This window comes from Podarcis gaigeae, assembly GCF_964106915.1.
Source record: "Podarcis gaigeae genome assembly, chromosome: 8".
In the NCBI taxonomy this organism is placed as follows: domain Eukaryota; kingdom Metazoa; phylum Chordata; class Lepidosauria; order Squamata; family Lacertidae; genus Podarcis; species Podarcis gaigeae.
The window spans coordinates 81,782,841-82,067,517 of record NC_139684.1 but is presented as its reverse complement, the minus strand read 5'-3'; the positions used below and the strand labels follow the sequence as shown (position 1 = coordinate 82,067,517).

General features: G+C 48.5%; 6 protein-coding genes, 2 long non-coding RNA genes and 1 pseudogene across 14 annotated transcripts in view; 6 read left to right on the top strand and 3 right to left on the bottom strand.

The window, feature by feature from the left end:
- Positions 1–34,466, top strand: part of EXOSC5 (exosome component 5) — a 39,820-nt gene extending 5,354 nt beyond the window's left edge. Inside the window, exons 3-6 of the mRNA XM_083754321.1 lie at positions 2,184–2,305; positions 11,961–12,101; positions 17,298–17,387; positions 33,882–34,466. Of these exons, the coding sequence (XP_083610447.1) occupies positions 2,184–2,305; positions 11,961–12,101; positions 17,298–17,387; positions 33,882–33,974 (446 nt within the window). The 3' untranslated portion in view covers positions 33,975–34,466. The remainder of the gene's footprint in view (positions 1–2,183; positions 2,306–11,960; positions 12,102–17,297; positions 17,388–33,881) is intronic.
- A 2,581-nt stretch (positions 34,467–37,047) lies between these two features.
- Positions 37,048–39,377, top strand: LOC310851867. The gene is made up of 2 exons (XR_014567898.1): positions 37,048–38,354; positions 38,387–39,377. It is a non-coding gene; the product is annotated as an uncharacterized lncRNA (long non-coding RNA).
- Positions 39,378–41,605: 2,228 nt separating this feature from the next.
- Positions 41,606–70,756, bottom strand: TMEM91 (transmembrane protein 91). Of its 3 annotated transcripts, none has more exons than XM_083754288.1 (4): positions 70,151–70,754; positions 50,685–51,172; positions 43,709–43,852; positions 41,606–42,389 (listed from the first exon to the last, which is right to left on the bottom strand). In XM_083754288.1, the coding sequence occupies exons 2-4, from the start codon at positions 51,096–51,098 to the stop codon at positions 42,231–42,233; spliced, it is 717 nt and encodes a 238-aa protein (XP_083610414.1). In that variant the 5' UTR covers positions 51,099–51,172; positions 70,151–70,754; the 3' UTR covers positions 41,606–42,230. The 3 variants fall into 3 exon arrangements, with proteins under 3 accessions (XP_083610414.1, XP_083610415.1, XP_083610416.1); XM_083754289.1 differs by lacking the exon at positions 70,151–70,754 and adding an exon at positions 68,472–68,760; XM_083754290.1 differs by lacking the exon at positions 41,606–42,389 and adding an exon at positions 43,268–43,466 and having other exon boundaries at positions 70,151–70,756.
- A 10,230-nt stretch (positions 70,757–80,986) lies between these two features.
- LOC310851866 lies at positions 80,987–232,070 on the top strand. The gene is made up of 3 exons (XR_014567897.1): positions 80,987–81,088; positions 189,274–189,486; positions 231,854–232,070. It is a non-coding gene; the product is annotated as an uncharacterized lncRNA (long non-coding RNA).
- Positions 97,164–111,330, top strand: B9D2 (B9 domain containing 2). Of its 2 annotated transcripts, none has more exons than XM_083754427.1 (4): positions 97,164–97,192; positions 99,532–99,640; positions 101,044–101,169; positions 110,531–111,330. In XM_083754427.1, exons 2-4 carry the CDS (start codon positions 99,553–99,555, stop codon positions 110,842–110,844), a joined length of 528 nt encoding a protein of 175 aa, XP_083610553.1. In that variant the 5' UTR covers positions 97,164–97,192; positions 99,532–99,552; the 3' UTR covers positions 110,845–111,330. The 2 variants fall into 2 exon arrangements, with proteins under 2 accessions (XP_083610553.1, XP_083610552.1); XM_083754426.1 differs by having other exon boundaries at positions 97,173–97,262.
- TGFB1 (transforming growth factor beta 1) lies at positions 127,180–154,482 on the top strand. The gene is made up of 7 exons (XM_083754094.1): positions 127,180–128,439; positions 143,823–143,977; positions 145,029–145,155; positions 147,815–147,892; positions 151,286–151,436; positions 153,204–153,360; positions 154,139–154,482. Exons 1-7 carry the CDS (start codon positions 128,052–128,054, stop codon positions 154,295–154,297), a joined length of 1,215 nt encoding a protein of 404 aa, XP_083610220.1. The 5' UTR covers positions 127,180–128,051; the 3' UTR covers positions 154,298–154,482.
- A 1,217-nt stretch (positions 232,071–233,287) lies between the features above and the next one.
- On the bottom strand, positions 233,288–244,183 carry CCDC97 (coiled-coil domain containing 97). 2 transcript variants are annotated; one of them, XR_014567756.1, is made up of 5 exons: positions 244,052–244,183; positions 241,569–242,528; positions 237,780–238,028; positions 235,594–235,811; positions 233,288–235,260 (listed from the first exon to the last, which is right to left on the bottom strand). XR_014567756.1 is itself a non-coding variant. In XM_083753993.1 (5 exons), the coding sequence occupies exons 1-5, from the start codon at positions 244,092–244,094 to the stop codon at positions 233,863–233,865; spliced, it is 1,497 nt and encodes a 498-aa protein (XP_083610119.1). In that variant the 5' UTR covers positions 244,095–244,183; the 3' UTR covers positions 233,288–233,862. The 2 variants fall into 2 exon arrangements, 1 of the variants encoding a protein (XP_083610119.1); XM_083753993.1 differs by having other exon boundaries at positions 233,288–233,977; positions 235,682–235,811.
- A 3,249-nt stretch (positions 244,184–247,432) lies between these two features.
- On the bottom strand, positions 247,433–271,219 carry HNRNPUL1 (heterogeneous nuclear ribonucleoprotein U like 1). 2 transcript variants are annotated; one of them, XM_083753710.1, is made up of 15 exons: positions 270,894–271,219; positions 266,594–266,731; positions 265,302–265,548; positions 264,490–264,563; positions 264,198–264,337; positions 263,327–263,426; positions 262,113–262,225; positions 259,855–260,121; positions 258,702–258,824; positions 257,426–257,554; positions 254,999–255,167; positions 253,413–253,757; positions 252,572–252,807; positions 250,259–250,450; positions 247,433–248,577 (listed from the first exon to the last, which is right to left on the bottom strand). In XM_083753710.1, exons 1-15 carry the CDS (start codon positions 271,195–271,197, stop codon positions 248,455–248,457), a joined length of 2,700 nt encoding a protein of 899 aa, XP_083609836.1. In that variant the 5' UTR covers positions 271,198–271,219; the 3' UTR covers positions 247,433–248,454. The 2 variants fall into 2 exon arrangements, with proteins under 2 accessions (XP_083609836.1, XP_083609837.1); XM_083753711.1 differs by having other exon boundaries at positions 250,259–250,447.
- A 2,447-nt stretch (positions 271,220–273,666) lies between these two features.
- LOC310850540 lies at positions 273,667–274,095 on the top strand (annotated as a pseudogene). The gene has a single exon. The product of its transcript is annotated as an uncharacterized misc_RNA (transcript).
- Positions 274,096–284,677: the final 10,582 nt, after the last annotated feature.

The window sequence follows — 284,677 nt, the reverse complement described above, 5'->3', positions numbered from 1 at the left end:
TATCCATTTCCAAATGTCTCTGCATGGCAGTGTTAGCAAGTGAAAACTCAAAACTCGTCCCCGTGTTGTTCTAATTTAAATTTAGCATGTGTGCTCACCATTCATCTCCTGCCCCCACCCCCAGGAACTAGCATAATCAAAAGGTGAGATGAGCTGTTATCTTCATAACCAACTGGGCCATCTGGTATCCTGCAGTGATTCCATCTGGATATCTTGTTCCCTCCACAGGGAGCTCACAAAAGAAAATTGCTGGCGTCAGAGGGAAAAAAAGAATTTCTCCCTTCCTTTTCCCCCCACCCGCTGAGACTTTCAGTGCATGTGAAACCTCCAGAGGGGGCTGGCTTTGCTGTGAATAATTAAATTAAGAAACAAAAGAATTTGTTTCCTTTTCTGTGGAAACAGAAGAGCTTTTAAAAAATTTTAATCCTGCTGATCCTATTTGCAGACTTGACGGTATTAATGGTAAAAGAGGAAGCGAAGTGTGTTTGGACATATGCGTGCCTTTAGGTCCTGCGTACTTAAGGAAAGTAGCTTCTGATGTGCAAGATTTTGAGTTTCACAGAAATCTTTGTTGGGCATGAAAGGTTCTGTGGAACCTGAAAGCCTATATAGGAACATAAGAAGCTACCTTATACAGAGTCACACCACGAGGTCCATCTAGCACAGTGTTATCTACACACTGACTGGCATCTCCTCTCTCCAGGATTTCAGACAGACAGCATCTCCCAGAAACTACCTGGAGATGCTGAACTGGGAACATTCTACATGCAAAGCAGATACTTTGCCAATGAGCTGGGGTCCTTCCCACGCTCCTGACTTTACCTGAAACTATCCACCTTGCCAACAAAGGTCCATATAGTTCAAGCTATGGTTTTCCCAGTAGTGATGTATGGAAGTGAGAGCTGGACCATAAAGAAGGCTGATCGCCGAAGAATTGATGCTTTTGAATTATGGTGCTGGAGGAGACTCTTGAGAGTCCCATGGACTGCAAGAAGATCAAACCTCTCTATTCTGAAGGACATCAGCCCTGAGTGCTCACTGGAAGGACAGATCCTGAAGCTGAGGCTCCAATACTTTGGCCACCTCATGAGAAGAGAAGACTCCCTGGAAAAGACCCTGATGTTGGGAAAGATGGAGGGCACAAGGAGAAGGGGATGACAGAGGACGAGATGGTTGGACAGTGTTTTCGAAGCTACCAACATGAGTCTGACCAAACTGTGGGAGGCAGTGGAAGACAGAGGAGTGCCTGGCGTGCTCTGGTCCAGGGGGTCACGAAGAGTCGGACACAACTAAACGATTAAGCAGCAACAAAGCATCCAATAAAAAATAGAATTCTATCTGCATATGTACCTGCCCTTTGGGATCAAGACGGTAGCCACTAATAGAATTTGTGATGTGGGCGGCTGTTTCTTCAAGTGATTTGTGTCGTACTGTAGGACCTGGGGTGGGGTGTGTGGGGTGGAATTTCCTGCATTTAACCATTTCAGTTGACAGAATGCATGTCTCAACATTTGCAGGGCTGCTTCACACAGTGCCTAGTTAAAACTATGGAACTCACTCCCACAGGAGCCACCAATGTGGATATTTAAAAGTGGATTGGGGGAGAGGATTGGGCATGGGAGATAACTCTTGTCAGTGACTACCAGCCATAATGACTGCTCTCTCGTTCCATAGTTGGAGGCAGTAATGCATCTGAGCGCTGTTCTTTTGTTGTAGAGCATTTAGGCAGGTCACCAGCACCTGCCAGCTAAAGGAAAAGCTTCCCTACTGCGTTCTGCTGAATGTATAAACCCCACTTAAGACTCCCTGTTGCTCAGGGCCAATATAAACCTAAGGCACAGTAGAATATAATGCTTTGAATTCCTAGTCCCATGGACGCTGGAGAATTTTCCGGCTTCCCTCAAAAATGGTGCATCATAGATAAATAGAACCTCCATATGCAGTGGCAGTCTGCAGCCGAGGCCACACAGCAAGGTAAAAGGCCATCATTTTCCATAACCTGCTGTGTTGCCTAGAAACATCCAGCGAGCTGCTGTTAAAGAATTGGATGACTATTGGTCTGATCCCACAAGGCAGCCCCGGCGCTTGAGCCTCGGCAGTGTGACCTTTCAGAAGATGATTGCTTTGAGCCTCGTGTTTCTCTGTGGCTCTCCTGCAGTGCTCTTTGCTTTCCTCCCGCCCAGGTGTCTATGAGAGAAGCCGAGAGCAGATGATCAAGAAGACGTGTGAGGCAGTGGTCCTGGGAACCCTTCATCCCCGTTCCTCTATTACGGTTGTGCTTCAGGTAGTCACAGATGCCGGCTCTGTATCCTTACTGTGTATTATTATTATTATTATTATTATTATTATTATTATTACCTGCCCTTCACCCTGAGGTCCCAAGGACAGTGATAACAGCTAGATTGCTGGCTGGGATTCCCTTGAGATCTTGTGCAACCCCAGTTTTAAAACATCTGTACCAGTTTCCGGTTCATTTCTAGGCCCAATTAAAGATGCTCATATTAGTCTTTAAAGCTGTAAATGACTCAGGCTCCAAATACCTGAAAAGCCACCTCCTTCCCTCTTAGGTGATGAGATCAACCATGGGTAGGCAAACTAAGGCCCGGGGGCAGGATCCGGCCCAATCACCTTCTAAATCCGGCCTGCGGACGGTCCGGGAATCAGCGTGTTTTTACATGAGTAGAATGTGTCCTTTTATTTAAAATGCATCTCTGGGTTACTTGTGGGGGGCATAGGAATTTGTTCACACACACCCCATCAAAATATAGCCTGGCCCTCCACATGGTCTGAGGGACAGTGGACCAGCCCCCTGCTGAAAAAGTTTGCTGACCCCTGAGATTGACAGAGAGGGCCCTTTTGATAGTTGGAGGGTGGTGCCCCCTAAGTTGTGGAACTCCCACCCCACAGAGGTGCATCTGACACCTTCATTACAATACAGCTTTCAGCAAATGCTGAAGACCCACCTCTTAGCTCTGGCCTTTAACACGGAAGACGCATGTTTTCAGGACCCACCATATATCCGTGATGGCAAGTCACTTCCAACTGTTTTTAATGTTGTGTAACACTGTGCAGGATATTAATATTGTGTTGCAACTCACTTTGAGGCCTTAGACCGGTGATATAATAATAGTAAATGACCCTAACAATAGTAATTTAAAATACAACATTGAAAACGGTTTGAAGCAACCAAAAATTACTGAAATATGGTGGCTCCTGAAAATACAGTGGTACCTCGGGTTACAGACGCTTCAGGTTACAGACTCCGCTAACCCAGAAATAGTACCTCGGATTAAGAACTTTGGTTCAGGATGAGAACAGAAATCATGTGGCAGCAGTGGGAGGCCCCATTAGCTAAAGTGGTGTCTCAGGTTAAGAACGGACCTCCAGAATGAATTAAGTTCTTAACCCGAGGTACCACTGTATGCAATTCAGGTGTCAGAGGCACCTTCAGCGTTTGACTGAAATAGGATAGCGAAGCTGCTGGATCCACTTCTGTGGGAAAGAAGTTCCACAACTTAAGAGGGCATTCTCTGTGGCAGCCGCAGCGAAGAGGCGAAAGTCTCTCTCATGAAAATGACCAAAGAGGCAGAATGGTGCACTTTGCTTTGCGGTCTGTCTGTCTCTCTCTCTCTCTCTCTCTCTCTCTCTCTCTCTCTCTCTCTCTCCCACACATGCAGACACACCTCTGCTCAGGCTCCCATCTGACGGCGATTAAAGGTAGACTTCGTACCAGGGCACCTTGTCAGATTGTTCTAGCAGTTACGGAGGTAATGAGTGCAAATTGCTGCGAGCGATCAGGAAGTCTTTATTGCTAAAGCGTCTGAGATACAGATGGCCTCAGATGCTGGATTGTTTTTCAGTCATGGGGGTAGAGGAGCGGTTCCTGGGGAAGAAAGTCCTGAAGCCACAATTCCAGGGCAGTTGCCCTTCAACAGAGACGTGCCAATATTGCACCTCTGAGTCAAACCAGGCCAAGGTTTCCTTGAACTTGCAATTACTCTTTCTGAGACTATTCCCTTCTGTAAGGGCTGGGGGACCTGTGGGCCTCCAGACGTTGGACTCCCAACTTCCACCAGCCCTGCCAACAGTCAGGTGTGATTGCCAACTGCACCACAATGTGATCTTCTTAGTCCTTTGTCTATAAAATATGGGTTCCCCTGGGGCCTTTCCCTGTGCAAGAAGACCTCCTCATCGGTTTTGGGAAAATGTTGTCTTCTGCTGTGTAGCATTCTGGCCAGCGAAACGGTGAATGAGGCTTAGGGCAGGATCCAACCTCTGGCCTGCCTGAGAGGAAGGATTGTAAGGCAGTGGCAGGGACAATGCTGATTCTTTCAGCCACTCATATGTTGGAGGAAGCGTGAAGTGGTTTAAGTCCCATGCTCCTTCTTAGAAGCATTTTTCCTCTTGTGGAGGAGCCTAGCTCTTCCCCGCTGTCCGAAAGCCCTTCACCCGGTATCCAACAACATCTGGAGGGCGTCAGGTTGGCAAAGGCACCTTGCAAGGGTTTGCGCTGGTGGGAGAAATGAAAGTAAACATGCAGCTGTTAAGGCCAGCAGGTGGCAGAAGCACTTAAAAAAAAAGAAGTATTATTGAAACACGGCTGTTTTAGGCTGTGCAGCTCAGTTCTTAGGAAGCTCATTTCTCTGCAAAGGGCAGGGGTGGGCCAATTAACAATTCTGGGGCCAAAAGTTCCTCAGCACCCACAGATTCCTCCCCATTGTCCTGCAGCCATATTCATGCAAAATTCTGTAATGTCAACATCCTGCTCAGCAGGCATCCAACTTGAAAGCAGGTTGGTGGTGGCTGATGGAGCTCCCTCTTTTCCCCAAACTGCTGTATCCAAGGAAGAAAGAGATGATTTAGAAATGGAGGGAGGAATCCACCCTTCTCTTCTTTGAAAGCCCGTTTTGAAAATGGTTGGGGTGGACAGGGGTGGGGTGGGGGTTGTGGAGAGCTGTTCAGCTTGCTTGCATACTTCCCTGTTCCTCTTCCGCTCCACCCGTCGCATCCATCTACCCATTTTATGGATGGATTGGAGGGAGACTGAGAGTGAATAATGAGGAGGACGGTGGTCGGATCTAGCCCAGGATTGCTGGTTGCTGATCCCTGATCACAGATGATGGTATTTTATGTGAGCAAAAGTAAATAAATATTATGGTATTGCACATTCTGCCGTATAATTACAAGTAATCTTTCCCCCCAGCTCAGTTTAAACAGAAATCTATAGGTCATACGTCTCAGATGCCATTAACTTAAGTGGAGTCTCTGGTCGAGGTGGTTCCTTGTGCTAATCTGCTTCTGGCATAATCAGGATAGTGAATGTGGACAAAAACTGCAATTAAGCAGACAATGGAAGTCATAGGGGCCAGACAGAAATGGGCTAAGGAAGGAATATCTTCTCTGTGGTACATTAAATCGGTTGTCTTTGCTGGATGCATCTGCCAACTGGGTTTGTGGCTGCCATTGGTGTTCAGCCTAATAGCATTCCAGCCAACTAAGAGCCATTAATAAAAGCTTGAGGGAGGGAGAGAAATATTAGCTTCTGCCAGGTGTTATGCGGAAAGGAGAAATGGGGCTGTTTTCTGGCTGATCACAGCAATTCTTCTTGGGATGCAGGCATTTTGAATTAGGGAGCGAGTGTGGATTTTGGCCAAATGCAGGAAAATCTTTGTACCCCCCCCAAGTCCAAAAATAAAAATAAAAATCCCTGTGGCATATATAACAGCATTTGCTTCAATACCTTTTCCTGCATCTCATCAGCAGGGTGCTTAATCGTCTTATACAGCTCAAACCTAGCCCACTTTAAAAATCTTGGATTTTATTTTTTGCAAAATCTTGTGACATCAATAGGATGCCCATTCTTTAGATAGTTACATTTAAAAAAATCCAAAAGGTCCAGAAAGTTCTGTTGGAAGTAGGTTAGGGAGGGGGGTGGCTGTGATTTGGGGGGCTGTTCTTCCCCCCCACCCAAGTTTCATAATTTATATCGTGCCTTGAGAACCAGGAAGTCGTCCCAGCTCTGCAGATAAGTAATCCTGATCAGTAAACCTATCTGGCTGCTTGCTGCTGTGTCAGATATTTGAGGGATATCTAGAATTCATTCTAGGATTATCAGCTGCATCCCAGCTATCAGTGTCCCAGGGCAGCTAGGCCACGGGGTCGTAATTGGCAGATTTCCACCCGTTTCCAAAGTGGCGCAGTTTATCTGTTTGTTTCTTCCGGTGACAAATGACAGCGCTGCCGTTTCTGACGGAGCCTCAAATGCGGCGCGGGAGAGATTAACTCCGGGTGCCGCGGTGTTTTATCAAATCTGAATATACAGTGGCTCGGAGGGAATTAATGCAGTTTCGTTTAGAGAGCGATGAGTACTTTCATTTCGTCTGCACTAAGGTTGTCTGCCTGGATCCATGGCCCCTCCAGCCTGGCAGTGGTGGGGTGGAGAAACACAGAACCTTCTTCCCTGCAAACTTAATCAGGTTTCAATCCCGTATTTTTTCCTCTATAAGACTCACTTTTTCCCTCCTAAAAAGTAAGGGGAAATGTGTGTGCGTCTTATGGAGCGAATGCAGGCTGCACAGCTATCCCAGAAGCCAGAACAGCAAGAGGGATTGCTGTTTTCACTGCGCAGCGATCCCTCTTGCTCTTCTGGCTTCTGGGATTCAGAATATTTTTTTTCTTCTTTTCTTCCTCCAAAAACTAGGTGCGTCTCGTGCATCTTATCGAGCGAAAAATACCGTAATTAAGATTCCCGACTGGCTCTGTACCCTAACATTTGAGATGGAGGCTAATTTCCTCATCACATTGGCTTTGAGAAATCCCGTGAGGCAGGAGGGGGAAGCCATGGGAAACAGGACTTGTGAGGAAGGCTGACTTGCCCTGGGCCATCCTGCGCCGAAGATGAGCAAAGCACAGAGATGTCTGATGCTCAGTCCTTGGGGTTGCAGTAACTCTGTAGGGTATCTCTGAGGTCTCCAGAGTCTTGCCAGAAACTGCTTGCCAGTTAAAAAGGTTAAGGGACCCCTGACCATTAGGTCCAGTCGTGACCAACTCTGGGGTTGCGGTGCTCATCTTGCTTTAATGGCCGAGGGAGCCGGCGTACAGCTTCCGGGTCATGTGGCCAGCATGACTAAGCCGCTTCTGGAGAACCACAGCAGCGCACGGAAATGTCATTTACCTTCCCACCGGAGTGGTACCTATTTATCTACTTGCACTTTGACGTGCTTTCGAACTGCTAGGTGGGCAGGAGCTGGGACCGAGCAATGGGAGCTCACCCCGTCGCGGGGATTCGAACCACCGACCTTCTGATTGGCAAGCACCACCTGCGTCCCACCGCTTGCCAGTTAACCCTCTTGTAAATGTCCTGCCGCTGTTACGGAGCTGTTTCACACCTGAGAGCTAAATGAGACCGCTTGTGGGTGCAGCTTGGGAGGTGGGTCTCTTGGCACCCAGGAAGGCTGCAGCACATGGCAGTGCCCTCCCAGAGCCATGCACAGAGCATCCTTCCCCTGGAGTCCAAGCTCAGCTCCTACCTGTTCTGTTTACCTACTGACGAACCGGGATCTTTCTAGCAGGCTTGCTGACCCTCTCCCCCTTTCCCATTCGCTGCTGTTGTTCGCCCCTCTGAAAGAATAGGATGCTAGACTAGATGAGCCTTTGGTATGATCCTGCAGGGCTGTTCTTGATTTCCTAGGCCTTCTCTTGTGGTGCGTGACGGCTGCAGTTTCATGAGCCCTTCTCCGTGTGCCTCCTCCACACGAGGGTGGCAGCATGAGAACGGTGCCTTTTCTGCGTTGGCTCCCTGTTTGTGGGATTCTCTCCCCAGGGAGTCTCGCCTGGTACCTTACTTACATATCTTTCAGTATCAGCTTGGTCTCCAATTTCCATATGTTCGTGTACTAAAAGTCCTCCCTGCCCTAGCGGCTAGTTCTTAGCCATGGCAGCTAAATGAATCCTCTGTGTTCAGAGACAGTTTACCTCCCTGTACCAGATGCTGAGGACAAACCGCAGGAGAAAGCCTGTGGTGCCCTGCTTGCGGGCGTTCCCAGCGGGGCATTTGGTTGGGAGCACAGGTGGCTAATCTGTGGCCCTCTGGATGCCCTTGGACCCCCAACTCCCATCATCCCTGGCAAATCGTCAGGGATAATGGGAGACCAGCAACCTGAAGGGCCGCCTCTCCCCATATAAACCGTTCTGGACTCTGCATTCATCATCTGAGGCCCTTCTCCGTGTGCCTCCTCCACACAAGGGTGGCAGCACAAGAACGGGGCCTTTCCTGCAATGGCTCCCTGTTTGTGGGATTCTCTCCCCAAGGAGGCTTGCCTGGTGCCTTCCTTACATATCTGTCAGTACCAGGCAAAAACATTCCTCTTTAGCCAGGCCTTTGGCTGATTAATATTCTGCAGCCTTTTACATGTGTGTGGTTTTTTTTTGGGGGGGGGGCATTATTGTTTCCTTGTTGTAACTTTTACCTTGTTTTGTGAACCGCCCTGAAATCTTGCGATGAAGGGAAGTACAGGCATACATCATGTTACGTTTGCTTCAGGTTGAGTTCCTTCCGGGTTTTGCTGCACGCGCAGACGTGCAAAATGATGTCACGTGCATGCGCAGAAGTGGCGAATCGCGACCTGCGCAGAAGCGGTTTGCGTTCCTTTCAGGTTGCGAACGGGCCTCCGGAACGGATCCCATTCGCAACCAGAGGTACCACTGTATATGAATCAAATAAACAGATATATAAGTCTGGAGGGCTGCAGGTGAGCCAACCTCAAGGTAGATCTTTGATGTGATCCAGCAAGACATTTCTGACAAAGGATAGGCAATATCCCCCAGAGAGTAGGTTGGTTTGCCCCATGGATTAATGGGACAATTCTGTGTAGCCTGTGCTTGTGCCCTCCTCCCCCCCCCCTCGTACGGCGGGTAGCTATTTCGAGAGCCCGGCCTTGCAGCCCCCTCCTTTCTCCTCTCCAAGCTCCCAGATCCAGCCTCTGATTAGTCTCTTTCCTCCCAAGGCTTTTGCCATCTCAGTTAGTCAGCGCCGGATAACAAGAGCTGCCAGCCCTCGTTTCCATCTGCCACTGAGCATCCCATACGATGCCGGCTGATTAACCTGGAAATGCAGGATGCCAGGAGTGAGAGATACTTTAGACTTCCCCCATGGCTCAGCCATTTTTTTAAAAAAGCAAAACACACACAAAAAACGCCACTGTTCGTTGGGGCCATACAGGGAGGATAACCTTGTGACCTTGCAGGGAGGATAATATTGCAGAAAGGCGCCTCCATCCTTTTGCAGCCTGGATTAAGCCATCATTTGGTTTCTAGAGGGAGGAGAAAACTAAAGGAGCTACCGAACCTGGGCCTGGCTGAAAATGGGGTTGAGGAAAGGCAGGTGGGAAAGAAGAAGCAGGAAATGGATGGAACCAGTTACTGGTTGCCCTGGGCAGAATCCAGTCTGGCGCTAAGGAGATCATTAGGTCAGCATGAGGATTTCAGCCTGTGCAGTGGAAAATTATCCCCCTCTGAACCTCTCCTAGGGGTTCTCCTAACCCTTCGGAGCAGATTTGGGGAGGGAGGGAGGAGGAAAGGCCTGGTGCGCAGGTGGCTATCCTTGTGTCGATGGGACACAGCAGTAAAATTCCTCCTGGTCTCTCTCTACCCTTTTCTGCAGCCGATAAGCCACGTGTTGGAACCAGGTTGCAATCAGCAGGCATTTATGAAACCAAACGGGCCTTAGAGGTCGCGGAATGTTTTCTACCACCCGCAAGCACACGTGTAAAGCTGAAATGTGCATCTGAGACCCTGGTTACCCTGAAACAAGGACAGAGGCGGTGGTAGGCTGCGTTTTCGTTGCTCCCACCATGCTTGACTGGGCTTGGAGAGTTGACATTTTCTGCATTCTTCCAAGCTGCTTCGCCTCCCTCCACCCCAACCTTGTTAGGTCCAGAAATAAGAAACTTGAATACAATCAATCATTGTGTTTGACTGGTTTATCTGTGCTTCTTCTCCATGCTGGTGGAATATCCTGTCTCAGGTTTCATAGAATTGTAGAGTTGGAAGGTACCCCTGTGGCCATCTAGTCCAACCCCTGCAGTGCCGAAATCTCAACTAATGCATCCATAACAGATGGCCACCAAGGGAATCCGTTCCACTGTTGAAGTGGACCCACTCCTTTCCATGAGGCCTGTGGCCTTCCTCGATTTCTTAGCAGCACTTTTCCCAACCTTTTGCCCTCCAGATGTTTGCTGGCTGGGTTAGTGAGAGTGATAGTCCAGAACATCTGGAAGGCACCCAGCTACAGAAGAAGGCTTGCCCTAGCAATTTGTGAAAAATATTTACTGCTGATACCGTAATACCATTATACAGATCTATGGTTTTAAATGCAGTGTAAGGTGGTCTCTATGGGAGTATATTGTATTTAATTATGGGGTATCAGAGTTTTTAGGGGGCTAACCAGGCTGGGATAGCAGGCTTGTTGGTTTCTGAATGTCTGATGTAGATTTTCAATTTTGTTCTTCTGTATGGGACAATGACCATAAAGATTATCGTATCGTATGGTACAAGTGCATTTGGAATACTGTGTGCAGTTCTGGCTGCCTCGCCTCAAAATGGACACGGCAGAGTTGGACAAGGTTCAGGGGAAAAATCGACCGAAATGATCAAGGGGATGAAGCGACTCTCCTATGTGGAAAGGTTGTAGCATATGGGTCTTTTCAGTTTAGAGAAAAGGCAAGTGATAGCTGACATGATAGAAGCTTATAAAATTATGCACAGGGTGGAGAAATAGGATACAGGAAAGCGGTTTTTCTCTCTCTCCTAACACAAGGATTTGGGCACATAGAATGAAAATGAATGTTGGAAGATTCAAGGCAGACAAAAGGATACATTCTTAACGCAGCGCATCATTAAACTGTTGATCTCGCTTCCCCAGGAGGCAGTGATGGCCACGGATGTATGTGGCTTTAAAAGAGGATTGGACCGATTCAGGGTGAAGGCTGTTGATGGCTTCTAGCCATGATAGCTGTTCTCTGCTTCCGCAGCTGGAGACAGAAACACTTCTGAGTACCAGTTTCTGGAAAGCAAAGGAGAGGAGAGGAGGCTCTTGTTTATATATATATATATTATTAGTTTTTTAACATATCATTTTCAACAGTAATTAAACATATTTTTGCATCTTATTCAATTTTTTTGACTTCCATCAATCCTGTCTGAAAATTTTCCAAACTAATCTCTTAGTATGCATTTCTTATCTTTCCTATTACATTTCAAACTCATAACCAATATCTTTTTCTACTTTGTAACACTTCGTATATTTTTTCTCCTTACAAAACTTCTTGTAATCCTACTAGCGTAATTTGTTGATTACAGTTGCTCTTCTACTAATTCATATACTTCTTCCAATCTTCTGTAAATCTCTGGTCCCGCAGGTTTCAAATCCTTCCTGTCATTTTGTTCAATTCTGCATAGTCCATTAATTTCGCCTGTCATTCTTCTTTCCTCGGAATTTCTTCTTGCTTCCATTTATGGGCTAACAATACTCTTGCTGCAGATGTTGCATATAAAAACAATTTAACATCTTGCCTATTAAGGTCCTGACCTATAATACCAAGTAGAAATGCTTCTACTTTTTAAAAAATGTATATTTCAACATCATCTTTGTTTCATGATATATCATTTCCCAGAAGTTCTTTACTTTTTTACATTCCCACCACATATGATAAAATGTTCCTTCTTTTTCTTTACATTTCCAACATTTATTATTGGAGAGGAGGCTCTCGTGCTCAGGTCCTGCTTCGAGTTTTCCTTAGGGGCACCTGGTGGCCATTGTGAGTGCAAGATTCTGGACTAGATGAGCCGCTGGCCTGATCCAGCAGGCCCTTCTTACTTTCTGTGTTGTGTGCCGTTGCAGACTTATTCCTGCCTCCTAACGGACTAGTTTTTTTTCCTTAATAAAACCTCTTCCGCTGCAGCTGCTAGCAAGCTGCTTGAATGCCACCTGCGTGGGTCTGATGGACGCAGGGCTACCCATGAAGTCTTTGTTCTGCGGAGTGACGTGTGCTTTGGACGCGGACGGCAACATCACCCTGGACCCCACAGCAAAGCAGGAAAAGGTGGGTATCCTGATGTCTCAGCAAGGGGGTGGAATGCATTTGCTATTTCTGGTGGCAGGGAGTTCCAGAGACCAACGGTGCACTGATTTGAGGAGAGGTGGGAGGAGGAAATGTGCCTTTTTGTGCCCTTCAGCTTGAAATAAAGAAGGCGAAATTTGCTGGGCTTAGTCACCTTATCGTGGCAGGATTCAGTTCAGTCTAGTAAATAAGATGGCCCAGTGCTCTCTGCGTTGGGGCTCCTGCGTTAATTGGGTAGAAGAGGAGGTTTTTGATAGATGCATCTTTTCAAGCGGCTGTCGTAGCTGTTAACTTACAGATTTGAAAATAAGGGACCAGCAGCCTCGAAAATAAGGGATCAGCAGCCATAATAATAATAATAATAATAATAATAATAATAATAATAATAATAAATTTTATTTATACCCCGCCCTCCCCAGCCGAAGCTGGGCTCAGGGCGGCTAACAACAATCAAAATAATCCAACATTCTAAAAACCTTTCAATATAAAAATTAATTAAAATCAAATTGATGGCAACCATTAAGCAAAATTCTGTGCAGATTGCCAGAGGAGGGGGTCAGGCTGCACCCTGACTAAAGGCCTGGTGGAACAGCTCTGTCTTACAGGCCCTGCGGAAAGATGTCAGGTCCCGCAGTGCCCTAGTCTCTTGTGACAGAGCGTTCCACCAGATTGGAGCCACGGCCGAGAAAGCCCTGGCTCTAGTTCAGGCCAGCCTAACCTCTCTGTGTCCTGGGATCTTCAGGATGTTTTTATTTGCAGACCGTAAGTTCTTCTGTGGGACATACCAGGAGAGGCGGTCCCGTAGGGGATTTGCAGAGCACAGGTATGTTCAACCTCTGAGCCCCTCCGAGCCAAAGGCAGAAAGCCCAGCCAGCAGCCAAACGAAGCCTCAAGCGGTGGTTCCCACAGCGCAGCAACCCGGCAAAGGGGATGCAGCAAGGAAAACCACCGTCACTCTCCGCTGGGAAGCGCTGAGCAAAGGCGAGTCCCCAGGCAACGCAGCCGATTTGATCGGCACAAGGCATGCAAGCTCCGCCCCCCAGTCGTTCTTAGACTCCTTATTAGGTGAGCAACGCAGCCGAGCAACACAGCTGGAGCCTCCCTCCTCCCTGGCTGGCAGGAAGGGAGGGAGAGGAGCTGCTTCCTTTGAAACCCGGGAAATTTAAGGGACATCATCAGTAAGGGACAGCAGCGGGACACGGCGCTGGGATAAGGGACTTTCCCGCCAAATAAGGGACGGTTGACAGCTATGGCGCCTGTATTGCTGCAGTGCAACGTCGCCCCTCTGAAAGATCAGGGGAAGGGCGTAACCCAGTGGCAGAGCAGCTGCCTTGCAAGCAGAAGGTCCCAGGATCAATCCTAGATAGGGCTGGGAGAGATTCCTGCCTGGAACTGGAGAGCTGATTCCAGCTGGTGTAGACAATACTGAGCTAGATGGACCAATGGTCTGGTTCGGTATAAGGCAGTTTCCTCTGCTCCTGAAATTGGCCTGGATGGTAGGTGGGGACTGGATGCGTGTGAATGACGCCTGGGCCACAGCATCCCTCCAGGTGAGTGCTGCCTACTAAGGTGAAGGAGGACGGTGGGCTCCCACAGGTGGGTCCAGTACTTGCGGGCAGCTGGCTCCAAGCACGTTCTGGAGATCTAGCCAGGCAGCTGGTGCCCTTGTACCTCCCCTTTGGGGAAGATAGTTTTGAGATTTACCTGCGCGTGTCCTGGCATAAGATAGCCTACTGCTCTGGCTGGGGCTGATGGGAATTGTAGTCCAGAACATCAGGGGAGAGGGAACCCAGTTGGGGAGAGACAGAAAAACAGAGCACCTGTGTTTCTTTGAAATAATAATAATAATAATAATAATAATAATAATAATAATAATAATAATAATTTTATTTGTATCCCACCCTCCCTGGCCAAGGCCGAGCTCAGAGCAGCTAACATCATAAAAACAGCACAATATTCAAAAATACAGACATCAATTAATTAAAATGCACCTTAAAATTCATTCAGACGAGTTAAAATCTGAGTAGGTGGCAATTATCAGGTTGGAATTGAGAGTGGATGTAGAAAGGGGGAATGCAAAAGCCATGAGAGCCAGACGTTTTGGGTTCTGGTTTCCCCACCATTAGCAGGGAGATGAGGTTAGCCGTGAAATCTCTAACCCTGGGGGCTTCTGGGATCCCACCCACAGCTGCGGCAGGGAAAGAAGGTCCTAGGTCGTAGGGGATCTCTGGTTTTTGGCTAGGCTCCCATTCACCCAGGTTGCCTTCACGCCCCACTTGCCATCCAGCAGGCGCACAGTTGGCCCGGTGCCACGTGCCACAGAAGGGATGGAGACCTATCGTTCGCTCCTTTATCTGCTCGGGTGGGTAATTGCTTATGGTGACCTGACAGGTCAATAGCTCTCGCTCTCTCTGCCTCCCTGTCCCCTGCCGCTTGGCCCTCGCTGCCTTTCCTAATGGCTTTGCTCCTTTTTATCGGCCAGCGGATTCAGTCCATCGCCAGCTGCCTTCTCTACCCAGGGCTCCCCTTAATCAACTGCAATTTGGCTCTGTCTGCTGCCTATTCTCTCTTGAAAGCTTTCCCCAGAAAGATCACGGTGGGCCCCCAGTTTTTAACATAGCACGTAATTTAGTTCTGTGCATTGCCAGCCCAAAGATGGTCTGTTTGGCTTGCAGACAGTTAAGAGCAGGGAGGAGGCGTGCAGATCCAAGTACCGTAGCATTCTCTGCCTGGATGAATCATGCAAGCCATTTTTTTTTTAAAAAACGCACCTTCCAGTTTTCTGCCGTATAACCAAAGGACATTTTCTCCATTTCTCATTCCAGTAATGCCTTGGGGGAAATTCAGAAGGTGAAGCCAATTAGGTGCAAGAATAATTTAATGAATAATTCCCAGTGTGTTTCAAATATCTTTATCAGGGGAAATTTATTCCACATTTAAATAGATGCAAAGTTGCATCTCCTTCTAGAATTTCGTTTGCAGGGGGAAGAATGTCTCCAGGCATAACTGATGACCAATCCAGTCTTGAAACTGTGCCGTGTCTCACACAGTATCTGCAGAAGATTATATTTTTATATTCTGCAGTAATCCAGAACAGCACCCTAACTTTATCCCTAGGCAAGCACTGAATGCTTGTTCTTTTTAAGGGGGGAAATCCCATCCTCTGTCACCCTAATTCTGAGGACAACCAGATGGTTAACTGACCCAGATTATGCTTTGTTATTTTCTTCACTTCTCCACCATTATATATCTGTAAACTGACTAGCGCTAAAAGTTGGTTACAAATTATAAGCAGTCACAAGAACAATTCACATAAGTAAATCAATTCAGCAGAAGAAACTAAACTGAATTAAATTGCCGAACATGTAAACACCAGCAGGAAAACAGCAAAACTTAAATAGGCCAGCTCTGATTTAATCAGCCAGATTCAGACAGCAGAACATTGAACAGAAAGCTCAAGAGAATTAAAATAGTCTTCCTAGTTGCCTTAACAGTAACAACTAAGTCACCAAGTGGACATTTTTGGGACATTTTTGTACAGTCACAGTTGCTACCGCAGAAAATGCCGTATCTCAAAAATGGCTTGAGATTGAGAGGTGGAAAATTAAAAATTTTAAAGTCATATATTCAGTTGCCCATCACACTTCTCAAATCTAGAGAAGCACCTTTGATGCTGATCCAGTCAGGTGGGGAATTTTCATATGCTTGAAGGGTCAAGGGAGAGGGAAAAGCAAAGACCAGCTAATACACCTTTTTTGAAAGCCTTGTACAGCTTTCTACAACTTTCATGACAGGTCCGTGCTTGTCCCAGGAGCCTATGTTGGTCTGTCCCCACCCTCAGGAATACTCTTCAGTAATGGAGTAATTGGGCCAGTTGCCAGTGCAGACTGAGCTGTATTTCAGCCAGCGAATCTTGGAGACTAGACTTTTGCAATCACACACAGAGGTGGTTGTTGTTGTAGGTAAGAAAATAATTAAGTTGTTTATGGGATAGAAAAGTTCCTAGTTCTAGTCTAACTAGTCTAGAGAATAGCAAGGCAGACATGCCTGCTCCTTTGTCCTCTCAGTTAAAAGATGACCACTCATCTTGCGGTCTGAAAGAGGAGGAGGAAGTTGTGAAACAGGATGCAACCTAAGACATAATCAGTCTGGTTAGAGTGTGGTGCTGACAATGCCAAGGTTGCAGGTTCGAACCCCATAAGGGACAGCTACATATTCCTACGTTGCAGGGGGCTGGACCTTCCAAGCAGTGATTCTATGAAATGAAAACAAAGAGAGAGAGAGAGAGAGAGAGGTCAGCTCAAGAGGTTAAAGATATAGGGATGGTCTAGCAATCAGGAGGTCCTTAATGCTCTCTTCCAACCCCCAAGCTTCCAACACAAAGTCCCTCCTGAGTTACAATACTGTATTTCGCTGTTATTATTGTTAACAAGGCTCTTTCAAAAAAGAAAAGAAAAGAAATATCTCGGGAAATGTCCAGGTAGGATTCAGTGCAACTACTTCCAAAGGCATAGTAATTATGCCAATTTAAAGTGCCTGTATTGAGGTTCTAGATGTTGTACAGCTATTCCTTACCCTCTCAGATCCCTTAACCATAAAATTTCTGACTGGGGCCCTGAGCCCAATTTACCACCTTCTAGAGCTGGTTATGGGCTACGGTAAAGGTAAAGGGACGCCTGACCATTTAGGTCCAGTCGTGGCCAACTCTGGGGTTGTGGCTCTCATCTCACTTTATTGGCTGAGGGAGCCGGCATACAGCTTCTGGGTCATGTGGCCAGCAGGACTAAGCCGCTTCTGGCGAACCAGAGCAGCACACGGAAACGCCGTTCACCTTCCCGCTGGAGTGGTACCTATTTATCTACTTGCACACTTTGATGTGCTTTCGAACTCTAGGTTGGCAGGAGCAGGGACCGAGCAATGGGAGCTCACCTGGTCGTGGGGATTCAAACCTCTGACCTTCTGATTAGCAAGTCCTAGGCTCTGTGATTTAACCCACAGCACCACCCGGGTATTGCGGGACATATTGTGGCTCTTATCACATCTGACCGCTGGCCATGTAGGCAAAGACCGCTGGTGCCGCAATACTTGGGAGAGTTAATTGGGTTTACCCATTCTGGCTTACAGATCTTGATAGTACTGTATATCTGCAAACCTCAGGGCTTTTTTTTCTTCTTGCAGGAAGCCCAGTCAGTTCTGACGTTTGCCATTGACAGCACTGAGAAGAAGGTGCTGATGTCGAGCACAAAGGGGACGTGTTCAGTGGAGCAGGTGAGTCTATAATGGCCTGGCCCAGACCAGGTGCATTGAACCTCAACAAGTTCAGATTCCACACCAAAGATTCTCTGTGTATTTACTTATGGCATCTGTTTGTCAGAGTCCACTTTGAATCTTTCAGGAGCATTCGCTGCAGTTGCCAACACACAAGGAACAATTTAAGCAGGATACACGTGCATTTGCTGCCCAACTATGAATGTCAGTGCTGGGAATCGCAGGTGGGCAGAAAACAATTTAAGAAGGGTGTTGATAAGCTGGAACATGGGTAGGCAAACTAAGGCCCGGGGGCCGGATCCGGCCCAATCGCCTTCTAAATCCAGCCCGCGGACAGTCCGGGAATCAGTGTGTTTTTACATGAGTAGAATGTGTCCTTTTATTTAAAATGCATCTCTGGGTTATTTGTGGGGCATAGAAATTTGTGCGTTTTTTTCTTCCAGAATATAGTTTGGCCCCGCACAAGGTCTGAGGGACAGTGGACCGGCCCCCTGTTGAAAACGTTTGCTGACCCCTGTACTGGAAGGTGTGCAGAGGAGGGCAACCAAGATGATTGTTGTTGTTTAGTCGTTTAGTCGTGTCCGACTCTTCGTGACCCCCTGGACCAGAGCATGCCAGGCACTCCTGTCTTCCACTGCCTCCCGCAGTTTGGTCAAACTCATGCTGGTAGCTTCGAGAACACTGTCCCACTACCTCGTCCTCTGTCGTCCCCTTCTCCTTGTGCCCTCCATCTTTCCCAACATCAGGGTCTTTTCCAGGGAGTCTTCTCTTCTCATGAGGTGGCCAAAGTAGGGGTCTGGAAACTAAGCCTTACAAAGAGCGCTTGAAGGAGCTGGGGACGTTTAGCCTGGAAAAGAGGAGACTGAGAGGAGATATGACAGCCATCTTCAAATATCTTAAGGGCTGTCAGATGGAAGAAGGAGCATGCTTGTTTTCTCCTGCTCTGGATGGTAGGACTCATGTAGGCTTCAAGTTGCAAGAAGGGAGATTCTGGCTAAACATCAGGACACTACGAGCTGTCTGACAGTGGAACAGTCTCCCTTGGGAAGTGATGGACTCTCCTTCATTGGAGGTTTTTAAGTAGAAGTTGGATGGCCATCTGTCATGGATTATTTAGTTGAGATTCCTGCATTGGGAATTTTCTTGGGGGTCCCTCTATGATTCTTTGACCTGCTTTCGGGCATCTGATTGGCTACTGTGAGACCAAGATACTAGCCCATCCTTTAAGGGCCTGGCCTGGGCTCTTCTTACCATCCTTCTGAAAGCAACAGCTTGGCTGATTTGCCCTCAGTTAATAAAAGCAAAGGGACGCGAGTGGTGCCTAGGGCTTGTCGATCAGAAGGTCGGCGGTTCGAATCCTCGCAACGGGGTGAGCTCCCGTTGCTCAGTCCCTGCTCCTGCCAACCTAGCAGTACGAAAGCACATCAAAGTGCAAGTAGATAAATGGGTACCGCTCTGGCGGGAAGGTAAACGGCGTTTCCGTGTGCTGCTCTGGTTCGCCAGAAGCGACTTAGTCCTGCTGGCCACATGACCCGGAAGCTGTACGCCAGCTCCCTCGGCCAGTAAAGCAAGATGAGCGCCGCAACCCCAGAGTTGACCATGACTGGACCTAACAGTCACGGGTCCCTTTACCTTTTAATAAAAGTAAAGCACAACCCCGAAGTAAATAATAGGAATTGTAGTTCAAAGCAGAGGATTCAGGTTGAGGGAGGAGGCTGCCTTTAAACTTTTAAGGCCGGTCCTCCAGGACAACAAGTTGCTTCTCTGGGCTGCAGACAATCAGGCTTTCTGTGCAGAATTGCTTTGCCGAGGCTTTCAGGTGACCTCTCTGCTGTAAACGGCTTCTCACTTCCATTCCCATTCGTTCTTGGTTCAGAGTTAATTTCTCATTCTTCTGCCTTCTTTGATGCAACCCTGATTATGCTGCTTTATTTATCCTGCACTCTCAGGCACTTGCAGAAATATTTTTAGCATCTGCTTGCTTGGGGGGTGATATTGATGGATTGCATTTATATACTGCTTTTCAGATAAGGCGCCCAAGGCAACTTAAAGAATAAAATGCTGTGTGTGTGTGTGTGTGTGTGTGTGTGCATTTCAAGAGCTGATGGCATGAGAACCAAAACTTGGGCTGTCCTCTTCTGCCTCCTCTCAGGACACATTGAGCAGACCTGAGTTTATGGGATTCTGCTGCTATCCTGCACTGGGAGCACTTAGCAGCCTGAGATTACTACACTTGGCAGTACCTTTTCAGTGCCAGGTAAAGACTTAAGGGGAAAAAAGAGAGATCACCCAGGCCTGTTTAATTGTGGCTGTAGTTAAACCTTGGTGCCTTTTCTCTCTTTGTTAAGCTGTCTTCTCTATACAGTTGCTCTGGCTCAAAATAATAAGTGGGGAGAGAGATAGAGAGAGACTGTGCTGCATAATGGTTAGAGCATGGGTAGGCAAACTAAGGCCCGTGGGCCGGATCCGGCCCAATCACCTTCTAAATCCGGCCCACGGATGGTCCGGGAATCAGTGTGTTTTTACATGAGTAGAATGTGTCGTTTTATTTAAAATGCATCTCTGGGTTATTTGTGAGGCATAGGAATTTGTTTATCCCCCCCAAAAAAAAATATAGTCTGGCCCCCCACAAGGTCTGAGGGACAATGGACCGGCCCCCTGCTGAAAAGGTTTGCTGACCCCTGGGTTAGAGTTTTGGACTAGCACCTGGGAGAGCAGGGGTTCAAGTCCCTACTCTGTCATGAAGTTCACTGGGTGACTTTGGGCTAGTCACCATCTCTTAGCCTAACCTACTTCACAGTGTTGTTGTGAGGATGAAATGGGAGGAGGAGAAGCATGTACAGTACCGCCTCGAGATCCTTGGAATATAAAGATGGTATTTAAATGTAATAAATAAAACAAGGAAAAAAATGTGGCATTAAGTTAAAACCACCAGACCCATTCTGATTGTTCGTGGGACTCTGGCCATCGCTTGGCTTCTGTATACTGTGTTGATAATAATAATAATTTTTTTATTATTACGGTCGGAGACCAGCTTACACTGGGTTGACGTTTGAGTGCTTTCTCCTCCCAGCCCTTGGGTGCCGTTCTGTTCTTTCCTCATCGACATTCGGGCGATGGCTTTGCCGTGCCTCACCTTGTGGTGGTGGTGGGGTGTCCATGGCACACTCAAGACAGAGGTGGTCAATTACCATGGAAACTGTGGCTCAGGTGATATATTGCCTGGAGTCCCAGGCTCTGCTTCCCTCTCGCCCTTTTGCCGTGCCGTTTTCGCCAGTTGCTCTCTGTGGGGTTTTACTGTGCTTCGAAAGGGGAAAATGCAGCCTGCGGGACCTGCTGCGGCAAATGGCCGCCTCCCTCAGAAATTAATGTATTTTTCGTTCCATAAGACGCACCTGACCATAAGACGCACCTAGTTTTTAGAGGAGGAAAAAATATATATTCTGAACGAAACAGTGGATGTATGATTTTTGTGGTTCATGCTGTGGCCATAGACATGGTATGTGATTTGACAGTGAGTTTGGGATAGCCCAATGCAAAAATCCTGAGAATCCATGTGGATCCGTGCTTTGTAACCACGTTTTTGCACCATTGCGGCCCCACGAAACAGTGGATGCGTGGTTTTTTGGTGCAGGCTATAGCCATGCACATGCTATGTGATCTGATGGTGAATTTGGGGTGACCCAATGCAAAAACCCTGAGGACCCATGTGCTTTTACCTCCCCCTTCCCAGGCAGCCTCCTTTATCTCTAGAGTCCCTTATCTCCCTCCCTATCGCTTGCCGATCAGCTGCTCAGCAGCTTTGTTTCAACATCCCCTTCCCTCTTTCTAAAAAAAAAAAGCACAATTTGCTTTTTGCCCCTGGGCAGTTCGGCTCCAGGGACCACGCATTCGCTCCATAAGACACACAGACATTTCCCCTTACTTTTTAGGAAGAAAAAAGTGTGCCTTATGGAGCGAAAAATATGGTAATGGCTGCCGGTGGTAGTAAGAAAGAATATCAATGCCACCGCCGAGGCTAGAACTGGTTCTCTCGTTGCTCTTTATTGTGTCTGAATTCATTTAAGGATTGTTCTCCGCATCTTCTCTCTCATTATGGGATGTATGGGGTTGCAGCTGCCCTCAGGTCTTGACACCCTGAAGGCTAGCAGACCCCAAGCACGGAGCCCGTTTGAGCAGGCTGGCGGCCGGTCGCTGTCTCGGTCGCCGAACATCTGGAGCTCCTGCTCCAGTCTCCTTAAATCGCTCTTGACAGCCTGTTTTGGCGGGAGCCTTGGAAAGCCGTCCGCCAGTCACGTTTATTGGATGTATCCGTCTGAATTGGCCGAGCCATCTGTCCCACCTCATCCATCACCTCTTGTTTGCTCTCCCAAGGCAGAAAAGTGAGGGGAGGGGGGATTTGTTCATAAAGGGGGGGGGGATACAGGTATCTGCGTCAGGTAGGCAGGGCCTGTGAAGCGGGGCCTGTGTGAATTGCTTCCTCTCTTCCTCCCCTCAGAAGACATTTAGGGAAGCCGCTTAGTATTCCGGTCGTGGGCTGTGGAGTCGTTTCTCATTACTGTTGCCTCGGCCCTGCCAAACGGCTTGGAACGCCGCGCCCGTCCTGCTCTAAAGGAACAATTATGAACGCTAATGTGCTATTGAACGGAGGTGGCAGCCAGGCGCCATTAATTAGACAAGTGTTTCTGTCGAGAGAAAGAGGGGGGGAGCAGAAATTGCTTTTGTTTTGGGGTGAATTCTAATCAGTTTAGTGCTTTGCTTTTTTTTTTAAAGAGAGATAGAGAGAGAGGAAGATGCTGAAACAGAAAAATGCAAACTGTTATTTCCTTCTCTCCGAGGTTCATCTAACATATTGTGAGGCATTTTTTATGGCGAGAGTCGAGGAAGCGGAAAGTGGTTGTTAATGGAGTTCCTTATACACGCCCCCCTACAAATTATATCCATATAAGCCACCAGAATAATATTTATTATTCACCAGGAACCTTCATCAGGAGGTTCTAAGGCAGGTCAGAACGAAAAACAACACTAAAAACAAATGATGATTGCAACTCAAGATATATAAATAAATATAATATCAAAAACTAGGGTAAAGAAATATGTGTTCGGCATTCTCCAAAGGGTTCATAGCAAAAGCTGTCAGGTGCACTTCTGTGGTAAAGGAATTCCATAACTTAGGGAATTGATTTTTGGAGGGTGTGGCTCATCACATTGGAGAGGATGGCAAGAGTGGCAGGAAGATTCAAGGATGATCAAAGAAACATTTAAATATTTCAGAGTGGTATGGTATAAAAGTATTTTTTTTTTAATTTGCATAATATGGATAGATACCTTTTCAAAACGAGAGCAAGAGCATCAGGAGATACAGAGGACAATCCCAGATGTGTTTTCCAGCATATTTGCTATCAATAAAAAAAAATTGTTGTGACGCAAGCAAATATTTATTCTGAAAGTGTGACCCAGAGCAAGAAATTTGAGAACCACTGATTTAGGGGCTGCCACAAATAATGGACTTTCCTGGGCTGCCACTCTCTGCCCCCCCAAGCTTCTGAGGGTGGCAGAACTACCAAGAGGGTCACCTCTGCTTATTTTAACACCTGAGAAGAAGGTCTCATAGAGTTGGAAGGGACCCCGTGGGTCATCTAGTCCAGTGTTTCCCAACCTTGGGCCTCCAGCTGTTTTTGGACTACAACTCCCATCATCCCTAGCTAGCAAGACCAGTGGTCAGGGATGATGGGAATTGTAGTTCAAAAACAGCTGGAGGCCCAAGGTTGGGAAACAGTGATCTAGTCCAACCCCCTGCAATGCAGGAATCTCAGCTAAAGCATCCCTGACAGATGGCCACCCAACCTCTGCTTAATAGCCTCCAATGAACCTTCTGAGGTGGTCTGTTCCACTGCCAAGCAATTCTTATTGCCAGGAAGTTCTTCCTGTAAACGAAGAAGTAAAATCGGTTATGGTGCAGTGGGTGAAGGACTTTGAATATAACATACAGATGGCAGAATGGGAAAATTTAGGGGGAAGGGAACTGAAATTTACGGCTTGTTTTACTATAAAAGAAAACTTTATGAAGATGCCACATCAGATGGTACATCACCCCCAGCAAACTGGGCAAAATGTACAAAACCAACTCAAATTTATGCTGGAGGTGTAGAGAGCTAGAGGGAACAATGTACCACATGTGGTGGGGTTGCAAAAAAAATCTAAATAGCTTTTGGAAACTTGGATATAATGAATTTTTAAAAAATGTTTAAAACAACGTTTATCAAAAAACCGGAAGCCTTCGTCTTAGCTCAGGGGTCGGCAAGGTTTACCTCACACTGGGCCAGTTCACTCCAGTGGAGATGCATCTATGGGACGGATGCGCGGCCGCAATTTCCAGCGCCACAGAAGGGAGTCCCCTAGCCGGTTTAGCGCAGCACGTAGGGACTTGCCGAGTGGGTGGCTTGGGTCAAGGGCGGTTTGTGGGCCAGTTAAATGACCCCCATGGGCCGGTTGTGGCCCATGGGCCTTAGGTTGCCTACCCCTGTCTAAGGTATTATGGCATCAGACATTCCAAGAGAGAAAAGGAGGGTTTTTTTGTAGCAACAACAGCAACGAGGATGCTGGTTGCCAAGGGGTGGAAAGGAGATAAAATCCCATCCCCGGAGAGCCAGTGTGGTGTAGTGGTTAAGAGCTACCGGGTGAACCGGGTTCGATTCCCTGCTCCTCCACCTGCAGCTGCTGGGTGACCTTGAGCCAGTCACACTTCTCTGAAGTCTCTCAGCCCCACTCACCTCACAGAGTGTTTGTTGTGGGGGAGGAAGGGAAAGGAGGCTGTTAGCCGCTTTGAGACTCCTTAGGGTAGTGATAAAGCGGGATATCAAATCCAAACTCTTCTTCTTCTTCTTCTTCTTCTTCTTCTTCTTCTTCTTCTTCTTCAAAAGAGGAGTGACAGGTTAAACTGCTTGAATTTATGGAACTATCGAATATGACGGAAAAGATCAGGGTTAGATCAACCCAAAAGTTTAAAAAGGAATGGGAGATTTATAGGCAATATTTAAAAGAACATTGTCCCCCTATTAAAACTTTAGATTGCAGCCAATCAGAAGCCGTGGAAGTCGTGTCGGACGTTCGGGTTCCAAAGAATGTTTGCAAACTGGAACACTTCCTTCTGGGTTTGTGGCATTCAGGAGCCAAAACGTTTGACTCGCAAGGTGTTCAGGATCCAAGGTACGACTGTGTAGTGACTTGAGGGACAGGGAGGGCCCTCTGGCCCATGGCTTGAATGTGGCCCTCCAAGTTTCACCAGCTGACCGATGGGACTGTGCCCAAGCTGTACCCCATCTCCCTGAGCCCCCCTCCTGCGAGCCCTTCTGCAACCCTTTACTAGCCTGGCAGGAAGGTGGAATTGAACTGTGCTCGTTCATGCTTTTTCCTTCCCCAAAAGGGAGAGAAGAGGGGTTTGTAGGAATCTCTTGCCTTCTGCCGCAAAGAGCCCTGTGGTACGAAGAGAGCCGTGGTCTCTACATTACTCCTTCTCCTTCCTGGGAGCCACTCCAGCGCCCCAGGAGCTGGGGTGTCGGCGGCGAACAGCACACAGAGCCAGCATCCATCAGCAGCTGCCGAATCCTCTGCTGGGGAAAAGTTTTGCCTCTCACAAGAGCAACAGGCGGCAAGAGCACAGGCAATAAATAATTATGATTTACCTTCCATCGCCGGCTTGAGCTCGGAGACACCAGCCGCATGCTAACGCTGCTGGCTTGGAAACCGTGCTGTGTAGAGGATGAGAAGGAAGGGAGGACAACGTTTCCCATCATTTTCAGCCGCAGCCGAGAGCTGCCTGGTCCCCCCAGTGTTCTTTTTCTGCCTCCTCCTTCCCTGCGGCTCCTGAGCCGGGCGGGTTTTGCTTGGCTGGCTTCTGCAGCAGCGCTTTAAATCTACTTCATAGGTGGCTGTCTGGGGGAAAAACTGGTCCTCTGCCCACAAAAGGAGAAGGAGGTGATAAGCCCTTAAGCTGTGGCAATGTTTGGGCGCAGGGGGTGAGAGAAAGAGAAAGCAGAACAGTCCACCATCTAGCTTCAAAAAGTCATCCCCCCCCCATTATACTTCATCTTAGTTGTTGTGTTGTATAGCTTTAATTGCTGGCTGTTTTCATATTTCTATGTAAACAGATTTGTGAGGTTGCATTTAATGTGGGGTGGGTGCATATCTTTTTCTTTTGCAGCCTCTCACATCCATCTTTGGCCATACGCCCCTTCAAGTTCTCTCCATTGTTCTTTGCCATTCTTGGAATAATAATAATAATAATAATAATAATAATAATAATAATAATTTATTTATACCCCGCCCATCTGGCTGGGCTTCCCCAGCCACTCTGGGCGGCTTCCAACAAAATATCAAAATACCATCATACATCAAACATTAAAAGCTTCCCTGAACAGGGCTGCCTTCAGATGTCTTCTAAAAGTCTGGTAGTTCTTGTTCTCATTGACATCTGGTGGGAGGGCGTTCCACAGGGAGGGCGCCACTACCAAGAAGGCCCTCTGCCTGGTTCCCTGTAAACCTCACTTCTCGCAGTGAGGGAACCGCCAGAAGGCCCTCGGCGCTGAATCCTCAGTGTCTGGGCAGAACGATGGAGGTGGAGACGCTCCTTCAGGTATACTGGACCGAGGCCGTTTAAAGGTCAGCACCAACACTTTGAATTGTGCTCGGAAACGTACTGGGAGCCAATGTAGGTCTTTCCAGACCGGTGTTATGTGGTCTCGGCGGCCGCTCCCAGTCACCAGTCTAGCTGCCGCCGGTCTTGGTAGAGTTGGAAGGGACCCCGAGGGTCATCCAATCCAACCCCCTGCGATGCAGGGATCTTACCTAGATCACTTTTGTACTGTTTATTGTTGTTAGCCGCCCTGAGCCCGGCTTCGGCTGGGGAGGGCGGGATATAAATAAAATTTTTTATTATTATTATTATTATCATCCATGACAGATGGCCACACAACATCTGCTTAAAAACCTCCAGAGGAGGAGAGCCCACCAATGGGAGCCCGTTCCACTGTCAAACAGCTGTTGCCTCCCCACAAGCCTTGCTGTTAGTTTTAGATCGCCCACCCATTCCATAGTGGTCATCCCCTTGGTCTTTTGAACTTGTAGGGTCTCTATGCGAACCCAGCCTTATTCCATCGGCCCAGATCACCTCTTGCCACATGTCCTGCATGTGTCCATTTTAACTTTGTGGCCTTTCCCACTACATCTGTAGCTTTCCATCTTGGTCCTATCCAATTATTACTTTTTCCATGTTCTAATGATATTCTTAGAATTGCACGCTTCGTGGCATGCTGTGATATTCGTAAGCTGTCCTTATTTCTCTCTCTCATGGTCTAGTTCCACTACATATTACAGTGACACATCCCATTCTGTTTTGATTTCTGTATTGTGCTCTACATGCGACTGCTCAGAAACTTCAGCTGGCTCAGAGAGTTGCAGCCAGAATGTTGACCGGGGCTGGTTATAGGGAGCAGTTACAACAACTCAGTTGGCTACCAGTTTGTTTCCTTGCACAATTCAGACCTATTAAGCCCTTTATGGAGCCTGTATTCCCCCATATGAACCTGCCTGGGTTCTGAGATCTTCTGGGGAGGCCCTTATCTCGGTCTTGCCACCCTCACAGACACACAAGACAGGGCCTTCTTGGTGGTTGCTTGGTGGTTGCTCCCAGAATTTAGAACTCCCTCCTTGGAAAAGCTAGACAAGCTCCCTCTTTGCTGTCCTTCCACCTTCTTGTTCGAACGCAGGCTTTTGGAAATCAACTTTTTTTTTTTAGTTAAAGGACTGGTGCTGTGCTGTTTTTATTATAATTAATGGCATGCCTTTGATTCATTTTTAACCAATTCTGTTAATGTTTTAAGTGTTGATTCTAAATAATGGGTGGCTAATCCAGTTTGAAACAACTAGCTCTTTGCAATTGGCTGTACTGTCTGTGGTCCAGCACAGAGCCATGACTGCATTTCTTCCACCCGCTGAGACTCGGGTGCTTCGGAACGCTCAGCTCAGAGATGCCTGCCAGTCCAGCGGAAGAAGGCCAGGGAGGAAATTAAAACAACCCCTTTGGACTCTCCTGATAACAGCTGCTGAATGACGCCGTGGCAGATTTCCATCAAATTTCCTTGCATTTTAACAAACGCCACAATAGCTAGATTTGGGGTGGCAGAGCAGGAGTCCAAGTGCGTTGGTTGGGTGGCCTGGAAGACTCATCTTTTCATCTCCTGTTGCTCTGATTGCATCACCCTTTCCCTTAAGCACCGTTCTCCATCATGCTTTAATAAAACTCTTCTCCTATCCTGCTTTTTCACCTTTGCCCTCTGCCCATCAGCTAACCTCTGTGGCGTGCCCCTCTCCCACTATGTTCTTCCCCTGCTAAGGAAAATCACTCCTCGTCCCCCACCCCATAATTTGAGGGGCACAAGCTCTCGGGGACCCCCGTTTTCAGCACAGCTTTTCTCAGCCCTCCAATTTCTGCCGGCTAGTAGGCCGCGAGCTTGACCTACCCGGAGGCCTGTCTGGCTACACCTCTCTGGATTTAGACCAGCTCCTGGAAGGAGCACAGTAGCTGAGTGGGAAGAGAGAGGTAGTCTTGGGTGCTGAGGGCAGAGTTTGGAAGGGCACATCTTGTATTGCCTAGTGCATGGGTTGGCAATCTTTACCGGCCATGGGCTGGATCACTCCCATGGAGATCATCTGTGGGCCGGACTGGTGCAGCGCAATGCTGGAGATCGCATCTGCGCATGTCAGTGGCACCGGAAATCGCTTCTGCGCATGCCCAGACGCCGAAAATCGTGTCTGCAAAGAAGCAATTTTCGGTGTCTGGACATGCACAGATGCAATTTCTGGTATCTGCACATGTGCAGACGCCATTTCCAGCGCCACTCGACGAGTCTCTGCGCTGCTTTAGCGCAGTGCACAGGGGACTTGCCAAGTGGGCGGCTCGGTTTGCGGGCGGCTTGTGGGCCGGTAAAACGGTCTTCGTGGGCCACATCCGGCCCATGGGCCACACGTTGCCGACTCCTGGCCTAATGTGAACGGTTCCCCGTTCCCCGCTTCTTTATAAAGGACCCTTCCCCTATTTCCCCCCACTCTTCCACCTTTGCAGAATTGAGCCCTCCCTTCACATTGCAGGGGAAGAAATAAGCAAGTTTCTATTCCTTGCCGTTGGGAAGATCGGCTTGAAAGTATGTGAGCCAATGTCTTGAGATTTCTAGCCATGAATGCCAGTGGGAAAGAGGGCTTCAGCATCCAGGCACTGAGCAGAAGCAGGAATAAATCACACAGAATTGTGGAAACTGTGGCAGAAAATGAGTGAAGACGAGTCGCGTTATTCCGGTTTCCTTGACATGGGATTTGGGTGGCTTTGACACAGAAGAAGAAGAAGAGTTTGGATTCAATTCCACCTTCCTGCCAGGCTTGTAAAGGGTTGCAGAAGGGCTCGCAGGAGGGGTGCTCCGGGAGATGGGGTACAGCATGGGGAGAGTGCCATAGGTCAGCTGGTGAGGCTTGCAGGGCCACATTCAAGCCATGGGCCAGAGGGCCCTCCCTGTCCCTCAAGTCACTACACAGTCGTACCTTGGATCCTGAACGCCTTGCAAGTCGAACGTTTTGGCTTCCGAATGCCGCAAACCCAGAAGGGAGTGTTCCAGTTTGCATATGTTCTTTGGAACCCGAATGTCTGACACGACTTCCACGGCTTCTGATTGGCTGCATTCTAAAGTTTTAATAGGGGGACAATGTTCTTTTAAATATTGCCTATAAATCTCCAATTCCTTTTTAAACTTCTCGGTCGATCTATCCCTGATCTTTTCTGTTATATTCGCTAGTTCCATATATTCAAGCAGTTTAACTTGTCACTCCTCTTTTGAAGAAGAAGAAGAAGAAGAGTAGTAGTAGTAGTAGTAGTAGTAGTAGTTTGGATTTGATATCCCGCTTTATCACTACCCTAAGGAGTCTCAAAGCGGCTAACATTCTCCTTTCCCTTCCTCCCCCGCAACAAACACTCTGTGAGGTGAGTGGGGCTGAGAGACTTCAGAGAAGTGTGACTGGCCCAAGGTCACCCAGCAGCTGCAGGTGGAGGAGCGGGGAAGCGAACCCGGTTCACCAGATTACGAGTCTACCGCTCTTAACCACTACACCACACTGGCTCTCTGCTGGATCAGGCTAAAGGCCCACCTAATCCTGCGCCCTCTTCTCCCAGTGGCCAACCAGATGCCCATGGGAAACCCGTAAGCAAGACCCAACCTCAAGAGCAGACTCTCCCCCTCTTGCTGTTTCCGGCAGCTGGTATTGAGAAGCACTGCTGCCTCTGACCGTGGAGCAACAGCATAGCCAAAATAGCTGCTGGTTTCCACTCCATTGCTTAAAGCATACCAGACATGGTTTTACAGCTGTGTGAGGGGGAAACTACAGCTTCGGGGATTCCTCGGGGGAAGTTCTTGTGCTTTTAAAACCAGCGCTGGACGTACATTAAGGGTTTGGCGTGGATCACTCTTCAGCTTCAAAATGGGCGCCATGCATAGTGGGCGAAAGAAGCAAAACAAATTTGTGGGGTGTGGAGGGGAGAGGTTTTTTTGCGAATCCTTCGCCTCTCCCTCCTCGGAGAGGCCTTCCTGGCACTTCGAGGCCTGCCCCTGTGCGTTAACGTGGCAGCTGAGACGCCTCAGAGGAAAGAGCAGGAGGGCGCGATCACTTCCCTCTCCTGGCGCTGCGCTCCGTGTGGCGAGTGTGCCCGCTTGCGGAACGCGCCGGAAGATTGATGCGACATCGTATTGAGCGGGAGGGCCGAGCCGGTTCCCTTATTTGTAGCCGTTTGTCTACGTTTCAGCTTTCCGTGCCCGTAAATCACTTGCCAGATGCAGCTGCCTCCCAGCGCACGCCTTTGCCGACAGGCGGGTTAAGACGCCAAAGCAGGAGCCGCCACCGCTGCCACCCTGGCCCTGCCACATGTGTGCCAGGGCTGGTAATTGAGTTGGGAAGTCCTCGCGAGGCCCCTGACAGTCCTGGGCAGGCAGCTTGTCTGCCGTGTCAAGTAGGGGAAGAGAGGGAGCTGAGATCTCTATCCTTGTTTTTGTGTGTTTTGAGGTTTGGACACTTTCCCCCTTGCATATAAATGGACTAATTAAGACGCAAGGAACGTTGGTGGGGAGCGTGGCGGCGGCGGCTTTTGACCCCCCCATTCTTCACAGAGGTTGCTGGGGGGGTCGGCGAAGCGGCGCTGAGGTTTAATTGGCCTCAGGGAGCTGGCGGGAGATGGGTAGCAAGGCAGGATTTTTCCCTTTCTTGCATCTGATTTCTTCCTCCCCCCCCCCCCTCCGGAAAGGCCTTTTGTTGCTCAGCCCTTTGATAGCTCCCTGCCTTTCGTCTCCCCACTGAGATCCTTCCTCTCATTCTCTCTCTGCACCCTTTCTCCCGCATATAAAAAAAATCCCCTTGCTTTCTTCTCAGCGTAACTTTCGTTCTCTTCCTTTCCCCTCTATCCTTGGTTTGCTTTCCATCTGCCCGGGGCTGGAATTGGCAAGCCGGCTGCGGGAACCCAGTGGTGGGCTTTGCAAAAGCAGGGTTTGATTCATTCCGGGCCTCCAGGCTGCCCAGGACCAGTTCCCATCGCTGCAGAGCAGGAGGTAGGCAGAAAAACAGCATGCACAGGTGTCAAGACTCTGCCCTGACAGAGGGAGCCCAGCCCAGCCTGGAGCTATAGGTACATAAACAGGTGCTAGTACAGTGGTACCTTGGGTTAAGAACTTAATTCATTCTGGACGTCCGTTCTTAACCTGAATCAGTTCTTAACCTGAAGCACCACTTTAGTTAATGGGGCTCCCGCTGCTGCCATGCCGCTAGAGCATGATTTCTGTTCTCATCCTGAAGCAAAGTTCTTAACCCGAGGTACTATTTCTGGGTTAGCGGAGTCTGTTACCTGAAGCGTCTGTAACCCGAGGTACCACTGTATTAAAAACAGGATAAGCTTTGCAGAGGAGGGCATTTCTGTACCTCTGTACAGGGTTGGTCCTCCAGGATCACCTGATTGCGTGGGGGAATTCCCTCAGAGCCAAATCAGTAGTAGCCTTGGGACGTAATTAGGGCTGGGCAATATATTGAAACATTATCACAAACTGGTTTGGAATCTGTATCGTGGTGTCAGTTTCATAATTTTTGACCTGGCCATATATTGCAAATCATGATGTGTGTGTGTGTGTGTGTGCTATGCAGAAATCACAAGGCAGGGAAAACCAGGAAGCCAGCCAGTGTTCCTACAGAGCTCCATCCTTATTCCAGACATGATATATTGGTATATGGCAGTGATAGATCACAATGTTGAAAACCAGATAATCAGCCAGCCCTAGGCTCAGGGTTCACACCAGGCAGGTGAGGCAGTGGGTAGAGTGGGACCACCCATTCAGGTGGCTGCAGCAGATCTGATGAGCCTCTTGCCTCGCCAAATCATCTTTGCACCATTCCAAGCTTCTGGCGTTGCAGTGGGCTTGCTTGTCATAGAATCATAGAGTTGGAAGAGACCACAAGGGCCATGGAGTCCAACCCCCTGCCAAGCAGGAAACACCATCAGAGCACTCCTGACATATGGTTGTCAAGCCTCTGCTTAAAGACCTCCAAAGAAGGAGACTGCACCACACTCCAAGTCTGGATCTTTTTTCCTACCATGAAGGTGATAACCATTACTTATATTCACCTGTCAACGAAAGCAACTTACATTAGAAACAAGAAAATAAATAAAACCCAGAGGTAGCAAAGACAATAAAACCAGGAGTGAGCGAAAGCTAAAACACTCTCCAAAGTACGTACTTCGGGGAACAAAGCCTGCCCACCCCAGCCTAATCCAGGGGTCAGCAAACTTTTTCAGCAGGGGGTTCAGACCTTGTGCGGGGCCGGACTATATATATATTTTTTAAAAATATGAATGACTTCCTGTGCACCACAAATAACCCAGAGATGCATTTTAAATAAAAGGACACATTCTACTCATGTAAAAACACGCTGATTCCTGGACCTTCCACAGGCCGGATTTAGAAGGTGATTTGGCCGGATCCGGCCCCCGGGCCTTAGTTTGCCTACCCATGGCCTAACCCACTGATGGCTACTGTTAATGATGGCTGCACCCTGGCTCCGGGGCCAGAGGCAACATGCCTCTCAACGCCAGTCGCTTGGGGAGAACAGCGAGAGAAGGCTGCTGTGCTTCTGCCCTTGCTTGCGGGTCCCCTTCAAGGACCTGTGGGAAGGCAGGGGCTGGACCAGATGGGTCTCCTTCCTTCCTTGGGAGGCTGTGGTTCAGAGGTTGCCGGTCACTCAGAACTCCCTGCGAAAGTTTAGGCATGACGAATAGTCACTGGGCTTACTTGAATTATATCCCCGAAGGTGGGAGGAAGCTTTTAGGCGGATTGATGCATGTCCGAGGACAGCTCTCTGTGATCCTGAGGCTGCAGAAGAGTCTCCTTAGTAACCTGTTCAGGAGCGACTGGTACTCTTTTAATCTGTACCTCCGGTGACATCTTTCTGGCCCCAGGTACAGTGGTACCTCGGGTTACAGACGCTTCAGGTTACAGACTCTGCTAACCCAGAAATAGTACCTCGGGTTAAGAACTTTGCTTCAGGATGAGAACAGAAATCGTGCGGCAGCAGTGGGAGGCCCCATTAGCTAAAGTGGTGCTTCAGGTTAAGAACAGTTTCAGGTTAAGAACGGACTTCCGGAACGAATTAAGTTCTTAACCCAAGGTACCACTGTATAGACTTACCTTCCCACTCTGAGGTGGCACTGTTTGGTTTGTGTGGCTGCTGCATGTTTTTAAATGGGCACAAAACGCTTGGAAACCCTTGGGTAACAAGTCAAATCATAAGTTAAAAAGCCATGGTAAGGAACATGGGGCTCTGGTGCATTGCTGCAGGGGAGAGTTTGCTGGAACCATCAAGCGCAATCACTGCCACTCGCCTGGCCCGGACACACACACACACACACACACACACACACGTACGTGTGTCTGAAAGACGGGCAGGGATTGTTTTTGCTGCTATTTAGGTGTTTTGTAATTTATCATTAAGCGTTATTTCAGCATCTGTTAACTTGAGATGTTTCTTTGGCCTACCAGTGTGGCGTTTAGTTTCACAGCTGTTAACGCATCGTCTTGAAATGTTGTCGTACTTTGTGTTATACGTTCTTGTGAGCCGTTTTGAGCACGGTTCTGCCATGGAAAAGCGGCCTACACACAAACTCATGATGATGGCGATGGCTGATTCCAAGGGCAAACCAAAACTGTAGGAGCTGGGGAAGCTGAAACTGACTACAGGTTTCCTCGCAGAGGTGAACTGACTGCCAAAATCACCGCCATATGCCACCTTCAACAATGCTGTCACCCTCGAGTGTGCTACTATGGCTTTTTTGGGGGTGGTGAGGACCCTTTTCTCCTCCCCCAGATCTTTAGGGATCCCTTCCCCTTCCAGCATAACCACCTCTCTTCCTCTCCACAGCTCCAGAAATGCATTGCCGCTTCCCAGCTAGCTTCTGACGCCATCTTCCAGTTCTATCGCGATTCGGCTCACAGGAAATACTCCAAGTGGTGACTCTTCAACCCCCAAGTGGAACGGAGCAGAGACTTGACCGCTTAAAAATGGCACCACATGGTGTTGGCTGGATCAGCACCGCCTCCCCATGCACCTCCAGCCTTCATTCTCCTGCATCCTTCGCTCCGAAAGGAGAGGTGCTGTTTGATCAGGCTGCCATTAACAGAGATTGTGGAACGGCCTGTGGGTTAAGATGGCAGGATCCTGAAAAAGCTGGGCCTTCGTTGCCACGGGCTGTGCGCTGTGGCGCTCCATATCTGCCCTCCCCGAGCACATGGGCTTCCAGCTCTCTCACATTTTGGTAAGCACGTGTCTCCCCCCCCCCCCCACTCCCCAATGAAAGATATTGTTTCCGCACAGATTGTGAGGTGGCTGTCTCTCAGCTTGGCCTAGTTGTGAAGCCAAGTTCTTCCTTTTGGATCCTCTGCTCTCCGCTTTGCCTAAAATAGTTTTTTTTGTCTGTGTGGACATTAAAGAACATGTTTTCCTATTCTTTTCTTCCCCCCCGACTGTGCTATAAACTATCTTTACCTACCCTAATGAAGCAGCGGAGAAAAACCTCTCCTGTTTGAAATCTGCAGGCGCCTGTGTTGCCTGCTGTCTGACGTTTGCCTCAAGCAGTTCATAGAAAAGTTGGAAGGGACCACAGGGGGTCATCTAGTCCAACCCCCTGCAACACAGAGACAGGAATCTTTCGCCCAACGTGGGGATCGAACCCGTGACCCTGACATTAAGAGCCTCGTGCTATACTGACCAAGCTCGAGCATTCCCTTTTAAGCCAGGGACGAGCAGTGGTTAGAGCATCGGACTCTGGTTCGAATCCCCACTTGGCCACCAAGCTCACAGTCGCACACTTTCTCTACCTCACCTACCCAGAGTTTTCCCAGAGCGAGGCTCATCCTTTGCACTTCAGGTGTGCTGACCCCTGCAATTTCCCCGAATGTGGAAACTGGACTATATCATTTGTAAGGTAAAGGTAAAGGGACCCCTGACCATTAGATCCAGTCGTGGCCGACTCTGGCCAAGGGAGCCGGCGTATGGCTTCCAGGTCATGTGGCCAGCAGGACTAAACCGCTTCTGGCGAACCAGAGCAATGCACAGAAACGCTGTTTACCTTCCCGCCGGAGTGGTACCTATTTATCTACTTGCACTTTAATGTGCTTTCAAACTGCTAGGTTGGCAGGAGCAGGGACCAAGCAACGGGAGCTCACTCCGTCGCGGGGATTCGAACTGCCAACCTTCCAATTGGCAAGTCCTAGGCTCTGTGGTTTAACCCACAGCGCCACCCATGTCCCTATATCATTTGTGGTCAGTGATAAAATTGGGGCAAGGCGTGTGTGCTGCCGTGAGCATCATTCTTAATTCATAATAATACGAATGGCGCTGAAAATGGGAAAACGTAGCCTAGCTGCTTTCAAAGTGCTACAGCTGGGATGAGCAATTGGGGTCTTGGGTGGAGAAAGGAATTGCTACCGATGGCTTCTAGCCATGATGACTATCTGGAGGCAGCCATGCTTCTGAAAACCACCTTCTGCTTCCCTGCATAATGCCCTTGAGGTTTGGGGATAGAACCCCTTCATTGCAACCATCTTTCAAACACTGTGCACCTCCATCATTGCCCAAGCCTTGCGGTCTCCGGATTTCATTGCTCCCATCCAGACTGGGATGGTGTCTGTGCGTGAGACAATGCCTGGATTTGCCCCCTCCGTTCTCCACTGGATCCTGGCGCACCCTTGCTGCTCCCACTGCGTAATCCATGGGGACAGCCTGCATTGGATGCCCCCCACCATACACTGAGATGCACCCCCCCTTGCCATTCTCATACATGCCTTGGACCTGGCATATGATGGAGACGTAGAGCTCCGCGCTTTCCCCCTGCTCATTAATATTCTGCGGAACTTCCCTGCTTGTTTTTCATTTTGCAGTTTGGCAGCCGCCGGTGGGGAGAGCACAGCCCCTGCCAAATCGGAGCTTGGCAGAGACTTTTTCATCGCCTTCCTCTGCCTCGGAACACAGCGACGTGTTGGTTAAGGTCGGGGAGCAGGGGCTGGTTTGGGAAAGTCCTCCTGCCCCCTTCCAAGGGGGATCCTGGGCTCAGATCGGCGCTGCAAAAGTAAAGAGAGACTTTTGTTGCGGTTTGATAGCCTTCCTGCCCTCAAAGGGTTGTTCCCAAATCTTGGGGCACAGAAGCGTTCTTTATTGGTGTGAACCCAGCCGACCTTTCCTCCCAGAGCTGGCAGATACTGCTTAATAACCATTTTAATATGGCACTTAGTCTTTTAATCACCCCCACTTTGTCCTTGCAAAGAGATTGCAAGGTTACAGCACATTCTTAGGAGAACAGAGTCCCATGTTGCTGGCTCCTGAACTTTGGAGCTGGGTGTGTGGGTGGGTATTGTGAAATTTACTTCACAGCTTCTCAGCCAAAATCTGGTTTTCTGGGGGAGGGTCAGATCCCACTATTTGCCACCTCAAGTTCCTTTCAGACAACTGGTGAGAGAAGCAGGGGGAGCTGCAGAACATAGAAAGGCAAGAAGAAAAAGCAATAATGGGAAAAAGTAGCGTGGCTTAGGGAAATTGCAGGCTGGGGTTTGACCTCTCCCTCCCAACCCATCCCTTCGAAATGCCCTGGTTAGCTGAAAACTCTGTTTGCAACCGTTTGCAGCTCCTCACGTGTGTGTGTACGTAGCAATGCGGGTGGTGCTGTGGGTTAAACCACAGAGCCTAGGACTTGCCTGTCAGAAGGTCGGCCGTTCGAATCCCCGCGACAGGGTGAGCTCCCGTTGTTCGGCCCCTGCTCCCGCCAACCTAGCAGTTTGAAAGCATGTCAAACTGCAAGTAGATAAATAGGTACCGCCCTGGCGGGAAGGTGAACAGCATTTCCGTGCACTGCTCTGGTTCGCCAGAAGCGGCTTAGTCATGCTGGCCACATGACCCGGAAGCTGTACGCCGGCTCCTCGGCCAGTAAAGCGAGATGAGCACCGCAACCCCAGAGTCGGCCATGACTAGACCTAATGGTCAGGGGTCCCTTTACCTTTATAAATACACACACACACACACACACACACACACACACACACTGCATGTATTATCAATGAGGACTAGAAACCTGCCCCCTCTTTTTTTTTAAGAGGAGGATTTGGGCTGTTCAGCAATATAGATTGGTTTCCCAGTTATGTGCCTGTGGAACAGAGCCAACCAACTTGTACTCGCATCGTGTGAGGTGTTGGCTCCTGTGCTTCAGGAGGCAGCTCCCACAGTGTGGCTGCTAAGCCTTATCATCCATCTCCATCAGGTCACTGTAAATGACGAACGATGGGGCTGTCCTTGGCAAAGCCTGCTACCCCCCTCCCTGGTTTCTCTCCCCAAACTCTTCCCTCTTCCCAGAGATCCAGCTGCTCTCTTAACCTTCACCAGCTGCCCTGGGAAGAGGCAAACGGCCCGCTTTGATTAATGAGCCTAATTGAGTTGATGAAATGATCTTTTTTTTATTTCCCCCACCGGTGCTTTCTGAGGTCTTCATCGTTTCCTTATTTAAACCAGCTGTCCCTCTGGAAAAATCCCCTCTGGCTTCGAAAGGGCAGGATAGCATCACCACGCATGCATGCGCAAGCATCCTCCTCGTGTTTCTCCCCCCCTGGCCTAAACACCCTCAACCACCAACTCCTCTTCTTCTCCATCTCCTTCTCCTTAAAGGACGAAGCGACCTCGTCTCCCCTTTCCCCTAGTACAAAGCAAGACTCTGTTTCCAACCGCTGCACTCTCTGCCTCCTGCTCTCCGCAATGAATATTCAATCAAGGCTGCGCTATGTATTATTTCCCACTCTTTCTGCCCCACCGCGGCCTCCTTAGGGAAAAAACACTGAGATTTTAATTTGCAGGCTCCATGGGGCAGGTGTGCAGGGGTGTGTGTCTGTGTAACAGATGGAGGGGATCAAAGTGAGAGCGCTGTCACTCAGGCTTCCTCCATTTGGAAAGGGGCGATGGGGGCCACACACTTGTCCTCCTTTGCTTTCTTTTCAATTAGGCAGCCTTGGTCTGAATCGGTTTCTTCTCTCTCCACCCCCCCTCCCAAAGGCTCCCTTGCGCTCTTGGGTTTCGATGCCTTCTGATCTGCCTCTTATTCATTAGGCAGCGAATGCGAGAGCAACCAAAACCACCTCTGGTCTTGCCCGGGCACAGCCACGGCTGCTGCCCCCCCTCACAAAAATGGACATTGGCTTGCCACCCTGCGATCCTGCCTAGAGACTTGTTACTGCTCGCTCGGCTCCTCCTGACTTCTGGAGCGGGGAAGAGGCTGCGAGCGATAAATTCCACCCACTCTCTTTAAAATCTGCCGCATGCTTTGAGTCAGACTGTCGACTGTGCCAGCCCACGGTGGTTCTGTCTCCCAGAGATGCCAGCATTGCAAGGGGGCATGCCCCCCTTGCAGCCTCTGCTGAGGGCGAAATCCTGAGTGCCCGAGTGATTTGGGGGTCCAGCGGAGGATCCAAGCAGTAAATGTATATTTTTTACGTCCTACAATCTTGGTTACACAGGCCCAGAAACGAGCATCCGGCCGTTTTCAGAGAACCCTAGCTTTCCTTTTACCAAAGCAATCATGTTTCTAGCCCTGGAGTGAGCAGTTGGGGTTCATGGGCCAAGGGCCAGTTAGCTGGGGGGAATTAATTGGCAAAAAGATTATGGGGTTCTGGCTTTAAGTGGCATCAGAGAGAAATTCAATAGCGGTTGCTCATAACTAGTGGGGTTTGCATCAAAATGTTCCAGCGTTTGGAGTATTCCTGTTCACTGTGCTGGCCAGCTACCTAGCTAGCTGACCTTCCTTCAGGATACTCCATTCCGTTCCCCCTACCAGCAAGTTTCTGCCCCTTCCACAATCATAATTCTGCTGCCGCTGAGCACGCTCTGTCTCCATTGAGCTGTTTTGCCTCTCCTTCCACCCCACTTCAATTTCCCCCCCTAACTATGTTTTGGTGTGTTTCTGCAAAGCTTGTGTTTCCCCAAAAGAAAAGCACTGCTGGATCAGGCAAAAGGCCCGTTGAATCCCGCATCCTATTCTCACAGAAGCCACCTGAATGCCCGTGGGAATGCTGATCACTGCAAAAGCAGCTGGTGTACAGACACATGCTGCTTTTGACAGTGGAGCGCTGTTTTGACGTCATAAGAGGTGATAGCCACACCGGGACGTCAGGAATCTGGTCAGAATAGCTGATTAGAACCTCTATGTACAGATGCACTGTATCTGTGTCAACAGACGAGGATAAGGAACAGGTGCCCTCTAGGTGCCTCAGAAGCACTGAGGGCAGCAGATGACAGCAGGCTTTGCTTCTGTGTCAAGAAGGGAAGAAGCGAGGGAGGGGAACCTAAGGGAGCATCAATAAATTGGGTAAAAAAAGCTCAACACATTTTGTGTCCGGATTCTCACTTGTTGAAATATGGCAACCCTGCTCCCTCCTCCTAAGTCTCGGTGTTGCTGCTGGTTAGAACATAGAAGGTAGAAGGGCAAACTGAGGATTAGTTGTCCTCTGCAGGTCATTGTCTTCTGGCGCCCCCTACTGCTAGGCTCCTTTCCTTCTGCCCTATCTGTCCCAATGGGCCCCAGCCGCAACTCAGCTACCCCATTGCTGCGGATACAGATCTGCGGGGACGAGGTGAGCCATTTGCAGCTCAGCCGCCTCTGCATCTGGCTGTCAATAATGGCCTGTAGCCGATCCAAAAATCAAGATGCACACACCCTCCCTCCCTCATTTGCCTCCTTCCGGCAACTCCTGCAGCCCAGCTGGTGCCAAACGTCTTGGGAGGCCAAGGGGGGGGGGTTCTGTTGTCTGGGCAACCCAGGACCTCCATCCACACTGCCCAGGCTTGCACCCCATGGAGGTTATTTCAGTGCTGGTCAACTTCACCCCTGGAGGCGCACTGCATTGTCTCTTGAGACAGACAGATGCCAACAACAGGGATATGGGGTGCTTGTGGCCTTCTAGATGTTGCGAGATCACAATTCCCATCACCCCCGACAGTTGGCTGAGCTGTCTGAGTCTGCTAGGCCATGTGCTCTTCCTTCCTACGAAATCTCTGCTCCTGACATTTAACAACATGCGCCAGAGTAGGGCCCCAGACCGTCTGAGCTCTTTTCAATTCTTTTTTTTTTCCACCTGAGCTGAGCTCGAGATGATGGTTAATGCTTTAGAAAGAAGCAGGCCAGGGACCGCGCATAAATATGTGATGGCGCACCAAGCACACTCAATAATTCATGGGCGCTTTGGGGGACAGCAAGAGAGAACAAGGGAAGAAGAAGAGGGAGGGAACGTAATGGATGGAGGGGCAGGAGAGAAAGGACAGGAAAGGGGAGAGGCACAAAAACAGCACCCCCACCCTGCTCTGTATCTCGGACTTCATCAACCTGCCTGCTCTAAAACATCTGGAAGCCACCAAGTTAGAGAAGGCTGCTGTAGCATTTGAGGACATGCTGAGGGGTGTGTATATTTCATCTCCTTTCTCCCCCAGACCTTGAGCGCTTTACCACTTGAACCCAAAGCCTAGCCTTGCTGGGTGGCATGTAGCCCAGTGTCTTGTTTCCAATAGTGGACAGCCAGGGGCACCCTCCAGGAAGCCATGCAGGCAAAGCATGAAGGTCCTCTCGTCCGCCTGATATGCACAGGTAGACTGCCTCTGCAGCTGGAGGTTTCCTTCTGCCACCATGGCTAATTGCTGCAATTTTTTGTTTTCATTTATTTTTTGCACGTATGAACAGGGCCTGAGTGAGGCCAGAATAGGACCTTGTAGTGCAGAGAAGGGGGATATCTGTGTGCCTTGGACTGCAGCTCCCATTAACCCCAACCAGCAAGACCAACAGTCAGGGATGATGCGAGTTGGGAGTCCGAGAGCTCCTGGAGGGCTGCAGGTTCCCTATCCCTCCTGTGGCATATATGAGGGATGACCGGCTCACCAGCCTATAGTCAGGGCTTCTTGCCCCTTTGGCAAAAGTTGCTTCTGACCCTCCACTTCTGACACCATGTTTCGTAGCAAAAGAGCTGGAGCCCATCTGCAATAGCAGGTGGGCCTCAGGGCTGGGAACCAAGAGTCACTGCTGGTTGTGGGGAATCTCCACAACCCTGGGGCGACAATGAGGCCCTCCGGCCCTCTTTCCTCTGGCCCCCAACAACTCTTCTCCAAGGTACGCCCCTCCTAGGCGCTGCTGCATTCCTTGAGACTGTTTGCCTGGCTGGAATGTGTCCTTGCACTTTAATAATGATGCTTGCTTGCCTGTATAAGGTGTGTGTGCGCACGCATGTGCATGTATGTAGAAAGTCTATTGTACAAACGGTGAAAGTTATGTGTTGCCCCGCCCACTTTGGCCTTTGGCCCCTCCCCTGCTGGAATGTGGCCTCCAGAAGCCTACCCAGGAGGAAATACGGCCCTTGGGCTGGCAAGGCTTCTTCACGCCTGTGGCGGAGAACGGCGCAGGACTTGGAGGGTAGGGGAGGACCTTGGCGGGCCAGTTAAACTCTCCCCTCCCTCCCGCTTCCTGGTCGATCTGACTTGACCCACAGAGGCCACAGCCTTATGGGTCATGCCGCCCAAGGTGGTTAGTCGCCTTGGCACCCCGCGGCTCGTTTCGCGGGCAAGACGTATTGGCTCACGAGGCAGAGGTGCCTTGGCAGTTTATTGAGGGCGGGGTAAGGAGAGCATGACCTTTGGGTGTGGAGGCCAGGGCCTCTGTAGAAAAGGAGAAGTGACCAAGAGACACAGCCAGCTAAGGGAAGCCTGGGTGGGCGTGGGTATGAGAGAGAGGTGCCCCATTGTCCGTAGGTAACCTAATCCCCTCGCCTCCTGTTTCCTGGAATCAGAAGCTCAAATCCCCTCCCCAAATTCTGTCCCAGTCTGGGTGAACGGGCCTGTCTCCTCTTCTCCCGCGATGGGGCTGGTTTCTCCCCAAACTGGCAGGGGTGTTGCTTCGATAGCTGCTGCCCGTTCATCACTCCTGATGCCAGGAGGGACCCATTGCAGAGACCCTGTTTCCCAGGCTGGGGTTCCTGCTTCTTGCAACCATATATCCTCTTTGCTCCGAGGGCTTGAGAGTTGAAAGGGTGGAGTTCTTCCACACACACACCTTTGCTGGGGTGGGGTTGGTTGGTTGGTTCACAAAATCAACATCAGGAAACCGGTGCTCGCCCCGTCATGTCGGCACACGCCTTTCCAACTCCCAACTGGGGGCGGAGGGGGGGCGAGGGCGTGGCTTCGGTGGGGCAGGAAGACCTAGGTCGGGGCCTTGTTGGACAGGTAAGCGATGAGCGCCACCACTGCTCCGATGTAGGTGCAGATGCCCAGGATGATGGACAAGACAGCCAAGGCGAAGGTTTGGCGAGAGGCCGTCCACGCTCCCGGGTAGTCGCCCTTGGCGGACGCCTTGTTGGTCTGGGGAGGAAAGGCAGCGGATTTAATGTCGGGAAAGGTAGCTGCAGGGGCTCAACTTCCTGATCCTAGAACTTGGCAATGGCTGTAGCTATTGTGTGTTAAGCTAACGTGGCCTGGGATACATGATGCATCAAATGGCATGCACAGACTCTGCAGGCTCTTGACCAGGGGTCCCCAAACTAAGGCCCATGGACTGGATAAGGCCTGAGGGACTCATTTATCTGGCCCGCAGCGACCCCCACTGCCACCACCCACTCTTACGGGCGCTACGCTGTGCGGCTGCCCACTTCTGGGTCGGAGGAGCAATGGAAATAGCTTGAGCGCATGCGCAAGTGTTATTTGTGCATGCACAAGCGTTATTTCTGGTCGTAGGAGGCCCGTGCACATGCACACAAGCTATTTCTGGTGCTCCTCCGACCCAGAAGTGCGCTGGAAATAGCGTGTACACACGCATATGGGCACTCACCCCCCTGCCCTCCAGCCTGTGGTGCGATCGGCGCTGGAGACACCGGCCCGAGTCACAGTATGTTTGCTGACCCCTGCTCTTGACTGCTGCGTCTGGGCTCCTTGCGGAAAGGATCCCATCTCCCATTCACAACACACCCCTTGCTTGCTGTTGTTCAATTCAGTGACCTTAGACCATGGGTAGGCAAACTAAGACCCGGGGGCCAGATCCGGCTCAATCACCTTCTAAATCCGGCCCGCAAACGGTCCATGAATCAGCGTGTTTTTACATGAGTAGAATGTGCCCTTTTCTTTAAAATGCATCTCTGGGTTATTTGTGGGGCATTGGAATTTGTTCATTCCCCCCCCCTATACACACACACACACACACACACACACACACACACACACATACTCCGGCCTCCCACAAGGTCTGAGGGACAGTGGTGTGGCACCCTGCTTAAAAAGTTTGCTGACCCCTGCCTTAGACAAATGACATCTCTCAAACCAAGCGTTTGGTGGCAAGTCGATTTCTGCAGTTTGCAACCAGCCCTGTTTTCCATCAAATAAATTTTATTAGGGTCTGTTAAGAAAAATGCAAAGAGTGTTGTCAGATGTCTTCTTTTGTCCGAACTAAAACATTAATCCAAAGGCAAAGAGAGACAGAAAAGAAGGAAAAGAAAGAGGAAGGGATAAAGGAAAAGGAGTAGAAAAAGAACTGGAGAGGAAAGAGGAGAGAAGTCAAGATGCTAAAGAACTTCTGATTCTTTTGTCCATCAGCTATATATAAACTTTATCCACTTCATCCACTCCGGTATAGCATCTATCCTAAACCTGCCCCCTTTGCGAGCTTTTCCCTGCTCAGCGACACCCACCTTTTGGGACAGGTAGAAAGCAGCGATGCCCAGTGGCCAGAAGCAGCACAGCATGGAGAATACCGCCAAGCCCAGGTAATCTTGCGGCAGCAGCATGGAGAAGCTGCTCTCGCTCTCAGTATCGCTGTCGCTTGAGGAGTCATTCTAGGGAGGGAAGGGGAGAGCAAGCGTTGGCTTCGTTCATTCTGAGATCTGGTGAAAGAACGCCAGTAATAGGAAAAGAGCCCAGCTGGATCCGGTCTACAGCCGATCCTGCTCTCACAGTGGCCAACCAGACGCCTCTTCTGGGAATCCTGCGAGCAACTGCACTCTTCCCCTCCTGCCATTTCCAGCAACGGGAGTCAGAACCATTGCTGCTTGCAACTGCTGAGGCCACGCAGAGTCAGTGTGGTTCGTAGATGTTGATTATCCTCCATGAGGCTGTCTCTAGTGGGAGGGAGTTCCATAGTTTATGTGCTCTGTAAGGATTTGTTTTGTCCATCTGAGCACAATTCAAAGTGTTGGTGCCTAGCCTTTCAAGCCCTAAATGGCCTCGGCCCAGTATACCTGAAGGAGCGTCTCCACCCCCATCGTTCATCCTGGACCCTGAGGTCCAGCGCCAAGGGCCTTCTGGCAATTCCCTCACTGCAAGAAGTGAGGGTACAGGGAACCAGGCAGAGGGCCTTCTCGGTGGTGGCACCCGCCCTGTGGAATGCCCTCCCGTCAGATGTCAAGGAAATAAACAACTGTCTGACTTTTAGAAGACATCTGAAGGCAACCCTGTTTAGGGAAGTTTTAATGTTTGATGTTTTATCGTGTTTTTAATATTCTGTTGGGAGCCGCCCAGAGTGGTTGTGGAAACCCAGCCAGATGGGCGGGGTATAAATAATATATTACTACAGTGGTACCTCAGGTTACAGACGCTTCAGGTTACAGACTCCGCTAACCCAGAAATAGTACCTCGGGTTAAGAACTTTACCTCAGGATGAGAACAGAAATGATGCAGCGGCAGCAGGAGGCCCCATTAGCTAAGTGGTACCTCAAATTAAGAACAGTTTCAGGTTAAGAATGGACCTCCGGAACAAATTAAGTTCTTAACCTGAGGTACCACTGTACTACTACTACTACTACTACTACTACTACTACTACTTCAGTTTCATTGGATGTCCACGAATTCTGGTGTTGTGAGAGAGGAAGAAATGGCTTTTCTCCATCGGCTTCCTCCATCATCTTATAAACTCCCGTCCTGTCCCCTCTAGCTCACTTTTTCTCTACGCTAAAAAGTCCTGAATGCTGCAAACTTTCCTCCTAGAGGACTCCCTCCATCCCTTTGATCATTTCGACTGCCCCTTTCTGAACTTTTCCCAACTCTGCAATGCCCTTTCCGAGGTCAGGCGACAGTATTCCAAATGCAGCCGCGCCACAGATCTGTTCAATGGCATCGCGGTTTCAGCAGTTTTGTTTTCAATTCCTTTCCTAATGATCCCTAGTGAGGTATTAACCTCTTTCACAGCTGCTGAGCACTGGGCCGACATCTTCGACAAGTCATCCACCACAACCCCAGGGTCAGGCACCGCTAGTTCAGAACCCATGAGCATACATGTGAAATTAAGATTAGATAGATAGATTAGATACCGTATTTTTTGCTCTATAAGACGCACTTTTCCCCTCCTAAAAAGTAAGGGGAAATGTGTGTGCGTCCTATGGGGCAAATGCAGGCTTTCGCTGCAGCCAGGAGAGCAAGAGGGGTCAGTCCGCACCGATCCCTCACGCTCTCCTGGCTTCACTTCGCTGAAGGGGCTCTGCACAGAGAGGGAGAGAATATTTTTTTTCTTGTTCTCCTCTAAAACTAGGTGCGTCTTATTGTCGGGTACATCTTATAGAGCGAAAAATACAGTAGCCCCAACATATATACGTGCAACACTTTACACTGAATTGCGATTGCAGCCGCAGGATCAGGACCTGCAAGTCTGGTGCCTTTGTGTGTGTGTGTGTTATTTTGGTCTTTATAGGTTTTTAATTCCTTTCTAACGACTTTTTAACCTTTTAAACTTCTCAGTGCTTTAATGCTGCTCGACCTAACTGCTTATCATTGCCTGCCAACAAACAAAGAATCCAGCTTGTTTGACTCGCTGAGTCGCATTTGCCATTTTACTGCCCGTTCCCTCAGTTTGGAGAGATCCTTTCTATAGCCGTCTGCAATCCCTTTCGTTTTAATGACTCCGAACTATTTTCTCGCCATCAGCAAAAATGGCCACTCCTAGCTCTTGATCAGTGTTCCACAACCCCCGGGCCGCGGCCCGGTGCCGGTCCGTGGATCAATTGGCACCGGGCCGCCCGAGGAACTTCAAATCATTTCACTGTGGCGGGCGGCCGAGGCGCAGAGCATTGCGCCCTCTCAAGCCTGCCCATTGTGTGGCTCCTCCTGGCCAATCAGGGAGCGGGTCCTCCCACTTCCTGATTGGCCGAAAGGCAAACCTCACGCCATTGGCCGAGGAGGAGGCGCCACGGGAGGACTGAGGACTCGAGGTCAGAGACGCGGGGACTAAAGAGAAGGTAAGTGCACGGGGGGGACGGGACTCACCTCAAACAAGCGGGCCACGGAAAAATTATCAAACATTTACCGGTCCACGGTGATAAAAAGGTTGGGGAGCACTGCTCTAGATGGTTTATGAAAAAGTCCCGATATCAATCTGAAGGTATTCTACACCCCTCCATTGAGGTAACTGTCCATTTATTCCTACTCTACGCTTCCTGTTAACCAGTTGCCGATCCCAATGGAGGCATTTGTTCTATGCCTGCTCATAACATCCTGCTCTGCCTCTCTGCTTGTGGAGTGGCTACTAAAATCATGCTTGGTGTGCAGAGAATGGACAGAGGGTTTTTCCTCCCTCTCATTATATGAAATGCAATAGGACCCATATTTAAGGTAAAGGTAAAGGGACCCCTCACCATTAGGTCCAGTTGTGACCGACTCTGGGGTTGCGGCGCTCATCTCGCTTTATTGGCCAAGGGAGCCGGCGTACAGCTTCCGGGTCATGTGGCCAGCATGACTAAGCCGCTTCTGGCGAACCAGAGCAGCGCACAGAAACGCCTTTTACCTACCTGCCAGAGTGGTACCTGTTTATCTACTTGCACTTTGACGTGCTTCCGAACTGCTAGGTTGGCATGAGCAGGGACTGAGCAACGGGAGCTCACCCCGTTGTGGGGATTCGAACTGCCAACCTTCTGATCGGCAAGTCCTAGGCTCTGGTTTAACCCACAGCACCACCTGCGCCCCAGGACCCATATTTAGGAGAGAGTAAAAGGGTGCACTGAAGGAATGAGGTTGGTTTTAATGGCAAGTCAAATATTTTACAGTTCTGTTTCCAATTTTGATTTTTCCACCTGGAAGCCAACTTTTTTATCCAAGTTATATGCCTCCATTATTTGGTAATAATGGAGCCAATCTCGCACTTTGTTTTTTAATTTTTCAAAGCTCTGCAGTTTTACTCTGTCCCCATCTTGTTCCAAAATTTCCCAATATTTCGGCCATTTGGCCTCCATATTGAGTTTTTTCTGTGCCTTCGCTTCCATTGGCATTTCTTGTCACTGCTATTTTCCTCAGTTCTTCAGACTCAGAAAGAAAAAAAATCAGTCCAGGCACAGGTATCTGACCTAAATCTTCCATAGCGAGACGCAGAGAATTCATTCAGCTCTCCTGTAATCTCGTTATCCTGCTTTCGCACCTTTACTTCTCGTCGTCTAATGGTCCAACTTCCCTTCCTGGCTGGTTTGCCGTTTCTGATGCACTTAAATATTTTCCAAAATTAGTTTTGCTGGTTATAATGCTAGCATTTCTGCTGCAATTTCTAATATTCCGTTTGCAATACAGTACCTGTTGGGTCTTTGAACCTATATACTGCCATGTCAGGCTAAATTTTGTTCGCCCCAGAAGGCTGAGCAGAACATGACAGCAAAGGTCATCAGACATGTAATGCAAAAATCTACTGTACAAGTAAGGAAGTATCAGGAAGACAGAATAAAATGTCACCTGAATGTAGCCTTCATGTTTAAGCAATATGCTCCTGAAATTATTTTCTCGCTTCTCCCATTGCCCATCTGTCTGTCTGTTTCGTGAAAGTTTACGTTCTCTTTCGTTCTCACTTGGATAAAACTTCAATTTTCAGTCAAAGGGTTTAAGGTCACTGAGGAGGAGGAGGATTGGTTTGAGAAGATAATGAATTATTTGGGTAGGTTTGAACAATTTGGGGCAATTAAAATGTTAAAAGTTAAATAAACCTTGTGGAGGGAGGAGTGTTAACGTATATAGAATTGTACATATGGTTGATTTGAATATGTTATTATTGATTATGTATACCCAATGTATCAGCCGCCTGGGGGTTTTCTCTGTTTGTGTTTTGGTTGTTGGTACAAAAAAAATAATGGAAAAAATGAAAGAAAAAAAGTTCTATTTTTAGAAGAGAGCTCCTTTGTTTCTAACAGATTCCTGGCTCACTCGTTAACCACAATGTGGCAGGGTGTCTTGTCCAATTTCGAGGCAAAACAGGAAGTGCTGCCATGCCACCACCATCCCGATTTCTGGCGAGATCTTACATGCTCCACAAGATCTCATGTGATTTTGGTGAGATCTTGCGAGATCTCATTGGAAATCGGTCCCAATGCCTCACCCTACCTAATGGGAGGGCCGGCCCAAGGTGTGGATTTGGTGCTTCCTATGCTAAGCAGCTGAGCTGCTGTTATCATGGCTTTGAATAACTACCCACCCCCTCAGCTGGATGCCCCTTACCTTCTCTCAACTTCCCCCTATCTAAAAAAATACCTTGCAAACTTTTTAATAACGGGCACCATCAACAGTCCGGTTCAGTTCTGGTCCAAGGGGAGCCCAGTCTACCTTCTTCCTTATAATCCATTGAGGTGGTGATGCTACTTCCCAGCTTCCTTCTCCTTAAATTAGTTTTTATTAAAGAGTGTGTGTGTGTGTGTGTGTGTGTGTGTGTGTAGATATAGCACCTCCACTTTCAATTCCTATAGTCTTTTTCATATATTCGGTATGAGACACTATTGTCATTGTGGGGAAAGAGAGATGGGAGGGGAAATGAACTTTGGTTCTACAGTGGTACCTCGGGCTAAGTACTTAATTCGTTCCGGAGGCCCGTTCTTAACCTGAAACTGTTCTTAACCTGAAGCACCACTTTAGCTGATGGGGCCTCCTGCTGCCACCGTGCCGCCGGAGCACGTTTTCTGTTCTCATCCTGAAGCAAAGTTCTTAACCCGAGGTAATATTTCTGGGTTAGCGGAGTTTGTAACCTGAAGCGTATGTAACCCGTGGTACCACTGCACTGCAAAGTGCTTGTGCAGGGTGTTTGAGTCAGCGTCATGTGGAGAGGTCCTTTATTTATTTATTTATTTATTTATTTATTTATTTATTTGCACCGTGGGAGATTGGGTCCAGAATTTGGTCGCCTCAGCGACACCCTTGCAGAACTTAGCAAGGAATGAGTTGGTTCTGTCTACCTTTGGTTGTGGTTTGCGGCTAAAGTTGGCCCTCCTGCCTTCTGCCCCACCAGTCCCAATGGACACCAGCCAATGCTATCCATACCCAAGCTCTCCTCCTGACACCACCCGCTCAGACTACAAATGCGCTCTACAACTAATCCAGAATGCGGCAGCCAGACTGGTGACTGGGAGCGGCCGCCGAGACCACATAACACTGGTCCTGAAAGACCTACATTGGCTCCCAGTACGTTTCCAAGCACAATTCAAAGTCATAGAATCATAGAAGTCATAGAATCATAGAGTTCAAAGTCATAGAATCCTAGAGTTGGAAGAGACCACAAGGGCCATCGAGTCCAACCCCCTGCCAAGCAGGAAACACCATCAGAGCACTCCTGACATATGGTTGTCAAGCCTCTGCTTAAAGACCTCCAAAGACCTCTTCTTTGTTGGTGCTGACCTTTAAAGCCCTAAACGGTCTCACTCCAGTATACCTAAAGGAGCATCTCCACTTCCATCATTCTGCCCAGACACTGAAGTCCAGTGCCAAGGGCCTTCTGGTGGTTACCTCACTGCGAGAAGTGAAGCTACAGGGAACCAGGCAGAGGGCCTTCTTAGTAGTGGCACCCGCCTTGTGGAACCCTTCAGATGTCAAAGAGAACAACAACTACCAGACTTTTGGAAGACATCTGAAGGCAGCCCTGTTTAGGGAAGCTTTTAATGTTTAATAGATTATTGTATTTTAATATTATGTTGAAAGCCGCCCGGAGTAGCTGGGAAAACCCATCCAGATGGGCGGGGTATAAATAAATAAATAAAAATTATTATTACTTGGCATAGCTGTTAACGTTCCCCCCTTTTTAAGGGAAATTCCCTTATTCTGAAAAGGATTCCTCACCAATTGGCCACGGTACAAATTGTGCCTTTAACTACTGACAGTCTGACGCCTCCTTCCGCAAGAGGTGAGCCACAAGCTTCTGCTCCCTGCAATCCGGGACCAAGGAGAAGAGTTGGTGGAAGAAGATTGGAAAAAAATTAAAGTTTATCTTAATATTGCAAAATTAAGGATTGTTAGAAAGATGTTGGGAAAAGAAAATTATGTGGTTTTAGCAGAAAAGACATAAAGGATTAAGTAAAAATGAATTGGTAAAAGAGAGAATGTAAAATTATAGTATATTAAGACAAATTATTAAGATAAAAATAAGGTTGGAAGGATTTGCTGAAATATCAAATTGAATTAGAATACAAAAATGGGAGGTGTGAGGAGGTCAAGGAAATAAGTGAATGTAAGCAAGTGATGTATAGGTTTGACTTGTTCTTTATCCTTTTTTCTTTTTTCTGTTTTTTGATGGTGTATTGTTTTTTCTGTTTTTTTTTTCTTTATTTTGACTGTTATTTAATTTTTAAAACTTTAATAAAAATTTATTTTTTAAAAAAAGCTTCTGCTCCCTGCCTTTGAGGCCCCTCGGCCAAGCACCCCCCCTCGAACCCCGGCCCTTACCTCGAGGTCCGGAGACTCTGTGTCGCCCACTTCGTAGCAGACGGTGTGGATGTCCTTTTCCAGAGGAACCTTCCTGGGCAGCTCCCCGGCCTCCTTGGTGTCTCCAAAGGCGGTTTCGATATAATCTTTCTTCTTCCAGCCTTGGAGGTTGCTGGATTTCCACAGCTCGGGGTACAGGGTGGGTTCTGGGGTGCAGAAGGGCTCGACTGTCCTCTGCAGGCTGCTAGGGTCCAGGAGCTGACTGGGAAGGATGTGGGGTCCGGGCTGGAGCCAGGAGAGGTTAGGGGGCATGTGATGGGACAGGAGTCCGGAGTGGTCCTGGGGAGCAACCCGACTCAGCATTCCGCTCCGGAGGGTGGCTCTCCCGGGGGACTTTGCCAGAAGTGGGTGCTGCAGTTCATGGATGTTCTCCATAGCACCCCTAGGCGCTGGGTGCCCTCTTCTCCTCGCTGTCAGTTAAGGCCGAGTGAGTCTCTCGCTTCAGTTAGCTTGGGGAGCGATTGCAAAACAAAGCAAAAAAAAACAGCAAAGTGTTTAGCGCCTTTTATGTCTTATTTATATAGGGGGGAAAGGTACACATCGCTCCACCAAAAAGCTCTCTTGAGAGGCACACTAATAACAGATAAAGCCAAGATCCACAACCCGTTCCCAAACAACTGCAGTGGTACCTTGGTTCTCAAACGCCTTGGCACTCAAACAACTTGGAACCCAAACACTGCAAACCCAGAAGTGAGAGTTCCGGTTTGCAAACTCTTTTCGGAAGCCCAACGTGCTCCGTTTTGAGTGGCACCCTTCCGTTTTGAGTGTTACGCCGAGGTCTGTTTTCGCTATTTATTTTGCGTTTTAGTTTTTGCGGCTTTTTCGTTTCGTTTTGTGACTGTGTGGAACCCAGTTCAGCTACTGATTGATTGTGTGACTGCAATACATTGCTTATTGCTTTCATTTTATGGATCAATGGTCTCGTTAGATAGTAAAAGTCATGCTAAATTGCTGTTTTCGGGGTTGTTTTTAAAAGTCTGGAACGGATTAATCCATTTTGCATTGCTTTCTATAGGAAAGTGCGCTTTGGTTTTGGAACGCATTTCCGGAATGGATTAAGTCTGAGAACCAAGGTACCACTGTATAGTTAAGAGATACCAAACTTGTGATCCACATCCTTCATTCAGGAGGCTTGCATCATGTCTGTGGCTGAAGGCTGGAGAGAAAACATCTTTCTTGTTCAATATTTGTATTGATTTTTAAATTGTATTTTAATTGCTGCTTTTATTTCTTACAGATTGTGTTCTATTGTATTGTGATTTGTATTTGACGGATTCCAAATTGGAATACAATGAATACAACCTATGAGAAATAAAATGAAAGAAGCAGTAAAAAGAAGATTAAGAATCATACAACGTCTAGTGCAGTGTATTACGATTGCTGCAACAGTAATGATGGATCTGTTAAGACGCTTAGTGGTTTTCAAGTGGGGGGGGATGGTGGGGGCATAGCCAAGGCGAGCCTGGGGGGAGGCAGATCCACATTTTTTTTTTTTTTGAAAAGCATTGAAAGTACTCAATTAACTGAGGTTCTACTCCCCCCAGGAGAAGCCTCCCCCCCAACCAAAGTCTGCCCCCTGTAATGTCCACTTTTGGGGGGGGTACAGTCACCCATGATTTCACCAAAAAAGCTCAACAACTTGGGGGTGTGTGATCTCCTAAAGAAAGCTCAACAACTTTGGCTGTCCCCCCCCCCCCAACAAAAATCCTGGTTACACTCATGGGTGTTGGGGAGAGAGATTTGGAAACCACTGGCTTAAAACCGTAAAACAAAGATAAAAATCAGTAAAACTTTTAAAACAAATAAAGTACCCCTGACCATTAGGTCCAGTCGTGGCCAACTCTGGGGTTGCGGCGCTCATCTCGCTTTACTGGCCAAGGGAGCTGGCGTACATGACTAAGCCAGCATGACTAAGCCGCTTCTGGCGAACCAGAGCAGCGCACGGAAACACCGTTTACCTTCCCACCAGAGCGGTACCTATTTATCTACTTGCACTTTGATGTGCTTTCAAACTGTTAGGTTGGCAGGAGCAGGGACCGAGCAACGGGAGCTCACCCCGTCACAGGAATTCAAACTGACGACCTTCTGGTCGGCAAGCCCTAGGCTCTGTGGTTTAACCCACAGCGCCACCCGCATCCCCTTTAAAACAAATACAGGCAACAAATACAGGCAACTAAATAATGCATCGAGATAGGCTGGCTGAAACAGGTACGTTTTCATCAGGAGGTGTCTAAAGCAATAAGGGAAGATTCACTAATGTCTTAATTATTTCATTTCTGTCCCACTTTGTTCTCCAAAGAGTTCAAGGTGGCAAACGTAGTTCTCCCCGTCCTTATTTAATCATCACAGCAACCCTGTGAGGTAGGTGAGGCCGAAAGGCCGTGACTGGTCCAAGGTCAAGGTCACCCAGTGACCTTCATGGCTGAGTGGGGATTCGAAGCCTGCTCTCTCAGGTCCTAGCCTGACACACAAACCACTACATTACACTGGCTTGCAGAAGATGGTTTACATTAAATGCTCTGAAAACTTCAAAATACTGTGCAAAGATAACAGCTGTTGTCGTTGTTGACAAGCAATTTCCCCTTCTCATTCTGCTGTTTTCCGAACCCAAATCAAGCCCCTTGAATTTGTGTGAAACCGAGTCTCTGTAAGTTAGAGAACTTTCTCCTCCACTACCCTGAGGCTTAGGAAATCTCTTTGTTTAGAGCTTGGGTAGGCAAACTAAGGGACGCGGGTGGCGCTGTGGGTTAAACCACAGAGCCTAGGACTTGCTGATCAGAAGGTCGGCAGTTCGAAGCCCCGTGACGGGGTGAGCTCCCGTTGCTCGGTCCCTGCTCCTGCCAACCTAGCAGTTCGAAAGCACGTCAAAGCGCAAGTAGATAAATAGGTACCGCTCCGGCGAGAAGGTAAACGGCGTTTCGGTGCGCTGCTCTGGTTCGCCAGAAGTGGCTTAGTCATGCTGGCCACATGACCCGGAAGCTGTACGCCGGCTCCTCGGCCAGTAAAGCGAGATGAGCGCCGCAACCTCAGAGTTGGCCATGACTGGACCTAATGGTCAGAGGTCCCTTTACCTTTAGGCAAACTAAGGCCTGAGGGCTGGATGCGGCCCAATCGCCTTCTCAATCCAGCCCGCAGATGGTCCAGGAATCAACGTGTTTTTTACATGAGTAGAATGAGCCCTTTTATTTAAAATGCATCTCTGGGTTATTTGTGGGGCCTGCCTGGTGTTTTTACATGAGTAGAATGTGTGCTTTTATTTAAAATGCATCTCTGGGTTATTTGTGGGGCATAGGAATTTGTTCATATTTTTTCCCCAAAATATAGTCTGGCCCCCCACAAGGTCTGAGGGACAGTGGACCGGCCCCCTGCTGAAAAAGTTTGCTGACCCCTGGTTCAGATAGCCAGCCGCTCCTCTCAGCAGCCTGCAAGACTCCTTTCCTGACACAAAACCCACCCCAATCCTTGCGAACCAGTTAGTTGGGACAGAAAACTTGGAGCCAGTCCATTTGTATCTCTATATTTCCAAACCTATCTGTCTGTATAGATATATCTCAGAGGTAGCCAACGCAGTGCTTTGCAGAAGTTGCTGGTTCTGAAAATCTGTTTAAAGTTCCACTTCACTGGCATCTGATATCCCTCAGGCTGAAACCTACATGCAGGCTGATGCGAGATAGTGACTTTTAGAGATGCCAGGCTGTTCCTGCTAATTTTATCTGCATCTTTTGGAATGGATTCACAAGAAGCCTTGTTGAAGGAATTGCTGGACAAAGGGACATTTTGTCAAAGGATGTAGAGATAACATGAAGTTTGGCGACGGCAGAAAAAAATGCTTTATCAGTGTGAAGTGGAATTTAAGATGAATGCTCCAGACTTCCTAGATTGCTTTCATATAGTCCCTTTTATTTATGGCTGGGGTTCGGCTCTCATAAACGGAAGATGAGGAAGTACATTAAATTTATGGGATGTGCCATTTGGCTTGTAGGTGGAGTTCAGTTGAGTGCTCCGTACGATTATTTTTCAATCCCTGCACATAAAAAAATGAGCCTGTCGCAGTGAAGGTTACCCTAATCTTGCCCCCCTGACACCATCTGTATTCTTAAATGTGCAGATTATATTTTATTTTTGTACAACGTTCTCACATGTCAGCCCGCACCGGCAGTCTGAGATGGCAGCAATTCAGAAACAGCGATCTTGTCTCATCTACTGTTTGGGTGGAATAGGCAGGGATGGACTTAGGCGACAGAGAGCTGTTAGCGAATGCGGTGCTAAATTAACGTCACTAAGCGGTATATGAATTGTGCTGGCAGAAAGTTCTCGCTGAAGGAAAAACACAGGTACATTGCCCAAGATTGTTGTGCAACCGATTGCACAGCAAAAACCAGCTGCTGCGCACCAAGAATTGGATATTTTGCAACAAACGTCTGCTGGCACAACTTTTGAGTTGGATTCTTTTGTCGCCCTCCCTTTAAACTTGTGATGGCCTGGGACTCGGACTCGGACCCAGAGGAGACTCAGTCTGCACAGGTTCCCTTGCAATAAACACCAGTTGGGCCGAGTCAGGGGCCTGAGCCTGCCCTGGCTCCGGATGCGGGGATTACTTTGTTGTCTTCAGCTGGGCCATCACTTACAGCTTCTCCGCTACCGGTTGGGTCAGGGGAGGCTGAGGCAGCCTCTGGGTCTAGTAACCCACCGACGTCTCCCGAGCTGCAGAGACTAAGGTCTGAGAGAAGGAGAGACCTGAGTACTCGCAGGAGGAGTGCTTGCCTTCGGGCGAAACAGGGAGGTGAGTCGCCGGGGGATCAGGACCAGCCGCTACCTGACAAAGATAAAAGGCTGCCGGACCCCGCCACAGGTTGCGGGAGCAACATTGCTGTATGCTAGATCCTGCTTGAGATCTTGTACCTGTCATTGCCTGGTATCCTGCCTCATGTCCTGCCTTGGCCCTGTCGGACTGACTCCTAGCGGTACCTTTGGATTCTGGCCTGGCCCTGGACCACATTTCATGGGTTACTCCCGGGCCCAGCACAAAACTCTGTCACACACTAGCACACAGATCATTGGATACAGCCCAGTGTCTAGACTTAATGGTCTGAAATGGAGAGCCCCTCTTTTTCAATAGCAATGGGTCTTCCTTTGTTTTCTTTGAGATGTGGGAAGCCGGCCCTGCAGTGTTTGGGGGACCCCCTGGTCATTCTGCTGAGTGGGGGCCTGGGCCTCTGCCCCCAAAGTCCTGCCCTGATGGTGCCATTGGAAATAGAGCTACAGCATCACCTTTGGAAGACAGAGAGCGGGGGGGGGGGGGAAGTCTATTGAAAACTTGTTTATGAGCTGCGACAATAAATACCTTGAAGATGTCAATCCATATGCTGTGTTTTTTACCACATTGCACTGGGAGTCTGCTTTATCGACCAAACAATCCACTTTATTGATAAGTTGCCGGGTGAGCATTTTATGTATCGTGTTTGCAGCTTTACATTTTCCTGGTTTTTTGTTTTAAAAATTGCTTTTATTCACCGCAGTTTGTCTTGCCAAGTTGCTTTGAGGCGCTTTCTTTTGTAAAAGGCAACCGATGAATGCAATAAATAAGAATGCAGTTTTTAAAAGGTTTAAATTAAGCCCCGAGACTTCAGATGCAGTGGCAGGCAAATTTGGGCGACGAAAAGTGGGAATATTGAAATGGTGATGAGGGATTATTCGTAAGTAACATCGGCTTAAATCGGAGGAGGCCTGTGAAGTATGCAGGCTATATTCCTCTGCTTATTATGGCTCATTAGAATTGGCTGGTGTTTCATCCCTCCACCCCCCTGCCCCCCCCCATCTGCAACCTTTACACAACCCCTACAGCACTCGACTGTTCCAGAAAAAGAACAGTGTTTGGCACTTTCCGGTGGCACACTGCCATCACGCAACTGTAGTCGCTGGATGGGAAGGGACATTCAGAGTTTGTCCTTTTTTAATTCCTGTCAGGGCTCCCACCAACTCAGAAATCCACGCACCGTGAAATCCGGTGCAGGCACATGGGATTTCCGTAGCAGGAACAGATTGCTCAGCCAAACATGCGCAGCAGTTCACGCAGTGCACAGATGCGTAATGCAGAACTCCAAATCGCTCTTTTTAAATGATTGGGAACGAGACAAGCTGCCCGCTCCTAAAAAAAAAACCTTTACGTGAAAGCGGGACCGTGTAGAACAGGTCCTGATGCCATCAACAGCACAAATAGCGTTGGTGCTGAACTTTGAAGCCCTAAACGGCCTCGGTCCTGTATACCTGAAGGAGCGTCTCCACCCCCATCATTCAATCCGGACACTGAGATCCAGCGCCAAGGACCTTCTGGCTGTTCCCTCATTGCGAGAAGTGAGGTTACAGGAAACCAGGCAGAGGGCCTTCTCGGTAGTGGTGCCCGCCCTGTGGAATGCCCTCCCTTCAGATGTGAAGGAAATAAGCAGCTATCCTATCTTTAAAAGACATCTGAAGGCAGCCCTGTTCAGGGAAGTTTTTAATATTTAACGCTGTACTGTTTTTAACATTGATTGGGAGCCGCCCAGAGTGGCTGGGAAAACTCAGCCAGATGGGCGGGTTATAAATAATAAATTATTTATTATTATTATTTTTTATTATTATTAAATAACCATGAATGAACGTCTGGAGGGAGCCTTGGTCTTAATAATGTTAAACATTTCCATAGCTGTTTCAGTTGTAATCCTTACAAGAACCCTGTAAGGTAGACCGGTAGTATTATGCCCTATGTTGCAGACTGAGGCTGAGAGAGTTAAGAGTGGCTGGCTTGAAACCACCTACTGTGCACACGACAGAGGAGAGTTTCGCACTGAGGGCTTCCTGAAAGGTACCTCAGCCTCTTAGGCACCACACCACAAATTTGGAAATTTGCAGGTAAGCAAAAAGGTTGTCCACATGGAAAGGGCATTAACTACACGAGTTTCCGCATCTTTTGTTTTTGTATGTTTTGGATCCCATCTGAGCTCGGCTCCTCCCATGTGCTTTTGCCTGACAAAGAGCTGTGTGCGACTCAGAAGCTGGCACACTGCTTCGCATACTCCGACACACACACACACTCGACCAGATCTCGCGCAGCTGGAGATCAGTCAGTGGCACCAAACGGAGCTGCTCTCCACAGCCCCGGCTCCGTTAAATGGCATCTTTGGTTTACGTGACTTGCAGAAACGATGGGTCAAATTTCTCTCAATAATTTGTGTCAGGGTCAGAAGGAAAATGGGCTGATGTGACTGTAGCCTGATCTAGCCAGGACCCTGAGCCCAGACTGTGTGTGTGTGTGTGTGTGTGTGTGTGTGTGAGAGAGAGAGAGAGAGAGAGAGAGAGAGAGAGAGAGAGAGAATTGGGGGATAGGGATGGAGTCAGGATACATCCTGGATTTAAGGAGACCAGATATCCTTTGTATATCTCCATCCCAACTTACTGACAGAAATACATACAGTGTACAGAGAGTGACATACAGTGGACCCTTGCTACAGATAGGTAGCCATGTTGGTCTGCCATAGTCAAAACAAAAAAAATTCCTTCCAGTAGCACCTTAAAGACCAACTAAGTCAGTTCTTGGTATGAGCTTTCGTGTGCATGCACACTTCTTCAGATACATCTGAAGAATTATCTGAAGAAGTGTGCATGCACACGAAAGCTCATACCAAGAACTAACTTAGTTCGTCTTTAAGTATCTTCAGTATCTGAAGAAGTGTGCATGCACACGAAAGCTCATACCAAGAACTGACTTAGTTGGTCTTTAAGTATCTTCAGTATCTGAAGAAGTGTGCATGCACACGAAAGCTCATACCAAGAACTAACTTAGTTGGTCTTTAAGTATCTTCAGTATCTGAAGAAGTGTGCATGCACACGAAAGCTCATACCAAGAACTAACTTAGTTGGCCTTTAAGTATCTTCAGTATCTGAAGAAGTGTGCATGCACACGAAAGCTCATACCAAGAACTGACTTAGTTGGTCTTTAAGGTGCTACTGGAAGGAATTTTTTTTTTGTTAGTGGACCCTTGTGAAAGTGATCCATGCGAGATGCACATTTGCAACCCGCAGTGGCACGTCTGCACATGCATGGGTTGTGTTTCGGCACTTCTGCACATGCGCGAAGGGTGATTTAGCGCTTCTGTGCATGCGCGACCCCGAAACCCGTTCCGGTACTTCCAGGTTTCGGTGGGTCCATAACCCGAAAAAACGCAACCTGAAGCGTCTGTAACCCAAGGTATGACTGTACAGAGCAGTGAGAAAACTGAAGCAGAGAGACTTCCGGGTCGGCGCCATCGCCGAATGGCGGACTCCCTCCGAGCTCTGGAGGGAGCCTGCTGGGTAGGGGTTGGGTCCTGCCGCGCCGGCGACGCGGGGACCCTCAAAAACCATGGGCGGTGATGCCCATGGACTTGGTGACTCGGCGGGCACCGTTTGCGCCCCCCCGACCCGCGAAGGTGCCTTTTTAAAGGCTGCGGAGCGGGTGACGGGGTGTGTGTGTGGTGCTATGAGTCCACTGCTTCCCCTGCCTAGCGAAGCCGCATGCCGTTCGGCGGAGAGCACCGACTTTCTTCTATTGAAAATTTGGACTTAAAAGAATAACCCGTGAGTAAATTTACCGGACTTAAAAGGAAAAATATGGTTTACGAATTTGGAGCGAGCGGGGGAGGTGCAAAAAGGAAGTCCGCCCCCCCCCCCCCCGTTGTAGAGGTTTTAACACAAGGATTTAACAATTAAGATCGAGAGATGAACTTATTTATTCGGAAAAAGTTAATCTCACGAAGGGAAACTACAAGTTATTGTGCTGGAGGAGAAGATTGATTTGTGAGAACTAAAATGTAACCCCCCGGGAACCGGGAGCGATCCGTTATGAGAGACTGGTGAAGAGACACAGAAATTTTGACAGCTGTCAAAGTAGCTGTCAAAGCAGGAAAATAAAAGAGAACTTTGTTATGATGGCTTTGCTGGCTAAATTCGTTATAATTTGGACATAAACTATTGAAAACAAAGGCAACAAGTTATTTGACTTTTGGGTCTGATCTGGAAAGAAATTAAGTTACCATATTCCCTCTAGAGGGAGTTCTGGGACATTGCAACAGTGGCAGCAAGTGGAAAATTACTATGAAATTGAGCAGGATTTGTTATCTGTTGGGAAAGCTGCAAAAACGAAGCATTATTTTGTCTACAGAGGTTGCTACACTAAAGGAGACAATGGATTTATCTATTGAAGAAAGGAAGGGACTTGACGTAAGTTTATGTTCCTGAATAAATAAAGCCTCTGTAGAAGAACCAGAAGTTTTTGAATTAGAAGGTTTTTGCAGCAGAACAGGAAAAAGAAACCTGAGGAATAAGAGCTGGACTAAACTCGAAGTTGGAACATTTGGGACATCCAGACTTTAAAAGGATCAAGAAACAGAATTTGAGTTATACTCTTAAATATAGAGGTCTGGATGGAAGAAGAATGATCTTTTCTGAGAGTTTCTCCGAGATTGGACTTTTTGAAATTAAAAGCTACCAAAAAGACGGCAAAGCGGATTCGAGAGAGAGTTAGACATGGACGTGGATCTCCAGTCTGGCAGTAGACAGATGGATGGATTTTGGGGATCGAAACCGGGAAAGGGGGGGGGAGATTTGGAATCCAAAGGCTGTAAAACTACATATTTTTCTATTTTCTTTTTTTAAATTTTCTCTTGCTGTGTGAGAAAAATAGGGGAATTCGTGGAAGGGAATTGGGGTAGATCTTAGGGAAGTATAAAAATATAAAGAGAAATGGTTAAATAAGATAAATTAATTTTGAATAAATGGGCTAATTATAATTATAACAAGGTTTTAAAATTTAGGGTAAGAATTTGTGGAATTAATCTAATGGAAATGGAATACAAGAGGGGGAGGGGGGAAGTTCTGGAAAGATGTCAATGAAATTAAGTGTAAACTTTATCCTTTTCTTTTTTCTTTCTTTCCTTTTTTATTCTGGAAACTTTAATAAATATTATTTTTTAAAAAAGAGAAAACTGAAGCAGAATACAGTGGTACCTCGGGTTACAGACGCTTCAGGTTACAGACTCCACTAACCCAGAAATAATACCTCAGGTTAAGAACTTTGCTTCAGGATGAGAACAGAATTTGTGCAGCAGCGGGAGGCCCCATTAGCTAAAGTGCTACCTCAGGTTAAGAACTGTTTCAGGTTAAGAACGGACCTCCAGAACAAATTAAGTTCTTAACCAGAGGTACCACTGTACATAATTGTACGGGGTTTTATGAAGCACCTTACCAAAATTTATTGAATAGTAAATCTGCTTCAGTTGTATGGTTTATAGCCATTATGACGGCTACTGTGAAGCTTGACAAATTACTTTACCTTCTGTTCCTCCAAACTCTCCTGTTGCCTGATTTATCTCCACCTCAGAGTCCCTTGTCTTGTATTCCGTTAAGGGTTTCCTCCCTCATCTGAGGTTTCTGAGGAAATCTTTCTCATTTCACGGGAATCATAGGATGGCACAGTTGCAAGGTCATCCAGCCCAACCCTTCTGCAACGCAGCAATCTTTTGCCCAACGTGGTGACTCTGAGATGGGGGATAGATGGGGATCCAGTTTCCTTGTGCTCTCTCAACAACAGGGTTCAAAGCCAGACTTTCCATGAAACTGACCAGCCTCACTGACTCTTTGTGTGTAAACTTGAACGACGAAGAGTAGCAACTAAGCTAGGATTGGTTCAGTTTTAGAGCCACGGCACTTGGGTTTATTTTGCATTCTGCTTTCACCTGCCTGCTTTTTCATACAATAAAGTGGTACCTCGGGTTAAGTACTTAGTTCGTTCTGGAGGTCCGTTCTTAACCTGAAACTGTTCTCAACCTGAAGCACCACTTTAGCTAATGGGCCCTCCTGCTGCCGCCACTCCAATGGAGCACGATTTCTGTTCTCATCCTGAAGCAAAGTTCTTAACCTGAAGCACTATTTCTGGGTTAGCGGAGTCTGTAACCTGAAGCGTATGCAACCTGAAGCGTATGTAACCTGAGGTACCACTGTAATAATAATACAGTGGTACCTAGGTTTCCGAACGTCTCCACTGACGAACGTTTCGGTTTTCGAACGCCACAACCCCGGAAGTAAACGCTTCCATTTTCAAACGTGCCTCAGAAGTCAAATGGCTTCCATTGAGTGTATGTGTTCTTTTTCTCAATTTTTTCTATTAAATTTGCAGACCGTCCTTTGCGCCTCAGTTTTCGAACGTTTCGGAACTTGAACGTTTCTTCCGGAACAGATTACGTTCAAAAACCGAGCTACCACTGTAATTTAATAATGATTTTATTATTTATACGCTTCCCATCTGACTGGGTTGCCGCAGCCACTCTGGGCAGCTTCCAACAAAATATTAAAATAATATGGGGGCGGGGGGGGGGAGGAACTCTCTACAAGAGAAGATTGCTACAAACGATGCTGCTGGCTCACTTGTGCAGCAACTGCAGGACTTGGAGACAGTTCCCACATGACACGCAACCCAGGGAATGCCTTCTGAGGAGAGAGAGAGAGTGTTTCTGAAGAGAGGGAACGAAACCTTTCCCTCGGTGCTCAAACAAGCGCATGTTGGCATCGAAAGATCTCGGCTCTGTTTGGCAACATTGGCTCTGACGTGGGGAACCTGCAGTGCGCCACAGCCTTGCCAAGATCTGTCGAGCTTGTTTGTTTGGTTTCTTTAAAACTGAAACGGGAAACCAGGGTGTTAAAAGCCCAGAACTCGCAGGAGTCACTTCCGCCGGAAGGAGGACTGCAGCTCAGTGGCAGAACACCCAAAAGATCTGGGTTCAATCCCTGCAGGCTCCAAGTAGGGCTAGACAGAGCTCCTGCCTCAAATGCTGAACAGCCACTGCCGGCCAAAGCAGGCAGCACGGGTGGTCTCTGTGCTCCTGTGTTCTGGTTCTCAGCATCACCGAACCAATGAGCAGGCAGCACAGGGCAGCTGACTAGGGCAGTTGTGTTATTGGGCCTCCATCCTAACTGGGAAATCCTTCAAGAGGTTAACGGAATCTTCCCTTCTCTCTCTAGGGCAACAGTGTCTGATGTAGGGGACCAATTCCCCCATATCAGTCTCTCATTCCCCTGCATGGAGTCAGACAACAAACTTTCTATGAGGATAAAATAATAATTTTCCCCAGCCACTCTGGGCAGCTCCCAACAGAATAATAATAATAATAGCAATAAAAGATCAAACATTAAAAACTTCCCTAAACAGGGCTGCCTCAGATGTATTCTAAAAGTCAGATACAGTGGACCCTCTGGATATGAATGTAATTCGTTACAGGGGTCCGTACAACCTCGAAAAATCCGCAAGTAGATGCGCTGCCTCTGTGCATGCGTGCGGCGTGATAGAACACTTCTGTGCATGCACGCATGGCAAAACCAGGAAGAATACACTTCTGGGTTTGCTGTGTTCGCAACCCGAAAGTTACATTACCTGAAGGTAACGTAACCCGAGGGTCCACTGTAGTTGTTTACTTCCTTCACATCTGATGGGAGGGCATTCCACAGGGCGGGTGCCACCACCAAGAAGGCCCTCTGCCTGGTTCCCTGTAACCTCACTTCTCGCAACGAGGGAACCGGCAGACGGCCCTCAGAGCTGGACCTCAGTGTCTGGGCTGAACGATGGGGGTGGAGACGCTCCTTCAAGTATACTGGGCCGAGATCATTTAGGGCTTTAAAGGTCAGCACCAACACTTTGAAAATAGAAATTAGACGAAATGAAGTTCCTACCCAATCTCAGATTCTTATGCCAAGGATCAAAGTTGTATGGAAGACAGGGCCAAGGAGAAATTAAAGGTAAAGGTAAAGGGACCCCTGACCTTTAGGTCCAGTCCTGGCCGACTCTGGGGTTGCGGCGCTCATCTCGCTTTATTGGCCGAGGGAGCCGGCGTACAGCTTCCGGGTCATGTGCCAGCATGACTAAGCTGCTTTACCTTTCCCGCCGGAGTGGTACCTATTTATCTACTTGCACTTTGACATGCTTTCGAACTGCTAGGTTGGCAGGAGCAGGGACCGTGCAATGGGAGGTCACCCGCCGTGGGGATTCGAACCGCCGACCTTCTGATCGGCAAGTCCTAGGCTGTGTGGTTTAACCCACAGCGCCACCCACATCCCTACAATATCGTGTAGTAACTAGCAAATTCATTCATGAGCATTTTGGACAAAAAGGTGGGTTGTAAAATATAATATAAATGCAGTCTCCAAGATGGTCATCTCCCGTTTAGCACCAACCAGACCCACAGCCAGGGAGGTGGAAGCCTCAATTGCCTTCAGACCATAACTTGGAACCATATTTTTTTGCGTGGGGTGGGAAGCAATGCAGTAAATTAATCTTCTTAAGCAAAATAGTTTGCCCGCTCTGCCACCTCGCCAGCCTCTTAAACTGATCTTCCCTTCCCACTCGCTGGGCTTTGAACCCAAGGCTCCCGTCACATGACGGCCCCCTCTTGCGCTAACCACTGAGCATCCCTTCTCCTCCTAGGAGTTGGAATCGAACTCCCAACCTTGGCCACATTCCTGGTCTGAATCTCCTGCCAACGTCCCGAGTTCCCGGTTAAATTAAATCGGAGTGCCTTCACGCATCTGCACTGCCTCGCTCTCTTGGGAAACCGTACAGCAACGTAAATTATTTTGGGATGGAGAGGAGGAGGGTGAAAGCAAGTCTCTTGGTCTTGACTGTACTTCGATGGCGGTGCCAGCAAAAGCCCATGAATCACCGCCGGTTCCCCAAAGCAGAGGCGGCACAGTGCAAGCGAGGAAAAGAGATTCAGCTTTTTATCTTCTTCCCCGCTCAACTTGGATGGCGGGGGAGAAAATTGGCAGAATCCTCCCCGTCCTCCACACGGGGAGGTAGGCAAGATACAGTCTCCTGAGCCACACAGCAGGGTCAGGGTAAGTGAAACAACAGTTCTGAGGCCTTAAGCATTTGCAGAACATGTTTCCAAGCGCTCCTAGGAAGGGCCGAAGAGCCCGGCTGGGTTTCACTTAAGCATCCAGCGAAGCCCCAGTGTCCTGTTTCCAACAGAGGGCAGCCACACGCTTTCTGGGAAGCCCAGAAGCAAGGATGTGAAAGCCTCGCTCAGCAGCAGAGCTCATGCTTTTGGGGACAGAAGAGTCCCGGCAGGTTCAGACCCTGGTAAAAAAAAGGTAAAGGGACCCCTGACCGTTAGGTCCAGTCGTGGCCGACTCTGGGGTTGCGGCGCTCATCTCGCTTTATTGGCCGAGGGAGCCGGCATACAGCTTCCGGGTCATGTGGCCAGCATGACTAAGCCGCTTCTGGCGAGCCAGAGCAGAGCACGGAAACGCCGTTTACCTTCCCGCCGGAGTGGTACCTATTTATCTACTTGCACTTTGACGTGCTTTCGAACTGCTAGGTTGGCAGGAGCAGGGACCGTGCAACGGGAGCTCACCCCTTTGCAGGGATTCGAACCACCAACCTTCTGATCGGCAAGTCCTAGGCTCTGTGGTTTAACCCACAGCGCCACACGCGCCCCTTCAGACCGTAGCCCCTGGTACCTCCACTTAAATAACAGGGAACAGGGTCCACGTGAAAGGGGAGGTCTCTGCTGGAGAGCAGCTGCCAGCCCAAGTTGGCAATGTTGGGCTAGATGGAGCAAGACTTTGACTCTGGGTAAGGGAGGATAATAGCTTATACCAAGGCTGGGTGGCCTTTGAACCTCCAGATATCGATGGACTACAATTCCCATCATCCCTGATCATTGATTCTGCTGGATGGGTTAGGAATCCAAAAACATCTGGAGGTTACGGCTGGGGCCGGTGAGAGAAGGCATCCAAAAAGAGCTCTGGTTTATTCAGTCATGAGAGTTACAGCCCTCGTTTGTCCCCAACATCTGGTAAAACACAGGTAGAGTGCCTCTAAAGAGAGAGGCTCCATTTAGCCGCTAGCTGCCACCAAGTCATTAACCTCAATAAAGGAGGCGGGCATTGTTTTATGACCTCCACCCCAAAGTGCAGCTCAGTGGGGTGGAGAGTGGAGAAGCTGAGGGAACAGGGGTTTGTCTAACTTTGGGGCTCAGCCTAAAGGGAGGTTTAATCTGAGGTCTTCTCACTCCTTCCCCATGCTGGCTCTCACAGAAGACACCAAAGTTTGGACCTTAGGCTGTGTGTGTGAAATACCTGTGCCCCTCTAGATATCTGCTAGACTCGGTCTCCAATCCTCCAATATATATATATATATATATTTCCCCCCCAATCCTTACTATAATTTATTGCTTTTATATCCCTCCTTTTTCTCCCAGGAGCTCAAAGTGGTGTGCGTGGTTCTCCCCTCATTTAATCCCCACAACAAACCCTGTGAGGTAGGTGAGGCTGAGAGGCAGCGATTGGCCCTAGATCACCCCGTGAGCTACATGGCTGAGTAGCAGCATTTGAATCCCGGCCTCCCAGGTCCTAATCCAACACTCTAACCATTGCACTGTACTGCCTCAAGCACTTCCTGACCATTGGCCATGCTGGCTGGGTCTTCTGGGAGCCAGGAGAGCCACAGGTCTCCCACTGCTGCCTTAGGCCGCATCAGGGTTCACCAGGATTTTGCCCCGGAACCAGTTTTCTACCCAAGGCGTATAAACCGAACCCTGATGCCATGAAGCAAGCAAATATGCCTATAAAACATTTAGACCGTCAGTCTTCTCCAGCCCAACCAGGGAAGTGCCAGGGATTGAATTTAGAACATTGCACATGGAAATCATGTGCTCTGCTCCTGAGCTGTGGCATCTGAGCATGTGCAGAGCGCTTTTCCTTTGCTGCCGAATAATCAGACGTAGCTCCTACGTCCCTTAGAATTTTGGCAAAAGGCTTCAGGTCACAGGGCGACTATTATAAAAGTGTTGGCATTTAACACCAGCCACTGGCATCTCGGAAATGAAACACTGCGGCCAATTATTCCGTTTATCGCAGACCACCAGTCTCAGCTAGCATGGCCAATGGTGACCCACAGGCCTAGGAGGTTATGGCTTTCTGGATTCCTCATGTACAGAGCAAAAACTGGTGGATCTCCCCAGTGGACAAGTGACTGGAGCACTCATTCCAAAAGAAAGGAGCCATGGGTTCAAATCCTGACCGGGCCGCCGAATTTGCAAAGCCTGATTTTCACCATATGTTTCAGCCGAATGAGAAATATACTCATCGGTTGATAAAAAAACACATTCCCAGTTTCATGGAAACGGCCCCCTCCTCCTCCTCTCTCCGATGACATGCACATATGGCTGAAATCGACAGCAATACGCGAGGGGGGTGGTGAGGGGCCTAATTGGACAGATTCCCTCCGGTCCAAAGCTGAAGCCAAAATGATGCTTTTTGTTATATGTGCAAGCAAAATAGACACATGTGTTCAGCCCTCCCTGTCAGATTTCATGCATATGTTTCTTCTTGTGCTGTTGCTGCGCGTAGGTTTTGCGCATGGAGCGAAGGTGAGCCTGAAGGGATAGTGTCCTACTAGATATGGATTCTTTGGGGCTGTTGGGAGGGGGGTACCCAAGGTGGTTCAGCACCTGTTGTGCCATGATACCCAGGTGATGGGCTAGATTGAGTTAGTTTGGGTGTCCAAGCCACCATAGGTAAAGGTAAAGGGACCCCTGACCATTAGGTCCAGTTGTGGCCAACTCTGGGGTTGTGGCGCTCATCTTGCTTTACTGGCTGAGGGAGCCGGCGTACAGCTTCTGGGTCACGTGGCCAGCATGACTAAGCCGCTTCTGGCGAACCAGAGCAGCACACAGAAACGCCGTTTACCTTCCTGCTGGAGCAGTACCTGTTTATCTACTTGCACTTTGAAGTGCTTTCGAACTGCAAGGTTGGCAGGAGCAGAGACCGAGCAATGGGAGCTCACGCCGTTGCAGGGATTCGAACCGCCAACCTTCTGATCGGCAAGTCCTAGGCTCTGTGGTTTAACCCACAGCGCCACCCGCGTCCCTTTTCCAAGCCACCATAGACATCCCATAATCCATCTTCAGCTGTGTGTGCCAAGGAGTGAAGGGTTTGGGGTAGGGGATCAATGAGTCACAAAGACCCATTTTTGCTCCCCTGGGAGATTAAACGCGATGGCCAAATTTCTGGGCTCCTTTGTGGCATCCAGCGCTTGCCCGAAGGCATCACTGACCACTTAATGTGTTTTTCGGATTTCCACACCACCCTTCGAGACGCAATTATCAGAGCTGCGGTGGCAAATGTTAAAATAGAGCAAAATATACAATGGGAAAATCAGCGACGTCATAAAAACCAGCAGGGTTCTATTATTCCTTTCCAGCCAAAGCATCTCTTTCTCTCTTTTTCTTTCGCTGCCTGTTGCTGGTGAGGGGGGAGCAAATAAAACAAGCATTTTAATTAATTGGGCAGAGCTCCAGAATTAGCATATAAACTGGGTGTTCCGTTTTGGCACTCGCCAGAGATCAGGCCTCCCCCCCCCCCCCAAAAAAAATATTGATGGAACTGTAGGGCCGTTTCACACCTTATGCGGAAACCAACCCAGGTTTGCTGCATTCTGTACACACTCCTAACCGGCAGGGAGTCATAATCGACCCTGGATCTGAAAGGAGTGTGCTTAGATAATGCACTCGTTTTCGTCACAACCACACATTACATAATGGGGACCCCACGAAAACGTCCAACGGGGGCGAGAAATTCGCTCGTTTGTTCTTCCCGGGTTCTAACGGGAACATGATACAGAGTAGTCCCCCAAACACATTAAGCTATACAGTAAGTCACAAGTGACTGGAGAAAGCTTACTTTGCATCAGATCAACTTGGGGTTAATCAAAGACATCCGTTTGTGACTCAGCCCGATGACACTTTTGGTGCTTGCCACGTGGGGATGGCGTTATGTGCGAAAGGGAAACCGAGTGTACATTGGGGGCAAGGAAAGCTGTACTGAAACGGAGTTCCTCAACCCTCACATGAGAAAAGCTACCTTATTTTGATGTGCTGTTTCCCCGAAACGGACAAAAATGAAGTAAATCATGCAATGCACTGTTATCTTTCAGAAAGTCGTTGCCCCAGAGTCTGAATATGGCAGATGCCTTTAAATGAGAATGGGGGGGAAAACACAATTCAGAACACAGCAATTGATCTGCAGCTGTAATTATATAAGGCGTGATGGCTTAGAGAAACTTCAATGTACAAGGGCAGTATATCCCTAAATGCCAGGTGGCGGGGGACAAGCAAGGAAGGGCTGGGTCATTGGGCCTGTGAGGTTCAGAGAGGCACCAGCTGGCCAGCAAAATACTAGATTAGATCTCCACTTCTCTCTCCATATTGATCCTTTTCAATATCCTTCCACCTTGTTTTGCTCCCTGGGCCCTTTTTCTCAAGAATCCAAAGAGGATCTGGAGAGATAGTCTGGGGGAGGGGGAACCCCTCTTTCCAGAGAGCCACAGAAAAAGGAGGAGGAGGAGTGATGGGTCCCGTCCCCCACAAAGGAGCTAAATCCCCAGCAGTCTTTTCTTGATCGATCTCCTTCCTCCTGCCTGCTCAGAGCTCCCACACGAAAGAAACTCTGTGTGTGTGTGTTTGAGAAAGAGAGAGCTCTGGTTCCTTTGCCCTCGGTTCCCCAGCCCACACACCTGCTGTGTAAAGACTCGGGGATGATGCATCCCTGGGCTGGCGAGTAGGAGAGAATGTCCCCAAGCTGGGAGCCGGGAAAGGGGGCACCCTCTTGCCACCAGGGGCTGGCACCTTTTAAAATACAACACACAAGAAACCCACCCTCTGGCCAACTCTGTTTCACAAATCCTTTGCACGCTTCCCCAGACTCCAAAGATGCGCTCGGCTCCCTGCGCTCCTGCCCGACCCCTCTCTCTCGCCCCCTCCCACAACAATAAGACAGAGGCTAGGGTTAGGGGGCTCAGAGACCTCTCTGGGGGTTGGGGGGTTGTGCTGTTTAAAGGGTGTCAAGTGGAGCAGGAGCCACCTCCCTGCCTGCCCATCGCCCTAGGGCGCTCGTCCTCTCGGGTACCCAAGGCTCACCATAAGAAGCCCTGCCCTGGTCCGGAGTGACTCCAGCTTCACCCAATTACCCCCTCGCTTCGCCACCAAGCTTAATCTGATTAATTCCACCATCTCGTCAGCTGTCGAGACTCAGAGAGAATCTCTCTTGAACTTCCATGTGGCAGGTTTAGAATTGAGAGCAGTGAGGAGGGCAGGGAGACCCAAGTTTTTTGGGGGGCAAAATCCAGGGCCAATGGGGCACTCCAAGTCTGGGATGGATAAGAGTGGGCAACAGGATTGGCTTTGGGCTTCTCCTTTGGGGGGTTGGACTAGATGGCCCTTGGGGTCCTTTCCTATTCTACGATCCGATGAAGACTTGCAGTCAGGGAGGTTGGCACCACCCGGGCAGCCCAGGCTGAGAGGGTCTTGGGTTTGGCAAAGTCCACATGAGAAAGAGAGAGAGAGAGAAATAGAGACCCTTACCGTGCTCACTGACAGCGTCCCCGTGGCAAGCACCTGTTTGCCACCCTCCAGACCTCCGCGGGCTGCATCCTCTGCAAAAGGGTGCCCATCTCTGCCCGGCCCAGACACGATGATGCCCGGTCAGGGAGAAAGTTGCTCCGCTTGGGTGCCAGCCAGAACACACAGACCCTCCTCTCCAAAAAATGCCAGGGTCCCCTCAAGAACTCCTGCGGTGAGCTTTGGCACGATGCCCTTGCCACCCTCGGCGCCAAGGGTTAGGTTTGCCAATCTGTGGCAATCGGCGGCTTTCCCAAGGCTTGCCACGAAGAAGAAGGACCCGTGGCACAAAGAGGAGGAGGAGAAGAGAGGCAGAAAGTCTCCTCCAACGTGGTGGCTGGCCGGCTCCTCTGCCTTCTGCGCGGTGCCAAGGCAGTTGCCCAGTCGCCTACAGCAAGGCTGCCATCCAGCGCTCCGGGAGCAGCTGTGCGCCTGCTGCCAAGATGCGGTGGCATGAGCGGAGACCCCCTTTCTCTCCCTCCTCCCTCCTTCCCACCCCCAGATCTGGATGGAGGAGGGGAGAGGAGGAGGGGAGGGGTTGTCTGCGAGCTGACAGCCACACACAGGCAGATGCCTCGCCTCCTCGCAGAGATGGATTGCGTGGCAAAATAATAATAAAGAAGACACCCCCCTTTTAAAAACACACCCCTCCCTGTGGGCATGTCTTTGCAATTTAAGACCCCCCCACCCACCCTCCACGCCAAACTGGCTGATATAAGAGAGGCCAGATGCAAGAGGGGGGAATTGATTTTAGGACTTTGGCACCCCCACAAGCACCCTTTTCTTCCCCACATAGGTGCCCCCAGGGTTGGAAGGGGGGTGAAGTCTCATAAATGTGGGGGGCAGGGTGCTCCTGGCTCCCTTTAGTCTGCTGGAAGGGGGGGCCGGGGGGCGCTAGCTTTCAGACTCTGATCTTGGGCTTACAGGCAGCCCAGATTTATTTATATTTTTGGGTGGGGGTCACTTGTAGCCTTTCACTTCAGCAGCTCCCCCCGCCCCCCCAAGCTGTATTTTACTCACGGAGTCAACCTCCTCTCACAAAAGAGTTTGCTGGTCCACCTGCAACCTGGGAAGGGTTAGCTGTATCTTTCGTTGCTTTGCAATGCTTGCAGATCTTCTGAAATGGCTTTAATCGATTAAAAAAATAGCTATTTTCAAAATTATTTAATGGGTGTTGTCGTCTGCCATCCTGGACTGAAGGGCGGTGCAGAAATTGAATCGCCCCACAAAATAACACCGAAAGACCCCAGTCAAATCAAACTGCCGCCCCCTTCTTTGCACCCAGAGCATAAATTTGCTGCCTATCCGCCACCCAAATAAATGCACGTTTCTTTCAAATCTCCAGCAGGCCTCTGGTCGCGCCAGCGGCGATTATAATAATTATAACGTTTTATGTTTCTGTAGCGGCCTCTTGAGCTTTCCAACAGCTTCGAGTGCATTATTGTGCTGTAATCTCTGCAGCAATCCTGTAAGGAAAGCTGATATCCCTGTCTCTATAGTCCAGAGAAGCTTATGCACCATACATTAAAAGCACATTCCACCACCACCCACTCCCAAAGAATTCTGGGAACTGTAGTTCATGAAGGGTGCTGGGAAATGTAGCTCTGTGAGAGGTGGACTACAGTACCCAGGATTCCTAGAGGGAGGCGGAGGAGGACATGTGCTTTCAGAGAGATTATAGTGCATGGCGTGTACACAGCTGGTAAAGGGACCCCTGACCATTAGGTCCAGTTGTGGCCAACTCTGGGGTTGTGGCGCTCATCTCGCTTTACTGGCTGAGGGAGCCGGCGTACAGCTTCCGGGTCATGTGGCCAGCATGACTGAGCCGCTTCTGGCGAACCAGAGTAGCGCATGGAAACACCGTTTACCTTCCCGCCGGAGGGGTACCTATTTATCTACTTGCACTTTTGAAATATATTCAGAGTCTAGAGTGGATTTCATGCTCTTTATTCAGCTCAAAGTGGGGAGGAGGAATGAAAGTTCCCCCAAAATATCTGCTTTATATACATTATTTACACAATGGGCTGCACGTGATTGGCTAATTCTGGAATTCTCCTGTAAGCCAATCAGGTTGTGGATTCACTTTCATCTGGAGCTGGATTGGGTGGCTCCTGCAGACCAATCATACTGCTGTATTGTTCTAGGACCAATCAGACTGCTGCATTTTGGATCCTATTCGACTCAGTACATAACAACTTTTATGTGCTTTCGAACTGCTAGGTGGGCAGGAGCAGGGACCGAGCAACGGGAGCTCACCCCATCGCGGGGATTCGAACTGCCGACCTTCTGATCAGCATGTCCTAAGCTCTGTGGTTTAACCCACAGCGCCACCCGCGTCCCACACAGGTGGTACGCGAAGCAAAATTATTTTACAGCTCAACTCTGCAATTCTGTGATTCCAGAGGTATGTTAGACTCCAGCTCCCATCAGTCCCAGCTAGCAAAGCCAGTGATGATGGGAGCTAGAGTCCAATATACTTGGGGGAGGAATGCCCTCCCCCCTCCGCCAGTATTTCCCAAACTTGGGTCTCCAGCTGTTTTTTCAGACTACAATTTCCATCATCCCTGAGCACTGGTCTTGCTAGCTAGGGATGATGGGAGTTGTAGTCCAAAAACAGCTGGAGACCCAAGTTTGGGAAACACGGGGAAATAATTTTTTGGAGCAGGTACAGAAAAAATGGGATCTTCCCAATGCAGTGGTACCTCTGGTTATGTACTTAATTCGTTCTGGAGGTCCGTTCTTAACCTGAAACTGTTCTTAACCTGAAGCACCACTTTAGCTAATGGTGCCTCCCGCTGTTGCATGATTTCTATTCTCATCCTGAAGCAAAGTTCTTAACCCGAGGTACTATTTCTGGGTTAGAAGAGTCTGTAACCTGAAGCGTCTGTAACCTGAGGTACCAATGTACTGATATTTGCCATGACATAGATCAGGAGTCAGCAAACTTTTTCAGCAGGGGGCCGGTCCGCTGTCCCTCAGACCTTGTGGGGGGCCAGACTATTTTTTTTGGGGGGGGGGGATGAACAAATTCCTATGCCCCACAAATAACCCAGAGATGCATTTTAAATAAAAGCACACATTCTACTCATGTGAAAACATGCTGATTCCCGGACCATCCGTGGGCCAGATTGAGAAGGCAATTGGGCCGGATCCGGCCCCTGGGCCTTAGTTTGCCTACCCATGGCATCAGGACAACATCCCTGCTTCTTCGATGGACATAGCTAATGGTAGCACATTCCTCTGTTAAGGGTTGCTGGCAAAACAAGTGAAAACTGGTTATCGCCAGGAAAACTGTTTCGCCTTCTTGCCCAAATGCCACTCTCTCCCATCCTTCCTTCTTCCTGGGCTCCGTTGACTTCCTAATCCTCACATCCTGACCTACTTTCCCGCCTGCGCTGATGCCCACAGTGTTTCAGATCTGTCTTGCATTCTGTGTAGATACAGAGGGAGGTCACTTTAGCTGCAGCCAAACTCACGGAGTTTGCTTGCTTGCTTGCTTCGTTTTGTAAGCCGCCACTCCAATTCGGGCTGTTGTTTCATTGAGATGTGGTTCCTGTATATGTGGTTTTTTGTGTGTGTCAGGGTCAGGTTGTGTGAATAGGAACCAACTCCTAAGGGCCAAGGTCCCTTCGCCCCCACCCCCAATAAAATATTTGAGACCCCAAAGTTGATGGGCTTTGCCATTCAGATAGTGTGCATGCGATGCATCTTGTGATTGATTGGGTCAACAATCTGGTCTCTCTCTCTCTTTCTTTCTCTCTCTCTCTCTCTCTCCCCATAATATACAGATTTTTTGCCTGTCAGTGCATCTCTGTAGCTACTGCCTGAATTGCTGTGATGTCACAGAATGTTTGCAATTAACTCTCCACTGATGGTCTGTGTAGACAATACAGATGGATCAAGAGTCTGACTGGGACAATCTATTGCTATTACTAGAATAGAATAGAGTTGGAAGGGATCCATAGGATCATCTAGTCCAATCCCCTGCAATGCAGGAATATGCAGCTGTCCCGTACAGGGATCGAACCCGCAACCTTGGCGTTATCACCACCACCCTCTAGCCAGCTGAGCTGCCCATCTGATACTATTATTATTTTTTTATTTATTTAACAAAATGTACACACTGCTCAGTTACAAACAAGACCTCTGAACAATTTGCAAAACAAAAAACAGAAGCAAGCATTAACATCGTGAATGAAATAGCCAATTACTGCCAATTAGATTCCCCTCCCCCCACACCTCCTCCCAAATCTGCTCAGGGCAACTCAGTTTACAGCAATACAGAGTTTAAATCAATTTATTCATTCCAAGGCAACCTCAGAAATATTACTTTCAGAACTGCCCAAATCACCCAGATGGTTGGCTGCCTCTTCCCTTCTTGGTTTAGCTAGGAGTGCCTTACCCTGCCCACCCCCACCCCCGGCTTCTGAATATGACACTTATTATAGCCGGTTTTGGCTCAGACCTGGGCAGAAGCATGTGGAGGAGACAGAAAGAAATCAGGTGGGTGGAAGGAGCCTTCGTGAATGAAAGCAAGCAAGATATGTGTTATGAAATAAAATGTCCCTCACATGGACATTATAACCAAGATTTGGGGCAACCTTGCCAGCTAATTCCTGGCAGTGCTTGGCCAGGAGCCAGACTGCAGAATTGTTGTGTGGCTTTTACCTGAGCGAGGAGATTTATAAGGTTCTTTTCTTTTTTAATATATATTTTTAATTAGTTTTTTAACATATCATTTCCAACATTCATACAACATAACTTCTTATCTTATACAATATTTTTGACTTCCGTCAACGCCTCTTACGATTTTCTGTTCTTTATACTTATTCTGCATTTCTTAATTTCTCTATTACTCTTAATTATCGTCAACTAATAATTCTCCTCATAGTCTTACTTGTAATATTTCAAATAGTCCTCCTTACAAAACTTCTTGCAATCCTACTAGCGTAATCTGTTTATTACTATTACTTTTCAAATAGTTCATATATTTACTCCAGTCTTCAAAGAATCTCTGGTCCCTCTGATTGTTTTTGTTTTTCTTGTTTAGTACTGTATTGTGTTTTCTTTTGTGTGTTTTCTTTTCTTTTTTCTATGTTACATCTGTTATAATTGTGGAAAATTTGATAAAAAATTTTTTGGAAAAGAATCTCTGGTCCCGCAGGTTTCGAATCCTTCCTGTTAATTTATCTAATTTTGCATAGTCCATCAATTTCATCCTCCTTTCTTCTTTCATTGGTAGTTCTTCTTGCTTCCATTTTTGTGCCAATAATATTCTTGCTGCCTTCATTCCTTATATGTCAATGCAATGCAGGGATGCTTTTCAGGAGGATGAGTGAAAACCCGACCCATGTGTCCACTGCTTCCTTCGGCTGAGTCCAGAAAACCCAGGCCGACGAAGACTCCATGGTGTCCCCGAAGGACCATCTCCTGCCTGGGTTTCAGAGTCCCTGGTTCTGTGCGCCGGAATCCCAGGGGTTCTGTTATGTACTGAGTTGAATAGGATCCAAAATGCAGCAGTCTGATTGGTCCTAGAACAATAGGATTCAGAATGCAGCAGTCTGATTAGTCCTAGAACAATGCAGTAGTATGATTGGTCCACAGGAGCCACCCAATCCAGCTCCAGGTGGAAGTGAATCCACAACCTGATTGGCCTACAGGAGAATCCCGGAATTAGCCAATCATGTGCAGCCCACTGTGTAAATAATGTATATAAAGCAGATATGTTGGGGGAACTTTCATTCCTCCTCACCACTTTGAGCTGAATAAAGAGCATGAAATCCACTCTCGACTCCAAGTATATTTCAGGTTCCCTCGGCTGTCCGAGAGCCTCTTCTGCAGCTCTTTGAGACCCATGAAAGATTCAGGAACACACGAGAGCAAATAGCTGCCTTTGGGAGTCGGGAGCCAGCACTTACTGGCTGTGAACGGTGGTGTGTTTGTGTCATCTGAGGGGATTAATCATTCAAAACCGTCGCTGGAGAGGGAGGAGCAGAGGCCTGGAGTTGCATGGGCATCTAGGTGGGCAGAAGGGGCAGCGCAAGATCTGAAGGGGGAAGAGAAAGAGGGCAGGAGTCTGGTATTATAGGTAAAGGTAAAGGGACCCCTGACCATTAGGTTCAGTCGTGGCCGACTCTGGGGTTGCGGGCTCATGTTGCTTTATTGGCTGAGGGAGCCGGCGTACAGCTTCTGGGTCATGTGGCCAGCATGACTAAGCCACTTCTGGCGAACCAGAGCAGTGCACGGAAACGCCATTTACCTTCCCACCAGAGTGGTACTTATTTATCTACTTGCACTTTTACATGCTTTCGAACTGCTAGGTTGGCAAGAGCAGGGACCGAGCAACGGGAGCTCACCCCATAGCGGGGATTTGAACCACCGGCCTTCCAATCGGCAAGCCCATGGCTCTGTGGTTTAACCCACAGTGCCACCTGCGTCCCCTATTATAGGCCAGGACATTAATAGGCAAGATGTTAAATTGTTTTTATATGCATCAACTGCGGCAAGAGTATCATTAGCTCAGAAATGAAAACAAGAAGAAATTCCGACAAAAGAATGGCAGACGAAATTTGTTAAGTTGTGGGTGAGCATATCAGATGACACAGCGACAGACAGCTCTTGTTTATCACAGGCCAGAACAGAACAGAACTGAAGGGTTCAGCCAACCTGCTTATATGGAGCTCAACTACAAAGCAACAGTCACAACTTTCTGTAACTATCCAATCACTGAACATCACTTTCAATTGCTTATTTGCATATGCGAACCTGAGTGAAAACTATCTACAGTATCCCCCTGCTGCCCCAGGGCGAGAACTTCAGTACATAACCAAATTAATGGACTATGCAGAATTGGACAAAATGACAGGAAGGATTCGAAACCTACGGGACCAGAGATTTACAGAAGATTGGAAGAAGTATACGAATTATTTGAAGAGCAACTGTAATCAACAAATTGCGCTAGTAGGACTACAAGAAGTTTTGCAAGGAGAAATATACGAAGTGTTACAAAGTAGAAAAAGATAGTGATATTGGTTATGAGTTTGAAATGTAATAGGGAAGATAAGAAATGCATACTAAGAGATTAGATTGGAAAATTTTCAGATAGGATTGATGGAAGTTAAAAAAAAATTGAATAAGATGTAAAAGTATGTTTACAATGGTACCACAGGTTAAGTACTTAATCCGTTCTGGAGGTCTGTACTTAACCTGAAACACCACTTTAGCTAATGGGGCCTCCTGCTGCTGCCGCGCCGCTAGAGCACGATTTCTGTTCTCATCCTGAAGCAAAGTTCTTAACCTGAGGTAATATTTCTGGGTTAGCGGAGTCTGTAACCTGAAGCGTATGTAACCTGAAGCGTATGTAACCTGAGGTACCACTGTAATTACTGATGAAAATGATATGTTAAAAAACTAATCAAAAAATTACATAAAAAACAGAAAGAGGGTAAGAGTCTAGAGAATGGGAATTGAGGGCTGGTGGGGCCCAGGAGGTAGAACACCTGCTTGGCATGCAGAATGTGTCGGATTCGATCCACAACAGCATCTCCAGGTTGGGCTGGGGGAAGAAATCTCCTCTGTCTGAAACCCTGGCAGGCTTCTGCCAGACTGTGTGGACAACACAGTGTTAGGCGCACCAATAGCCCGACAGCAGCATCCGAGGTTCCCACGGTAGCAACACCATTAATTAGATTACAAATCATTTGGCCTCGCTCAGAGAACACGGGTTCCGCAAGGCCTCTGGGGATGAAAGCCGTGAATGAAAATGAGGCAGCAAGTGAGAATATTCTGCGGAAATAATAACGGCCAACTTGTAAGGCAGCGTTCGGGTCTCCTAGGACGTTGTTAAGGCGAGGACATTGTCAGTGGTGGTGGGGAGGGAATATATCGCATGAAAAGAGCAAAGCAGGAGAGCAAAGGGGCCTGGCTGGATTAAAAGTGCTTTAAATGGGTGGTGTGGTTGTCAGAACTAAAAGTAATTTTGGGGGAGCGGGTGGAATCTAGCGATGTTCCAATTGCTGTCGCTCCCCTGACCATTAGGTGCAGTCATGGCCGACTCTGGGGTTGCGGCGCTCATCTCGCTTTACTGGCCGAGGGAGCCGGCGTACAGCTTCCGGGTCATGTGGCCAGCATGACTAAGCCCCTTCTGGCGAACCAGAGCAGCGCACGGAAACACCGTTTGCCTTCCCGCCAGAGCGGTACCTATTTATGTACTTGCGCTTTGATGTGCTTTCAAACTGCTATGTGGCCCCCTAAAAGTGAATTCTGTAGGCCAGAGATCCTTAAGCTCATATATTTCCGAGCACAATTCAAAGTGTTGGTGTTGATCTTTAAAGCCCTAAACGGCCTCAGCCCAGTATACCTGAAGCAGTGTTCTCCATCTCCATCATTATGCCCGGACACTGAGGTCCAGTGCCAAGGTCCTTCTGGCAGTTCCCTCACTGCGAGAAGGGAAGCTACAGGGAACCAGAAAGAGGGCCTTCTCGGTGGTGGCACCCGCCCTGTGGAACGCCCTTCCAGCAGATGTCAAAGAGATAAACAACTACCTGACATTTAGAAGACATCTGAAGGCAGCCCTGTTTAGGGATGTTTTTAGTGTGTAACATTTTAATGTATTTTTTATCTTGTTGGATAAAAGTGGCTGGAGAAGCCTAGCCAGATGGGCTGGGTACAAATAAATTATTATTATTATTATTATTATTATTATTATTATTATTATTATTAGGCTACAGGTGAGCCGTAAAACACACTCACATGGTCTGTGGAAAGGTTGCAGAAAGCTTGGGAATATGCAGCGGCAGCACCAGAAAAAAAGTTTTTTAGGGAAAGTGCAAAATATATTTCTAGGTGGGAGAGCTGTGCCCCACATATTAAGATCTCTTTTAAAAAAGAAACAAATGGTCTTTGCTCCCATACGGCAATATTTCCTTCTGCTTTCACCTTCAGCATTCAGAAATGTGTATGCCATTGAATTTATTTGAAGGCTATGGGATAAAGAAAAAATTAAGAGACTGGCGAGCATGAGGACAACAGAAGAACCTTCCGGCAAACGGCGCATCTATGCCAACATTATTTTCTCACAGCTGCCGCCCAGATACCTGTGGCAAAACCGCAAGCAGGACTGTGGAGGCAGAGCCGAACCATCATGCCTAGGAGCCACTGATATTCCACAAATATGGCAGAAATCAGAAAATCCCTGACTGAAACAATGTTGTCTCTTCCTTGAACACGTTGGTGACCCAGGAAGGGAAGAGTGTCCAGCATGGGGCCTGTGAGTCGCAGCTTGCCCTCCAATGTCCATTATGGCGCTCTTGAAAGTAAATACCGTACAGTGGTACCTCGGGTTACAGATGCTTCAGGTTACAGACACTTCAGGTTACAGACTCCGCTAACCCAGAAATAGTACAGTGGTACCTCGGGATGCAAATGGGATCCGTTCTGGAGCCCCGTTCGCATCCCGAATGGAACGCAAGACGTGATGGCATGTACACGGGTCACGTTTTGCCGCTTCCGCACATGCATGTGACGTCATTTTGAGCGTCTGCACATGCGTGAGCGGTGAAACCTGGAAGTAACGTACTCTGTATACTGGGGGGGCGGCCACAATGGTACCCTCTCCCCGATGGTGCCGGGGGAGGTGCGCTCCCATCGCCACCCCCATTCCTCTGCCAGTGCCCACAACAGTCCTGTGAGGTAGGTGGGGCTGAGAGATGCAGTGACGGACGCAAGGTCACCCAAGAGAGCTTCCTGGCCGAGGGGGGGATTCGAACCCTGGTCACTTTAAAGAGAAAGGCCTTCCCCACCAAAGAATGATGGGAGCTGGAGTTTGCTAACGGTCCTGAGCATTGATAGGAGACCCCTATACCTCCCCCGGGAACTATAATTCCCAGAGTTCTCTGTGAAGGGGAAGTGATATTTAACCTGTTCTGGGAACTGTAGTTCTGGGAGGGAAATTGGGGGGGGGGGTCTCCTAACAAACTACACCTCCCAGAATTCTTTGGGGGAAGCCATGACGGCTTGAAGTCGTATCACGGTGATTTAAATGTCTGATGTGAACGTGGCCTTTGTCCGAGGCGGAACTTGAACCCAAGACTGCCAAACGAAAGAGTCTCATCTGCCGACCTAATTAAGTGATTCTTCCTGAGCAAGGTGGCTAAAGGAAGTTATGTTTAGACTTTCGGTGCCTTTGATGCCCTTCTGTCCCAATGCGGGCAAATTCTCTCCGCTCCTGCCAACCCTTGTCCCCTCAATCTGCTCCCACCCCCTGTGCCCCCTTCTGTTTCCTGCCAATCAATCCTGACCCAGGCCTTTGTTCTTCTTTCTGCAGAGAGACTGTCAGAAAAGCAGCCCAATTACTGCTAATTGCGACGGCAGCTTTTCCAAGAGCCCCGCTGGGAAATTTCAGCCCGCCAACAAGCACCAAACGAGCCGGCTTGCAGCCGGAGGAGAACTGAGCAGCGGGTTTTAATTTGTGGGGAAGGTGAGGCGTGCCACGCCACTGGTATTTGTTCGTCTGGGACATTTTATAGCGCACCCATCTTCCAAGGAGCTCAGAGCGCTACATCATTCATGAATTAATTTGACGCCCCCCTTCCTACCCATAGGACTCCAAGGCCCCACTTCCCACGAAAAAAACAAAAGACCTCCACATTTCCTTTTTTTTATTCTTTTATATATAATTTTTATTAATTTCAACATACCAATACATTCCACAGAGCTTCACATCTTATACAGTCTTTTTGGACTTCCATCAGCACCTCTCATGATCCACCATTTTTATCATTTCTTCTACATGTATTAAATTCCTATTGCCTTTAATTATCTTAACTCACAATCTACCTCTTTAACCATTTTTGCAATAATTCAAATAATTTACCTCACAAAACTTCTTGCAAACCTACAAACGTAATCTGGTCATCACAATTACTTTTCAAATAGTCCGTAAATTTACACCAGTCTTCTGCGAATCTCTGGTCCCGCAGGTTTCGAATTCTTCCGGTTAGTTTATCCGATTTTGCATAGTCCATCAATTTCACCCTCCATTTTTCTTTTGTCGGTAATTCTTCTTGCTTCCATTTTTGTGCCAATAATATTCTTGCTGCCGTCACTGCATATAAAAACAGCTTACAATCATTTCTGTTTATATCATCTCCAAGACCTCCACATTTCCAACCAGCTCAGTTGGCAGAGCATGAGACTCTTAATCACAGGGTTGTGGGTTCGAGTCATACGTTGGGGTGGGGCTAGATGACCCTCAGAGTCCCTTTCCAGCTCTACGAAGGGATGATTGTAAGAGTCTGCTCTTATTGCCAGCACACTGCCCCCTGAAGGCGTCCAGGGGCTACTGCAGACCATTCCCCCAAGCTGTCGTTAAAAGGGGATTTAAATTTAAAACAGTAATGTTTTCGGTGTGAATCTGCTGACGAAGCTGTCTGTGTTTTGCCACTGCGGCAGCTGGGCTGGCAAAGCAGCCGTTGGGGAGGTTGTCATCCAGAAATCCGTGGAGTCATCACAACTCCGCCGCTGTTAATGATTTTTACTAACTATAAAGAGAAATTGGAATCGCCAGGGTGACGGCTCCGAAAGAGTAAGACGCATAAAGCGAGCCGGATGAGATCAATCGAGGTTGGGAACAAGCTTTGAAGCAACACAGAGCTCTTGCTCAGAAGCAGGCGAGGAGGTGGCTATAGCTGCTTTTACTGGTTTTACTGCTGTTACTGGTTTTAACCTCGGAACTTTATGAAACGGTTAAAAAAAGGGCACCTTTTACATGTTCGGAGTGCATTTTCCACAGCACCCTGATAATCAACAGCTGGACACCTGTGCACAAGAATACACATGACAGAGCCTTTCTTTGCATACCAACCAATGCTCACCCTGAACTCAGCATGTGGGGGGAGGCTGTTGCATCGTATTAGCAGGGGAATTGCTAAAATGATGGGGGGAGGACCCATCTTTTAGCAGGAGATTCTAATGCATGGGTAGGCAAACTAAGGCCCGGGGCTGGATCTGGCCCAAACACCTTCTAAATACGGACCATGTGCGGTCTGGGAATCAGCATGCTTTTACATGAGTAGAATGTATCCTTTTATTTAAAATGCATCTCTGGGTTATTTGTGGGGCATAGGAATTCGTGGATCTCCTCCCCCAAAAAATATAGTCCGGCCCCCCACAAGGTCTGAGGGACAGTGGACCAGCCCCCTGCTGAAAAAGTTTGCTGGCCCCTGTTTTAATGCATGCCCCTCCCCGATTCAAGGAGGCTTGTGTGTCAGATTCCCTCGCTGAAAGCAGGTTTCCCACAATATTTTAGCAGGAGATGCCACACAAACCTGTCCAGTTTGACCCACGAGGCTGATCATGCCTGGCCTGTGGAGCCCAAAATATTGCATTGCACCCAAACTCATTGTTATGTACTGAGGTGAATAGGATCCAAAAGGCAGCAGTCTGATTGGTCCTAGAACAATAGGGTCCAGAATGTAGCAGTCTGATTGGTCCTAGAAAAATAGGGTCCAGAATGCAGCAGTCTGATTGGTCTTAGAACAATAGGGTCCAGAATGCAGCAGTCTGATTGGTCCTAGAACAATAGGGTGCAGAATGCAGCAGTCTGATTGGTCCTAGAACAATAGGGTCCAGAATGCAGCAGTCTGATTGGTCTTAGAACAATAGGGTGCAGAATGCAGCAGCTTGATTGGTCCTAGAACAATAGGGTGCAGAATGCAGCAGTCTGATTGGTCCACAGGAGCCACCCAATCCAGCTCCAGGTGGAAGTGAATCCGCAACCTGATTGGCCTACAGGTGAATCCCGGAATTAGCCAATCACATGGGGCCCATTGTGTAAATAATGTATATAAAGCAGACATTCTGGGGGAACTCCCATTCCTCCTCACCACTATGAGCTGAATAAAGAGCATGAAATCCACTCTCGACCCCGAGTATATTTCACTCATAAAGGGAACAGTTGGGTCATTGCAAAGGTGGCAAAAAGCAGCTGTGTTTAGTGCCCATTGGGACTGGTAGGGCAGAAGGGAAGGAGCCTAACAGTAGGTGGCGCCAGAGCCAAATGAAATCTGCTTTTGCCCCCATCCTCCTGCCTGCTGAGTTTTACAAGGAGCAACACTGAGACTAAGGAGGAGGAGGAAGCTGACAGCCACCCTCTGGGCTGGATGAACGTCAGAAAGCAGGCAGGTGGCTGCTAGCTTAAGGGCAGACTGAAGTCAACAGGGGTGATGTCCCTGGGCCCCTGCAAGAATTTCCCGGGGCTCCCCAAAGCAAACACTGAAAGCACGCTAATTTCTCACACAAAAAATAGCGCCTGTGCTTTGTCACATCTGAGGCACTGCAAATGCTAGGAACTTGCCCTTTAAAATGGAAAATGGGGGTTATGGTTCATCTGGGGAAAGGGGCAGCCGCTGCCGCCCCCACTATGCCCAAACTCTCCCTGCCTCCTGCATGGCACAGGCCCATTCATTCTAGACTCCGCTGGCTAAAGGTGACTGCGTAGGTGTTCGCCAGGGTGGCATCAGGTGGCGCACGGACTGGCGGCTGGAGCGAAGCCAGCTCGAAATTAAGCGCACATTGTTAAGAACCCAAGGTGATTAAGTCCTATCACTGCCCACCTAGAAAAGAGATTAAGTGTGCATGTCTCCATCTGTTACCTTCCATGTACCGGATAAAAATTGATTGCCCTCTGGGATTGTGTACATAACCTACACGCCGTAAGGTTTAATAGTCCCTGGGAGCTGATGAACTGTCGGATGGCAGTGGTGATGAGGAAGCTTTTGGTGGGCCAACCCCTCCTGTACACATACAGCGGACCCAGCCGCCTCAAATACTTCCCTTACTTTTCTGGGCACCTAAGAAAGCCCTTAAAAAGCAGAGACATCACCTTACCAACAAAGACCCTTATAGTTAAAGCTATGGTTTTCCCAGTAGCGATGTATGGAAGTGAGAGCTGGACCATAAAGAAGGCTGATCGCCGAAGAATTGATGCTTTTAAATTATGGTGTTGGAGGAGACTCTTGAGAGTCCCATGGACTGCAAGAAGATCAAACCTCTCCATTCTGAAGGAAATCAGCCCTGAGTGCTCACTGGAAGGACAGATCCTGAAGCTGAAGCTCCAATACTTTGGTCACCTCATGAGAAGAGAAGACTCCCTGGAAAAGACTCTGATGTTGGGAAATATTGAAGGCACAAGGAGAAGGGGGACAACAGAGGACGAGATGGTTGGACAGTGTTCTCAAAGCTACCAGCATGAGTCTGACCAAACTGCGGGAGGCAGTGGGAGACAGGAGTGCCTGGCGTGCTCTGGTCCATGGGGTCACGAAGAGTCGGACACGACTAAACGACTAAACAACAACAAGAAAGCCCACTCCCCACATCTGACCCCCCACCAACATCCCACTTCCCCACCTGCCCACCCACCTGTCCCTGGACTCCCTGCCCCCTTATGCTGATTGACTGTAAGCTTAATGGGGCACAGACCAGTATTTTTCATCTTCTTCTTGTGTTGCTCTGTAAAAACACATTGTACATTTTTTTTTAATGAAGGGGGGGGGAACCCTGTCCATTTGCCGTCATTATAACGATGTGCCTTCCCCCTAATTAAACACTTGCTTCTCATCCAAAACAAACATTAAGCACTTTGCCTTTTTTTTGACATTAAATGAGTAGTAATGGGGCAGTCGTGCATAAAGAGATAAGTGCTTGGTGCTAAATAATTTTTCTGTGAAGGGTCACTCTGAATAGATATATATTTTTTATCAGCCGCTGTGGTGAATGGGGCACTCCCCCACCCACGTCACGCTCACTGGTGTGGACAGAACACCATGAATGCAGAATCATAGGATTACAGTGGTACCTTGGGTTAAGAACTTAATTCGTTCCGGAGGTCCGTTCTTAACCTGAAACTGTTCTCATCCTGAAGCAAAGTTCTTAACCCGGGGTACTTGAAATATACTCTGAGTCGAGAGTGGATTTCATGCTCTTTATTCAGCTCATAGTGGTGAGGAGGAGTGAATGTCCCCTCAAAGTATCTGCTTTATATACATTATTTACACAATGGACTGCACGTGATTGGCTAATTCCGGAATTCTCCTGTAGGCCAATCAGGTTGTGAATTCACTTGAATCTGGAGCCGGATTAGGTGGCTCCTGCAGACCAATCGTACTGCTGCATTGTTCTAGGACCAATCAGACTGCTGCATTCTGAATCCTATTGTTCTAGGACCAATCAGACTGCTGCATTTTGGATCCTATTGTTCTAGGACCTATCAGACTGCTGCATTTTGGATCCTATTCAACTCAGTACATAACACATTCCTACCCAAGAAGAATGGATAATCAAAGTGATATACTATGCGGAATCAGCAGTCAACAGCTAAAATAAGAGAACCTAAGGATGATTGTTTTGCGGAAGAACAGAAGCCCTTTTGGACTACAGTGGTACCTTGGGTTACATGCGCTTCAGGTTACAGATGCTTCAGGTTACAGACTGCGCTAACCCAGAAATAGTACCTTGGATTAAGAACTTTGCTTCAGGATGAGAACAGAAATCGTGCAGCGGCAGTAGGAGGCCCCATTAGCTAAAGTGGTGCTAAATTTTCAGGTTAAGAACGGACCTCCGGAACGAATTAAGTACTTAACACGAGGTACCACTGTAGTTAAAGAAATATTATAGTATGGTGAATTTGTGAGGATTTGAACAGTGAGCAACAGAAGTCCGATTGGTCCTAGAACAATGCAGCAGTATGACTGGTCTGCAGGAGCCACCCAATCCAGCTCCAAATGGAAGTGAATTCACAACCTGATTGGCCTACAGGAGAATTCCGGAATTAGCCAATCACGTGCAGCCCATTGTGTAAATAATGTATATAAAGCAGATACTTTGGGGAAACTTTCATTCCAGTGTGGTGTAGTGGTTCAGAGCGGTAGTCTCGTAATCTGGGGAACCAGGTTCGCGTCTCCGCTCCTCCACCTGCAGCTGCTGGGTGACCTTGGGCCAGTCACACTTCTCTGAAGCCTCTCAGCCTCACTCACCTCACAGAGTGTTTGTTGTGGGGGAGGAAGGGAAAGGAAAATGTTAGCCGCTTTGAGACTCCTGAAGGGGAGTGAAAGGCGGGATATCAAATCCAAACTCTTCTTCTTCTTCTTCTTCTCCTTCTCCCACTATGAGCTGAATAAAGAGTGTGAAATCCACTCTCGACTCTGAGTATATTTCAGAATGTCTTCCGATGCGCTGCTGGGGTGGCAGGCCAGTTTGTTGGTGCCCCTCGATATGTTACCACCCCCCAAAAAAAACAGCTTAGGTTTTCTGTGCTGCCAGGCTGGTCCTGGGGGCAGCTTGTCCTGGCCCCGATACCTTCCCCTTGCTTTCAGAGGTTTCCCTGGGCACAAGACAAGAAAAGGCTTCTCTCTTGCTCCTTCCTTCCTTCCATTCATTTCTCCTCTTCTTTTTTCATCCTGTCTGTTCAGTTCTGCTCTGCAGGAAAGCGCCCCTGGCAGCATTTTAGCAGGAGATGAGAGAAACACTTACGGAGCCATTTATCAAAGCACCCAGCAGCCAGCCGTTTCCAGACAGGTGAGGAGAGCTGGAAAGCTACAGCAGGAGGAAAGTTTAATCAACACCAGGGGGCTTTTAATTCAGATGATGGGCTGTTTCTTTGCTGCTTTCCTCCTCTCCCCTCTCTTTTTATTATCTGAGTTGATGCCGTTCGTTCCAGCTGTAGGCAGTGTGTCATTATTATTATTTTTAACAGAAGAAGCGGATGGCGGTATGTGGCCAAATTTTGGGAGACACACCAAACCACAGCCATTTATTTATTCCTCTCCTGCCAATGGGATTTGATTTAAATATATGCAAGTTTTCAAAGTGTACCGCACTGCGGTTGCAGGCATACAGATGGCCAGGTGCAGCCCCTCCAAGTTTCCCTATTTTCCAGGGACAGTCCCGGATTTACAGAAGCCGTCCCGGTTTCTGATTCGATCCCGAAATATCCCGCTTTTCCTTAAAGGTAAAGGGACCCCTGACCATTAGGTCCAGTCGTGGCCAACTCTGGAGTTGCGGCGCTCATCTCGCTTTACTGGCCGAGGGAGCCAGCGTACAGCTTCCGGGTCATGTGGCCAGCATGACTAAGCGCTTCTGGCGAACCAGAGCAGCGCACGGAAATGCAGTTTACCTTCCCGCCGGAGTGGTACCTATTTATCTTCTTGCACTTTGATGTGCTTTCAAACTGCTAGGTTGGCAGGAGCAGGGACCGAGGTCACCCTGTCGCGGGGATTTGAACCGCCGACCTTCTGATCGGCAAGTCCTAGGCTCTGTGGTTTAACCCACAGCGCCACCCGCGTCCCCGTCCCTATTTCCATCGGAGAAATCTTGGAGGGAATGGAGTTAAGCAACCCCCGAGCCAAGGAGATAAATAACTATAGAACCTTTAGAAGACATCTGAAGGCAGCCCCGTATAGGGAAGTTTTTTTTAATGTTTAATGTTTTATTATGTTTTTATATATGTGGGAAGCAGCACAGAGTGGCTGAGCCAACCCATTCAGAAGGGTGGGTTATAAATTATTATTATTATTATTATTATGGAATAGGGCATCCCTATTTTCATCGCAGAAATGTTAGAGGGTATGCAGGTCTACTGGGTCTGCAAAATCTTTCAGAATATCTGAATTTCTGGCTAAGGCTCTACAAATCCGTGCTATTAAACTTAAAGGGGGATTAAGGTTAAGGAGCGGAAAGGTAAATCTCTATTATTATTTTTGTTGTCATTTTCATGTGTCTGATAAAATGCAATACAGTGGTACCTCGGGTTAAGAACTTAATTCGTTCTGGAGGTCCATTCTTAACCTGAAACTGTTCTTAACCCGAGGTACCACTGTAAACTGATTTGACTTGACAGTGCTGTAGTGATTCAAAACCTCTCCATTATCCATCCCTCCCTCCCTCCCTCCTTCCTTCCTTCCTTCCTTCCTTCCTTCCTTCCTTCCTTCCTTTCTTTCTTTCTTTCTTTCTTTCTTTCTTTCTTTCTAAGCTTAAGATGACATACATATGGTTCCCCACACACCCATCTCCATTCGATCCTCACAACAAACCTGCGAGGGAGGTTAGGCTCAGGGACAGTGACTGGACTAAAGTCACCCAGCGTGCTTTCTGGTGGAAAAAGGGGGTATTTGAACACTGGCCCCCCAGGTTCTAACTGCTATGCCACATTACATCATCTATTTGAGACACGATGATCTGCCGTTCTTTCGGAAGGATTCCGATGTGATTTCTCACAGAAAAGGCATGGCTGGTGGGCTTTGTGCTTTCCTATGTGGAGTGAAGGGAGACATCTAAAACTGATGATGCTTGTTAACAGTTCCTTGGCATACTGCAGCTGTTTCATTAAGGCTGTCCTCTGTTGTTGTTTTCCTGACTCTGCCTCAATGATATTTAATGATCCATTCCTTAGGGCTGTTTTGGGTGTTTTTGCTTCTTCTTCTTCGTTTCATCCAGGAGACACAACTGACTTGCACTGTTTTCCATGAGAGAGCAGCATTACAGGCTGTGTATAAAGAGGGACGCGGGTGGCGCTGTGGTTTAAACCACAGAGCCTAGGACTTGCCGATCAGAAGGTTGGCGGTTCGAATCCCTGCGACGGGGTGAGTTCCCGTTGCTCGGTCCCTGCTCCTGACAACCTAGCAGTTCAAAAGCACGTCAAAGTGCAAGTAGATAAATAGGTACCGCTCCAGCAGGAAGGTAAACGGCGTTTCCATGCGCTGCTCTGGTTCACCAGAAGTGGCTTAGTCATGCTGGCCACATGACCCGGAAGCTGTCTGCAGACAAACGCCTGCTCCCTCTGCCTATAGAGCGAGATGAGCGCGCAACCCCAGAGTCGGCCACGACTGGACCTAATGGTCAGGGGTCCCTTTACCTTTATAAAGAGGAGCCCAGGCACCAAGCCAAAATTGGAGCCTGTGGCCCGACTGATGTGGATGCTGAACTCCAACTCCCATCAGCCCCCAGCTGGCATGGCCAAGACTCACGAATGATGGGAGTTGGAGTCCCAACATCTGCAGGGCCACAGGTTCCCCCAATGTGTTTTGCCACCTGAAGCAAACCACAAAATGGTGCCCTCCTTCCTCGCCAAGGAAAAAAGGGGCCAGCGAAGATCTGCATCATGGACAAGCGGGGAATAGACATCATAGACCACATAACACCGGTCTTGAAAGACCTATATTGGCTCCTAGTACGTTTCCGAGCACAATTCAAAGTGTTGGTGCTGACCTTTAAAGCCCTGAACGGCCTCGGTCCAGTATATCTGAAGGAGCGTCTCCACCCCCATCGTTCTGCCCGGACGCTCAGGTCCAGCTCCGAGGGCCTTCTGGCGGTTCCCTAACTGCGAGAAGCCGAGTTACAGGGAACCAGGCAGAGGGCCTTCTTGGTACAGTGGTGCCCCGCAAGACGAATGCCTCGCAAGAAGGAAAACCCGCTAGACGAAAGGGTTTTCCGTTTTGGAGGTGCTTCGCAAAACGAATTTCCTATGGGCTTGCTTCTCAAGACGAAAATGTCTTGCGAGTTCCTGCGGGGTTTTTTTCCCTCCCCCCCCCCTTTTTCCCAAGCCTGCCAAGCCGCTTATCAGCTGATCCGCTAAGTCCACTAAGCCGCTAATAGTGCTAATCCGCTAATCCGCTAATGGGCTTGCTTCGCAAGACGAAAAAACCGCAAGACGAAGAGACGGATTCTTTTCGTCTTGCGAGGCACCACTGTAGTGGCGCCCGCCCTGTGGAACGCCCTCCCACCAGATGTCAAAGAGAAAAACAACTACCAGACTTTTAGAAGACATATGAAGGCAGCCCTGTTCAGGGAAGCTTTTAATGTTTGATGCATTACTGTATTTTAATATTTTGTTGGAAGCTGCCCAGAGTGGCTGGGGAAGCCCAGCCAGATGGGCAGGGTATAAATAAGTTGTTGTTGGCTCCAGACACACTGCCCAGACTTGCACCCTGGGGTGGGGGCATCATTTTGGTGCTTCTACTGCAGCCGTTTGACTTCACCCCTGGAGGTACACTCTGTTGCCTCTCAAGACAGATGTCTCTCCAGTGTCTCTCGAGACAGATGGATGCCAACAAACAGGTTTGAGCCCCATCCTGGGCATTGTGTTGGATTGTTTGACCTTAATGGGCCCTTCTATCTTTAACCCTCTTTGATTCTCTAATGCATGGGTAGGCAAAGTAAGGCCCAGGGGCCAGATCCGGCCCAATCGCCTTCTCAATCCGGCCCGTGGATGATCTGGGAACCAGCATATTTTTACATGAGTAGAATGTGTCCTTTTATTTAAAATGCATCTCTGGGTTATTTGTGGGGCATAGGAATTCGTTCATTCCCCCCCCCCCCAATATAGTCTGGCCCCCCACAAGGTCTGAGGGATAGTGGACTGGCCCCCTGCTGAAAAAGTTTGCTTACCCCTGCTCTAATGTATGCCCAGGATCTCTGAATTACTTTCTGTGGCTGTGGGCTTTCTGAGCATGGGCTACCTTTCCCACCCCCCATATATAATACAGTGGTACCTCGGGTTAAGTACTTAATTCGTTCTGGAGGTCCGTACTTAACCTGAAACTGTTCTTAACCTGAAGCACACTTTAGCTAATGGGGCCTCCTGCTGCTGCCGCGCCACCGGAGCACGATCTCTGTTCTCATCCTGAAGCAAAGTTCTTAACCTGAAGCACTATTTCTGGGTTAGCGGAGTATGTAACCTGAAGCGTATGTAACCTGAAGCATATGTAACCTGAGGTACCACTGTATAACTGTAACTCAAGATAACACTTCATGACATTTGATTAAGTGGACTGTAGCCGGTGGAAGCTTATGCCGCAATGCATTTGTTAAAACGGAGGAAGATGGAAAAGAGCTCCAGTACATTGCTTAGTTATTTATAAGATTTCCTACTTGCCTCTTAGACCGTAAAGTCCCAGGGCAGATTACAGCGATGTAATGATGCAATTAAAAGCATGACGGAGAGTAACACGTTTTCAGTGCAATTATGAAAGGTAAATAAAACAATTCCAAGCGAGAGCAACTCAGTAAACAGAAGACATGGGTCCCTCAAAAATACTTGCAGCTGTCCAAGGCAAGGGCAAAGAGGTGAATCTTCCGCGCATGGAGGAAACTGATGCTCAGTGCACCTCTGTGGGGGTTGCATGCAAAATGTTGAACATGTCAGCAGGTGGACATGGTCAGCTCGCGATCCATTTAGGATACTCTTAGTCTTTGGAAAGACAAAATCACCTGCTCCGCTCTTTAGATGATAATAGACATCACTTCACTTACTTCAAAATATGGTATATCAACCCCGTAGCATTGTTGGCGCCCTCAGACTTTATTTTTAATTTTTTTCTATCCCACCTTTCCACTTAGGTGTTCAAAGTGGGGCGTGGGGGCTTCTCCACTCCCTATTGTATCCTCACAATAACCTTACGAGGTAGGCTTGGTGGAGAAAAAGGCTGCATACACACTATGTGTTTAAAGGACACAGCATCTCAGAAAGAATCCTAGCAGCTGTAGTTTGTTAAGGGTGCTGGGAGCTGTAGCTCTCTGGTGGGTTAACTGCAGTTCCCAGAATTCTTTGGGGCTACCAATGTGCTTTAAATGTATGATGTGTGAGCAACCATTGTGATCAGCCTGGGGTCTGAAATAAAAAAAAATTAAGGTCTTAGATAGATATAGATGATATAGATATAAAAGATAAATGTTCATAACTGCATATATAAACCACATGTCTGAAACCCCACAGAAAAAGTCCTGAAACCATTTTGTCCCTCCCAAATTGACCTCAAATATTTCTCTGCAAGGTCGAAGGAAAATCCTGTCTTAAGGGTATGTCTGTGTGTGAATAGGGTGAGCCTGTGATCTGGCTCAGGAACTAAGTATTTGTCACTACAGAAGACTGGCCAGGCTCCCCAGGGTAGCCAATCAAGTAGCCATTAACAGGTAATCTACCAGACAGGAGATAAACAACACACTCAGATTTCTGTTGTAGACAGAAATCTTTCTGTGATGTGATGCCCTTTCTGTGATGTAGGTATGATGTATCTGGGGGTGATCTTGGACTCCAGGGTGGGCATAGAATCATAGAATCATAGAGTTGGAAGAGACCACAAGGGCCATCGAGTCCAACCCCCTACCAAGCAGGAAACACCACCAGAGCACTCCTGACATATGGTTGTCAAGCCTCTGCTTAAAGACCTCCAAAGAATGAGACTCCACCACACTCCTTGGCAGCAAATTCCACTGTCGAACAGCTCTTACTGTCAGGAAGTTCTTCCTAATGTTTAGGTGGAATCTTCTTTCTTGTAGTTTGGATCCATTGCTCCGTGTCCGCTTCTCTGGAGCAGCAGAAAACAACCTTTCTCCCTCCTCTATGTGACATCCTTTTATATATTTGAACATGGCTATCATATCACCCCTTAACCTCCTCTTCTCCAGGCTAAACATGCCCAGCTCCCTTAGCCGTTCCTCATAAGGCATCGTTTCCAGGCCTTTGACCATTTTGGTTGCCCTCCTCTGGACACGTTCCAGTTTGTCAGTGTCCTTCTTGAACTTTAAAATGTCTATATAAGGGTGGGCATACCTTTATTTTGGGTCCTCCTCCTTTCCTGCGTGTGAGGGGAGCACCCTGTTGCAACAGATCAATAAAGATCAGGCTTACGAGCTGCTTTGCTTCTCAATATTCTCTGGTTGGCCTCTGTTCTTTTCTCCAACCAATGGAGAACCTACAAAGGACTCTATAAAGGCTCTTGTCTCCCCCATAAGGGAATAAGGGCAGATTTTTGTTTTATTACAGATTTTGTTTTATTACAGTGGGCTTCATGTCTGTGTGGGGATTTGAGCCCTGGTCTCCCAGGTTTCAGCTGGATATTACCTCCCACTGACAGCCCCACAATGTGCATTATGCCAGGAGTGGGATTTTAGGAACCACTGCAAGACGACAGATAACAATCCCCTGGTCAAGGGTCGAGAGTCTGCTGGCCTGTTTTACAATCTCATTGCCCGTGAGGTGAGACATCCTGCCCCTTGCCTGCCATTTCTCACACCCCCTGGACAAACACAGATTGGGAAGCTGGCCAAATTCCCCTTCCAATTCAATCAACTCCCATCCCAAGCATTGGCATCGCTTCTGATTGGGAACGGCAGCCTTGCAATCAGCAGTTTAATCTGAGGACAGGTTCAGGTTTATATCGCAGACAGTTTGACCTTTCCTAAGCCTTCTGCAAACATCATTATAGTCTCTCCTAGTGGGATGTTCTGATTAATTAATTTTAGGTGTTGTACCTTGTGATGAAAAGGCGAACACAAGAGAAATGGCAAGTTATCTCTCCAGTTCAGAGAGTCTTTTTCACACGCTCCAATGACATTTCTGTTTTTTGCTCTTTTAACAGGTACCGTATCCGTTTGAACAAACTTATCAATATGTGTTCTTGCTGTCCCTGTTACTGCAGTATATATCCCAAAACATTCCTATATAACAGAGTGATCCCCCCCTTTCAGTTCCAGCAATATATATTGAGGAAAGTGGGATCTGTGGCAGCAAAGTATTGCAGTATGAAGTTCTTCTGTTCAGAAAAAAATAAAACAAAACCCAAATGATCAAGGGGATGGAGCAACATCCCTATGATGATAGGTTATAGCATTGGGGGGTGTTTTATGTTAGTGAAAAATCAAGTAAGAGGTGACATTATACAAATGTGTAAAAATTAAGTATGGCACGTAGAAAGTAGCTAGAGAAAAGCTTATAGCTCTCTCTCTTGGATGGCTTCAAAAAAAGATTGGAAAATTTCATGGAGGGAAAAATCAGTGCCTATGCTTTTGAATTATGGTGCTGGAGGAGACTCTAGAGAGTCCCACGGACTGCAAGAAGATCAAACCTCTCCATTCTGAAGGAAATCAGCCCTGAGTGCTCACTGGAAGGACAGATCCTGAAGCTGAGGCTCCAATACTTTGGCCACCTCATGAGAAGAGAAGACTCCCTGGAAAAGACCCTGGTGTTGGGAAAGATGGAGGGCACAAGGAGAAGGGGACGACAGAGGACAAGATGGTTGGACAGTGTTCTTGAAGCTACCAGCATGAGTTTGACCAAACTGCGGGAGTGCCTGGCGTGCTCTGGTCCGAAGAGTTGGGGGTCACGAAGAGTCGGACACGACTAAACGACTAAACAACCACAACAATTCTTATGTTCTTATGTCAGGATTGCAGCCAGACATACCCTTTCCCAGAAAACTCCATTCCATCCACCCCCAAAAGGAAAAAATACATTTCAAGTATTTCCCATGTAGCAGATCTTTAGGTTCTATAGCTGCTCAGTATGCAAAGTCCTCTTGGGGAAGTTTCCCCCTGCTTAAAGGTAAAGGTAAAGGGACTCCTGACCGTTAGGTCCAGTCGTGGCTGACTCTGGGGTCACGGCGCTCATCTCACTTTATTGGCCAAGGGAACCGGCTTACAGCTTCCGGGTCATGTGGCCAGCATGACTAAGCCGCTTGTGGCGAACCAGAGCAGTGCACGGAAACACCGTTTACCTTCCCGTCGGAGTGGTGCCTATTTATCTACTTGCACTTTCGCGGGGATTTGAACCGCCAACCTGATCTGCAAGTCCTAGGCTCTGTGGTTTAACCCACAGCACCACCCGCATCCCTTTCCCCCTGCTTAGAGTCCTTGAAATATACTCAGAGTCGCAAAGTGATTTCATGCTCTTTATTCAGCTCATAGTGGTGAGGAGGAATGAATGAAAGTCCCCTCAAAGTATCTGCTTTATATACATTATTTACACAATGGGCTGCACATGATTGGCTAATTCCGGGATTCTACTGTAGGCCAATCAGGTTGTGGATTCACTTCTATCTGGAGCATGATTGGGTGGTTCCTGCTAACCAATCATACTGCTGCATTGTTCTAGGACCAATCAGACTGCTGCATTCTGAATCCTATTGTTCTAGGACCAATCAGACTGCTGCCTTTTGGAGCCTATTGTTCTAGGACCAATCAGACTGCTGCAGTTTGGATCCTATTCAACTCAGTACATAACAGTCCTCCTAAACATATTTTGTACTCTGCAAAACTTGGGATCCATGAGAATCTGGAAGCAAAGGGTTTTTTTTTTAAATAAGAGATCATTTCCTCCTTCCTTGTTTGCCTTTTGCAAGGTTTCAGGGATTTTTTCCTGGTCCTCGGTCCTCCCCCCCCATCTTGGGGTCAAAATCCTGTGGGTGGGAATGCATTAGAAAATTTCCCACAGGCAAGGATGGAAACTGTTGACTCAATATGCGAATGATCACCTAATGATTTACTGCAAAATCTGTATTTTTGGATAACAGGAGCCGCAGTCCACAAATAGGCATGATAGCAGTGAGAAGCTAGCTTTGTATATGGGATACACTGAAAAATATACTGTCTAAAAAGATATAAGACCATTGTTTATGTATGCAATCATGGCAGCCAGAATAAGAGTGGCAAGAAACTGGAAAAATGAAATCCTACCATCCCACAGTTGCAGACTCTTATGATAGAATACCGGCAACTAGCAAAACTGATGGGAAGAATCAGAGGAGTGTCAAACCAGAAAGTATACAGAGAATGGAAAATATTCAAAGAAAATATAAAACTGCATTGTACAAGCAACAAGATACCTGCAGAACTAGACTGATACTTGAAAGCAATATGTGTATTAGATATTAAAGCAGGTTATATATATATATAAATCTGTGCAAGAAAATATAGACAATATAAGCAGTATAATGAGAATTATTGGAAGTGTCCCATTTTTCTGCACTGCCTGCACTCTGCGTTGCGGAAATATATTTTAACCTGTTATTTAATTGTAATATACTGTATTTCCCCCCTTTTTTTCTCCCCCCCTTTACAGTACTTGTATTGCTTTTGCTTTGTATGATTTGTTATTTATGTATATATGCCTATGTGTGAAATTACCGAAATAAAGATTATTATTTTTTAAAAAGAAAAGAAAAATGTACTGTCTCTAGCTATCTAAAATGTAATTTGAAGTGGAGGTTATTCCCTTTGGAAGTAGGTTGCTCATGCTGTCTGGACTTCTCTCTGAGCAGCCCACGCAACGTGCAAAGAAATGTGCTTAATTTCACATCATGGCAACAGCATCCGTACCTTTTCATCTATTGAAACTAAACCTTTTGATTTTCATGCGGCAGAGCTCCTCTGCCTTTAGTACCTGCAAAAGAAGCTGAAGGAATTTGGTTTGATTTTTAATAATTTGAAAAATTAATAAAAATAAATAAAAAAAAGATAGAAAGAAGCTTAAGTCTAAGAGGTACACACTGATATTTAACATGAAAAGCTGCGTTAGTTCAGCTTCTGCCTACATCTAAACAAACAAGGAACAGTATCTGCCAAAGAGGGGAAGGTAGTAAACCAAGCTGATATTCCATTTTTCATAAGGCAACTAGGGCTCATTTGTCTCCAAATGACTGAGTGGCTGAACTGGCATTTGAACCCAGCTCTCGCCAAGTACCAATTCAGTTGCCTAGGCAACAGGGAAAAGAACGACCTTCCCAAGATGGCCGCACTGCGACGGCTATTTGAGACCCACACAAGATGGCGGCACAAGGGAGGAGCGGAAACCCAACCCTTTTTCTAGAGAAGTTTCCCTATGACACACTCAACATGGCTCTTTGAATCACAGCTGTTTCCTTGCCCTCAGTTATCCAGTAAAGCAACTGTTTAAGATAATCTTCAAAAAAACCACAGTGGCACAAACAAAAACATCAGCTTAAAAAAATCGGAAACCGCCCTTGTCCATAAAACTGATTATAGGCAGAAATTGCGACCATGTGCGACTCTTCACGTTTTCCTATCTCTATGTCCAAGATGGCGGGTTTTTGCTGTTGTTGTTGCCTCGCTCAAGATGGCGGCGCCACCGCTCTTCTTCACCTTTCCCGCAGCTAGCCAATCAGAGCCCCACCCTGGGCGTGGCTTCCCCGTTGCTGCGGCAACCGCGGCCCAGAAACGGTGAGGGCAGGACGGTAGCGAGGCGCCGGCGGGGGCGGGGGGAGTTCTGAGAAATTCGCGCGGCTGACAGGTAATGGAACGCGTGGCGTCCAGTATGCGTGCGCCGGGGGAAGGGGAGACACGGAGGACTCGCGTGTCTTTTGCACGTGTGAACGGGTGACGTATCAGCCACCTCTCTTTCTCCTTCTTGATTCAAACAGAACACGGGAAAGCTGAGGGCGGGTGGCGTATGTGCAATCTTGGACCGCAAGGGTCGATGCTAAAAATCGAACTTCCAGCTTTGCAAGTGACTTGGGAATTGTTTGGAGACAAAGGATTTAAATAATAGTAATAATGTTGTTGGTTGTTGTTCAGTCATAGAATCATAGAATAGAATCATAAAAATCATAGAGTTGGAAGAGACCACAAGGGCCATCGAGTCCAACTCCCTGCCAAGCAGGAAACACCATCAGAGCCGTTTAGTTGTGTCCGACCCTTCGTGACCCCATGGACCAGAGCACTCCAGGCACTCCTGTTTTCCACTGCCTCCCGCAGTTTGGTCAAACTCATGTTGGTAGCTTCGAGAACAATGTCCCACCATCTCGTCCTCTGCCATCCCCTTCTCCTTGTGCTTCCCCAGCCACTCTGGGCAGCTTCCAACAGAACACTAAAATACAATAACCTATTAAAGACCCTGATGTTGGGAAAGATGGAGGGCACAAGGAGAAGGGGACGACAGAGGACGAGATGGTTGGACAGTCTTCTCGAAGCTACAAGCATGAGTCTGACCAAACTGCGGGAGGCAGTGGAAGACAGGAGTGCCTGGCGTGCTCTGGTCCATGGGGTCACGAAGAGTCGGACACGACTAAACGACTAAACAACAACATTAAACATTAAAAGCTTCCCTAAACAGGGCTGCCTTCAGATGCCTTCTAAAAGTTTGGTAGTTATTTTTTCTTTGACATCTGGTGGGAGGGCGTTCCACAGGGCGGGTGCCACCACCAAGAAGGCCCTCTGCCTGGTTCCCTGTCACCTCACTTCTCGCAATGAGGGAACCGCCAGAAGGCCCTCGGCAGAACGATGGAGGAGAATTTGCTCCTTCAGATATACTGGCCCGAGGCCGTTTAGGGCTTTAAAGGTCAGCACCAACACTTTGAATTGTGCTCGGAAACGTACTGGGTGCAAATGTAGGTCTTTCAAGACTGGTGTTATGTGGTCTTGGTGGCCGCTCCCAGTCACCAGTTTAGCTGCCGCATTCTGGATTAGTTGTAGTTTCCGGGTCACCTTCAAAGGTAGCCCCACGTAGAGTGCATTGCAGTAGTCCAAGCGGGAGATAACCAGAGCATGCACCACTCTGGCAAGACAGTCCGTGGGCAGGTAGGGTCTCAGCCTGCATACCAGATGGAGCTGGTAGACAGCTGCCCTGGACACAGAATTGACCTGCGCCTCCATGGCCAGCTGCGAGTCCAGAATGACTCCCAGGCTGCGCACCTGGTCCTTCAGGGGCACAGTTACCCCACTCAGGACCAGGGAGTCCTCTACACCCGCCTGCCTCCTGTCCCCCAAAAACAGTACTTCTGTCTTGTCAGGATTCAACCTCAACAGTGTGATGCGGCAGCTAAAAAAGCCAATGCAATTCTGGGCTGCATCAATAGGAGTATAGCATCTAGATCAAGGGAAGTAATAGTGCCACTGTATTCTGCTCTGGTCAGACCTCACCTGGAGTACTGTGTCCAGTTCTGGGCACCACAGTTCAAGAAGGACACTGACAAACTGGAACGTGTCCAGAGGAGGGCAACCAAAATGGTCAAAGGCCTGGAAACGATGCCTTATGAGGAGCGGCTAAGGGAGCTGGGCATGTTTAGCCTGGAGAAGAGGAGGTTAAGGGGTGATATGATAGCCATGTTCAAATATATAAAAGGATGTCACATAGAGGAGGGAGAAAGGTTGTTTTCTGCTGCTCCAGAGAAGCAATGGATCCAGAGGAGCAATGGATCCAAACTACAAGAAAGAAGAGTCCACCTAAACATTAGGAAGAACTTCCTGACAGTAAGAGCTGTTCGACAGTGGAATTTGCTGCCAAGGAGTGTGGTGGAGTCTCCTTCTTTGGAGGTCTTTAAGCAGAGGCTTGACAACCATATGTCAGGAGTGCTCTGATGGTGTTTCCTGCTTGGCAGGGGGTTGGACTCGATGGCCCTTGTGGTCTCTTCCAACTCTAGGATTCTATGATTCTATGATTCAATCTGTTAGCCACCATCCATCCTCCAACCACCAAGGTAACTTTAAAACACATGTGAAATCTCAAAATGGGTCTTGAATACGATGATGGCCCTTGACTGGGTGTCTCCCTTCTCTTTAAGGTCCTTTCCCACTGCAGATCCATGGCTGAAGTGCACGTGATTGGTCAGATCGTGGGAGCCAGCGGATTCCCTAGCAGCAGCCTTTTTTGCAAATGGGGGATTCACACAGGTTGGTGGAGCATTATGGTCTGGAGATCACGGGAAAGGAGAAGGCAGAGATAATTCAGCTTGTGATTTATGGGTTACTGTATTTTTCGCTCTATAGGATGCACTTTTCCCCCTCCAAAAATTAACAGAGCAGCTCTCTCTCTCGCTGTTCTAGCTTGGGGTTAGCTGCGCAAAGCCTCCGCAGGGCAGCGGGGTGCCTTCACCCTGCTGTCCTGCGGAGGCTACGAAGGCTGTACGAAGGTGGGGGGAAGGCTGCAACGCCAGTCCCACAAGTTCGTGGGGCAGCGGGAAGGCGCGCGACGCCTTCACGCTGCTCCCTGACCTGGTTCTGAGGCTGGCGGTGGGGGAAAACAGCGCTTCCCCCCACCGCCAGCCCCAAAGAGCAGGTCGAAAGGAACCCAAAGCCTCCGGAGGCTTCAGGTGAATGCACCTTGAACCCACAGAACGCACCTTGTTTTAGAGGGGAAGAACAAGACCCCCCCCCCCCCGTTCTCCCCCTCCTATGGTCCGGTGTGTCCTATAGAGCGAAAAATATGGTAATTCTGTTCGGTTAAAGTCAGCGGGCAGGTGTTGCTTAGCGACCAATCAGAGGAGCAGGATCTTTGCCAAGGTAGCACCAGCTCATTGGCTGCGTAGTTCCGAGGGAGTTTTCCTCTGTATGTTTAGTTGAGTGTTTTCCTGCTGTGTAGAAGGCCTGAGCTAAGAAAGACAGAAAGCCTCTCGGTTGAATTTCTTCTCCGAATATGCGGATTTAGATAGCATGTCAGAAAAGATAAAAAAAACACCAAAATGGGTATTTATTTCAAAATGGGAAGTTTTAAAAATATATTTGAATAATAATAATAATAGTAGTTTAAAGTCATACACAGTGTTCAAATAATTTCAGTAGCAGTGTTAAAAATGTGGAAAAGCCAATGAATGGATCAAGGGATATTGAAACTGAACAAAACCCGTTATGCAATGGCAGCGAACAATTAATACAGAATCTGTAATAAGGAATAGATGGGAAGTCTGGTAGATAGAAAAAGACCACTTTTATGTTTTGAAGGTTACTAATTGATGTACTAATTCTTTTTTTCTTTTCTTTGGCGGCGATGGAGATTTATTTTCTTTTTCTGTAGGGTGTGTTAATGTGAACGGTAACAATAAAATTTAATAAAAGAAAAAGAATTTCTCCTCAGATTTATACGCTGTTTTTGTTCACTTTGCTTCGTCAAGTGTTATCAAACTTCTCTTCTCTCTAAACTCCATCTGCGTTATTTAAGTGACGCTACTAAAGGGGGAGGTGAAAGGAAGTCAGTTCCCCATGCGCATTCCACCCCAACCTGCATTTTTAGACTTGATACGAGAGGCAGAGCTTTGTCTATTCATAACCGAGACATCTGGGTTTTCGCCTCCTTCTAGGTGGTGCCTGGAAGTTACTGTCAGGATTCCGGGAAGGGCAGACCCAAGTCGACCACCCGCAGTTGGATGATGTGGCTTATTGGTCCCACCCCATTGACGTCCACTTTGCCACCAAAGGCTTGCAGGGTAAGAGATATCAGTTGCCTTTCCCTTCCTCCTCCGCAGTTCTTGGCTATTGCCGCATTAAAAACATGAGATCCTTTTAAATAATATTTGTGTGTGTGTTGCAAGACACAGCTGCAGCTGGACAGGGAAACGCCTAACACATTGCAGGCAAATCACAGAGTGACCGCCTGCTAATGTTTTGAGCTGGCTGTGGTTACTCATCCACAGAGGGCCATTTTCTTTGGTAGCATCCTGGTTATTCAGTGGAAGCTAGCTAGGCCATCAGGGCATATGCCGCCCCCCCCCCTCAGTCTAGGCCTCACATAAAAGATAAAGGGACCCCTAACCATTCGGTCCAGTCATGACCGACTCTGGAGTTGCGGCGCTCATCTCGCTTTACTGGCCGAGGGAGCCGGCGTACAGCTTCCGGGTCATGTGGCCAGCATGACTAAGCCGCTTCTGGCGAACCAGAGCAGCACACGGAAATGCTGTTTACCTTCCCGCCGGAGTGGTACCTATTTATCTACTTGCGCTTTGACGTGCTTTCGAACTGCTAGGTTGGCAGGAGCAGGGACCGAGCAACGGGAGCTCACTCCGTCGTGGGGATTCGAACCGCTGGCCTTCTGATCGGCAAGTCCTAGGCCCTGTGGTTCAACTCACAGCGCCACCCGCATCCATCTAATAAAGCAGAATGGTTGCTGAGTGCTGCATCGTAGATGTAATTGCATCAATAACATATTGCAGAATAGATGCACAAAAATAAATAAATCGGTCTGTAGAGGTCCCAGATTTGTGCTGTGACCTTGGTGGCGTGAGCAAGCAGAGCAGAACATTCGCCTTGTTGGCTATGTTAGCAGCAGCAAAGTGACCTCCCTGGGGCCCAAGCGTATATGTTTGGAGATCCTGGGCAGCCCAGACAACAAGTCCTCCCTCTCAGCATCATTGATGTGGTCCAAAGGAAAGCAGAACAAGACATTTGGCACCAGCTTGGCTGCAGGAGTTGCCGGAAGGAGGAATGCAAGGCGCCATCCAACCGCCTTAGGGACTCCACTCTGCATTTGTGTAGGGTTTACGCCTTAGGCTTTTCTTCTCCCAAAGATATTCTGCAAGGCAGCAGAGGTTTGGGATCAGTTTTCCTTCTCTTAGATCTTCTCCCTTCCCAGGTCGTGAGCAATGTCATTCTAAACTGAAAGCTTTTGGATAATAAGGGCAAAATCTTCTAAAACCGAACAGTCGCTTTTGGGAGATCGAAAAGTGAGTATGAGCAATGAGCACTCTTCCTGAGTGGCAATTTAACCAATTTAAAAGGCAACCCACTGAACAACGATGCTCTTAAATAGCTAAGCCGCAGCTTATAACTGGAGCTACAGTTCTGCAGTGTGGCTGCCGGCCAACCTTCGCCGGGAATTTAGTTGGCTACGTTGCCCCGAATCTTGGCTCTATCAGTGTGAATGATGCTTCATGACACATACATTGCTGGCCAAGAATCGGCCCCACTTACGGAGGCTCTTGAACCCACCCACTCGCCCCCAACCAGCCTGATCTCCCGTCTTCCCCATTGGGACTTTGGCCCAAGTCCAAGCAAAAATTGGCATTGAGGCAATGTCTATTAGGGCAAATGGGACCCTCTGCCCTCATCCAGCCTTCTCCTGAGATAAATCCAGTCTAGGGATCTCAGAAAGCAACAAATAGGGGGATTTAGGAGCAGGTTGGCTTCCCCCTCCTTAGTTTTGCTGTTGTACAACTCAGCAGGGAGGAGGAGGATAGAAGCAAATAGTCGGCTTTCGTTGCCTCTGGCGCCACCTGCTGTTCGCCTCCCTGCCTTCCAGTGGTGCCCAGCCAGCTGCATTGTAGAGCTGTGGCCTTCGGAAGCCCCCTCTCTTCAGGGGATTCTGGCTTGAAAAGAGGGGCTGGGGATTTATGGTGGAGAATTCTCTGCACCCCAGCTGGACTGTATCCCTGCAAGAACTCAGTGGCTCAGGGTGGAGGACGAAGAGGGCTGTGTATGGCAGCTAGCCTAGTGCACAAAGGCGTCATTTGCACCTGGCGCTCCTCCCACTGTTGCCTCTGGCTCCACCCACCATTGGCCCCTTGGAAGTTGCTGAGAAGAGAGTGCGGGCCCTTGGCTTGAAATGGTTCCTTGTCCCCAGCAATTGCTCAGTGGTTGAGGAGAGGTACTCTGCGTAGACTCAGAGGCCCCCATTCTCTCCAGCCATGAAATGCAGAGGGGTGTTTAAGCAAATTGCGCAATCCGGCTCGAATCAGGCACTGTGTCTCGCCTCTCGTTATGAACCTGCCTGACAGGAGCGAGACAGCAGTAAACTGCACTGAGCAACTTGGAGGTAAAGGTAAAGGTAAAGGGACCCCTGACCATTAGGTCCAGTTGTGGCTGACTCTGGTGTGGCGGCGCTCATCTCGATTTATTGGCTGACGGAGCCGGCGTACAGCTTCCGGGTCATGTGGCCAGCATAACTAAGCTGCTTCTGGCGAACCAGAGCAGCGCACGGAAATGCCGTTTACCTTCCCACCGGAGTGGTACCTATTTATCAACTTGCACTTTGACGTGCTTTCGAACTGCTAGGTGGGCAGAAGCAGGGACCGAGCAACAGGAGCTCACCCCGTTGCGGGGATTCGAACCACCGACCTTCTGATCGGCAAGTCCTAGGCTCTGTGGTTTAACCCACAGCGCCACCCGCATCCCTTTAACTTGGAGGTAACTATTAGCAAAAACAGGGTATGCGCAGAAACACAGCCTTGGTGAGCACAGCAACTCAATCTCTGGCAGGTCTTGCTCCCATGAAGCAGTTGCTGAGACTGAAGGTTCCCACGACTGTCAAAGTCCCCCTCCTCTCCAGGGTTTCCCCCAAGTAATCGGAGACTGCGCCTGCGTTAATCAAACTTCCCCTCTGCTCTCTTCATGCCTCTCCTGGTTCTGGGAGACAAAGGGGCAGGGGAACTTGTTGCAGCAGGAGAGACAGACACCCGTGACTCTTCACCAGCCAGACTCCTCTCTGCCTCTTGGCCTCCCTCCTCTGCTTCTGCTTCTGCTTCTGGACTGCTCTCTGCCACGGACTCTCCCAGCTCACTAAACCTTGTTACCCCTTCAGCTTCTGACACCTCCTCCTCCTCCCTCTAACCATGCTTGCTCTCCAACCACCAATCCCTGAGCTCCGAGCCTTTTTCCCTTGGTGATTCCCCTGCTGGTTCCTCTGCATCCAACTAGCCCATGACATTTCCCCTTGGAACTTGGAATCTTCAGCCCAGTCTTCTGTTTTCAACAGAAATGGGTGAACATATCAGACGACACAGCGATTCTTTAAACAGCTCTTGTTTATTCACAGGCCAGGACAGAACTGAACTGAAGAGTTCAGCCAGCCTGCTTATATAGAGCTCCAGTACAACGTAACTGTAACAATTTTCTAAAACTATCCAATCACTGAACGTCACTTTCGATCCCTTATTTGCATAACTATCTACAGTATCCCCCTGCTGGCCCAGGGTGAGAACTTCAGTACATAACACTTCAGCCCAGTCTTCTGTTTTCAACAGAAGCCCCCTAGATTTGGTGGGTTTGGGGTACCAGTGGGAGACTTGAAGGGAGGCCTTGATGCTTGCTCTTGACTTCTGGAATTCCCAGCCACGGAGGGTGCCAGGGTGTGTGTGTGTGTGACGGCAATACTTATGAGCTCGGTGTATTTTAAGGTTACCAGATTTTTTTCAATAAATCCGGGGACACTTTTCAAGTTCAATGGATTTTGTATGGGGACTGATTTGTAAATCCGGGGACTGTCCCCGGGAAACGGGGACGTCTGGTAACCTTAGTTTATTTTATATTTCACCCCTTGTTTCCCTCCCCACCCCCTCCAAGAATAAGGTAGGTAAAGGGACCCCTGACCATTAGGTCCAGTCGTGACCGACTCTGGGGTTGCGGCACTCATCTCGCTTTATTGGCCGAGGGAGCCGGGTCATGTGGCCAGCATGACTAAGCCGCTTCTGGCGAACCAGAGCAGCGCACGGAAACGCCGTTTACCTTCCCCCCGGAGCGGTACCTATTTATCTACTTGCACTTTGACGTGCTTTCGAACTGCTAGGTTGGCAGGAGCAGGGACAGAGCAATGGGAGCTCACCCTGTTGCGGGGATTCGAACTGCCGACCTTCTGATCGGCAAGTCCTAGGCTCTGTGGTTTAACCCACAGCGCCACCCGCGTACGTTCGATATAATTGGCTACCTTAAAGGAAATTAATCCATGGCTACGGTAAACTGCGCCGTCAGACAAAAGAGCTCAGAAGCCAGCCATCGAAGGGAAGCCGTTCGGAATGGTAGGGGATTAATTGTCGGAGCGGCTAGCTTTTTTTTGTGTGCGTGCCGCAAAGCCGGTTTGATTTGCGTGGGCTTCTCTTTGCTGCCTTTTCTAAGCTGCGCTTCAGCTGAGCTGAGCTGGACCGGAAAGGTGGGGGCAAGGAAAGACCAGGCGGGGGGGACGGAGGAATGGATTGATGCGGAAAAGCTGCCGAAAGTCTCCCGCCGCTTCCTTTTCTTCCCGGCTGACGAGACTCCACATAATTAATAAATCATGCCTCCCCAGTTCTCTTTATTGCTGGGAACACAGTGCTCAGGCGAAGAGATAAAACACACTACACACATATATATATATATATAACCCCACCGCCACCCCCGGCCAGCCAGACCTTGGCTAATGTTGAAATACGAACTCTGAATTGACAGGAGGAGATGGTGGCGGGAGCAGGAGAGAGAGAGAGAGAAAAGTAGGATGGAGCCAAACGAGTGCTTGGAGGAGCCAGACTCTGACTTAATAATAATAACCTTAATATTTAGCATTGGTTGAGTGCTTTCTGCAAGCTCATGTCACTTCACAGACGCCGCCAAGCAGCTCTTTATGGTAAATCAGCATTGTCATCCACACACTGATTTATTAAGAACCTGCCAGATCAGGCCAGCATCCTGTTCTCCACAGTGCCTAGTCAGATACACCAGTTTCCCAATCTTCGGTGCTCCACCGGAGCAAACATCAGTTTTGGTTCCCCACGGATGGCTGTTTGCTCTGATTGAGCTTTAAAGAGTGGATTTTCACAGGGGAAGCTCTGAAGCAAAAGGGGAAAAAGGTGTTCAGAGCTTTAAGTCACGGACCGTGCCTGGAAAGAGTGGAGGAAAAGTGTGGGTGAATAAGCCCTGAGTTTGGAGAAGTCGTCTTGGACCTCTTCACCATCTCTCTTGTTTAAACTACCGTGAATGATTTAGTATCAATGGCCACCTCACTGCCATCCCCAACTTTAGTTGGAAAGCACAAGTCCTGCAGGACTCCTCATTCTGTATCCTTCCATCATGAGAACTTCCTTCCAGTAGCACCTTAAAGACCAACTAAGTTAGTTCTTGGTATGAGCTTTCGTGTGCATGCACACTTCTTCAGATACATGCACACGAAAGCTCATACCAAGAACTGACTTAGTTGGTCTTTAAGGTGCTACTGGAAGGAATTTTTTTTGTTTTGACTATGGCAGACCAACACGGCTACCTATCTGTAACTGGAATCATGAGAACTGTCCATTTTTCCCCTGCTCTTCTTCCTGTTTCTTTAACAGTTCCTCATCCACAAGAGGAGTGTCAAAATCTTTTTTTTCTATGTCCAGGTATTCAGTGTTGTGGTTTGCAAGCTCCTTGGGAAAGAGGTCTGTCCTTTTAGATCAAGCTATTCTATTCTGCGGCGAAGTGCCACACTCACTGGTTATGGCTTTGTCACTCTGGTCTTGTCCTTTGGGGCCCCAATGTTCCAGACTTCCTTTTCTCCATTTATATATCTGTCAACTGAGAAGTCTTCATGCCTCTGTCCTAACGGGACCCTGGTCCTCAAATGTTGATGCCACACACACACACACACAAACATACAAACAAACAAACAAACACTCAAGCACACATATCTTTAAAGATTCTGCTTTTGCTGTGGGAGGAATAGTGTGGTATTCCCTCCACAATCTGTGTGCATGGATGCTATTATATTAAGAAAGAAATACTCTGGTTATTAGACAGGATGCGGGTGGCGCTGTGGTCTAAACCACAGAGCCTAGGGCTTGCCGATCAGAAGGTCAGCGGTTCGAATCCCCGCAACAGGGTGAGCTCCCGTTGTTCGGTCCCTGCTCCTGCCCACCTAGCAGTTCGAAAGCTGGATGGTTACGTGGGAGCCGGTTGAAGTTAAATCCTTCGAAGACAGAGGTCCTCTGGCTGGGACGGAACGATATGGGATTGAGGGGGCAACTCCCATCTCTTGCGGGGGTGCAATTAGTGCCAGCACCGTCCGTTAAGAGTTTGGGTGTAATATTCGATACCTCCCTCTCTATGGAGGCGCAGATTACAGCTATAACAAAGGCGGCATTTTTTCATCTCCACCAAGCTAAGCAGCTGGCTCCTTATCTCTCTCGCCCTGACCTAGCCACTGTGATCCACGCGACGGTCACCTCCAGACTGGATTATTGTAACTCGCTCTATGTGGGGCTGCCCTTGAGACTGACCCAGAAAATCCAGTGGGTGCAGAATGCAGAATCCAGCGGGTTGCTCGGTCCCTGCTCCTGCCAACCTAGCAGTTTGAAAGCACGTCAAAGTGCAAGTAGATAAATAGATACTGCTCTGGTGGGAAGGTAAACGGCATTTCCGTGCGCTGCTCTGGTTCGCCAGAAGCAGCTTAGTCATGCTGGCCACATGACCCGGAAGCTGTCTGTGGACAAACGCCTGCTCGCGCGGCGTATAGAGCGAGATGAGCGCGCAACCCCAGAGTCGGTCACGACTGGACCTAATGGTCAGGGGTCCCTTTACCCTGATTATTAACTACAGTCGTACCTCTTGTTATGTTTGCTTTAGGTTATGTCTTTTCAGGTTGCGTCCCGCGGCAACCCGGAAGTACTGGAAAGGGTTACTTCCAGGCTTCGCCGCTCGTGCATGTGCAGACGAGCAAAATGACAGCACACACATGCGCAGAAGCGGCGAATCGCGACCTGCGCACGCTCAGACGCAGGTTGCGTTCCTTTCAGGTTGTGAACAAGGCTCCGGAACGGATCCCGTTCACAACCAGAGGTACCACTGTATTCTTTGCGTTAAATAACAACAGCCTGCCTGCATTCCCTTAATTCAGACAGACCGTTCTGTAACGTCCTTGCAAAAATGGTTCAGTTGAAACTTGAGAAATGCTATTCCTCTACGTTGTAATTTTTTATAAGGAGATAAGATGCCAATTTAACTCCGTGGTGCTTCCGTAATGCTCAGGCGAATTTTAGGTTTCAGTTTTAATGGTAGACTCCAACCCTAAGATTACAGAAAATATAGCACAGAACACATCTCTGGAAGCGGAGCTCTTTTTGCTTCTAAGGAGTGCTAGCTATGGCTGATGCTGCAACCTTGTTCCCGAACCCAGTGTAACAGAGTGGCTAGGATCGTGATCCAGGAAGCTTCTGATTCAAATCTCGACTTCACTGGGAACTTGCTAGGCAAACTGAGAAAAGCCATTGTCTTCTCTGCCCGCACCAGAGGGGGCAGGAATGTTATACCTGTGTAATCCCTTCCTAGCTGTTGTTAGGGTCACCAGGAGGCAGGAAAAATATACAAAGGCACTGATTTCTCTTCCAAGCCATTTTCATCTCACGCAGCGCTGTTTCTGCGCCACTGCAGTTCAGCTTCCAACAAAAATTGCACCACTGGTCCTTCTGTCTGCTGTAGCAGAATCTCATATAACTGATTACATTGTTCTGCACCATTTCAGTGCACGGGCATTTATTTATTTCATCTTTTTTAGCTTTTATATATCCTACTTTTCCTCCAAGGAGCTCAAGGTGGCATGCCTCGTTCTCCGCCTCCCCGTGTTATCCTGGCAACAACAGCCCTGCTAGGTAGATTGGGCTGAGAATGAATGACTGGCCCAAGCTCACCCTGTGAGCTTCATGGCCAAGTGGGGATTTGAACCCCGGCGTCTCAGGTCTTAGTGCAGCACTCTAACCACTACACCACACTGCCTCTACATGGTACGAGTAAGTGAACATCAATAGTGTCTGCTTCCATCTAAATCCTCCCAACATTGCTACCGAGATGAAATGGTGGGATGCTTTGGAAACTTAAATTGCTATCCTTCCTTCCTTTTTCCTTTTTCCAAAACAACTTTTATTTATAATTTTTCACAATCACATAAACCAAACACAATACAGTCATACCTTGGTTTTTGAACAGCTTAGTTCTCAAACGTTTTGGCTCCTGAATGCCACAAACCCGGAAGTGAGTGTTCCGGTGTGCGAACTATTTTTGGAAGCTGAATGTTGGGCCATCTGATTGGCTGCAGGGGCTTCCGGCAGCCAATCAGAAGCCGCGCTTTGGTTTCCGAACGTTTTGGAATTCAAGCGGACTTCTGGAATGGATTCTGTTCGACTTCTAAGGCACAACTGTATTGAATTAAGCATAAGACTTCCCTTCCGACCTTCCATTGTTCCTTCTGATTCCCCCTTACTGCTGCATATTCTAATTACCATATTTTTCTGTGTACAAGACGAGGTTTTTTTATTTAATAGAAATGCTAAAAATTTGGGGTTGTCTTATACACAGATAGTGCAGAGGTGGGACCGGCGATTGGTGGCTTTGCTGATGCGTGCAATTGGCAGCGGGGGTCAGGCAATTGGCAGTTGGCAACCCCCCCCCCAAGAAAGCTCAACAAGTGTGGGCACTCCCCCCCCCATTTCCTCAATTAGAAGTCCCCAAAAATCGGGGGTCGTCTTATACACAGGGGCGTGTTATACACAGAAAAATACGGTACTCCATATTTCCCCTTTCTCATTTTATCTCAAGGCAATTTTTACTGCTGAATTTACTCCCATCCTGTTAACGCCCTAACCTGTTTGCAGTGATTCTTTGAGTATTCTACAAACATTTTCCAGTCTTCCTTAAATACCCTTTCCTATGGATCTCCTATTCTGCTGGTTAACCCGGCGATTTTGCACCTTTCACTGTTTTCGTCTGCCACTCCTCCTTCGTTGGTCCTGCTCCCTTCCCTCCCTTTCTGGTACATACCGTAATTTTTGCTCTATAAGACACACTTTTTCCCTCCTAAAAAGTAAGGGGAAATGTGTGTGCGTCTTATGGAGTGAATGCAGGCTGCGCGGCTATCCCAGAAGCCAGAACAGCAAGAGGGATCACTGCTTTCGCTGCGCAGCGATCCCTCTTGCTGTTCTGGCTTCTGAGATTCAGAATTTTTTTCCCCTTGTTTTCCTCCTCCAAAAACTAGGTGCGTCTTGTGGTCTGGTGCGTCTTATAGAGCGACAAATACGGTATACCATTCGGGCTGCCATGGCTGTGTAGAGAAACGACCCTTCCTTTCTCTTTTTCCCCTGCCAGGCTGGCCCAAGCTACACGTCCAGGTGTGGCACCAGGACTCCTTTGGGCGCACGGAGCTGTACGGGTACGGCTTCTGCCACGTGCCTTCCACCCCCGGCTCCCACCAGCTGGACTGCGTCACCTGGCGCCCCCTGGGCTCCTGGCAGGAGCAGCTCTCCCAGGTCTTTGTGGGAGGGGGGCCCCAGCTGCTCAACACCGACCTGATCTACACAGGGGCCGACCGCTACCGCCTGCAGACCTGCGCCATGGGCACCGTCCACCTCCAACTGGCCGTCATCCTCCGGAACTTTGACCGCTACGGCGTCGAGTGCTGAGGTCCTTCCCATCCTGGCCATGGCCGCACCCTTGCCGCCGTTACGGCTCCTTCCCATTCGTCCCAAAGACCGGGACCCTCGCCGCTTGGGGAGGGAAGACTTCTGCAGTCGGGAGCAGAAGAGCAGCTCCATTCCGCCGGCAGCCAAAGTGCGGAACCTATGAGCCAAACCTCCCAAGTTTGGCATCTCCAGTTCGGGGAGAGGAAAGAGGACGAGCGATTGGCGCTTAGCCCGGATGGTTCAGGATTCAGATCTTGTGGATCCTCGTCTAAGCGGAGCACTTCGAAAGCAAGATGCGCTGTGACCCCTTTTTTTCGGGGGTGCTATGAAATGTCTTTCCCCATATGATTTTTTTTGTTTGGAGGAGTTTGCCCATATCGCAGACAGGACCTCTGTTCCCAGTCCTCCTGAATCGCTGGCAGTGTACAACTTTATTTCTATAAAGGCTATTCTTTTTCCCGTTTGCATTAAATGGTTTTCTTTTTTTCCTCCACGAGGTTTTGCGTAGTGCTTGTGGGAACGAGAACTTGGCACCCTGGTGGCTGGGTGGCTATCGCAACTGCACAAACCCACCATCGTAGTAGGCTTAGTCTGGGCACAAAGCAGAGTGAGGCGGTACAATGGGCTGTAGGTGCTTTTTTTGCCAATTTTTAAAAAAATCGATTTTCCATAATTTAAAAAAAATTGTCACCACATTTAATACAAATGTAAAAGCTGACTTTGCACCCCAAGGTGTCCTTCTTTTTCCCTCCGTCCATTGCTGCTCCAAGTCTGTTAGCTTTCTCAACTTTCACTTCAATATTCAATTTTTTAAAAATGATATTACAATATTTCATCCTTTCTCCCTGCACATTGACTGTACAAGCACCAATTTCTGCTAAGACTTTTATAAATTGCTGTAGCCTATCCACAAAATAAGTAAATCCTCTTTTATCTATCTATAATAATCACTAATTGATAATGTTAAATCATTTCCTTCCAATACCTCTCAGGTAAAGCTCTGCCTGAGAAAAATTGAAGCAATTGATGATTCAAACTGGGATAGCTGACCCCACATCTGAAAAGACGTTCAGCAAAGAGCCCTATCACCACACCCCGGTGGGCTAAATCTGGACCTGGGAGCCGCCATTTTGATTTCCCACAATGCCTAGTTCTCCCAGAGAGCAATCGAGCTGCCGTGCTGCCCTGGCTTTGGTTGCTGCACTTGGTCCATCTGACAGGTATTTGCAAAGCTTTGGATGTAAAAATAGCAGTCCTTTGTTCTGGCTCCAGTGCCATTCCTGCCTCAGCTGGAGAGCTGGCTGTAAGAGGCGGCAGGAATGCCTGGTCAGAAGGAAGTTTCGGATTAAAGCCACCTGCAAATAGTTTTGGGGGAGAAGGGGGGGTTCACCTTCCTTGTGGCCGGCAGAGGAATGCGTTGAATCTTTCCAAAAATGCACCAGACCCCTCTCCGCTTCGCATGTGTATCATCTTGCAGCAACCAGCAATTCCATAGTCCCTTTCCTTAAAATTACCGTATTTTTTGCTCTATAAGACTCACTTTTTCCCTCCTAAAAAGTAGGGGTTGCGGTGCTCATCTCACTTTATTGGCTGAGGGACCCGGCGTACAGCTTCCGGGTCATGTGGCCAGCATGACTAAGCCACTTCTGGCGAAGCAGAGCAGCACACGGAAACGCCATTTACCTTCCCACTGGAGCGGTACCTATTTATCTACTTGCACCTTGATGTGCTTTCAAACTGCTAGGTGGGCAGGAGCAGGGACTGAGCAACGGGAGCTCACCCCGTCGCAGGGATTCAAACCGCCAACCTTCTGATCAGCAAGTCCTAGGCTCTGTGGTTTAGACCACAGCGCCACCCGCGTCCCTCTGTGTGTTTAGTCAGAAGTAAATTCTGCGCTAAATTGACTGGGACTTCCATTCCAGAGTTTAAAAGCAATGGGACGTAAAGTGATGCTTTTAATTTCTTTAGGGGCTTCCGAACTTTCTTCGCATAACCTGGCCGCGGATTTTCTAGTAAGGTCGGTTAAGAGAGAGAAATAGGATGCTTTGGCCATCCAGGGAATTTCCATCCGAGTGGGGATTTGAACCCAGGGCTCTCTGGTTCAGCTCCAGCCCTCTGCAGGCTCTCTCTCCCTCTCTCTGAAAGCGAACTGCCACAGGCCACAGACACACCCCAAAACGAAGCTCCATATTTGCAGCCGTCTGACACTGACACAGCATCTATTTATGGTACAGGAAGAGTCTATTTTTAAGCTTCTCTTCCTCGCAGGATCAAAGAAGCTTTGACTCCAGCTCCTCATCCCATCTCGTCCCACATACATGGTCAAATCAGCTGCCCTGCAAGTTCCCATCTCCAGGACAAAGACTGTGATGTTTAAGGGGAAAGATCCCTTTCTTCTTCATCATTCCACCCCCTTTAATTTTTTTAATTTTAATGCTTTCTTTAATTTTTAAAAATCTGCTGGTACGGCTGTGTAGGCAGCATCTTTTTAAAGCACATTCAAAGACCATTCCTCCCCCTGCAAAATAAAAATAAAAATCATGGGAACTGTAGTTTACCTTCTCACAGAGTTGCAATTCCAAGCACCCTGAGCAAACTATAATTCCCTGGATTATTTGGGGGGGAGGAATATGCTTTGAATGTGCTTTAAAGGTATGGTGTATATGCTGCTACCCATTTGCTGTTTCCCATTTGAAAGGAAAAGAGTTAAATTTTATCAGCAACAAAGGCAGAGGAGGAGGGGCCTAAGCTGCCCAAGAAGAAATGAAGGTAGTCTTCTATCCTGATCAAATAAGCTCTCATAGCAGATCACAAAACATTAAACATACAACGAAGAACTTGCGATTCTCTATCACTAGCCATCATTGCTGGGTTGTCAACCGACTAGGGGGGTGGAAAAGCTTAGCGGCAGACCAGCAGCAATCTGTAGAAATCGACAGCCGAATCTTTTCACTGGTGTGGAGATAAAATAGTAATACAGTACCTGCTATGGTCTGCAAATCAAGGCATCCTGAAAAGTCCAAGTGTTTTAGGGTGGCAAGGAGAAAGGAGACAGCTGATGATGCTATTAAGAATAAAAACCTGGTCCTAGTTCTTTTGAAAGATGTATACACACCCTCAACTTGACTCATCTCCAAGAATGAAGAATCAAACCTGGCTATCGTCGGCCATAATTTTTGCATCTCCCTGCCATTTCGCTCCCCGCCTCCTCAAAGTTTTCTCTTTTCTGTACCTGCCAGCTAAGATTTCATTTCACGCACCTGAGGAAGTGGGCTTGAGTCCACAAAACCTCGAGCCACAGTACATTGTATGATAGCCTTTAAGATAGCCCAAGACTCTTTGTGTCTAACTTGGGGTACCTCAGTGGAAAGTCCTCAGCACCCCCCCCCCGTCTCAACGCTGCTCCAACAGCAGTATTCAGAAGAAACCTGACTGTCAGACTTCCACTTCCCTTCTTCAAAGTTTGGTGCAGTCAACGCTTTTCGTTTCCACATGACTCTTGCGGAGGGAGGCTGCGGTCTCTTGTAAATTGAGGATTTATGTTTTACAGCTGCAAAGACAGAGATAAGGCTGTCTCCATTGAACAGCCCCAGCTTATCAGGCTAAGGAAATTCCCAAGCTATTTTGGGACTTGCCAGTGTTACATCTCCAGAGATAAGAGGACGAGATCGGTTTCTATCTTCTGTCCTTGTGACCTTGTGAGTGGTTCATGGTGTCTGGCAGCCTCAGTTTCCCTCAGCTGTAAAATGGGGATAAGACTATGAAGCCTTGAATGGCGTTTCTAGGCAGCTTTCTCCCATAAAAACCAGCAAACTCACCAAGATAATCAATAGAGACTGGGTGGCTACCAGAAATGGCCTCCTCTGTCGTCTTTTGGATTTATCCGTATTTAATCTCTGCCTGTAGGGCTTATAGCTCTGTGGCTACTGCTGTTGATCTCTTGCAGTGCATTCCTAACCATTTCTACTCCGAATGTGTGCTGCTGAACTCAGTTCATTTGCACTGGCTTAGGTATGTTTGTTAAACCACTTTGGAGGCAAAGTACTAAAAGGCTGCGTATAGGTTTCTCATGTAAACAGGGAGGCAAGGGTTTCGCATTCCATAAATCCAGATACTCCTGGTGCTTCTGTATCCGGAAGAAGGATCTGGCAATAGGAACATAATAAGAGCTATTCTGGATCAGGCCATAGACCATCTGCCCCAGCATCTTGCAAGCAGGGCCTACTTGTGCTATCCTGCAACTGAATGAATGAATTTACTTTATTACGGTCACAGACCAGCGTAATTCCTGCAGTTGGTCTTCTGCTTCTGTCTAATCTTCTATTTAAGCCAGACATGTTGATGCCCACTGTAACATCTCACGGGAGCAAATTCCTCGTGGCATTTTCATTCTCGGGGCACTTTCTTTATAACTTATTTAGAATTTGGGGTTGGTGCAGGATTTCAAGCCTATTTCATCATTGCAAAGTGGCAGAGTGGGTGCCATTTTCTACCCTGCAAGCATTTTCTGCAGCCCACACTTCCTGACCTCCACGAAGTCTTCCCCTGGGTTTTGACTGACGCATGGGCACCCAGGGACCAGCAATTTATAGAATGAAAGACACTCATGAACCCCTCTGTGCCACCTCAGAAGGAAAAGTCCTTGCATCAAGAACCCTGCACCACACCTGAGAGTTTCACTGGGAGCCTTCTCTCCCCTCTGATAATTTTAAAGCGCCGTTTCTTTCCTCGTTAACTGATGCAGAATGGTGGGTGGAAATGAAGGGGTGTTTGCGTTGAATTTTCAGCACAGTTCTAGTGTCAGGCCGTTGCCGCAGGCCAGGAAGCGGCAGGACCAGGAAAGGAGCCGACCACAGAAAGGAGTAAGCTGGACCGCAAGCAGAAGTTGGTTACTTAGGGGGCCATTCTTCCCGTAGGGAAAGGCCCCGGGGAAGCCAGGCTCCGGTCCGCCCACCTGCTTAAACTTTCCACGTGGATCAACTGTTAAGTCACGCTGGATCTCTGCGGCCTTCGCAGCTGCCTCCTGGCTTGGCTGCTTCGGATCTTGGCTTGGCGGAAAGCCGGCCCCTACCTGGAAGGCGTTTTCCAGGTCACTGCCCTCCTTCCCCAAAGCGGCTGTCTTGCTTTGCTGTGCCGGCCGGCTGGCTGGCTGGCTGGCTGCCCAGGGGGGCTTGCCTCCGCTCGGTCTAATCAAGGGTGAAAGTACAGGAACTGCAGAACCTTCCCGGATTCCTCGGCCTGCTCCGGATCCCGGAAAGCATGTCCGTTTCCCAGCATCCTCCTCACCCAGGAAGGATGCCAGCGACAGGACCACCTGGGTGCGGCCCCTGCAGGGCGGAGTGCTGGGTAGAGGAGAGCAGTGCAGCTGAATGGCGTCACCAACTCGCAAGTGGTGCACATCCCAGGTGGAGCCGGGTGCTCAGCGGGGTGCAGAGAGCTGGTGCTGAAAACTGCATCCCTGTGCCATGTTTCACATTCAAAGATGGAGTTCCCTGTAGGGTAGGATTCCCTCAACGTGTACAGCTTCTGCCAGCAATGAAAACGCACCAAATATTTTCATTTGGGGGAAAAACACAGAATCCTTTCTGCTAGGTATCATGTCAGAGGAAATAAAAAGAATGGTCAGACCAATGTGGGTTCGGATAGCTGGTCCAATTTTACTTTGATAGATCCCTAACCAGAGTATAGAGGGTGTCAGGGGAGGGTTAGTACCTCTGGTGGGGCACACATCCTGCTCCTTCTGGGGTCGTTTGCCCCCCTTTGGTCCGCACCCTGCATTCAGCTCTCACCTCGGGACCTGAGAGATCTGCATTGGCTCCCAGTACGTTTCCGAGCACAATTCAAAGTGTTGGTGGTGACCTTGAAAGCCCTAAACGGCCTTGGTCCAGTATACCTGAAGGAGCGTCTCCAGCCCCATCATTCAGCCCGGACACTGAGATCCAGCTCCGAGGGCCTTCTGGTGGTTCCCTCATTGCGAGAAGTGAGGTTACAAGGAACGAGGCAGAGGGCCTTCTCGGTAGTGGCGCCCGCCTTGTGGAACATCCTCCCATCAGGTGTCAAGGAAATTAACAACTCTGACTTTTAGAAGACATCTGAAGGCAGCCCTGTTTAGGGAAGTTTTTAATATTTAATGCTGTATTGTTTTTAACATTTGATTGGGAGCCACCCAGAGTGGCTGGGGAGACTCAGCCAGATGGGCGGGGTATTATTATTATTATTATTATTATTATTATTATTATTATTATCACCACCTGTGGCTCCTAGAAGCTGTCAACAGGCGACAGCAGCCACAACCGAGGAACGGTCTGACTGGCCTGCTAAACCAGGTGAGGGTAGCCGATGGGTTTCAGTGTGTTAGGGTTTTTCTCTAACTCCGATGGATTAAGCAGACAAAACCAAAAGTGGGTCAAACGGTCAAAAAGGCAGTTTCCTCACGTGCTGTCAAGGGACGTGCAGGGCAGATGGGGCTCGTCCACCTGGGAAGAAAGCGCATTTAGGAGAAGGAAAACTCTGATCCTGAAATATACTCAGAGTTGAGTGTGACCCCTAACTTTCTTGTGATCTCAAGGGCAGTGGCGTAGCGTGGGGGGTGCAGGGGGGGCCGGCCGCACCAGGCGCAACATCTGGGGGGGGCACTCACACTCGCAGCTCTCTGCCCCTACCTGGCTCACACCAGACCAGACCAGGCAGCAGCAAGAAGAAGCTGGCAGCGGCGGCAGGTTAGGGGTTAGGGGGCGCAAATTACTTGCCTTGCCCCGGGTTAGGGGGCAGTGGCGTAGCGTGGGGGGTGCAGGGGGGGCCGGCCGCACCGGGTGCAACATCTGGGGGTTAGGGAAATCCACAGGTTAGGGGGCGCAAATCCACGGGTTAGGGGGCACAAATCCATGGGTTAGGGGGCGCAAATTACTTGCCTTGCCCCGGGTGCTGACAACCCACGCTACGCCACTGCTCAAGAGTGGCAAGGTTTAGTGTTAATCAGGCAAAAAATAATAATATTTTGATCGACAAAAATACAATTCATTGTCCAGAAGATTTTGGTGGGATTTTTTATAGCCAACTTAGGTCTGAGTCGGCCCACTGAAATTAACAGACTTGAGATCATATCAGAGATTTTACTTGGAGTATGATTTAGTCAGATACAACCCAACTAATTACACATTAAAATGACTTTTAATACATGTCCTTGTTTTTGTTGTAACAACTGCAGGGGAATGACGATGCTCTCTCTAAAAATGATGCCTGCTGTGACTCAGACACGCATTATTCAAAAGCAAATAAAAGCGAGTAAGAAACCATTTATATTCTCATATTCGAATTTACGAGGAGATCTTTGGACTTGAATTTGTTCGAACTCTGGTTTGTATATGTTTGGGACTTGATTCTAATGGAAAAACTAACCGGCAAAGTATGTGAAAGAAGAAAACACAATAAACTCAATGGTTTTTCCAACACTTGGTTAGACTTCATCACGTACATGTGCATGTAAACCACCAAAAGCTTATGGGGATCTGTGGGGAGATGTTTTTGTTTTGTAACCAAGGTGATCTTCACTCCTTTTTCTTCGTAAATGTTGGTATCAAGTGGTTATGTCCATGTTTTGTTAGGGTTGGGTAGAGAGGGGTTGAGGGGTGAAAAGAGGGGAAACTAAGTGCTATTAAGATTTTCAAATTTCAAAATCAGGAAACATACCTTTAATAAATATTCAAATATATGCAGATTTAATTAATGGACTAAGACTACAAAACACATATATTGGAGGTTTTTAAGCAGAGATTGGATGGCCATCTGTCATGGATGCTTTAGTTGAGATTCCTGCATCACTCGGGGTTGGACTAGATCAGGGGTCAGCAAATTTTTTTCAGCAGGGGGCCAGTCCACTGTCCCTCAGACCTTGTGGAGGGCAGAACTATAAAAAGGTAAAGGGACCCCTGACCATTAGGTCCAGTTGTGACCGACTCTGGGGTTGCGGCGCTCATCTCGCTTTACTGGCCGAGGGAGCTGGCGTACAGCTTCTGGGTCATGTGGCCAGCATGACTAAGCCGCTTCTGGCGAACCAGAGCAGCGCACGGAAACACCGTTTACCTTCCCGCCAGAGCGGTACCTATTTATCTACTTGCACATTGACATGCTTTCAGACTGCTAGGTTGGCAGGAGCAAGGACTGAGCAACAGGAACTCACCCTGTCGCGGGGATTCGAACCACCAACCCTCTGATCGGCAAGTCCTAGGCTCTGTGGTTTAACCCACAGCGCTACCTGTGTCCCTTAGGGCCGGACTATTTTTGGGGGGGACAATGAACGAATTCCTATTCCCCACAAATACCCCAGAGATGCATTTTAAATAAAAGCACACATTCTACTCATGTAAAAACACCAGGCAGGCCCCACAAATAACCCAGAGATGCATTTTAAATAAAAGGGCATATTCTACTCCTGTAAAACCACGCTGATTCCTGGACCATCCGCGGGCCGGATTTAGAAGGTGATTGGGCTGGATCCGGCCCCCGGGCCTTAGTTTGCCTACCCAGGGACTAGATGCTCCTTAGGAGTTGCTTCCAATTCTAGGATTCTTCCACTCTATATTGGTGGGTAAGCCAAAGGACTTGCTTTCACATAGGATCACACTGCACAGCTTTAAAAATTCATTTCACCGGGCAATAATATTAAAGGTAAAGGGACCCCTGACCATTAGGTCCAGTCGTGGCCGACTCTGGGGTTGCGGCACTCATCTTGCTTTATTGGCCGAGGGAGCCAGTGTACAGCCTCCGGGTCATGTGGTCAGCATGACTAATCCGCTTCTGGCGAACCAGAGCAGCGCACGGAAACACCGCTTACCTTCCTGCCGAAGTGGTACCTATTGATCTACTTGCACTTTGACGTGCTTTTGAACTGCTAGGTTGGCAGGAGCAGGGACCGAACAACGGGAGCTCACCCCGTCACGGGGATTCGAACCCCAGACCTTCTGATCGGCAAGTCCTAGGCTCTGTGGTTTAACCCACAGCGCCACCCGCGTCCCTATCGCAATAATATTGGGTTGTAGCTAATGCTATTCTTACTCAGAGTAGACTTGTTGAAATTTAGGGACACAGCGAACTGAGGTTCATTCAGTTCAGTAGACCTACTCTTGAGTAGAACATCTTTGGAGACCCACGTCCCGGCCGCCTTGATATTCGGCTACTTGTCTTCCAAAGCTTGTTCTACAACGCTTTGATTTTTGGAAACTCAAACTCCCGTAAGATCCAATCGGCAAACAGTGCACAGCAGTAATAAAAAATCTCTAGCCTTTGCACTATTTTGGGAGGGTATTCTGACTCTACGGTCTGAGGCTTACGTGCGGCTCTCTGTCTACTGATATTGGAAGGGATCCCGGGGCTAAAATCCTATGCACACATATTTTGAAGTCAGAATTACTTCTGAGTAAACATGCACAGAACTGGGCTGCGAATGTCCAAAGCTTTCCGAAAGCAAAGGCCATAAATCGCCGGGTAAAAACAGTGTTTGTCTATGAGATGGAAAGTATAGGTAAATATTCATGGTGTTTGATTAGTGGATTCATACATATTCATAATTTAAGCCTATTGCAGAGTTCAGCTGGTTGGAAGCATGAAACAAGAGGATATAAGTTCCCTACTAGGTTCTGTGGGTGATCTCTGATGATCTACATAAAGACCTAACTTCTCCAGGGTCCGATCACCTATGAATTTATGGGTGGGGAAGACATTTGATTCAGTTCCACATTCACAATACAATTCAAAACAGCCAATCTTCAAAATTTGCTCTTCTCCAAATTTTGCAGTGCAGTTCTCTGGCCATGTAGTGTGTTCAAAAATACATATGCCAGGGTAAAATGTGCAGTTGGAAATGCATTTATTAGTGAAAATAACATACAAAAATGTGCTATATTTGGGGGAATTGCTTGCAAAAATGTATCTATTGGGGGAAATTGCTTGCAGAAATGTTAATATTAGTCAAAACTACATACAAAAATATGGTTATTGGGATAAATTTGTACAAAAATTATGATGAATTTTCATGAGGATTTTTTTATTCTTTTTGCAGATTGTTGGAGAAACTTACTGATTTTAAGATGGGGAAAATGAGAAACTTGGAGATCCGAAACGTGACCTTCCTTAAGACCGTGATATGTCGCTCCTCTACAATAAAAAGTTAAGGCACAACGGGTCATGAGATCTTATGCATGTCTACTCAGAAGTAAGCCCTACTGAGTTCAATGGAGTGTGCTCCCTGGGAAATGTATATTGGATTTCAAGCCTCCCTACGTCATTTACGAAGCTTAACTTCAGAAGTTGGCTATTCTTCCCCCATGTCTCTGTTATATATGGAAAAGCAGCCTTCAGTGGTCTTAATTTGGTTTTACAATCTCTGAAGTGCAAGCCTTAACATATTTTGCTATAGATTCAGCTTTACTTGTTAAACTACATTATCCTTTCAACAGAGGCAATAGCTGTGAATTATTTATAAAAAGCTGATCTCAATTTGTAAAAATTATTCATACACACACACACACACACACACACACACACACGTATATGTATATGTATATGTATACACACACACACACACATGGCAATGCAAGTAAAGAGACCTGAATATTTCGAAGGCAGAATTTTCTTTCCCCATATCGCTGTCTGATATTAAAATATACAAAATGTAAACATGTCAAATTATTATTAAAAGAGGGTTGCTGTTCTGGCTCTGCCCAGCAGGGGTCACCAAAGCCACAGGTTTGGAAAAGCTAATGGCGGCCATTGAATGGCATTTTCTTGCCATGGCACTGCCATCAACCCCTTTTGCCCCGGGACATTAAATTCACTCCCCATGGAGTAGAGGCCAGGCCCTGTTTCTATCTTGGAAGCCTGGCAATCAGCACCTTTCTGCTCAGACTGCTGTGTATTCATTTCTGTCCCAGTGTCGGTGTTCTCTGGGTTAGCTCTGTCTGTAGAACATGAAACCCTTAATCTCAGGGTCCTGTGTTCGAGTCCCACGTTGGGCAAAGGATTCCGGCATTGGCAGGGGGTTGGGCTAGATGACCCTTGTGATCCCTTCCAGCTGCGATTCTACGATTCGTCCGACAGCCCTCTTAACCGCATCCCAATTTGACCGGCCAATTGCCTTTTCTTAAATTTGCTTCTGAAGTCTCGCCTTTCCCCATGGGGGAGTCAAAAGCAGGAAAAATGGAGACTTTAGCCCCAAAGCCAGGAATTCTCCCTTTTCCAGCAAGTAGCTGTTGGAAACTATTGAATTTGCTACCACAAAGGGTTACTACACACACAGAGATATATATATATGTTTTTTTAACATAACATTTTCAACAATTATTAAACATACTTTTATATCTTATACAATTTTTTTTGACTTCCACCAATCACATCTGAAAATTTTCCAATCTGTTCACTTAATTTACATTTCTTACTTTCACCATTAAATTTAAACATCATAACTAATATCTCTCTTCTTTCTCTTCTTTGAAATATTTCATATATTTCTCCTTACAAAACTTCTTGTAGTCCTACTCGCGTACGTTGCTCTTCAAATAGTTTGTATATTTCTTCCAATCTTCTGCAAATCTCTGGTCCCGCAGGTTTCAAATCCTTCCTCTCATTTTATCCAATTCTGCGTAGTCCATTAATTCTGTCTGCCATTTTCCTTTTGTCGGTATTTCTTCTTGCTTCCATTTCTGGGCCAACAATTCTCTTGCCGCTGTTGTTGCGTATAAAAACAATTTAATATCCTGTGTATTAGTATCCTCAATTATAATACCAAGTAAAAATGCTTCTGGTTTTTTAAAGAATGTATATTTCAACACCATTTTCATCTCATTATATATCATTTTCCAGAAGTTTTTTACTTTCTTACATTCCACAAAGGGTTACTTTAAAGGGGGGATTAGACAAAATGGTGGGGAGACTAAAGCTCCGAGGGAACAACTCCTGGGGAACAACAGTGTGCGGTGGTGGTGGTGGGGAGAGTTATGGCCTTCCAGAGGGCCACATTTAGCCCAAGGTTCCCCCATCTCCGCAATAAAGCAGCTAAGCTTCCATCTCCATCCTGTGATCTCACCACTAGCTCATCCTGCCCTCCCAAACCTCGGGGATAATGACTCAGGCTGTGTACGCGCTATAAAGCACATTCGAAGCACATTTCCCCCCCTCAAAGAATTCTGCGATTTGTAGTTTCAGGATTACTGGGAATTGCAGCTCTGTGAGGGGCAAATGACAAAACCCAGAATTCTTTGAGGGGCAAAGTGCGCTTTGAATGTGCTTTAAAGGGAGACTTAGTTGACTCTTCTTTCAAAATCTTCCTCTTGGCCCACTGGACTCAGGCCAGGCCCTGAGGTCCATCTCTCACCCCACATGCAAACCGGAAACAATCTTTTCTTTTTGAGCTTCCCTCTCTGCAATCTCTTTCTCCCTTGGGACTTTTTAATTTCATTTTTTAACAATGCTTTCCCAGGTTCTCTTTGGATTTTAAGGTGCTTTTCTCTGAGTCTCTCAGAGCAGCAGGTTGGGAACGGAACAGGACGTCGATTCTTAAGGCGAAAGGACCGAGCTGATAGCAACACTTCCGCAGCATAGTGCAATGTGCAAGCCAGACGCAGGCCCTCGCCGTGTCTCGATTTTTATTTTTTTTATTTTTACAAACAGGGAAGAAATGCAAAAGGCAGTGGCACGAAACCAACTGAGGTATTCTGCAGCGGAGACTCCTCCGTTTCTGAACGAGAATGAGGAGCGATGGAGCCGGGCTAGAAATAGGCGATTGCAGGCCCAGGATGAGGAGAGAGAGAGAGAGAGAGGAGCTGTCCTTTTATAGCCGGTGCCCCGCAAAAGTGCCGTGAATCTGCAGCCCAAAATGGGATCTGGCCACATGTAACGTGGCTTGGGTTCGTTCTGGGCGTAATACAATGCCAGCCTCCCTCTGTCCGACGCAGCTGCTCCGAAATAGCTCAGGAGCTGCCACGGCTTGGCATGCGGTGGGGCGTCTTGAATTGGGTAATATGGGGGGTGGCGTGTCTGAACACACACACACACACACCCCAGGAGGGCTAAGATGAGAAGCCAGCCCTCTGGTATCTGGTTACAGGCCGAAGCCGCAAAAAGGAATCCTGGATATATGGTGGGCAAGGGCTGAGAGCTATCGTCACAGCTCTGTCCCTGAACTTATTCCTCCTGGTTTATTTATTTTTATTTATTTTTTAGGAAGGGCTCTCCCACCCCATTTTACCCTCACAACAACCCTGTGAGGTAGTTTCGGCTCAGTGATTCATGGCCGACGGGGGATTTGGGATCCCCAAAAAGTTTTTGAAATGAGGCTGCATTTTAATGTTGTATTTCGATCTTGTTTTTAAGTTGTATTTCAGTCAATTTGTTTTATATTTAGTGTTAGCCACCCTGAGCCCCGTCTTGGCTGGGGAGGGCGGGGTATAAATATAAATTTTTATTATTATTATTATTTGCAACCCCGAGGCCACGTTTGCACCATGCACATACAAAAAGCACTATTACGTCACTTTTAGCAGCCATGGCTTCCCTCAAAGAAATCCCGGGAACTGTAGTTTTCCAGAGGCACCGCCCCCCCTCACAGAGCTACAATTCCCAGAGTGGTTTAACAACCAATGCCTCTTCCCAGGGAGCTCTGGGGAACCGTATTTCTGCGAGGGGAATAGCGGACTCCCAACTGGCAAAACTATAACTCCCAGGATTAATTTGCAGGAAAGCCATGGTATAACAGTGCTATAAACGTACACTGTGGATGTGGCATTGTGGGCCAAGGGTGGAGGAGGCTGAAATTTTACCTCAGCTAGGAATTTGGGAGGTGAGATTGGGCGAGCCATTTTCTCTCGGTAATACGGAGATAGTGGCAGTGGCCTGCCTGACAGGGTTAGTTGAAGGATGTGCGGGAGAAGGACTCACACACTGTATAAATGCACGGAACTGGGATAGCTCATTCAGCAGAGCACGAGATTCTTAATCTCAGGGTTGCGAGTTCGAAATTCCTGCATTGCAGGGGGTTGGACTAGATGACCCGTGGGTCCCTTCCAAGTTTACAAGTCTATGGTTCTGTGCTAAATAGTGTTATTAATAATTAGCAGCAGTGCATTGTGCTCTGCAGACTTTAACATACTAGCCCTCACAAGAAGAGCCTTGTCAAGCCAGCTTCCTGTTAACCATATTTTGTGGTGAGGGAACGGAGATAGTGTTATTGTTGCTTTTCAACTCCCCATCTCTCTATCCCCTACTTTGTGTAACACGTTGCCTGATTATGAGGTCTGAGGGAATGGGGAAAAAGCTTTGCTGCTATTTTGTGACAATTTGGGTGGTCCTGATAAAGTTATTGCACTTAGGACAGCAGGGCGGCTCAGTCAGAATAAGTGGCCATGTTGATGCCCACTGTAACATCTCATGGGAACAAATTCCTCGTGGCATTTTCATTCTCGGGGCACTTTCTTTATAACTTATTTAGAATTTGGGGTCGGTGCAGGATTTCAAGCCTATTTCATCATTGCAAAGTGGCAGAGTGGGTGCCATTTTCTACCCTGCAAGCATTTTCTGCAGCCCACACTTCCTGACCTCCACGAAGTCTTCCCCTGGGTTTTGACTGACGCATGGGCACCCAGGGACCAGCAATTTATAGAATGAAAGACACTCATGAACCCCTCCGTGCCACCTCAGAAGTAAAAGTCCTTGCATCGAGAACCCTGCACCACACCTGAGAGTTTCACTGGGAGCCTTCTCTCCCCTCTGATAATTTTAAAGTGCCGTTTCTTTCCTCATTAACTGATGCAGAATGGTGGGGGGAAATGAAGGGGTGTTTGCGTTGAATTTTCAGCACAGTTCTAGTGTTAGGCCGCTGCCGCAGGCCAGGAAGCGGCAGGACCAGAAAAGCAGCAGACCACAGAAGGGAGTAAGGTGGGTCAGGGTGGAATGGGCCCTGTGTCCACAGGTGGGAAGTGGGTCAGGATCTCAGCACTGCAGAAAAAAAATCCGGGGCGTGATGATTCTGGTATGGGGAACTTGCAGCATCCGAAGAAGTGTGCATGCACACAAAAGCTCACACCAATAACAAACATAGTTGGTCTCTAAGGTGCTACTGGAATGAATTTTTTTATACTGTGGTCCTCTAGTTGTTGGTGAGCTCCAGTCTCCATCAGTGCCAGCCAGCATATCTGACAGTGAAGAACGATGGGAGCTGCAGGGCATCAGATTCCTGGCCACTTTTCTAAACCATGTTCATGGTATGATGGGTGATATGCAACAGGAGTTCAGTGGGGGCTCTTTCCCACTTTCTGTCTACTGAAGGATGGGGTAGAGATAGATTCAAATAAATATATCAAATAGACAAAACGCATCTGGGATAGCTCCGTCAGTGGAGCACGAGACTCTTAATCTCAGGGTCGTGGGTTCAGGCCCCACGTTGGGCAAAACGATTCCTGCATGGCAGGGGGTTGGGCTAGATGACCCTCGGGGTCCCAACCCTACGATTGTAGGATTCTATGACTCCTCCCCTGTCACGGACCAATCTTTGTTTTTGCAATTATTATCATTTCACTCTTGATTCAGGAAACTTAAGGCATTGGTGTCAGTCTCCTGATCAGGCCCCACGTAGGCCGAGACCTGCTTAGTTTTGGCTATGTAAATTTCTGTGGCAATGACTCAAAGTAACTTACAGGAACAAACATTAAACCCAGATATAGAAACAGGAACAAAATAAGAACCTAAAAGGCTCCTCCGCGATAATGTATAAATGACTGGAGTTGGATTTTTTAGGGGCTTCCAGCAATAAAGAAAAGGACTCATTCCCCTCAGGACCTGAGTAGCCACAAATAGTCCTCACCTGCCAGAGGAATAAAGAGGAGGACACTTCCCCAAACTGTAGATTTTGGGTCCCAGGGGTCATCTAGTCCAACCCCTGCAATGCAGGCATCATTTTGCCTACATGGGATTCGAACCCATGACCCAGACAAGGGTCTTGGGAACCGAAGCAAGGAGTAAGGAGCCACAAATGCGGCCACCGAATATTCTGTAATACCCTTTTATAAAATAAAAAAATTGAATAGGATGTAAAAGTATGTTTAATTACTGTTGAAAATGATATGTTAAAAAAACTAATAAAAATTTATATAAAAAATAAAAATAAAATAGGAAAAGAAAAATTTTATATAAAAAATAAAATAAGAAAAATAAAAATAAAATAAGAAATGACAGTGTGAGACTGTGGGTGGTGTGTTTAGTCTTTACTTTAGTCCTGTGCGTGTGTGAATAAAAGTTTTTGCCGCTCTTCCCTTTTCCAGAGAGAGGCAGTTGCCTCAGCCGCAAGGGGAAAGAGGAAAGAGAAGCGGAGGAGCCAGGCAGAATAAAAGAAAATAAAAGTTCTCCGGCTTTTGCCACAGTAGCTGTCCAGCTGCCTTGCTCCCCAGCGAAGGAGTTATATATACAGCAGTGAACACCCACCTCCTTCACTTCCTGGGTGGAGCTGTCGCTGGGGAGAGGCAAAAAGACGGCTTTAAAAACCTCCAAACCCTGCAGCCAGCAAGTCCCAACAGGAGTGGTGAAATTACAGCCTTTTCTGGCAAGGAAGACAGAAAGGCCAGCTGGCTCCAGGGAGAGCGGCGGCAGCAGCGATCTTGACGGAGGAGCGCAATCGCCTCGGGATGCCCCAGTCGTGACACCGGATTTGGCCCGAGTCTTCTGCAGCCAGCCACTTCCCGGGCAGACCCAAGCAATTCTTGGCAACCTCTGAGAGGCTCACCCTGCCAAGAACACGATCCCTCGAACCGAAAACCGGTTACAGACAGAGCCTCGACCTCCCCGGCGATGGGCATTTGGGCTGCCACGGCCGGGTGCCAAGGCTGAACGTGGGCACCTTCCAAATCGCCAAGCACATGGGCTGCATCGAGGCTTCGCCAAGCGTAAGGTGAGTCTCCTCCGCTTTTGAAAACCGGCAGCCCAGACTTTGGAGACGGTTCACAGATCTGAAACCGGTTCGAATCCGAAACCGTCGCTTTATACTTGAGGGACTCGAAGGTGAGTGGGGCTTCTGTAGGAAACAGCCTACTTTGTCAGATGCAGGGAAAGAACTGAGAAAACAGCAAGAAACTAGGGCGGTTCTTCTTCTTCCCCCCCTTCGTCTTGCTTTCCCCACCGCTCCTTTTTGGCACCGAGAGCAGAAGCGACAAGGGGGTGGAGAAATCATGAAGATGTTGGTTTTGAGAGCCTGCGGCTGGCAAAGTCTTTCTCGGTGTTCGCGGGCCGCCGGCTGGCTCTTCCTCCTGCTCCTGGCGCTGGAGCGCCTCTGCGCGGCTCTCGCCTTGTCCACTTGCAAAACTCTGGACATGGATATGATCAAGCGCAAGCGGATCGAGGCCATTCGGGGCCAGATCCTCAGCAAGCTCAAGCTGACCAGCCCGCCGGAGGTGGAAGACCCCGATTCACGGGTGCTGCCTGAAGACATTGTAGCTCTGTACAACAGCACCCTGGAAGTGATTCGGGAAATGACGGCGGAAGAACCCAAGGAGACCCCCCAGGAAGAGTACTACGCCAAGGAGGTGCACAGGTTCAATATGCTTCCCCCGAACCACGGTGAGACCACGGGAGAGAAAGGGGGTGTTTGTATCTCGGAGGGCAGGCCATGAGGTCTACTGGTTAGAGCAGGCCAAGGAAACAGGGCTAGGTTGGTGTGTCCCTGCCCCCGACCCTGCTCCTATTCCTTTAGGAACAGGGTGACATCCAGAAATTCAGTTTTCCCCCCACTTAAAGGGAAAGTCCTCACCCCTTTGATTTCTCAGCTTTTAGGCAGAGGTGCAGGGCCAATTTAGAAAGCTGGCAACCGACTCAAAGGTTAGGCCGGGGTAAGGTGCGATCTGCTGGCAAATTCGGGGCACCTGCCAGGTATTTCATTGCCTGAGACTTCGAAAATAGCGGTGGAGGGGTTGCTGAGCACCTTGCAAGCTGCTATAAAGGGCTGAGAGGCACCGATGGATGGCCTTGGGGCAGTGGCTTGCACCCAGGCCACCCACTGCTATTTCCCAGGCCTCCGAATATTGATTTATAGTAAAAAGGTTAATTTAAAGAACGAGAGAGAAGGAAATATTTGTTACTTTGCACTTAGGTTTAGCGATGCAATGGAGCAGGATTCTCACCCAGAGTTTAAGCAAGACTTTTTTTTTTTTAAAAAAAGCATTCCATGTGTAAAATGGCAATAAATATCGCCAGAGAATATGAGAGGAAGAAGGGGTTTGGGAAGAGGGGTGAGAGGTTGGTGCGTTCCTAAGATGTCGATACAAACTGGAAAAGGATAAGCATCGCCTCTTATGGAAAATTTTACCTTTGACCCTAAAACCTGGAAGCTTATTTAATTCTCCAGGACTTGCCACCAATGCCTTGTGGCAAAGGGGTTTCCCCTGAGGTGGCCACCTTTTTATTCCGGCCCTGCTCCTGTGCAGCATCCCGGCAGGCGGAAATTCAAAAGGTGGAGCTTTTCCTGAAAAACGGTGGGAAGAGATTTACCTCTTAACTGTTCTGCAGGCCAGGCTCTTAAAGGCATGGAGCTGGGGGTGCAAACCTAATGTATCAAAGGGTGCAAGGAAATTGCACAAAGGAAATAAAACCAAGAGCAGAGAAGCTGTTACTAGTTCTGGTCATGGCAGGAGATGCTCACCCTCTGCCTGGTCCTAGGGAGGCGGCGGCAGCAGCCGCTGGAACTTGATGTGAGTTGATCTGATCATTGCAACCACCATATGCCAAGGTATCCACGATGAGGGCCAGCCCTTGATACAGGGTTGGCATTTAAAAACATATATATTATTATTATTTCAGGAAACTGGGGCAGGCGGAACTTGGTCAGTCAGTCTGGGGCAGTGGGACCAGGCAGAATTTGCTGCCTTTTGAGCTGACAGTACTGGCTGCCAGCCAGAGTGCAGTTTCATCAGGGACAGCAATGCATTCTGGCAGAAGAGGGGGGACCCAGTTCAGTGGGGAAAAGGCAGAGAAGCCCCCTCCCCACTGGACCCCCGGAAACCATAGTGGCCTCTAACTGAGACCCGGAACTGCAGCTACTACAGTCTGCAGCCAGGCAACACTGGGGTTGGACAGACCCACTCTGTGAACTATAAACTTATTCTTAAGCAGCCTAGGTTTACACCCATGCTTTTAATTCCAGAGGTTTGGGGTGGAGGGTAGGGAAAGCTGCCGGCATTTGGTCACACGAGAAGTGGTCTCTGTACATACTCGGAAGTTATAAATAAGCCATTCTCCCAGACAGGAGCCTTGGCGTTAAAAATAAAAGGACCCGATTAGGGTTTTTTAGGAGAAGGTTTAAGGCAGGTGAATAGTGTCGTGATTAGAGTCGGTATGGCCTTAATGTGGATTCAGGTTGTATCGTTCCTGCCTCTTAGCTGCTGCTGTTGGCTCCTGAGAAAGAGAGAAAGAGAGAGAGAGAAAGCCATTGCCTCTAGTTTCCATTTCCTTTCTCTTTGCACATGTTATAGCTGTGTCGGCAGGCGCTCTGTGAAGCCAGGCACCCGTGACAAGTCCTCTGAGGATGGGAGGGAATTGTATGTGTGTGTGCAAAAATCAGCTTTCCACCTGAGGGGGATGGAGCTGGCGGGGAGGGGTCAGTGAAAAAGGAGTTTGGTCGATCGGATCTTGCGATTTCCGGCAAAAACGGCCCAGCAAACACACACACACACACACACGGTTTCAGAGTCGCCTTCGCCACTTCTCCCTGAAGGCCCCTTGCTGCTCAACGTGTTGCAATGCTACCGCACAGCTGCGGGCAGGTCAAAGTTTGCAAATTCCGTTTTGAAAATTCAAGCAGGGGTCCTTTGTTTTCTCCTCAGGGTTGGCTGCTACCCCCCCCCCCCCCCCGCTCCTGGGACTTCCACAGCAAGCTTGACTCCAAACACACACAAACATACAGCAGGAAGAAGTTTTCTCATATCACTGCCTCCCCACGCCAGAAAAGGTTTTGCCTGGTCAGCTCACAGAATCGTAGAATCTTAAGAGTTGGAAGGGACCCGAGGGCCATCTAGTCTGACCCCCTGCAATGCAGGAATCCCAGCTAAAGCATCCATGACAGATGGCCACCCAACCTCTGTTTAAAAATATCTCCAAGGAAGGAGAGTCCACCGCCTCTCATGGGAGTCTGTTCCACTGCTGAACAGCTCTTACTCTCAGAAAGTATTTTTCCGAATGTTTAGTCGGAATCTCCTTTCTTGTAGCTTGAAGCCACTGGTTCGAGTCCTACCCTCCAGAGCAGGAGAAAACAAGCATGCTCCATCTTCCATGTGGCCACCCTTAAGAGATTTGAAGATGGCTGTCATATCTCCTCTTAGTCTCCTCTTTTCCAGGCTAAACATACCCAGCTCCTTCAACCATTCCTCGTAAGGCCTGGTTCCCAGACCTTTGATCATCTTGGTTGCCCTCCTCTGCCCACTTTCCAGCTTGTCAACATCCCTCTTGAAGTGTGGTGCCCAGACTTGGACACAGTACTCCCAAGTGTAATAGTAATAGTAATTTATTATTTGTACCCCGCCCATCTGGCTGGGTTTCCCCAGCCACTCTGGGCGGCTTCCAACAAAGATTAAAAATACATTAAAATGCCACACATATTAAAAATTTCCCTGAACAGGGCTGCCTTCAGATGTCTTCTAAATGTCAGGTAGTTGTTTATCTCTTTGACATCGGATGGGAGGGCGTTCCACAGGGCGGGCGCCACTACCAAGAAGACCCTCTGCCTGGTTCCCTGTAACTTGGCTTCTTGCAATGAGGGAACTGCCAGAAGGCCCTCAGCGCTGGACCTCAGAGTCCGGGCAGAACAATGGGGGTGGAGACGCTCCTTCAGGTGTATGGGCCGAGGCCATTTAGGGCTTTAAAGGTCAACACCAACACCTTGAATTGTGCTTGGAAATGTACTGGGAGCCAATGTAGGTCTTTCAGGACCGGTGTTATATGGTCTCGGCAGCCGCCTCCAGTTACCAGTCTTGCTGCCGCATTCTGGATTAGTTGTAGTTTCCGGGTCACCTTCAAAGGTAGCCCCACGTAGAGTGCATTGCAGTAGTCCAAGCGGGAGATAACTAGACCATGCACCACTCTGGCAAGACAGTCCACAGGCAGGTAGGGTTTCAGCCTGTGGTCTGACCAAGGCAGAATAGAGTGGTATTATTACTCTTCCTTCTCCAAGGAAGGAGAAACCGCCTTTTGAGGGAGTCCTTTTCACTCTCAAACAGCTCTTAGCATCCAACAGCTGTTGTTAAGGGCGCAGAGGCAGGACCAGCAGGAAAAAGTTGGCAACCTGGACATTTGCACCCAGGAAGCCCTAACTCTTAGCTATGCTGGGCTTTCCGCAACCCTAGCTGGGAAGAGCAGAACTCTTGTTTCTTTCCTTCTCACCTTTTACAGAAGTTTGCTCCTCGTGTGGAAAAAACAAGCCACCTAAACGCACCAACAGATGCCTGGAGCTGGGTGGGGTCTTTTTTTGGGGGGGGGGGGAGAGACAGGAGACAAAAGATATATGCTTCAAAAGAAAAGAAAAAAATGTAGGGAGGGCTTTTGAACGAGATGCGCAGGCCCAGGAGGGGTGGTGGTGTTGGCAGCAGGTCTGAAGAGGCCCGAATCTGCAAAGATCGGATCTTTCCCTTGGATCAGAGGATCCCGCATCCACCCAGGGAGCAGCCGTCTCAAGCTTGTTTGGGGTGTAATTACGTGCCTGGGAGTGGCTGGCGCGCTGCCGAAACGGAACTCGGGCCCGCAGGCGGAGGCGGGAACTTGTACGTTTTGTGTAGTCTCTGGGAGATAAGATGGCAGCCTGGGATAGTGCCAGCACGTGCCGGTCGTTTTTGCCAAGGAGGCGTTAGGGTCCTCCTTGCCTTGCCTACGCAAAATCCCCTTTCCTCGGAACGCGTTAGGCCAGGGTAATTGCTGCCTCATCCCCAGTGCGCCTACTCAGGTCAGGGGGCTGTTGAAAGCACAAACCAGTCGGAAAAAAGGTTTTAACAAGTTCGTTCCAAAATCCACTGATGCAAATGGTTGCGTTATGTTGCTGGATAAATCCTGCCCAACCTTCTGTCATTTGGGTGGAAGCAGACGCTCTGAGGCATGGAAATTATGGCCTTTCCCCTTTTATTTACTCAGAAATGAAGAGTGAAAATGAATAGTGTGGTATATCAAATACGTTGTGGATAGTCTCTATAGAAAGACTTCTATAGAAGTCTCTATAGAAAATACGTAAGAAGAAAGTAAGTTAATTTTTGGCAAGGTGTATTACAGTTGTACCTTGGGTTACATACGCTTCAGGTTACATACGCTTCAGGTTACAGACTCCGCTAACCCAGAAATAGTACCTCGGGTTAAGAACTTTGCTTCAGGATGAGAACAGAAATCGTTCAGTAGTGGCGCAGCAGGAGGCCCCATTAGCTAAAATGGTGCATCAGGTTAAGAACAGTTTCAGGTTAAGAACGGACCTCCAGAATGAATTAAGTTCCTAACCCGAGGTACCACTGTATCTTAACCAGAAGTATAGTGCCCCTGTACATGAAGGTTCATGCCTATCCACTTATCATCTGAGGCCCTAAGAAGACTCTTAAAGGTGCAGGAGCCTTTTCTGGAGTGAGAGTAGAAGCTCCAGTTCAGTTTAGCTTCTGCAGTGTTTTAAACCAGGGGTGGCCCTCCAGATGTTTTGGGAATCCATCTCATAGTAAGCTCTGGCCAGTCACAGTCAGGGATGATGGGTGTTGTAGCCTGACAATATCTTCAGGGCTGCAGGTTTCCTGCCGCAGCAACAGAGGCTTAGGAGATTATGCATGTTGGAACTCAAGTTCACCCAGTGACTGAATTTGTAACAGATCTGGGACAGGAGAAAGAAAGGTGTTCTTCGCACAACACAGTTCCGTTTATTGAATCCATAAGGTGTGTTGATGGCTGCAGGCTCAGACACTTTTAAAAGGGAATTGGATTTATGGAACATAGGTCTCTTGGGGGCTATGAACCCCGATAGCTCCATAGAACCTCCAGTTCAGATGCAGTATATCTCTAAATGCCAGGTACCAGGGACGACTGTGGCTTGCATGTCCCGCAGTCTTCTGAGAAACAGCTGTCTGTCTGCTGATGCAACCGCTGGGTGCAAAACTCCATGGACCTGTGGTCTGATCTGGTGTGGCAGTTCTGGACTTCTTTTGTAGTTGCTGACCAAGGACATATGGCATGGGGGGGGGACCCTGCTTTTGGCTGCTGCACTCGCAGGATAGCTGGCGTGGGTTGTGAGAACTTGTGGGTTTTCCATCTCAAGACTGAGAGTGGTATACAGTGCCCTTGTTCCATTAGCACGAGGATTTACGCTTGTGGAACTGAACACAGGAACGCCCTCCCAAAACCAGCTTCAGAAGGTGGGGGGAATCCCACGACAGATTTATTGGCGGGGGGGGGACGACACGGGGAGGAGGAGAGGGGAGACAGGCCCAACTGTACAAGCAGAAAGCCTTGTGCTAAGGAAACGAGTTACTTAACACTACTTTGGATTCAACTCTCTTTTCACTGGAAATCATAGAATCATAGCGTTGGAAGAGTCTATGCTACAGAGCTGCATAGAAGTCCAATCATTCATTCATTTATTCATAGAAGCATAGAATGGTAGAGTTGGAGGGGACCTCAGCGGTCATCTAGTCCAACCCCCTGCCATGCAGGGATCTTCCCCCCCCCCCATGTAGGGCTTGAACCCATGTCCCTGAGATTAAGAGTCTCGTGCTCAACGGACTGAGCTATCCCAGATGCGTTTAGTCTATTTGATATATTTATTTGAATCTATCTCTACCCCATCCTTCAGTAGACAGAAAGTGGGAAAGAGCCCCCACTGAACTCCTGTTGCATATCACCCATCATACTATGAACATGGTTTAGAAAAGTGGCCAGGAATCTGATGCCCTGCAACTCCCATCGTTCTTCACTGTCAGATATGCTGGCTGGCACTGATGGAGACTGGAGCTCACCAACAACTAGAGGACCGCAGTATAAAAAAATTCCTTCCAGTAGCGCCTTAGAGACCAACTATGTTTGTTATTGGTGTGAGCTTTTGTGTGCATGCACACTTCTTCGGATGCTGCAGGTTTTCCATCCCAGTATCATCACGCCCTGGATTTTTTTTCTGCAGTGCTGAGATCCTGACCCACCACCCACCTGTCGACACAGGGCCCATTCCATCCTGACCCACCTCCCACCTGTCGACACAGGGGCCGTTCCATCCTGACCCACCTCCCACCTGTGGACACAGGGCCCATTCCATCCTGACCCACCTCCCACCTCTCGACACAGGGGCCGTTCCATCCTGACCCACCTCCCACCTGTGGACACAGGGGCCATTCCATCCTGACCCACCTCCCACCTGTGGACACAGGGGCCATTCCATCCTGACCCACCTCCCACCTGTGGACACAGGGGCCATTCCATCCTGACCCACCTCCCACCTGTGGACACAGGGGCCATTCCATCCTGACCCACCTCCCACCTGTGGACACAGGGGCCATTCCATCCTGACCCACCTCCCACCTGTGGACACAGGGGCCATTCCATCCTGACCCACCTCCCACCTGTGGACACAGGGGCCATTCCATCCTGACCCACCTCCCACCTGTGGACACAGGGGCCATTCCATCCTGATCCACCTCCCACCTGTGAGCACAGGGGCCATTCCATCCTGACCCACCTCCCACCTGTGGACACAGGGGCCATTCCATCCTGACCCACCTCCCACCTGTGGACACAGGGGCCATTCCATCCTGACCCACCTCCCACCTGTGGACACAGGGGCCATTCCATCCTGACCCACCTCCCACCTGTGGACACAGGGGCCATTCCATCCTGACCCACCTCCCACCTGTGGACACAGGGGCCATTCCATCCTGACCCACCTCCCACCTGTGAGCACAGGGGCCATTCCATCCTGACCCACCTCCCACCTGTGAGCACAGGGGCCATTCCGTGCCCTTCCTCAGCCCATTTGGTTGGCACATTGTGTGCTCAGAGGACCTCATTTGGTACAGAGGCTGCCAGCTGCCGATTCCTACTCTAGGGATCCATTTCTGGTGAATTGCATCCTCCCCTCTGCCCCCTCCCCCCCCGAAAGAGCCTGGTGTGATGATAAAATAGCACGCCTGGAAGTTTCTGCAGAGTATCCTTCCTTCAAACAGCCCCTTGGAACAGGGGGAATTGGAGTTTTGGGCAGTTGGCAAAACAAACAACGCAGAAGGCTCTGGGGGAGGGGGGGGAGGTAGCAGCGCTGCTTGACTTCCCTGTTTCGACAGAAGTCAAGCCACCCACATTTCCCCAGCGTGACTTAACAGTTGATCCACGTGGAAAGTTTAAGCAGGTGGGCGGACCGGAGCCTGGCTTCCCCGGGGCCTTTCCCTACGGGAAGAATGGCCCCCTAAGTAACCAACTTCTGCTTGCGGTCCAGCTTACTCCTTTCTGTGGTCGGCTCCTTTCCTGGTCCTGCCGCTTCCTGGCCTGCGGCAACGGCCTGACACTAGAACTGTGCTGAAAATTCAACGCAAACACCCCTTCATTTTCCCCAACCATTCTGCATCAGTTAACGAGGAAAGAAACGGCGCTTTAAAATTATCAGAGGGGAGAGAAGGCTCCCAGTGAAACTCTCAGGTGTGGTGCAGGGTTCTTGATGCAAGGACTTTTCCTTCTGAGGTGGCACAGAGGGGTTCATGAGTGTCTTTCATTCTATAAATTGCTGGTCCCTGGGTGCCCATGCGTCAGTCAAAACCCAGGGGAAGACTTCGTGGAGGTCAGGAAGTGTGGGCTGCAGAAAATGCTTGCAGGGTAGAAAATGGCACCCACTCTGCCACTTTGCAATGATGAAATAGGCTTGAAATCCTGCACCAACCCCAAATTCTAAATAAGTTATAAAGAAAGTGCCCTGAGAATGAAAACGCCACGAGGAATTTGCTCCTGTGAGATGTTACAGTGGGCATCAACATGGCTGGCTTAAATAGAAGATTAGACAGAAGCAGAAGACCAACTGCAGGAATTACGCTGGTCTGTGACCGTAATAAAGTAAATTCATTCATTCAGTTGCAGGATAGCACAAGTAGGCCCTGCTTGCAAGATGCTGGAGCAGATGGTCTATGGCCTGATCCAGAATAGCTCTTATTATGTTCCTATTGCCAGATCCTTCTTCCGGATACAGAAGCACCAGGAGTATCTGGATTTATGGAATGCGAAACCCTTGCCTCCCTGTTTACATGAGAAACCTATACGCAGCCTTTTAGTACTTTGCCTCCAAAGTGGTTTAACAAACATACCTAAGCCAGTGCAAATGAACTGAGTTCAGCAGCACACATTCGGAGTAGAAATGGTTAGGAATGCACTGCAAGAGATCAACAGCAGTAGCCACAGAGCTATAAGCCCTACAGGCAGAGATTAAATACAGATAAATCCAAAAGACGACAGAGGAGGCCATTTCTGGTAGCCACCCAGTCTCTATTGATTATCTTGGTGAGTTTGCTGGTTTTTATGGGAGAAAGCCGCCTAGAAACGCCATTCAAAGCTTCATAGTCTTATCCCCATTTTACAGCTGAGAGAAACTGAGGCTGCCAGACACCATGAACCACTCACAAGGTCACAAGGACAGTAGATAGAAACCGATCTCGTCCTCTTATCTCTGGAGATGTAACACTGGAAAGTCCCAAAATAGCTTGAGAATTTCCTTAGCCCGATAAGCTGGGGCTGTTCAATGGAGACAGCCTTATCTCTGTCTTTGCAGCTGTAAAACATAAATCCTCAATTTACAAGAGACCACAGCCTCCCTCCGCAAGAGTCATGTGGAAACGAAAAGCGTTGACTGCACCAAACCTTGAAGGAGGGAAGTGGAAGTCTGACAGTCAGGTTTCTTCTGAATACTGCTGTTGGAGCAGCGTTGAGACGGGGGGGGGGGGGGTGCTGAGGACTTTCCACTGAGGTACCCCAAGTTAGACACAAAGAGTCTTGGGCCATCTTAAAGGCTATCATACAATGTACTGTGGCTCGAGGTTTTGTGGACTCAAACCCACTTCCTCAGGTGCGTGAAATGAAATCTTAGCTGGCAGGTACAGAAAAGAGAAAACTTTGAGGAGGTGGGGAGCGAAATGGCAGGGAGATGCAAAAATTATGGCCGACGATAGCCAGGTTTGATTCTTCATTCTTGGAGATGAGTCAAGTTTAGGGTGTGTATACGTCTTTCGAAAGAACTAGGACCAGGTTTTTATTCTTAATAGCATCATCAGCTGTCTCCTTTCTCCTTGCCACCCTAAAACACTTGGACTTTTCAGGGCGCCTTGATTTGCAGACCATAGCAGGTTGTACTATTTTATCTCCACACCAGCAAAAAGATTTGGCTGTCGATTTCTACAGATTGCTGCTGGTCTGCCACTAAGCTTTTCCACCCCCCTAGTCAGCTGACAACCCAGCAACGATGGCTAGTGATAGAGAATCGCAAGTTCCTCGTTGTATGTTTAATGTTTTGTGATCTGCTATGAGAGCTTATTTGATCAGGATAGAAACAGAAAAGACTACCTTCATTTCTTCTTGGGCCCCTCCTCCTCTCCCTTTGTTGCTGATAAATTTTAAATAATAAAATTTAATTCTTACCCTTTCAAATGGGAAACAGCAAATGAGTAGCAGCATATACACCATACCTTTAAAGCACATTCAAAGCATATTCCTCCCCCCCAAAATAATCCTGGGAATTATAGTTTGCTAAGGGTGCTTGGAATTGCAACCCTGTGCGAAGGTAAACTACAGTTCCCATGATTTTTATTTTTATTTTGCAGGGGGAGGAATGGTCTTTGAATGTGCTTTAAAAAGATGCTGCCTACAAAGCCGTACCAGCAGATTTTTAAAAATTAAAGAAAGCACCATCCTAACATGCAGACAGGAATTAAGCAAGTGAAACTTTCCCTCCCTATTTGCATTTCCAGGCCAGGAAAATCTTAACATTTCTGATTGCTAAATTAACTAAATTTCTGCTTGCCAGCCTGCTGTTAATGGGGCAAGAAAGAGATGTGGGCCGTAGAACCAGAAGAAACCGTGAGACAGGGCGCCTGGGAAAAGTTTCCCCAAAACAAGAATTTCTGCTGGCCATGCAGCTATCAAATGTCTCTCTCCTTCCCCCGACTTTTGCTCTGAACTCCACGTTCACTTAAATGCAAAATGGGCATACTCTGTTCTCCTTTGCCAAGCACTGCATGCTATATATATATTTTTTTTTAAGGGGGTGGAATGATGATGAAGAAAGGGATCTTTCCCCTTAAACATCACAGTCCTTGTCCTGGAGATGGGAACTTGCAGGGCAGCTGATTTGACCATGTATGTGGGACGAGATGGGATGAGGAGCTGGAGTCAAAACTTCTTTGATCCTGCGAGGAAGAGAAGCTTAAAAATAGACTCTTCCTGTACCATAAATAGATGCTGTGTCAGTGTCAGACGGCTGCAAATATGGGGCTTCGTTTTGGGGTGTGTCTGTGGCCTGTGGCAGTTTGCTTTCAGAGAGAGGGAGAGAGAGCCTGCAGAGGGCTGGAGCTGAACCAGAGAGCCCTGGGTTCAAATCCCCACTCAGATAGAAACTCCCTGGATGGCCAAAGCATCCTATTTCTCTCTCTTAACCGACCTTACTAGGTTGCCGAATGCCAGTCCTGCTTGCTGCAGCAAACGGAGGAGGGTAGGTGAAAGGAAATCCGCGGCCAGGTTATGGGAAGAAAGTTAGGAAGCCCCTAAGGAAATTAAAAGCATCACTTTATGTCCCGTTGCTTTTAAACTCTGGAACGGAAGTCCCAGTCAATTTAGTGCAGAATCTAAACTGATTGGCAAGCGGACAAACGCCGGCTCCCTCAGCCAATAAAGTGAGATGAACGCCACAACCCCAGAGTCGGCCATGACTGGACTTAATGGTCAGCGGTCCCTTTACCTTTACCTAAACACACAGAGGGATGCGGGTGGCGCTGTGGTCTAAACCACAGAGCCTAGGGCTTGCCGATCAGAAGGTCGGCGGTTCAAATCCCTGCAACAGAGTGAGCTCCTGTTCCTTGGTCCCAGCTCCTGCCAACCTAGCAGTTTGAAAGCACATCAAAGTACAAGTAGATAAATAGGTAATGCTCCAGCGGTAAACGCCGTTTCTGTGCGCTGCTCTGGTTCGCCAGAAGCAGCTTAGTCATGCTGGCCACATGACCCAGAAGCTGTACGCTGGCTCCCTCGTCCAGTAAAGCAAGATGAGCACCGCAACCCCAGAGTCGTCCACGACTGGACCTAACGGTCAGGGGTCCCTTTTCTGTTTTAAACACACAGAGGACCTGATTTCTATGTATAAAGGAGCAAAGTCTGCTTGCAGTGTGGCAACCTTGCTCGCCCTCAGCCCCAGGATCTGTGAAATGGGGAGAAGGATAATGTACCTAGCAGGCTCAAATTGTTTCTGAAGTTGCACTTGATGCAGAAATATGCAGTTAGCCATTCCTGAGTCATGGAAAAGCATGGGGAGGCCCATACAGAGGCAGGGGTCATAGGGTAGCCTTCGCCACTGCAGATATTTTTGCCTATAACTCCTAAGGCTTGGGTGAATGAGAATTGTACAATGGTACCTCGGGTTAAGTACTTAATTCGTTCCAGAGGTCTGTTCTTAACCTGAAATTGTTCTTAACCTGAAGCACCGCTTTAGCTAATGGGGCCTCCTGCTGCTGCTGCGCCGCCGGAGCACGATTTCTGTTCTCATCCTGAAGCAAAGTTCTTAACCTGAAGCACTATTTCTGGGTTAGCGGTGTCTGTAACCTGAAGCGTATGTAACCTGAAGCATATGTAACCTGAAGCGTATGTAACCTGAAGCGTATGTAACCCGAGGTACCACTGTAGTCCAAAATTTATGAAGTTGGCAAAGGCTGGCATGGGATTTAAATAAGAAATTCATTTACAAGCAGGTTTCCAGAGCTCCTGCTTGGCTCTTGTTTCTGTTATTGATGTACGCATTAGGATGTGGCGTCTTCCTGGAGATCTGGAAGCAGAAACCTGGGATCCGCCCAAGCAGTCCCCTCTGGCGTTTCGGATTGCCCATCGCTATTAATTGACTCCACTCTCACATACTTCCGATATTTGACCCTCCAGAGGCAACAGAATCCTGCCAGGGAATCTGGGCTGGAGTTTGGCATAGCTGCAAAGAAGAGTGGTAGGGTGTGGAAGAGGAGGTTGCCAACTTTTTTATCTAGCCCACGCTCCTGTGCTTTTTAACTTGCCACTTGCTTCACAGGTGTCAGCAGGTCCTGATGCTTATCTGCATGAGGCAAAAAAGTTTCTCCCTGCTGATTTCCATGCAACAAGTGATTTAGAAGGGCATAAAGGTAAAGGTAAAGGGACCCCTGACCATTAGGTCCAGTTGTGACCGACTCTGGGGTTGCGGCGCTCATCTCGCTTTACTGGCCGAGGGAGCCAGCGTACATCTTCCGGGTCATGTGGCCAGCATGACTAAGCTGCTTCTGGCGAACCAGAGCAGCGCACGGAAACGCCGTTTACCTTCCCGCCGGAGTGGTACCTATTTATCTACTTGCACTTTGATGGGCTTTCAAACTGCTAGGTTGGCAGGAGCTGGGACCGAGCAACGGGAGCTCACCCTGCCGCAGGGATTCGAACCGCCGACCTTCTGATCGGCAAGTCCTAGACTCTGTGGTTTTACCCACAGCGCCACCCGCATCCCTTATAAGGGCATAGAATCAGTCTAATCTTGGTTTTTCTCTCCCCCCTGGTCAGTTGGCAACCATGTGATAACTTAGGGTATCTACATGTCATTGGAACAGGCAAGGGCAGAAGGTCCTGTAGCCTGAGGGGTGAGGGCACACCAAATGAGAGACATCAAAAGTCAATGCCAGCCAGCAAAAATAAATAAATTAAAATGCCATTAGTTTTGATTGTTCCTCTTCAAAAAGGAGAACTTCCAGAGGACTGGATTAGAATGTTTCTGGATCCCAGCTTCCTCTTCCTTTGCCTTACTTGCAGGTAGATTTCTGTTGAATGTGGGAGCATTTGAAAATGGTTTGCAGAATAGTAGAAAACCTTAGGAAAATAAGACAATTGTGATATGCTAGGATTGAAAGAAGACAGGAGTGCCTGGCGTGCTCTTGTGCATGGGGTCACGAAGAGTCGGACACGACTAAACGACTAAACAACAACAAATGATTGAAAAAGAAGAGTGCAGTATATCAAAGACAATTACGTAAGAAGAAAGTAAGTTAATTTTTGGCAATGTGTATTACAGAGGCAGGAGCCAGAATTTCTGGGCTCTGTGGGAATGGAAGAGGAACCAAGATACAGTGGTACCTCGGGTTACATACGCTTCAGGTTACATATGCTTCAGGTTAAAGACTGCTAACCCAGAAATAGTACCTCGGGTTAAATACTTTGCTTCAGGATGAGAACAGCTCTGGCAGCGCTCTGGCAGCGTGGCAGCAGCAGGAGGCTCCATTAGCTAAAATGGTGCTTCAGGTTGAGAATAGTTTCAGGTTAAGAACGGACCTCCAGAACGAATTAAGTACTTAACCCGAGGTACCACTGTATTCTTTTGATGACTGTTTGCTTTTTAATCTCAATAAAGCATTAAAAGTAAAATAAAAAGAAAATGGCTTGCGTCAGAGTCCTTAAACCCTAACGCAAGATGAGTGCCTGTATCCTTAAACATGGCACAGACATATAAATTGAACATATAAGCAAAGAAAGTTTCTCCCACAGAAATAGGGGTGCAGCAGGATTTAAGTAGTCTGTTCAGTCTACATTTAAAGGTGAACTTACCTAATCCACACTGTCTGAAACAATACCTGCATCGAAATTCAGCCGTCCTTTGAAATTCACAGTGCTCTGAATTTTGCAATGCAGTTCTCCACCCGAGTACAGTGGTACCTCGGGTTACATATGCTTCAGGTTACATACGCTTCAGGTTACAGACTACGCTAACCCAGAAATAGTGCTTCAGGTTAAGAACTTTGCTTCAGGATGAGAACAGAAATTTTGCTCCAGCGGTGCGGTGGCAGCAGGAGGCCCCATTAGTTAAAGTGGTGCTTCAGGTTAAGAACAGTTTCAGGTTAAGTACGGACCTCTGGGACGAATTAAGTACTTAACCTGAGGTACCACTGTAATTGGAACAAAAAATGCATCTAAAGAGGTGGAGTTTGCATATCAAATGCCTACGTTGGTGAAAATGACAGGAAAAAATCCTGAAGATTGCTTTGCAAAAATGTGTGCGTTAGGCAAAACTGCACACAAAAGTATGTACGGCATATCCAGAGGAAAATGCTGGTGAATTTTCATGAGGACGTACCGTATTTTTCTTTCTATAAGATGCTCCCGCGTATAAATCGGCTCCTATTTTTGGGGACTCCAAATTAAGAAAACATCCCTCAGCTCTACCCATGTATAAGACGAGCCCCAATTTTAAACCTACTTTTTTGGTTAAAAAAACCTAGTCTTATACACAGAAAAATACGGTATATATCTATATGTAGATAGATATCGCAAACCCCTGTGGAATTGTAGAAAACCAAATATTATAAAACTGAGAAACTGAGAGGAACCAAAATGGACATATTTGTGCATCCCTACTCAGGAGTCAATTTTTTTGTCTTCATTGGGGCTTACTCTCTGAGCAAGTGTGTTTATGGTGTCCAAATCCAGCAGCCCTGTGACCCTCCAAAGCTCAATTTTGTTTTCCATTCTAATTGTAAGTTCTGTTTTTCATTTCGTTTGTAAATTCCTAACATTCAGCGATTTGCAGCTCAACTCTTGCTGGGATGTTAATCGGGTTGCCGGGGAGTTCAGACGTCGGCTGAAGCTCTTGCAAAGCTTATATTCTCTTGACACCTTCCAAAGGAAGAAATACGTAATTTGGTCGTGTTTGAAATGGAACCAGCACAATCAAACACAAAACAACTTAAGACTCCTCTCCTATTCTCTCTGTGCAGAAGGCTACATACCAAAGACACCCTACTCTGTCTTCTTCGGGTTCAACTTATCACACATCCGGAAAACCCTTCATGACTCCAGTCTGCTGTACCGTGCTGAACTGAGAATGCGCATTTCTGGAACGGTTCAGGATCAGCGATTGGAGCTTTACCAGGTACGATGGGAAAATGCTATCGGAATTCAAAGATGCCCACAAGTTGTACCCTCTCGCCCGGAAACTGTTCAGACTGTTTGGAGATGCTTATGGTTATTTGTGGGTGAAAGGAGGAAATTTCTCGGCACATGCTCAGAGGCATTTCTTTATTTGCTCCCAGGGACAACGGCTGATTTCAAAGACAGGTCCCCTGGATCATTGCTAATGATCGTTCATTCATATTAAACCCTAGACAAGAGCCGGGGTAATATTGCTTGCATTCTATCCCTGAGAATGAGGGGGGTGGGGTGGGAAGAAATTGAAATTTCTGATTTTGAAATCAAAATGAAGGCACATTTATGCAAATTATGTTCATTTGCAAAAGAGAGAGAGAGAGAGAGAGAGAGAGAGAGAGAGTATGTATTTGTTTGCCTGCATTAGTCTGGAGTATTTCAGCTGCAGAAATCAAAATATTGTGGGGAAGAGGTGTCTGTAGCGAGGGAACTGGAATCTAGGAATGTTTAGGGAAGCTTTTAATGTTTAATAGGCTATTGTATTTTAATATTCTGTTGGAAGCCGCCCAGAGTGGCTAGGGAAATCCAGCCAGCTGGGCGGGGTATAAATAAATTATTATTATTATTATTATTATTATTATTATTATTATTATTATTATTATTATTATTATTGGAAATCTCTCGGCATATGCTCAGAGGCATTCTCTTATTCACACCCAGCGATGATACTTGATTTAGAGGACAGCGTCTATGGATTATTTCTAAGGATCCTTCATTCATATTAAGTCCCAAACAGGAGCCAGGACAGGATTGTTTGCCTTCTAATATTGACATTTGGAGGGACCGAATGCCCAATTCATTGTTCCCCTAGCTCTTCTGCAGATGTTGCCCCTGATTTCTAGTTCTGCCCCAAAAACTGGAACCTTGAACTAGAAATTAAGCGTAGCATTTGAATTCAAATTGCTTCAGCACATCGTTCTGTCGAACAATGAACCATGCTGGGTCTTAATGTCGGAGATGGAGAGACTGCTTTGTTTACACTTACCCTTTCCGTCCAGGAGCAGATCCACTCGATCAACAGCACTTGGTACTACATGGATGGGCGGGTGGTGAAGGTGAAGAACGAGAAGGAGTGGCTTTCGTTTGACGTCACCTCCGTCCTCCGGCATTGGCTTGGAAGCACAGGTAAGCCAGGAAGTGGCTAAAGGTGTGAGCGGGGCAGGCTCCGAGAGTTGATGGCAGCTGGAAAGAGTAATTCGCTTGGGGGAGAGGAAGAACAGGATGTGTGACAAAAGAGGACAATGGTTAACTAGGGGCTAAAAAGTGGTTTGTTGGAAGAACTGAGCCTAGCCTGCCGGAATAACCACAGTTAGTTCTCTGCCAAGTTTGTTGTTGACTCGCAAACCATGCCGCCTTTAGCACGTCCAAACCCAACAGCCTTGCTGAACTGTGGTTTGTTTGGCCCCTCGATCCCAGACACCTGCCGGGTTACAAAGGCATTGTTGTTGTTTAGTCGTTTAGCCGTGTCCGACTCTTCGTGACCCCCTGGACCAGAGCACGCCAGGCACTCCTGTCTTCCACTGCCTCCCGCAGTTTGGTCAAACTCATGCTGGTAGCTTCAAGAACACTGTCCAGCCATCTCGTCCTCTGCCGTCCCCTTCTCCTTGTGCCCTCAATCTTTCCCAACATCAGGGTCTTTTCTAGGGAGTCTTCTCTTCTCATGAGGTGGCCAAAGTCTTGGAGCCTCAGCTTCAGGATCTGTCCTTCCAGTGAGCACTCAGGGCTGATTTCCTCAAGAATGGATCGGTTTGATCTTTTTGCAGTCCATGGGACTCTCAGGAGTCTCCTCCAGCACCATAATTCAAAAGCATCAGTTCTTTGGTGATCAGCCTTCGTTATGGTCCAGCTCTCATTTGCAAACATCACTACTGGGAAAACCATAGCTTGAACTATACGGACCTTTGTCGGCCAGGTGATTTCTCTGCTTTTAAGAGCAACTGAAAAAGAAGCCAAGCGTTGTAGGGCTACAAGTCCCATCATCCATGACCACTAACAATGCTGGTGTGGCTGATGGGAGTTGTAGTCTAACGACATCTGGAAGGCCCCACATTGGCTATCCGTGGTATAGTACATGTCTGACAGGAGCAGCCAGCTTTCACACAAACTAGCCTGTTTAGATGATGTGTGATTTGTTGAACAAACCACGGTGGAAGGAAACCGTGGGTTGAATGTTATGTGCAAGCCCATCCATTGACAGATATATCTTCTTCCAGATTCAGGTAGATAGTTGTGTTGGTCTGACATAGTCGAAATAAATTAAAAAAAAATGTCCAGTAGCACGTTAGAGACCAACTAAGTTTGTTCTGGGTATAGACCAACTAACTTTGTTCTTGGTATAAGCTTTCGTGTGCAGTGTGCATGCACACGAAAGCTTATACCCAGAACAAACTTAGTTGCCTCTAAGTCCTAGTCGCTCCCGCAAGGCAGTGCCAAGAGGCTTATTTCCCCGGGGACTAGAATTGTGGGGCAACCTCTCCCTGCTTTGCCTTTGTGCCGGAGGTGAGAGGGGGGGAAAAGGGGCTGGGGAAAAACAAAACAATGCCGCAGTCCGCTGAGTCGGCACGCCACGCCCTGGGCACCCTGCCACCGTGTTTTGGAAGGAGCCAGATCAAAAGTGCACATGCGTCAGGCACACTTGCCCTGCGCCACTCCTCGGCTGCATTCTTTGCACAGGTTGCTGCTGAAAGGAGAGGAGAGGAAGGCAGGGATTGTGATGTTGCAAGCACTAAATTTCTTGCGTCCGTCTACCTGCAACTCACCCTCTCTGATCTCAAACCCCTTTTTGCCTTAGTAAGTTGAAGAGGGGATGACAGTCATCAGCTGCAGGAATGGGTAGAGAAATATTGGGGGTGTGGTGATTTAGAGGAAAGATGGGGGTCATATTGAAGAGAGCCCCCCCCCTGCCCAGCTTCTGTGTTGGGCAGGGTTGCCCACAGATCAAAGAGAGGCTCAGATCTTGCCATGCTTCAAGCGCCATTCTCTATATTTCTTAAAGGTACCGCACAGAAGTTTTATGTGAGTACCTTTATGTTTGGGGAGGATGAACTTGCATTAAGGCAAACCTACTACTCCGAGTTCTTGGGATGAAGGGCAGAATGCAAATAAATAATAATAATAAACTCACGCTTTCAGAAACAACACACAGACAAAACACAGCCGCTGTCGTTTTAAATTTTCACAGCGCAGTTTCCCCAGCCATGTAACAATCACAGAAATAGATAGGTGCGCTAAGGTGACATAGTGCGTGGGTACATTGCTGAAAACAGCTTGGGGGAAAACTGCGTCGTATTAGGTGGAAATTGTTTGGCAGAAATAAGCACGTCAGACAAAATTGCACATGGAATTGTGTGTATTGGGAGAATTTTGTGTTAAAATGCTAATGAAGTCTCATTAGGACTTTTAAAAAACTGATTTGGAGATCTGGAGAACTGAATTTCAGATTGTATTCCTGTCACAGATGTTAATGTTCCTATGTACGTGTTTGCCACTTTTTTTTTTTAAGGCAACCTCCTTAATCAGACACCCAAAACTTTGTGTAAAGATTGGGGATCGGGGAGGAGCAACCAACAGACATTGTCTGCAGCCAACTTCAGCTTCTGAATTGTTCTCCCGTACACACATGGGCTGAGCTCCGGAGGAGAGAGACACACTTGGATTTAATGCAACAAACGCCTGTCTTCAACTTGTTGTGTGTGCCTCTGGGGTTGCGGGTTCAAATCCTTCCGCTGCTCCTGCTGGGGCCTATGAGCACGGCACCCCAAAATCCATGTTGTTTGTATTTCAGAGCCTCTGGGAAGATTTCGCCTCAGCTCCCACTGTACCTGTGAAAGCGGTGTGGAGGAACTGAAAGTGGAAGTTGAAGGTAAGAGCTAAGGAATGGGATCAGTGCCCTGGTTTTCCAGGGATGGCTCTCCATCCCTGTTTCAATCCCGGAACATCCCTATTTCCCCTGCCAGCGCTGTCAGTGAAAAATGGGGACAAAAAAATGGAGGGGTTGAGGAGGGTCAGTTGTGGGGGGAAGTGAGAATTGTGGAATGGCAGAGTTGGAAGAGACACCAAGGGTCATCCAGACCAACCCCCTGAAATGGAAGGAAATAGGAAATGTCCCTATGTTGTAGGGTTTACATCTAATGCCGGTAGTGCCAGCTTTATTTATTGATTTAAATTCATGGCCCGTCCTTCACCCTTGAAGGCGATCCATGGTTCCTAGCCCTGATGGCTATAAATTGCCTCCACGGTTTGAGGCAGCAGTATTTCTGAATACCAGTCGTTGTGAATCGCAGGAGGGGAGAGATCTCTTGCGCTCGGATCCTGCGGGCATCCGTCCGGCCACTGTGAGAACAGGAGGCTGCTGGACGAGGTGGGAAACAAGGCCAGATCTTGCAGGCTTTTCTCATGCTCTCAGGCCCCACCAAAGGCTCTCTTCGGTCCCTGTCTGGCATCTCCCTCGTCACTTGCCTGTCAACAACTGGTAAGCGCAGGCTCGGCGGATTCCGCCTTCAGGACGAGACTTGCCTCCTTCTGGGAATCGGGCCTAGAGAACTTCCTCATCCTCCTGACACACATACCTGCCATACTTTCTGCCCAGGGTGGGGTTGTGTGTGGGGGCGCCGTGCCAGTTCCAGTGACACTTTAGTCACGTGATTCAGCTCGATGGGAACCTCCTCTAGGGGGCAGCATGAAGCACGTGCACCCGCAACACACACACACACTCTCCTTGCACACGCAAGCTAGCACACACCCGCTGTGTTTCGTCAGGTAAAAATAGGCTGCCGTGCTGACGGCAAACAGCTTCACCATCGGATCGCAGAAAGGGTGGTTCTGTCGTGCTTCTGGCGGCTGGCACGCTCCAGAATTTCAGAACGCTTCCCTCCCTCAATGCACTTTCCCCTGCAGCACTGTTGTTTCACACCTGCGCACCTGACTCACTTTACTTACAGCATATATCCCTGCTGTGCCCATGTTTTTTGGGCTGTGGGTTCGCAACTGGTTGTAGGGAGGCAAGCACAGCGGTGACTCTGAAGCAGAGGTCGGCAACGTGAGGCCCATGGGCCAGATGCGGCCCACAAAGACAGTTTTACCGCCCCACGAGCTGCCCCCGAACTGAGCTGCCTGCTCAGCGAGTCCCCCCCCCCCCCCGCGCTGTGCTAAACCGGTGGAGCACAGCACAGGGACTCGCTGAATGGTGCTGGAAATTGCGTCTGCACATTCACAGGTACCAGAAATCTGTGCAGCAGTGGCGTAGCGTGGGTTGTCAGCACCCGGGAGAAGGCAAGTAATTTGTGCCCCCTAACCCGTGGATTTGCGCCCCCTAACCCTAACCCCCAGATGTTGCGCCCAGTGCGACCGGCCCCCCTGGCCCCCCCACGCTACGCCACTGCTGTGCAGGCACGATTTTCAGCATCTGGGCATACGCAGACACGATTTCTGGCACCGCGCTGCGCCAGTCCAGCCCACAGATGATCTCTGTGGGAGTGATCCAGCCCATGACTAGTAAGCCTTGCCAACCACTGATCTGGAGGGTAGGACTCGGACCAATGGCTTCATGTCACAAGAAGGGAGATTCCAACTAAACATCAGGAAAAAACTATCTGACAGTAAGAGCTGTTCAGCAGGGGAACAGACTCCCTCAGGAGGTTGTGGACTGTCCTTAGAGGTTGGACAGCCATCTGTCATGGATGCTTTAGCTGAGATTCCTTCACTGCAGGGGGTTGGGCTAGAAGACCCCGTCATCCCTTTCCAACTCTATGATTCTATGACTCACACAGGGGTGCGGTGGGCAGCCTCTTTGGCAAATTGCTGCTTTTTGACTCCCAGGAGCCTCCAGCGCAGTTTAGGAACGACTGCCTTCCCACTTGTGGGCCAATGGGATAGGCAAACTTCCTGCTCCTCAGCACTCAGCATTTAATTCCCATCACCTATCCTAGCATGGGCAGCAGAGTGGGAAAGAATGGTGAAGTCAGCGCATCTGACCCCCTGAAGGTCTCGGACACCCTCTTCCTCCACAATTGCACCCGTCACCCCCCCCCCACATTCCTGATCCCGGTGGGCACCACATAAGGTTGCTGGCAGAAAGAAACAAGCCAAGTCAGTAGGGCAGCACAGCCTTCGCCCAACCTGCAGCTGCCCTCCTGATTTTAGTACCCCCATATATACCTAATTCGAAATATAAACAACAATAAAGCACAAAGTAAAATTTCATTTTTTGAGATGAAACAAGTAACCTACAGTAAGATGGAAAACAATGTTTATTTTTGTGGACTTCCACTTCCTTTACATTTGAATTTTTCTCTCTCTGATTTTTTCTAATGGCACAGTCAGATCCTCAAAGCTAATCTTATGCAACACGTCTGCATCTATACTTAGTAGAGGGAAGGCAACCAGCTTGCCTTGTTGCATAGTCGCCCTGTTGGGATTTCTAATTGACTTCCGTTGAGAAACCCAGCTCTCGGTTGAGCAGCTTGTGGCCATTAATGTGGGGAAAAAATCTGGCCATGGGAAATTTCTGCGATGCCCTGAGCACATGCTTATTTTGCTTAACGGTTCATTGAGAGCTCTGCCCCCACCCAGACAAGGAAGAGGAATGGTCAAGAGACCAAGAAGGCTTCCCAAAAGGAGGGTTAGGGGATGGGAACAGCGTCAGTGAGGGCTTGGGCCTAGGAAGAGTCTGGGGTGGTAAATGGCATTCCAGTCAGTGCCGCTGGAGGGTATTTTCCCTGCCTGCCCAGTTCCTGTTCCCAAGCCATGCTGTCGGAAACTGGTACTCTGGGAAACATTTGATCGATCTGATTTATAAAGCGCCTTCACCCTTATTATTATTTTATTCATGCGCTTCTAAAGGGTGGCGCTGTGGGTTAAACCACAGAGCCTAGGACTTGCCGATCAGAAGGTCAGCGGATCGAATCCCCGCGACGGGGTGAGCTGCCGTTGCTCGGTCCCTGCTCCTGCCAACCTAGCAGTTCGAAAGCACGTCAAAGTGCAAGTAGATAAATAGGTCCGGCGGGAAGGTAAACAACGTTTCCGTGCGCTGCTCTGGTTTGCCAGAAGCGGCTTAGTCATGCTGGCCACATGACCCAGAAGCTGGACGCCGGCTCCCTCGGCCAATAAAGCGAGATGAGCGCCGCAACCCCAGAGTCGGCCACGACTGGACCCTAAAGGTGCCACCGCAAAGTGTTTCACATATGGCAGCATCCAGATGGTTTAAAACAAACTAAAGCCCTTGCAACACGGCTAACGAATTCTTGTCTGTTTCCAGGCACCAAATTAAGGAGGGGTGATCAGCAAGGGATCAGCCAGGCTAAACAGCAGCCCCCCTATCTTCTGGTGATGGCGATGCCCCCCGAGCGGGCAGACCACCTGCAAAACCGCCGGCAAAAGCGAGCAACAACCATGGACTATTGCAGCCAGTAAGTGGCTTCTGGGTTTTTTTGTGTGAGACTCTTTCGCTGCTGAGAGCCTCTTTGGCTATAAATTGGGGTGACAGCTCAGCTGGTAAAGCATGAGATTCTTAATCTGATGTTCATGGGTTCTAGCCCCACGTTAAGCAAAAAGATTCCTGCATTGCAGGGGGTTGGACTAGATGATCGCTGAGGACCTTCCAACTCTACAGTTCTGTGCTTCTATGAATGAATGAATGAATGAATGAATGAATGAATGAATGAATGCACTTCTATGCAGCTCTTTAGCCAAAAATACTTCTTACGAAAATCAGTGTTAAGACAGTCCCCGCCCTAAGGCTTACAATCTAAAAACACATCCTCCTCCTCATTGTTTATTAAATTTATATGCCACCCTTCATCCTAAGTTTACAGGGTGGTTTAAAATATTAACAAAACAAAAATGAATACCATGATAACAAACAAAAGCAATATTTATTAAATTTAGAGACCGCCCTTCATCCTAAGATCATAAAAACACAAACATGAATACCGTAATAACAAACCAAAACAACAATGCACCCATAGTTTAAAAGGCCATGGGTAGTTTAATTAGCCTGGGAGAAGAGGAATGTTTTTGCCTGGCACCTAAATATATGTAAGGTGCCTGGCGAGACTACCTCGAGAGAGAATCCCACAAATGGGGCCACCACAGAAAAGGCCCATTCTCGTGTTGCCACGCTCCAGATCGCTTGTGGAGGAGGAGGCACACGAAGAAGGGCCATGGAGCAGGATGAATTTCCCACTGCACTCCTGGCTGGGTTTCAGGATCTGTGGTTTTGCGGCAGCTAGACTGGTGACTGGGAGCGGCCGCCGAAACCATATAACACCGGTCCTGAAATACCTACATTGAATCCCAGTACGTTTCCAAGCACAATTCAAAGTGTTGGTGCTGACCTTTAAAGCCCTAAACTAAAGCTACCAGAATTTTTTCAATGAATCCAGGGACACTTTTCAACTTCAGTTGGAATGATAGTGGAAATGATAGGAGACTGATTTATAAATCCGGGGACTGTCCCCTGGAAATGGGGACATTGGGTAACCTTACTCCTAAATAGCCTTGGCCCAGTATACCCAAAGAAAAGTCTCCACCCCCATCGTTCTGCCCGGACACTTTGGTCCAGCTCCGAGGGCCTTCTGGCGGTTCCCTCCTTGCGAGAAGTGAGGCTACAGGGAACCAAGCAAAGTGCCTTCTTGGTAGTGGCACCCCCCCTGTGGAACACCCTCCCACCAGATGTCAAGGAAATAAACAACTATCTGATTTTTAGAAGACATCTGAAGGCAGCCCTGCTTAGGGAAGTTTTTAATGTTTGATGTTTTATCGTGTTTTTTAATATTCTGTTGGAATATTAGAGTGGCTGGGGAAACCCAGCCAGATGGGTGGGGTATAAATAAATAATAATAATACAGTGGTACCTCGGGTTACATACGCTTCAGGTTACATACGCTTCAGGTTACAGACTCCGCTAACCCAGAAATATTACCTCAGGTTAAGAACTTTGCTTCAGGATGAGAACAGAAATTGTGCTCCGGCGGCGCGGCAGCAGCGGGAGGCCCCATTAGCTAAAGCGGTGCTTCAGGTTAAGAACAGTTTCAGGTTAAGAACGGACCTCCGGAACGATTTAAGTACTTAACCTGAGGTACCACTGTAATTATTGTTGTTATTATTATTATTATTATTATTATTATTATTATTATTATTATTCTCTCAACTCTTTTTGGGTTCTTCCACTCCAGGTCACCAGAGGAGAAGAACTGTTGCGTGAGGCCCTTGTACATCGACTTCCGCAAGGACTTAAAATGGCGGTGGATCTCCCAACCCAAGGGCTACTATGCCAACTTATGCATGGGTGCCTGCCCCTATCTCTGGAGCGTGGACACTCAGTATAGCCAGGTGAGGACGTAAAAAGCTCCTCAGCCCCCCTCTCCCGAAATGGCTTCTGACTCTTGCATCTCACCCCACTTCCTCACACACAACCCTCCTTTGGGGTTTGTTTTGAAGCATTCCAAAAACTGCTTTTAAAAAATCTCAAAAGCAGGAAAAGGAAAGCAACAGAACGGTTTCATAGAAACAGATGCAAAGACAGAATTCGGCAATGAACTCTTCTTCTGGGTCAGAGAAAGCCTGGGGGAAAAATATAATTCTCTACAAGGCGTCTGGAAGCAACTGGTAGACAATTCTTTGAGGACGGCAGGTGGGAAGGGCATTCGATAGGCCAGGAGCAACGGCAGAAAATGCCACTGTCCTGTGATGTGCTTTACTGCAATAAAAATGACTGTATTTTTTGCTCTATAAGACTCACTTTTTCCCTCCTAAAAAGTAAGGGGAAATGTGTGTGCATCTTATGGAGTGAATGCAGGCTGCGCAGCTATCCCAGAAGCCAGAACAGCAAGAGGGATTGCTGCTTTCACTTCGCAGCGATCCCTCTTGCTGTTCTGGCTTCTGAGATTCAGAATTTTCTTCTTCTTGTTTTCCTCCTCCAAAAACTAGGTGTGTTGTGGTCTGGTGCGTCTTATAGAGTGAAAAATACGGTACTCGTGCAGTGCCATGAGTGAAACTTGGCAGCCATGCGACCTCTGCTTTCCTGAAAACTTGGCCCTCCCGCTCCCTAGGGTGATCAATCCGCCTTGTTACCTTTCCAGAGACATATTTTCTTATTTTGTTTCGATAGGTCCTGTCTCTGTACACCCAACACAACCCATCTGCCTCAGCCTCGCCCTGCTGCGTCCCATACGAGCTCGAGCCTTTGGGGATTGTGTACTACGTCGGCCGCCAAGCCAAGGTGGAGCAGCTTTCCAACATGGTGGTCAAATCCTGTCAATGCAGCTGAGAGAAAAGTACTTGTGGACTTGGGATGTCTCTTCTGGGCGAGTTGGAATTAAAAAATAAATCAATCTGAGCGGGGAAGGAGTCAGGACTGGAGAGGGACACAGACTCCCCTTCCCCTCTAACAAAATCTTTTTCCAAAACAAAAAACAAAAACAAAAAATCAATAAAAAGCCTCATTTGGTGAGATTTATTATTATTTTGTGAATTTATGGGGTGCTTTTGTTTTTGCGGGGGGGGGGGGGGCAGGCATTGAGAATCTATCAATTCCTTTTAATTATTTTGCTTTATGTATTAAGAGAGAATTATTTAAAGAGGTTATCTCTTCCTTGCCCTGCCACCCTACCCGGCTCGCCCTGTACCCAAATCAATAATTTGCTATTTTATGGGCGTTGCGGGGGGGGGGGGGGAAGGAAGTAGGAAAAAAAGAGCGCCTCATTTTCCTGCCATAAAGAATGTGTTGAAAAAAATGAGCTGGCCCTTGAATTTCCAACACTGGCAGAAGGAAAGGCGTGGCAGGGCACCCGAAACGCTCTCTGCAAGAGGGTGGGGAAGTCTAGCTCTGGCCAAGGAATGCAAAATGAGTCAAAAGGCGCAGGGTTAAGATTTCAGTCGGTCAGAACTGCTGCCCTCCAGACAATGCCATGGTCGCCGGACGACGCCCGGCTCACCTGAAGGATGCCCAGGAAGATGGCAGAGCGGAATTCCGCCCACTCTCAGAGAGCCCCGCCCACACATCGGTCAACCCCGCCTCCCTCCGCCTGACCGCTGGCTGGCTGCCGATTGGTAGGCCTCTTCTCTGCTCAGCTGTGACACTGACCTCTGTCTCCTTTCTCATGTGTTCTGCACAGAGATATCTGCAACAGGTGGGAGCAGGCAAGGAATAGCCAGGCGATGGGGAGTGAATTCTCCCTCTAGCTGCTGGTCTCTGTCTTTTGGCTACTTCGCTCCTCAGCAAACTGCTGGCTTACCAGCTGAAAGGAAGGGGGGATGGCACAGAAATGGGCGACACAGTCTGCAGGCACCTCCAGACATGTGTTGTTGTTTTTCTGTGGTTCACTGTATTCTGCAACATGTCTTTGGAACAATAATAGTGTATTTAGACTGGGCCGTCCACAAACCCTCCCACTTTTATTAGCTGTTCTGCTAGGTATCTCTAGAGCAACAGAAACGGGACAAATAAGGGGTCTTAAAAAGTTACGAGATTTCAGTAGGAAGTTACAGGACATGGACAGATGGAAAATGACGCAGTGTGACTGCCCTGAAACGTTTGCAGACACAAAACAGCATGGAAAGCAAGAATCGCACATAACTGCTACCCAGATACCACCTCAGGATTGAACAAGGAACGAGGATGTTCAGGGGGTTCCTGGATTTCTTGTTTTTTTGGGGGGCAGGGTATGTATGCACTCATTCCGTGCCAAGTTAGCCATGGGGGTGGAGGGAGGGAGGCAGCTGTTGCAGGGCTTGAGGGGGAAAATTGGATGTCACTGTCATTTCTGAGTGTTATATTAAATAAGATTTTTCTCACCTGGATCTCCAGACTGCAAAGATTTGTTCTGCGAGGAATGTTCGTTGCTTTCCTACAGCTGTAGCTAAAATCCAGCTGCTCTTTTCTCCTTCCTTCCAGTTTTAACCAGCTAGACTGTTCCTCCCGGTATCTTAGAGTTAAGAAGGGGTTTTAGGGTCAGGGGGAAGAGAGGGGATTGAGATCAATTGCCCCCCACCCCCCAAAAAAAGCCCAGAATGTGGAGTAGAGTAGCGGCAGCTTTGGGGGAAACTAGGTGCTTCGCATGCACACAAGTATAGCTCAGTTGGTAGAGCCTGAGGCTCTTAATCTCAGGGTCATGGGTTCGAGCAAATGGTTCCTGCATTGCAGGGGGTTGGACTAGATGACCCTTGTGGTACCCTCCAACTCTACAATTCTGTGGGTCTATCAGTCTTAGAGAACATTGTCCCAAGAGAGACACAGCCACTGTCTTTGACACCTTTGAACAAAGAGGACTGGACAAATTCTAAGGCTGTTTAGCTGTGCGAAACTGTATAATACAGAGGCAGTAGACCCTTTTCTTACCAGTTATTAGGACAAATGAAATGGAGGCTTTGCCTTTCGGGCCCTGCCTGCGAGGTTCCCAGAGGCAGATAGATAATGATAATGATAATAATAATAATAATTTATTATTTATACCCCGCCCATCTGGCTGGGCTTCCCCAGCCACTCTGGGCGGCTTCCAACAGAATATTAAAATACAATAGTCTATTAAACAGTAAAAGCTTCCCTAAACAGGGCTGCCTTCAGATGTCTTCTAAAAGTCTGGTAGTTGTTGTTCTCTTGACATCTGGTGGGAGGGCGTTCCACAGGGCGGGTGCCACCACCAAGAAGGCCCTCTGCCTGGTTTCCTGTAACTTGGCTTCTTGCAGTGAGGGAACCACCAGAAGGCTGGACCTCAGTGTCTGGGCAGAACGATGGAGGTGGAGATGGCTCTGGATCAAAGCAGAATTTTGGGGGACAGATCTTTTGCCTGATCCAGCAGAGCAGTTCTTAGCATTTGTAGAGATTCCACCAAAGCTTTTCTCAGGTGGACCCAGAGGCTTCTGCATCTTGGACGGTTGCCTCTCCATCCCACCCACCATTCCCAGCTTACAGCTTCCCAGGATCCGTGGCTCCAAGCCCAATGGATGGGGTTGCATTCCCCTGATGCCGCAGCGTAAATATTTACGAGTGTCACGTTCTTGGCAGGAGACCATGGAGACCGGAGCTGCTCCGTGGTGATCTTGTGGAAGCTTCCTGTTTGTTACTATACACTACAACAACAACACAAAGCAGAAACCCTGGGCCAGTTGTGGGATGCAGCTGGCTCTGGTGAGAAGCGCCGGCACCAGCTGTTTATAACTTGGTCATTCAACTTCTGAAGACCCTGAATGGGTGTCCCGCCTCTACACTGGAGCTCCACAAGTGTCGGACAATGTGGGAGTGCCGATCTAACTTAGAACCATAGAATTGTACAGTCGGAAGGGACCATGAGGGTCATCTAGTCCAACCCTCTAAGATGCAGGAATCTTTTTGCCCAACATGCATCTCGAACCCACGACCTTGGGATTAAGTGTCTCGTGCTCTACTGACTGAACTGTCTCCTTAACGAAATGATATATGTGAACCGCTTTGAACATGAAGCCTGCTTGGCTTGGTTGGTTAGAGCGTGGTGCTGATAATGTCAAGGTTGCAGGATCGATCCACCTGCTTATTCCTGCATTGCGGGGGTTGGGATAGATGAATCTTATTCTATTCTATTATTGTGTATGGACAGACAATTGGATTAAAGGTAAAGCTAAAGGGACCCCTGACCATTAGGTCCAGTTGTGACCGACTCTGGGGTTGCGGCGCTCATCTCGCTTTACTGCCTGAGGGAGCCAGCGTACAGCTTCTGGGTCATGTGGCCAGCATGACTAAGCCGCTTCTGGCGAACCAGAGCAGCACACGGAAATGCCGTTTACCTTCCCGCCAGAGTGGTACCTATTTATCTACTTGCACTTGGATGTGCTTTCGAACTGCTAGGTTGGCTGGAGCAGGGACTGAGCAATGAGATCTCACCCTGTCGCGGGGATTTGAACCGCCGGCCTTCTGTTTGGCAAGCCCTAGGCTCTGTGGTTCAACCCAAATCACACACTTTCCATGTCAGCTTGTCTACAGAGAAATCTCCACCAGTTGCAGAAGGCATACGAACAGTTCTTACACAGGGCTGACTATTGGTCAGGACTATGTGTGAGCTGAGAATTAAGTCCTGCAATGCACCCAGCAGCAAGCAGACTTTCAGGGAGGTCTGCCTGCCCGCCATCTCCTCGAGGAAACCCCTGACCAGCTTCCCAGGAACTCCAGAAACCTTTTAACCTGGTTGCAGACCACTGCGGCAGGTGGATAGCCAGAGAGAAAGAAAGCTAAGTGGTCAAGGAGAATGACCAAGGGGAGGACTGAGTGATGGACATTTGTTAAAATAAAAGGGGTACCGATGGAGGGGGAGACTTTACAGAAAAGAGATGGATAGGGGCTAGATAGGGGAAGAACACTGCCTGTGCATTTTCGTCTCGTATCTCATGTTCTACAAATGCCAGAAACTTTCTTTTTTTAAAAATGAAAGCTGGTGATTATGGATCATCTGGAGCAGAGGAAACTCCCCTCCTTGCCTGTATACACCCAAGAGAGCACATTCTAAATTCAAAGCACATCTCCTCCGCCATGCAAAGAATTCTGAGAACGGCAGTTTACTCCCCACCGAGCTACGGTTCCCAGCATCCTCGATACTACAGTTCCCAGGATTCTTCTTTGGGGGGGCATGTGGGGGGCAAATGCACTTTAAATATTGGGTGTGCACACAGCCAGAGTTTGGCTGGGCACCGAGAGCAGCAGAGATGTTCGGAGCCAGATTCCCCGGACCTTTCCTCGGACTCCGGAGCCAGGGCTTTTTGCCTTCGCGGAGGCAATTTCCAAGCGCTCTGTGGTACCAGCCCCCGCACAGGATGCTCAGCAGACAGAGCAAGGAGAGTTCACTGCCTTCCCTCTGCTGCCAGCAGCAAACGCCTGGATGCAGATCTTGCTCCCTTCCAGGCTTAGTCAGGCAGCTGGGCTCAGCAGGCCTGCAACAGGTCAGCTGGAACGATAGGGTCAGTGGGTCAGAGGGGGTAGCCAGCAAGCCTGTCCCCTTCCATGCTCTCGGGGATGGGACATCGAGGCAGAAGCCAGAAAAGGCACATTTCCTACCGAAGACACAGTCCCGAAGGCAGTCTTTTCAGAGCACCATCCTATTTACCAGATTTACAGAAGCCGTCACGGTTCTTGACTTGATCCCAGAATGTCCCGCTTTTCCTTAAAGGTAAAGGTAAAGGAGTAGGACGTGGGTGGCGCTGTGGGTAAAACCTCAGCACCTAGGACTTGCCGATCGCATGGTCGGCGGTTCGAATCCCTGCGGCGGGGTGCGCTCCCGTCGTTCGGTCCCAGCGCCTGCCAACCTAGCAGTTCGAAAGCACCTCCGGGTGCAAGGAGATAAATATCTTACCAGCGGGAAGATAAACGGCGTTCCGTGTGCTGCGCTGGCTCGCCAGATGCAGCTTGTCACGCTGGCCACGTGACCCAGAAGTGTCTGTGGACAGCACTGGCTCCCGGCCTATAGAGTGAGATGAGCGCACAACCCTAGAGTCTGGCAAGACTGACCCGTACGGGCAGGGGTACCTTTACCTTTTCAAAGGTAAAGGAACCCCTGACCATTAGGTCCAGTCTTGGCCAACTCTGGGGTTGCGGTGCTCATGTTGCTTTATTGGCCGAGGGAGCCGGCGTACAGCTTCCGGGTCATGTGGCTAGCATGACTAAGCAGCTTCTGGCGAACCAGAGCAGTGCACAGAAACGCTGTTTACCTTCCCACCGGAGTGGTACCTATTTATCTACTTGCACTTTGACATGCTTTCGAACTGCTAGGTGGGCAGGAGCTGAGACAGAAGTACGGGAGCTCACCCTGTCACGGGGATTCGAACCACTGACCTTCTGATCAGCAAGCCCTAGGCTCTGTGGTTTAACCCACAGCGCCACCCGCGTCCCTTGCTTTTCCTTAGGACGTCCCTATTTTCACTGGAGAAATGTTGGAAGGGTATGTCAGGATGTTCCTATTTTCATCAGATCCATGATGGAGGGCATACACCGCAGCTCTCAGAAGGCAAAGGAAGCAACTCTGAGAATCTGCACTAATCTGTCCAAAGAGCGGAGAGACAATTGGTTAAATCCTAGGCTTTCAGTCTTACCAGCCTCCTTAATAGGTGGGAATCGGATGGGGCTCGTGATGGCAGGAATGAGGGATGCACTCTGCACACGCTCAGAGGAAATCTCCTTCCGCAGCTGGGCAGTAGGTACAAAGAGTCCCTCTGCATCGGACCAAAGGCTCACCCGGTCACCTGTGGACAAACAGGTGTTCTTGGGAAGCCTGAACACAGCAGCCCTCCTTTAGTGAGTCCCATCCGCTGGTATTTGGAGCATCACACTAGTAGCTTTGTCCATTCATTTGTCTAAATACCTTTCGAAGTTGGCAGTCACTGCATCTCGTGGGGACAAACAATGCATTGTAGGAAGTAGTGCTTTTGGGGGTCTGTCCTGAATCTCCCGGCATTTTGGTCATCCACACTCCTGCTTGTTCCCTGCTTTCTAGGTGCAGGCCAAAGAGGTTTTTGCTTTGTCCCAACTCTTTCCCCAGGAAAATTTGCTGCTGGTTCCTGAATCAGAACCACCAGCAATCGTTTTTTCTGTGAGTTGACGTTTGTCCACATAACACCAGTCCAGAAAGACCTACATTGGCTCCCAGTACGTTTCTGAGCACAATTCAAAGTGTTGGTGCTGACCTTTAAAGCCCTAAATGGCCTCAAAGGCCCAGTATACCTGAAGGAGCATCTCCACCCCCATCGTTTAGTCTGGACACTGAGGTGCAGCGCCGAGGGCCTTCTGGTGGTTCCCTCCCTGCAAGAAGTGAGGTTACATGGAACTAGGCAGAGGGCCTTCTCGGTAGTGGCACCCACCCTGTGGAACGCCCTCCCACCAGATGTCAAAGAGAAGAACAACTACCAGACTTTTAGAAGACATCTGAAGGCAGCCCTGTTTAGGGAAGCTTTTAACATTTGATGAATTATTGTATTTTAATATTTTGCTGGAAGCTGCCCGGAGTGGCTGGGGAAACCCAGCCAGATGTGCGAGGTATAAATTATTATTATTATTATTATTATTCCGATTTGGAGGCGAGATGAAATGAAAACCTCTCAGATCTGTGCCTAGAAATCATGGGACAAGTGGCAGCGTGGCTGAGCCCTCACTGTCACTGCATGGACCCAAGTTTTAGAATTAGAGAGCACATTATTTGGATAGCTCCGTCGGCAGAGCAGAAGACTCTTAATCTCGGGTCGTGGGTTCGAGTCCCACATTGGGCAAATGACTCCTGCATTGCACAGGGTTGGGCTAGATGACCCTCGTGGTCCCTTCCAACTCCACAAGTGATTCTGTGAAATGTTGCAGCCTTGACTTGCAGGGGAGCTGCTCCATCCCCTCGATAGTTTTGGCGGCCCTTTCCGGAGCCTTCTTTCTTCAGCTCTGCAATATCCTTTCAGAGGTACGGCAGCCAGAAACTGGACGCAGCGTTTCAAGTGTGCAAGCCTCCAAGCCTCGGAGCCTTTTCGCCTTCATTCATGCGCAATGTGCCCCCCTCCTGGCTGAAAAATCCCAGGCTCCTGCAGCTCTTGCCAATATCCCTCGTTGTAAACACATGAGGGGAGTTTCCTTCCGTTGCCAGGGCCGGATTTCGGTTCAAGCATCTGAACTGTAAACAGAAGCTTGGCTGCAAGGAGCAGCCGGCTGAATTCAGAAGCTTTTGAATTTTATTTTATTTTTAGTTTTTGGTTCTGGGGAGGTTCGTGATAAACAAAGAGGCAAGGAGGCAGCGGAGCTGGAACGGGGGCTATTTCTGCAAGGCTGCCGCCTGTGGCATCACCACGTTGCCAGTGGAGCCCTGGGCCTCTGGCTGGCACCCGGAGGGAGCAGGTTCAAGGCCGTGGTGCCACCTCTACCTGCTGACCTTCTCGACAGGTACATCTGCAGCAGGTGCCAAGAAGGCGTAGTCTATTTACGCTGCTAAATTGGGCTTGTGTTCTGCAAGGAGAGGTGGCCATTCCTGCTGTTCGGCGACTCCTTCTTCCTGCTTCAAATCAAATTCCTAGGGTTGGCACCTTTCATAGACTCATAGAATCATATGCCCACACCTGAATACTGTGTCCAGTTCTGGGCGCCACAGTTTAAGAAGGGTGTTGACAAGCTGGAAGGTGGGCAGAGGAGGGCGACGGAGATGGTCAAGGGTCTGGGAACTAAGCCATATGCGGAACTCTTGTAGGACATAGCTGTCAACTTTTCCCTTTTCTTGCGAGGAATCCTTTTTGGAATAAGGGAATTTCCCTTTAAAAAGGGGAAATGTTGACAGCTATGTTGAAGGAGATGGGAATGTTTAGCCTGGAAAAGAGGAGAACGAGGGGAGATGGGAGAGCCATCATCAAATATCTCAAGGGCTGCCACATGGACGGTGAAGCAAAGTTCTTTTCTCCTGCTCTGGAGGGTAGGACTCGAACCCATGGCTTCAAATTACGAGAAAGGAGATTCCGACTAAACATCAGGAAAAACTTTCTGACTGTAAGAGCTGTTTGGAAGTGGAACGGCTCTCCCTCAGGCAGTGTGGACTCTCCTGCCTTGGATGGAAGTTGCATGGCCATCTGCCATGGATGTTTTGGCTGAGACTCCTGCATTGCAGGGGGTTCGACTAGATGACCACAGGGGTCCCTTCTAACTCTATGATTCTATGATTCTCATTCGCTTCTCTGGCCCACTGCTGGGGGATGACTTAGGGCTTATCCACACATATCTTTTGCCCTGCTCTTTCCAGGCACAGTTGCCACACTCCTCCTCCCACTCCCCTCTAGAGTTTCCCCCACAAAAACTTACTATTTATAGCTGAAGTGCAACAAATGACAAATTAGGTTTTCGGTCGGTTGTCCTTTGCTCCGATTCTACTTTAAAGAGCAGGTTTTTGCGGGGAACGCTCCTGAGCAAAAGAAAGTATGCTTGTGTGCATCAGATAAGTGCTGGAGATGCAATTAGACAGAGGGTATGTTCTATCATGGGATGCAGGTGGTGCTGTGGGTTAAACCACAGAGCCTAGGACTTGTCAATCAGAAGGTCGGCAGTTCGAATCCCTGCGATGGGGTGAGCTCCCGTTGCTCAGTCCCTGTTCCTGCCAACCTAGCAGTTCAAAAGCACATCAAAGTGCAAGTAGATAAATAGGTACCGCTCCAGCGGGAAGGTAAACGGTGTTTCCGTGCGCTGCTCTGGTTCGCCAGAAGCGGCTTAGTCATGCTGGCCACATGACCCAGAAGCTGTACGCCGGCTCCCTTGGCCAGTAAAGCGAGATGAGCGCCGCAACCCCAGAGTCAGTCACGACTGGACCTAATGGTCAGGGGTCCCTTTACCTTTACTTTTATGTTCTATCATATGTGGTGGACCTGCAAAAGGGTAAAAAGAGTATTGGGAAATAATTCATAATGAATTGAAAAAAAAGGTTTAAAAAGTACTCCCCCCCCAAAAAAAACTAGAGTCCTTTTCGTTGGGAATAATCGAGACAGAAATTCTCAGGTGTCAAAAAAGGTTGTTTATGTTTGCCCCTACTACGGCCTGTGTTTTGCTAGCCCAAAAATCAGTGAAGTGCCAACTAAAGAAGAATGCCAACTTAAACTGATGGAATATGGGCAGCTTGAGGACCTAACATATAGAATAAGAGAACAAGAAGAACATAAGTTTAAAGAAGATTGGAAAATGTTTATTGAGTATATGAGGGGAAATTGTGTATATTTGAAAACGTGGGCAGCATTAAGATAAATTCAGCAGTGTAAATAAGTTTTGATGGGTGTAATAATGGAATACTGAATGGTTTAGTTTATATAAAATATACAGGGATTTATGGCATGGAAAGAGAAGAATGGAAGTCATTGACATTTTAAGGTTGTTTAAATGATATTCTAAAATGCCTTGTTTGGCTTCAGTTTGTACCGGTGGTCTGGGATGAGGGGGAAGGCTTGGGCTAAATAGCTTTTTAAAGCAACAATTGCAGATTCAGTGAAGAGTCTAGTTCCTTCGCTCCCTCCAGGAGAGTTTCCAGGTCAGATTGTGGGACCGGTAGCAGTAGGCAGAGATCTTAGAAGTGGGATATATTCTCAGCAACATCTGGAAGAAGGGAGGGTGTATCGGGGTGTCCAGCAGTTTACCTATTGTGAAAGTGGCGCTCAGCATGGTGAGCTGTTGTGAAGCAACAGTATATATATATTTCCAGAAAAATAAACAACATCAACAATTATTTCTGGGCCCAAAATAGCCTCATGTTGTTCCTTCTTCCTCTGGAGCCAAGAAGAGGCTAAGACGGGAGCTTCACATCTTTGACCCTGCCAGACGTAAGTGGATGGGAGCACTGACAGAGGAAAATCATACACAGAATGTATGAATCATTCTACTCTGCTTGCATTCCAATCCACAGATGGGAAACTTTTTTTCTTTTTTCAAATAAGCGACTTGCAAGGGTCATAATAACTTGCAGCGGCAACATGAGCACACGCTGTGATGCTGCAGCAGGGAGCGCTAATATCATACAGGCATTTTTTAAAAAAATAAATTGAGGAACATCCAAGTTGTTACAGCGGGGAAAAAATAATGTTTGCAGGGGCTGCTGCTGTGCAATGAATACTGAAACTTTTTTAAAAAAAAGTTAAAAAGAGATCTGCCGTTCCCATAGTTTCTGGTTTCTGATTTGATCATGGAATGTCCCGCTTTTCCTTTGGGTGTCCCTTTTTCCATCGGAGAAATGTTACATTTTTTGAAAGTTCTCTCTAATCGTATAACCATTTGTGAATTTCCAATTGATCTTCCATAAGTTTTTCCATAGGCCATGGTTCTTGAATGGCCAAAATCTTGTGACCTCCTCACCATTGCCACTCTTACCTGTTACCTCCTCGATAAGTTTTGGAATGAGTTTTTCCTTTAGAATTTACAAGACCGGATTCAAATCGGGAAATTTCTGTTGAGAACCCCTTTTGTTTGTCAGATTTAAATTTTTCAAATAACTGATGATATTGGAACTGTACAACCTTTAGAAGTCATCTGAAGGCAGCCCTGGATAGGGAAGTTTTTTTGTTTTTTAAAATGTTTAATGTTTTATTGTGCTTTAAATATGTTGTAAGCCGCCCAGAGTGGCTGGGGCAACCCAGTCAGATGGGTGAGGTATAAATAATACAATTATTTATTATTATTATTATTATTATTATTATTATTATTATGGAATAGGACGTCCCTATTTTCATCGGAGAGATATTGGAGAGTATGCGACTGTTCTCCATCCTAGGATGAAATGTTGCTGTGGTTTGACAGGTTTCCTGTTGTGTTTCTCAAAACGTAGGTATCTAGCTCTTGTTGGACTACAAATCCCATAATCCTTAGCTAGAAGGGCCAGTGGCCAGGGATGATGGGAGTTGTAGTCTAACAACAGCTGGAGACCTGCGTTTGAGAAACAGCCTCTCAGGATCGCAACTAAGGAAGGGGCCTGTTATGTACTGAGTTGAATAGGATCCAAAATGCAGCAGTCTGATTGGTCCTAGAACCATGCAGCAGTATGATTGGTCCACAGGAGCCACCCAATCCAGCTCCAGGTGGAAGTGAATCCAAATAATGTATATAAAGCAGACATTCTGGGGGAACGTCCATTCCTCCTCACCACTATGAGCTGAATAAAGAGCATGAAATCCATTCTTGACTCCAAGTGTATTTCAGGGCCCATGGGGCATCATCAAGACTAAGCCCCTCAAGCTTGCAACAACATACACAGGCACAAAATGTACAAAACAATCCCTGAAGTGGCTAAATTCAAACTGAACAGGCCTGTCAGCATCAAAAAAGGTTTTGAAAGTTAACAGTGAGGGTGCAAACCCCGACCCTTGAAGTGTGGCCAAAGTGTCTCTCAAATTCTGCTACCATAATGTTTATTTTCTCCTTTATAGCTCTTATTTTGGGGGGTGGGGGTGTTGGAGGGCAGGGGACACAAGGAAAAAGCCGCTTTGACTGTTTGGCTTGTGGCTCCCTGGTGTGATAAAAACAGAGCATGGAACCGGAAACCCGTCAGAAATGGGGGCGGGGGTGTGAAGAGGGGAAGGCCCCCAGATGGCAGATAAATATATATTTCCGGAAAGAAATTCTAAAAAGGAGAAATAGCTGTATCATGGGGAGAGGAAATGACACAGCTTCGTATCCCCCCCCAACAACCACCGCCCCCCCCATCCTGGTGCAGGAAGTGACACCAGCAGAAATGGCTTTTTTGTGCAAAGTACAAAGGCCCGGGATTCCTGTTCGCAGGCCTTGGGCAGCTGCAAACAGGCCCCTCGCTGTGCCACAAACAATTTAGGCCCCCGGAATTGCCAATCTGCTGTTTTTGGAAGCTTCCGGCTGAGTGTCTCTGTGCATGTCCAGAGTTCCTTCCTACCCCCCCCCCCCGTCGCCACATGCTCACAACCACTTATAGACAGTGTGGGAATAGCCAACAACCTAAAAAGAGTGTGTCTTTCCTTTGTGAAGAGAACCTTCTGTGTCGTTGTTGCTATAATAGGCCTATGGCCACAGCACCTCAAGCCACGTGCAGAGTGCATTTGCTCAAGAGTCGGCCACAACTGGACCTAATGGTCGGGGTCCGTTTACCTTTACCTTTTATGAGCGTGTTAAATGTATGCGACACAGAGGCTCTAAAGAGTACCATACGCTGGTGAAATCCAGGAATGCCGAGACCTTTCAATGCCTGGACCTTCTCTGCTGAAATATGTTAAACTAAATTGAATAACTGCTTGCCGTCCCCTAAGGACACCCAAGACCAGAAGCCTGAGGCAGCCGCCCCCTTTTGCCTCATGGTAGAGCCGGTGCTGCCAAGAAGGCCTGTTTTCCATCAGCAGCTGAAAGACCTGGTTATCCCAGGGTAGCCGATGGTACAAAAACACCATGCGAACTGTGTGGGTTCCAGCTTGTCTTCACCTCCATTGCCACAACATCCCTCCCTCCCCTGCTTACTGTAGGTTGTGCCTTCCATCCCTCCCACCCTAATTACCCATCCCCCTGCCATTTCTTCACCACGTTGGCGTGCAAACCTTTCCCCGGGCCCATCCAAGCCGAGCGTCCGGACAGGGAGGCGGGAGCCAAAAACCAGCTTCTAAAAAAAGCCCCAGGCCTTCGCTGCATAAACCACATCGGCACACTTTTATGCGGTGCAGCTGTGAGGCGTAAACAGCCCCTGCAGGGTTGCAGCCAGAAGGCAGACAAGTGCGTGGGGAAGAGTGCGGCCATTCAGCGACACGTTCCGTTGCCAAGGCCTGTGGGGGAGACGTGGCGTCTCAGTTTCCCCCTCTGTAAAATGGGAATGAATTCTCGCTCTTGGGCTTAGACTTAGGGCAGAAACATCCTTTTTTCTTTTTGTGTTGGGAAAGAAAAGAAAGTTTGCTGACTTCCCTTACAACTGCCGTCGCTTCATTTTTGCAGCTAGCCTTGCCACTTTTATTCCCGATGAAAGGTTCTGCGGTAGCAAGTGGAAATACAGTGAGCGTGGATTCTCCTGGCATGGAGATGAGGCAGTGAGGAAGGCTGTACCTGTTGCATCCCAGCCTTGGGTGGGGTTCTGTTTTGGGTGCTGCTGTTAGAAACACAAAAGGCCTGCCAGAAATTACGGCAACTCCATTTATAACCCCTAAGCATTGCTTCTCTTTACTAGCTCTGCTATTTTGCCTTTCAGAGAACCTCAACACACAGAAAAGCAGGCAGGTGAAGCTTTTCCTGACAAGGACCTAAAGTGAGGGGGGAAAGCTTCACCTGCTTAATTTGCCAGGCCAGCCCTGAGAAAGGGCTGTGACTCAAAGGGAGAGGGTTTCTGCGATGGCCTGGGATTCGGACTCGGAGGCTGAACCTGAGGGATCCCAGCCTGCACAGGATTCCCCGCCTCCAGAACCAGCTGAGGCATGTCCTCACCTGGGCTGGATCCTCAGGTGCAGCCATCAGCTGAGTCTGCTCTGGCTCCTGAGGTGATGGAGGACCCATTGCCTGCAGGTGCTCCACTCTCAGCCCCGTCAGGGGAAGGTGAGGTTGCCTCTGGGTCCGGTAACCCTCCAGCCTCTCCTGAGCTGCAGAGGCTCAGGGCAGAGGGGCGGAGGGAACTAAGTTCCCGCAAGAGGAGTGCTCGCCTCCAGGCCAGGAGAGGCGAGTCACCTGTGGACCGGGGCTGCCCCATGCCTCGGGGCAGATAAAAGCCAGCCAGCCCCAGTCCCAGGTTGCGGGAGCAACATTGTTGGTTGCTAGTTCCTGCCTGAACCCTGTCCTGCTTTTCTGCCTGACCCGCCCTGGCTCCCTGCTTGCAAGCCTGTTCCTGACTTCACCCGACTCCCTGCCCTGCACCCAGATTCAGCTACTACGGACTGCCTCCATGTTGCACCTTTGACCACGGACCAGACTTGGACCTCGCCTCTTGGATAACCCATGGGACCATCACAGTTTCCGTTGCATGCAGAGGGTCCCTTGCATCTCTAGTAAGGCTTGCGGTGTCTGAAATTGTGGAGCTCCACTGCCAGTTTGTTGTAGCTTCCCGATTTCTGAATTTCAGGCTGTTTGGGGCCGGCCCTGCTTTGTGTGAAAGGGCAGAGCCTTTCCCCTACTCTCTTCTCATTTTGAAGACAGCTAAGGTAAGGCTGTGATGGAGGTGGGGAAGAGAGAGAGTGCACATCTGCTAACTATCCTGGCAACCGAAAGGCAGCTGGCGGACAGAGGGCTTTTCTTGGACTGCTTTTCTTGGACTGCATCGTTGGTCAGCCCGGCTTGACCCTGCACCTCAGATAGCCTGAGAAAGCTTCGCTTTGTGTGAAGATACCAGTGCATTACCTGTTAAATGTCTGTTGATGGAGTGCAGGACCAGCAGCCAGCGGGGGGGAAGAAGGGACTTCTGGCCAAGGGGAGCAGAGAGGTCTAGGGAAGAAGGGTTAGAAGAGGGAGCGGCTGAAAGGAATGAGGAGAGATGTTATATATTTTTTATTTCAACTGCTGCTAGGCCACGTTCACACCAAACATGTTCAGAACTACGATCAGTCATGGCTTCCATGCAAAGAATTCTGGGAGCTGTGCTTTTTTCTCAAGAGATTGTTGTTGTTGTTTAGTCGTTTAGTCGTGTCCGACTCTTCGTGACCCCGTGTACCAGAGCACGCCAGGCACTCCTGTCTTCCACTGCCTCCCACAGTTTGGTCAGACTCATGCTGGTAGCTTCGAGAACACTGTCCAACTATCTCGTCCTCTGTCATCCCCTTCTCCTTGTGCCCTCCATCTTTCCCAACATCAGGGTCTTTTCCAGGGAGACTTCTCTTCTCATGAGGTGGCCAAAGTATTGGAGCCTCAGCTTCAGGATCTGTCCTTCCAGTGAGCACTCAGGGCTGTTTTCTTTCAGAATGGAGAGGTTTGATCTTCTTGCAGTCCATGGGACTCTTAAGAGTCTCCTCCAGCACCAGAATTCAAAAGCATCAATTCTTCGGCGATCAGCCTTCTTTATGGTCCAGCTCTCACTTCCATACATCACTACTGGGAAAACCATAGCTTTAACTAAATGGACCTAGGAGCCCCCCGATTCCCTCAGAGAGCTGCTGTTTCCAGAGTGGTTTGACAGCTCTTCACAGCGAACTCTGCAAATTCTAACTCCGTGGGGTGGGCGGTGGGGAATGGGCCACTGGCGTCCTGACAACTTGGAAACTACAATCCCTAACAAACCACAATGTTCCCTCATGGTAGGACTCGAACACACACCTTCCTGTTTTTCAAGGAAACGTGCCCCCCGCCGCCACCAAAACTGTCGGAGCTGAGCTTCTCCCCGTGAGCTTCCTGTTGTGGTTTCTGATCTTCCTTGAGCATGCGGCCCTCTCTTCCCTTGCAAGAGGAGGAACTGATGAAACAACTGGGATCGCGTGGGGTGCTGCAATGAACGCCTGCGTGGGAGCATTGGCCATGCAAGCTCCCCATGCATGTTCTCCAGGCGCACCCAATGCGGTAAACTGTGGAGATGGCAAACTGGAGCCTTGCTCCTGCCTTGGTTGGGGGGCACAGAGGACGGGCGCCCTGTCCTGGGAGAATCCCAAGAGACTAGGGATGCCCCCTTCTGCTCCCACGCGGTGCCATGGTGAACTGTGCTGGGGGAGGGACGGTGCTGGGGGGTGGCTATTGTGCTTTCCCCACATAATCTCTGGGGGTGCTTCCTGGTTAGGACGAACCCATGAGGTCATTCTTCCAGTTCGCCATTTGCTGTTTGGAGACTTCTGCACATGAGTCCTGTAGGGGAGTCCGTGCAGAAGAGAGTTGTCAGGCCTCCAGGTCTGTCCTTAAAATATATTCGGAGTCGAGTATGAATTTCATGCTCTTTATTCAGCTCATAGTAGTGAGGAATGGAAGTTCCCCAAGATGTCTGCTTTATATACATTATTTACACAATAGGCCCCACGTGATTGGCTAATTCCGGGATTCTCCTGTAGGCCAATCAGGTTGCGGATTCACTTCCACCTGGAGTTGGATTGGGTGGCTCCTGCGGACCAATCAGACTGCTGCATTCTGGATCCTATTGTTCTAGGACCAATCAGACTGCTGCAATTTGGATCCTATTCAACTCAATACATAACAGTCCTGAAGTCTCCCGGTTTGCCTGGCCCCCTCTGGGGGGCAGGTGGGGAGGGCTTGAACCTCCAAGTGGGCCAGAGTGCCACCACCACCACCACCACCATCATCATTAAGAAGACTGCAAGCTTCAGTCAAGCAGGAGATGGATGCAAATTATAGCATAGACACACAGTGGGCGGGTCTGTTCTTCTCCCCTCCCCTCTCCCAATTAACTTCCGTCTCCAGGGCTCACCCTGTGACTTCATCAGGGACTTCCCCTGGGACATCACCAGAGGCTGTCCTGTAGGACTCAGGTTTGGGCCCCAAAATCTCAGGACCCAGCACCCTTTGTACAGAACCTGGCAGGCGTGAGTCGTCTAATCAGTCTGCTTTTCTTTACGTTGGTGTCGTTACCTTTTCTCATCCTTTGCTTCTGGCAAGCGCGGAGGGTCGTGCAACTCCGTTCCAGAGTCATAGGATTGCCCTGTCTTGTCCGTGTTGTCTTAATGACCGCGGTCAAGATTTGTCGTGAAATGCCCTGAGATCTACAGGTACAGGGTGGTAAAGGTAAAGGGACCCCTGACCATTAGGTCCAGTCGTGGCCGACTCTGGGGTTGCGGCACTCATCTTGCTTTATTGGCCGAGGGAGCTGGCCTACAGCTTCTGGGTCATGTGGCCAGCAGGACTAAGCCGCTTCTGGCGAACCAGAGCAGCACACAGAAACACTGTTTACCTTCCCGCCGGATTGGTACCTATTTATCTACTTGCGCTTTGATGTGCTTTCGAACTGCTAGGTTGGCAGGAACAGGGACCGAGCAACGGGAGCTCACCCCGTCACAAGATTCGAACCGCCGACCTTCTGATCGGCAAGCCCTAGGCTCTGTGGTTTAACCCACAGCGCCACCTGTGTCCCAACAGGGCGGTATGCAAATTTAATTATTAATAATCAATGCTTTTTTTCTGGGCGGATGCAGGGGTACGCATACCCCTAAACATTTTGTGAATCTAAGTTTGGCCTCATTGAGGGCCAGTATTTCAATATGAGCAGGAAAACGAGAGTACCCCTAAACATTGTTTTTAGAGGGGAAAAACACTGATAATAATAATAATAATAATAGCAGCAATTTATTCGCTGCATTTCTATCCCACTTTTCCTTGTCCAAGGAAATAGAATTGGTGTGCCTGCCTCCCCCCTCTTCCTCGCTCAATTCCCCACACAACAACCCTGTGAGGTAGATATAGAACAGAGGGTGGAGAGTTAGAGGCCGAGAGATTGGCCTGAGCTTCATCGTTGAGCAGGCATTTGAACCCTGGTCTCCCAGGTCCCAGTCCAGCACTCTTAAGCATTTTCCTACCCCATCGAAAGGCTCCCCAGAGGTAGTGGGAGGAGAGGCCGGCACCGTCCGGCCAGGCGCCTGCAGCCGAGTTGCAAAAGTTTGCGGCTGTCTTCCCTCCTCCCTCTGTGGCCTGTGTTTCTGTCCCTGCTATAAATCCTTCCTTGGGCTCTGAGCAAGATTGCAAACAAACACTGACGTAATCCTCCCAGGGCCAGGGTGGGGAAGGCTCTGGGAATTACTCACCCCAAAATTGGACTACAACTCCCTTCTTTCCTCTCTCTCCCCCTCTCCCTCTCCCTCTCTCTCTCTCTCTCTCTCTCTCACACACACACACACACACTCACACACACACCACACACACACAGATTCTTTCTGCCTCAAAACCATTTGGGGTTGGAAATAAATACAGTGGTACCTCGGGTTAAGTACTTAATTCGTTCCGGAGGTCCGTTCTTAACCTGAAACTGTTCTTAACCTGAAGCACCACTTTAGCTAATGGGGCCTCCTGCTGCCACTGCGCCGCCAGAGCCCGATTTCTGCTCTTATCCTGAAGCAAAGTTCTTAACCTGAAGCACTATTTCTGGGTTAGCGGAGTCTGTAACCTGAAGCATATGTAACCTGAGGTACCACTGTAGCCTGAAGCAGTGGCGTAGCATGGGTTGTCAGCACCCAGGGCAAGGCAAGTAATTTGCGCCCCCTAACCCTACCCCTAACCCTAACCCCGAGATGTTGCGCCCAGTGCCGCCGGCCCCCCCTGCACCCCCACACTACGCCACTGGCCTGAAGTTAAAGCAGCCTTAGCCAACCTGGTGCCTTGTGGGTGCTTTGAACTACAACTCCCATCAGCGCCAGCCACCAGGAGTTGTAGTCCCCAAAACACCCAGAGGGCACCAGGATGGTGAAACTGGGTTCAAGCAACGGCAGAAGGCAGAAGTGGGAATTTCTACTCTTGCAACGTTGCCAAGAAGCAAACAAAATAATTTGCAGTGCCTGCGAGCCTGAAGCATTTGTCCACTGAAGAGTCTGCACGTTACAACTCTGTGTGTCACTCCCACTTGGCTGAATTTCTCCCCAACTTGCTTCTGCTGCTGCAGCAGGAAAGTTGTTCTGCCATTCCGTTCTTCCCCATTCAAAGCTATAGCAGGTGCCTGTTGTGTCTCTGCCTGAGTTGCTGTTTCGGGAGTTGCTTCCTCCCGATGTAGCAAAGTTACCACTTCAGTCTCTGTGAGCCTTGGCACCCTCTGAACGGGTGACTCATCCGAGGACGGGTCATTTTTTGCTCTTCAAAGCAGATTAAAGGGGAGAGAAGTGTCTTTGAACATGAAGTGACTTTCTCTCACCTGTTTTGAGTAATCGCAAGCAGCTGGACACGCATCTGGGATCATTAGACATCGGTGCTGCAAAGGAAGAAGGTGTGACTGGCGGGCAGAACAGCTTCCCAGAGCCTTACCAAACCAAGGATGCTCAAATAAGGTTGTATCTGTGGGAAATGGGATCGGTGTGCTGACTAGTGGTTATCGCAAGAGAGGCAGGATTCGAAAAGAAAAGGCTGAGCCCCAGAAGACAGGAAGCCGTTGCCGAGACCAGTTCCTCTGATCACGTGCAGAGCGCGTTCCCTGCATCACTGAACCATCCTAGGCCCTCATGTATCTGCCGTTATAATATGGCCATTATGTAATGTTCTTTGTTATGTGCTTGTTCGTTCCATTTGCCCTCCAAGGAATTCAGATCAGGGCACAATACAGTATCCCTCTTCCCTGCCATCTGTGCTCACGGCAACAACCCTGTGAGGTAGAACACAAGGTCCCCTAACAAGCTTCATGGCTGGGCTGGAAACTCAAGCAAAAATGAACCGTTGGGTAGCTGGGACTAGTGGTTAGAGCAGGGACTTGGCAGGGAGCTGGGAAGCATGCTTCCCCAAACCTGAGAAGGCAGAGGTTGGACGGCCATCTGTCATGGACGCTTTTAGCTGAGATTCCTGCATTGCAAGGGGTTTGGACTAGATTGGGGTCCCTTCCAACACTACGATTCTCATTTATTTTGGTTCCTCTTCCATTCCCACAGAGCCCAGAAATTCTGGCTCCTGCCTCGGCCACAGAGACAACCGTAATGGGTTAAAGCTGTGCCCGCTAACATGTAAATGTGTTTGTGTGTGTGTGTGTGAGCAAGCAGGCTGCCATACTTAAGTTTCGGCCTCTGACAGACTTTTTCCAATGGCTTTGCCACAGCTGGGTTGCTGCTGCTGCTGCTGCTGCTGCTGTTCCAGTCACAGGCCCTGAGGCAAAAGCCCATCTCTGTGTGTGCCCAGAGGCTTGGCCTGAAGGGCCGGAGGGAAGAGGGGCTGGCCCTGGCTGGCTCTGCACACAGGTCACCTATCTTGGAGGGAGAAGACAGGTTCATTTGCCATGCTGAGAAGGCAAAGAATAGCACTTGCAGAGCTCTCTCACATACTGCACTGGTGCAGCTTTCTCCCCGGGAAAAGGGACCTCCTTGGTTTGTCGGGAAGGACGCGTCAGCTGCACCCGCAGACTGCAAGAGAATCTCTCTTTTCGGTAAAGAGAAAGGGGCATGTTTCTAGTTGTCCTTGTACTTAGTGTCGAGGAAAGAGAGAGAAGAAAGACAAACTCAGTTAGATGAAAGTGCAAATAAATCTGCAAAGGTTAAGTAAAGGTAAAGGGACCCCCCTGACCATTAGGTCCAATCGTGACTGACTCTGGGGTTGCGGTGCTCATCTCGCTTTATTGGCCGAAGGAGCCGGCGTACAGCTTCTGGGTCATGTGGCCAGCATGACTAAGCCGCTTCTGGCGAACCAAAGCAGCACACGGAAACGCCGTTTACCTTCCCGCCGGAGTGGTACCTATTTATCTACTTGCACTTTGACGTGTTTTCGAACTGCTAGGTTGGCAGGAGCAGGGACCAAGCAACGGGAGCTCACTCCGTCACGGGGATTCGAACCACCGACCTTCTGATCGGCAAGTCATAGGCTCTGTGGTTTAACCCACAGCGCCACCTGCAGCCTGCAAAGGTTACTAGCCTGAATAATCTTTTTCTGGCCTGCTAGCCTAATACAGTGGTACCTCAGGTTACATACGTTTCAGGTTACAGACGCTTCAGGTTACAGACTCTGCTAACCCAGAAATAGTACCTCGGGTTAAGAACTTTACTTCAGGATGAGAACAGAAATTGTGCTCTAGCGGCGTGGCAGCAGGTTAAGAACAGTTTCAGGTTAAGAATGGACCTCCAGAACGAATTGGCAGGGAGCTTGGGCCCGGTCTTATTCAACATCTTTATCAACGACTTGGATGATGGACTCAAGGGCATCCTGATCAAATTTGCAGATGACACCAAACTGGGAGGGGTGGCTAACACCCCAGAGGATAGGATCACACTTCAAAACGACCTTGACAGATTAGAGAACTGGGCCAAAACAAACAAGAATAATTTTAACAGGGAGAAATGTAAAGTATTGCACTTGGGCAAAAAAAATGAGAGGCACAAATACAAGATGGGTGACACCTGGCTTGAGAGCAGTACATGTGAAAAGGATCTAGGAGTCTTGGTGGACCACAAACTTGACATGAGCCAACAGTGTGATGCGGCAGCTAAAAAAGCCAATGCAATTCTGGGCTGCATCAATAGGAGTATAGCATCTAGATCAAGGGAAGTAATAGTGCCACTGTATTCTGCTCTGGTCAGACCTCACCTGGAGTACTGTGTCCAGTTCTGGGCACCACAGTTCAAGAAGGACACTGACAAACTGGAACGTGTCCAGAGGAGGGGTGATATGATAGCCATGTTCAAATATATAAAAGGATGTCACATAGAGGAGGGAGAAAGGTTGTTTTCTGCTGCTCCAGAGAAGTGGACACGGAGCAATGGCTCCAAACTACAAGAAAGAAGATTCCACCTAAACATTAGGAAGAACTTCCTGACAGTAAGAGCTGTTCGACAGTGGAATTTGCTGCCAAGGAGTGTGGTGGAGTCTCCTTCTTTGGAGGTCTTTAAGCAGAGGCTTGATAACCATATATCAGGAGTGCTCTGATGGTGTTTCCTGCTTGGCAGGGGGTTGGACTCGATGGCCCTTGTGGTCTCTTCCAACTCTATGATTCTATGATTCTATGAATTAAGTTCTTAACCCGAGGTACCACTGTACACAGTTATAATAGTCAGCTATAGAAGTGGTTTTCAATGGGTGTTTCACGTAACCCACCCAGGGGGTCTGTGGCACCATTCACATGACAAAAACTACCGCAGAGCTATCAACATTTTCAAAAGTAGGGGGTCCGCAGTATTTAGCTAATTGGGAACCACTGAACAGTTGTACCTTGGTTTTCGAATAGGTTAGCTCTCGAACGTTTTGGATCCCGAACGCCGCAAACCCAGTAGTGAGTGTTCCGGTTTGTGAACTATTTTTGGAAGCAGAACAACCGACGGGGCTTCTGCGGCTTCCGATTGGAGCTTCCTGCAGCCAATCAGAAGCCGCACTTTGGTTTCCGAACGTTTTGGAAGTCGAATGGACTTCCGGAACGGATTCCAGGATCCCCAAGGATGTGCCCTATGGGGAAGTACCTTCAGGCACCAGGCTCACCGGCAGACCAACTCTGCGTTACAATAATGTCTCCAAACACGACGTAAAGGCTGCCAACATCAACCTCGCAGTGTGGGGACAGATGTTCAGTTGTGCATCCCCTCTAGTGACCAGAGGAGGAATGACTGCCAGGAAGAGCTCTGCCTCAGCTGCAACAAAACATGTCTCTCCCATATCGGTCCCCAAGCCTAACACCTCCATTGTCTTACAAGACAGACAGATGTCAACAATATATTATTAGGTCTGCCATACGCATGGGATTTCCTGGACATATCCGGGATTCACAATTTTTTTGTGTCTGGATTTTCACTTTTTGAAATATGGCAACCCTACAATTTATGCACATGCAACTTTCATCCAGAGAGGCAGTGTGGTGCAGTGGTTAGAGAGTCGGACTAGGACCTGGGAGAGAGCAGGATTCAAATCCCCGACTCTGCACCCCCTACACATATACATTTTTAAGACTCACAGCCAGTGAGGGATTTGAGTTGAAGGTGTTCAAAGAGGAGGAAGAGGAGAAGACCACCACTCTGTTTAGTGGGGACGAGAATGCATCCCCAAACCCAGGCCCGCCCTCCGGCGACCACCACCCGATTCCAGCATCTCCACCCAGATCCCTGGCACCAGTCTTGGGATTTTTAGCAACTTCCTTCTGTCGCTTCTTGCGAGACCGAGGAGGGAGCCAAGGCGGGGTCCCCGGGACGAGAGGCTGGGTGGCCGCAAGGAAGAGCTGAGTCAAGGGAAAGAATAACAAGTGGCAAAACAGTGACGGGGAGGTGGGCAGGCCCAGGGCGTGGGCACGGGCACCAAGCAGAGAAAAAAGCCACTGGGAGGAGAGCAAGCTAGGGCCGGGCAGTGCCATCGCCTGGGCAAAAGCTCTGCCTACCTCCTCACAGACAGAAGGACCAGCCTCGCAGCAGGGCACAGCTCAGGGGTCCAGCAAGGCCTTTGCCCAGCCAATGCCCTCCAGATGTTGGGAGCAACAGTTCCCATCAGCCCCCAGCGGCACATCTGGAGGGCACCAGCTTTATTATCGTTGTGCATTTAATTTCTATACCACTTTATATTTTAAAGAATCTCAAAGATGTTTACAGCACATCAAAACATCAAAACCAAAAATCAGGGAGAAAAAAAGGTTCAAGGAAAATGTTTCTGATCCCTCTCTAAGTGACATGTTGCTTTCTTCCTATTTATTTAACTACTTAGGGACGCGCGTGGCACTGTGGGTTAAACCACAGAGCCTAGGACTTGCCAATCAGAAGGTCGGCGGTTTGAATCCCCGCGACGGGGTGAGCTCCCATTGCTCGGCCCCTGCTCCTGACAACCTAGCAGTTCGAAAGCGGGTCAAAGTGCAAGTAGATAAATAGGTACCACTCCAGCGGGAAGATAAACAGTGTTTCCGTGTGCTGCTCTGGTTCGCCAGAAGCGGCTTAGTCATGCTGGCCACATGACCTGGAATTTGTACGCCGTCCTCCTCAGCCAATAAAGCAAGATGAGCACCATAACCCCCAAGTTGGCCACGAATGGACCTAATGGTCAGGGGTCCCTTAACCTTTACTTTATTGAACTACTTAGCTTATAGAACTGCCCCATAGAAGGAGGACTCTAGGAAAGCAGTGTGGGGTAGTGGTTAGAGTGTCAGACTGGGACTTGGATGATCAGCATTCAAATCCACACTCAGTCATGGCGCTCACTGGGTGACCTTGGAGTCAGGCCCGGCCTCTTAATCTACATCGCAGAATCGTTGTAGGGATTAACTGAGGAGAGGGTGGAGGAGCCATGAATTTGCTTCAGAAAAAGGTGGGATGAAAATGCAGTTTATAAGCTCTTCTGCTGACCTGCTTAGGAGAGCTGGAGGGGTCAGCCAGATGGAGATGACTGTCGCTAACCTGGCCTCCAGAGATCTCCACGTTGTAGTCGCAATTGGACCCACGCCAGTCGCAATATGTGGCCGGGGAATTTCTGAAGCTGGCTTGGCAGGGGCCATGCTATCATGAAATCTAGAACTTTGGCCATGTCCACAGGAGCAGTATACCTGAAGAAGCGCCTCCACCTCCATCATTCTGCCCGGATGCTGAGGTCCAGCGCCGAGGTCCTTCTGGCGGTTCCCTCACTACTAGAAGCAAAGTTACAGGGAACCAGGCAGAGGGCCTTCTCAGTAGTGGCGCCTGCCCTGTGGAATGCCCTCCCCTCAGATGTCAAAGAGATAAACAACTACCTGACATTTAAAAGACATCTGAAGGCAGCCCTGTTCAGGGAAGTTTTTAATGTGTGACATTTTAATGTATTTTTAGTCTTTGTTGGAAGCTGCCCAGAGTGGCTGGGGAAAGCCAGCCAGATGGGCGGGGTACAAATAATAAATTATTATTATTATTATTAATCCAGATCGAAGCTGGTTTGAGGGGGACGGGATGCATCAAACGGCAGTCAAGAAACGGCAGGATTGATCTGACGTCTACACCAGCAGCAGGAGCACCCTGGGCACTGCAGAGCAAACAGGAGTTTGTGTGTACACAGCCTTTGCTTCCTGAGGCTCTGCATTGGCAGGTTGGGGCTGGGCCACCCATGAGGCAAGGTGTGACGACTGCCTCGGGCGGCAGGTTTCACTGGGGCACGAGACCCTGATGTCAACCTTTCTTCCCCTCTTGTCCCCAATTTAGATATTCCCACACCTCCCTATCAGGGAGAGAGGGCGCCATTTTGGAGTCCGCCTCAGGTGCCAAAATGTCTTGGGCCGGCCCTGAGACAGGACTTCCCCAACATCTGGTGGCCCTCCAGATGTTTTCGGACTACAACTCCCATCAGCCCCAGCCAGCGCTGCCACCTTGAGGGGCATTGGAGAGAACCACAACAGGAACTAGCATGGGGAAGGCTGCTGTGCAGGATCTCAGCCAGAGGCCAGTTTTGACGCCTGAGATCTTTCACCAAACGTCTGAAATGGGACCTTTCTATACACAAAGCCTTCACTCATCCGCTGAGCTACGGCGGGTGGTGTATGTACCCTGCTCTAAAAAAAGAGGGGGGGGGAATAAAAGTATTATTTGCCAAGGTAATCGGAACGCTGCGCCAAAGAAAACCACGGCGTTTGTGTCAATTATGCAGATTGAGCCCATTTCCCCTCCTTATTCCATCTCCACCACACTGTAATTTATTTGACTTCTGATGGCCCGGAAGAGATTTCAGGTGAGCAGGGGGAGAGAATGTCTGCGGAATCTCAAGAGCTGAGTTTGGAAACAAGGCACTTGATCTACTGTAGAGCCGGAGGCAAAAGGCCTGCTTTTGAGTAAAAAAAACCCCAAAAAGTCCGGATTTGCACAATTTAATCTGAGTGCAGAATCTGAGCTCCCCCCTGATGCAGAAACGTCTGGGCTTTTGGGCACAAAGTATGCACTGCTAGCTTTATATAGCATTGTAAGATACACCTGGAAGTGAGAGCTGGACCATAAAGAAGGCTGATTGCTGAAGAATGGATGCTTTTGAATTACGGTGCTGGAGGAGACTCTTGAGAGTCCCATGGACTGCAAGAAGATCAAACCTCTCCATTCTGAAGGAAATCAGGCCTGAGTGCTCACTGGAAGGACAGATCCTGAAGCTGAGGCTCCAAGACTTTGGCCACCTCATGAGAAGAGAAGACTCCCTGGAGAAGACCCTGATGTTGGGAAAGATGGAGGGCACAAGGAGAAGGGGACGACAGAGGACGAGATGATTGGAAAGTGTTCTCGAAGCTACCAGCATGAGTTTGACCAAATTGTGGGAGGCAGTGGAAGACAGGAGTGCCTGGCGTGCTCTGGTCCATGGGGTCATGAAGAGTCGGACATGACTAAATGACTAAACAACAACAAGAAGAAGATACACCTGACCTGAAATTCATGTGTGGGTTTAACTGGGGTCTGTGACAGAAGGTGGTGGAAGAAGACGGTTTCACCATGCCAGGTTGCAGAATTTGGGTGTGTTGGCAGGGAATCACTCCTTTTAAATGCTGCCCTGGGTTTTAATCTCCCTTCAGGTAGAAATCTAGCACAGCAGGATTAGTACTTGATGCCCTGGCTTTCCTATTGCAGGGAGTTGTTCTTGCTTTTTCCTTATTTTTAAAAAAGTGGCCGTCTCCATCAGCCAACATCCAAACTATTGGGGCTGAGCCGGTTGGTAGAAAAGCCCAATCTAGCTTTCCCACAAATACAGCTCTCAGTTTGCTAGAAGGATGGCTGCCAATGGGGAACAGAGATATGGGGAGAGGAAGCTCCCACATACAATGGGGGCAGGGAGGAGGTGTTGGGCAAGCAGAAGGACTCCTTAGCATTTATATAGCACTTCACTGTGTTCAGAGCAATTGATGTGCATTCAGTCACACAGAATCATAGAACTGTAGAGCTCTAAGGGATCACAAGGGTCATCTAGTCCGACCCCCTGAAGTACAGAAATCTTTTGCCCAAGGGGCGACTTGAACCCACAACCCTGAGATTAAGAGTCTCCTGCTCTACCAAGTGAGTTATTACCTCAGTTATCTTTACAACCACCATGGAAGGTAGGCCATTATTATTATTATTATTATTATTACATTTATTTAAATTCTACACAGAGGCTGAGAAGATACTGACTGGCCAAAGGTAGTCATCGGCAAATCTGTCCATTCTGGTTTCTCTCAGTTTTTCCAGTCAAATTTCTCCAAATGCACACATGTTGTCTATTATACAAATTTCTGCAATGCAATGCCCCATAAAAACAGGCCCTTTTGCATGTTGTTTTCACTAATACATGCATTTTTTTTTTTTTATAAAGGGACACGTTAACCCAGGATATTCATTTTTCTACACACATCTTGGCGGGAGAACCGCATCGCAAAATTTGGAGAAGTGCAAATTCTGAAGGCTGGCTGTGTTTCAGATCTTGCATTGCTTCAGAAAGCGTGGTTTAGGTAGGCCCACCTTTCAATATGAATTTATTCAAATCCTATCCCTGTAGGAACGCGGGTGGCGCTGTGGGTTAAACCACAGAGCCTAGGACTTGCCGATCCGAAGGTCGGTGGTTCGAATCCCCAGGACAGGGTGAGCTCCCGTTGCTCGGTCCCTGCTCCTGCCACCCTAGCAGTTCAAAAGCACCTCAAAGTGTAAGTAGATAAATAGGTACCGCTCCGGTGGGAAGGTAAACGGCGTTTCCGTGAGCTGCTCTGGTTCGCCAGAAGCGGCTTAGTCATGCTGGCCACATGACCCGGAAGCTGTACGCTGGCTCCCTTGGCTGATAAAGCGAGATAAGCGCCGCAACCCCAGTCGGTCACGACTGGACCTAATGGTCAGGGGCCCCTTTACCTTTACCTTTATCCCTAACTAAAGGATCATATGTGCTCCATACAATGTATGTTTGTGTGTGTGTGTATTCTCTGTACAATTCAAATAATCTACTACGGTGGCATCAAGCTTTGCTAGTCATAGGGTGGGGGGAGTTCCCCATCCACTGGAAATCTTATTCAACCATACCTACGTCTTCTGAGACTGCTCTGGGCATTGCCCCCACACAACCATAAGGTCTAGAAACTTGATTTTTAAAACAACAACAACATGAAAACTGAGGAAATGAATTTGGCATCGAGCGAGTGCAACTACAGCAGGCAGCCTAAGGCTATGTCTAGCAAGTGTATTACATCACAGCAGTCCGGTGACCTGAGCAGGGACTTCCCAGGTGGCCAGGCGGACAGAAAAAACAACAGCAGTAACAGCCTGAGTAATTCTCCTGCCTTTAATAAAGCTGGGATCTGCAGGGCTGAGCCACAGGATTCAACTGAACAACACCAGCTGCTAGCTCACTGCAGCAGAAAAGCAAACTGCTGTTAAAGGAGGCAGTTCAGAAGTAATTCCCCCTGGTGCACAGCTATTCTGCTTAAACTGCCACGCTTTGCACCCGGACCAGGCTGGGAACAAGCCCCACTGAACTCAATATGAATAGACACAGAGACCTGTTGTGTTAACCCTTCCCCACTCGTTCTCAGTCACTCTGCTTTCCAGATCTTGTTGTTGTTGTTTAGTCGTTTAGTCGTGCCTGACTCTTCGTGACGCCCTGGACCAGAGCACGCCAGGCACTCCTGTCTTCCACTGCCTCCCGCAGTTTGGTCAAACTCAGGCTGGTAGCTTCGACAACACTGTCCCACCATCTCGTCCTCCGTCATCCCCTTCTCCTTGTGCCCTCCATCTTTCCCAACATCAGGGTCTTTTCCAGGGAGTCTTCTCTTCTCATGAGGTGGCCAAAGTCTTGGAGCCTCAGCTTCAGGATGTGTCCTTCCAGTGAGCACTCAGGGCTGATTTCCTTCAGAATGGAGAGGTTTGATCTTCTTGCAGTCCATGGGACTCTCAAGAGTCTCCTCCAGCACCATAATTCAAAAGCATCAATTCTTCGGTGATCAGCCTTCTTTATGGTCCAGCTCTCACTTCCTCCAGATCTTACATCTGCTTATCAAACATCTCCCTCTCCCTCCTTCGCCTCTCCCCACTTTTCTGATCTACCACATTTGACCCCATATTTTTAGACACATCTGCTTGTTTCCTCTCCCTTATCTCCCACATGCCTTCCTCTTCGTTTTATCGACTTTTCTCTCACTCTGTGCTTTATTCTCTTTGAAGCAAGCTGGCCTTACTTAATAAGACAGAGCAGTTTTGAGACACCCCATCCTTCGCCGCTCATTGCAATCTCTGCCTGAAAACTGCCCTGAGCAAAAGACCAGGATCCCTCCCCTAAGTCTGTGAAATATACTCGGAGTCGAGAGTGGATTTCATGCTCTTTATTCAGCTCATAGTGGTGAGGAGGAATGGGAGTTCCCCCAGAATGTCTGCTTTATATACATTATTTACACAATGGGCCCCACGTGATTGGCTAATTTCGGGAATCACCAGTAGACCAATCAGGGTGAGGATTCACTTCCACCTGGAGCTGGATTGGTTGGCTCCTGTGGACCAATCAGACTGCTGCATTCTGAATCCTATTGTTCTAGGACCAATCAGACTACTGCATTCTGAATCCTATTGTTCTAGGACCAATCAGACTACTGCATTCTGAATCCTATTGTTCTAGAACCAATCAGACTACTGCATTCTGAATCCTATTGTTCTAGGACCAATCAGACTGCTGCCTTTTGGATCCTATTCAACTCAGTACATAAAACCCTGTGCATTGAGGTCATTTCAGGGCTCCTTCAGACATCATCATCATCATTCTGCATTTGTAATGATTTGTGCTCAAGGTGCTATATGTGATCCCCCTTTCCATACTGTTTCATGTCCAAATAGTGCCTATCCCGTGACCTCTCGCTGAAATAACTTTTTAATACATGCAACTGTTCTGCCGCATTTGTGTCCTGCTTTTGTGGCGCTGTGCTAGGGGGTCGGCAACGATGATGCGGCATTGGAGAAGCATTGCAGAACAAACAGAAGCAGGGTTTAGTGAGCTGGGAGAGCCCATGGCAGAGAGAGAAATCCAGAAACGGAGGCAGAAGCTGAAACAGGAGAGGAGGGAGGTCAAGAGGCAGAGATGAGTCAGGCTGGTGAAGAGGGAGCGTTGTCTCCCCTCTCCCCTTGTCTCCCAGAACCAGAAGAGGCATGAAAAGGGCGTAGGAGAGGTTGGCTTCATGCAAGCACAGTCTCTGATTGCTGTGGGGGGACGGGACTCTGCAGAGGAGGGGACAGCTGTGGGGAGGTGGGAACTTTCAGTCTCAGGAACTGATCCATGGGGCCAGACCTATTGGGGATGGTGTGATTTAATGCTGGCTCGCTCCTGACAACTAGGATACTGCTTTAAGCAGTCATGTCTTTCCTCCAAAGAATTCTGGGGGCTGTAGTTTAAGGATGCTGAGATTTGTTAGGAGAACCCTCCTCCTGTTCCCCTCACAGAGCTACAATTCTCAGAGTGGTTTAACAACCAATCCCTCCTCCCCAGTGTGGTGCAGTGGTTAAGATCAGTAGTCTCGTAATCTGGGGAACCGGGTTCGACTCTCCGCTCCTCCACATGCAGCTGCTGGGTGACCTTGGGCCAGTCACACTTCTTTGAAGTCTCTCAGCCTCACTCACCTCACAGAGTGTTTGTTGTGGGGGAGGAAGGGAAAGGAGAATGTTAGCCGCTTTGAGACTCCTTCGGGTAGTGATAAAGCGGGATATCAAATCCAAACTCTTCTTCTTCTTCTCACAGGGAAAACGTTGCTCTGTGAGGGGAATAGGCCCTTGTAACAACATCACCTTGCCAACAAAGGTCCGTATAGTTAAAGTGATGGTTTTCCCAGCAGTGATGTATGAAAGTGAGAGCTGGACCATAAAGAAGGCTGATCGGTGAAAAATTGATGCTTTTGAATTGTGGTGCTGGAGGAGACTCTTGAGAGTCCCATGGACTACAAGAAGATCAAACCTATCCATCTGGACACGTTCCAGTTTGTCAGTGTCCTTCTTGAACACCACAGTTCAAGAAGGACACTGACAAACTGGAACGTGTCCAGAGGAGGGCAACCAAAATGGTCAAAGGCCTGGAAACGATGCCTTATGAGGATTGGCTAAGAGAGCTGGGCATGTTTAGCCTGGAGAAGAGGAGGTTAAGGGGTGATATGATAGCCATGTTCAAATATATAAAAGGATGTCACATACAGGAGGGAGAAAGGTTGTTTTCTGCTGCTCCAGAGAAGCGGACAAGAAAGAAGATTCCACCTAAACATTAGGAAGAACTTCCTGACAGTAAGAGCTGTTCGACAGTGGAATTTGCTGCCAAGGAGTGTGGTGGAGTCTCCTTCTTTGGAGGTCTTTAAGCAGAGGCTTGACAACCATATGTCAGGAGTGCTCTGATGGTGTTTCCTGCTTGGCAGGGGGTTGGACTCGATGGCCCTTGTGGCCTCTTCCAACTCTATGATTCTATGATTCCTTGTGCCCTCCATCTTTCCCAACATCAGAGTCTTTTCCAGGGAGTCTTCTCTTCTCATGAGGTGCCAAAGTCTTGGAGCCTCAGCTTCACGATCTGTCCTTCCAGTGAGCACTGAGGGCTGATTTCCTTCAGAGTGGATAGGTGTGATCTTCTTGCAGTCCATGGGACTCTCAAGAGTCTCCTCCAGCACCATAAATCAAAAGCATCAATTCTTCGGCGTTCAGCCTTCTTTATGGTCCAGCTCTCACTTGATCTAGCAGGGCTCTTTAATCTTCTAAGATGGTCAAAAGGAAGCACGTTCCCCCCCATAGTGCGTAGCTAAATGATGGAATTGAATGCATTCCCTCCAACATTTCTCTGGTGAAAATAGGGACATCCTATGCAATTATTATTATTATTATTATTATTATTATTATTATTATTATTATTATTATTATTTTATTTATACCCTGCCTATCTGTCTGGGTTGCCCCAGCCTCTCTGGCAGCTTCCGACCAACAATTGCAGCCGATTAAAACGTAGCTACGATTTGACCCAGACTTAACATTGCAATGTTCGCAACCTGGCTGTGTAGCCTTGGCCACGGACCAGCCAGGCTGCTCTGCTGGGGGAATAAAAAACTGAGTCACCTGCTGTGTAGCAACTCTCCCTAAGTTCCCCCCACTCCTCCGCCCCCCTGCAGGACCCTGGCCAAACCCAGCTCCTTTGGGGGTCCTCCTTTTGATCTGCACGAAGGGTGGAAAGTGACTAACACCCCCAGCAAACTAATTCAAAACTATGCCCCAGTTTAATGCCAAGAAATAAGATCTCTCTCGCCTTCTGCCCAGAAAAGTCCTGGGACCTAATCATAGATGGGGGTCACTGTCTAGGGTGACTGTTCCCCCGCGCGGCCCGTTTAACCGCCAAAGCCTGAGCTGCGATTGGATCCAGATGTGCAGCAATATGTGCAGGAGAAGACAGCTCTTCCGATTTGCTAGGCTTTCCCCCTTTCTCCCCTCTGAAGAATAAAAATAAATGTGCGTCGGATTATAAGTTTCAAAGTCTGGATGTGTCTGGGTCTTAGGTACAGACTCGCGTGGATCCTTGCAGCAGCGCTGGGATGACTCACTGCAGAAAACAAAATAATAACCTGAAAGAGCCGCAAACATATTATTCCGTGCCATGGGTGTAAACTTAGACAAGTGCAAATTCCTCACCCTGGCGGGAGAAAACCCTCTGTTGCAAAAGAATGAAAGAAAAGGGTTTCTTGCCCTCCGTGGAAACTTAGCAAGAAAGGGGAGCAGGAAGTTGTAGCAGAGCTTACCAACACCCAGAGCATTTAGTACTAAGCAAAGGTAGGCTTAGGGGATCAATCCGCCTCTGTCTGAGGCAGCCCTATGGCCAGCCTTCCTTGTTAGGTAAAGGTAAAGGGACCCCTGACCGTTAGGTCCAGTTGCGGACGACTCTGGGGTTGCGGCGCTCATCTCGCTTTATTGGCCAAGGGAGCCAGCGTACAGCTTCCAAGTCATGTGGCCAGCATGACTAAGCTTCTTCTGGCGAACCAGAACAGCGCACGGAAACACCGTTTACCTTCTCTCCAGAGCGGTACCTATTTATCTACCGTACTTGCACTTTGATGTGCTTTCGAACTGCTAGGTTGGCAGGAGCAGGGACAGAGCAACGGGAGCTCACCCTGTCGCGGAGATTCGAACCGCTGACCTTCTGATTGGCAAGCCCTAGGCTCTGTGGTTTAACCCACAGTGCCACCCGCGTCCCTAGCCTTCCTTGTTAGGTAAAGGTAAAAGCAAAGGGACCCCTGACCGTTAGGTCCAGTTGAGAACGACTCTGGGGTTGCAGCGCTCATTTCGCTTTACTGGCCAAGGGAGCCAGCGTACAGCTTCTGGGTCATGTGGCCAGCATGACTAAGCCGCTTCTGGTGAAACCAGAGCAGCGCACGGAAACGCCGTTTACCTTCCCGCTGGAGCGGTACCTATTTATCTACTTGCACTTTGATGGGCTTTCGAACTGCTAGGTTGGCAGGAGCTGGGACCCAGTAACAGGAGCTCACCCCATCGCAGGGATTCAAACCGCTGACCTTCTGATTGGCAAGCCCTAGGCTCTGTGGTTTAGGTAGCGCTGTCATATTTCTTAAGGTAGGGTATTGTGGAGGTGCCTGTCTGGCTGACCCTCTGAATTTTCCCCAAGCCACAGTCATGGGCCGGCTGAACACAGAGGGATGATGGGAGGAATCAGCTGAGGGACCCCCCAAAGGAAGAAGACTCAGAGCCCGGGGATTGGTGGTGGGTTGACGATGAGTGGTCAGAGCAGAGCTTTCCAAACTTCATGTTGGCATCATGCTTACGTACATCATTTCACGACACAGTAATTCAGTTTTACTAGCAAACCGGAGGTTAAACTAACCCCTTTCCAACCCCCTGGAGGAGCACGGGGAGCGTTCACACGACGCACCTACACACTGCAGTTGAAACACTGGGAGAAGAGGGAGAAGACAAGGTGTTGGAAGCTGAAGAGGTAACAGGTCTTAGTGAGCTGGGAGAGTCTGTGGCAGAGAGCAGTCCAGAATCAGTGGCAGAAGCTGAATCAGGAGAGGAGGGAGGCCAAGAGGCAGAGAAGAGTCAGGGGTGTCTCCCTTTCTTGCTGTGACAATCTCCCCTCCCGCCTGGTCTCCCAGAACCAGCGGAGGGATGAAAAGGGCAGAGGAGAGATCGGCTGCATGCAGGCGCAGTCTCTGATTGCTTGGGGAAAACCCTGGAGAGAAGCGCACTTAGGCAGTTGTGGGAAGCAGGAACCTTCATTGTCGGCAACGGCTTCATGGGGGCAAGTCCTGCAGAGAGGACTTGCTCTGCTCAGTAAGCCTGACACTCTCATGCAGATCCATTTTTGGCTAAGAAAGAGTTAGCCCCCACTTGTTCAGTGTGATTTATTGCTGGCTCGCTTGTGTCAGCTGCATGCCAGACCCCATCCCTCACTAGCCCTCCTTTGCACTCTTGAGAGTTTTTGCCTGGCTGGGATTTGCCCTCATACTCTGACCTTGCCTCTGGGTTTGAGGATAGAGAGGGGCGCAGGAGTGTGCAGAATTGGCAGCGGCTGCTCCGCCCACTTTTTCCTCTGGCCCCTCCCACCAGTGGCATGCGGCCCTCAGAAAGTTGTTCAGGAGGGAATTCGGCCCGTGGTCTGTTTTAACAACAGTGTGGCGTGCAGGAATCACACACACCACACTTTTGTTGGCACGAGTATCGCTCACCAGCAGCCTGACCTTTAAAGACACAGGGCAAGAAGGTGGCGACAGGAACTGGCAAACTTTACATGGGGAGATAGGTAAATAAATACGCTTAATTCAAATACCGGAATGTGCTTTTCTTAGCACAGCTTCCCAGTTGCCCTGGGGAGGAATGTGGGTTTTATTAATTTTAACAATTGAGCATTCACCATGTGAAGATTAATGGTCCAGGGATATGTCAACAGAATACACAGGTAAATTCCCAGGAAATGTGGAAATTTGAGTCATCTGCTTGGATAGGTATCGGGAGCGAAATCCAACACTGAGAGTGCTGGTAAGAGCCAGGAGAACTACATGCCTCACAGCTGCACAGGTAAACACCGGGAGAAGAATCCTTTTACAAAAGCATATGTGGGATTTCTGGGTAATTAGATCCCCGATTACACATGGCTAAAAATGGTCTCGTAGCAAACCTTAGGTGTTAAATGATAGGGATATGTTTGTTCCTCTCTGGCAGGAGGAAAGCATGGGATTTTTTCCAGGGGTGATACAAGACTTTAAAACAAACAGGTTAAAAAAAGAGATTGGGGATATTTAAGCTGGTAGATTTTTCGTCCGCAGGTGATCTGGAAATTTTTAATGTTTACCTTTCGTCGTTTAAGGTGGTTATGATGACCCGGGCCCTGAGTCTATACAGTGGTACCTCGGGTTAAGTACTTAATTCGTTCTGGAGGTCCGTTCTTAACCTGAAACTGTTCTTAACCTGAAGCACCACTTTAGCTAATGGGGCCTCCTGCTGCCGCTGCGCTGGTGGAGCCCAATTTCTGTTCTTATCCTGAAGCAAAGTTCTTAACCTGAAGCACTACTTCTGGGTTAGCGAAGTCTGTAACCTGAAGCGTATGTAACCTGAAGCATATGTAACCCGAGGTACCACTGTACTTCCAAGGCTTTATTGGTTTTACTGCAGTATAACTATAATGGCTTCCCCGCAAAATCCCAGGAAATATAATTTGGTGGGAGTGATTATGTGAGCCAAGCACCTTACGGAAGTGATAGTCAAACCAAGGACGGAGAGTCCCCAAACTCCCAAGGGGGGTCCGAATGGCTCTTGCTGTCAGAAAATAGGCCAGCACTGAAGCTCTCTCCAAATTGCATCTTCTGGGAGTCTCTCTCCCACCCCTTTCTCTCCTCCAAGTGCTTTAATGGGCTGTGGTTACTCAGCGGTGAGGGACATAAACATAATTAACTTGAGGAATTCGTAGCAACAGGGGTATAGCGATGGCCATGAACTCAGGCGACTTTTTAAAAAACGGGCCAGATAGATGAATGGAAGCTCACTCGTTACCTAAGGAGAACCTCCACGTTCAAGGGCAGTCTATCTCTCATAGTAGTAGATGCCAGGGACAAATGACAGGGGGCAGTTTTTAATGCCCGGCTTGCACAAGAGGTGTGCGGCTCGCCGTTTAAGGGGAGAGAAATATAGCTGGATGGGCTTTGCAACAGGGGTTTCCGGGGCCCACGTTGGAGCCAGCTCTCCTCCTGGTCAGCCTGCTGTTGGCTCAGAAAGATGTTCTTTTCTGTGGTGAGGACAGCTGTGGATTTTGGGCTCAGGGCTGCTCATTCTCTCCTCAGGAAATGACACATCTGTGTAAGCATTTCCCACACCGGGGCTGGGTGGACGCCTCTTTCTCCCATGCATGCCCACTGGCCTGAGGGATTCCCCCCTCCAACATCTGGCAGGCACCCCAAATGTTGTTGCCAGCCAGCAGCAGACTATGCTACACAGATCTTTGAGGGCTGTAGGGCCTAGTGGTTAGAGTGGAGACAAAGAAGTGTATGGCCTTCTCCATACACGTGGGGGGCACCGGGTTGGCAAAAACTGCTCTAGATGCTGGGACTCACGAATCCCATCTGAGATTCAGGTAGGTAGCCGTGTTGGTCTGACACAGTAGAAATATATATATATAAAATAAAAAAATTGTCCAGTAGTACCTTAAGAGACCAACTAAGTTTGTTCTTGGTATGCACACGAAAGCTCATGCCAAGAACAAACTTAGTTGGTCTCTAAGGTGCTACTGGACAATTAAAAAAATAATAATTTATATATATTTCTAGAATCCCATCTGAGATTTTGACATAAAGCCCTGTGATAGCGCTTTAATCTAACCGTGGCTTCCCCAAAATAATTTTGGGAAATGCGGTTTGTTAAGGGTGCTGTGTGAGGGCGAACTACAGTTCCCAGGATTATTTGGGGAGAGGGAAACGTGCTTTGAATGTATGGTTCGCACCCAGCCTGCCTGAAGCGGAGCGAGAAATGATACTGGCATCAAGTAGCGTAGAACCCAAGGCAGAAATCCCACAAACACCTCTCCCTACCCCATTTCTTCAATGAAAATAGGGACATCCAATTCTATAATCATAATTTTACTATTTATACCCAGCCCATCTGACTGGTTTTTTTTTTAAAAAACTTCCCTATACAGGGCTGCCTTCAGACGGCTCAGGAGTCGAATAACTCCACGCCCTCCAATATTTCTCTGATGAAAATAGGGACGTCCTAAGAAAAAGTGGGACATTCTGGGATCAAATCAGAAACCGGAACGGCTTCTGTGAATCCAGGGCTGTCCCTGGAAAACAGGGACATTTTGAGGCTCTGAATGCAAACTCTCAAGAGCGTTCGGATCTTAAACTACTAATTTGCAGCCCTTTGGTGATGCCCCAAATTATCTCCCTTCCCTTTGCCTAATGGTAGGGTCACTCCCGGCACTGACAGGCCCTACAGGATGGTGTGTTGCGGCTTGTAACATACGACACCCTCTTTTTCTGCCTCTCCTCCGGGTGTGTGTGTGTACACGTGTGAGAGTGAGTGTGCTTAGTGTCTGTTTTTGCTGACCCATCCAGAAGGCATTTCCTGCTCTCGCCAGCGACGAGGGGGTGAAAGTTGGAGAAGTTCATAGCCGCCTGGAAACCACAATTCAACTTTCCCAGGCTGAGGAGAGGCCTAGCTGAGGATGATGCACAAGGGAGAGGGCTAGCTGGTGGAAGCCTCTGTCATGCACAACGGCTGGGATATCGAGAAAGCCCCCCCCCCCCCCAATCTGGCCTGGCTACCCCAAGCAGAGAGCAAGGAAGGCCTCCGGAGGCATTGCAAGGGGCTAGACCTCAGCGAGGTCTGCACCAGGCTAGGCCTGGGTTCACATCCCTTGCTCAGCCACCAGACTCATCGGCTCACCATTTCTTCACCTAATTGACTGCACAGGGGGGTTAAAGAAGGAGGCAGGAATCGTAAATAATAATAATAATAATAATAATAATAATAATAATAATAATAATTTGTACCCCGCCCATCTGGCTGGGTTTCCCCAGTCACTCTGGGCAGCTTCCAACAAAGACCAAAAATACACTAAAATGTCACACATTAAAAACTTCCCTGAACAGGGCTGCCTTCAGATGTCTTCTGAATGTCAGATAGTTGTTTATCTCTTTGACATCTGATGGGAGGGCGTTCCACAGGGCAGGTGCCACTACCGAGAAGGCCCTCTGCCTGGTTCCCTATAGCTTTGCTTCTCGCAATGAGGGAACCGCCAGAAGGACCTCGGTTCTGGACCTCAGCGTCCGGGCAGAACGATGGGGGTGGAGACGCTCCTTCAAGTATACTTCAGGTAGAGTTGCAAGGGGCTCCCGAGGGTCATCTAGTCCAACGCCCTGCGGTGCCCGATATGGGGCTCGAACCCACAACCCTGGGATTAAGAGTCTCGTGCTCTACCAACTGGCCTATTCACTGGGATGTGTGCTGCTCTCCTCTCTTTCAAGGAAGAACAGAATTGTGTGGTGGTTGTGTTTCTTTTAATGTAATAAAATAGAATCAGGGGGCAAAACATGCACCACAATTTTGTGTATGCCGCTCCCTGTCCAAGGAGATAGATAATACAGGAGACAAATACACTAGCTCCTCCCTGTCTCCCAGAGATAAGAAAAGGCTGACGCAGATTATTTTTCCTCCAATTTTTGTCCTCACAACAACTTTGTGAGGTAGGTCGAGGCTGAAAGATGGTGACTGACTCCAAGGCCACCCAAAGAGCTTTCAGGGTGGTTCAGAAAAGGGCGACTCAAATGGTCAAGGGGGTGGAGGAGCTATGAGGAAAGCATTTGGGAATTTTTTGAATCGAGAGCAAAAGTGAGTAAGCGGCGCCATGATAGAACTTTAAAAATTACGCATGCTGTGAAGAAAAGGGAGAGAGAAGCATGTTTCTCCCTACCGAATCAGGAACATCCAAGAAAGTCGAACGGGGGAAGGTCCGGGACAGATAAAAGAAAATATCTCTTCACACAGCGCCTAGTTAACCTGTGGAACTTGCTGCCACATGAGGCAGGGATGGCCACCGACTGGGACGGCTTTAAAAGAGGACTGCACCATTCTTAATGTTTCTAGATTACAATAAAAATAAATGTTTTTATTGTGCTCGTGACAGTGTTGTCTATCTGCTTTGCTATTTGCTCCCCTGGGGCTCCTTTGGAAAGAAGGGCAGGATAGAAATCTAAGAATCGAAATGAAATCATACTGATCCTGCTGTGGGAGAAGAAATAGGATGTTTTGGAAATGGCCGTGGGGCCACCCCGTCAAGGCCCTTCTCCCTTCCACGGCCTTTCTGCCAGGTGTGGGGAAATTGTGGCCCTTCAGATGTTCCTAGAATCACAGAATTGTAGTTTTACAAGGGCCTTCTTGTCCAACGCTCTCTGCAAGGCAGACATCTTGTGCCCAACGTGGGGCTCAAATCCACAACCCTGAGATTAAGGGATTTCATGCTGTACCAGCTGAGCTAGCTGCATGTTGCTGAACTACATTACCCATCATCCCCAGCTATTGGCTGTGCTTGCTGGGGCTGATGGGAGTTGTAGTTCAGCAACATCTGGAGGCCCCAAAGGTTCCTCTCTCCTGTTTTTTTGCCTAGCAGTGAATGGTGAACTGGAGGTGGCCGAAATTGCCACTCAAATAAATCCATGCACTTATCCCCACATGACATGGCAACACCATTGAGAGACTTGCCTATGGCTGAGTCCAGTACATCCATTTTCTTTGACTTCTGCCAAAAGTGCCTCCAGAGACTGTCAGTATTATGCAGGAGGGATTTCGGCACATACTGGGGGGATTTAGGGCCTGCACAATTAAAGTGGATTTGGCGCTCTCTTGCACAATTAAACTGGATTACAACGCTCGGTTGCCCTAGCGCAACAAATCCACTTTTTAACAAAAGACAGACTTGCTGTGGTTAGGAAAGTGATGCAGGAAAAAGTGGAATGAACCAATTATTTATAAGGCAACATGCAACGTAAACAAACCAGGACAAACGCTCATTGTCCTATAAAGTCCTCTCAAATAAGAGTGAGCACTCATTAACGACCAAATATAATCTAACCTCCATGTAAGAGTTAGCGCAAACAGATCAGGAAGAATGCAAAACACAGAGGTTGTAACTCTGGAGAGCCCCCGGAAACTCTTTCGAAGATGAGAGATTTGGGTCCAGAGACCCCCATTTGCAAAATGCATTTAAAGCAGCATCGTACCACTTCGAACGGGACGCGGGTGGCGCTGTGGGTTAAACCACAGAGCCTAGGACTTGCCAATCAGAAGGTCGGCGGTTCGAATCCCCACGAGGGGGTGAGCTCCTGTTGTTCGGTCCCTGCTCCTGCCAACCTAGAAGTTCAAAAGCACGTCAAAGTGCAAGTAGATAAATAGGTACCACTCCGGCGGGAAGGTAAATGGCGTTTCCGTGCGATGCTCTGGTTCGCCAGAAGCGGCTTAGTCATGCTGGCCACATGACCCGGAAGCTGTATGCCAGCTCCCTCGGCCAATAAAGCGAGATGAGCACCGCAACCCCAGAGTTGGCCACGACTGGACCTAATGGTCAGGGGTCCCTTTACCTTTACCACTTCCCCCAAGGAATCCTGGGAAGTGTAGTTTCTTAAGTGCAATGAGAGTTATTGGGGGGGGCCCTTAATCCCCTTTACAGAGCCATGATTTGGAGGGCCCCCTGGGAAGTGGGGCTGGTGGTTAAAACAGCTCTGAGAGTTGTAGCTTTGGGGGGGGAGCAAAGGGCCTCTTGAAAATTCTCAGCACCCTTAACAAACTACGTTTCCCAGGATTCTCTGGGAGAAACCATGGCTGCTCATAACTGGTACAGTGGTACCTCGGGTTAAGTACTTAATTCGTTCCGGAGGTCCGTTCTTAACCTGAAACTGTTCTTAACCTGAAGCACCACTTTGGCTAATGGGGCCTCCTGCTGCCACCACGCTACCGGAGCAAAATTTCTGTTCTCATCCTGAAGCAAAGTTCTTAACCTGAAGCACTATTTCTGGGTTAGCGGAATCTGTAAGCAGAAGCGTATGTAACCTGAGCTACCACTGTATTACGCTGCTTTAAATCTGTAGTGGGACGCGGGTGGCGCTGTGGGTAAAGGCCTCAGCACCTAGGGCTTGCCGATCGAAAGGTCGGCGGTTCGAATCCCCGCGGCGGGGTGCGCTCCCGTTGCTCGGTCCCAGCACCTGACAACCCAGCAGTTCGAAAGCACCCTCGGGTGCAAGTAGATAAATAGGGACCGCTTTCTAGCGGGAAGGTAAACGGTGTTTCCGTGTGCGGCTCTGGCTCGCCAGAGCAGCGATGTCACGCTGGCCACGTGCCCCGGAAGTGTCTTCGGACAGCGCTGGCCCCTGGCCTCTTGAGTGAGATGGGCGCACAACCCCAGAGTCTGGCAAGACTGGCCCATACGGGCAGGGGTACCTTTACCTTTACCTTTAAATCTGTAGTGCGGATGGGGCCTCTCCCCCTTTAGCCCTGCGCTGGTGAGGAGCCTGAGTGAACGGCCTCCCGATTCTCACGAGGCCCGTCTCTTGAACATGCATGAGCTCAGGGGGAGCACGACTCCTCGGGAGTCACGCTCCTGAGGCGTCACCACCCAAGAAGTTAGAGAGCCGGGTCAGGGAACGGGTTCCTGGCTGCTCTCCACGGAGCTGTCAAGGGCAAAACAGAAGGGGGGTAAGCTAGAATCCAGACCCGGCCACAGACTCCTATGATGCAAGCCCAGCTCAGGCCTGGGAGGGCCAGGCTCACTTGGTGGGGGCCCACCGGGAGAGATGGAGGGAAGCTGTTAACTAACGCACCCGAAGGCAGTGAGGTCACTGGGAAGAAATGTGGTTTCACACACACACACACACACACACACACAAAATAATGTTGCAGAGGGGGAGCAAGGCTGTATATGGAATCAGACGGAAGACCAAGAGGGCAGCGCAGGTTCCAGGACTCCTGGGTTCCCTGGGAGGGCATTGTGGGACACTGTTTGAGAGGAGGGAAGAGGATGGTTGGGTCTTTTGCCCCACTGCAAAAGGAACCCCTGCCGCCCCACATTCTGGGCCCATCCGCCATTCACCGTTTGTACACCATGGGTGCGAGAGTTTTGTTTTTGTCGGGCTGCTTTCCCCAGGAAAACTTGCTGTTTACTGCTGAAATATACTCGGAGTCGAGAGTGGATTTCATGCTCTTTATTCAGCTCATAGTAGTGAGGAATGGAAGTTCCACCAGAATGTCTGCTCTATATACATTATTTACACAGCGGGCCCCCGTGATTGGCCAGTTCCGGGATTCTCCTGTAGGCCAATCAGGTTGCGGATTCACTTCCACCTGGACCTGGATTGGGTGGCTTCTGCGGAGCAATCAGATTGCTGCATTCTGGATCCTATTGTTCTAGGGCCAATCAGACTGCTGCAATTTGGATCCTATTCAAGCAGCATAATACAGTGGTACCTCGGGTTACATACGCTTCAGGTTACAGACTCCACTAACCCAGAAATATTACCTCAGGTTAAAAACTTTGCTTCAGGATGAGAACAGAAATCGTGCTCCGGCGGCGCGGCGGCAGCAGGAGGCCCCATTAGCTAAAGTGGTGCCTCAGGTTAAGAACAGTTTCAGGTTAAGAACGGACCTCCGGAACGAATTAAGTTCTTAACCTGAGGTACCGCTGTACATAACAACTGCTGAATCGGGGCGAGCGTCAATCCGAACAGAGCGGTGGGACAAAACACAATAACATATCAGACCCTTGACTAGAAATTAAGGAGCAAAGGGAAAGTGTGGATGTGGCCTCGGTTTCAGTCGCAGTGCTAGATGTGCGTGTTTGGTTGGAGCAGGGATGGGAAACAGATTTCAGCCTGAGGAAATGGAAGTAGGGTTCTACATGTAGACTGGGCACACACACCAACAGACCTCACACACCAGCATAGGGGCCAACTCCCTGGGGCCTTGGGCATCCACACAACACCCCATTAAGGGGCTTGGCACCCACAGATTTCAGTGCCAGGGCCATGCTTAGCACCCATGGCTCCAGGCGAGGAGAGGCCTGCCGGTGACGACTAAATAGGCACTGCCCAGGCTCAGGAGCAGTTTAACTCTGGGTTTCGGGTGCTGGGATGGGGCAGGATAGCCAGAGAACGCTGTTGCTTCCATGACTTGCTGCGTGGGGGATTCCTGCGGATGTCCACGGCTACGGGAAGCAGGACTCAGCAGTGCATTGATCCAGCTGTTGTTGTTTAGTCGTGTCCGCCTCTTTGTGACCCCCTGGACCAGAGCACGCCAGGCACTTCTGTCTTCCACTGCCTCCCGCAGTTTGGTCAAACTCATGCTGGTAGCTTCGAGAACACTGTCCAACCATCTCGTCCTCTGTCATCCCCTTCTCCTTGTGCCCTCCATCTTTCCCAGCATCAGGGTCTTTTCCAGGGAGTCTTCTCTTCTCATGAGGTGGCCAAAGTCTTGGAGCCTCAGTTTCAGGATCTGTCCTTAGTGAGCACTCAGGGCTGATTTCCTTAAGAATGGAGAGGTTTGATCTTCTTGCAGTCCATGGGACTCTCAAGAGTCTCCTCCAGCACCATAATTCAAAAGCATCCGTTCTTCGGTGATCAGCCTTCTTTATGGTCCAGCTCTCACTTCCATACATCACTACTGGGAAAACCATAGCTTTAACTATATAGGCCTTTGTTGGCAAGGTGATGTCTCTGCTTTTGATCCAGCAGGTTTTTCTTAAACGGGATGCCAAACTGGGGCCACACTCATGCCATTCATTAAAAGCACTGTGATACCACTTTGAAATAGAGTCGCAAAGTGATTTCATGCTCTTTATTCAGCTCATAGTGGTGAGGAGGAATGAATGAAAGTCCCCTCAAAGTATCTGCTTTATATACATTATTTACACAATGGGCTGCACATGATGGGCTAATTCTGGAATTCTACTGTAAGCCAATCAGGTTGTGGATTCACTTCTATCTGGAGCATGATTGGGTGGTTCCTGCCAACCAATCATATTGCTGCATTGTTCTAAGACCAATCAGACTGCTGCATTCTGAATCCTATTGTTCTAGGACCAATCAGACTGCTGCCTTTTGGATCCTATTGTTCTAGGACCAGTCAGACTGTTGCAGTTTGGATCCTATTCAATTCAGTACATAACACACTTTAAGCTTGGCCTCCCCCGAAAATGTATAATTTGCTCCTGGAATGGTGTACAAAAGATGAACAGGTCAAATCGGCGATGATACACTGGGCAAAAGACTTTGGACATAATATACAAATTGCAGACTGGGAGAGGTTATGGAAAACTGAGCTGAAATTTACGGCATGTTGTTCACTGAAAGAAAGCTGCATAAAAATGAAGTATTGGTGGTATTTGGCGCCTGTCAAGTTAGCAAAAATGTATAGAACAAGCTCAAATATCTGTTGGAAATGTAAAGAAAAAGAAGGTAGCTTTTATCATATGCGGTGGGCATGTAAAGTAACAAAAAAATTGGGAGATGATATACGTTGAAATGAAAAAATGTTTAAAATAACTTCTGCTAAAAAACCAGAAGCGTTTTAATTAGGAATTATAGGTACCAAGATACCAAAGGACCAGTAAAGATTGTTTATGTATGCAACAACAGCCCCATGGATACTACTAGCCCAGAGATGGAAGGAATAGATAACCCCAACCAGAGAAGAATGGCAAATTAAATTCATGGACTATACTGAAATGGCAAAATTAACAGGGAAACTCAGAAATCAAGAAGACAAGAACTTTAAGAAAGAATTGGGAAAAGTTTATAATTTATTTACGAGACTACTGTAAGCATGTCAATACAATGGCAGGATTTTAATCACACTTGTAAAGTAACGGAAAGTATGGATAATTTAGAAGGATAAAATTTAGGATGAACATTTACATTTGTAAATGTTGTCGGTAGACCCATGGAAGTCAGAAGATTCAGAGTAATCTCAATATTTGGATTTGGAATTGTTTTTTTGTTACATGTTTATACTTTTCTAAAAATCAATAAAGAATTATACAAAAGAAGAAGAAGCATGGCCGCCCCCCAAAGAATCCTGGGAGCTGTAGTTTGTTACAGGTGCTGAGAGTCATTAGGAGACCCCCCCATTCCCCTCCCAGAACTACAAGTCCCAGGTATCCCTGGGAAGAGGGACTGATGGTTAAACCACTCTGGGAACTGTAGTTCTGTGAGGGGAATGGGATCTCCTAGCAACTCTCGGCACCTTTAAACTACAGCTCCCAGAATTCCTAGGGGGACGCCATGACTGTTTAAAGTGGGGCCACAGGGCTTGAAATGTCTGTGACTCAGGTGGGTCTGAGCCAGGAAGAGAGCTCTTCTCGAAGCTGATTCAAGTTTGAGATAATCCCGGCTTGTCGGAATGGCAGGAGACAATCCTCTTGAGCTCCACTTTCACTCCCGAAAACGGATCTGCGGGAGCCAGGACTCCTGGGTTCATGCCCTCAACCTCGGGGCGCAGACACCGGGCCGTCTGGTGCTTTCTCCCTGCAGGATGCGAGTAACCCCAAAGAGCAGTGACTCAAAGGAGGAGACACTCATGCCCGTGGCAAGGGAGTAATTCTGCGTTTTCAGTATGAGTGTCCCCACAGCAGGCCTTATCGGTGTGGGTCATCCTCTCTGGCAGAATGAGGGCATGCCTGCTCTGCGAATGAATCTTCTCATTAAACGACGGGGAGCTTTTTCCCACAGGAGTCAACTTGGACGGCTTCAGAAAAGGGCTGGACGAATTCATGGAGAAGAAGGTTATCAACGGCGGGAGGCAGGAAAGCTTCAGAATTACCAGGAAACCACATTTGCTCAAGATCATTGAACACAGACTGACATAAGCACATGGAAGCATAAGACTGTGGAGTCGGAAGGGATCCTGCGGATAATCTAGTCCAGGCATGGCCAAACTCGGCCCTCCAGATGTTTTGGGACTACAATTCCCATCTTCCCAGACCACAGTGTGCAGTTTTGATGCCAAATAAGTTAATGTATTCTCCAGGGTCCGGAGAAGACCCTGATGTTGGGAAAGATGGAGGGCACAAGGAGAAGGGGGCGACAGAGTACGAGATGGTTGGATAGTGTTTTCGAGGTTACCAGCATGAGTTTGACTAAACTGCGGGAGGCAGTGGAAGACTGGAGTGCCTGGCGTTCTCTGGTCCATGGGGTCACGAAGAGTCGGACACGACTAAACGACTAAACAACAACAACAACAAGTTAATGTATTGGCACGTCTTTCTGCTGTCTTCAGTTGAGGCTTAATTTGGAACCCGAAGGTCAATAATCCCTGATTTAAAGCAAGACAAAGCAGTCAGCTGTGTACACACCATACATTTGAAGCATGCCCTGGGAACTGTAGTTTATTAAGGGTCCTGGGAATTGTAGCTCAGAGAGGGGTACACTACGTCTCTCAGGATTTTATGGCACGTGCGCTTTAAATGTACGGTGTCTTTGGAGAACACTCGTTTAGCATGATCTATGGGGGATATAGAATAAACCCATTTATTAGCTACATCAAATGACAAAACTTGATCGATCTCCTCAAGAGGGAAAAATAATGCTTCTTTTCCCCTTTTATATCAGGAAAGGTACACGGGAGTTTCCTCAGAGAGAAGTACCCTTTTAAAGAAGAGAATCTGTAAGTGAAACGAAACCCACTGCCAGCAGAGAAAACAAACCAGGTAGTAAATACCATATTTTTTGCTCTATAAGACTCACTTTTTCCCTCCTAAAAAGTAAGGGGAAATGTTTGTGCGTCTTATGGAGTGAATGCAGGCTGCGCAGCTATCACAGAAGCCAGAACAGCAAGAGGGATTGCTGCTTTCACTGCGCAGCGATCCCTCTTGCTGTTCTGGCTTCTGAAATTCAAATTTATTTTTTCTTGTTTTCCTCCTCCAAAAACTAGGTGCGCCTTGTGGTCTGGTGCGTCTTATAGAGCGAAAAATACGGTAGCTTGGATTTCCAAGCTGCTCCTAAAATGCTTGAGTTGTCTGTTTAGTCTAGAGTGCGGCGGCTCCTGTGTGGGGAGGCAAGAATTTAGAGAAGCGACCTAAGTAAAGTCTTGGGCATTTCCAGGACTTGCTGACTCTCCAAACCTCCTTTCGAAATTGTAAGTCTTGGAAAGGGACACTATGAGCCATTTAACCTGAACTTTTTGCACCCTGATTCCCAAATGCCAGAGCACATGAGTGAATGGAGGGAGCCCAAAGCACTTATCCCAGAGGCGGCTGCCCGTTGCTTCTCTGTATGACTCCCGTAACTGGCTTTTGCCGATGGTCCGAATCAGTAGCAGCTGCGGCTGCATTGCTTAGTCATCCCTGATGCCGATACAGGTGATTTAAACGCTCTCAGAAGAGGCTGCCTGTTGTGTCTCTGCGTGAGTCGTGGCTCTGGCTTGCCTTTTTGCCAGTTGCGACGAGTGAAATTGGAAAAGAGGTCTTGCATGTGGGTCGCTGATCTGCACAACTATTGCCAGTATCAGCTGCGTACACGCCACATGTATTTAAAGCACACATCCCAAAGAGTCCTGGGAACTGTAGTTTGTTACTGGCGCTAAGGGAATTGTAGGTCTGCATAGGGAAAACTACAGTTCCCAGAATTCTTCTGGGGTGTATGTATGTGCTTTAAATGGATGGTGTGTGCACAGCCTAACCATAGCTGTCAACTGTTCCCTTTTCTAAAGGGAAATTCCCTTATTCCAAATGGGATTCCTCGCAAAAAAGGGGGCAAGTTGACAGCTATGGCCTAGACCAGGGGTCAGCAACCTTTTTCAGCAGGGGGCTGGTCCACTGTCCCTCAGACCTTGTGGGGGGCCGGACTATATTTTGAAGGGAAAAAATGAACGACTTCCTATGCCCCACTAATGACCCAGAGATGCATTTTAAATAAAAGCACACATTCTAATCATGTAAAAACACTCTGGATTGGATTCACGGGCCAGATTGAGAAGGCGATTGGGCCACATTTGGCCCCCGGGCCTTAGGTTCCCTACCCCTGGCCTAGCCATACCTATGAGGTCTCACTCAGGGAGGGGGAAATCACCTCCCCACGAAATTGTATCCCCTAAATACACCTCCTTTCTACCTCCCTCCCTCCCTCCCTCCTTCTTTTTAATGCTTTCTGGCCCTCTCTAACATTTGCTCAATGTGTGTGTTTTCATACAGCCTAGTGTGGGTGGACAGGCCTCGCTGCTGGGATATTTTAAAACCCCGGCTGAGCAAAACCAGCCTGCCTCTTCAGATGTCTGGCTCTTTTCACGCCAATCCCACAGCCTGGCAACTGAGGTGGGCACCTGCATCCACCACCACCCCTCGCACCCCGTGCCCTGTCTGCCTTGGGTGGGGTTCCCCAATGCCTGGGTGTTTCCCCCCTCCACACACCCAGAAGACCAGACACCCAGCACCCCACAGGCCTGAATGGATTCTGCTGTGGGTCAGACAGTGACGGATTATATGACAGGGTGGAGCAGACGGAGAGAGCGAGAGAGATTCACTATTTGGGGGCAGGAAAGAAGAGCTAAACTTTGCTCCATCCTTCCGTCACGGCACCTTGAAGATTCCCAGGGCTTGTATGGACACAGAGTTGTGTTGTTTGGCATGCTATTCGGGACCTGAAGGTAAAGGGACCCCTGACCATGAGGTCCAGTCGTGGCTGACTCTGGGGTTGCGGCGCTCATCTCGCTTTACTGGCCGAGGGAGCCAGCGTACAGCTTCCAAGTCATGTGGCCAGCATGACTAAGCTTCTGGCAAACCAGAGCAGCGCACAGAAACATCGTTTACCTTCCCGCTGCAGCGGTACCTATTTATCTACTTGCACTTTGACGTGCTTTCGAACTGCTAGGTTGGCAGGAGCAGGGACCGAGCAACGGGAGCTCACCCCGTCGCAGGGATTTGAACCTTCTGATTGGCAAGTCCTAGGCTTTGTGGTTTAACCCACAGCGCCACCCGCGTCCCACTAGTCCTCTTACCTGGATGAAAAAGGCAGTAATTTCTACCAGGATTCCTCCCAGATAAAGTACATTGCAGTAACCCAGTCTTGAGGTTCCCAGTGCCAATATTGCAGTTGCTTTCCTAGCTATCTCAGCGGCTGTTTTCCAACCATAACTGGTAAGGAGCTATTCCTGAGTCCCAAAATAATCCCATCTCATGATGTGTCTGGGCGACAGTTCCTTCTGATATAAGTCTCTCTGATAGAAAACTATTGAGCTAATCAGTGCATTGTTGTGAAATAAAAAATTAAGGTCATATATATATATATATATATATATATATATATATATATATATTAAATGTTCATGGATGTGTTAGGCAAACACGTACATAAATGTATGGGCCACATGTCTGAGGCAGCACAGGAGGGCAGCCCTGGAGCCACTTTTGGCTCCCAAACTGACCAAATGTTTTCTCTGCAAGGTCAAAGGATAATGGAAAAGCCTCCCCACTTTCTTTTCATTCACAAAACCTGTCTTAAGGGTATATCTGTGTATGAATAGGGTGAGCCTGTGACATGGCTCAGGAACTAAGCATTTGTCACTACAAAAGACTGGCAAGGCTCCCCAGGGTATCCAATCAAGGAATCATTAACAGGTAACAGATAAACAGATAAACAATGACAGGAGATAAACAACGCACTCAGATTTCTGTTGTAGACCGCCCTTTCTATGTTGTAGGTATGATGTGTGTGGGGGTAGTCCTGAACTCCAGGGTGGGCAATTTAAAATGTCTATATAAGGGCGGACACACCTTTGTTCTGGGTCCTCCTCCTTTCCTGTGTGTGAAGGGAGCACCCTGTTGCAACAGTTCAATAAAGATCAGGCTTACCAGCTCCTTTGCTTCTCAATATTCTCTGGTTGGGCTCTGTTCTTTTCTCCGACTGATGGAGAACCTGCAAAGGACTCTATAAGGGCTCCTGTGTCCCCCATAAGGGAATCAGGGCAGATTTTCGTTTATTACAGTTGACACACCTTACCCCGGCGAAAAATTACAAGTATGGAACTGGAGGCGTGCCCCCCACAATAAGCTTTGGGCCACCCCCAACGACACCCCCAGAAAACCGCTTTCTACAAGACAGCCTGGAAGTGCCTCTGACCTACTGCTTTGTTGTCGCCAGCACCCCTTCGAAGTTTGGATTTACTTTTTGGTTTTGATTTCTTGACGTCGCTTCGCTCCATTTCTCGTTTTCAGCCGCTCTGGGCGAACTTCGGAGCGAAGGGCAGGATATCAAGTGCCGCAACCAATCGAGTTATCAATCCGTTAATTCGTTTGTGCCAGTTGTTAGGGATGTGATAAGAGAGGGCTGTTGCCCTCGTGGTACTCCCGAAAACATCTGGCTGGCAGCTGGTCGTAAATTAAAAGGCTGGGGAGCTGCTTTTGCCAAATGGGTCTCTTCAGATGTTTTGCACTACAGCTTCCACCTGGGGCTGGTCAGGGGAAAACTACAGTTCCCAGTATTCTTTGGGGGAAAGCCAGTTGCTTTAAGTGTGCTTAACATGTACCGTGTGTCCGCAGTCAGCGATGCTGGCTATACCTGAGGGCTTCAAATAACGCAAGCAGCCCCAGGCGATGGCTCTCCTCTTTGTGTTCTGCTTTCAAGCTTTGCAGAGGCCTCTGGGGTTAAGCCAATGAAATATACTCAGAGTCGAGAGTGGATTTCATGCTCTTTATTCAGCTCATAGTGGTGAGGAGGAATGGGAGTTCCCCCAGAATGTCTGCTTTATATACATTATTTACAGTTACACAATGGCCCCACGTGATTGGCTAATTCCAGGATTCTCCTGTAGGCCAATCGGGTCGCAGATTCACTTCCACCTGGAGCTGGATTGGGTGGCTCCTGCAGACCAATCAGACTGCTGCATTCTGGAGCCTATTGTTCTAGGACCAATCAGGCTGCTGCATTCTGATTCCAATTGTTCTAGGACCAATCAGACTGCTGCATTCTGGAGCCTATTGTTCTAGGACCAATCAGACTGCTGCATTCTGAATCCTATTGTTCTAGAACCAATCAGAAAGCTGCATTTTGGATCCTATTGTTCTAGGACCAATCAGGCTGCTGCATTCTGATTCCAATTGTTCTAGGACCAATCAGACTGCTGCATTCTGAATCCTATTGTTCTAGAACCAACCAGACTGCTGCATTTTGGATCCTATTCAACTCAGTACATAACAGCCAACGTGGGAGAATGGAGGCTGGATGAGACAGGCCTTTGGGCCTGATCCAGCAGGGCTCTTGTTATATATCCTTACATCTTTCCCCAGGGTGTAGCGACGAGGGTGAAGCTGCGCAATGGCCCTGTTAAGAGTTAAAAAGAGGCGAGGAGGATTCTGGCTCCCAGTCCTAGCAAGCAAGAATTTCCCCTTCTCCTGAGCTGGGAAATTAACCTTCCAACCTTCCTCACTGCGCTGGCTGAGAGATGGAGAGAAAACAGTTCGGCTGCTAGAGCTGATGAGCGCAGCAGCTGAGAATGTGAGATGCAAGAGAGCTGGGAACGACTCTCAAGTTGGCCTTGATGCCAGCCCTACCTTACAGGACTGTTGTGAGAATTATTGAGAAAATGCATCCGAGGCGATTCGAAGCCTGGGAACGAGCTATACAGTGGTACCTCGGGTTAAGTACTTAATTCATTCCAGAGGTCCGTTCTTAACCTGAAACTGTTCATAACCTGAAGCACCACTTTAGCTAATGGGGCCTCCTGCTGCTGACGTGCCACCGGAACACAATTTCTGTTCTCATCCTGAAGCAAAGTTCTTAAGCTGAAGCACTATTTCTGGGTTAGCAGAGTGTGTAACCTGAAGCGTAGGTAACCTGAAGCATATGTAACCCGAGGTACCACTGTATTTTAGATCATGGGTACGCAAACTAAGGCTCGGGGGCCGGATCCGGCCCATTCGCCTTCTAAATCCAGCCCATGGACAATCCAGGAATCAGCATATTTTTACATGAGTAGAATGTGTCCTTTTATTTAAAATGCATCTCTGGGTTATTTGTGGGGCATAGGAATACGTTCTTCCCCCCCCCCTTTCCAAAATATAGCCTGGCCCCCCACAACGTCTGAGGGACAGTGGACCAGCCCCCTGCTGAAAAAGTTTGCTGAGCCCTGTTTTAGATGAAGGGTTGTTTTAAAAAGAGCCCTCTCTGCTGCGTTCTGCTCCAGCCGAATCCAAATATGGGAACGGGGGTCCCCCCCCCAAAAAAAATAATTATCTCGTTTTTAACCTCTTTCCAGGCCTGCCCTGTCCTAGAGAGGAGTTTGGTCAGCAAAACAAAAAACAAAAACGGTCACTCCATCGCCCAGCCTAATGCAGAGACACGCTCCCTCCCCTGAATTCCTGCCCCCTATTGACCCCCTTGTTTGTCCAAAGAAGTTTATACTTGTACAAGGAACGGTTGCTCTTAACTGGGAGGGATGCCAGCGATGGAATTCCTGGAACAGGCCGCAGGAGCAAGACCGGGGGTATCCCAGACCAGCTGCTTGGACCAACCACATCAGAGACCCCCCTTGGAGCGTGTGTGAGGGGGTGGGAGTGGGGGCGACATGGACCAGTGGGGAGTCAGCAAAGCCGGGATCCTTCTCAGGCCAAGCCACATCAAAGCGAGGCCCTTTGAGATTCGGAAGGGGGTGCAGGTGACTTGTAAATTCTGGCTGGGAAGAATCTGGCCGCCTGAGGGGGGGAGGTGATGCATTCGCCCAAAGAGTCATGGCAGCTTCCTGCCCAGCTCATCGCTGCTCACCGAACCCACTCTGGCAAGCCCCCCCCCCCATGTTGAAGGCCTCCCCCACAGCTAAAACTCCCCCCTGCATTTGGCTTCTGGGTCCCATTTCTTTTCCTTCCTTCCAGAAAATTTATACACCGCTCAGTCGTAAAAAATAACCCTTGGTTTACAGTAAGATAATAAAACCAAGAAAAGTTCACAGTGCAGTACAGTTGTACCTCAGGTTAAGTACTTAATTCGTTCCGGAGGTCCGTTCTTAACCTGAAACTGTTCTTAACCTGAAGCACCACTTTAGCTAATGGGGCCTCCTGCTGCTGCCACACCGCCGGAAGCAAAGTTCTTAACCCGAGGTACTATTTCTGGGTTGGCGGAGTCTGTAACCTGAAGTGTATGTAACCTGAAGTGTATGTAACCTGAGGAACCACAGTACTTTAAAAATGTACGAAAAGCTCAAATGCCCAAACAGAGTGGAATCGCCTTGACTTTCTAAGCGTATGGGGTGGGCTTGCCTGAACAAGAATGTTTTAGCAGGTGCCCAGAAGAGTAAAGGGAAGGTGCCTGGTTGATATCATGAGGCAGGTAGTTCCAAGGTTTAACCCTGCAGCACTAAACAATTGAATTGTTGCAAATGTGGAACAGGTATTATGGGGCAGGTGTCGTAGTGCCAATCCCGCCAATCAAAGCGGAGGAGTGGGCACACGCGGGGGTAAGGCAGTTTTATAGGTAAACTTGTCCCAAGTTTATATAGTAATGGTAACAGCTTGAACTTGGCAGGTCTTTTCCTTCATTCAGTTGGTGTATACAGAGGTGGGCTGCTGGTCAGTTACGTCCACGCTGAGTTCTCAGAGGCTCTCCAAAGCAAGGTTTGCCAAGCTGGTGCCCTCCATGCTGGCAGGGGGCTGGCGGGAGTTGTAGTTCGACATGCCTGGAGGGCACCGGGTTGGTTAAGGCATCGCCAAGACTTCCGGCAAAGGTCTTGCCAGCAGTACCAGGAGTCTAACTCTGTGTGCAAATCATTTCCTCTGCTAAAGGAACAACAGACCGCCTTCCAAACATATGGATGCTTCCCCTTGTTAATTTCGTCCACAAATTCTCCAGAAAACCAAAGTTCCAAAGGTTTGTAACTAACTTGAGGATCACGTAATAAGAATGTGTTTTGCAGATGTTATGAGCTGTGGCATGTATGTGCAGGAATACAGCTTTTGCATCATGTGTTTTGGGGGTCTCTGGGACAATTTAAAGACTTAAGGAAACTTCTTTTAGAAAGTGATTATGGTTAGGCACTGCACAGCAATCCTTAACCTCAAGCGACAACTCTTTAGTAACGGCACCCCACCCCCACTGGCCTCTGAGGGGGGGCCATGCCAGTGGGCCTCAGAAACTAGGAGCTCTAGGTGCAGCGAGCATCACCCTGCCATGTGCATACGCTCACGGATTGGCACGCATGCGCACACATCCCTTCCGAGGTTCCTTGCTTGCTTTGTTTAGAATAGCTGAGATTCCTGGCATGCAGAACACACCGTTCCTCAGAGGGTGTGAGTCTGAACAGCCATCTCTTAGGCATGAAAAGTTAGGTTTGCCTGACTCCGGGGGCTGAGGAGTGTGTTTTCTGTGCCCCACCCTTGTGCAATATTCAACCATGGTTGCCCATTGATAGGAAAGCACTCTGTACATGCTCCAAGGGACTCCGTTATTTCTGTACATGTTCCAGCACCGAAACCTCCGGGCACCAAACTGATGGTCCAGTGCTGTAAAAAGGTAAAGGGACCCCTGACCATTAGGTCCAGTCGTGACCGACTCTGGGGTTGCGGCACTCATCTCGCTTTATTGGCCGAAGGAGCCAGAGTACAGCTTCTGGGTCATGTGGCCAGCATGACTAAGCCGCTTCTGGCGAACCAGAGCAGCGCATGGAAACGCTGTTTACCTTCCCGCCAGAGCGGTACCTATTTATCTACTTGCACTTTGACGTGCTTTCGAACTGCTAGGTTGGCAGGAGCAGGGACCGAGCGACGGGAGCTCACCCCGTCGTGGGGATTCGAACTGCCGACCTTCTCATCGGCAAGCCCTAGGCTCTGTGGTTTAACCCACAATGCCACCCATCTAATAATAATAATAATAATAATAATAATAATAATAATAATAATGTGATTATTTATATGCCGCCCATCTGACTGGGTTGCCCCAGCCACTCTGGGCAGCTAAACAGCAAACACAGTAAAACATCAAACATTAAAAACTGAAGAATTGTAGAGTTGGAAGGGACCACAAGAGTCATCCAGGAATGCAGGAATCTGTAGCCCAATGTGGGGCTCGAACTCCCAATCCTAAGATTAAGAGTCTCATGCTCTACCAGCTGAGCTACTCCAAGGCTCAAATCAGGCCTTGGAAAGGGTTTGATATAAGCCCCAAAAAGTAAGTTTTCCCAGGTTGCTTCCTCGCTAACATGATTATGAGCAGAGTTTTTTGCGCGATGAAAAACAGGCAAACATTAATCTGTGTCCTGTACATAGAACAAGGATGGAGGACCTTTGGTCCTCCAGATGTTGATGGACTCCAACTCCCATCAGCCCCAGGCAGCATGGCCAATGGAAGGGGAAGATGGGGGCTGGGGCTCAACATCTGGATGGCCACAGGATACCCATCCCTGACTTAAAAGATGTAAATTCTGCAGCTTGTAAAAAACACGCAAATGGAGTGCATCTAACTATGGTATTTCCTTATTTTCCATAATTAATTCTGTTTCGGCTAATGACACAGAAGCTTCAAAAGCTACTTCAGGCCAGCTCATCTCTATAGCCCTCTGGTCTATAAACTCATGTGTGTGTGCAAAACATCTGTCCTTCCACATATGGTTTTCATATTAAAATTCTGCACATGTGCAGAGTGATCCCAGAAGTGTGGCACGTGGGCCGCCATAATGATGGGAGGAGGGTTTTTTGTTTTGTTTTATTATTAAAGGTAAAGGGACCCCTGACCGTTAGGTCCAGTCGTGGCCGACCCTGGGGTTGCGGCGCTCATCTCGCTTTATTGGCCGATGGAGCCGGCGTACAGCTTCCGGGTCATGTGGCCAGCATGACTAAGCCGCTTCTGGCAAACCAGACCAGCGCACGGAAACGCTGTTTACCTTCGCGCCAGAGCGGTACCTATTTATCTACTTGCACTTTGACGTGCTTTCGAACTGCTAGGTTGGCAGGAGCAGGGACCGAGCAACGGGAGCTCACGCCATCGTGGGGATTCAAACCGCCAACCTTCTGATCGGCAAGTCCTAGGCTCTGTGGTTTAACCCACAGTGCCACCTGCGTCCCTTGTTTTATTATTAAGTAACATAAAAATACAAAACGAGAACACAAAATACATAATAAAACAAAAACAAAACAATAACCCACCCACCCTTCCCACAAACCAATTGAAAAGGCCGTAGAAATGTTAATCAGGCAAAGACTCTCCTCCCTGAAAGAGAGGGGAGTGGTTGTGGGCGGGAGCCCGAGCACCGCCCAGCAGGGGGCATTTGCCCCCTGCCTCCAGCTCACCTGGCTGGCGCTCACGCCCCCCCCCTGTGGCCATCCAACCAGGTGCCACAGAGGGGGCGTGTTCAGCAGCCTTTTGCTGCAGTGCCAGCCTCTACCTGGCCTCATTCCTCATCGTCCTGTTGCGAGTCACCCACCCTCCACTCCCATTGAGTTAGGGCTTAGGTCATTGGCCTTGCTATGGACCTTAGGTTGGTCGCCCCGGTTGCACGGGGGGCCTGGTAGGAGTTTTTCCATTTGGCATTAGGCTTTTTGGTTTTTTCGCCTACCTCGTAGCAATCGTCACAACTTTTGTGGTATTGGTGGGTAGGTTAGGCATTGGAATAATGTGTTGTGGTGTGTTGAAGTGCTAGGTGTGGCCATCGCCTATGCCTTCAATGTTTAGGGGTATTCTGTTAAAGGAATCTGGCGGTCGTGTATTCTGTCCAAAGCCTGCGTGGCGGGAGGCCATGGCACGACCCTCGGTGACAGCAGGAGGTGAGCCTATAGTTGGATCAGCATCAACAGGCTCCAACTACTGGTGAATAAACCCACTTGTTTCGATCCAGTGCCTAAGCCAATACCTTTTCATTGCTGTAATCAATAAAGTTGTGGCCTTTTCTAGCCCATTAACCTTATATCACGTGTCCTTGTGTCTTCATTTCACTTCGCGGGGTCGGGTCCTCGAACCACAAAGGCCTGGTTATAGAATATATTTTTGCCTGGTGCATAAGGCTAGGTAATGAAGGCACCAAGTGAGCTTCATTGGGGAGAATATCCCACAAGCCACAGAAAAGGCCTGCTCTCGGGTTGCCATCCTCCAGATGTCTTGCAAAGGAGGAACACAAGGAAGGGGCTCTGATGATGATCTCAGGGTCCGGGTTGGTTTGTATGGAGAGGGGGTCCTTGAAGTATTGTGGCCCTGAGCCATTTCTAATAATAATAATAATAATTTATTATTTGTACCCCGCCCATCTGGCTGGCTTTCCCCAGCCACTCTGGGCGGCTTCCAACAAAGATTAAAAATACATTAAAATGTCCCACATTAAAAACTTCCCTGAACAGGGCTGCCTTCAGATGTCTTCTAAATGTCAGGCAGTTGTTTATCTCTTTGACATCTGATGGGAGGGCGTTCCACAGGGCGGGCACCACCACCGAGAAGGCCTTCTGCCTGGTTCCGTGTAGCTTTGCTTCTTGCAATGAAGGAACCGCCAGAAGGCCCTCGGAGCTGGACCTCAGCGTCCAGGCAGAACAATGGGGGTGGAGACGCTCCTTCAGGTATACTGGACCGAGGCCGTTTAGGGCTTTCAAGGTCAGCACCAACTCTTTGAATTGTGTTCGGAAACATACTGGGAGCCAGTGTAGGTCTTTCAAAACTGGTGTTATGTGGTCTTGGTGGCCACCCCAGTTACCAGTCTAGCTGCCGCATTCTGGATTAGTTGTAGTTTCCGGGTCACCTTCAAAGGTAGCCCCACGTAGAGCGCATTGCAGTAGTCCAAGCGGGAGATAACTAGAGCACGCACCACTCTGGCAAGACAGTCTGCGGGACTCTTGAGGCTTTAGAGGTCAAAACCAACACTTTGAATTGGACCCGGAAATGAACTATCAGCCAGTTCAGTTGGGCCAGGATCCGTGTAATATGCTCAAACCCATCTTGCGCCAGTGAGCAACCTGGCTGCCAAATTCTGCCCCAGCTGAAGTTTCTGAACAGCCTTCAGAGGCAGCCCCACGTATAATGTGTTGCAGGAACCTAACCTAGAGGTTACCAGAGCATAGAGGACAGAAGTCAGGCTATCCCTGCCCAGATAGGGAGGCAGCTGGGCCACCAGCTGAAGCTGATGGAAGTGACTCTGCGCCACCAAGGCCACCTGAGACTCGTGCGACAGCAAAGGATGCGGCGCTATCCCCAAGGTAGCCACTCCTCCGGAGGGACCGTAACATAGCTGTCAACTTACAGATTTGAAAATAAGGAACCAGCAGCCTGGAAAATAAGGGATCAGCAGCCAAAATAAGGGATTTTCCAAGCACAGGTATGTTCAACTTCTGAGCCCCTCCGAGCCAAAGGCAGAAAGCCCAGCCAGCAGCTAAATGAAGCCTCAAGTGGTGGTTCCCACAGCGGAGCAACCTGGCAAAGAGGATGCAGCAAGGAAAACCACTGTCACCTCTCCGATGGGAAGCGCTGAGCAAAGGCGAGTCCCCAGGCAACGCGGCCGATTTGATCAGCACAAGGCATGCAAGCTCCACCCCCCCAGTGGTTATTAGACTCCTTATTGGGTGAGCAACGCAGCTGAGCAACACAGCTGGAGCCTCCCTCCTCCCTGGCTGGCAGGGAGGGAGGGAGAGGAGCTGCTTTCTTTGAAACCCGGGAAATTTAAGGGACATCATCAATAAGGGACAGCAGCGAGACACAGCGCTGGGATAAGGGACTTTCCCGCCAAATACGGGACAGTTGACAGCTATGGACCGTAATCCCATCAAGAGCTTTAACTTTTAATGTCTTCCTCTCTGAAGAACACAGAATAGCGCTGGCAACAGTTTGTGTACTTGACCCCCAGCTTGGATGATTGCATTTGAAACGGGAGCTAGGTTTCTGCACCTCTGAGTCAGCCGCAGAAAGGGCCCGGCCTTCCTGGAGAAAGGCAGCCTTGCTTGGGAGAGATCTTTTTCCGTCTGTCCTCCAAAGGAACGGCCCTGGCACCAATGTTTACACAGCTGCCCAGGGAAGGTTGCTCAAAGTGTGGCATGGCACCCACTCACCCAGGCGTGATTCACAGCGCGGGTGGGGGCTCAGACTGGCCGAGAGAGGGGCTGGGAAGACTTAGCGATGGGACAGGTGACTCAGGGCCTGCCGTGTAATTGCAGGCCGCAGAGAGGTATCATTAAAACGGCCCACGGAAGATTGAAATAGCCCCAGGGCCTTCCTGACCTCGTGCCAGCCACACGGCAGGGCCTAAACAAAAGGGGCAGGATTGTGATAGAGAAGCCGGGGAAACACTGGCCTCAGATAACCCAGCACCTAAAATTCTGACTATATGGGGAATGCCCTAATGCTCTCACTTATTGGCCAGACTTCTTTCCCTTTCTTCATTCTGTTCTATCCTGCTACAGGTAAGAGTTGGGGCGGGGACTTCACATTTTGGATGATGAAGCTCTGAAGGTAGTGCGTGCTCTAGTACAGTGGTACCTCGGGTTACAGATGCTTCAGCTTACAGACACTTCAGCTTACAGACTCCACTAACCCGGAAATAGTACCTTGGGTTAAGAACTTTGCTTCAGGATGAGAACAGAAATCGTGCGGCTGCAGCGGGAGGCCCCATTAGCTAAAGTGGTACCTCAGGTTAAGAACAGTTTCAGGTTAAGAACGGACCTCCGGAACAAATTAAGTTCTTAACCTGAGGTACCACTGTATATACATATGTGTGTACACTCATGCAAACACAGAAAAGGTGGATTCCTGGAGAAAATGGAGGGTAAAGTGCGAGACTGGTTACATTACGCCCAGATTAAAGAAGTTTTTAAAAATGACAAAAAACTAGGGTTCCAGGTGGAGAAATCGAAGTTGGAGACAGAACTGTTAGAACCAAAGACTAAGGTACTATCAAGAATGTATAACTTGCTGTTAAAATGGAATACACAAGACGAACTGGTTAAATCTGCTATGATAAAGTGGGCACAGGATATTGGGCATAACATTATGTTTGAGGACTGGGAAAGGTTGTGGACCACTGGGCTGAACTTCACTGCATGTAATGCTTTGAAGGAAAATGTAATGAAAATGATATATAGATGGTACATGACCCCAGTTAAACTTGCCAAAATATACCATTCGTCTGATAATAAATGTTGGAAATGTAAGGAAAATGAAGGAACATTCTTTCACCTCTGGTGGACCTGCCCTAAAGTGAAGGCCTTCTGGGAAATGATATATAATGAGCTGAAAAAGGTATTTAACTATACCTTCACCAAGAAACCAGAGGCCTTCCTCTTGGGTATTGTCGGCCAGAGGGTGTTAAAGAAGGACCGAACATTTTTTATGTATGCAACAACAGCAGCAAGGATACTCATTGCTAAGAATTGGAAGACTCAAGATCTACCCACACTGGAAGAATGGCAGATGCAGCTGATAGACTATATGCAACTGGCAGAGATGACCGGCAGAATCCGAGACCTGGGAGAAGAAAGGATGGAAGAAGACTGGAAGAAATTTAAAACTTATTTACAAAAATATTGTAATTTGATTGAATTTTAAGAAGGATGCTTGATCATAAATAATTGGCCACCACTAAACTAGATTGAAACTAGACGATAAGCGAGATAAAGGAAAAGACAAATCCTTTGGGAGAACTATCAGATTATATTTAAATGAGTGGATATAAGATTGTAAACAAGATGATAATTTGCTTGAAAAAATTTTTTAACAATGTAAGTGGGAGCGGGAGATGTGAGGAAGTCCAAACGAGTTATGAAATTTTGTGTATGACATAAGCAATGTTGTTTGTTATTTATGCTTTTTTCTTATAAAAATTCTTAATAAATATTTATATAAAAAAAAACAGAAAAGGTGGATTCCGCGACTAATGGATTATGGCAAATGAAACAATTCTGTGTCATTTGTTTTGCGGTTGTGGGTATTTTGTGAATTTTGGTCTTGCTAGCTGTGGGTTGGCTGTTGAAGAGCATCCCAGATGGGATTTCAGGGCCCAAACCTGAGACCTAAGGGTGGTCCCAAATGATATCACAGTGGCAATTCCTGGTGATATGACGGGACAAGCCCTGGAGACTGAAGTTAATTGGGAGAAGGGAGAGGAGGAGCACAGATCTCCTGCCAAGTGACTGCTAGAATCTGCAGTCAGCTTCTGCCGGACTGAAGCTTGCAAGTTGCATGTACAGCTTTATTAGCAAAATTTGTTTTATTTTATTAAATACTGCCCAACTGGGGAATCAAAACCTCCACCTGGAGACTTCAAGTCAACCCTGGAGGTCTGGCAAGGTGCTACCCAGGGCATCTAAGCTGCTAGAAATCTTATTCCAGAAACCATTCTGGCTTTTGAGAATTTAGCAGACATTGCCCATGCACTGTTAAATTGCAGTCATAAGGAATACAGTGGTGCCTCGCAAGACGAAATTAATCCGTTCCGTGAGGCTCTTCGTCTAGCGGTTTTTTCGTCTTGCGAAGCAAGCCCATTGACGGATTAGCGGATTAGCGCTATTAGCGGTTTAGCAGCTTTTAGCTGATCAGCTGATAAGCGCCTTAGCGGCTTAGGAAAAGGGGGGGAAAGGGGGGAAAAACTCGCAGGAACTCGCAAGACATTTCGTCTTGCGAAGCAAGCCCATAGGGAAATTCGTTTTGCGAAGCGCCTCCAAAATGGAAAACCCTTTCGTCTAGCGGGTTTTCCGTCTTGCGAGGCGTTCGTGTTGCGGGGCACCACTGTAGAGACATTCTTTACTGTTGTTAATAACAGCTGACTCTTAGCAAGCCTTAAAGACCCACTTGCGGGGGGGAAAGAGAGGAAGAGGAGAGGGTATTTTAAGATTATGTGTTGTGATAACTTTAGAGCAACTATCACCCTCTCTACTTTTAATCTCTACTGCCCACTTAAGAACTACTGATTGACCCAGAACCTTTCGGTAGAGAGGATCCTTCAAAACTCAGGAGCCAGCATTGCAGTTAAGAGCAGTATTTGTGAGCTGGAAAGTCACAAGTTCAAGTGTCACCTTGGCCATCCAAGCCGCTTTACCCAAGCTACTCTCTCTGTTCTCCCATCTGCAAAATGGGTATAATAGTGCTGACCTCCCTTTAGGATTGTCATAAAGCAGGAATAGGGGTCCTGTGGCCCCCTCAAATGCCGTTAATCTCCAACACGCATCAGCTGCAGCCAACATGGAAGATGATCAGTACCACACGTTCTCCACTCGCCGTAAAGATTACAAGATAAACGACCCGTTAAGAGGCTCAGGACGCAGCTATTATTAATAATAAAAGCCCTGGCTCCTGGCTCCAGAAAAAGATGACAGAGAGAAGAATCTCTCGAATTACGTAGGTGGATTGCTCAGTCTCATTTTTCGATCCTCACGCACAGAGAGACCATCCGTTGGGAAAGTTTATTGGGCCTTGGAAATTGTACGGGAGCCAAAGCAACCTCCCACAAGCTCCCGGGAAACAGGGCCCAGGGCGACAAGCCGAGAAACACAAACAGTTGTGTCAAACCGCAAGCGTCTTCCAGGCCAATTGCACCCTGCAATCTTCCTAGCTGTGACCTCAGCGGGCTAAAACGTCTTCCCGCTCCCAGGAACCCTGGCATGCAAAGCCCTGGAAGAGTAGATACAGCAACCTCCATGCTTTGCTACGGTTCTGCACGCCTCCTTCGGCCTCCCAAAGGACTTCTGCCGTATTCTCTGATCCTAAAGTTGCAGCATGCGTTCAGGGGTGCAGAACTTAGCACCCTGAGAATCGTGCCCTGTATTTCACGTTGGAAAGAGCAGGTTTCTAGCCCTCATGGCCGCAGATAGGAACTTGAAAGTGCGCCTGGTTCTGCCAAAACTCTGTGAGTCAGGAAAGAGCTCAAAGCCTTAGGGGGACGCCCTCTGTTTGGGCCCGGGCTGCATCCTGTTCAACAAATGAATGAATAAACGACGTCTTCTCTGAAGGAAAATGCCTACGATGGCAGGTTCAGTCCGGGCCTAGCAGCAGGCCGAGGCCTGACGGTTGCCTAGCAGCAGATTAATCACCAGGGGGTTTCCCCGGGTCTCTCTGTCTAGAGAGGGAAAGTGGTGAGGGATCGAGAAGCGAGCTGGCAGCGCCCTCCGCTCTGCCCCCGAGGCGGCAGGGTGGGGCTGGGCTTTCGCACCCACGATGCGCGGCTCCAGCTTGCCAGCAGAGTGGGCCTGGTGCCCTGCGTCTATGGGAGAAGAACAACAAGTGGAAGCTGGCATGGCGCTAGCTGGCATGGAGGAAGCCATGCAGGAATGCATGGCTGAATGCCCAAACTCCTGGGTTCCGGTGTCCCTGGCATCCGGGCGGGCATGCCTGGGCAGATAAATGTGCCCACTTGAACCCCAGGGCTTTTGGGGAAGCTCTGATATACAAAGCAGCATTGCAAAAGACACATCTGGCTGATACTTATCCATCATGGATAAGCGAGGAGTAAGCGAGGAGTGATGTTTCTCTCTCTCTCTCTCTCTCTCTCTCTCTCTCTCTCTCTCTCTCTCTAATTTTACATAAAAGCGATACACCATAAACGTAACATTTTCACACATTAAAAAAGGGGGTTCTTTCAAACCTTGAGACCTCCTTCCTTCCCTCCAGGGGTTCCAATTCTAAATTTTATTCCTTATTATTTTATATAATAATAGTATCCAAAATCCATGTTACATTACAAGTGTCGTTGTATTCCTGCCAATGATTTCAACTGTTTACAGTGGTCTCTCAAATATGTTAGAAAGTTATTCCAGTCTTTTAAGAATATTTGGTCTTCCTGATTTCTGACCTTTCCCGTCAGTCGTTTCTGCATATTCCATCAGCTTGCTCTGCCACTCTTCTCTGGCCGGACTTCGTTTTCTTTCCATCTCTGGGCAAGAAGCATCCTTGCTGCTGTCATTGCATACATAAGCAATCTTTTGTTTTCTTTTGGTAGTTCTGCAACTATAATGCCTAACAAAAAAGCCTCTCTTCTTTTAAACAAAAGTTATCTTAAATATTTTTTTCAACTCATTATATATCATTTCCCAGAAAAGCTTTTACCACCCCACGTGACCACCACATATGATAAAACGTACCCTCTTTCCTTTTACATTTCCAGCACACATTTGAACTGGTTCTGTAATAATAATTATTATTATTATTATTATTATTATTATTATTATTATTATTATTTATTATTATTATTATTATTATTATTATTATTTATACCCCACCCATCTGGCTGGGTTTCCCCAGCCACTCTGGGCGGCTTTCAACAGAATATTAAAATACAATAATCTATTAAACATTAAAAGCTTCCCTAAACAGGGCTGCCTTCAGATGTCTGTACATTTTTGCAATTTGACTAGGTGCAATTTTACCAATGGTGTATCATTTTCATATAATTTTCTTTCAGTGAACAGCAGGCTGAAACTTCAAATCCTCTTTCCATGAAGAAAACTGTATATTACAGTATAACCAAAATCCCTTGCCCAGTGTAAGCAAGGAGTGATGTTTCTAGGCAACTGTCTGGTCTGAGTTTCTGACTGCCCCCTTTTTTCAAGAGCTGGGGTGGTGTGGTGTCCTGTAGCTGTTGTTGGGGCTAAAACTCCTAACCCCCCTGAAAACTGGGGTCAGCCCGGCTGGGGGCAACGGCAACTGGGGTCGCACATCACAGATTTGTCCACACTCCATCCCCCTTATAGGGGGAACAGGAGACAGGGCAGCCTAAAATAAGTAAATAAATAAAATTATAGGAGCTCCGTGCATTCTTAAACACAACCTTGAGTCCATCTCTACGAAGGTGGTCTTGGCAAGCGAAGCGATGTGAGCCCTCTCGTCCGCTCTAGTGGATGGGAAACACATCTGCACTGCACATTTAAAGCTGTTTCATACCACTTTAAGCAGCCATTTCTCCCCCACCCTCCCCGCAAAGATTTCTGGGAAGTGTAGTTTGTTAAGGGTGCCGAGAGTCGCTGGGAGACCCGACACAGAGCTACAAGCCTGGGTGGCTCAGTCGGCGAGAGCGTGGTGCTGATAATGGCAAGGTTGTGGGTTCAAATCCCGAATGGGACAGCTGCAGGTGTTGGACTACATGGTCGCTAGGGTCCCTTCAAAATCTACAATTCTATGAATTCCCAGAGCCCCCAGGGAAAGTAGGGTTGGTTGTTAAACCGTTCTGGGAATTGTAGCTTTAGGAGAGGAATAGAGAGGTCTCCTAACCACTCGACGCCCTTGACAAACTACCCTTCCCATGATTCTTTGAGACTGCTTAAAGTGTGATGGTTCTTCTGAGTAGACCTGCTAAGATGTATAAGACTGAATCAGATAAGTGCTGGAGATGCAATGAGGTTGAGGGTCTTTCACATGTGGTAGACTTGTAAAAGGGTAAAAGAGTATTGGGAAATAATTTGTAATGAATTGAGAAAAATGTTTAAAAATACTTTTCCAAAAACAGACAAACCCAGGGTCCTTTTTGTTGGGGATAATTTAGATGGAAATTCCCAGGTATCAAAAAAAAAAAAGGCTATTATGTCTGTGCCCTGTGTTTTCTTAGCCCCAAAATGGAAAACAAGTGAGATCCCAACTAAAGTATAATGGCAACTTAAACTGATGGAATATGTGCAGATGCGGAACTAACATATAGAATAAGAGAAGAAGAACATATGTCTAAAGAAGATTGGAAAATGTTTCATGAATAGATGGGGGAAAACTGTGTCCACCTGAAAATGTTGGCAGCATTCGGATAAATTCAACAAGTTTTGATGGATGTATTAATAGAATACTGAATTGTTTAGTTTGTGTAAAATATGCAGGGATTTACGATATGCAAATTCGACCATGGAAAGAGGGCAGTTGCAGACATTTTAAGGTTGCTTAGATGAATATCTTAAATTGTAATACAGAAAATATTCATAGAAATTATATACAAAATAAAAATAAAGTGTCGCGGTTCTGTTGCGCAATGCAGATGAGGTCATACGAGTCACGCTGAGAAAGGAGGAAGCAGTTCAGGAATAGGAGAGAAGGTTCTTTGAAGACTCCCATTTCACTCGAACGTCAGGCTGATTCACACGTACACCAGAGGACGCTGATTCACACGGTACGGGGCCATTCAACACCCCGTCACTTCGACTTCCTGCTCGGGGCGTGATCTACCCCCAATGACTGCGTCCCTGTGATAGGAACCTTCTGCCAGTTGTGTAGCAGCTGCCAGGGCTCTTCCGCACATGGGAATCATCACTCCCGGCAGCGTTCTGCAAGCCAAGCATGTGGAAGTTCACCCCTGGGGGGCCGGGAGCATATTCACACCCAGGTTGCTGCCACAGACACAAACCACTTGGAAAACTCCACATGCCGTGAAAAAGAGAGACACTGCGCTTTTTAAAAAAACTGCCGCTTGCCTGAATTTAACTCTCAAGTTCAGCAAACTTTTTCAGCAGGGGGCCGGTCCACTGTCCCTCAGATCTTGAGGGGGGGTGGACTATATTTTGGAAAGGAAAAATATCAAAAGACTAGTACCCAGAGTGTCCAAAAGGCAACTCGACTCTCACCGCGTACACCTGAGAGACTACCAGGGAAACGACATTCCCGTGGTAGGCGTTGGCCGGTTCCGGATCGCCTTCAAGGATTTTTCGGGCCTGCTCCGGTTGGTGGTGGTCGAAGGTCAGCGGCCAAGCCTCCTAGGGCTAGACTGGTTTGATGCCCTCGGCCTGCAAGTCACCGGCATCAACTGCATCTCTAACACAGAGACTGAGGGTCTGGTCAAAGACTTTGCCGAGGTTTTTGACGGCACCTTGGGGCAATATACAGGTACGCCCATCTCCTTTAGCCTTGATCCACAAGTCGCCCCCATCAAGCTAAAGCCACGCCGGGTTCCCTTTGCTCTCAAGGCTAAGGTGGACGAACAACTGGACAAACTGATCGCCCAAGGAGTTTTGGAGCCGGTTGACCACGCCAAGTGGGAAACCCCCATCGTCACGCCTGTCAAGCCAGATGGGTCGGTGAGAATCTGTGCTGACTACAAGTGCACGATCAACAAGGCACTTCAGCAGCACGCTTATCCGGTTCCTTTTGTCCAACACCTGCTGCATTCCCTGGGTGAGGGTAAGGTCTTCGCTACGCTGGACCTTGCCCAAGCCTATCAACAACTGCCCGTCGATGATGCCACTGCTGAAGCCCAGACGATCGTCACCCACCGGGGGGCATTCCGTTGCCGCCGGTTGCAGTTCGGGGTGAGTGTGGCTCCTGGCATCTTCCAAAGCCTTATGGAGCGTCTCCTGCAAGGGCTTCCGGGCGTGGTACCATATTTTGATGACGTCTTGGTGTCTGCAGACTCACACCAGCAGCTGTTCGAGCGCCTCCGTGCCGTGCTGACCAGGTTCCAAGAGGCCGGGCTCAAGGTAAAGAGGGAAAAGTGCCAGATCGCCGTTCCACAGGTAGAGTTCCTGGGCTATCTTATCGATGCCTCCGGCCTTCACCCGACCACATCCAAGATCCGCGCTATCCAGCAGGCCCCCACCCCAAAGAACAAGACGGAGTTGCAGGCGTTCCTGGGGCTGCTGAACTTTTATAACATGTTCCTGCCCCACAAAGCCACAGTGGCTGAGCCTCTTCACCGACTCCTTAGCACAAAGACGCCTTGGGCCTGGGGTCATCGGGAGACGGCGGCCTTCAACGCGGTCAAGGCTCTCCTTTCATCAGACAGTGTGCTGGTACAGTACAGTGAATCCAGGCCACTGGTCCTTGCCTGCGACGCCTCAGTCACCGTTTTCCAGACGGAAGAGAAGCACCGCTCGCCTACTTTTCCAGGACGCTATCTCCGACGGAACGGAATTACAGCCAGCTCGACAAGGAGGCACTGGCGCGCCTGGACCGGGGAGACTGGCATGAGCGGGTCGCCGAATACTTGTTCGTTCAACACATCACCCCTCATGCGGCCACAGGGCGGAGTCCTGCTGAACTGCTTATGGGCCGCCGCCTCAGGTCACCGCTTGACCGGCTACACCCGGACTTTGCCGTGGCTGAACCCCCAGGCTGTGCCAACGCGCCACGGTCATTTGTCCCAGGAAACCAGGTCTTTGCCCGGAACTATGTGGGGGACACTCCTTGGGTGCCAGCCACAGTAGTGGGAGTCACTGGACCTCGCTCATACCAGGTGGCACTCGAAGACGGACGCTTGTGGCGACGGCACATAGACCAGCTTAGGCGCAGGGTTGGGGACTTGGACACTACCGTGGTGCCCCCTACTGCGCTTGCGGCTCAAGAAGAGACACGTACAGATGGCGAGGCCCCACCTACACCTCCCTCGCAAACTGCCAGCGTGGAGCCGAACCAAGCCGCTTCAGAGGGTCTGCCAGACTTACCACAGACTCAGACCACTCCACTTGCGGAGGCTCTACCCACAGCAGCGGATCCAGGGGATTTGGTTCCAACGCCACCTAGGGTCGCACCACAGCCTCAGCAAGAACTGTGTGGCTCTCCGGACTTGGCTACCAGTCCCCGGCGGTCTGGCAGAGTTTCCAAGCGCCCAACTTATTTAAAGGACTATGTTGTTGGACAGGTATCACTGTTGGTCTAAGTATGGGAAATGTAACCGATATGCTTTTGTGCCTAATTGAACCATTACGCGTAGTGCTGTATATAAGGAAACCATTACGATTGTAACTAACGCCTTATCTCGGTGGGGAGGGGTGTTATGTAGTGAAGTTTCACCCTGGGCCAGCAGGGGGATACTGTATATAGTTTTCACTCAGGTCTGTAGATAGTTTTCACTCAGGTCCGCGTCAGTTATTTTAGGCGGGAACTCTGGGCTGTTGTTGCTACAATGTTGACAGCCGGCTGCCTATAAAAGCAGGCCGGCTGAGCTGTTTGCAGTCAGTTCTATTCCAGCTTACAAAATAAAGAGCTACTTGGAGAAATTGCTGTGCCGTCTGTTATGTCAACCCACAACTTAACACCTATGCCCTACAAATAACCCAGAGATGAATTTTAAATAAAAGGACACATTCTACTCCTGTAAAAAACACCAGGCAGGCCCCACAAATAACCCAGAGGTGCATTTTAAATAAAATGACACATTCTAATGTAAAAACTCGCTGATTCCCGGACCGTCCATAGGCCGGATTTAGAAGGCGATTGGGCCGGATCCAGCCCCCTGGGCCTTAGTTTTCCTACCCATTAGGAAAGTGTGTTAAAATCTCCCAAGTGTCCCTATTTTCCAGGGACAGTCCCGGATTTACAGAAGCCATCCCAGTTTCTGATTTGATCCTGGAATGTCCCACTTTTACTATTTTCATCAGAGAAATGTTGGAAGGTATGGTAGGACGTCGCTATTTTCACCAGGGAAATGTTGGAGGGTATGGAGTTATTTGACCCGAGCCAAGGGTATAAGTCACTATGCAAACTTTAAAAGACATCTGAAGGCAGCTCTGTATATAGGGAAGTTGTTTTTTAAAAATAAAAGTTTTATGTTTTATCATGTTTTTATATGTGTTGGAAGCCACCCAGAGTGGCTGGGGCAGCCCAGTCAGATGGGCAGAGTATAAATAATAAAATTATTATTATTATGGAATAGGATGGCCTTATTTTCATGGGAGAAATGTTTGTTGTTGTTGTTGTTGTTTAGTCATTTAGTCGTGTCCGACTCTTCGTGACCCCCTGGACCAGAGCATGCCAGGCACTCCTGTCTTCCACTGCCTCCCGCAGTTTGGTCAAACTCATGCTGGTAGCTTTGAGAACACTGTCCCACCATCTCATCCTCTGTCGTCCCCTTCTCCTTGTACCCTCCATCTTTCCCAACATCAGGGTCTTTTTCAGGGAGTCTTCTCTTCTCATGAGATGGCCAAAGTATTGGAGCCTCAGCTTCAGGATCTGTCCTTCCACTGAGCACTCAGGGCTGATTTCCTTCAGAATGGATAGGTTTGATCTTCTTGCAGTCCATGGGCCTCTCAAGAGTCTCCTCCAGCACCATAATTCAAAAGCATCAATTCTTTGGCAGCCAGCCTTCTTTATGGTCCAGCTCTCACTTCCATACATCACTACTGGGGAAACCATAGCTTTAACTCTACGGATCTTTATTGGCAAGGTGGTGTCTCTGCTTTTTAAGATGCTGTCTAGGTTTGTCATTGTTGGAAGGTATGAAATCACAAGGACCTGTGGACTGGGGTGCGGGATGTACACAATGCTGGTCTTACACAGAGTAGACCTACTGAAATTAATAACAGCAAAGGATTACCTTCAGCTAACTTTTTGTCAGAGTAGACTGGGCTGAAATTAATGGGCCTAGGTTAGGCACGACCATTGATTTGAAGAGATCTTCTCTGCAGGCATTTGAGTTCAAGATACATGAATCCAGCACCTTGCTTGCTAAATTTGCTGGATTTTTACACATTGCAGAATTCCGGCTTTCGGCGACGCACAGCTTACACTAACCGAAAAATGCTCCACTCCTGGGCTGCTGACTTTAACAATATAATTAGACGCCCAAGCATTTCCTTTCGCACAAAGTTTCGTGGCCCAGGGGCACGTTGGCAAAGCTCTCCCACCATTGCAACTTTTCAACAGTACCACGCCAAATAAGCTACGGGCGTTCTTGTTTTGAAGATGTAAAAGGCAACCCAAAATAACAGTAATGGGGCGGTGCATCTATATTACACGCAAGAGAGACATATTCTGAGAAGAAGTTAAAGCTGGTACAAACTGACACCTATTTCAAAGAAGCCTCATTTATACCAAGAAAGAACTAATCTCCCTTACTAATCGCACTGTGGGCGGGAGAATAATCGTGGAAGAGAGTGTTTCACAAAATGTGAGAGAGTGCTTAGGGGGGAAAACCGCATGCACACTGAGAGCTGTCTATATTCCCAAGTATTTGCATTTAAGTCCTTTTTTTAAAAAAAAAATTATTTATTTTTTTACAGAAAAAGAAAGAACATCAGAAAAATACAAAACAGTAGAAATAGTCACAGATATATATCAGGAAAAAATAAAAAAATAAAAAATAAAAACTCCAATTTTTAAAAATTCATGTTTACAAAACTTTCTTTCTTAACTTCCTCACGCCTCCCTTTTTTGTTTTCCTCTTTGTCCAATCAAATACAGCAATTCCTTACCCTCTTTAAAAATTCATTTCTAAATTCTTAGAATCACTCTATTATGTCTCCGATCTTTCCTCCTTATATTTAAACCCATTTGACATGTTGCTTACTTTTGACATAATATAACCTTAATCTTTCACTCTTTTTCAAATACATTTTTGCATACATTTTAACACTGTATCCCTAATGCCGTATTATTCTTATATCCAACATCATCTAACATTCATAAACTTTGCAGTATTTCTGCAGATAATTCTTGAACTTCTTCCAGTCCTCTTCCACCGCTTCTTCTCCCAGGTCTCGGACTCTGCCAGTCATTTCTGCCAGTAGTTGCATTTAAGTCCAGCCACATAGTACCTATGGAAGAGCCTGAAGTTTTGTGCCTAGGAAAGGGGGCCTAACAAGTCTTTTTCATAGAATTGTAGACCTGGAAGGGACCTCGAGTATAATCTAGTCCAACAACCTGCAATGTGGAAATCTTTTGCCCAGCGTGGGACTCGAACCCACAACCTGGAGGTTAAGAGTCTCGTGCTCTGCCAACTGAGCTATGGTAATCTATTAGGCAACAAGGTAGGGAAGGAGCTGGATTCCTCCAAGAATGGAAGTTACCATATTTTTCACTCTATAAGACGCACTTTTTCCCCTCCAAAAATGAAGGGGAAATGTTTGTGCGTCCTATGGAGCGAATGCAGGCTCCTTGGCTTCAGCGAAAGCAACGCGAAGCCTCCAAAGCGCAGAGGGAGCGCTCCCTCCACGCTCCAGAGGCTATGCGTTGCTTTCGCTGAAGCCTGGAGAGCGAGAGGGGTCGGTGCGCACCGACCCCTCTCGCTCTCCAGGCTTCAGGGATAACCGCCTGAAGCCTTTGGAGCGCAGTGGGACCTCGCGCTGCGCTCCAAAGGCTTCGGGGTTAGCTGTGCAAAGCCTCCGCAGGGAAGCGAGGTGAAGGCACCCACTGTCCTGTGGAGGCTTGAAAGGGGGTCCGTGAAGCCAGAACAGAGAGAAGATGGAGCGCTGCACAGCGTCTCGCTGTTCTGGCTTGGGGATGCCGGGGCTTTATGGGGAAACCCCAGGAGTCCCCCTTCAGCCCCGACACTGATTTGATTCAGAATATTTTTTGCTTGTTTTCCTCCTCTAAAAACTAGGTGCATCCTTTGCTCAGGTGCGTCCTATAGAGCAAAAAATACGGTAGTTTGATCTTCAGATATCCAGAGTGCTGTCACGTGGAAGATGGAGCAGGCTTGTCTTCTCTTGCTCCTGAGGGTAGGACTCGAACCCATGGCTTCAAAGTCCAAGAAAGGAGATTCCGACTACTGAACATGAGGAAGAACTTTCTGGCAGTAAGAGATGTTTGACAGTGGAACAGCTCTCCCTCAGGAGGTTGGGGACTCTCCTTCCTTGGAGGGTTTTAAGCAGAGTTTGTTGGCCATCTGTCTTCGATGCTTTAGTTGAGATTCCTACATTGCCAGGGGTTAGACTAGATGACCCAGGAGGTCACTTCCAACTGTACAATTCTGTGATTCCTGGAATGGCCTGTTGAGAAGATGTGAAGTGTGCAACTCATTAAATCAAACTGCTGAAACTCCACTAACACTGCCTTTCACACCACCTGACCTTAACTCTCATAAACAGGAGCCAGCTCGTAAAACATAGTACTTTTTTGGGGGGGGGGTTGTACATGTATTATGTTAGAAACCTCCCACCCTATAAAGCAGAGCAACTCTTTTGGCCCAAAGGAAGGCAAAGGCAGAGAGCATATTCAAACATCCCTTATTTATTTTAAAAAGAAAATCCAGCTACTTAATATGTTGTAAAATGGTCCCAGAAGAGAGGTTGTGACATCACAGCCGCCAGGCAATCAGAGCTGTGCAAAGCTGCCTACTGTGCAAAACATGTTTGTTGTTTGGTTGTTTAGTCATGTCCGACTCTTCATGACCCCGTGGACCAGAGCACACCAAGCACTCCTGTCTTCCACAGCCTCCCTCAGTTTAGTCAAACTCATGCTGGTAGCTTCGAGAACACTGCCCTACCATCTCGTCCTCGTTGTCCCCTTCTCCTTGTGCCCTCCATCTTTCCCAACATCAGGGTCTTTTCCAGGGAGTCTTCTCTTCTCATGAGGTGGCCAAAGTATTGGAGCCTCAGCTTCAGGATCTGACCTTCCAGTGAGCACTTAGGGCTGATTTCCTTCAGAATGGAGAGGTTCGATCTTCTTGCAGTCCATGGGACTCTCAAGAGTCTCCTCCAGCATAAATTCTTCGGCGATCAGCCTTCTTTATGGTCCAGCTCTCGCTTCCATACATCACTACTGGGAAAACCATAGCATGAACTATACAGACCTTTGTTGGCAAGGTGATGTCTCTGCTTTTTAATATGTTGTAAAATGGTCCCAGGGAGAAGAGAGATTGTGACATCACAGCCACCAGGCAATCAGAGCTGTGCAAAGCTGCCTACTGTGCAAAGCATGCAGACGTGATTTCCCCTAGATGGTTCCTGAATAGCGATAAATATGTCTGTCAACAACGTAGCAAGTGTGCTCGCAGAATGCAGCTGCCGCTGTTTTTTATGTACATCTGTTACGCACCCTGAGTTGAAATTTGAATGTGGGACTCGAATATACCAAAACAAAAAATTCCTTCCAGTAGCACCTTAAAGACCAACTAAGTTAGTTCTAGGTATGAGCTTTCGTGTGCATGCACACTTCTTCAGATATACGAAAGATCATACCTAGAACTAACTTAGTTGGTCTTTAAGGTGCTACTGGAAGGAATTTTTTGTTTTGACTATGGCAGACCAACACGGCTACCTATCTGTAACTCGAATATACCACTTTAGGATGCAAAAGGGGCACTGCCCGTGTGAAAAAGCACAAGTTTAGCCTCCTGCATGTGGAAAGCTAGTAAGCCAAGCAGATGAGTTTCAGTCTGCAACACTAGCTTTCCATATGCAGGGAGGCTGAAGCTGCGCAGGATTCCCGTGATTTGATAGTAGAAGGGAGCCACCTAGTGGCATCTCTGTAAACGGCAGCCCATCTGCGTTGCACTATAATTCCCCAGTTTGGGGGATCCTTCCTCCTGCTGGGTCCAGCTGCTTCCCAGCCAAGCTATTAATTTGGAGTGGGCAGGATCAACAGAGGCAGGAGTCTGGGGAAGGAAAGAAGAGCCCCATGGCTCCTGCCAAGGAGGAAAACGTAGCCAGGAGTTCGATGGAAATCCCCATGCTGTAGGTGGAGCTGAGTCAGACATTTGTGAGTCGTTTGGAAAATGGAAAAAGCAGAGATGAGCCAAGCGGGAAAGGGCGGAAAGACAAAACAGAGTGGGAGCTCCTGACTGCTGTGACGGATGTCATTCAGTCAGCCACTGACATCTGGACACGCTTGGCTCTCACCACCCGAAATCCCTCGCAGATGCCCTTTTTCTGCCATTGGGAAACTCTGTAGGGACTGGCATCAATAGCAGCAGCAGGAGGAGGATTTTACGGAGATATTATGGGGGGGGGCAGTTTATGCAGAGCCTAGAGACCTACAGTCATGTCCAGGTGTGAAGTGCAGCAACACTTTGCCTCCTTGCCACTATTTTTCAATATTCGGCACAGGAACTCTTTAGTTGCAGCGGTAAACCCATTCATAAACATGACATGACATGGCCGCCGCCCAGCCTATGTCAAGTGGGCTCCACACTAAATTTTTTAAAATGTAGTATAAACACTGACAACTGGGAAAGCCTGCGAGTGCTCCAGTTGGAGAACAGCCTTTACCAAATGTGTCATGGGCTTTGAAGATGCTTGAACTCAGGACGCAAGGGAGAAACGTGCTAAGAGGAAGGATGTTTGGCAAACCCCTCACCATGATCAGCTCCTGCCCGGAAACCAATTTCCCCACTGTGGAAGGACATGTGGATCCAGAATTGGCCTCCACAGTCACTTACGGACTCATTGTTAAACCTGTGTTTATGGAAGACAATCTTACTAGGCTACGAGTGATTGCCAAAGAAGACGACACTAGGGCTGGGCAATATCTGGCTTTCAACATCGCAATATATCACCAGCTAAACATTACTGATATATCACAATGCCTGAAATAACGGTGGTAAAGGTAAAGGGACCCCTGACCATTAGGTCCAGTCGTGGCTGACTCTGGGGTTGCGGCGCTCATCTTGCTTTATTGGCCGAGGGAGCCGGCGTACAGCTTCCGGGTCATGTGGCCAGCATGACTAAGCCGCTTCTGGCAAACCAGAGCAGCGCACGGAAACGCCGTTTACCTTTCCACCGGTGCGGTACCTATTTATCTACTTGCACTTTGACGTGCTTTCGAACCGCGACCGAGCAACGGGAGCTTACCCCGCCGCGGGACTCGAACTGCCAACCTTCTGATCGGCAAGTCCTAGGCTCTGTGGTTTAACCCAAAGAGCCACCCGCGGCCCCTTAAATAAGGTTGAAATAAGGGTGTAGAGGCGGGCATTGGCTGGCTTTGCCGTTTTCCCCAAATTGTGATTTTTTGCATCACACACACACACACACACACACACACACACACACACACACATCCTGGTTTGTGATCCATTGCCCAGTCAAAAATTACAAAACTGATAGCATGATACGGACTTCAAACTGGTTTTGGATAGTAATAAAACATAGTGAATTCTAGGCCTTTGAGAAATGCACCCTAACAATAATTAACATCAGCCAGGGCAGCGATCTTTTCAAATGCAAGAGTCCTTGCACTGAGCGATGGCGCAGTCTTGCACTCTCGCTGAAAACCCCACAGGTTAGAAGAATAAACAAACACCTAACTGTCAGGGCATGCTTTCCAGGCTTCCTCAGCTAGGGCATGTGACTTTGGTGATTTAGGAGCCTGAAGCAATTGCAAATGACGTAGAGGAGTTCCTGCAGGAGGAAAAACCTGTAATCTGATTCCAGAAAGTGAGCTTCCTTTAGGCAGGCAGCTCACGGTTCAAGTGGATGTTCCCGGGTGCCTTTATCTCTGCAAAGAGCACCTCAGACCCCGTGCAAAGAGCCTGTGCCCGGCCGTCCTCTGAATACATGGTGCTGTTGGAAGATACAGGAAAGCACTTCTTTACACAGCAAGCAACTTATGGAACTCACTGCCACAGGAGGAAGTGACAGCCTTGGGCCTAGACGGGTTACACAAATTTGTGGAGAGGTATGGATAGCTACTTGTCACAAGTAGAGGCAGAAATGCTGTTGAATGCCAGCTACAAGTATGCTTTTGAATTATGGTGCTGGAGGAGACTCTTGAGGGTCCCATGGACTGCAAGAAGATCAAACCTCTCCATTCTGAAGGAAATCAGCCCTGAGTGCTCACTGGAAGGACAGATCCTGAAGCTGAGGCTCCAATACTTTGACCACCTCATGAGAAGAGAAGACTCCCTGGAAAAGACCCTGACGTTGGGAAAGATGGAGGGCACGAGGAGAAGGGGGCGACAGAGGACGAGATGGTTGGATAGTGTTCTCGAAGCTACCAGTATGAGTTTGACCAAACTGCGGGAGGCAGTGGAAGACAGGGGTGCCTGGTGTGCTCTGGCCTGTGGAGTCACGAAGAGTCGAACACAACTAAACGACTAAACAACAACCACCAGCTACAGGAAACTGCAAGATAATAATAATTGGCCACTCTGAGAACAGGATGCTAGACTAGTTGGGCCACTGGCCTCATCCAGCAGCCTCATGTAATGATCTTATGCACTCATTTCTTCCTTAGGGACTTCCCACAGGCTTCTGTTTGCATGCTGCAAGAACAGGGTAAGAACAACATCCAAACACAATACGTTGGCCGACAGGCCAAATTTGGCCTCCCAGCCTTTCACATTTGACCCACAAGGCCGTTTCACCCAAACCAACTCCCCCTGCCCCACACCTGACACATCGTATGTGATGTCAGGTGTGGGGCATGCAGAGATGCGGCCAAAAGCCTGCAGAAAGCAGGATCGAACTCCTTGTGCATCAGCTGATGGGAGTTCATTCCTGTTTGGCTCAGGTGCATGAACAAGGTCCCGAAATGTGAGCTCCCTGGGACACATGGAGCCTGGAGAAAGCAGAACTGAAGTCTCCAGCACTTGGGTTAGACTGTGGGGGGTCAGAGATAAAGACCCGGCACACAGGGTCAGACAGGTTCCCCCACCCCTGTCCTAAAGTTATGATTGTTGTTGTTGAGTCGTTTAGTCGTGTCCGACTCTTCGTGACCCCCTGGACCAGAGCACGCCAGGCACTCCTGTCTTCCACTGCCTCCCGCAGTTTGGTCAAACTCAGGCTGGCAGCTTCGAGAACACTGTCCCACCACCGCATCACCGTTGTGATTTTGCTATTCTGTTTTTGCAAACTGCCCCCAAAACACAGCACTGAATTATTTTTACGATAGCTAAAGGAGGAACGCTGACTATTACGGAACTGAGATGCGGCAAGTGACTCAGCTTGGGTTGTTGTAGGACTGATCTCCCAAACCATCTCTCAGCACTTATGCCACTCCTCTCCAGTAGCAGGGAGAGAACCCAGGAATCCTGGCCCTGGATTACTTAGTAGTTGCTGCCCCCTCCTGGACGCAGCTGGTCAAGGTTGAGTTCCTGGCATTTGCTTTCAAAAGGGGAGAGTTGAGCACATTCTCAGCAACCAGCTCAACAGACAACACTAGCACTTCTCATCCTCAGAGTAAGAAACTCCACCCAGGGATTCTATATTCCAGCCTTCAGTCTCCCTCTTCCAGCCAGGTCTTATTCCGCTGCTGCAGCTGAAGGCAGCACCTAAGAGGCTTAAACAGCCTCGGTCCAGTATATCTGAAGGAGCGTCTCCATCCCCATCGTTCTGCCCTGACGCTGAGGTCCAGCGCCGAGGGCCTTCTCGGTAGTGGCACCCGCCCTGTGGAACACCCTCCCACCAGATGTCAAAGAAGAAGAAAAAGAAGAAGAGGAGGAGGAGTTTGGATTTGATATCCCACTTTATCACTACCCAAAGGAGTCTCAAAGCAGCTAACATTCTCCTTTCCCTTCCTCCCCCACAACAAACACTCTGTGAGGTGAATGGGGCTGAGAGACTTCAGAGAAGTGTGACTGGCCCAAGGTCACCCAGCAGCTGCATGTGGAGGAGTGGAGACGCAAATCCGGTTCCCCAGATTACGAGACTACCGCTCTTAACCGCTACAGCACACTGGCTCTCTAAGAATGCTAGGTTCCATGGCTAGAAGTAAAGAGCCAGTTACAGAGATCATAGCTGGCACCTGTCTGTTTCAGAAGACAATGGAGAAGTGTGCCTTTGGAGGAGAATATCTTGGGTGTTAGGGGAGGGGTGGTACTTCTGGTGGGGAACAGGCATGCTCGTTCTTGGGTCGTTTGTCTCCCTTTGGTCCCCACCCTGCACTCAGCTCTCACCTGGGGCTCCCAGAAGCTGTCAGCAGGTGACAGCGGCCACACCCCGGGAATGGCTTTGACTGGCCAGCTAAACCCGGTGAGGGTAGCCAATGGGTCTCAAAACCTCAGTGAGTTAGGGACTCGCAGACTCTGGCTGATGGAGCGGACAAGACCAATAGTGGGGCCCATGGTCAAGAAGGCGGCTTCTGCACGTGCTGTAGAGAGAAGTGAGGGGCACTCATCCACCTGGGAAGGGAGCCCATCTAGGAGAAGGAAAGCTTTGATTCCAAGGATCACTTGCTCCCTATTCTCACCTCCCCTTTCCTAACCCTTCAGGGCCTTAATGGGAAACTGGTGCTGGGCTCCCCTCCCATCAGCTCCAACTGATGAGGACAAAGGGACAGCGGCAATGGGAGTTGCAGTCCAGCAACGCCTGGGCCACAAGTTCCTCATCTCTGGCTTAGGGGCATCTTGTTTTACATATGCTGTAAGCTGCCCAGCACCAGAGGCTGTGGGTTAAACCACGGAGCCTAGAACTTGCCGATCAGAACATCAACGGTTCGAAACCCCATGACAGGATGAGCTCGCGTTGCTTGGTCCCTGCTCTTGCCAACCTAGCAGTTCGAAAGCATGTCAAAGTGCAAGTAGATAAATAGGTACCACTCCGGCGGGAAGGTAAACGGCATTTCTGTGTGCTGCCCTGGTTCACCAGAAGTGGCCACATGACTTGGAAGCTGTACGCCAGCTGCCTCAGCCAATAAAGCGAGATGAGCGCCGCAACCCCGGACTGGACCTAGTGGTCAGGGGTTCCTTTACCTTTTTAGCTGCCCAAAGTGGCTGGGAAAACCAAATAATAATAACAACGAACTTTTGATATGGTCAGAGATGTAAATAAATATGGCCTCGATCCACTGGGAACGGTGAGCAAGCCAGTTAAGGAAACGCAAAACAAAATCAAGATGGGGCAAAGGTCCTTCTCACTTTTAAGAGACCACTCAACAAATTACTTAAAAGGTTGTTTATTTTCAGCTGTCCAAGGCTGCAAAAAATAATGATCAATCGGACATAGATACTGCAAAAAGCCAACTTGCCAGCCAGCAATGTCCTTCGCACGGGAGGGTCTGGGCTTCAGGCTAGCCCCATCTCCAACACAGAAGACCCATTTCTTACAGGAAAGAAACAGAGACACATCTCTACGACAGGGATGTCCAGAAGCAAAGGTGGTGCCATGGAAGGGAAGCCAAGATCTGCCCTGGTGCTTCCGATCCAGACGGCCGATGACCAGTCCCAGGGAGCGACATTCCCTTCCTTACCCCTCTTTAGCAACTGGGAAGTGGGGAGCTCAGGAGCGGTGGGGGGCAGAAGAAGCTGCAGGCATCACAGACCATCCACTGCCATAGACCTCAAAGACAACTCAGCCTACACTCCAGTGCCATTCTGATCCCTATTGGCGGAGACACCCAGTTTGGCAGGATAGAGGTTGCACAAGATGGGAAGGAAAGAGCCAAGACATGGCTCCTTGCGGTTGCATCCTGGCACCCTCTACCTTGGGGGGGGGGGTCAGGATCTCAGCCCCATCTACTCTGCTTCCATAGCGTCTACATCTTCCGGCTCTTCCCCATCGAAGTAGCGTTCCTCCTCATCCCGCGACACGATGTCCAGGTTGTCAAAGTCGGGGTTCTCGTCAACCTCGCTGGAGGGAGAGAAGGCACAGGTTTACACTGACAAACCCAGAAGCTGGCTTCAGGTCTGCGGAGTTGGCCCTGAGGAACCAGCTTGCTCTGTGGGAGGGAGAGGGGCCCGCAAGCTTTGGCTGACCCACAGAGCCAGCCACGATCTGTGGTTGCTTCCATGCATGCCCCCACAAGCCCCCCGGCGTGTCCAGGGAGTGTAAGGCAGAGGGGAAGCAATGCAAGATCTTCACTGCTCCTCAGAGTCTCCAAAGCCCAGTGCGGTGGGAGCCTCCAAAGCAGGGGTGGCCAATCTGTGCTCTCCACCGCCGGTTGGACTACAGATCCCATCATCCCTGACCACGGGGGCCTGATGAGATTTGGAGTCTCGCAACATTGGCTGCTCCTGCTCCAAAGTCTGGCAAGAAGAGAATGCCCCTCTCCCTTGCTCCACACTCTCTGCATGTTCTAGATCACCCTTCCGTGTTCTGGAGCCCATCAGATGATGACGAGGACTCCCACCGCACCTGACCACTGGCCATCTTGGTTGTCCTGAATGGGGAGCTTGAGTCCAGCAACAATTGGAGGGCACAGGACTGGGGTGGGTAACGGAAGAGGGACCTGGGTCTGTCTGTCTCATCCAGGGTGGAAGTGAGGGGCACTCTCCACCTCTGAGTTTTGTGCAATGCGAGACGTGAGACACTGGCTGGGCCAGGAATCATCTCGTTTCTTTATTTGTCCATTTATAAACTGCTTTGCAGGCAGAAATCACTGAACCAGTGTAATAGTAATAATAATAATAATAATAATAATAATAATAATAATAATAATAATTTATACCCCACCCTTCCCGGTTCAGAAAACCGGGCTCAGGGCGGCTAACAACAAATTTAAAACACTTAATTGATGCTACAAAAAACCAGCATAAAATACGGTATAAAATGTGAATAACAATAAAATCAAAAATCAAAAATCAATTTAGGGGGGAAATCCATCCAATAAACATTAGATGATCACCAGGGCTAGCTGGCTAAATTAGTCCTATTTGGGCCGGTGAGGAGATATGGGGAGAATTAGCTGTGGGATCCCAGAGCGGGTAATCTTCATAAAAAGGGGAGGGGGAGGGAAGGAAGGGGAATAGAAGATCAGGCTAAGTTCAAATTGAAATCCAGACGGAATAGTTCTGTCTTACAAGCCCTGCGGAAGGAAGTTAAATCCTGCAGGGCCCTGGTCTCATGGGACAGAGCATTCCACCAGGTCGGAGCCATCACTGAGAAGGCCCTGGCCCTGGTGGAGGATAATCTGACTTCCTTATGGCCCGGGACCTCTAAACTATGATTATTCATGGACCCTAAGGTCCTCTGCGGGGCATACCAGGAGAGACGATCCCGTGAATACGAGGGCCCTAAGCCACAAAGGGCTTTAAAGGTCAAAACCAGCACCTTGAACCTGACCCAATACTCCACCGGGAGCCAGTGTACAGCAACATACAAAAGATCACCCATTCAAATAAACTAGGGGCATGAGAACCATTTGTACAGCTGTAGTCATTGTTCCATCGAGCTGTTCCCCAAACACCTGGAAGGCACCAGATTAGTTGCAGGAGATAGAACCCTGGATTCATGTGTTTTTCAGTGGCGGCGGCTCGTCACCCAAGTGATACAGAGAAACGCCCACAGCAAAGAGTGAAAGGACCTATCTGCTGATGTCCCGCCCTGATTCCTCACCTGTAGTTGAAGTCCCTATCCTTGCCGTCGAGGAAGCGCTGGTACATGCGGCTGGTGAACTCTTCCCGCAGGTAGGCCTTCTCCTCCTCTTCAGGGACCCAATCCTCCATATCCAGGTCAGAGGCCTTGTCTAGAGAGGGAAGAGTGGACTCAGTGAGCCTTGTGATAGGAATTTTATGGTCTTAGATATATGGTAATGTTCATAAGCGCACGTACATAGATCAGCACAGGAAGGCCAACCTGGAACCATTTTGATTCCTAAAGTGACCAAATGTTTTCTCTGCAAGGTCAAAGTGGAAAACCTCCCCATTGTCTCTTTCCTCACATATCCTGTCTTAAGGGCACATTTAAGATATGAATAGGGTGTGAGCCTGTGACCTGGCCCAGGAACTAAGTATTTATCACTACAAAAGACTGGCCAGGCTCCCCAGGCAATCCAATCAAGTAACCTGCCAGACAGGAGATAAACAACAACAGGAGAAAAACAATATTCAAATTTCTGTTTAGACCGCCTTTTCTGTGATGTAGGTATGATGTATCTGAGGGGTAGCCTTAGGTTACACCCCTTCTGTGATGTATGTATGATGTTTCTGGGGGTGGTCTTGATCTACAGGGTGACAATTTCAATAGTCTTTATAAGGCCTTGCAGGCCATTGTTCTGGGTCCTCTTCCTCTCCTGCGGGTGAGGGAAGCACCCTGTTGCAACAGATCAATAAAGATCAAGCTTACTAGCTGCTTTGCTTCTCAATATTCTCTGGTTGGCCTCTGTTATTTTCTCCTACCAATAGGGAACCTATGTAAGGACTCTATCTGGGCTCTTGGATACCCCATAAGGGAAAAGGGCAATTTTTGTTTACAACAGCCTCCTGGAGCTGGAGATAAGCTACCCTTCCTCCCCGCACCCTTAAAAAACAACAACATTCCCAGCCCAGAGGATGCCACAGTCCTGGTTGTCCTACCTCCATCTCTCGGGAACCCAAATGAGCCCAAGAGACCGGTCCTCCAGTCCTCATGCTCATATCAAAAGCGCTTTTGCTCTTCCTCCCAAAGCCCTGGATTTGCTGCTGTGCTGCTCAAATCACTGGATGAGACCTCCAGGCCTCTCCTGCTCTAGGGCCCCTGAGACGCCTCCCAAGGCCACAATCCCTATCTATGCTCCTCAATGGCCCGCCTCAGATGCATTTCCCGGCTGGCTAGGGTCCCTGGACAGCACTGGTGCCTCTTCCTTGCCCAAAGGGAGGATGGAGGGATGTTCACAAGGGGCAGGGCCAGTGCATACAGAAACCTGTGACTTTCCTTGGAGAAAGGAAACCAGGGAACCAGGCAGAGGGCCTTCTCGGTGGTGGCACCCGCCCTGTGGAACGCCCTCCCACCAGATGTCAAAGAGAAAAACAACTACCAGACTTTTAGAAGACATCTGAAGACAGCTCTGTTTAGGGAAGCTTTTAATGTTTAATAGGTTATTGTATTTTAATATTCTGTTGGAAGCCGCCCAGAGTGGCTGGGGAAACCCAGCCAGATGGGCGGGGTATAAATAATAAATTTGCCCCACTCACTTTTAGCCTTGGGCACCCACCCCTGGTATGCTGCCCCCATACAAATATAAGAATAGCTTTACTGGATCAGGCCAGTGGCCAATGTAGTCCAACATCCCGTTCTCATGATAGATGCCTGTGGGAAACCCGCAAGCGGGACCCAAGATCTCTCCCCTCCTGTGATTTCCAGCAACTAGTGTTCAGAAGCATCGCTGCCTCTTGACCATGACGTAATGGAGCTACAAAAATTTGGATCATTATAAAAGATGCAGAAGGAAAGGAATAACGAAAAGACCCACAAAGGGGAGGAGGGAAGTCCAGGAGACTCTCAGGAATCTTGTTTCTATATAGTATGATGTTATGTGAATGTGAATTTTAATTTGGAAAATCTAATAAATAAATTTGTAAAAAAAAGGGAAAAAGAAGAATGTGTCCGGTCGTCTTTTAAAGCCACCCAGTTTGGAGGCGATCGCTACCTCCTGGAGCCGCGAGTTTCATAGTCTTAACTATTCCCCCAGGCTGGGAAGGTCTCCCACTAGATCCTACCCCTCTTCTTGACCAACCTTCACCATCGCTGTCTTCCTCTTCCTCCTCTTTGCAGGCCTCCTCCTGCTCCTGCTGGACCTGCAGCCGCCGCTGGATGACCTGCTCCTGGTAGGAGTCCAGGAGGACACCCGAGAGAGAGCAGGAGGTCTCCAGCTTGCCGCTGCCCAGGGCCTGCATCTCCTCGTCGCTCAGGTACTGCCCGATGTACTGCTCATAGAGAAGCGGCTCCCGGCAGCGCATTTGCTCGTCGCTGAAGTACTCCCCACCTGCGGGCAGCAAGAGAGAAGCAGGCATGGGGCTTGTTTCGAGAAGCTTTCCATGCTTGGTGTTGTGGAATTTCCTTTTTTTAAAAAATTACCTTTATTAATTTAAAATAAATACATTTATGAAAGAACAGTGGTACCTTGGGTTACATACGCTTCAGGTTACAGACTCCGCTAACCCAGAAATAGCACCTTGGGTCCAAGAACGGACCTCCAGAATGAATTAAGTACTTAACCCAAGGTACCACAGTACATAGAAGCAAACAAACAAACATACAATCAATCAATCAATCAATCAATCAATCAATCAATCAATCGATCAAACAAACAAACAAACAAACAAATAACAGAAGAATCAAACAAACCACCACACTATAAGATACAAGAAGATTAATATAATTATCATCATATACAGTGGTACCTCAGGTTACATACGCTTCAGGTTATATATACTTCAGGTTACAGACTCCACTAACCCAGAAATATTACCTCAAGTTAAGTACTTTGCTTCAGGATGAGAACAGAAATCATGCTCCGGTGGTGCGGCAGCAGCAGGAGGCCCCATTAGCTAAAGTGGTGCCTCAGGTTAAGAACAGTTTCAGGTTAAGAACGGACCTTCAGAACGAATTAAGTACTTAACCTGAGGTACCACTATATACTCCTGATACAGAACACAACTATAAAACTTATGCAGAAGAAATTTAAAACTGACTTCCAATTAATCTCACTGTACTTAATCTATCCATTACAGTGGTACCTTGGGTTAAGAACTTAATCCGTTCCGGAGGTCCATTCTTAACCTGAAACTGTTCTTAACCTGAGGTACCACTTTAGCTAATGGGGCCTCCCGCTGCCGCCGCCACGCAATTTCTGTTCTCATCCTGAAGCAAAGTTCTTAACCGGAGGTACTATTTCTGGGTTAGCGGAGTTTGTAACCTGAAGCGTCTGTAACCCGAGGTACCACTGTACTTTATACCGCACAGTTACATATTACTTATATCATTTCTTTTTACCTCCCTACGAACTTACCGTATTTTTTGCTCTATAAGACTCACTTTTTCCCTCCTAAAAAGTAAGGGGAAATGTGTGTGCATCTTATGGAGCGAATGCAGGCTGCGCAGCTATCACAGAAGCCAGAACAGCAAGAGGGATTGCTGCTTTCACTGCGCAGCGATCCCTCTTCCTGTTCTGGCTTCTGGGATTCAGAATATTTTTTTTCTTGTTTTCCTCCTCCAAAAACTAGGTGCGTCTTGTGGTCTGGTGCGTCTTATAGAGCGAAAAATACGGTACATTTATACAATACAGGGATCAGTCTAATTCTGCCAAGAGTTGCTGTGGAATTCCCTGTGTTTTTTGTTGGAAGCTGCCCAGAGTCGCTGGGGCAACCCAGTCTGATTGGCAGGGTATAGGACAACAACAACAACAACAACAACAACTACTACTACTACTACTACTACTACTACTGCAGGCCAGAGTTCAGGGGATCAAGGCTACTGCAGCTTCCTGTGGGGAGAATGACAACCGGGGCAGAGAGCACCAGTGCTTCCCCACACTGCAGCACATCATGTGCAGTAAGGGCATGGGAGAGGTCAGGGACCAATTGCTTAACAGGTTTGTGTGACGTACACCCCATCCCCCCTGCCAAAGCATCCATCTCCCCCTTCCACTTTTTTTACTCCTGCAAAACCTTAGAGCAGGGGTGGAGAGGCTGTGTCCCTCCAGGTGCTGTTGGGATCCAACTACCATCGGCCCCAGCCAGCATGGCTAGTGGTCAGGGATGATGGGACTTGTAGTCCAACGTCTGCCATGGATGCTTTAGCTGAGATTCTGGCATTGCAGGGGGTTGGACTAGATGACTCTCGGGGTCCCTTCCAATTCTACAGTTCTAGGAATATCCGGAGGGCCGATTCCTATTAAAATGTGCTTGTGGGTGGATAACAGCCCGGACTGGAATGGAGCCAGATGCAGCTATGCCAGCAAAAAGACAGTTGAAAAAGTACGGTATATTACACAATAAAGCTGTATTCGACGGATGAAAGGTTCTATGTTTTCTGCCATGATTGAGGATCGCAGAGCCAGAGACAAAGAAGTTTGGAGAGTTAAAACCGAGATGTGGAAATATGGAAATATCGACGAGAGGCAGGATTGAGATTCGGACATGCTTCAAGGTTCAGACTGTGGGAAGTCGCAAAAATTAAAATTACAATTCGGAAGATAATTCAACCTCTTTTATTTTAGTTTTTTTTATTGGATTATGATTTGATATGTTAATTGGATGTCTTTTATTGGAAAATTAATAAAAATGATCTAACAAAAACAAATGTGCTTATGGGAGAGGGAGTTATGGGTTCCGTTTGTTCTTGTTTCTGCTGCATGTGTGTTTTTTATATATTATTTTTATTCTGTGTGAGATCTTCAGATGAAGATATTTAATAAATAATAAGAATGATCACAATTCCCCCATCTTCCCTCATGCAGGCTGAGGATGGTGGAAGTTGGGTTTCCCACTCCTGCCTAAGAAGGTATGGAAAGGGAGTCTTCCAGGCTCAGAGCAAAGTGTTCCAAGCTCCATGAAAGGCCTCTCCTGGATTTTGGGGTGCTGGGTGCAGGACGGGAGCAAAGGCTGAACTCTGGGCCTCAGGGAAGTGGCAGCTCCTCTGAGGCCCTCTCTTCTCCCTCTCACAGCTCCTGCCTCAACTTCCCTTGTCTCTCCGCTGGGCTAACACAGATGCTGCCCACCCTCCTCCTCTGCTTTTTGGCAGCCAGGCAACCAAAGCGGGATGAAAGAGGATGAAAGGGTTCCACAGATCAGTGGCCAAACCAGGGATCCTGGCTCTATCTTGCCCACCGCCATCGTCATGCTACTCAAGAGACACTCTAAGCATGAGCACAACTGGAAGAGCTTGTTCAGCACAGCATGAGCCTCTACATCTCAGGGTTGTGGGTTTGAGCAAAAAGATTCCTGCATTTGAATGGGCTGGACGAGAGGAGCTCTGTGTTCCCGTCCACAATGCTATGATTCTAATCCATAGCTAAGACCCATGGGCTGGATCCAGCCTAATCGCCTTCGTCCGGGAATCAGCGTGTTTTTACATGAGTAGAATGTGTGCTTTTATTTAAAATGCATGTCTGGATTATTTGTGGGGCATAGGAATACATTAATATATATTTTTCAAAATACAGTGGTACCTCGGGTTATGTATGCTTCAGGTTACAGATGCTTCAGGTTACAGATTCCGCTAACCCAAAAATAGTACCTCGGGTTAAGAACTTCAGGATGCTTCAGGATGAGAACAGAAATCACGCAGCGGTGGTGCGGTGGCAGCGGGAGGCCCCATTAGCTAAAGTGGTACCTCAGTTACGAACAGTTTCATGTTAAGAACGGACCTCCGAATTAAGTTCTTAACCTGAGGTACCACTGTATATCCCGCCCCCCCCCCCTCAAGGTCTGAGGGATAGTGGACTGGCCCCCTGCTGAAAAAGTTTGCTGGCCCCTGTTCTAATCCCTTCCCAGAACGGAACCAGGATCTGAAGGCCCAGTACCTTGTATGAGCTGCTGCAGGGCTGCGTAGCGCTTGTTCCGCACCCGGGTGTGGCGAGTCTTGCCCAGGCCGGCCCTGCGCACTTCGGCACAGTAGAAGTCTGCCTCGTAGCTGCCGGAGAGGTGGCAGAAGCAAGGCAGGTGTTCCTCTCGCAGGACCGTCCGGAACCGCTCCAGGAACACCAGCGGCTTGCTGTGATACAAATCCCTCAAGATAGCCAGCTTCTGCGCGGGCGTGAAATCCGGCTCGTCCTTCTGCTGGCTCCGCACAGGCAAGCGGCTGTTGGCCACGGCATGGAACATGGCTAGGACAGCAGGGTCGTCGTCGTCCTCTACGGGTCCAGCAGGCTGCGAACTGGAGCCAACAGACTCCGGCTTTCCGCTGCCCCAGTGGGGCTGTTTGGTGCTAGAGGCCTTCCCGCCATTAGATGGCGTGTCTTCAGTAGCCATAACCTCTGATTCTCCGCTGCCCTGCTGAGATGGCTTGCTCAGGTTATTTGCAGATGGCGGCTCAGTCTTCAGCTCACTCCAGCAGGAGGAAAGAAATGCGCTGATGGCCTCGTGCGTCCCAGAAGGAAGGCTGGAGCCAGGGTTCCATGAGTGCTCTTCCAGACGACTTCCCGGTGCTTTAGATGCCCCATTCCAGTTCAAGGGGGAGCTCTGTGGGTTTGGGACCCCTGACATCTCTTCTCCCCAGAGAGGCCGGCGCAGCGGAGAGCTCTTAGTTGCCCTACAGCCACTGGCACCTGAAGCATCCGGCTTCTGTTCCCCCCTGTGGACCATTTGTAAAGTCTCATCGGGAGCACCGCTGTCCTTTGGAAGGCAGTCTGTGGGCACTAGGATTCCCACCATCTCTTCTGCGGAGTCCAGTGGCTTTGCAGCCTCAATGTTGTCCGGAAGACCGCTTTCAAGCATCCCTCTGTCTGGGTTGCCTTCCTCTACACCCGCTTGGGAGCCGACAACTGGAAAGACAGAAAAATTCCAATTAGTGCCAGTGAAACTGCTACCACACATCATTCAGACCGTCCAAGTGTCCCTATTTTCCAGGGAGTCCCAGATTTACTGAAGCTGTCCTGGTTTCTGATTTGACCACAGAATGCCCCACTTTTCCTTAAAGATAAAGGGACCCCTGACCATTAGGTCCAGTCGTGGCCGACTCTGGGGTTGCGGCACTCATCTCGCTTTATTGGCCGAGGGAGCCGGCGTACAGCTTCCGGGTCATGTGGCCAGCATGACTAAGCCGCTTCTGGCGAACCAGAGCAGCGCACGGAAACGCCGTTTACCTTCCCGCTGGAGTGGTACCTATTGATCTACTTGCACTCTGACGTGCTTTTGAATGGCTAGGTGGGCAGGAGCAAGGACCGAGCAACGGGAGCTCACCCCGTCGTGGGGATTCGAACCGCCGACCTTCTGATCGGCACATCCTAGGCTCTGTAGTTTAACCCTTAGGATGTCCCTATTTTCAGCGGAGAAATGTTAGAGGGTGTGGAGTTATGCAACCTCCGAGCCAAGGAGATAGGTCACTATACAACCTTTAGAAGACATCTGAAGGCAGCCCTATCTGAGGAAGTTTTTTAATTTTTTGTTTTTAATATATATGTTGGAAGCCGCCCAGAGTGGCTGGGGCAACCAAGTCAGATGAGCAGAGGTACAAGTAAGAAAATTACTACTATCATCATTGTTGTTATGATGGAAGAGGTCCACAGGGATAGGCAAACTAAGGCCCCGGGGCCGAATCCGGCCCAATTGCCTTCTCAATCCGGCCCGCGGACGGTCCGGGAATCAGTGTGTTTTTACATGAGTAGAATGTGTCCTTTTATTTAAAATGCATCTCTGGGTTATTTGTGGGGTCTGCCTGTTGTTTTTACATGAGTAAAATGTGTCCTTTTATTTAAAATGTGTCTCCGGGTTTTTGTGGGGCATAGGAACTCATTCATTTCACACACACCCTCCAAAATATAGTCTGGCCCCCCACAAGGTCTGAGGGACACTGGACCGGCCCCCTGCTGAAAAAGTTTGCTGACCCCTGGAATAGGATGTCCCTGTTTTCATCAGGGAAATGTTGGAGGGCTGGCAAGATCACTGAAGGGGGTGAGCGGCGTCTTACAGCCCAAGCATTTCATTTCATTGCTATGGCAACTGGATGGTGCAAATAAAGACCCCTCTCTCTCTCTCTCTCTCTCTCTCTCTCTCTCTCTCTCTCTCTCTCATAAGGATCGCACAATAAAAAGGATGGCAGCCGAAGGGCTCGTGCATACTGTCGTTTCATGTCCAAATCACCGCCTTCCCACACTTTCTCCTCCCTTCTCTCCAGAGACTAGGACTCTCTCCACCCACTCAGGGAAGACTGAAAAGTGGGGAGAAAGAAGAACTGAGGCGGGTGGGGATCAGGGAGCAAGAAGAGGGAGGCAAGGGGCGTGGGGGCCCATTTGAGCGCAACACCGCCTCCGCCCCGTCCTCAGCGCGCCGGAACGGGGGCGCTCACCTGGGGAAGGCGGCTCTCGGGGCTCGGCCCCTCCTGCCTCCATGCCGCGACACCCGTCTCCGCTCGCGGGGGAAGGCGAACCGATACCTAAACACCAGCTAGTAGGAACTTCCGGTTCCGGCGGTGCGTCGAGGAACGGGATCCTCCTCCGCGGCGCCGAGAGGCTTTGGTTCCGGGGAGAATTCCACCCCACAGGGCGAGGGTTGGAAGCGCATTTCTTTTAAGTGGAGAAGAACCCTCGCAAAAGCGGGCTGTGTTGTGTTGTGTTTGTTAGGTTAGGTTAGTTTTACCCTGGCCATCTGACTGGGTTGTCCCAGCCACTCACTCTGGTCAGCTTTGAAAATAATAATAATAATATTAATAATAATACTAATAATAATTTATACCTCACCCAGCTGGCTGGGTTTCCCCAGCCACTCTGGGCAGCTCCCAACAGAATTAATAATTTTTAAAAAGCGATAAAACATCCGACATTAAAAACTTCCCTAAACAGGGCTGCCTTCAGGTGTTTTCTAGAAGTCAGATAGTATTTATTTCCTTGACATCTGATGGGAGAGCATTCCACAGGGCGGGCGCCACCACTGAGAAGGCCCTCTGCCTGGTTCCCTGTAACCTTACTTCTCACAGTGAGGGAGCCGCCAGATGCTTTTGGGTTGCAAGATAAAGCAACTAACAAATTTAATAAATTAAATAAGGGAAGGAAATAAGGGGAGCGGCAACTTTTCAAAAAAATAATAGGAAATTGAGGAAATATTGGGCTTCAATACCCAATGCCCCCCCCCCCCCCCGTCAGCAAGACAATTTCTATGGCAGGAAGCTGTGAACGGTCTTAGCTTGGAGGTAGAGCATGTGATTGCATGCAGCAGGTCCCAGGTCTGCCCGCTGGCTGGGAAATTATTTCCCTGCCCTGCCGCTGCACTACTCAGATGGGGCCGTGCTGAGAGAACCATATGGCCCAGGCTTGCACTGAGTCTATACTAGAAACCAAGTTTTTAGTGCTGCAGCTCCAGCTCTCTAGAATCAGTTACCAACAAAATCAGGTAGGTGTCGACCTTCGTGATGTTTAGGCACCTATGGAATACATTTTTGTTTCAGAAGGCTTCCTCTGAGGAGTAGGACCCAGCCATTTACAGAATATCATTTTTACATCTGAAGAAACTGTTTTGCTGTTTTGGAGTTTGTAGGGATTTAGTTCATTGAATTGCTTTTATTGTTTTTAGAGCTTGCATTTTACAGTACAGTTGTACCTTGGAAGTCAAACGAAATCCGTTCCAGAAGTCCGTTCGACTTCCAAAACGTTCAGAAACCAAAGCACGGCTTCTGATTGGCTGCAGGAAGCTCCTGCAGCCAATCGGAAGACCCGGAAGCCTTGTTGGATGTTCAGGTTCCAAAGACCGATCGCAAACCAGAACACTCACTTCTGGGTTTGCAGCGTTCAGGAGCCCAAACATCTGAGTAACAAGGCATTTGGGATCCAAGGTACAACTGTAGTCTCTTTTTGTCTGGTACAGTGGTACCTCAGGTTAAGTACTTAATTTGTTACGGAGGTCCGTTCTTAACCTGAAACTGTTCTTAACCTGAAGCACCACTTTAGCTAATGGGCTGGGCCTCTCGCTGCCACCGCACAATTTCTGTTCTCATCCTGATGCAAAGTTCTTAACCTGAACCACTATTTCTGGGTTAGCGGAGTCTGTAACCTCACGTGTATGTAATCTGAAGCGTACGTAACCCGAGGTACCACTGTATTCCACTTTGGCTTCCTGCTGTGTAGCAATTCATACCTTTGTTTAATAACAACAGCTCAGGCTATCTAGAATTTTTACCTCTACGTTGTGACTGGAATACAATTGTCCCCAGTGATGTGAGGGGAACTGAAATCACCCGTTACTGCAACACTTCATCCTTTAGAAGAAGAAGAAGAAGAAGAAGAAGAAGAAGAAGAGTTTGGATTTGATATCCCGCCTTTCACTCCCCTTCAGGAGTCTCAAAGCGGCTAACAACCTCCTTTCCCTTCCTCCCCCACAATAAACACTCTGTGAGGTGAGTGGGGCTGAGAGACTTCAGAGAAGTGTGACTGGCCCAAGGTCACCCAGCAGCTGCATGTGGAGGAGCGGAGACACGAACCCGGTTCCCCAGATTATGTGACTGCCGCTCTTAACCACTACACCACACTGGCTTTAGGTACATCCTTGATTTCATTCTCCATCTCAAGATCAGCCTGGGTATTTTGGATACAGGGGCTGTCATGGATGGATGCAGAGGGATGGTGGCAGGAACCAACTGGGAAAGGAAGAAGGCTCAGAGCCCGGGGAGTGGTGGTGGGACGATGATGAGTGATCAGATGGAAAAGAAAGGGAGGTGTCAGAAACTGGAGAGGTGACAGGGCTTGGTGAGTGGGAGTCTGTGGCAGAGAAAAGTCCCGAATCAGAAGCAGGAGGAGAGAGGCCAAGAGGCAGAGATGAGCTGGGCTGAAGAAGACAGGGTTTCTCCCCCTCTTGCTGCAATAAGCTCTCCTTCCCTCCTGGTCTCCCAGAATTAGGAGAGGTATGACGCTGGAGGAGCAGACACGCCAGTATAGCCTCAGATTGCTTGGGAAGGACCCAGGAGAGGAGGCGGCTTAGGCAGCTGTGGGAAGGTGGGCACCTTCAGTCTCCACAACTGCCTCATAGGGGCATTACCTGCCAAGAAGAGTTGGTGTGTTCATTAGACCCGGCACTCCCGCGTGGACCTTGTTTCTTCTAATAAAGAGTCTTTCAACTCTTTCGACACACACAAACTCTCCTTCTTTTGATTAAGATTTATGGCGCAACGGTCTTTCAGTCTTTTAACAAGTTACTGTTCCATAATGTTCCAAATTCATGTTCCAAGTCAGCATTCCAGTTGTGGATTTCCATAGAAAAGCAATGTCGTGGGGTATATTTCACTAATTGTTTGGTGACTGTATAGTTTGGATCCTCCGAGATCTGAGCTCGCTCCCCTGGGCCCTAGGGAAGCCAGCCAAATCCAAGGTTCACCCTGCTTTCACATTACACCATATCTTCTAATAAAGAATTAACGTCCCTTGGTTCGTGCGATTTATTGCTGACCTGCTCCTGACAGGGACAATATTAAAGCCGGAGAACTATACTATTTGGGGGATCACTAAGAGCAATTTAGGACTGGGGTCCTAATATTGTCCTCTGACCAAAATATCCAAGGTGATATTGAGATGGAGAATGACATCAATGAGGGACCCCAAACGAGGAAGTGCTGCATCAATGTGTGACTTCAGTTTAAAGGTTTTTAAATTTAAAAAGAGGAATTCCGTGTGCAGGTTATAGCTTTTAAATGTTTCAGTGAGAAGGGAGGGGGGTGTAGGTAACACAAGACACCAAACAAAGATTTAAAGTTCAATATTCACTCTTTTTTTCATCCAAATACAAAAAGCTGTTACAATTCAACTCAACACAAAGCATGTGCAAAGTTACAGAAACTGAGACATTGTATAAAAAGTTACACATTTAAGATGATTTCCCCCTCTTTTTGTTTTCTTCTCTCCTGTATTGAGCAAAAAGGAATTGTTACCTTGATGAAAATATTAACAGCTGCTGACCCACGGTAAAAAGTTACATAAAAGTCTAAAAAAAAAAAAGTTCATAATTACCATAAGACAGCCATCTCTTCTCCCTCCAGTTTTAATAGTTATTTGCAGAAAAAGACAAGATAAGAACACCTCAAAAGACAGGTGACACTGAACTGCAGGAAGAGTTTCCAAAATGCTTGGAATTTATGATCGCTAGCAGACCTGTGCGAGGTGGGGGTGAAGAGAGAGAGTGAGTGTGGTGGTAAAATCCTAAGAGGGGCCCCTTGGACAACTCCACCCACCCACCCAACTACTGTAGAAAGGCTAGTGCTAAGGTGGATCTGGGCCTACAAAAATACAAGGATGTAAGGCTGAACATTCTAGCTTTTTCTTTGTCCAGAATCGTTTTTTTTAAAAAGGAGAAAAAAGAATTGTCTTCAACAAGGAGAGAAAAGGATAAATGCAACTTCCTCGTGAGGGATGGTACAAAGGAAAGGAAGCATGCCTCTAGCTGTACAGGTAAAAACGCAGCCACCTTCCGAAACGACAGCAGTCTTCCCCAACTGGGGAAACCCTCCAGGGGTTTTGGACCACAAGTTCCATCAGCCCTAGCTAATGGGCTGGGGCTGATGGGAGTTGTAGTCTCAAACCCCTGGAGCCCCCCTTCCTCCCACAACAAGTTGAGGAAGGCTAAACTACAGAGAGGAAACATGGGAAGAGGCTTCTTCCCCTCTGGGGTTCCCGAGACAGAAATGCCCACTGCCAAGTTTAAAAACTTGCCAAAAGCGGCGCAGCCAAGCTGCTCATCCCCCCCCCCTCCTCCGAGGATGGCGCACTGCCATCACTGAGTGCTGGAGCCTCCCTGCGAGGTGCCCGTGTAGCTCCCGTAGTCGTAGCTGCCGTAGTACGGGGGCCACTGGTTCTGGTTCTGGTTCTGATAGTACTGGTTCCACTGCTGGGCGTACTGAAGGGAGAAGGAAAAAGGCTTGTCAATGCGGATATCCAGACACCGGAGAACTGAAAGATTCCAATCCAATGCGCCACCCGGTATTTCCTACGCATGACTTAAAACAGAGGCAGAGAACCCCGGAGGGGAATGCAGCCTTCCAAGCCTCTATAGCCAGCCCTCTGTCCCCAGACTGCCCCCCACCTCCTGGTGTGAATCCTGCCAGGGTGCTGTGCCAGGCTGGAATAGGTCCTGGAACCATAAAAATGCACTGCTGGGTGTGCTGAAACCTCTGGCTTCTGCATGGCTGGAATACAGCCTTCTGTACAAGGCTAGCAGCCCTCTGTGCCCACTTGTGTTTCTGTCTCTGCCCACCACTGGGATATGTGGGAAAAAGGCCTCCAGGCCCCGATTTAAAATAAATGAGTGGTTGGAGAATCCCTGTCGATGCATCTCAAATTACACAAGGTTGATCTTTCTTCCACCTTTCCCTTGCAAGCTCTCTTTTGGGGAGGGCTGCTAAATGAACCCTTCTCTGCTTAAAGCAGAAGCAAAAGGGTATGCTTGCTCCTATGTGTACTCCACTGCTATGGGGTGAGGAGCGAGAGGGAAGACTTCCGCATTTGGGGAGCCAAGGTTCTGAGCTGTGCAACCTGTCCAAAGCAAGGCAGATGAAGCACAATTTAATCCGGCTCTGAAAGTTCTGGGGAGGGGGAGGGGGGTATACCAGATACTGCAGCCCACTTGGTAAAAAAAAAGTAAAGGGCCACTGGATGGTTAAGCCCAGTGAAAGGCGACTATGGGGTTGTGGTGCTCATCTCGCTTTCAGGCTGAGGGAGCCGGCGTTTGACGACAGACAGTTTTCCAGGTCATGTGGCCAGCAGGACTAAACTGCTTCTGGCGCAACAGAAAACAGTGATGGAAGCCAGAGCACATGGAAATGCTGTTTACCTTCCCACCACAGAGGTACCTATTTATCTTGCACTGGTGTGCGTTTGAACTGCTAGGTTGGCAGGAGCAGGGACAGAGCAACAGGTGCTCACTCTGTTGGGGGGATTCAAACTCAGTGGTTTAGACACAGCACCACTTGTGTCGCACTAATCCACCAGGGAACTTATACAAAACTTACACAGAACTATACAAAAGCAGAATTGAGCAACTTCATCTAAAATATACAGGCCACAGAATTTCTCTTGGTTTAAGTGTGGAGGACTTTCACCACTGCACTAAACACCCCTTGCACCCACGTTTTTCATTTTCGACCTCTGGGTCCCTCTCTTCTTTCCCACCTCCCAGCCAGGGTATGGAGCAACATTCCAACCTGGTGATTCTGTGAAGCTTCAATAAATGAAATACTTCCTAGCTGAGCAAGAGCTTGGAGCCCCAGCTCTTCCCAGTCCAATACACCTGATGCCACAATGCCCCGAGCAGTTTCCCAGAAACATGAAAGCAACAAATTCATCCCTTCTCTACAATGGGGGTAGGAGCTATAAAATCTGAAACTCCAGCGCCTAACCTGCCTCATTGTTATTATGGTCTAACAGCATTTTCACCCTGCTCTTTAAGCCGAAAAGGCTCCCAGAGGAGCTTATGGAAGTGGGGCTGTGACATTTAACAGTGCAATCCTATAGAGAGCATCACAGAGATATGCCCTGCTGAGCTGAACGGAACTTGCTCCCAGATTTTCCTTCTCACTCACCTGTTGGTACTGGTTGTAGTTGGGCTGATTGTAGGCTGGTGGGGTGGGGGCTGGGGCTGGGGCCGGAGCTGGTGCAGGCGGGGGCTGGCTGTAGCTTTGGCTATAACCACTGTAGCTCCCATAGTTGTAGCTCGGGGCATATCCCCCTTGGCTGTAGCTGGATGGGGGGTTGTAGGGCTGGCTGTAGCTCTGCTGCGGAGGGTACAAAGGAATCGGTTTACACATTGTGCTCTAACCCATGCAAATGAACCAAAAAAAACCACAGAGAGAAGCAAGCGAAGACCTGGCGAACACAGAATACCCTAGGATAAATGACACCCTCCTGTCCCGGAGCTTTCATTATGGGGAAAAGGTTGTTTTCGTTTCAAGGGCTCCGACATTCTTTTTTTGCACCTGCAAAATCCACCACCATGGCAGGCACCTCGCTTTAAAAAGTCCCACACAATACTCTTGACACTGGCACACCCTGTCTGCCCCTTTCCTCCGCATGTCACCACGACACACCTACAAACTTCTTCCTTGACAATGTCCAAACCCACCTAAGGAGGGACTCCCTCCTCACCACGGAAAGCGATTCTAAAACTCTCTGTTGCTTTCCCAGTTTCGCAACTGTGCCTTCCACCAAAATGCAGTTTTTGGGGAATGCAGCCAGTAAACTCCCTGCCAAAGGACCCCAAGTTCGTACACCCAGAACTATGATTCTCAGGGAGGGAACACAAGCCTATTTAAGGCTACAGTCTTAGGCATGGGTAGGCAAACTAAGGCCCGGGGGCTGGATCTGGCCCAATTGCCTTCTCTCTATTTAAAATGTATCCCTGGGTTATTTGTGGGGCCTGCCTGGTGTTTTTACATGAGTAGAATGTGTGCTTTTATTTAAAATGCATCTCTGGGTTATTTGTGGGGCATAGGAATTCATTAATATATATTTTTTTAAAAATAAAGTCTGGCCCCCCACAACGTCTGAAGGACAGTGGACCAGCCAGCTGATGAAAAAGGTTGCTGACCCTGGGTCTTAGGTGTACTTACATGGGAGCAAGCCCCATTGAAACCCAATGGCACTCACTTCCAAGTAAACATGCACAGGACTGTGCAGTTAAACTAGAGTGGTAGATGGGTCCCACCTGCCCTGGCCACAGCCACTGCTCCTATGCCTTTTCGTATGCAGCCCACTCTGCCGCAGACCAAAGGACATGCCTATTGCCTGCTGTGCTGCTCATTCCTTGAATCCCCATCAGAGGAGGAGCTGCTAGCATAATGACAGCAGAAGCTTTTGTGGACTAAGGAGCCTTGAAGCTTGGCCATCCCTTGCACTAGAATGGGGGGGGGGGAGCCCCAGCCAGCATGACCAACAGTTGCAGGCGATGGGAGTTGTAGTCCACGGTCTGTGGAGGGGACCACATTGGCTGCCCCTGCCCCAGAGACACGGGGAGGAGAAAATGACTTGCTTGCGACGGTACAAGCAGAAGAAAAAAGAGGAGCAGACAGTTAACAGCATCAATTAGAGGCTGTTCTAATCAAAAAATTTACGAAGCGTGGGAATGCGTAAAGGATTACATGAAAAGAGTTGGCTTCGGAGCCTAAAACTAATATGCAATAGTTTAAAGGGTGCCAGGTTATAGGATGATATTGAAACAAATATGGAACAACAATTATAAACAGCTGTTAACGCAACAAAAAACAACAGTATGTAAAGAAGATCGCACATGGGTGAAGGGAAGCAACGGGTTTAGCGGGAGGGAGGTGAGGGCATTAACTGAAAAATTGTTCAAGATATATATGGGACCTAAGAGATTAAGGATAAGGAACCAAAAGGAGGAAACAAATATTAAGGAATAGTAAAAAAGGGGGAATCTGAGAAGAATCAGTACAAATGAAAATATGAGACAATGTTTTGTTATATACTGTTTTGTCTTGGATGTGAAGTCTTCTGTTGTAAAGATTGTACATAAAATGAATAAAGAAGTATTAAAGGACAGTTTGGGCTGAGAATAGTTTGGATTTGATATCCTGCCTTTCACTCCCCTTAAGGAGTCTCAAAGCGGCTAACATTCTCCTTTCCCTTCCTCCCCCACAACAAACACTCTGTGAGGTGAGTGGGGCTGAGAGACTTCAGAGAAGTGTGACTGGCCCAAGGTCACCCAGCAGCTGCATGTGGAGGAGCAGAGACGAGAAACCGGTTCACCAGATTACGAGTCTATCACTCTTAACCACTACACCACACTGGCTCTCTGAGGAACTTTCCCCTCCTCCTTTAGCCTCCCCAAGGAAGGTTTCTGTGTTTCCCAAAACAGAAGGCACCCCCCCCCGCCTCACCTGTGGTCCTGGGTTGTAAGTACTGGGAGGTGCAGCTGGGGCAGGGGCGGGCGCAGGGGCGGGGGGCATGTTGCTGCTGCTCTTGTATGTATTCTGGTTTCGCGCCGGGCTGTAGCTGCTCTGCTGCTGGTTGCTCCGGTTGTAGTTGCCCCGGCTGTTGTTGTTGCTGTCTCGGTTTCCGCCTCCCCAGCGGTTCTGGTTGTAGCCGCCGCCGCCACCACCGCCCCTGTTGAAGCCTGGATAAAGAAGCCGTAGGTGGGAGGTCAAGCTAAAGCCAGTATTTTACAGCCCTGCCTTGTGGTGACCGACTGGATTGGGAATATTCTCGAGCAGGCGCCAGAGCTAGCATCCTGCAACAACGCTTACTATTTTCATCATTACAGGATGTATATATCAATCTTCATCAAAAGATGTCCTTTGTCTTTTTTATATTGTGAACTGCCCTGAGATCTATGGGTATAGGGTGGTGTACAAATTTATCATACATTCATTCATGGCTCAGAGGTACAGTGAGGGGGGGAAAGTATTTGATCCCCTGCTAACTTTCTCAGACTTTTGTCTTCTGGGTTTCTGGGGGTTTTCCTATTGTTTTTCTGTCTCTCACAGCTACAATAAACCTACCATTAAATTTATGGACTGGTCATTTCTTCGTCACAGGGCAAACGGGCAAAGTTAGCAGGGGATCAAATACTTCCCCCCCCACCACTGTATGTCTGCACAGGGACCAAGTTTATGATGGTGAGACCCGAAACAGCGTTCCCGACTCACAGAATCCTTTTCAGGGTGTCTAGCACACAATACAAACATTTCCACATGCAATGAGTCCACTAGGTCAGCTTACCTCCTCCTCCTCCTCCGCCGCTACCTCTGAACCCTCCTCCACCGCCACCGCCTCCTCCTCCTCCTCCTCCTCCTCGATTCTGGAAGCCACCCCGGTTGCCCATAGGCGGACCTCGGTTCTCGAAGCGCTGAAAGCCGCCTCCTCCTCCTCCGCCGCCACCTCCGCCGCCGCCTCCACGGCCACGGAAGCCTCCCCCGCGGTTGTCAAAGCGTTTTTCGGGTGGCGGGCCAGCCTTCTTGCCTTCCTCGTTGTACTGCCTCACCAGCTTCTCGGCTTCGTCCCGCTGCAGCTCGATGTAGACCACCGCGTCCAGGAAGTCGCCGGCTTCCGGCAGCGTGAAGTTGGCTGGCGCAGAGGGAGAAGACAGACACAGGCACGCGTCAGTCCCCGGTGGAGAAAAGCCGAGTGGAAGAGGAGAGGGGGGCAAAAGGGAGGGAGCGGGAGCTGCGTCCCAGGGCTCCAAGAGAGAAGAACAGGAGGGAAAAAAGGAACAAGTGGGAAACGCTGAGGAAGCAGAAGCAATAAGCCAAAAGCATTGATGCATAGAATCATAGAGCCAGGAGGGAACTCGAGGGATATGTAGTCCAAACCCTGGCAATGCAAGAATCTCAACTGAATGGCATGAGAGAGATTAGCTCCTCCCTTCCTGCCAGGCTACGGTCAGGGGGGTGCCCCACTGGTCTCGTGCAGAGGATCCCATTGGTGCAGGACCTCATATCTGTCTGATTGCATGAGAGAACGAGAGGTTATGCCCCCCTCCATCCCACACACTACTTTATAAACAGCCCCTTACATTAATCCAACCACTTGGGAGTTGGGGAGACCAGCTGCCAGTGCTGCATGTCTCATCCTTAGAGATTGGAGAGCCAGGATCAAACCTCCCACATGGCTCAACAGCCCATTTCTGCCTATCTTGCAAGACAGGATTGCTGCAAGGACCGCTTTTCCCGTTCCGGGGCAACCATTGAGCAGGGGCTTTACCCATCTGTCACACAATATTCTCACTGAATATTGCTCTGTTGAGATTTTGGCTGCCTTTATGTCAAGGCCTGCTGCACTCTGGCAAAGGCTACCCAGCTACGGCGTAGCAGGAAAAGGATTTCCACCGGAAAAGCGCCAAATCTTACATTTCTAATCACACTTCCTTGGGGAGCCGAGTCCCACTGAACATACAGGGACTTGCCTCCAAGAAAATGTGCAAAACCCCTGACCCTTGAGTTCCAGCGCTTCAAAGGCAGAAGTTGTGGCGCAGGCTGTCTCGTTTGGGGGTTTTGTGTGTGCTGGTTTTGACCGATTTTGAAGGGGGTGAGCCTACCAAGATAAACACCACCTCGAGGCGTGATGTGCCTTCTGCATCTATCCTCTCCCACAGCAGCCGTGTGCATGGGCATCTGCGGGTGGGCAGAGAAGATGAAGCGATAACTATGAGGTAGATAGAGCAGGTGGAAGGAAGCCAAAAGGGAAAGATCTAAGGGATCACTTTAAAGCAATCCTCAAACGATGCACACGGTCATGCTGGGTATCTCCCCTTATCACCTGGGTCCTGCGGAGGAAAGTGATGGGGGTTTCCCCCTCTAGGATCCTACCTTTCATTTCTAACACTGCGTGATCCGGCACATCCTTCCCCTCCTCATCCGTGCGCTTTACTGTTCGATCTTTTAAATCCTCATCCGTGGGACAAATTACAATAGCCTTGCGCTGGAAACCTTCAAAAGGGCGCATTTTTCGTCTCTGGGCAGATCCATAAACGTTTGTCTAGCAACGGCAAAAAAGAAGAGGCAAAAATAAAATCAGGTCGTTACTTGTCAAAGTCTGTTGCAATGTCTGTCAGTGTTTTTAAACGGTCCCCCACCCACCCATGGATACAGAAGGATGTGCGTGGATCACTGCCTGTGTGCGACACCCGCTTGGGAGTCGTCCCCTGACTACTAACCTACCTTTAAGGCTTTCCTCCCCAGTTTTAAAGGATAAAAACAGCAACACACACCAGTAATTTGCAGCCGTTTGCAATTCAAATGAGATCTCCTGGGGTGCCAGGCTAACAGAACAGAGCCTGCTTTGTTCAGGGGGAAAGGGGGCAATTTACAAGCTAAAAACGCAGATTTGGACAGCTTAAACACAAGTGGCAAAAAAGGAGTGTTCGGACCCATCCATTTAGATGTGATATTTAAGCCTCTGAGGTACAGTCACCCAAGCGCTAGAGTTAATAAAACCTAGCTGGTTAAAAACACACACACATTTCATTTCTGACCTCTAGGTCCTTTTTGGGGGTGGCGGCCACACATTAACTGTCCTGCTGAATCAAATCAAAAGACCCATCTATTCCTAGAGGGGTGGGAGAGCTGAACAAAATTTCATATCTGGCAATGAATGTGCCCCTTTGGTTTCAGGTAGTACCTAGGTAGATGAATCTAAAAAGCCCAGAACAAAAATTCAAGCAATGTATTTAACGTTAACTCTGGAAGCGTGTACTCATTTCCCATCAAACTAAGACCCCCTAAAGCACAACATACACCAGGAAGCTTGGTTTAGTCGAGAATCGAGCATACACTTCCAGAGATAATGATTTCTGGTAAATCAGCCACCATAGCTGCCAGAGGGCCATGAAAAATTGTGTCCCTTTTTATACTCGCTTACCTATTATCTGAAACCAAAGGGATGCACTGGTTGCCAGATGTGATATATGTTGACATTATTTTCAGCTCCCCTACCCCACTATCTAGCACTGTTTCCAATGATGGCAAACCCCTCCCCCCCGCCAGATGTTTCCCAAAAGTTCACTAGCAGTGGGTGAAGGCGGCAGCCCTCTCCTGACATTTAGGGAGCAGCTGAATGCCAACACAGAGGTTTAGTTTAGCTATCGTGGCTAATGGCTGTCAACAGACCTAGCCTCTTGTGAAATGAAATCAAAGCCTTTTATCAAAACCCTTTATCACAAAAGGAGAAAAGGCCACTTGACTGAAGCAGGATCCTACACAATAAGATTTTTTTAATCTGAGGCTGACCTCCCCACTGCCTTCTTCCGCCTTAGTGATTTTCCTATGAAAGGATTAAACCAGCCTTCCCCAACCTGGTGCCCTATAGATGCTTTGGATTATAACTACCATCAACCTCAGCACAGGCCAATTTTAATTCCCTTTCTATATATATTTCAGCTACATGGTAGCTATATGGAGTAGTACATATACGTGGCTTTGGGCATCTTTGAACTGCTATCTGTTCAGGGAAGCTTTTAATGTATGATGTCGTATTGTGTTTTAATTTCCTGGAAGCCATCCAGATTGGTCAGGGGAACCCAGTCAGATGGGTGGCATATAAATAATATATTATCAAAATCATCCCCATCCCCATTTTAAACCCAAGCACCATGACAAAGTGCTAGAAGCTGCCACAGACTGATAAAGTGTAAACTCTAGTACTGTGCCACTAGTGAAAGGTGTTTTTTGTTTTTTTAAGAATTCCTCGCTGTGCTACTTAGAACACGTTGCTGCTCAGAATTCGAAACAAAGACTAGGGTGGGGAGGCAGAAGCACTTTAACCCAAAGTTTGTCTTCTTCCTTTTAAGCCTGATCTGACCCAACTGTTTGCATGTTGTGCAAAAGCAAGGTAGCCATTTGTTTCTCAGAACCAGGCTCTTTGGGGTCTTCCCAAAAGTCACCAACCTGGTTCTCATGCACTTACCTTAGCTTATATTCAGAAGCCCCAAACCCCCCAGCTCAACTCCCGTCTTACCTGCATCCATTTTAAAGCACAATCTGCTGTCTTGCTTAATGTGGTTAACAGCTGCTGTTTACTATATAGGTTCGTTTTCATGTGACAGGTTTGGAGGGGAAGAAAGGCAGGCATACATGCTTTTAAAATTCCTGGTGCAATACACACACATGTGCACAATGCTTGTTAAACAGCTCCAGCTGTGAATGGAAGACGATCCGTTTGCTGCCCTGCTTGGAGTAGTGGGGCGTCTTCAAAAGACGTAGACAGAGAAACTGCTCAAGGGAGGAATCGCTCCGTACCTGATCCAGGATGTAATTTCGCTTCTTCCGTGCCGCGATTTGGATCAGGCGATTCAGGCACTGTGTCGCTTGTTGGATGAGCACGTCCCAGCGGCCAGCGTAGTTGCGTTGGCGTCGGAGTCCCATTACCTGAGGGAAAGCAGGCTGGTTAATATCTCTGGGGTGGCCTCAAATGAATGGGCTCAGCTCTCTGGCTGTTTTGGACTACAACTCCCATAAGCCCTAGCCATTACAGGACCGGCATGACGTATGCATCACACTCAAATGCTTTGTCTGCAAAAGCTTACAGAGTCCCGAAAGGAGAAAAGAGCCATTCAATGGGTCTGGGAGGCTTCCGTTCAAAATCTCACCTTGGAAATGGATGGAGTAGCTGTAGATAGCAATACTTGGCATGCATATAGCATATCTGAAATAATGAAAGTGCCCTGCCACTAACTGCAACAGAAATGTAGATGGGGCATTTTTGTGATCGCATACTACTAGCGCTCCACTGCTTTTTTCTTTTTCTAAAAATATATACATATATATTAGCTACTATAAATCAGAAAGATTTGATCCACCTAGCATGCCCAAGGTCCGACAGCGATACTGTCACTGCAGGAAAAGAAATGAATGATGCAATGGGTGTCATGAAATTCTATTGACTAATGATCCAGAGCAGAACTCCAACATATAGTTAGCAGAGTAAAAACTTAAACACGTTGCAGGATCTCCCCCACAGTAGACCAGAGGCAATTAATATTTCATCTCATTTGCTACTGAAGGCAAATGAGAACAATGGTCACATATACAGTACATTCAAGAATGGCACTGTCCATAAGAAATCCAGATTTAAATTAAACTTACAATAACGTACAATAAGTAAAAACCTTAACACTAAGCACACAGAACACCACACCAGAAGGAAAAGAGATAAGAGAAAGAGAAAGTGAAGCCCAGGCTCCTTCTGGCCTTACTTTTATAGTCACAGAAAGAGGTAAGAGAGCCAGTTTAAACCAGCTGTACTAGCTTCTCTGAAGGTATAACTCAAAAATCAGGAACCTTCTTGCTTTCTTTCACACAGAGAAACTTTCTTTCACACAGAGAAACTTCCAGAACCCTCTCGATTTAATAAGAATAGGAAAGATCTCTACACATAAGATGAATACATTCTATACCAAGAAATGCAAACTTACAATGGGTACATGGAGAGTAATTCTTGCACCAGGAGCCAGCAAACTAAGAAAAGAGTGTAAGGCAAATCACACCAAATGCTGCCAGCGACGGTCCACCTTACCCTCATTTTGTCCATGATGGCATTTGTTCCCAGAATATTGTATTTCTTGCACGGATTGGCTGCAGCATGCTTAATGGCCCATGTGGTCTTCCCAGCTGCAGGTAACCCGACCATCATTAAAATCTGAAACACATGCAGCAGTCAGCTTAGCACACCACGTATTAAAGTGCCCAAGTCAAATCCTAAGAGTGAGCCAACACTCCCACTTTACAAATAAAGGATTGTGTAGTGCAGCTGATGCCAAAACTCAGTAGTTTTGTGGTCACGGCTTCACTCAGCATGATGTTCACAGGCTTCTAACCTTCCCTGGCCCAGCTAGAGTTCATTCCAAAAGAAGAAAACTGGGGCTACAGCAGGATCTAGTATCCCAAGAAGATAGGCACCAAACAGCTGTAAAAAAGCACCCAAATGAGAAAAACACTATCAGGATGACAGCCGCGTAGGAAAAAATAAATCTCTATTCCCAGTGCCTTTTTAGAAGTCCCTCCTGTCTCTCTTTACAATTAGTAACACCCACTCAAGGGTGATGGCTGTTTTCAACGCTATAAGGTTTTTAAGATGTCAAACAGATAAACAACTACACCACTTTCCAAAGACATCCGAAGGCAGCCCTGTATCTGGAAGTTTCTGATGTCTGGCTGTGTTTTTATTATGCTGGAAGCTGCCCAGAGTGGCTGGGGCAACACAGTCAGAGGGGCGGATTATAAGTAATAAAACCTAAAGTAGCTAGGATTCTGCTCATCTCTAAATGCCCCTAAAAATAACAATAATAAAAGCTGAGAAATCTGAGGCGGAAGAGACCAATCTCCCCCAAACTTCCTTTACGCTAGAGCAGGGGTTGTTAACCTGGTCCCTACCGCCCACTAGTGGGCGTTTCAGGATTCTAGGTGGGAAGAACAAACTGAATCCTCCTTCCATCGAGCACTGGTGGGTGGTAAGGAAATTTTACCATCAAGAAAGATGCATTAGTGGGCGGTAGATATAAAAAGGTTGACCACCCATGTGCTGGGTTGAACATCTGGCTCATTCAACACTGTTTGCAAGGAAAGGCTCTGTTCATGTGATCCGCCAACTCGCGTGAGCAGGGAAATGAGTTCAAAAGAACAGGCCACAATTTCTGTGCATGGGAGCCTGGCTTTCAGGCGCCACCTACCTCACATTCTGTTTTGCTCTTTGGTCCAATTGTCCCCCGAACCCGCTCTGACAAGGGAAGATGCTGGATGAAGGTGAACCCAGGCGGGACTTGGAAGAAGGCATCCTCCCTCTGGCCGAAGTTGAACTCGATAGCGCAGTTCTTCACCAGGACGTGAGGAAAGAGTGCCTGGCCGCCCAATGCCTCTTTCCGCAGCCGGTAGGCCACCCCTAGCCATTTCCCGTTCTTCATGTAAGACATTTCAACATCGTCACCACACTCAAAGTCCTAGGAACAAGGAAGGAATTAGAAGCCAGTGCACGGCCTCCAAAGCAATCAACTATAGCTGTTGCCCATTGCAGCACAGGTGGCTAGCTTGTGGCCCTCTGAGTGCTGAACTACAACTCCCAACATCCCTTGCCAGTGGCCGTGCTGACTGGGGCTGATGGGAATGCTGCCTGTGCACTATGCCAGTCATCTGGGGTTCCTTTTGCAGCCAGGAGAGTCACTCAAAAACTCTTCCAGAATCTTTTCTCTCAGTTCAGCTCATCTGTTGGTGAATTCCCGTGTGGGAATAAACACCTCACCAATTCTAGTTCGCCTTAAATAATTAACATTACAGCTTATACAACTACTGGCCTAAGGATTAATAAATAATAATAATAATAATAGTAATAATAATAATAATAATAGTAAAGGTACCCTTGCCCGTACGGGCCAGTCTTGCCAGACTCTAGGGTTGTGTGCTCATCTCACTCTAGAGGCTGGGAGCCAGCGCTGTCCGCAGACACTTCCGGGTCACGTGGCCAGCATGACAAGCTGCATCTGGCGAGCCAGCGCAGCACACGGAAATGCCGTTTACCTTCCCGCTGGTTACCTTCCCCTATTTATCTACTTGCACCCGGGGGTGCTTTCGAACTGCTAGGTTGGCAGGCGCTGGGACTGAACGACGGGAGCGCATCCCGCCGTGGGGATTCGAACCGACGACCATGCGATCGGCAAGTCCTAGGCGCTGAGGTTTTACCCACAGCGCCACCCGCGTCCGCCAATAATAATAATAATATAATATTATTTATACCCCGCCCATCTGGCTGGGTTTCCCCAGCCACTCTGGGCAGCTTCCAACAAAATATTAAAATACAATAGTCTGTCAAACATTAAAAGCGTCCCTAAACAGGGATGCCTTCAGATGTCTTTTAAAAGTCTGGTAGTTGTTTTTCTCTTTGATATCAGGTGGGAGGGCGTTCCACAGGGCGGACGCCACTACCGAGAAGGCCCTCTGCCTGGTTCCCTGTAACCTCGCTTCTCACAGTGAGGGAACCGCCAGAAGGCCCTCGGCACTGGACCTCAGTGTCCGGGCAGAACGATGGGGGTGGAGACACTCCTTCAAACATACTGGACCGAGGCTGTTTAGGACTTTAAAGGTCGGCACCAACACTTTGAATTGTGCTCGAAAAAGTAAAATTGTGTTCAGTGAAATATTCCTCCTCTCTACTCTTCAGTCATCTGGGCAGAGTAACAACCCAACCCCAATCTCTCCTTCAGAACATGTCTAAAAAAGAAGTCTGCTGCTAAGGAAACCCTGTTGCTGGGAGAAAACTTGTTGCTAGGGGCAAAACTATGCAAAGTCTATTTTTAGACTACACTAAAAACCTGTAAAAACCTGTCGAGGGACGCGGGTGGCGCTGTGGGTAAAACCTCAGCGTCTAGGACTTGCCGATCGCATGGTCGGCGGTTTGAATCCCTGCGGCGGGGTGCGCTCCCGTCGTTCGGTCCCAGCGCCTGCCAACCTAGCAGTTCGAAAGCACCCTTAAGTGCAAGTAGATAAATAGGTACCGCTTACCAGCGGGAAGGTAAACGGTGTTCCGTGTGCTGTGCTGGCTCGCCAGATGCAGCTTGTCACACTGGCCGCGTGACCCGGAAGTGTCTGCAGACAGCGCTGGCTCCTGGCCTATAGTGTGAGATGAGCGCACAACCCTAGAGTCTGGCAAGACTGGCCCGTACGGGCAGGGGTACCTTTACCTTTACCTAAAAACCTGTACCTCAGCAGCACTTGGGAGGACCATAACTTAGCCACCCTTGACCTAAATATTTGGTGTTCTCCCTTTCCCCAGTGTTAGAATTGTCAACCCATGCAAACATTGACGGCTTCAGCATTGCCCCCCATGACACGCGCTCTGATCACATGCGCATTTAAACAATTTGATTGCGTCTGGGACATTACGCATCTGCGCAAGAGGCGGAAACGTAACTTCCAAGGGACCACGAGCCGCACTCACCACGAGGCAGGTGATGATGTCGTTCTCTGCAAAAGTTTCCCCGTAATTTTCAAACTTGCTGTTGGTGGATTTCTTCCCTGTGCCGCCATAGCCATAGGAGTGAAGCTCTTCACCTAGCAAGACAAAAGAAGTCAGCAGAAACATAAATGCAGTGTTGTCTGCAAAGAGACATGGAGATTCTTTATCATGGCAGCCTGCCGACCAGACATGATCCTGTTCACCCCAGGACTCCTCCTTCAGAAACAGCATGCTGTTTTTTGAGCTTCTCATATCATTTCTTTGACTACATCAAGAGGGGCTGGAGAAGTACTCTTCTAAGATGGCACTTGCCTGTGGCTACAGTAGTAACTTTTCATTTAAGGATTTAAATAAAACAGGTTTTTGTTTTGTTTTTTTGCTGCCTGATTTAAAAAGGTGCCTGTGGCATTCGTACGGAGCCCCCGGTCGCCTCACGGACTATTGACCTGTACACCACTAATCTGCTGCCGCCAACCAGGTTCTCCCCGGTAAAACACTAAGTCTCAGTCGGGTTCTCAAGTTAACAACAAAGATTGTAGTTTATTGCAAACACAAATAAACTTTAAATACATTTGATACGCTGTTACCCTTTACCCTCTTAGTCTCATTTTATCCTGTCTCTAACTCTCCTACCTCCCCTCACCCAAGAACCAACTGCACTAACTGTCTCTCTATTTCCATCTGTCTTCCAACTGCTTTTTCAACTGCTTTTTCCCAACTGTCTAAACCTCTGGCTAAGCCTTTTAAAAACAGGTAGGCTCCGCCTCTGGGCTTTTCTATTGGTCTACCTATTAACCCTTTCTCTCACCCTGTACAGTGGTACCTCGGGTTAAGTACTTAATTCGTTCCGGAGGTCTGTTCTTAACCTGAAACTGTTCTTAACCTGAAGCACCACTTTAGCTAATGGGGCCTGCCGCTGCTGCCCCACCGCCGGAGCACGATTTCTGTTCTCATCCTGAAGCACAGTTTTTCACCCAGGGTAATATTTCTGGGTTAGCGGAGTCTTTAACCTGAACCCGTATGTAACCCGAGGTGTACCACTGTACAGACATTTCCAAAAGAACAGGCAAACGCCACCGTGCCCGTGCATAATAATTAATGTAGCCAACTGACTATAGTTGGGAAATGATGTTTACGAGTTGGGTGCATGTCCTGAGCTCTGGCTCCATGTTCAGCAGCTGCACGGTCTCTCTTACCTAACTGGGTGCTGCAAGAATCCAGCGACCACCCAACGCGCACGACGTGAGGATCGGGCTCAGTGGGAGGAAGATGTTTGACAGATATCTCTTCGTTAATCTGAGGACAAAAGGACAGGGATCCCAGTCATGAGACATCTTAAAGTCACAGCTTTCCACTTGAGAACAAGGGTGGATTTCTAGAGACAAAGAGTTTGTTCTACACACTATAACGTGTGTTTACAGAGAGCACCTCGAAGAATAGGTGAAGGCAGCAATCTGGGGATGCAGACTTACTGCAAAGGGTTTGCCGCTGTTTCAAAGCAAGGCTATTTTCATGAGAGGTTTATGAGTGAGCACAAGATACGAACCCAGAGCGAATTCAAGCTGGAACTGTTAATGACACCGAGGAAACTTTTAGCTGTCAGAATTGCAAATACAGTGGAACCTCGGTTTTCGAATGTAATTGGTTCCGGAAGACCATTCGACTTCCGAAATGTTTGAAAACCGAGGAGCAATGGGCGGTTGGCAAAATCCATTGAGAAAATTGAAAAACATGCAGCGGAAGCTTTTTGACTCCTGAGGCACGTTTGAAAATGGAAGCAATTACTTCCAGTATTCGACTTCCAAAATGTTCGGCTTCCAAGACGCTCGAAAACCAAGGTTCCACTGTACGTAAAAATAAAATGAACATTTTTGCAAAATTTTGGGTGGCAATGGGTGGGGAGTAGATGTGCAGCAGAATCAAGGTAATTGAGCCCCTATGAGTTGCCCCAGTATTATTTAAAGCACAACACCAGTGGGTATCAATACTCACAAGCTTGCCTGTCTTTATCCATGCAACAAACACACACCCAAAGCAACTACAGAACCAAGAAGCAGGCTCCCTTACCTTCATTTCGTAACAGACCCTCCCTCGCCTTGCCCCATAGGTGGCTCGGGCACCTGACCACAGGAAAGCGAACCCTTCTATGGTCAGAGGGTAGCCGCTGTATCGGTCACGGGCAACTTTGAAATGTAGGTCGCAATTATCTGGAAGGCAAAGCCAAAGGAGAAGTCAGAAGAACACACACACCAATCGCTGCTACCACCCTCCAACACCCCTTTTTTCCAGTGGACATTGAGAAGTTCAGACAAGAGGGAGGCTTTGAGAGATGCATGCTGCTACCACCCAGGAAACTCACATGTATCAATGGCCACCAGCGACTCATCAAAATCCTCTTCGTCATCTTCAGCAGGCGGCTGAGGAGAGCGGCCCCTGGAAAAGAGTAACAGCAAATGCAGGCCCCATAAACCCACTTCATGGGCTCAGGACACAATCTGCAAGGGAACCTCGCAAGGAGCACATGTTGACAAATGCATAGAAGCTGGTTCCCACCCTGGGTCACTAAAGGCACTGCTAAAAACAAATTCTGGATGATCAGATTGCTTTAACAAACCTCAATAAATTATACCTCCACAACTACAAGCCTCTGTGGAGCCAAATAAACAAAGACCTAAAGAGATGAAACACGAATTTCACTCTCTCAGACAAAATAGCCATGATCTAAATGATCACCCTCCCAAAACTAACCTATTCCAAACCCTCCCAATCTGGATTCCCCAAACCCAACTCCGCAGATGGCAGAGAAAACTACACTCCTTTATCAGATTGCTTTAACAATTACGACTGACCCATGATCAATGTGTTTACATATAATCAGGATTTACATCCAACTCAGATTCTTCATAAATTTTAATTAAGCATTATTTCCACTTCAGCATTTAAGACTGAGGTATCAGTCAAGAAGCAGCCACTCTTAAAATCCTACTTTTCAAAATGTTATAAATTCTGCCAGATATACAGCATCATTTGAGAGTTACTCAAATCCACAAAGGTTAAAGAATGCACTTCCCAGACTGAGAGATGCAATACGTATCTGCTTCAATCTCAATGGCACCCATGGGTTAATTTCCACCCTGTTGCTGCTGCCCGTAAAGACTTGCCTGAACGCACCTCTTATCATCTCGGTGTTCGTAATATCCGCGCCCCCGGGACTCCTCAGCTGGCCTCTTGCGGCCTTGCTGCTGCTGCTGCCAAGGCTGGGATGAGTCGGAAGAGCCGTAATTGGAAGGGGGTGCATTGTAGCCAGAAAGTGAAGTGTTGTAGTTAGACGCAGGTCCCGAGGAAGGTGCATTGTAACCCGAAGCTGGCATGTTATAGCCAGAGGCTGGCTCCTCTTGCTTCACTTCTGTCTTCATTTCTACACTCAAACAAAACGTAACACATTTAATTGGGAAAGGAAGCCTTTATTCTGAGGTCACAAGTTATGGGCATAGAAGGAAGTGCTATTATTGCCATTGGGACTTGCGAGGCAGAACCAAAGCCACCAATCCCCTAGATCAGTGGTGTCCAGACTTTTTTCAAAGAGGGCCAGATTTGAAGAAGTAGGGGCCGATCAATGGGCCAACCAAAGTTGTTAAGCTTTTAGGATTGAAGTTGGTTTGTTTTTTTTAAATTTTACCCCAGGGAATAAACTGCCACTGGGGCCGGATTAAACTGAACGGAGGGCCGGATTAGGCCCCCGAAACATACTTAGGACATGCCTGCCTTAGATAAAACAACCCACCCACTTCCCATGTTATGTTCTGAAGTTCTGTCACAGCAGAACACGGGACATGAATAAGTTAACTGAGCGGTGGATATGCAAACAAGAGGGCAGTTCAGCTCTGTGAATTCTCTGGGGACAAAAATCCACAGAATGGAGTCTGGGGCGTAGCTGAAAGGGGAGGGGAGATCAGCCCCTCATGAAAACAGCGCATTATGTGGCAGAAGAAGCAGGCGCAGCACCACCAGAAGCAGTGGACCTCAAATGCAACCATTTACTGTACCCCAAATAAACAAATTGCTACCTTTCACTTACCCGGGGGGGGGGGCAGGTGGAGGGAGAAAACGGATTTTTAAAAATCGGGCATTGACAGTTGGTGTCTCGGGCTACACTGGCAGGGACTCACGAGAGACCAATGTGTGGCTGTATATATGGAGATGTTCTGTGATCCCTATAGTGTCTCAAGGGCATTCATGTCCACCATAAGGCTGTGCATTTCACCAGCCAATATGAAATACCGCTCTGGGCGCCTTCCTCCACCACCAAAAGTAAATACAGAAGTTATATATAAAAAGGGAACATCCCAGCTGCTATTGAAAACTTTTGCACCAGGTCGATGGGGTGCTACCTATACAATTACGATGATCAGTACGTGACAAAGGTCTGGGGTTGTTGTTGTTTTTAAAACACCTGACTGTACCTGAATGTAAGCCAGAATGATCTTGGTCTATAGGTCCCCTCTCGTACCCAGATTCGTTCTCCTGTTTAACGCTGAAGTGCTCGTATGGCTGGTGGTATCCTTGCATGTTGTCCTGATGAGTGTTGTCGTGGGTGCCATCTTGAAATGGGAAAGGCAAGAACATAGGTCAGGACCGCTATTCCATTCTATGCCCAGCTTTGAAAAAACAACGGGGAGGTTGGAAACATGTGTGCCAGTGTTTCTTGACTGCTAGATGAAGGCTGGTCTAGGCTCAGCAAGGCCAACCAAAACATAAAAGATGGGTTTCAGTGGATAGCAGGGTTTCCCATATGGGTTGATATTGACCCCCTGGGATTGGTGGGACTGGGCAAGGGGTGAATAAAGACCATGGGGTTGAAAGGGCCACGGGGTGGGAAAGTTTACAATCATGCAAAAGGTTTAATCAGGAGCTATGAGTCTCAGAAATACAGAGCATGAGCACATACAGTGGCACCTTGGTTTAAGAACAGCTTCGTTTATGAACAACTTGGATTAAGAACGCTGCAAACCCAGAAGTAGGTGTTTTGGTTTGTGAACTTTGCCTTGAAAGCAGAACACATTTCGCTTCCTGTTGAGTTTGTTCCATTTGTAAACTGAGTCTCCCACTGCTATGGGAAAGCGTGCCTTGGTTTAAGAAGGCTTTGGTTTAAGAACAGACTTCCAGAACGGATTAAGCCCGTAAACCAAGGTACCACTGTACATATTTCACATCCCTTGTCAACAAGGAACCTCTACATTTAATAAGACATATTAGTTTCACTTGTTTTACTTCACACACATATATATATATAATTTCACGATTGTTAAAGGTGACTGAGGATTGACAAATGTTGGTCATATTTACACATCTTCCTTGACTTTCATTTATATTCCTACAAATTTGGGTTGGGGTCGATGACAACTTCATATGCTCATCAAGGGATCAATGAACTCAGAAGTTTGAGAAATGCCAATTATAGATTATCAGCAGAATGAAGCGGCTGAAGATATCTGGAGTGTACCATTTCAGGATGCAGGCAGCAAGTGGGTTTCATGTCTGAAAGTCCCTCCCGGGAAAGAAAACCACTTTACGTAATTCGTTTGCTGCATGGCTAATTGTAAATGTCAGGGAACAAGTAGGTGTTGAGTCTCCCCTTCTCCCACACATACGGCTTTTCTGCAGGAGGCAAATTTTACTTCTCTCTGAAAAGGAGCTTTCAAGGCCCTAGCCTGGAAAAGCATCACTGCATGATTTTGCCACATGCATACAGGGCTTCTGAGAAAGGAACCACACCATACAAAATGATTTCGCTTCATGCAGGAGAAGCTCCCATATTTCAGTCCGAAGTGCACAAACGCAGGGGCACAAAGTTGCATATCCCCGCTGCATATTCAGCCACTTTTACACAGGATTGATAACTCCTCATCACAGCACTTCGTTTGCCTGTCGCAGCCCCCAGAATTCATATTTCACAATATACACTGTACTCATTGGTCGCATGCATACATACTCGTAAAACTCCAAGCGGAAGTCAGACCAGAGATTTTACAAGATGACAAGCCATGGTACTAATCATGCCTGGGTTGGGATGTTTGCAAACATGACAGCAAGCCAAACTGCTTGCCATCCTATTATCCTAGGCAAGAGCATTACAGTCATACCTCGGGATAAACGTGCTTCAAGTTAAGTATTTTCAGGTTGCGCTCCACGGCGACCCGGAAGTAACGGAGCGCGTTACTTCTGAGTTTCGCCCCGCGCGCATGCGCAGACGGTCAAAGTGACATCACACGCATGCACGGAAGTGGTGAAACATGACCTGCGCATGCGCAGATTGCATTCGCTTCAGGATGTGAACAGGGCTCTGGAATGGATCCTGTTTGCATCCCGAGGTACCACTGTATTTGAGAGGATAGAGGAGGCCACTGCTGAATCCCCAGGCACTCTCAAAGCAGCATACTACCTGGTAACTCAACACAACCGGAACTGCCCTACTAGCAGAATCATCAACAGCACATAGCTTTTCTGTAGTAAATTTTACAGTGGCACCTTGGTTCTCAAACAACTTGGAACCCAAACACTGCAAACCCGGAAGTATTCTGGTTTGCGAACTTTTTTCGGAAGCTGAACCTGCTCCGTTTTGAGCGCCACACTTCCATTTTGAGTGTTACGCTGACGTCTGTCTGTTTTTGTTATTTATTTTGCATTTTTTGTTTTTGCGGCTCTTTTTTGTTTTGTTTTTGTGACGGTGTGGAACCCAGTTCTGCTACTGATTGATTGTGTGACTGTAGTACACTACATTGTTTATTGCTTTCATTTTATGGATCAAGAGTCTCATTAGATAGTAAAATTCCTGTTATATTGCTGTTTTAGGGGTTGTTTTTAAAAGTCTGGAACGGATCAATCCATTTTGTGTTACCTTCTATGGGAAAGCACACCTTGGTTTTGAAACGCTTTGGTTTTGGAACAAACATCCGGAACGGATTAAGTCTGAGAACCAAGGTACCACTGTAATAACACAAAGCACCCTCAATACATCAGAGCCCCAGGTCTACCTACTCCAGCATCAAAGTGGCCACCCAAACGCACTCAGGTGCTGCAACAACGCTCTCCCTGCTTACAATTGGCATTCAGGGGCATGCTGCCACTGAGAGCAGAGGGAGTACACAGCCACCATCCCTGCAAATTTCCTCCAGCCACATGACACCCATTTGTTCCCAGATTTAGACACAGCAGACATTAGACAACTTAGGTGAAACCTAGAACTGGCACGGGAGCCATGTGTCAACAAACCAGCATCCTGGCTTTTCCACAATTCATTACAGGTAGTACCACATCTCTCCAGAGACAAGGCTCATCTGCGATTCTCATGGGGAAATAACAACACCGGCTCACAGCACAGAGCTGCACCAGGCCACTCTCGCAGGAGTACTAAACACGGCCGCAGCTCAGCTGTTACAGCATCTGCCCTGAATGCAGATGGTCCCAAGTTCAATCCCCAGCAGCATCTTCAGGCAGGAAGTTGGAGAGACATTGGTCTGGAACCATGGAGAGCCGCTGCCAGTCAGCAGACAATACTAAGCTAGGTGGACCGTGGGCCTGGCTCAGGATAAAGCACCTCACTATGTCCAAGTGGACAGCTCAGTTGGTTAGATTGTGGTACTGATGATGCCAAGGTTGCAGGTTCGATCCCCGTATGGGAAAACTGAATATTCCTGCATTGCAGGGGGTTGGACTAGAGTCAGGCATGTCCAACTCCCAGGAGACTGTGATCTACTCCCAGTATAAAAAAAACTGGCAGTGATCTACCCATTGTGCAGAGATCTACCATTCTACCCATTGTCATTGGAGGGAGGAGGAGCATGCGTGGGGTGGGTGGATTGCCTAGAGTTGAGGTTTTTTTTAGGAGGGAAGTGCCCAGAGTTGTTGCTTTTTGGGGGAAGATGGCACAGTTTTTTAGTTTCCCCCCGTAACTTTTTGTATGCGATAAGTATCCTGCGATCTGCCAGGATCAGCCGGGAATCTACCGGTAGATCACGATCTACTGGACACTCCTGGGCAAGATGATCCTCAGGGTCCCTTCCACCTCTACAATTCTACGATTCTATGTCCCCCAGCCTGGAGCTGCTCCAGGAGACCCCGAAGTCCCTTCAAGCATGGAACAGCTGCACCAGGGAGGCTCACGCCTGCCGGACACTCTCTCATGATGAACTATGCCAAAAAGGCACAGAGCTGCAGCTGCGCAGCGGAAGGAGAATAGAGGGAACCAGAAAGCAGAGTAGCACCGTGCACGTCTGTGCTGCAAGACAAGAAAAGCCCCGCAGCAGAGCTCCACCAAGTCGCCAGTCCTTAGGCTGAACTCCGAGATCGAAACGGGATCCCAGATCGAAGCTGCACCGGGAGGCCCACGTGCATTTCTTAGGCAGCGGATGCACCAAGCTGCATCGGGAGACCCCCCATGCCTCTCCCGGAGAAGGAGAAAAACGCGTGCAGCGGATCTGCAACAGGAGGCCTGCCGTCCCCAGCGCGGAGCTGCACCGGGAGACCCCCATGCCTCGCCCGGGGAAGGAGAGAAACGGGTGCAGTGGATCTCCAGCGCGGATCTGCAACAGGAGGCCTGCCGTCCCCAGCGCGGAGCTGCACCGGGAGACCTCCCTCTCCCAGGGAAGGAGAGAAATGGGTGCAGCGGATCCCTAGCGCGGAGCTGCACGGGGAGGCCCCATGCCGATCCCCCAGCCTGGCGCTCCCCGGCGGCGAGGCTCCCGCTCCTTCCCGGCCGCTTACAATGTCCGTCCGGCAGCTGCTCCTGCTGGTCGGCGCCCGCTCCCGGCGCTCCTCCGCGGGCCTCCTCCGCTTCCAGCGCCGCCTGCAGCCGCTCGGCCAGCTCCGCCTTCAGCCCGCGGGTGTCGAGGCCCCTCCGGCCCAGCTCCTCCTTCAGCTCGTTGACGCGCAGCTTCCGCACATCCATATCCCCCCCGCTCAAGCCCCGCCACGGGGTCGCGGTTGCCCGGCCATCGGCGCTCCGTTCCGGGCTCGGCTCAAAATGGCCGCCGCCGCCCTCCTCCCCTCTCAGCGCCCCGCCAGCCATGCGCCGGCCTCTCCGGTTGGCCGGCCGACGGAGAGAGGGATGAGAGGCGCCCGCTGATTGGGCCGCGCCTTCCCTACCTCTGCCTCCTCCTCCCTTTTCCCTCCGTCTCCCGCTCGTTCGGCCGTTTGTGGAAGAGGCTCGCCCATTGGACACGGGAGCGAGCCCGTCTACAAAGAGCTTCTTTATTGGCTAACGGTGGCTCGTCCCCTCACATCCCCTGCTGTAGGTAAAACTAGTCGGAGGAGGGGAAAGGACTGATTGACGAATGAGGGAGGTTGGACCAACTTCTCGAAGACCAATCAAGAGTCCTCTTCCCTTCTGAGTTCTCATTGGTTGGAGTACGGATTTGTTTGCTTGTGGAGGGATTTTTCTTACTTTTCCTATTGGCTGAGCCCTCGAGGGGCTTTATGCTTGCCCACGAATAGCCGTCATCAAGATATTATTTGCGGGTTGCATTTGTGTCTCGAGTTCCCATTGGCTGAGTTCTTGGCGGGAGGCATTTCTCTGGGTGTGTCTTATTGCCTGAGGCTTGGGAAGCGTCTTCTTGCAAATTGTTATTTCACGTCTGAATTTAATTCGTGCTCCCACCGTGACCCGCTTTCCTCTTTAGACGGGGAAAGGCGTGTTACGTAACATTTCAGTGAAAACAAATAAAGTTATATAAGCACCTCACACCACAACAACATGGATGACGTAATCGTAATGTCATCCTATGCCATCACCATAATAACATGATGTGGAATAATTAACATCAGATTGTAGAAGCACAAATGTTTCCCCTCCCAAATAGCACCAGGAAAATTGCTATATATTTTCTGGTTTTGCTTCTGTGCCTTCAATTTTATGTCCCATAAAAATTCCATCCAATATCTCCCCCTCTCCCATTTAATTCAGATTTACTGTTTCTGCATTGGTTCTTTTCTTATCCATTTTAAATGGGCAACATAACATGGGTATTTTGATTAGAATGGCACATCGTACAGACGTTGAGCAAAACTGGCATGTGTGACCCTTTTCCCAATAAAATAGCCACACAGAAGCTGCTCCGTGACAAAAAGTTTTGCCTGTTTTTCCAGCACGTTTGCTTGGAAGCAATACAGAATATCGCTTTATTGCTCTCAGACTCCAGTGGATGAGAGAGATGGGGAGGACTACATTTAAGCTGGACTTCTCTCCTGCGTATTTGGGCGATTATGAGATACGAAAGACCCAACTCCTTCTTCAGACATTAGTACACTTGGATCTGCTGTATGTAAGAATGGCAGTTAGCAGATCTTGTTCCTCATTAATCCTTAATAACTCTTCAGATTATGAAATCACCACAGTCTCATGCTTGTAGCTGTTTCAAAGTACAGGGGAGCGTTTTGTCAGTTTGCATTTCTTAGTGCAGAAAATATTGATCTGATGTGTAGAGATCTTTCCTTTTCTAATTACTTCAAGAGGGTTCTGGAAGCTTCTCTGTGTGAAAGAAACAAGCAGAAGGTTCCTGGTGTTTGGTTTATTCCTTCCAAGAAGCTCAGTACAGCTGGCTTAAACTGGTTCTGTTAATTTGTGGGTGAACATATCAGACAGCACAGCAATTCTTCAGACAGCTCTTGTTTATTCACAGGCCAGAACTGAACTGGAGAGTTCAGCCAGCCTGCTTATATAGAGCTTCACTACAATGCAACAGTAACAACTTTCTGTAACTATCCAATCATAGAATCATAGAGTTGGAAGAGACCACAAGGGCCATCGAGTCCAACTCCCTGCAAAGCAGGAAACACCATCAGAGCACTCCTGACATATGGTTGTCAAGCCTCTGCTTAAAGATCTCCAAAGAAGGAGACTCCACCACACTCCTTGGCAGCAAATTCCACTGTTGAACAGCTCTTACTGTCAGGAAGATCTTCCTAATGTTTAGGTCACGGGTGTCAAACACAAGGCCCGCGGGCCGAATCCGGCCCGCCAGATCTCGTCGTGTAGCCGTGTAGCCCCAGGCTGCTATTAGAAGCCCAGTCGCTTCCCACCCGCCCATCGAACAGGCTGCCAACGAGACGGCGCATGCGCGCAACGAATCCTCCCGCTAACTCCAATATCATAAAGGAGATCGCTTACCCTAGCGGCCTTTTTTGAACATGCGTGACGTCAGGCGTGCAACGCGCATGCGCAGGCGGGGAAGGATTGGGGGGGAAAGCCCCGCCGTCGCCGCCTCTGTGCTTGCGCGCTTAAATGAGCTTCCGGGGAAAGGAGGCGGAGGTCGCGTGCGCACGGCCTTCCCCGCGCGTGCGTAATAGCCGGCAACCTGTCAGCGTCTGGCCCGTGGCGCCCGTTTGCCGTTGCTGTGGCAGCCGAGGGGCCCTGCGGGAGGCCCTGGCTGCGAGGCCTGCCGGAGGGACGGAGCCTTCCGGGAACACAAGCGGCAGCTCGGCCGCTTTCTCCTCTTCGTCGCCTTCCCCCTCCCCACCACAGCTGCTCATGCTGCTGGTGATGCAGCCCTGCGGCAGGGATGGGGAGGCAGTGGGCACCTTGCTGCAGCCCCAGGTGGTGCAGCAGCCACAGCCACCGTTGCGGGGGGCCTCGGAGGCGCCCTCAGGCCTCATGGTCTTCTATGAGCTGGGTCCGCCGGCGGCGGGCGGCGGGGGCGGAGGCGACAGCGCCAGCAGCCCCGGCGGAGTCCTGGAGGATCTGGACGAGGAGGAGGAGGAGGGCGGCACCCAGTCGGGGGGAGGAGGAGGAGGAGGCGGCTGCAAGAGCTGCGCCTACAAAGGCTGCAGCGAGACCACCACGCAAGTGGCCAAGCAGCGCAAGCCCTAGATGTGCAAGAGGCACCACAACAAGATGTACAAGAACAAGCGCAAGAAGAGCGACCAGGCCTTGGGGGGCGGTGGAAGTGGCGGAGGAGGAGCTGATGCAGAGGGAAGGCAATTTAAGGAGAGATGGGAAAGTGATAATAAAGAGTGGACACATAGTCCTACAGATACAACCGGCCCTTTGAGGGTGACCAAACTGCTGATGCGGCCCCCGATGAATTTGAGTTTGACACCCCTGGTTTAGGTGGAATCTTCTTTCTTGTAGTTTGGATCCATTGCTCCGTGTCCACTTCTCTGGAGCAGCAGAAAACAACCTTTCTCCCTCCTCTATGTGACATCCTTTTATATATTTGAACATGGCTATCATATCACCCCTTAACCTCCTCTTCTCCAGGCTAAACATGCCCAGCTCCCTTAGCCGTTCCTCATAAGGCATCGTTTCCAGGCCTTTGACCATTTTGGTTGCCCTCCTCTGGACATGTTCCAGTTTGTCAGTGTCCTTCTTGAACTGTGGTGCCCAGAACTGGACACAGTACTCCAGGTGAGGTCTAACCAGAGCAGAATACCATGGCACTATTACTGAATGTCACTTTCTGTTGGAGCCTGCCGTTACAAGTGGCACTTCTTTAGGGTAAAATAAAGACACAGAAAGCTAGCAACATTTCCATGATATGAGAGAGCAGCTCGTTCATGCTTCTTCACCTCTCCAGTCACTTTTTATTGTCCTTTGTTCTGTCCAACCGCATGGCCGTTTGCCAATCTCATGTTACCTCAGCCGGTCAAGGCTTGACACTCCCCCCTCCATATAAGGTAATCATTGCCCAGAGGAATGTCAGGGGGCACCCTGCAATATTTACAAGCCTCTGCCTTGCCTTTATGACTCCCACATGCCCTCTTTCTTTATTTTTTAATCAGAGGCATATATTTCCGTTCCAATAGGATTATATCGAGTGCGATAAGCGACTCTTGTGAAACCGGAAGCGGGCCGCGGACTGGAGAACCATGCAGTACATATAGAGATTAAAGAAGGAATACATTGAATACATCAAAACAAAATAACGCAAATAACTACTATAATGATCACTAAAATTAATAAATGTCAAAGCCAACTTCCATCCGGAAGCCAAGAATATAAGAATTCTGATTCCAAGCTGCATGGTAGGCTTCCTTTCCAGTTTATAGCCATGCACTTGTGTCACTCCTACAGCACTGAGATTGGTCACTGTATGTTCCTGTAAGAGAACGAGAGCTATTAAACATGAATTTCAATGTATATTGACAGTTTGGATATATTCCCCATAATTCTTTCCCCTCTTTAATTTGAAAACAAATGGGGGCAGGCATACACACCCAACATTTAGAAGCATGCAATAAACTGGTAAACTTAATCATATCTTGCACAAAAATATTATCCCTCCATATCTTATGATAATTTTCTCCCCTAAAAGTCTTATTCAACAACACAGTTCTTATAGTTCGAGAGTGGCTGAGCCGTGGATGCTGCCAGCCAGAGTAGGATTCTGATGGCTGCGGCTTGCCAGCTGATAAGGTGAAATATGGTGGTTTCAAGTGGACTGTGTCGTCTGCTCCTCTTCCTTGTATAACGGTGCAGGAAAGGATAGGATGGCAAGGCAAATGGTGAGGAAGGCAAACACTGCCAGATGCAGTTCGTGTGCAGCACCTCTAGGTGGCGCATGCGGAAAGGTTTCAATGCTTCATCCACAAAATGCTGACAAAGTGTAGGGGAGTTCCGCATGCTGTGAGGCAGGACAACCCACTGATATCGCTGGGTGGGCTGCAAATTGTTATATACTGGCAATGTAAAAGCAAACCGTTCCTGTCTGCTGGAGCCAGTGGGATGAAGGTGGTTCAATGTGGCCGAAAGTCAATTGTTCAGAAATAAGCTGTTCAGGACCGAGATGGTGCCATTGCTGCGGATTTTTCTTTTGGTGGAGGCCACTGTTGTACCCACACTAAGGTATCAGTGATCTTGGTTTGCCACGCTGGAAACGTTGTATCGGTGGCTACAGGCTGGTTTTTATTTTGCGCTGCTGCTAACAGTTGTGCTTTATGAGTGGCTGTACCAACAGACTGACAAATGTGAAGCATAGCTGCTGTGTCTGTGGCAGGATTGCGTATTATCGGGCGCAACGCAACCTTACAATCCTCATTTGCATTTTCAAAGGCCAATTGTTTGATAATTATTTGTTTGGCTTCAGGATTTTCAATTTGTCTACTCACTGCTGTAATCAGCCTGTCCATAAAGGAAGAATATGATTCTCTTGGCTCTTGTCTGATTGAACCCCATCTAGACTGAACACTGGTGGGTCCTGGGATTTTTCTCATTGCTTGTTGAGCAGCAAGAGCAGTATCCCTCAATAAGATCTGCAGCAGTGTGGCTTGCACTGAAGCCTGAGCAAAGGGCCCACGCCCCATCATAGCATCCATTACATCTGCGAGGGTAAGATTAGGATTATTCCCTCTTGCTTGTCGCAGTAAAGCAGGAGCATAAGCACGACAGGCAGTTTCCCATTCGTGGGCAAACAATACAACTGCTGACTGGGGTAACACTGTACGTGCCAAAAGCTTGATGCCATCTGGCACCAAAAGCTGGGCTAATGTAGCTTCCAAAAGAGCTTGTGTAAATGGAGCTTGCAGTCCATTTGTCCTAACTGACAATTGGAGCTCTTTCAAGATTTTAAAGTCAAAAGGTTGGTGCTGGGCTTGAGTTCCTGCTGGAGCACCAGCAGGGGGCACAATAACAGGGAATGCCATGGTATCCTGTGATAAGGAACAGGCAAGTACTGCACGTTGAAAGGGGGTAGCTTGTTCTGCCGCTGAAAGAGTAGGGTCATTTCCAGCCAGACCACTGTATTTTTGCAGGATTGGGTCCTCTGGTGAGGAACTGTAATCTGGAGGTTTGGGGTCTGGGGCTGCTGGCAAAGCAAGTGCTGGAACACATGGCAGAACAGCAGGCTGAATTAAAGAAGCCGGGGGTGATGTTGGCAATACAGCCATGGAGATATTTTTTGGTGATAAAGAGCCCATAGCATAACGAATCTTGCACCACGCATTTAAAATTCGAACACCGAAACTGGGATGTCCATGAAAATGTGCTCCAATCTTATCCCATTGTTTTAATTCCCAAGTCCCATTTGCAGCAAACCAGGGGCAATGCTCATCGATGGCCTGAATGAGCTGTATCAAATCACCATCAGGAACTTCCAATTTGTTGGAGGAGAGGAGAAATTTTAAGTCTCTTAAAAATTTCTGTTGGGGAGTAGTCAAAGAACTGCCCATGTTTCTAAAATCAATATAAAAGGGATCAAACTCACCAGGGATCTTTTTTTAAAGATGTATAAGCGCTTTGAAATCCTTGCCGGACGTGGTGAGCCGATGATATCCACTGCTTGGATCGAAAGTCCTCTCACAGTGTCTTTTAAAATCCTCTTAGTCTGCCTCAGACTGTTTGCTTTAAGTTGCTTCTCACGGTTCTCTTTGAAGTCTGAAGTCAGTCTCACACTGCTTCCTTTAGCCTGCCTCTTTTCTTTTAATTGAGCCTCACACGGGGCACCACTTGTTGGAGCCTGCCGTTACAAGTGGCACTTCTTTAGGGTAAAATAAAGACGCAGAAAGCTAGCAACATTTCCATGATATGAGAGAGCAGCTCGTTCATGCTTCTTCACCTCTCCGGTCACTTTTTATTGTCCTTTGTTCTGTCCAGCCGCATGGCCATTTGCCAATCTCATGTTACCTCAGCTGGTCAAGGCTTGACACTCCCCCCTCCATATAAGGTAATCATTGCCCAGAGGAATGTCAGGGGGCACCCTGCAGTATTTACAAGCCTCTGCCTTGCCTTTATGACTCCCACAACTTTCAGTTCCTTATTTGCATATGTGGACCTGAGTGAAAACTATCTACAGTATCCCCCACTGGCCCAGGGTGAAAACTTCAGTACATAACAGGTTCTCTGTGAAGGTCATGCTGACTATAAAAGTAGGGCCAGAAGGAGCCTGGGCTTCACTTTCTCTTTCTATCTCTTTTCCTTCTGGTGTGGTGTTCTGTATATAGTGTTAAGGTTTAGTCTTCTTATAAGTATTATTGTAAGTGTTGTAAACAAAATCTGTTCTTTTTCCCTTATGGGGTATCCAAGAGCCCATATAGAGTCCTTAAGCAGGTTCCCTATCGGTAGGAGAAAATAACAGAGGCCAACCAGAGAATATTGAGAAGCAAAGCAGCTAATAAGCTTGATCTTTATTAAAACTGTTGCAACAGGGTCCTCTCTACCCACATGCAGGAGGGAGGAGGAGCCCGGAACAACGGTGTGCAAGCCCTTATACGTACAGTGGTGCCTCGCAAGACGAAATTAATCCGTTCCGTGAGTCTCTTTGTCTAGCGGTTTTTTTGTCTTGCAAAGCAAGCCCATTGACAGCTTAGCGGATTAGCACTATTAGCGGCTTAGCGGCTTTTAGCGGCTTAGCGGATCAGCTGATAAGCGGCTTAGCGGCTTAGAAAAAAGGGGGAAAGGGAAAAAACCCCGCAGGAACTCGCAAGACATTTTCGTCTTGCGAAGCAAGCCCATAGGGAAATTCGTTTTGCGAAGCGCCTCCAAAATGGAAAACCCTTTCGTCTAGCGGGTTTTCCGTCTTGCGAGGCGTTCGTCATGCGGGGCACCACTGTATAGACTCTTTGGAATTGCCACCCTGTAAGCTTAAGGCCTGTTGTCTTTGTCCATGGAGTTTTCTTGGCAGGGATACTGGAGTGGCTTGCCGGTTCCTCCTCCAGTTGGATCACGTTTGGTCAAAACTCTCCACTATGACCTGTTCATCTTGGGTGCCCTGCTCGGCATGGTTCATAGCTTTTCTGAGTTATTCAAGCCCCTTTGCCACGGCAAGGCAGTGATCCATGAAATGGGAGTGCCTGATCACCTCATCTGTCTCCTGAGAAATCTCTATGTGGGACAAGAAGCTACAGTTAGAACTGGATATGGAACAACTGATTGGTTCAAAATTGGGAAAGGAGTATGACAAGGCTGTATATTGTCTCCCTGCTTATTTAACTTATATGCAAAATTCATGCGAAAGGCTGGGCTGGATGAATCCCTAGCCGGAATTAAGATTGCCGGAAGAAATATCAACAACCTCAGATATGCAGATGACACAACGTTGATGGCAGAAAGTGAGGAGGAATTAAAGAACCTTTTATTGAGGGTGAAAGAGGAGAGCGCAAAATATGGCCTGAAGCTCAACATCAAAAAAACGAAGATCACAGCCACTGGGCCCATCACCTCCTGGCAAATAGAAGGGGAAGAAATGGAGGCAGTGAGAGATTTTACTTTCTTGGGCTCCATGATCACTGCAGATGGTGACAGCAGCCACAAAATTAAAAGATTCCTGCTTCTTGGGAGAAAAGCAATGGCAGACCTAGACAGCATCTTAAAAAGTAGAGACATCACCTTGCCAACAAAGGTCCGTATAGTAAAAGCTATGGTTTTCCCAGTAGTGTTGTATGGAAGTGAGAGCTGGACCATAAAGAAGGCTGGTCGCCGAAGAATTGATGCTTTTGAATTATGGTGCTGGAGGAGACTCTAGAGAGTCCCATGGACTGCAAGAAGATCAAACCTATCCATTCTTAAGGAAATCAGCCCTGAGTGCTCACTGGAAGGACAGATCCTGAAGCTGAGGTTCTACTACCTTGGCCACCTCATGAGAAGAGAAGACTCCCTGGAAAAGACCCTGATGTTGGGAAAGATGGAGGGCACAAGGAGAAGGGGATGACAGAGGACAAGATGGTTGGACAGTGTTCTCGAAGCTACCAGCATGAGTTTAACCGAACTGCGGGAGGCAGTGGAAGACAGGAGTGCCTGGCGTGCTCTGGTCCATGGGGTCACGAAGAGTCGGACACGACTAAACGACTAAACAACAACAAACAGCACAAACTGTCGACCAGCAGAGGGCAGCTGTGTCATACACAGATCATCTCAGGTTCTAAATCAATTCCAGGCAGCATCAAGGCTATGTAGCACATTCGCAGCTTGAGATGCTTTTTCCCCCTGCTGTGCTTCAAGTTGCATATTTATGGTGCTGCTTCTTGCACCAGAGATGGGATGGGCAAGGATATATTTCACCCAACCTGTGTTACCTGTTTGGTTTCCCCACACCTGAAACCCACCTTTCCCAAACCAATTCAATGAAGCTGTAATCTGTGTATGCAAAACAGATGAAATGTGCACACCTCAAGCCCTTAAAATAGCCATGATTTGGGGCAGATCCACACCATATGTTTAAAGCACATTGCTTAATACACACCCCACCCGAATCCTGGCTGCTGTAATTTCTTATAGGTGCTGGGAATTGTAGTTCTGTGAGGGGGGGGAACTACAGTTCCCAGGATTCTTTGGGGGGAGTCATGTGATTTGAATGCATGGTGCGGATCTGCCTAACTTTTTTCAAAGAGGGCCAGATTTGATGAAGAGAAGGGCTGTGGGGGCCGGCCAGAGGGCTGGCCAAAGTTGTTGAGCTTGTTTTTAGGATTGAAGTTGTTGAGGTTTTTTTAGGATTTTACCCCAGTATTAGGCCCCCGAAATGGACTTTGGACATGCCTGGCCTAAGGCTTTGAACCAAATCAAGCCATCGAGTCTCCTGATCCTGATCCCTTGGCACTGTAGAATATGAAAGGTTGTGGGTTTGAATCCCGTGCTGCAGCAGGTTGGACCTCGTGGTCCCTTCCAACTCTACAATTATATGATGTGATAGGAATTTTATGGTCTTAGATATATGGTAATGTTCATAAGCGCACGTACATAGATCAGCACAGGAAGGCCAACCTGGAACCATTTTGATTCCTAAAGTGACCAAATGTTTTCTCTGCAAGGTCAAAGTGGGAAACCTCCCCATTGTCTCTTTCCTCACATATCCTGTCTTAAGGACACATTTAAGATATGAATAGGGTGTGAGCCTGTGACCTGGCTCAGGAACTAAGTATTCATCACTACAAAAGAATGGCCAGGCAATCCAATCAAGTAACCTACCAGACAGGAGATAAACAATGACAAGAGAAAAACAACATTAAAATTTCTGTTTTAAGACCGCCTTTTCTGTGATGTAGTTATGATGTATCTGAGGGGTGGCCTTAGGTTACACCCCTTCTGTGATGTATGTATGATGTTTCTGGGGGTGGTCTTGATCTACAGGGTGGCAATTTCAAAAGTCTTTATAAGGCCTTGCGCACCATTTTTCTGGGTTCCTCCTCCTCTCCTGCGGGTGAGGGGAGCACCCTGTTGCAATAGATCAATAAAGATCAAGTTACAGATAGGTAGCCGTGTTGGTCTGCCATAGTCAAAACAAAATAAAAAAATTCCTTCCAGTAGCACCTTAAAGACCAACTAAGTTAGTTCTTGGTATGAGCTTTCGTGTGCATGCACACTTCTTCAGATACACTGAAACAGAAGTCACCAGACCCTTCTATATAGTGAGAAGGTGGGGAAGCTGCTGAATTGCAACTTATTACCAAACTTACCAAAGAGAAGCTGCTGAATTGCAACTTATTACCAAACTTAAAACCATGGAGAGACCTGGTCTGAACAAAGACATTGGATTCTTATCTCATTATACATGACAAAGCCATTTTTCACCTTCTCACCCCTTGCTTTTTCCTGTAAGACCTATTGCAGTCGTTAAGAGTGGTCAACAGGCTCATCACAGCTATCTGCCAATCACCCATTCCCACCACCCTTCTGAGTAATACCCCTCCCCACCTTCTCACTATATAGAAGGGTCTGGTGACTTCTGTTTCAGTGTATCTGAAGAAGTGTGCATGCACACGAAAGCTCATACCAAGAACTAACTTAGTTGGTCTTTAAGGTGCTACTGGAAGGAATTTTTGTATTTTGTTTTGAATAAAGATCAAGTTTACTAGCTGCTTTGCTTCTCAATGTTCTCTGGTTGGCCTCTGTTATTTTCTCCTACCAATAGGGAACCTATGTAAGGACTCTATATGGGCTCTTGGATACCCCATAAGGGAAAAGGGCAATTTTTGTTTACAACAATGATAATCCTAAGACTCCGGCTCACACACTGCATGGGAATGTCTGCATTTTCACACAACCTTTCTCACTCGCCACCCCCCCCCCTTTCCTTTAATTTTGGGTGCCCTCTTTCCCAGCCCATCTCCCGCTCTCCTTTTCAAGACTTCTGGGAGACAGAGAGGCATTTGTCTGCTATTGGGGAGGGGGTTTACACCCTGTCCACCAAGCTCTGGGGACAATTGCAAAACAGCTTAATCTTTTTAGCCCAGATGGGAGCAGATGCTTGTGGTGAGGTTTCCCCCTCTCAATGGCCGGCCTTGTTCTCCATTACTCACTCGAGTCAAAACGGTTACAACAGGCAAACCCTGAATGTGCCCATTGATGGGGTTCGTTCCCCCTCTGCCTAATGAGGTGGGGGCAAAGCGCGAAGCTTGTACACCCCGCCGGCGCCACTCAAGCGTCGGCGTTCGGGAGGACTTTCTGAGCGCCACAATGCTGAACAGTTTACATGGCAACCTGTTCTGACTCAAAATGGAGCCACATCTGCACCATGCATTTAAAGAAGCATTAATGTGCCACTTTGACAGCCATGCATTCTCTCAGAGGCTCCTGGGAACTGTAGTTTGTTAAGGGTGCTGAGAGTTGTTAAAAAGCTAAAGGTAAAGGACCCCTGACAGTTAAATCCAGTCGCAGACGACTCTGGCGTTGCAGCGCTTGTTATGTACTGAAGTTCTCACCCTGGGCCAGCAGGGGGATACTGTAGATAGTTTTCACTCAGGTCCACATATGCAAATAAGGGATCGAAAGCAATGTTCAGTGATTGGATAGTTACAGAAAATGGTTACTGTTGCGTTCTAGTGGAGCTCTATATAAGCAGGCTGGCTAAGCCCTTCAGTTCAGTTCTGTTCTGGCCTGTGAATAAACAAGAGCTGTTTGAAGAATCGCTGTGTCATCTGATATGTTCACCCACAACTTAACAGCGCTCATCTCGCTTTAAAGGCTGAGGGAGCTGGCGTTTGTCTGCAGACAGTTTTGGGGTCATGTGGCCAGCATGACTAAGCTGCTTCTGGCACAATGGAACACCAAACCAGAGCAGCACACGGAAATGCCGTTTACCTTCCCGCCGCAGCGGTACCTATTTATCTATTTGTACTGGTGTGCTTTCAAACTGCTAGGTTGGCAGGAGCTGGGACAGAGCAACAGGAGCTCACCCCGTCACAGGGATTAGAACCACCAACCTTTCTGATCAGCAAGCCCAAGAGGCTCAGTGGTTTAGACCACAGCACCACTTGTGTCGCGAGAGTTGTTAGGAGACTCGTATTCCCCTCACAGAGCTCAGAGTGGTTTAACAATCAACCCATCTTCGCAGGGAACTCTGGGAATTGTAGCTCTAACAACTCTCAGCCGGGAGTTTGAAATTCGCCAGGCACTAGGAGCATTTTGCACCCGGCTATCAGCCCCTTGTGACCAAGCAAAGATGCCCAGGTGCCAGGATGGTGCCTGACGTCTCCACCATCTGGAGGCGCATGCTTGGGGATCCTTGAATCTTGACTGTTTTCAGCAACACATCCTGTAGAATTCTGTCTGCACAATCAGAACGAATTTTAGGAACCAAAAAGTCATATTGAAAAATACAACTTTTGAACTGCCTGGCCCCAAAATGGCAACTAGGCATTCCGTTTTGGTGACTGCAACCCTGATTTAAGGAGCCATTTGGCACCTAATAAAACCACAAAGCCTAGGACTTGCTGATCAGAAGGTTGGCAGTTCAAATCCCCGCGACAGGGTGAGCCCCCGTTGTTCGGTCCCTGCTCCTGCCAACCTAGCAGTTCAAAAGCACGTCAAAGTGCAAGTAGATAAATAGGTACCGCTCCGGCGAGAAGGTAAACGGCATTTCCATACACTGCTCTGGTTCCCCAGAAGCGGCTTGTTTATGCTGGCCACATGACCCGGAAGCTGTACGCTGGCTCCCTCAGCCAATAAAGCGAGATGAGCCCTGCAACCCCAGAGTCGGCCACGACTGGACCTAATGGTCAGGGGTCCCTTTACCTTTAACACTGCTCTCAGCACCCTTAAAAATCTACACTTCCCAGGTTTCTCTGGGGAAAATTGTGACTATTAGAACAGTATCCTAGTGCTTTAAATGTACTTTAAGCGGCCTCGGTCCAGTATACCTGAAGGAGCGACTCCACCCCCATCATTCTGCCCAGACGCTGAGGTCCAGCGCCGAGGGCCTTCTGGCGGTTCCCTCATTGCGAGAAGCAAAGCTACAGGGAACCAGGCAGAGGGCCTTCTCGGTAGTGGCGCCCGCCCTGTGGAACACCCTTCCAGCAGATGTCAAAGTGATAAACAACTACCTGACATTCAGAAGACACCTTAAGGCATCCCTGTTCAGGGAAGTTTTTAACGTGTGATATTTGACTGTATTTTTGGTTTCTATGGAAGCCGCCCAGAGTGGCAGGGGAGGCCCAGCCAGATGGGCGGGGTATAAATAATAAATTATTATTATTATTATTATTATTATTATTATTATTATTATTATTATTACTTGGCTCTAAAAGTTTTGGCCAAGCCCAAGCAGAGAAATTTATGCTGCCTTGAGCAAAGGGCATGATCCAGAACGCCTTCATTCCAGTACAGAAGCTGACCTGACTGGGTTGGC

Bases quoted from the DNA above. Each gene is read 5' to 3' on its own strand.
- HNRNPUL1 (XM_083753710.1), bottom strand. From the start codon at position 271,197: ATGGCTGGCGGGGCGCTGAGAGGGGAGGAGGGCGGCGGCGGCCATTTT. The intron at 266,732-270,893 runs GTAAGCGGCCGG...TCCCATTTCAAG, and splicing joins GCAGCTGCCGGACGGACATT to ATGGCACCCACGACAACACT. The intron at 260,122-262,112 runs GTGAGTGCGGCT...CCTTGTTCCTAG, and splicing joins ACATCATCACCTGCCTCGTG to GACTTTGAGTGTGGTGACGA.
- CCDC97 (XM_083753993.1), bottom strand. From the start codon at position 244,094: ATGGAGGCAGGAGGGGCCGAGCCCCGAGAGCCGCCTTCCCCAG. The intron at 238,029-241,568 runs GTACTGGGCCTT...TGCTGCCCGCAG, and splicing joins CCTGCAGCAGCTCATACAAG to GTGGGGAGTACTTCAGCGAC. The intron at 233,978-235,681 runs GTGAGGAATCAG...CTCTCCCTCCAG, and splicing joins GATAGGGACTTCAACTACAG to CGAGGTTGACGAGAACCCCG.
- TMEM91 (XM_083754288.1), bottom strand. From the start codon at position 51,098: ATGGAGAACATCCATGAACTGCAGCACCCACTTCTGGCAAAGTCCCCC. The intron at 43,853-50,684 runs GTAAGGGCCGGG...TTCCCTCCCTAG, and splicing joins CAGAGTCTCCGGACCTCGAG to AATGACTCCTCAAGCGACAG. The intron at 42,390-43,708 runs GTGGGTGTCGCT...TTTCCTCCCCAG, and splicing joins CTTTCTACCTGTCCCAAAAG to ACCAACAAGGCGTCCGCCAA.
- TGFB1 (XM_083754094.1), top strand. From the start codon at position 128,052: ATGAAGATGTTGGTTTTGAGAGCCTGCGGCTGGCAAAGTCTTTCTCGG. The intron at 128,440-143,822 runs GTGAGACCACGG...CTCTCTGTGCAG, and splicing joins TATGCTTCCCCCGAACCACG to AAGGCTACATACCAAAGACA. The intron at 143,978-145,028 runs GTACGATGGGAA...CTTTCCGTCCAG, and splicing joins AGCGATTGGAGCTTTACCAG to GAGCAGATCCACTCGATCAA.
- B9D2 (XM_083754427.1), top strand. From the start codon at position 99,553: ATGGCTGAAGTGCACGTGATTGGTCAGATCGTGGGAGCCAGCGGATTC. The intron at 99,641-101,043 runs GTTGGTGGAGCA...GCCTCCTTCTAG, and splicing joins CAAATGGGGGATTCACACAG to GTGGTGCCTGGAAGTTACTG. The intron at 101,170-110,530 runs GTAAGAGATATC...TTCCCCTGCCAG, and splicing joins TGCCACCAAAGGCTTGCAGG to GCTGGCCCAAGCTACACGTC.